The sequence below is a fragment of the Coffea arabica genome, chromosome 7e, assembly GCF_036785885.1.
Source record: "Coffea arabica cultivar ET-39 chromosome 7e, Coffea Arabica ET-39 HiFi, whole genome shotgun sequence".
Taxonomy (NCBI): Eukaryota; Viridiplantae; Streptophyta; class Magnoliopsida; order Gentianales; family Rubiaceae; genus Coffea; species Coffea arabica.
This window is the reverse complement of record NC_092323.1, coordinates 978,967-1,254,080: the sequence shown is the minus strand read 5'-3', so window position 1 is coordinate 1,254,080 and position 275,114 is coordinate 978,967. Positions and strand designations below refer to the sequence as shown.

The window sequence follows — 275,114 nt, the reverse complement described above, 5'->3', positions numbered from 1 at the left end:
TGCAATCATCTGATCATATAACATCCTGGCTTCCCAATCAGCTTTTGCGACTATCAAGCAAAGAGATGGAATTGGTGGGTGTTATTCTTTGAAATTTATGGAATAATGCGAATGGAGCAATCTTTGATGGGCCCTACAGAGATCCTCTTAGCTTGGTCTCCCTGTCCATAGCATTCCTGAATCAATTCCATGAAGCAAATTTCAAAGATAAGTGCAATATGCCTATGTCTCTTCAATCAAGGTTATCAATAGGTCATTGGATACGACCCAATGTAGGTTTTGTTAAGGCAAACTTTGATGGAGCTGTGTTTATAGATGATAAATCATCAGGGGTTGGTGTTATTATCTAAGATGATAAAGGAAGTTTTATTGCTGGCCTCTCCAAGAAAATTCCTGGGATATTAGAACCAGAAGTGATTGAATCATTTGTGACCAAACATGCTACTCAATTACTACAATCTTTGGGTTTCAATAAGATTGTTTTGGAAGGAGATTCACAAAAAGTCATCAAAATGCTGGACCGTTTGGAATTTGACGATTCATCATGTGGCTTGTTGATTGATGATACCATTGTCTTATGTCAAGATTTCATGTGTTAGGAAGTTTCATGGATTTTTAGGTCGTTTAATGTTCCTGCTCATAACCTTGCTAAGTATGATGTTAATCTTTCAGACTCTTGTATATAGAGAAACTCTCCTCCGTCTTTTATTTATTCTGCACTTGTTGCAGATTCGATCTCATGATTAATAAAATTATTCTATTTTATTATAAAAAAAAGTAATTCAAACCCATAATGATATGGGTAATATAACCCAAAATCAATTCTTCCTTGAAGATAGCAAAAAAAATATGTTTTATATTATTCCAATATCGTCTGGCAGAAGAAAAACTAAATCTTGCTAATAAATTTATAGAAAATGATATATCTACTTTTGTACAATTAGCAAGATACATTAACATACAAATTACATTGAAATATGGTGTTTTAGAATCAAATATCTCTTCATCTACTTCTTGTTATCTAAAAGGATTTTTCTCATAATCAAATGACTAGACGACCATTGGAGTAGGTGTTTTATCCATATAAAATTATTTTAATACTTTCTGAGTATAATCAATTTGATGAACAAAAATCTTATTTTTCTAAATGTTCAATTTGTAAATCCAGGCAAATTTTGATTTTTCTAATATTTTTTATTTCAAATTCTATCTTTAAATATTCAACAGTTTTTTGAAATTCTTCAGGAGTTCCAATCAAATTAAAATAATTAAAATATACAATAATAATAACAAAATTTGACTCATTTCTCTTTATAGAAACACATGGATACATTCGATCATTTACATAATCTTTTTTTAGTAAGCACTCACTAAGGCGACCACACATGTCTAGATTCCTTGAATCCATACAAAGATTTTTATAATTTGATGGGATAAATTGTTTTGGGATTTAATTTAAATACTTCAGGCATGTTGAATCCTTTAAGGATTCTCATGTAAATCTTATTATCAAGATTCCTATAAATTGAGATTACCTCCATTAAACACAAATCTAGTTGTTCATGATCATATCCACTATAGGTAAATATATCTCATCATAATCAAATCCAAATTTTTGTGAAAATTCTTAGGTTGAGGTTTCTATGATTTCATTCTCTTCAGAAGTAAACTTTTCAGAAAGTTGAATTTTGTCATGACATTTATTTAATATTCAAAATATTGAAATCAAGACGTTTATTTAGGTAGGTTGACCTTAAATTCGTTTGTAGCACTTATATGTATCCTTCAGAAACATTAGTTTTAATCAAGTATTTTTTGTAAGAATATTTGATTTAATAACTCTTTTGGAGTCAATACATTTGATAATTTATCTGCAATTTTCTACAAATGAATAATATTTTAAACTTTCAATTCATATTATTTTGTATGAGGATCGAGAAAATTCAATGATATTTTTTAAGTGATTTCTTTTTTGTTGATTTCCTTCTCCTAATATCGGGAATTGTAGTTCATCAAAATATCAATAAATTATTCAATAAATAAATCAGCTATCAATATTTCATAATGTTTAATTGTAAAGTATGATTCATACCCGATATAAAATTTAAATCTCTGTTGGAGCTACCTATAACATAAAGGAATATATATATATATATATATATATATATATATATATATATGAGTACTTGATGGCTTTTAAAATTATTTAAATTCTCATGTTTTGTAAAATCATAAATTCATTGGGATTAGTAAATTTTTAATTTTTTGTGAATGATGATTTTGAATTAATTGTAAACCAAATGAGAATGAAAACAACTATACCAATAACTATTCCTTCTCGAATAGTTTTTGGAATATAATCAACCTTTGTCTCACTTGATCTCTAAATATAATTTTTATTATTGTCTCATTTAGTATCTCGATATGATATCCATATTGAGATATCTGGAATAATTTTTTAAGACTTGAAGAGTAGTGCATCATATATAACAAATTTTACTCTTTCAAAAAGAAATATATTAGTCGCTTTTCTAAAACTTTCGATCAATTTTAGCATTACCATTTATGAATTTCAATAAAAAGTACATTTTATTTTCAAATATAGTATGTATAGTAATATTATCAGTGAAACACATATCATCGTTATCATAATTCTTATGAGACAAATATCATTACTATAATCCTTTGATTCCAAATGTTTGGTATCCAATTCTTTTTCAAGAAGAAAATACAATTATTATTATCATAAATCAAATTAATCTTCAGACACCTTTAGGATGTTTAAAGAAATTGATCATATCAAGATGTTGTTATAATCTGGTTTGGTCAAGTGTACTTCCAGACATTTGTTTTCTTTTTTACTAATACATGATAAAAATTAACAAAATATTTAATCAAACTCTAGGTATGAAACTAACTTTTTACTTCACTCGGATGAATCTTCAAAATCTTTCTTTTTAGTGATAATTCATAAATACTGATAAGATATATAGTTATATGACATGCATGGGACTAATGATCTTTCTTGCAATACTAGTAGCAATTATCTTTAGAATCCTTATTTTCTTGTTCTTTTATTATTATCCTACTTCAACTGGCAATTTTTCTTTTTGCCATGATAAGATACATATCTACCAAAATTATAGTTATGGCCACAATCATAACTAACAAACAACTTAAACTTTCATCTCATTTATTTTTGGGAATGAACTAGAATTAGTTGGTAAATTTCATTACTGTATTCATTTACAAGAAGATATCCAATAAACAAAGAATACTTCTAAAAAATTTCTATCAATATTATTGCTACAAGAGCATATTTGAGGAATCAAATGTGGAGAATATTATTTTCAACATATTTCATAAATAGTATTTTCTTTACACAATTTTAACTAAAAAGTAATTCTGAACATTACAAAATTATGTTTTTGCAATCACAAGTAAATTTATCATACTAGACCTTTAAAATAATGATTATCTTCAGACGATCAAATCTTTTTCTTTTAATTAGTTCAAAGGACAAATGGATCCTTAAGAATAATTGATTTTTTACAATAGTGTCCTCAAAATTCATTGCATCAGATTGTATTTTAACATCTAATATCTATAATAAATAATTTTTTCGATAAGATAAGTGGACAGGATTGAAAGAAGAAATATTATTTCAAAAATGTCAAAAAGTATATGTTTGTACTTAATAATTATTTAGTAGTAGTCACTTCTATTTTACGATTATGTTAGCCTTGGTCCCTATCTTTTGATATTTACAAAACAAATGGATGTTACTAATGTTTCTTCAAAAATCTATTCAGTTATGAAGCAAATTAGTTCTAAAGATCAAGTACAATTTAAATATGACAAAGTATGCTGAAACTATCGGACGCTCAAGATGTCAAGATCGGACGTCCGATAATCATTGCACAACTTCGGACGCATGCTTCGGACGTCCGATAGGATCCTTCGAAGTCGACGAAACTATCGGACGCTGAATATGTCTCTACCAGACGTCCGATAGAAACAAGATAATTTCTCAAATCTGTTTGTTTGCTGTCGGACGCACAAAGAGCTTGCACCGGACGTCCGAAGGAATTGAAGAAAATCTCTTAAACTCTCTGCCTGCTGTCGGACGCACAAAACAGGGCTACCGGACGTCCGACAGTATCGGACGCTAGCATCGGACGTCCGACACTCCAACGGCTAGTTGACTCTTCAGCTACTTTCTATCCGTTGGAAGCTTTAATGAGGCTCTTTCTTGGTTCTATATAAATAGTGGTTGATTAGATACTTCAAACAACTTTTGCACACTGAAGATACAAAAGATCTAGAGTGATTTTAGTGAGAAAATACTCTTCAAAGAAGATTTGTAGTCTTAGTGGTGTGAGGTTCATTGTAAGCTTTTCATTTGTGAATGAATCTTTCATGAGTGTAGCTCTGTGAGGGTTGTCCTGAGGGATAGTAAAACGTCCTGGCTTGACCGAGTGGAGTTCGGGGCAAGGAGGAGGTGAACCTTCCTTTGTACACAAGAGTGATTGTAATTCATCAACTTGAAGTAGTTTGTTTCAATTAATCTACAAGCTCAAGAGGAGTTGGGTAGTTAATTGGTTTGCAATTCTTTCCCTGTTTTTATTTACTTATTGTTTCGTTTATGATCTTTGCATTGGTTGTTTTAAGGCGTTACAGATTATTTAGAAGTTAGGCATACGAAAGTAAAACAAATTTGTAAAGAAGAAACTTACCTTAAGGAGAGTTTAAGAATTGAAACATGTGTTCAACAATCATTCGAAATAAAGACTTATGTTTCACCTTTGCTCAATGTAGAAACTCGTGTTTTACTTTTGATCGGAAATAGAGACCCGTGGAACAGAGGGGGAACTGACTGACTTTTAGAAGATGACATGCCCATAGAACTACTTCTTAGGGCCCTCAAAAGATGTAGCCGTAGCTTTCAACTACATTTGAGAAAGTACGACTACTAATTCGTCTAGGACAGAAGCTTTCAACCGACTGAAGAAGGAACTGGGAGAATTTAAGCCTTAGCGCATAACGTATTACTAGGAGGGATTCACTGCGCGATGCGCGGTGGATAAATGCCCAATTATACTCACTTAGTTTACAAATTATTATAAATGTGAATGATAAACAAAATATTCAAAATTGTGTTCTTAAAAAGTATATAATTAGTTTAAAATTATTAAAAATATAAAGTTCAAAAGATGAAAATTATAATACAATACCTTTAAAAGATACAATAGGACATGAGAAAGACATGATAAGGACATATACTATTGGCCATTGACCCAACATACAAATTATATTTTGGTATCCTCAATATTTACAAATGAAATCTCATACTTAAAAGCAACTATATTAACATATTTGCATTACTCAATATAATTCCAAATTCATTCTTAAGATATTCTTGTCTTTTGAATTTTGAGGAATGCAACCTCAAAATTTCTATACACTTTTGCTGCCAGAGCAGTTTTACAACATTAGGATAAGACCAATCAAAAGGGAAAAAAAATCCTGCAAGAAGCACCAAAGATATATATATATATATCATAAAGGAACCTTTTTATTTATTTATTTGGTACATTGGAAGAGGTCATAACCTCTTAAATAGAAACAAAATAATGATATGCAACTCCTAACACATCCACTTCAAACAAATCTCGCATCTCTCGGGAACTTATAACCCGGATGGATCATATGCTGCATTTAGCCAACCAATCTACACATTGATTGCGCTCTCGCCAAATATGGCTTAGCTAACAGTCCCAACTTCTTTGCTTCAACTCTCGAATATGAATATAACCACAATTTACAAAAATCACAAAAACATACAACCCCACAATCTAACAAATTTCACATTTTCTTTTCTGCTTTGCTCCAAACGTTTACTTTGGAACCCCACAAACACAAAATCATTTGTTTTCTATTTTTTTCACTTGAGGAAGGAAAAAAAGTAGTTAAGCAAAGCAAACAAAAGCAAGAATTACAAGAGATGAGGAAAAACCACGAAAGAAAATGAAAGCAAAGTTCAAATCTTTGGACTTGTAATATCACAAAAAATAAACATATTAGATAGTCCAAAAATATCTTTGAAAGGAAAAAATCATAAAAGAACTTCCTCAAATTTGTTAAATGCATTCTGGAAAACAAAATTAAGATTCCAATATGGCAAAAATCCTTAAAAAATTAGGCACAAGATGGAAACAGAATGCTAAATTTGTATTTTTTAAAAAGACAACCAAATAGGATGCACGTTATTAAAGGAAAAAATTTTATAGAACCTGATGCTGGAAGAAATTTCTGATTTTTTGCACCTGCAACATATATAGACAAATTAATACACAAAAATTAGACTACTAAACCCCACAAAAAAATCAAAAGGCTAGAAAAGTACTAAGAAAGAAGAAGAAATTACAATGCAAAAAAATCATGCGTCGTACACAACATCCGTTCACAGCTATTTTACATGACTCGATTAGGTTGAAAATCCATGTTTTTATTTTAATTTGCTTATTTTTCTTCTCATCTTCTACTTTTGATCAGGAGAAAGATTTAAAAAAAAAACATAGCAAACTTTACCATGATAGCAATATTATTAACCTTCCACATCATCATTTTGCTATTTTAACTTCGTTATCTTTTGTTCTAACCCCTATATAACTTTTTATTACTGATTTTTTTCTTCAACAATTGTGGTAGCAAAAGCTGACCAAACTTCTCAATCAAGTGTTAGAACATGCTTGAACACAATCACAGGCATAGAAGTAGAAGTTAAAGACAACTAAATCACTTAGCTTTCCCCTTAATGCTTGCTAATTCTCCCCCTTCAGTTAGAAAATTACACAAAAAACTTGCATGCATAACCAATAATAAAACAAAATGTGTCCATAGTTTACAATCAATGCCAAAGTAATGCAATAGTTTCATTAGAAATGATTTGACCTTTTTTATTTAATAAAAACTTAAAGACTATGATTCTTTGCGAGCCTTAGCCCATTTTATTCTTAAGCACATTTATTTTGTTATTGCTATGTCACCTTAAGTTGAATCACAATTTTCATTCTCAGGTAAATTGTGAAAAATCTTTTGCCAATTAAAAGAAAGTCACCACCAGAAAACTCTAATTCTGTGTGCTCAAAACTCCAATTCTTGTTCCGCTTGTTGTGTTGAAAATTTTGATTGTAACTCTAATTGAGTTCCAAATTTTAGAGGCTAGTTCGTATTATTTGAAATTTGCCGAATTTCCAAACTTCGCCAAAAATTAACCCAAATCTGTCTTGGCATTCCAAAATAGCCATTTTGAGCCACATTTTGAATATCTTCCATTTGGACTCATGGAAAGGTGTCTTCTAGGAACTTTTGATACTTTAGAAGTAGTTTCCAACATTACCAAAATTTTCAATTTTGAACTTGTAGAGAGTGAGATACAATTTTTCAAAATACGTGTAACAAATCTGAAAATTCTAACTTAAAGGAAATGGAATTTTTCAAACACTCTTTTTTCCTTTGATATCACTTGATCATTTTACACTTGATTTCAAAGATGAAAACCAGATTTTCTTGTGTTCTTGAATCCTACTTTAAAGTCTTGATTTACAAGAAATTTTAGACTCATCTTCACGATATTTTCTAAATTATACAAGTGTGCGATCTTTCATGATAATTGGAGTTTATAAGTGATAGTTTATTATCAATTACTCAGGCACCCAAAAGGACCTTTAAGAGGATCCCACGGTAGACGCCTGAACCTTGAAGTGGACACACTTCCTTGTTTTCTTGTATTGGTGAATGTCAAGTGTATGAATTTGTTGCTAAGTGGTTAACTATTTCTTATCTGTTGTGTGAATTTGAAATTTTGAAACAAGTGTGTATTTTACCGCATTCGTTCTCTTTTGAACGAAATTATATTCGTATTTTGCTATGAAAATTCATATTCGACTTGTACATAGTAATGTGGATGTAATTCGTATTTGTGATTCTTATTTGGAATCGTCGGTTTGAGCGTTGTTTATCGGCCTATAACGGTATTTATCGATTGGACTGAATGTCATCAACCCTTATAATTATAATCGTATAATCGGTTCTTTGAGCGATAGCATGTACCATACCGATTCGAGTGGGAGGTACCTCTCATTCGACTCAAAACCATAAACGTATATTCGACCACTGAGCGATGGTATGTACCACACCGATTCGGGTGGGAGGTACCTCTCATTCGTCTCAGAATCATAAATAGAATAAGTAAAGTTTGACGGACTATTGATTGAATTTTGGCAAAACAAGTGGAAATGAGCTCCTAAGAGTTCCCGTATTTTTCTTGAATGTGTTTTGCGAATATTCGAAAATTACTTGAATGTTATAGCTTTATCTCTCGTACTAACTTTATTGCTATTTGAATTACCTGCTTGCATGCTTTTCTTGGACTCACTGAGCGTCAACTCATCCGATTAGTTTGTTTTTTCATAACAGGAACCCGATTGGAAGGAGTTAAGGAAATGCCGAATTGAGGTACTTTTGTATTAGTGTTTTGATTGTAATCGACTAGACACTCTTGGATGTTGTATATTTTGGGAAAAGTGATTGTAAATTTGAGATTGTGATGTAAGACTGGATATTTATATACGGAAATGACTTTGTATTTTATTTCGACTTTCATTATTAGTATTAGACTAGGTTTGAATTGGAATTGTCCCGAGTCTTGGCGAGAGTTGGGTAGGTGTCCCGCGGATACCCTTGGATTCGTTCTTGGGAGAAGTGGGGGCGTCAGAACCTAACCATATAAAGTGCAAATGAGTGAAACTCTTTTATTACCAGAAGTACTAAAAGCATATTTAAGAAAATAATAAAGACAAAACGCTTAAATCCAAACAACGTCTCTGCCTTATAGAAAGGGAAAATTCCACCATTCATTTCACAAGCACAAAATGAGATTTATCATTAATTTTTTGAAATCAAGCATCCCAAGAAATTATCATAAAAGTCAAGCCCCTCTAGGCTGTAAACAATTCCAGTCAACAATTACATATTGGAAGGTAAACCTATCAAGGACAAAAAATCTCACTTCTAGTTTTTAAAAAGGGGTTAAGATTAAAAAAAAATAAAGCAAGATTTGCCCCCTTGGAATAAACCACTGATTATTAGCAAGCATCAAATGCAAAGCATTATTTATTGTCTTCATTCAAATGAATTCATTGAAATTAACAGATATGCAACTTCACAAACTAAAACCGAACACCCAATTATTAGCAAATACATGAATGTCAATGGTTTTAATAATCAGTGCACAAGTTGAGACTTGAAAATTTAGAAGAAGTAGAGTCCTATGTTAAAATATTTAACATAATACCAAAAGCATATAATTAAATACAAATTCCTGATAATACCTAGTTGCAGTGGACAAACAAAACACATACATGTTGTAAAAGGCCCCCAATTGCTTGATAACTATTAAAGAACAAAAAGTATGACAAAAAGTACCTTAACTAATTGCCGAATGTTAGATAACAAATCATAATGTTCCTCAGCTCAATATAGAGAACCTGACAATGCATATTGAATTAGGTAAATTGGAAAAAAGAGATAAAAAGGGTAAAATCATCTATTGAATGTATGTGATAAATAAGGTGGAAAGAAAAAACCACCTTAAAAGGCAATAATACATATTAGTGTATAACACAAATATTTGTTAGAGACATTCAACAAAATAAAGATCAGTTAAAAAAAGAATTAAACTTGGTTGTCCAGACTCCTCAAGCCCATGGCCAAAAGAAAAGGGACTATGACGAACGTTTCCAGACTCCTCGAGCCCATGGCCAAAAGTGAGAAATTCAGGAGAGAACTTTAGCAAAAACATTTCTCCGGAGGATAATCACATAGACCGGGCAACCAAACTATGGAAAATAAAGGCCTAAACAAAAGAACAGGAGAAATACACCCACTTTATCACCTCATGTGCACTGATGTTAGAGGTGGAAAAAAGGAAGCCTTGCATAACCTCTGTGCAGAAGAATTAGTAAGCGTTACTGGCCAAATGATGATACAAAAAATACTATAAAATAGAGGAAATTACCTTGAGAAATTTTAGAGGCTTTATCACAGAACAATCTCCACTTTTCTTTTTTTAAAACTACAATAGAAGAAGAGATAACATAAGCATATATAGCTCTCCTTTTTTGTTAGCAAGTGAAGACCATGAGAAGAGGAAGAGGAAATTCATGGATAGAGGAACAAAGCCTTTCGGTTAAAAGTCAAGAAAGTGGGTTAGAGTGGACAATTTTTTTTTCCAATTTTAGCTACTATATAACAAATTAATGGTTTTAACATTCTATCAAACATTTGATAAATAAAATATGATTGTATCATTACAGTACTTTAGAACAAAAAAGGGGGGAAAACAAGAAGAGAAAAAAAAGCAACCCTACTTACAAAAAAACACAAAAGGGACAGACCCATGAAGTACACAAATAGTCTCAACATCTAGTGAGGATTTATAAATCTTCAATATAAAAGGCTCAAGGAAACATGTCAGAAAACTAAACTTTCCAAGACACAACTAAGAGGATAAACACCTCATGATAACCAAAATTGAAACTTACATCTAATAGGTCATAAAAACAAATAAATAAATGGAAAAAAATCCAAAACAATATCTTTTGCATAGAAAAAAATAAAGAAAAGTAGAGTATAAACTGTAATCACATATAAGCGAATAGAACAAGGCTCACTCAAAATATTCACCAATATTATGCAAAACAGGCTGGGAATAATGTTGATCCATACTACTACATTAGTAGTTTTTTGAGAGAATAAAAGAAATTCCAATTTTTGGACCTGCAACATCACAAAAATATACAAATTATATAATCATACATGGGCAAAAAACTTTTTAAATCCACCAGAAAGAACTTAATCAAATTTGTTAAATCCATTCTAACGTGTCTTTAGTCACGGGAAAAAAAAGATGGAAATAAGGCAAAAGTAAGGGGAGGATACAACAAAAATAAGTCTTTTTTGAGAAAATAACCATATAGAACTTACCGTTAAAAAAGGAGGAAAAATTTAGAAAAAAGCATAAGAATGGTGGAGGTAATCTGCAAATTTCGTAACTGCGACATCAAAACATCACAAAAGGGGAAAAAAGGAAATTAAAAATGAAAGGGAAAAAAACACAAAAGGCTAGAGAAGCTTTGAAAAAAGAAGGAAAAAACAAATTTTGAACTGAAGCAAAAAATCCCAACTAGATCTTTGGTTTTGTTGTTGTCAATCAGATAAAACAAACGATAAGAGAGGAAAAGAGACTTCAAAAGAGGGAAAAAACTTGCAAAATAGCATGACGACGATGGAGAAAATCTCCAAATTTCATACCTACAACATCGCAACATCACAAAAGAAAAAAAAAATTAGACGTGGTTTTTTGAAGATCTAAGAAAATCACATCTGTTGATAACAAATCTCGAGAAAGAAAACGGCCATCGAACACAGAAAGATTGCATCGTTTTTTCCTTTCTTATTTATCCAACAGATACCTTGGCCAGAAAAGTTTTATTAGGGAGATATAAGGGAAAAAATCCGGAGAAAATGTACAAAAAAGCAAAAAAAAAAAGTCACAGAAAAAGTGTTCACCTTTAGAGAACAATCTCCACATTTCTTCATGGTTTAGTTGATAGTTTGACCTCTCAACTTGTGAAAAAAAAATATGAAACTTATCAGAGAATGAGAGAAAATTTAATCAAGTGGGAAAAATGTATACAGAACAAAAATGGAGAAACAGTGGATTTGAGAGGAATATGAAAACTCAAGAGAGAAGAACATGAGGAAACCACGAGAAAGAAGCTTCTAGAACAACGGGTTGACGAATTGAGGTGATTCATGTGAATTGACCAGCTCTGCCACTCTTCAGCCAATAGCTTTGTTGCAAAAGCCAAGAATTGAGGAATTGAGGAAGACTTCTTCTTGCTAGTTTATCCGGTGGTCAAAGACCTGCACAAAAAAAATGCGCACATGGAGTACTACCAAATTTTAGTGGAACACTTCCCAGCAAACAGCAAACAAAGAAACAAAAGGATTGCTAAACGTCTGAGCAAACAAAAGAATTCACGTGTGGCAATGGACGACCATCAATTGGAAATTCGCACGGGCCAGACGACCACCAATCAGCCAATACCAGCGCACCACGTTAGCAATTGGAACTCAATTGGAAACAACGACATTCATGCATAGACTAGATATGTTAATAAAACTATAGGATTTATATTCTTTATATGGTGGGCAATATGCTAAAAAAATCAAGAAAATTGATGAATTTAGAAAAAGAGAAAGGTAAATAAGAAAGAAAAGTATTCTTTTATTTTCTCAAATGATTTTGAGCTCTACATCTAAACTACATAAAGTCCCAAGGCTTGAGTTACAGTTGATTATGCTGGTTTCCATATGATTCCGGGGCTGACTTTGCCCTTTTTTTGTCTTTTACCAAACTCCATGCAACCACTTTGCTTGCTGTTGCTTTTTTCCTCATTTTGTTTTTGTTAGCTTATTCCGATTGTGCCCTTTTGTCCAGGTTTATTTGTAATTTTGTTGTCAATTTTGTCCTTTTGTTTGTTCTATCTTCTGCTGCTGCAATTGCTATCTTTGGCCATTTTATTTGTGTGTGTTTTTATGATTTAAAAAAGGATTCATTTTTATGTTTATAATTTTCCCTGGCCTTTTATATTTATTCGCTTATTTATTAACTTTCTCCAGAATATAATTTCTCTACTCTTTTATATTTATTAACTTTCTCCAAAATGTATTTATTAACAAAAATATTGATTTTCAAAAAAATATGCAAATCGATAAAAATTCTGTGTGCATCTAATATATACAAATCAATACAAATTTTATGTGTATCTAATCAATATAAATCAATTATTCTGCTTTGTATTAACACATATCAATGAAAATCATATGTATATCTAATATATACGAATGAACAAAAATTTTGTGTGTATCTAATATGTATAAATCAATTGTACCACTTTGTATTAACATATAATAAGTGTTATTCATATCAAATAATCATCCTGAACTACATAATGCGCTAAGTCATGAGCTATAGTTGATTGTCCAGGTTTCGATGCAATTCTACGAATGATTTTGGACTTTTGTGTCTTTCAGCATCATGGGGGGCCCGCTGTGGAGTTTATTGTCTGCTATTGCGGCAGTCCTTATATTGCATTTTATCATCTTTATTCCAATCATGCCCTTTTGTGTTGGTTTCTTTTTAATTTTGCTGTCAATTTTGTACTTTATGGTTTTTAGCTTGTCATATCTCTTAATTATTATTTCTTTGCTTTTGTTTGTTGCAGGTGCCGCTACCTTCCATTCCCCAATGCAAACACGAATTTTTTGAGCTATACAAATCTATATATATTCTCACATTCTATTTGTGTGTATTAACTTAAAGCTTTTGTATTTTAAGATTGGGTAGCATAAATGCGGTCAATACAAATTGATGATTAATTGTGTGCCTTTTTATATATATTCATTTTCTGCAAAACATATATGTATCGATAGAAATATTGATTTTCTAAAAAATATATATATAGATGAAAATTTTGTCCATATCTAATAAATATAAATCAATTGTGATGTTTTGTATTAGCTTGCATTAATATGACTAATTGTTTTTAAAAATATAGGATAATTTCCCTCTATTTCAAAAATGTTACTTCGATAATATTTCAAAAATTCAAAAATTGGAAAATATACCACTGAAAACCAAAATAAAAAAAGACAAACTTTTCTCTAAAACTATAACAAAGATAACCAAACTACTAGAAATTTACATACAAATACTTAAAACCACACCCTTATATATATATATAAACAAAAATATAAATGATGCAATTAAAAAAAATCATATTGACACATGAATCACAAGACAAATAGGAACGCCACAAATATAACGAACAAACAAAACTGGAAAAGATAGACATGCTAAAACAATATTAAACAATTATACAAGCTCAAATAAAATATTAAATGGACATATACATATATATGTACACATATATAAATAAATAAAAATATAACAAACAAACAAAACCACAAAAAATCTAAACACTAAAAAAATTAAACCATTATATCACCTAAAATAAAATACTAAACACACACACGCATATATATATACATACACATATATATATTACAAAATATATCATATACCTATATCTATATATTAATACAAAATTCACTACAACTTTAAGTAACATAAAATAAGTCACATAAACATCAAACAATAAATATTTAAAAATTCTATTGCAAATTCTAGTGATTAAACTCTATAATTTTCATGTGCAACCATTTCTATTTCTTATAAAAAAATTTATACACATCACCTTACTTTCAATAATATCCATTTATTAATAAACTATTAATATATAAAATCTCTCAGCTCTCAAAATATTATCCTTTACTTATTCAGATTCTATTAATTCAAAAATATAACTTCCATCTATTTCAATCACATTCATTCAGGCCTTCTCCATGAAGTTGTGGTGGAAGTTTAAGCAGGGGCTCTCCCTCTGGGCTTCGTTCATGGCTTCCAAATACTGTAGGGGCAGGCATCCTTGTTTGGCAAAGGAGAGATTGGGTCCTTCCTCCACATGGAGACGGATGTGTAAGGTCCAGGGGATCATGGAGAGGCACATAGGGTGGATTGTAAGGGCAGGAGCTATGGACTTCTGGCACGATAACTGGTTGGGGTCTGCCCCGCTTTGCAGAAGTGTGGAGGAATTTCAGGATCACCGGGTGGCGGATTTTGTGACGGGAGGGGAGTGGGACGGCTGCTCTCTCTCACAGGTGTTGCAACCGGAGCTTGTGCGGCTGGTTATGTTCTGTAGGCCGCCACCCCTGCTAGGGGAGGACAGGATGGTTTGGAGTTTAACCCCCAATGGGGAGTTCACAGTTTCTTTGGCCGTGGCGGTCGTTCGGGGCCACTCGCATAGATCATTTGGGGCCGCTCCGTTTGGCATGAGTCTTTGCCTATAACGATTTCGTTTTTCATGCTCCGCTTGTTATCGAGTAGGTTGCCTCTAGTGGACCAATTGCGCAAGTTGGATGTCCACGGGCCATCTAGATGCTTTTGCTACACGACTACCCAGGAGGAACGCTTGAATCACCTCTTTTGCTCGGGGGATACCGCCCGGCAGGTATGGAGGACATTTGAGATTCAAGCGGGGGCTTCGGACCGTATCAGCTCAGTCCGTCACATGGTGATGTCATGGTGGAGCCGACTGGCACAGCAGCGGTATGTGACCTTTGTGTATCGTGTGCTCCTTTCGGTCATCTGTTGGGAATTGTGGTGTGCAAGAAATAGGACGTTAATGAATGGGGGAAGGACAACGGGGGGAGGTGTGGCTGGCCGTGTCTTGGTCAGGATACGGGAGTTACTCAAGGTTCAATTCCCAACTATAGCGTGGCCTAGTGGCTCGTGGGAGAGGTTGCACTCGGCCCTAGTGGCTCGTCCGACAATAGTTACCGTTCTGCAGGTTAAGTGGGGTGGCCTCGGGTGGGGGATATAAGCTCAATAAAGATTGGTGTTCTCTGGGGAATCCAGGGGTGAGTGGAGGCGGGGGAGTGCTTCGGGATTCTCAAGGAGACTTTGTTCTGGCATTTTCGTGTTCCTTGGGTGTCATAACAAGCCTACACGCAGAGTTGAAGGCATTAGCTTGTGGGGTGCAATAGTGCATTGCTATGGGGTATTTAGAGTTGCATCTGGAGATGGATTCGTTATCCTTGGTTCGAATCATATCAGGTGATCAGGCATGTCCCTGGTGGCTGCAAAGGGAAGTGGAGGATCTAATGTGGCATAGGAGGCTGTTCCGGTCGATTACGCATTGCTACAGAGAGGCTAACAAGCCTTCAGACAGGCTGGCCAAATTGGGAGCCGTCAGCGAAGTGGACTCTGTGTTTACCTCCTTTGACATGGTACCTCTCTTGGTTCGTGGTGAAATATGTCTGGATAGACTAGGATTCCCTAACTTCCGCAGGAGGCGATGCTAGATCCCTCTTGGATTGTCGCTGTTGTGGCTGCATTTTTCCTTATGTGACTTAATAAAGACCTTTTTGCGAAAAAAAAATCACATTCATTCATAACTAAATCAATATCATCTTTACTCATAGAAAAAAAAAACCTACTTAATTAATAAACACGTATTTTACCAAGCTACAATATCAAATTATTCCAAATTATTAATTTTTCTCATTACACAACACCCAAACTATATCAAATTTTGTCAAAAAAAATCTATTATCCATTTATTTTTCAACAAATTCCCCGTTCATTTATATCCTTTCCATAGACTTTTCCATTGCAACAAAGCACACTCTCTCATCCTAGCTATCCAAATTATGAAAATATCATCATCCTAAAATACATAAACTACCAACGCCCAAAGTATAATAAATTATAACACTCTCAGTGTAATTCTCCACCTAACTTTCCATCCTATCAACTTTAAAAAAATAACATAAATTCCATTAATTTAAATAATATTTACTTATCACTAAATTAAAATAAAAAATTTTGAAACCAATATTATCCATCAAATCTTTAGATCGTATTAATTTTAAAAAACACAATACAAATCGCAACAATTTTACTATATCTATTTATAAATAAATCAATCCAATATATCACTCCTCTATCCACTCTTCCAACTCCATTATCATACAAAATACTTCAAATCTATGTTATTAAATAAATCTTACATTACCCTAAGACAGTTAATAATGGACACCCCGCAGAACTCACGGGGCACCAAGCCTAGTATTTCTAAGAGAGGGGATGACCCTTATTTATAGGAGAGTACAAAAGAGTTTAAAATATATCAATTAACTACAATTGTTGATAAGATCATCAGGAAAGTAGTTCAAAATATACCAATTAACTATAATTATTAATAAGATCTTCTGAAAAGTCGTGACAAGTTTATGATCTTGAAGGTTTTACCACCTTGAAAATCATGATAGTTTTATAATTATATTATCTCATGACAGCGTTTTAACTTTATCACCTTAGAACTAGTGATAAATTTGTTATTAGATAGGAACCAGACATCCATAATTATTTAATTATTTCTTGCATATTGCTAATTTGACAAACTAAGCTGTAGCAGAATACTTATAATACGCACCCAGGTGTTTTTTTTGAATGCCGCCCCCGGGTGTTGGAAGCCAACTTGCATATTGCTAATTTGACAACCCAAGTTGGCAGCTCCGTACCAACAAAAAATACAAACGGGACGGCCAACATCCATACGTATGGCAAAGCCGCCCCTATTAAATTAAAGCCATTGACTAAAGGGGAAAAAAAAAGCCATTGACCGGGGAAGAGTGAAGCTGAGCTGAGGCAGGTGGGAGGGGAGTAGGATAAGTGAGAGGAGGAGGGGGATGATGATGTTGCTGCAAGGTTGGAGCTTTTCGATACATTCGAGAGTTGTGGTGTCCAACAGCGAAAGATATGGTGAGATGAGGAAGCACGTATTCCGTCCTCACTTGAGTGGTTCTGGTTCCTCCGGAGAAATTCAACTTGGCCAATACCGCCACCACTTTCTCAGAAGCAACGCCGGCCCAACATTATCTTCTACAAGGACACTTAGTAGTAGCTGTTTCTCAACGCTGTGTGCTTCCAATGTTGAAATCGTTGACATCGTCCACAACAAGGTTGGGGTTGCTAGTTTTTACACGAATACGTATATATTCTTTTTTAATGCGTTAGTTATGGAGGTGTTTGTTGTTATTTACACTAGGATAGTTATGACTGTAGGTTTTAATAGCAGCAGCTGTATCCGCGGCCCTTGGCCAACTCTCAAAGCCTTTTACTTCAGCGATTCTCCACGGCAACAAATTCGATTTGAAGAGTGCCTTTCAGGCTGGAGGGCTCCCTTCTACGCACTCCTCTGTAATTTCCCTCCCTCTCTCTCTCTCTCTTTCCCTCACCCTCCTTTATTTCCAATTTTTTTTTTAAAAAAAAGACTGCTAGTTCGATAGCCTTGAAATGGATGAATATTTTATTATAACCTAACAGCGTTCGTTTCGCTTGAAAATTTCACTTTCAGGAGGGGCTAGGGAGGGAAGAGCTCAACTTTGTAGCTTTTTGCCACACTGATTTTTTTTTCTTTTAAGTTATAAATATAGTCATTGATTTCTATCTATTCCCACTCCACAGGCAGTTGTTGCGACTGCAACAATCCTTGGCCTAGAAAGGTATGCTTCATTTCCATCGTTTTTTTCACTTTGTCGAAAGCAAGACGTATATGTACTATTACAAGACTTGTTTTGCTCCATTGACTTGATTCTTAGTAAGTCTTAGCTGGAAGAATGCTATTACTGAACTAATCTAAGTAATCTAAGTTCCATTTTTTTTTTTTGTCCCTTTTCCCTATTTCAGGGGTTTCTCTGATGCAATTTTTGGTTTAGCGGTTATTTATGCTGGCATTGTTATGTACGATGCACAGGTTTGTGCTGAAAGTTTGATTTTTCCCCCTTTTACTTCATTCTAAATCCTGAAAGCTGAACTTGTTACCTTGAGATATCAATGACATCTGTGTCCCAAAAAAAAAAAAAAAAAACTTCTGAGAGTGAGATTTCAATAACATCCTAATTCCCAAATCGTGCATTGGGTTTGATTGCCTCGAAATATGAGGCTGCTGGGCACAAATTACAGGGTTAAAGCTTTCATTACACCTCTGAGAGTTAATCCACATTGAATGCGTGGGGATAATAGTGATGGACAATGATTTAGGTCCAGCTCGTTGTTTCTGGGCTGGGGCTTTGCGCCATCTGAGCTTTTCCTATGCATGTTTGGCAGGGTTCCATTAGTTTGGAGTGGTTTTTAGGAGAATGTCCTGACAAAAGCATTTTTAGTCCACTGCAGCCAAATTGCAAAAAAAATTAACGGTGTTACCTGAATGGTGAAATAGAAATGCCTAGGAAAGCCATATCTGAGACTTTACTCCATGCTGCACATGGCGTGCTGGCAAACTAAGAAGCATGGATGCAGATATAAGAACAGAGACAATTCCGGCCTGCAATAGCCACAGTGGTAAGATTGCTCTGGCTAAGGAGACCTGGTGAAATCTACATATTGTGCTATTTGAATTTATATGGGCAAAGTAAAACGAACACTTTATTCAGTTTGATGGAATTAAGGGACCGTTTGGATTAGCTGTTTTTGGGGGTGTTTTTGAAAAATTTTGCTGTAGTAGAGTTTTTATATTATATTTTGGGATATTTTTAGAAAATATTTTGGGATATTTAAGAGTAGAAGAGTTTCTAGTATATATTTTGAGATATTTTTTAAAATTTTAAAAAAATTTAAACTAATTTTTAGATTACCTTTTAGAGTACTTTTTAAAAATTTTTATTGTATTTGAAAAACACTTCCATGATATGCTAAGGCCCCATTTCATCTATATGTTGTACCATGAAAAGCAACAACAGAATCAGAAAAATGATTAAAGTGACTCTCCAACTTGATTGAGAGATGCCTAGAGGCTCCTGAAAGTATTCAAATGCTGCTTGTGTGTGACTGAATCTACTAGAGGTTGGTGCAGTAGCCAAGTACATTCTCTGCGACCTTACAATATTTGTTTAGTTAAAGATGTTATGGTTGACATTTTTAAGTTTGATTTCAAGGTCCCTCATATTATCTCAACCTCTATTTTCACCTTTCTTTCAACTTTCTCATAAATCAAAATTCTTCTTTGACACTCTTGATTTCCACAGTTTGTGTTCTAGAGGCTACTGAGTGATATGACTTATACAACCTTAAATTGTCAAGACCGACTTCTTAAGATTTCCTGTATTTGTTCTTCACCAACTTTAGCCAAGTCTATCATATGCTACAATTATTTTGCTTCCAGTAACAAAATTATGTAGTTGGAAAAATTAAGTTATACTATTAACAAAGCAAAAACAATGTAATGCTATATTCTGCTGCATTCACCATTTGAGTGTTGAATTTGTTAATAAGTAGATGCCATAATATGGTTCAAGGGACATGACCACGATCTTTCTATCCCATATTTAATCTGTTTAACATTCATAAATTTTAATGTTCATGTGCTAATTTGCCCTTCATATGTATATAAGTCGGTTTCATGACAATGAATGTGCCTTGACCTGAAGAGTGTTTTGGAGCATTATTATGTAGCCCTAGAGGCAGCTCCTCCTCATTTCAGAATGATTTAGTTCCAGAGAGTGATAAAACCACATTTTCTATGACACAGTCAAGATGAAAAGGTTCTTCATCAGAACTATTAATCAGCTTTTAGGCACTTGTGCCTTGTATATTTCAATTAATAATAACTACTTATTCTCAACATAACCTGATATTGCATGAAGTGTACCTTTTCCTTTTTCTTTTGTAGAATATGTGATCATGACACGGCTTCCAGTAATACATTTTTGGATGGTATGGTTCAGTTAAGATTGGCATTGGTTCCTGTATATATTGAAATTGATCTTTGGACCTCATGATTGTAAGAATTGCCCATGTTAATTTGATCGATTTGCAATTCGTCACAAATTCAGGGAAATTGTGATCTTATATATCTTAGGAGTCAGTGCAGGGGCATATGATCTCACCTGTCTATTTTGGCGTTTGTAGGGTGTTAGAAGGGAAGTGGGAAGTCAAGCAAAAGTGTTAAACAGGGTTTTGTTCAGAAACAAAGTAGAGTCATTTTCCTCTTGTGATGTTAATGATTCTACTGAATATTTTCCAGAAGAAGTATCTACAAATATAGAAACCTTTGACGCCAGCTCGTTGCGCAAATTTAGATCTTCTCAACCAAGAGTACCGAATGCTCCATTGCTGCTTAAATCTGAAAACAGAACTTGGAGAATGCCAATCGTGAAAGGAGACTCAGAAAGCATTCCTTTTGGTTGCACCCCACTGAAAGAATCTGTTGGCCACACAGAGATTGAAGTCATTGCTGGTGCTCTGTTGGGTTTCTTTGTCAGTATAGCGGTCAATAGGATATGATCTTTTTCTCAGTATCATTTACATTGTGGCAATTAGCTTTTGGAAGAGATGGCTGTATGTATTACAAGAAGTCGTCAAAATTCTTGAATTGCTGCGGCTGGAATTTGCATTTCAATTGTATCAATTCTTTGAAAGCATTACAATCCATGTGCCGAATCTCTCTTATCTCATGGAGCTCCTTGTTGATCAAGTCTTATCATCTGCTGATGTAATTTGGCATGGCAGCAAACTGTTGAAGTCGGCAACAAACCAGTAATATTCTGTTGGTGTCCATTGGAAAAGGTAAGAAATGCCAAGTACCTTTTTTTTTGTGGCTGTTTAAGAGAAATTCAGTGTCTTGGGTTTTAGGGACAGAAAAATGAATATCTCATTGCAACTTAGGGACAGAAATACTCATGTAGCATAAATGATATACTGTGTTGTATTATTGTGGTAAATGGAAAGCCTTTCAGATTATGGGAATTTTTGGAATTGGATTAATATGTGCACTAGAGGGACTAAAAGATTTTTAAGAGATGTCAAGGGGTTCGTTTTCTTTGACAAAGTGTATGCCGTCGCCTGCTGACATGCATATGGGAACAATATAATTTAAATAAATAATTAATTAAAAATAAATCTTATATATATTGATAGTGTATACACTTTCATTATTGGATCTATGATATATATGTAAAAATTGAATTTTGAATTTCAAATTTGTATAGTTATTACTCATTCAACGCTGACAGTGCATTCCCACTACTAAAAATTCGCCCACACATCATAAACAAACGAAATAGCAAAACTGAGAGACTTTATCCCACCTAATATATACTCTAATCATTCCCCACTTTTGCTGTATTCTGAGGCTGCTACGCACACAGCAAAACTAAATAAAAGAAAGAGAAAATGACAAAAAGAGGCAATAAATTATTCAGAATTTTCTAATTTGGTCACTAAAGTTTTTATTTAGCTAGGACTATCTTTTTTTCCTTCGTTAAAGTTTTCTCAATTAAGGGATGGATGAGAATATTTGAAATTTATAGTGGGCTCATCTCCTTTATTTTGTATCTACTCATCGAGTTTGGACTATCATTCAATTAACAAAACAATGTATTTTTTTTTTATCACTCAATTAATAAAATCTTATACTTTGGTCACTCAACTAAAGAAAATATACATTTTTTGTCACACGAAATATGTTTGAGTTAGTTTTTTTTTTTTTTTGGGTCAAACTAAAGAAAATATGTTTTAGTTTGTTGAATAGCCATATTGACCAAATAAAAAGTTGGATGACCAAAACAGGGAACTACAAATAATTTAGTGACAAATCGTGTCATTTCCTGTAAAAGAAAAGACGATACGCATAAAATTCTGATACCTCCACCTCTTTTTGACCAAGTTATTATGGGCATAAGAGTAAAGCTTTGTTGATTGATTATTCAGCCCTAAAAAAAAAAAAGAAAAAAAATAAAGCGACAGACTTGTTTTAGATGGGCATAGAAGATCTGACAATGTAAGAATTTGAATAGCAAAAAAAATAGGAAGAGATTTGGATTAAAGTTGGAAAACTTTATTAGTTTTAAGTACGGTTAAGGGGCATTGTTTGGTACATTCATTTGGAGCCATTGATATTAAACTTACAGGCATGGTAAGTAATCATCTAATTGTGTATTGGAGACAAAGCTCGACTTTGAAGACTGAGAAAGCTGATAGAGATTACGGGAATGATTTAGGAATTTTTCTAGACCTTCACTTCCACCCTCACTTGTTTTGGAATGGAGAGGAACAGTCGTAAAATTTTAGTAGATCTCGCATCCAAAGGATTCTTAATTTATCCAAATTTACTTAAAGGGACTTGCCTTAAGGATTGAAAAATCCATCTGGAAAAATCCACTTTCATCCGTAAATTTTGAGTTAAAGGACACGTTTTGTTTCCAAACTTTTAGACGCACCACATTTAGTATATGAATTAATAATTATTTTTTACCCCAAAAACGATAAATTGTTTAATTTGGGTAGAGAAAGTCACGTGTTTGGCACGTGGCCGTTAAGTAAAAACAATTTATCAATCAAAATTAATGGTCATGTCAGCCTTCTCTATTTAAATTGAATATTTTATTATTTTTGAACTAAATATGATCCAAAATAATTAATTCATGTATTAAATGTGGTGCATCTAAAAATTTGGAGGCGAAATGTGTCCCTAACTCAAAGTTTTAGATCCCTCAATCCAAATGGACCCCTTAATGAATGAATATCGACTTTTCGGTTTTCATTCTTTTCTTTTTCTTATTTTATAGATACAGATGGTTCATGTTTTTCATTTAGCTTTACTTAGCTGGATGTTTGGGCTTCAAATTCATCAATTTTTTTTTCAATGCTTCTAATCCTTAATTTCTCAGTGACATATGTCCAATTTTCTCTTATCTAGAGATACCTATAAAATGCAATTTTTTGTGACTAATACACAATTTCTTGGCCTGGTTAGCAATTATTCTCGAGTTATCAACTGTGCGCTGGCTATACATGAAATTTTGGCAGCTAAATTCAGTCATGCCTATGCACATAACTAAATAGATATTTATCTTTAGAAAAATTTTCTTTTTGTCAGGTCTTTTTTCTTCTTCTTTGTTTCCCAATTTCTACTAGATGCTTGCTGTAGACACATAAAGGGATAAAATTGACTAATTCCGCTATTTATTGAAATTTCCTACGCACAGACAACTCTCTAGAATGAATTAATTGCTTCTCCTATATGTTGGTTTTTCGCCACCAATCGGACGACTTATACAAGCAAAGTAATTAATATACTTTAAGAAACTCGTCAAACCTTCAGATCATTTTAGAGTTGATACTAAAATAGGGTGCTAAAATATATTCTTTTGCCAACCTCTAATCTGGCTATTTGGGTAAGAAACGTTTAACTTTTTCATCCAAAATTACAGCATCTCAAAATCGTCTTTTCTTGTTTTTTGATAACCTCCAGCCTATCTATATCGATCTCTAATTAATTTAAAAATAATTATATAGAGAACCACTACAACATTGAGTCAAATTGTTAAATCAAAAGCTTCAAAATGCATAACCAACTAATGGTTGATAGATGTGTAATGCAACCATCCCTTGTTTTGAATAACAAAATATATCAGGGCAAACAGAAAAGAAGTTTTGAATCATTAGAGCTTTCACCTTGTTGCATGTGGCTGTTGCCTTCGATTACTTCAGTGATTACTCTTCATCTACTCTTGTAGCGTCTAGTCAAAACCTTCTTGTTTCAAATAGATACCATGTCTCTAACAGCACCAAAGAACAAATTCTGAAGCTGACATATACTTCCCTTGAAAACCAGCCAAGTTCCTAGCTTTCCATATTTAATACACACCCAGAAGAAAGTGCCAGTATCTTCAATTTGTGTGAGAACAGATTTGATGTCCAATGATCACATAACCAAGGCAACTCAAGAGAACACGGAAACACTCCTCTAAACACAGCACACAACAACTGTAATTTTTGTCAGATTGCAGCAGTAAAGTCCCACAAAAAGAATAAATGATCAATTGTCTCCTCCTCCTTTTCGCAGAACATGCACACACAAACTGTCAAGCTTGACACCCCATTGTCCCTCATCAAGTAAAATTTTAGAAAAGATAGTCTTTCATTCACACTATTGTGAGTTTATGTACAAGTTTCTCTGCAGATGTTACCAAAAATAAATTCTTATCTACAAATTAAAATACAAGATAAAATCCTATCATATAAATTCCTAGCAATCTATAAATCAAACAACTTGATGTAACAATCTATCAGATAAGATATGGATGTTAGGATTCAAATTTGAAACTCTGACTTTCTAATCTCTAATTCATCTCATCCTTTGTACTCAGCCTACGTTTGCATACCAGCCATAAGATAAAAGAGAATCTTGGCACATATCCTCTCCACCAAACTAGAAACTTGAGTGCCAAAAGTTACTCGATTGGACTGTGAACGGCCCAGAGGCACTAGCCAACCAAGGAGATCTATCCTCATTTTGCACACAAGGCATAAATTCTTCTCGAGTCAATTGCTCTAAACGTTTTACTTCTTCAGTAAATTTCCTTCCATTTGGAATTTCTTCAGTAAAATGCTACGGTATGTAGCATTTGGTACGTGAAAGAGTTTTAATTAAGAAGAGTACGCCTATGCTTTCAATAGGAGAAGGAAACTAAGCGAGTTTACGGGTCGTTAAGGAATCCATCCTCATCATTCAATTTGACTTCGGAGAGACGTAGGGAAGATAATCGTGAGTTGTATTTCTGAAGGGAGCTAGCCATACGAAATTGTACTAGTAAAGCTAAAAAATTAGTTCGTACAAGGGTAGCAGCTATTTGTGGGAGAACTTCACGAACTCAGGTCCAGAGCCTACATGGTGGAATGGGATTATTGGGAGGGGAAGTTTCTGAGCTGATGAAGGAACGACATGATGATGATGATGATGAGCGGCAGTAGCAGGTTGAGACATGAAGGAATAGCATTTGCTTTGTTGATCGAAGCTTTGATGAGATGCAAGAAGCTTGTCCAGAAATGTCCAATCGCTACTGAACTTTTCCTCGTTATATTGGAGTAATCCTCCACCACAACCGCCAGATCCAGATGTCAAGCTTAGTAAGTTTTGAGAGTTACAGTCCAGATCCTCCACCACGGCGTTCAAGCTGGGGACTGGCAAGAAGGAAGGAGGATGGTGATGGGGATGGTGATAATGATGACGAACTACCGTGGACATCGACTCGGCGACGTCAGGGCTTAGTAATTGTGGGAGATGCATGGAACAGTCTACTAATGAGTAGTCGCACAGAGGTTGAGAATTTTGTCTTGTTGTTGGCTCCATCATCGACGACGTGGAAACGCCAGCCAGCTTCATGTGAGGAGTCAAATGCTCATGTTCTTCATGATCACGAAGATCGAGTTCATGATCAGGTTGGAAACCCCGATTAGTGTTACTTTTCTTCTTGAACACCCTGCAGACCACCCATCCATCTTCCTGTTTCGACATAATTGATTAAATATCTCGAGTAGCAGTAGTTTTATAAGTACTAAGTGAATTGAAGATTCACCTGAATCTCGGCATTTTCATCGTCCAGACGATACTCATGCATGATCCAATCTGTCTTTTGGCCGTGAGGAGCACGGCCTATGTAAAACACCAGAGTCTTTCTCATGCCAATTCTCTTGGAGTTGCCAAGGTGAATGGCTTTGTCCCTCCCAGTCGCCTTCCAGAATCCGGCTGAGGTGGCCCGATTTGTCCGAGTTCCTGTTGGGTACTTCTTGTCCTTGTGGCTAAAGAAGTACCACTCATTCTGAGGACCCGATCCAATTCTACATTTTTCTGCAAACAAAAAACTCACCCGTTTATACTTGTTGATAGATTTATGTGATTATGTAATAGCTATCTAGCTAGGTTACGAACTATGTGCATGGCATTATTAATTCTGTACCAACTTGTCGGGGATACTAAACTTGTTGATGATCAGTCCTATTATCAGTCTTATTATACTTTTTTCGTAGTGACTGGTGATCATAGATAATTTTTTTTTTAATAAAAAAAAGGTGTACTCGATCAGAACGGAGGACAACACAAACATATACACAATTATTGTAATTCGTAATACATTGTTCATTCAGCAAATTAACATGTTGCATGAGCGAATGATGAGAATCAGGAGACTCCTCTTCTAATTTACCTTTGAGATCCCAAGGTTCAAGTTTGTTGAGATCCACTTCCCTAACAACATCCAGGTCGATGGCTTCATATGAGACCTTCTTCCTCAAATAATAATGAAGTAGCTCCTCATCGGTGGGATGGAAACGAAATCCAGGAGGAACCGAGAACTGACCGGTTGCTGCTGGCATCATCCTTAGCTTTAGCTAGCCACTAGTGAAGTTGCCACCCACCTGGCTAATCCGTTTATATATGTATCCTTCTTCAGTTAAAAAAGTGTTGAAGAATATAGAGCAAACATACATGCCTAGCTAGGTGTTAAGTAAGTAAGAACATCGCAGCCTCCTAAAAATCTGTCATGAATGCGACTTACGTACCCGCGTTTATGAAAGAAGTGACGTAGATTTTGACCTAAATTAAGTTCTTCCTGAACGACCCGTAGTTGTTTTGCGCTTAAAAGAAAAGAAGAGAAGAGAAGAGAAACCCTAGCCAGCCACGTTCAATTCAGTACCCTACACATGCCCATTCGCTTCAGATTCATTTGGTATCTGACCAGATTCCTGAGACGGGCTCGAAAACGGTAATCAGATATCAGGATGGCTTAAAACATGATTAGAAGGAGTTAAAGACGAGGGAGGAGGGTGGTGAAGAAATTGATGAATACGTGCGAAGGGAGTGGTGCATGACGAGGTCCGGGGAGGATGACGGATATTGGTACTGACCTAATTAGCTTGTAGCGAACAAGTGAGCGGCCCGGGCGGAGAGCAGATCAGGTGACTAATTAATTGGGAAGGGAAAGCACTAAACAGCAGCGAGGAGAGATCAGAGCGGAGGCTGGCCAAATTGATCAGGATCGACTTCGAGGCACTTGGAGTGTGCGTACGTTTTAAGGTTGAGAGAGAGGGCTTGAGAATTAATGAGATATAGAGAGACAGAGACGGGGTACGTACGTGGGAGCTGGCTCAATATGTATATGACTATGTGACAGGTACGTACGTATGAAGTGATGATCAGGAATTAATAATATAGCGATGCATGGGAAAGAGTCAGAACAGAAGGAAAAATACGTCCTGTAGTAATTAAAGTAGAAATTAGGAGAAACAAACACGTCTTCAGTCCCAGAAAGTGAAGATGAAAATCCCCCTTCTAGTTTTCATCACTAAATAAATGTGTGAGCGAATAAACATGTACGTATTTAATACACATAACACAAGTAGTAGAACCAGCTACTACGTGCTGCTGCAAAAAGAGGAGGATATGACTTTGGAATAATGTCGTTGAACGGGAGACCTCTCGTCCCGAAATTCGCCGCATATGAGTGATGATAATCTGCACCACTGTCAATTACTACTATTCGATCGTCGTCTGACAATATATAATTACCAGTAAGTAATACATACATATATATATATATATATGTATATGATATGTTATGATGTGATGTGTGATGTGAATTTTGTATTGCACGCGCGCACACCACACGTATATATTATATGTTAGTAACCTTCAGAAGCTGATCGATCAGACTTCAGAAGAATACTCCATATGTAAGGAATTGTTTTCTCATTCCATTGTACCTCTCCTCGATCTACAGTAACTAATTCGTACCAATATCCATCCTACATCATGCCCTGATCATGCAATTTGTACCAATATCTACAATAACTATTTTTTTTTTTATTTTTGTTATAAAATCAATTTCGCTTGTGACTAAATTTGCTTCGACCCTACCTCAAGAAATTAAAACTTGATGCGGTGGATCGAGTGGTGAAAAAGACTGTCGGTGAAATTGTGAAAATTTGAGTCGACTGGCGAACAGTAAATGTAGAACGCTACGTGAAGGGAGGAAGGAAGATAGCTAGCAATAGCATTCACTCTGATAAATAATACTAAAAGTATATGCATATAGATGGAGACGGGGAGGCCGCCCGCGGCGCGCAGTAATACTAATATGATGGATTGAAAGTATGGAAGTTGAAAGTAGGAAATTACGGGAATTAGAATTGCACGTGAGGTTTGCAAGTAAAAAGAAAGCAATTTCCTGAAAGTCCGTGGAATTTACACGTGCTGATCCAACAGAGTCCAAGGTCTCGATCGGATTAAACAAAACGGACAAGTGTTTAGAGTTGAATGGGGATCCATGGAGTCTATACGGACAGTAATAAAATACGGACGGCTTTTTCTTTTTACCCAAAAAAGTAATAAAATAAAATTTGCCAGTGAGGAGCAGAGCGGACGAGACGATTTGTACGCTATCCAGCAGCTGCATGCTGAATCTGCTGCTGCCGGGTTTTCCAATCCAATCCCCCTTTCCCTGGGCGGGCATACATACCAGCGGCCACATATATATATATATCATCTCTGATCACAAATTACGATATGTGATCCACAGAAGAAAACACACATTATTATTTCACCCATTCTGCTCTGCAACCTTTCTTCTTTTTACCTTTCTTCTTTTTCTCTCAAACTTTACAGAGGAAAGGATAAAGAGAAAACGAATACAGTTGCAATGCATCATTTGTACATAATTAAGAGAGACACACACAAAAATAATAATGTTATATAATTAAGCCCCAAGTGATTGGAATAAGTATTTATTTAACGCACTTTGAACTACTCTGCTAGCCTAGGCCACTTTAATTAAACACACACACAATAATGTTTGATTGCTGGTCAAACACGGAGGCCCCCTTTTCTCGCATCCATTCAACTGTTAATATGGCAGCAAAACAGCTAATCTACAGGAGGCGGAGGAGGAGGAGGAGAACCATTTGTTTCCATTACAAAACAAATGGTGCCGTCACCTTTACGATCACTGCTTTCCTTAAATTATTACTCATTAATCAAGCTTAAATTAATTTAGTTACGAGTATTAATTCATTAATATTGGAGGCCGGAGCATCAAATCATTCATGTCTACTTTGTAAGTTGTACCATCGTCACTGCCAAAGCTCCCCACTCACTGCATAAATTTCAGAGTCTAAATATTCCCTTCTTGACAGATCCGGTGCAATGCATACTACTACTTGTACATTGCCTGTGGATCGGCGCAAACCTCAATAATACTTTGAAAACAACACAAGTAACCCCTTCGCTTTCTTCTCTTTCGGCCCCCCCCCCCCGCCCCGCGGCCCTGCTTCTTCATTGTTAACTAATGGATTTTTTTTTTTTAACCATCCTAATTAGAAAAAAATTGTTCAAAACGTGTCCGGACAGCAGATGATTTGGACTAATAATATTTTTTAAAAAAAAAATTGTAACATTTTTCGTGATGTGATGTATATGAAATAAAAAGATGATTGCAAAGATAGAATGAAAAATGTGACTGCAATGCAATCAAATATATATATTTTTTTTCAAGGAGGTACACTGCTAGTATTTAGTGTAATAGTTAATGAGTTAACATACTCGTACCATACACATGACCTGTATGTATGTACTGATTGTAATAATCGAATTGTAGCGTTTTGAGTTGTACCATCGCGGGTTACAACCAAAAAAAAAAAAAAAACATGGCGCTTCATATCGGTAATCGACCATCTCATGCATCCACATAGGCGGTTTGGACGGCGTAGCTCTACTGCTTTGACAAATTATACACCCTCTCTGGATTAATTGGTTCAATGTTCCAGTTGCGCTGGATGCTCAATGGTTCTGCCGTGGATATATGCAAGACCCTTGTGTGGTAATTGTACAGCGTCCTCCGATGCCCGATGCTTACGTATGTGATACCGGCAGCTCCAATTTTCCGATATAAATTAGCCTGCAAGCAGAAGAATAAATCCAAAACGCAACGCATTAGATGAGTGTGCAGATTGCAACTTGTTTTTCAGATCTTCCTCTAGTCATTTAACCGGAGGCCTCCAAACAAAGACTATGAGCAGTAAAGTACCTCATTTGCTTCATCCAATGCACTCGTAGCCTCGTCCAATAGAGCCAAGTATGGCTTTGAGAGCAGCAGGCGTGCAAATGCAAGGCGTTGCTGCTCACCCAGTGAAAGGACACTAGACCACTCATTTACGGAATCCAGACTGTTGCAACGTGATAATAGATACCCAAGTCCAACATCTTCAACAACTCGTCTTAAATCATCATTTGTAGGAGGTGAGGGCCTCATGCTCTGGCGGTTGATGATCGGGGTACGAATTAGGAATGGCAGCATAGCTATGCAATCAAACAAATTATCTCAGTGGAATTCCAAATGCTCTTTTGTCGAGACCACTGAGCAGCATGCCATGTCGACATTAAGATAGCCCATGAAGAATTTGTTTCATAAACACACACATATTGGGATCTACCAGATACACAATGAGAGAAAGGAAAGCTTAACCAATATGACACGTAACTATAGCTAAGTCACTAATAAAAAGAAGGAAAAGCAAGGGAGGTGGAAGCAGGTTCACCAAAACAGTTACAAAAGGATGAGTAAGCAAGTCTTGATCGACGACAGTCCATCACCATATAAGTATGCTGGGAAACAATGAGTAGCAACGCTTCAGTTCCAGAAAACTAAATGAGGATGCTGTAAATTGCACAAACCCACAATTCCTTGCCCTAGTTTTTATGTTCCATCTATTATAAAATGATATATGTGCCTAGTCCCCGTGCAGACTTGGTCAACAAAGCTCCAATCCACTCAAAGTTGTGCCGTAAAAATGCTACATTGAAACAACTTCTAAAAGTGCATTTCCTACATATACACATGGCTGGATGCGGCCACTTTTCACACTACCCTCTCTGCCTTTTTCAACTACCTAATGTATATAACCTATCATTCCCCAGTTAACAAGCTATTGCCCGAGATTTTGCCATTACCCTGATGCCAACAAAAGCACTTCAAACATGGCCTGTCTTCACGCCAATCTCACCCACTTCTCATCTGAGAGTTAAACCATGCATGCAGCTTTACTATTTACAAATGAAATGTCACTCCTGAAGGTCCGCTTGCAATACAGGAAGCGAGGAACTTCCTAGTTCAATGCTTTAAAGAGCAAGCTTATTCCTTCATTTATTTAACCTCAAACTCTAAAAGCTACAGCAAGGCTTTTTTATGTAAATTTTCAGAAAAATATAACCATCTTCCCTTGATGTAGCTATGTAAAACTTTACTCCAATCGCCCGGATATGGTTGACTTTGAGCCTTCTAACATTAACTTCAGGAATTGCAAAACACAAAGAGTTGTTCCAATTTCTAGAAATGATCAACTGTAAGGGAAAATTCTTATAATAGAAACTAAAGCATGTGGCAAAAATGCTAAAAAAAGCAGCACAAATCAAGCTGTGGATGACACAAAAGTCCCTGCTTCCATACATTATGAAGTAAAATCTGGGTGTGAATAGGGATTTTAGAAACTTATCCAGCCACCATTTTTTGACATCATATGCACAATAAAAACACGACAAGATTGAGGCAAATCGAGAGGCAAAATAAGGTACTCCATAATCCAGTTTCCATACACAATAGTTCTCAAAGATTTGGGGCAAGAAATCAGCAGCACTAATACATGTTACCTGTTGATTTAGGAGCATCCAATGCAGAAGTTGGATCTTCAGTCCAGGTAGGATAAAGTAATTGCTGACGAAGTGTTCCTAGCACCATATATGGTTTTTGGGGAAGGAAGAATAGACTTCTAGTGCTCCCCTGTCTAAGGCTGTGCAGATTTCCATCTGTCTCATGTGTAGAAGCTACTACACAGGAAGCTAGCTCTTGAGAAATGGATGACTGAGGATCTCTAGCATCCTTTACGTAGAATGTGATTTTTCCATGACCACTGTTCCAAAGGCCAGCTAGAGCTCTCAACAACGATGTTTTGCCACTTCCACTTGGTCCTGCTACCTGTTAAGTAAGAGGGATACATTATTGATTATCACATTCCATAGAATCTTACCAAACTAACATATGAGTGAAAGAGAAGATACAGAGGGAATCCAACCAGCAAATGATCATTCTCACATATCTCAACCGACAAGTCCCTTATAAGTGTCGTTCCACTCATTGGCGTTTGAAGGGTCAAGTGCTCAACGTCAAGTAGTTTTACAGACTTGTCAAGGGAAAAAGATCCATTAGTCTCCAAGGTCTCCATTGCACTTATACTGCAGAAATTAATCAGGATTATCTCCATGGATTCAGATCGACCTTTTATATTCTGGCTATCCAGGACATCATCAAATTCACCTGTACCATTCCAAGATCTAAAGTCTTCAAACATAAGAACTGCAGGCAATTCCAGACAAAATCACAGAGATCTAACTACAACATTTTAAGTACCATATTCCATGACAAGATAATTTCTGCTGGAGAGACATATAGCTACATACACACGTCATTTGGTTAGTTTATGTTGCCAGCATTACTATATTGTCATCACTTCACAAACTGTAAAATTTTCAGGTTGCTAATTTGCAGAAAAGTTATGGTTGCCCTTTGAGGTTTTGAGAAAGTTTAGGCTGCCATCTGCAAAGTGGCATACTTAATTTTTTTGGCCTTCCATTCCTCCAAATGCATTTTTCCTTTGGGTTTCATCTGAAAATTTGAAGAAGTCCACCAATTGAATCAGATTATCACAACTAGTACACATCCAGAAATGATGACAAAGTAAAAAAATAACCATGTATGACCATTATCAGTGAATTGCTCATTTCATTAGTACAGTATCTACAAAATTGTATTGAAACAAGTGGGATGATAAATCCATATCAACAATCCTATATAATCTGGAACCTGTTGGTCAGAGTGCACAAAGTCTAACCAATAGAAAAGTACATGATTTGAGGTAAATAGAAAAACCAAAGAAAATCAATTATGTGCAATATATGTGCACTATCATTTTGCTCCTTGGACAATTTTTTTAAAATATCACAACACTAACCAAATACTAAAAAGATCTCAGCCATAGTTCCAAAAAAAGAAACACAGAACATCAGTCCCACAAGCTATCTTTTGTTTCTCAGAGATGAGTATCACATTCCTGCATTCAAGAGAAGCATTTCAAATGTCTTTACCCAATCATTAACTAATAAAGGCATGGTAGATTTTCAGATTTACTTATTTCTTGTAGTCCTCTAATATAAATGTGAACCAAGTTACATTACATTATTGGTGCAGAAAAACAGTAGGAAACCCTGCACAACCACACAAATTTGGTAGCTGATGAAGAGAAATGACAATAATTTGGTTGAAGGACAGCTTTTTAGCAGAAAAACCCAAGAGAGCTGAATGTAGTCTTTCAGAATTAAACTTTGGGAAAACTGCTCCAGTATAAACAGATGATTTAGAGGGCAGCAAAACCTTAAGAGTTGGCCCAGACTGATCAAGAAAACCTTAATAAAGCATATGCCTAGCACATTTACATTCCTAGTAAATCAGTTTTAAACAACTACTGCAGTATTTTAGGAAAACAAAAACAATAGCAAAAGTTGATGATGCTGCTGAATTAGTTGATTCTTCAAAAATCAGACAAATCAAAACACAAATGCAGATCAAGGAACTCTTGAGACAGTTAACATCTCAGAGAGCTCCGGACAGCAGGATGGCACTCTAAGGGAGGATATACAAAGTTTAAAGGTGTTGTTTCAAATGTGCTCTTTTTGTTTAGTTATTGAAGATAGGAATGAAATTAGTGAGCAAATCAGCTCTTATGCCTTAGGCATACGTATGGATGAGAAATGGATGAATCCTCAGAGTCATTGAACACAAGTTGTTTAGCTTTGTTTGAGCCTTTGCTCTCTACTGTAAAGCTCTTACCATCAATAAAATTCTCTTAATGTTTTGGGGGGAAAAAAAAGGAAGACAAATCAACCCTTTAAGCCAGAACCAATCATTTTCAAATTGTCATTGATGTCTTCATACCTATTAATGAATATTCAAGAGAAAACAATTGTAGAGCTTCTATTTCTTGATGGCGCTATATAATTTTAAGAGTTATCAGTCCTGCATGCATGGTTTTGTGAAAAGAAATAAGAGGATGTTGCCCAAACAAGTAAGACCATATGTTGTCCAGCAAGAGGAGACGGGATACCTAATCGATCAATGATGGCTGAAAAGGCACTGATAGCTTGAAACTGGTACACAATGAGGGAGAAATCTCCAAGAATATGATTGAAGGCTGATACAGATTGATTTATAACCCCAAACTCAATTTTACCAGAGAAATACATAGGTGCTACAACTGCAACAGGGAGAACCTGTATGAGAATCCGGTAGCCATTGGTGAAGAACTCCAGATTTCTGGAAGATATCAGTAGTTGCTGTAAAACGAAAATGAACATGAGACAAGGAATCATGAGAACATATTCAATGATATATAAACAGAAAAATATGACCAAGAAAAGAACACAAACATGACTGGTACAGAGAAGATGACATCAAAAATTCATAAAGTTAGGTGGCTTTCGCTCTTTGTTTAGGATGCTATTCCGTCATTCAAAAGTATAAAGAACTCCTCCTAGGTATGTTTGTCAGTTGACAGGTGACCTAGGCATCGTTGGTTCAAAAGGACTATAGCACTAAAAATTGATTACACAAAAGAAAATGTTCTAAGCTTCAGATTTTGTTGCAACAGCATAAACCTCTCTGTTCTAAGGAGGATCAGAAAGCAATCACAAAGAAATCCTGCAACATGATTAGCAATTGTCAGAAAGAATAAGCTCATCAAACTCCATTTGTAGTTTGGAAAGAATAAGCTGCCTGTTGCCTGAGCTTATCAACGGAATTGTCAGAAAGCTATGAGGCACCAAATCGTGTAGATAGAAAAGATTAGCAATTAAGCTCATCAAAAGCAATTATGTGAAAATGGTGGCAGATTTTAAGCCAGAGCCTTTTCAAGGTGATCATAGGCACGTGACAATTATTGGCTTAAGTAATCCAGAAATATGCTTTAGTGGTAATGCATGTTGCAACTTGATTTTCAGTCTGTAGCAATGGCATGTTAATCATGCCAAATATCATTATTTGATTGGATTATCAGATCAATATAAATTCTCATTCATGTGAGCAATATAGGCAATGTTATGTATAGACATATTAACTGCAAATACATGTGGCAATCTGGCTGTCAATCACACATTGTTCTAAAGATCTGTGAGCTATAAAAGAGAAACTCAGATGTTTCCATACAGTTAGATTTTCAAATGCGCTTCTAAAACGTTGTAACAGCAGCTGCATCTCATTCCCCTCTCCACCATAAAATGCAATTGATTCAGCATTTTCTCGTACACGTACAAGTCCGTAGCGAAAATCTGCCTCCTTTTTCTCTTGCAGGAAATTCAAGGTCACCAAGTCCTGAAATTAATGCAAACTTTCATATCATCAGAAACAAAAAGGACATTATCTCCCAGAATAGATACATTAAACAAAGTGCGGAGACAAAAGTTACAAATATATCATGTGTGGGCGTGTGTTCAAACGACTATAAGAAGAAGAAGACAAAGGTGAAATTTCGAAGATTAAAAAAAAATACCTTTCCCAGGAAAATACTTATGGCTGTTCCAGCAACAGAGTAGACAAGAAGAACAGCAAAAAGTGGCGGATATATGCCATATAAGATGTTGCTGAAAGAAATCAAGTCTACTGCAGCATTGAAGAGTGTCAATGAAAAAGAAAGAGCTGTTCCTGTGAAGGAACTTAAGTCATCAACGATCCTTTGGTCTGGGTTGTCGAGTATTGACTGAGATTGTATTTTATAAAATGTCTGATTCTTCAGATATCGTTCCATATAATAGCTAGTCATCCAAGACCTCCATCTTAGTGAAAGTGTATCTCTTGCATAATCTCGCAAAACAAAAAACTGCAAAATAACTTTGTGAGTATGAGAGTATGAATGCTCAACAGGAACAGAAATATTATAGCTGTTACTGCATCTACAGATCTCATTTTTTTTAGTATTTTGTATCCTTCAAACTGTTTTTGAAATAATTATAGTGAAACTGTGATACCATATTGAAGATCTACTTATTCAACATAAAAGACATAATCAATTTAATGAACTAAAATAAAATACCTTATTGTTGGCTGCATAACTAAAAGAAAATAAAATTGCGGTGATCAAAGCTCATTAGGGTTAATACTTGTATCTGTGTTAATCCACGAATTAGTACTGTGGATAACGGGAGCACAACATTCAATCAACATGTGAAACATCACAAGGATTTTAAAAACTAGATCCAAAATAGTAAAAGGTCTTTATTCCTTCCTTTTTCACAGTTCCACCCCTTTTGGCTTCCCCTTGCCCACAATTTCACGCCTACCCTGCCCTTCTGAAAGAAAATAAATAAGAGAAGCTAGTAACCTTCGAAAAGGTAGTCATATTAAGAATTAAATTCATCCTAGGAAGTTATTTACGTACCTCTATTTTATTTATCCATAGCTTTGGTCCAACATCATAGTTAACAAAACTAAGCCACCATCTCACCTTATGATCCTATACCAGTAAGTGTTGAAACGCCACTTTCAAATAAAATCACAACACTCCTACATCAAGCACACATAGAGGTGTTATGATCACTAGTATATTGCCAAGAAAAGTAAGTTTAAGGTCCAATGTAACTTGTTCCCCCAGCTTTGGATATCTGAGAAGTACTGTGTCCATAATTGTGTTATCACTGCAAGTATTTGTACAGGTAGCACGAAAGAATGATAGCTAGCTTGTGAGTGCCTTTTTTTTTTTTCCTTTTTCCCATTGTTGGTTAGTGTGTCAACCTTCCTGAGATATTGCAAAATATTTTCATTAATTATTTTAAAGAAAAAGGAAAAGAAAAGCAAAGATTGTAAAGTAAAGATGGCTCACGGAGGATAGAGCCTAATTTTAGAAAGAAACAACAAATACCTAAAGAAAGTGGAGCCATGCTCACCGGAATTCCACCCGCAAAACCAGCGAGGTAATATAGCAATTGCTTGGTAAACTGCTCCTGATCCTTGTCTTGCAGCACCGATTAAACAATGAAAACAAAAGGAATTCAGACACAAAATGAGATGAGCTACGAGAAAGAAGAAGAAAGCGACAACTGTAAGGATATATAGTACGCAGTAGTAGTGATTGTGAAGAAAGGTTTTTTTTTTTTTTTTTGGGGAGGGAGGGTGGAATGGGTAGTCGTACTGGCAAGAGCGTTATAGAAGTCACGGCCGAGGAAGTTGAAACCAACACTGATACCGGTGGTTCCAAGGGTGAGAGCAAAAACAGCCAGCAGCCTCCATCTGGCCTGCACTTTGTCATCGGAGGAGTACCAATAAGGAGCAGCAACTTTCCAGAACCTCCGGGCAAGGGTTTGCAGTCTTGGCTGGGAGGAAGGAGGAGGAGAGGAATCCGGGGGAGGGGATTGTCGTGCAGCGGCGGTTGCGAAAGATTTGGAGTTTTTCCTGTGACGCAAGGAAACTGGCGACATGGGCAGATGCTTGAGAAAGAGAGGTGGAGGAGGAGGAGGGAAGGGGAAGAGGTAGGGTGGACAAGGACGGCGAAATGTGTGGTTAAGTGTAGTAGAGGCGGCATTCACAATCATGGGTGGCCCATTCTTCTTCTTCTTCTTCTTGGGTTTGCAGCATTTGCTGCTGCTGCTGCTGCTGCAGAAGAATTGAAGGGATTGGGTTTGAAATGGTAGCTGCAGTAGCACGTGACCCTGTTGAACCATTTTTTTTTTCGGCAAGGCGGAAAAAACCCTTGCTTGCTCCTCCTGAGCCGGAGATGACCAGTAGTATATGTTAGTTAGTGTGTTGCTATTTCTCTATTTTTCGGTTTAGGAGTGGAAAGGTAAGGCAAGGTAGGCAGTCCAGCCGGCTACCGGCGTTTTCTCTCATACAACAACCTGTGCTTGGTACTGCTAATAATCAAGCCGCCATGTTAGGCACCATACTCATATCTCAAAGGAAATCAAGAAGCAGCAGCCAGCAGGCAGTAGAGGACGCACCAGCCAATTATGTTCCCAGCACCTATCCAAAACACAGTTAGGCCACCCCAATCATGCCACGACAATACACAACCGTCCTCATGTCTTCTTTTTTTTTTTTCTCTCAAGGATTCATTCTCATGTCTACCTCCCTGCTCAGTTTGATATCCTTTCCTTTATTTGTGGATCCAAACGTAACGTGACCATTAGTTAGTAGCGTGCAAAATCGAAAATTTCAATTTAGCTCGGTAATTCAGGATTCGGAATGGATATTGATTTTTTCAATTTCGAATTATGCAAAATCAGGTCGGTAATTCAGGATTCGGAATGGAAATTGAATTTTTCAATTTCGAATTATGCAAAATCGGTTCGAAATCAATAATGAAGCTTTTGAAATCGGAATTTTCAATTTCGAAATTGATATTTGATTTCAAATTCATTTTATTTTGAAAAATAAACGGACGTGAAAATGCCAAATACTTTAGCAGCAAGTCTTTCTGAGTTACAAAGAGAAATGGCTCTACACACAAACAGAGCTACAGCCCGCAAATCAATAATGTCCAATATTTCCATATACGATCCATCAACTGTTTACACACAATAGCTAGCTCCAAACGTTCCCAAGCAACAAAAAATAGGTAAAACCAACATCAGCCTAGGACTACTGTTTTTCTCCGCCGGTTTCAGGCCCGCTTGAGCCCTCCTCTGCTTCTCCCCCAGTAGGCGACCACGTCCCTTGCGCCGTTGTTCCCATAGCCAATACCTCTCCAGGAGGTGGATGGTCAAACCTGCAAGTCGCACCATACTTGCATGTTCCAGTCTTCATATAATATGGGCAGTGAATGGCACCCTGAACAGATTCAACACACAAATAAAATTTCCTTTAAATTTAAAAAAAAAAAAAAAAATAGAGGTCACCTCTTTCACCAATTCAACAAAGCATTTCCCACCCTTAAATATGACATTGAGTTATAATGCCAAAGAAACTTCCATGAACGACCAACTGGCCCCTTTCAAAGCATTACAAAGGCCAACAATGTTCACACCCAAATTTGGCAAACTTTTGATACTAAAACAGAGAACATTAGCTTTCCTTCACCGGAAAAGGTTGAAATTTCAAGGTTTGAAAACCAAACCCAATGCACTGATAACCATTTCTGACGATCCAACCAATAGGTACGCCTCCAAACCTCTTTCTACCTTATTCTTTCTGTTTACTCAACCCTGTTCCCTCTCTGTTTCCTTTCTTAGCCAGCTGTCCTCATTTTCTTTTACTTTGCCACTTCCTACAACTCTGTCTTCCTGCCACCAGCCACACCGCTCCCAAGACGAGCTACAATCTCCATGGCATTTTACACCCCTTAAACAATGCTTTTTTTAGCTTCAAAACATTGGCAGATGCTCATTTTGATATGCGAATATTAATTTCATATGTTCCTTGTCTTGACAAGTAGCATGTCCTAAATCGTACCCAAGGCCCCCAAAGAGTTCTTGGTTTACATCGGCTCATAGCAAATGAGCATCCTAAATCATAATATTAAAACTAAAAAACATGTAAATGCTGACAAAATGAGATGCAAATTGATATCATCTCATATAAAAGGCAGATTGGCCAAACGGTAACACCAACATAATTTATGAAAGGCAGCCGCCCATCATCTTAAACACTTCTCCAACCCCAGCTAACCAACCACCACCGAGGTACTGTAGTGCAGAAATAGATTACCCTGTATGCTAAGTAGCAAAAAATATATATATATTTGCTTTCACAAACCATTCCATGCCTAGCAATGAGACCTAAAATGTCAGCTAATCAAAATCCTCAGATGAGGATGTACAAGAAGAGGAAAGTGCGAAAATAAACATGCATTGACATATAAAAGATAAGGTACCTCTCTCCTGGGTAAGCCTGCACGAGTGAGCTTAACATTTTCCTGCTGAGTTTCCTTTCCTGATATTATGGGAGCTGAACGATCAATAGGATGATGAAATTTGCATCTTTGACCAAATTTGCACTCCCCAGTTTTCATATAGAACTACAACAGCAAAGGACACATTCAAGAAACACATACACACGTGTGAGAGAGAGAGAGGTTCATTTAGCTAGTAAACAAATTCATTCATTCACATAATGCAACAACTAAATAAAAGTAGCAGTCTAGTGTCAACTAGTTTTATCTACACATGTTTAACAATCTCACTCGGTCAAAATTAGAGAGAGGCCAAGAGGCATCTATCCAGAGAGGTGGATTTAGCTGGTAAACGAATTTATTCATTCACAAAATGCGAGAACTGAAAAAAAAAAAGGAGGTAGAAGTTTAACATCAATTGGTTTCATCTACAAAATTTTAACCACCTCACTTGGTCAACAATTAGAGAAAGGCCAAGGGGCATCTATCCACAATGAAATTTCCTCTAGCTCTCATCGGAGCAACATACAGTTTAGAACAGTCTTATATTTCTGAAAGGAGAAAATGAACATAAGTAAAGATAATTTTGGAGTGGAGAAAGCTATTTTTTAGCAAAATGAAGACCATGCTTCCATCCAAGTCAAGAAAACAAGGTCTGCAGCTCATAAGCAAAGGAAAATCCTAAGTAGCCAATACATGTGGTTTGCCGGAAATCATATTCCTAGGACATTTAAGTTAAATTCTTGAAAATCAAGGTAATACAGACATCACACGCAGCCTCTCCAGGTCGTTGTGGGTAGATAGCAGCGGCCAATCCAACCTGCAATAATAGAAATTTAACTTTTCTTAGTAGAGTGAAGTTTATGGTATTCCAGCTAGACGTACAAGGACTTATATGGGGGAAGACAAAGGCAAGAAAAGCAAGGGTTTAGTCCATCTTACATATACATCACATGAAACACAAGTCTGCCAAAACATGTATTAGATATTGTACAAAGAGCTGTAAGCATAAATAATCTCTATCTCACCGTTGTCTGTGTCAGCCTTGGGTCAAAAGTCTGCAGGATAGATGCAGCTGGATTAACAATTCCGATGCTTAAATTTGGTGCAGGAGAGGCTATATACGCTGCACCTATAGCAGCAGCAGGGGGGTTGATTGCTGAAATTCCTAAAAGATTAATTCTCTAGCATTGTGTTGACGAAAAAACAAAAATGCACTAAACAATATTTAATAACACATCTTATGAGAAACAGTTTACCATTTCTATCTGGGTGATTGTACCGACATGTTTGACCATACTTGCAGCTGACTCATGATGCAAGGAAAAAAAATGAAAACAATCAGAAAAATCATCCCTTCTAACAGAATTTGAAAAGGAAATGAAGAAAGAAGAAAGTGGTTCCAGCTTTTCATAGCCTGCTAAACTCACCTGCCAGTTTTCAGGTAGAATGGACAATCAACTTCTCCCTGCCAGAGAGAAAAATGTCTAAGCAGGATATAAAACTCAGAGCCCAGATTTCAAATATGGCCACCGAATCCCAGAAGCGAAAGTTATAATATACATTAAAATTTTATCTAGCATTTGTTGGAGTTTGACAGGGAAGTTCAACTGTTCATGAACAGCACTATATCAAGCCACAATGTCAGGAGCTTCATGCTACCACAATGACCCTTTTTTTTTTCTTTTTTTGATGTCCAGAGTTTTGAATGAGTAACCAAGAGCCAAAAGTAGAAAAGGAGTTATAAAGCCTCCGTTAAATAGGGCATCTGCTACTTTTATATATTCAACAATCTAACACATAATTTCAATTTTGACCGTTAGATTTCATATGAAAATGGTTGTGTGAAAATGGAGCAAGTATATAATGATAGTCTTGTTTTAAGCATATATCTAGTATTCCAATGCATGTTCTCCAACCCCAAAAGGCATATGAAAATCCAAATGTGTTTAGTCACATAGTCAACAATGTAATTCCATTGTTAGAAATCCAGTTAAACCATATCAAACACGTACCTCATCTGTCTTTCAAAATTTAGCTTGAATATTACAAACTTCCGAATCTAACACAAGTAATAACTAAGAATTTTCAGTACAAGGTTGGAAGGTCATGACTTTGGAAATTAAGGGAAAAGATGATGTTAAAAAAAAAAGAAAAAAAGATTGAGCAAATGACACAGATTCGTGACTGAAGATGATAACATGTTGAGAATACAATTAGACACAATACTAGGGATGCATTAACTTTGAATTGGAGTTCAAAGAAGATTAAACTATCCTCTGGGACCCACATAGGAAAGTTACCATCAATCTATGGGCTAATTCTCCAAACCTCATTGATTTTCTGGGTAGGAATGCTTAGAGAGACAGGTTTGTTTTGTGTTCTAGGACAAAACTGCTAGAGGATGATTTGAATAACCTCTTTTCTGATAAAAGCAGATAAAGAAGCTATAGGTAAATTCACCACAGCAGATTCAGTTTAGGAAGGCAAAATTGACTACAAACCAATGACATTAACAAGCTGATGACAATGACATGAAAAGTAATATATGAACAGTATAAAAATGGTAATCGGATATTGTACACCGTAAACACAACTTAGACTTGTCTATTTGTAGTTAGCCCTTTTATAACAGGGTTTAATCAGACTAATCAGGAGAAACAAACACATAAAAAGAAGGAAGAAAAAAACAGTGATTCCAAATGGCAGGAATCCATTATTGGAGCAACCAATTATTGAGAAATTCTCCTTAGTAAAGCCTTTATTTGAAAACAGGCATTCAGGTGACAAAATTGCATTTCAAATAAAATGCCACCTCATGTTTGCTTGGATTTCATAATATGGGTGAATCCCTATTAAACTTGTTATCCCAGGTGAATGGATAAAATTAATTTGCTTTGGTTGTTTGGAAATATTTGTACTGCGATAAAGGCTGGATGGTATCATTATGCAAAATGCATATGTTGCCTCTTATCTTTATCAAGTCCATTAATATCATTTTTTATTTGCAAGATCTATTACTCAAAAGAAGACTATTGTGGATTGGATTAAATTAAAACTCGTCGGGTAACTAAGCACTCCTGATCCAGTTCAAGAGAGAGAGAGAGAGAGAGAGATAGAGAGAAAGCGGGATGTTATTTGGATAATGAAGGTGAGCTAGCAATTTACCGCTTACAATGTACTCCAACCCAACCACTCCAAACTAATGACGTGTGCCCATTGCTATACCCCTGTTTGACAAGTATTAATTAACTAGGAAGAAATATTTTATGACTTACCAAGTCCTAAAGGCTTACACCCATCAGTCACTAATTCCACCTCATAACCAGGCAAATTATTTGTATCTTTCATGATTAGAAAATAAAAAATTCAGATATCAGACTTCATAAATTCCCAAAAAAGGAATTTACTGCGGTCTAGTGCAATGTATGATTAGCGTAAGGTATTACCACTCTAATATGCAAAAGCAAAATTCCCATAAGAAATGGCTCCCTTCATAGAATTCATATATGAGCTAAAGATAAGAAAGCATATGTTAAAGTATGCTCAGCATAAGGTATTACCACTCTAATATGCAAAAGCAAAATTCCCATAAGAAATGGGTCCCTTCATAGAATCCATATATGAGCTAAACATAAGAAAGCATATATTACCAATCTAATAGGCAGTCCTTTCGTATTATGCATCATTGCTGGAGTAACGGGTGGCTTCACTGCCTTGAAATCTCCACTTGTTTCATTAGTAGATAATTTGCTCTGCTCACCAAAGCTATTTTCTTGTCCAGCTGTTGATATCTGTAGATCTTTTGGGTGATGAAATTTGCAGGTTGCACCAAATTTACATTGTCCAGTCTTCATATAGAACTGCTTGAATTTCAGATCAACTTAGTCATGAGCATATAAACTGATATATAACTAAAAAAGCAAAAAAGAATCCTCAATAAGTAAACCTATATCATACCGCACATGGAGGTTCAGATGGCCTCTCAGGCAATACAGCAGAATTGGTCTCCAATGCAACCTAGGTACCAATAATAATACAAAACAGTGAAACAGCATGTTAACTCAGAGGAACACATAATTGCCAATTTCAGCAGAGCCTACCAAAGGAGTTATTTTCTCTATTGGGTGGTTAAATTTGCACCTCGTTCCAAATTTGCATCTTTGTGTCTTCATAAAAAACTGGTACATGAGGAATAAAAGAAATGATCAGTCAACTATGGACTACAGTCATTTTTAAGCTACTAAACAACACAAAACTTTTGCTTACCGGACAATCTGGCTCTCCTGGTCTCTCTGGTAAGGGTTCACTTGTATCAACAAGTGGGACCTACATAAGTTCATGGTAGATGTTCCTCAATTTTGCAGGCAAACCATTATTAAAAATCAAAGGTGGGAGTACAACCAAACTAAAGTAGGAAGCAGAAAACAGAAATTGTGATACAAATCCAATTCATTATAACTAAAATAGTCGCAAACTTTTGAAGAGAAGAGATTAAATGTCTAAAAGCTTGAAATGCACAACCAATGAAAGGCGTCAGCCAAATTTTAAATGCATGCCAATCTGATAAGGAGAAAAGCACCTGAAATATTAAGAAATACCAGAATCGAACCGTCAATAGTTTCATCCAGAAATTTCAATGGCAAAATTCAACCAACCAGAAACACTAAAGCAAGACACCAGATATAAAAGCAACATCATGTATATAGTAATTTAAAACTCCAATAGTAGACCTAGATTCAAGTTACTGCCAGACTATCACAAAAACTTTCCCTCAACAAAGATGTGAATTTTATGCAATCAACTTGTCATAACATGTAATAAGAACCCAGCAGACTTTGACTGTTAAATACCAGAATAAATTATTTCAATCTTCATATTCTATGCTAGTTACAAATACACTTCCAAACCCACAACTAATTGCATTTTTCAAATATGCTGCCTGAATCGTTCAGCAATTCTAACTTATCATGTATTAACAGGTGGTGCCGCCAAAGCACATAACAAAAAAGTCAGCTGATTTTTAAGAGGTATACAACTAAAATGACACTGTTGAGCTCATAAAATGAAGTGCCTAGGTGTGTGCGCGCGCACTGAATGTTTCTATGAGAGATGACCAAGTTCCAGCATCACATGTTCATATGCAAAGGCAGACAAGAACTGCACGCAATTGAACAATGAAAAAGAAAACGAAAAAAAAAAGTCAAAATTGCTAATGAGAAGTCAAGACACCTAGAAAATACTGATAAGATTTATGACCATATAATGATGGAAGTAGTTATCTAGTAGTCTTAAAAGGTAAAGATGCTAAAAACAAATGAACCAAAAGAAGGGTTGAACAAAAGTTACTAGCATGTGCAGTTACACGGTTTCACTGCATGATGCAACTCAAGGTAAAAATCCATAGATTGGTCTACCTACCACTAAAGCAACTTAAGTTAGGAATATCATAGAGTTCACCAGAACAGAATCTACAGGACACCACTTATATTTACTACGTTAATAAGGTATGTAGGCTCTGCCAGCTGAACATAGAATAATAATCATAATATCTAGTAATATAGTAAATAATGCACGAGCTCACTAGTAGGATAGATAATAGCAGTAAACCATCACCTCTTTCCAATCTGGGATTCCACCCTCTGGAACCCAAATAGGATGGTCAAATTTGCAGCTATCTCCATATTTACAGGTTCTTGTAAGCATATAATAGGCACAGTCCTTCTCTCCAGGTCTCTGGGGATAAATGGGCAAATTGCCTGCACTCTCGAATCTAGGGCGCTTGGCTAAAGGGTTGGTGGAAAACCAAGCTTCGGTTTGCCCAATTGGGTTATGGGCACCAAAAACAGTCTGATGATAGAGTGCTATGATAGATCATAGACATATAGAAAAAGAAAAGGAAAAGACACATCAAGATATACCTTAATGTATTAGCATAGTTTACATGTTTCAAAAGGGCTAGCAAAACAGAAAATCCAGAAAGAGAAAATAAGATGAATATTACAATGTACAATCGTTGCAATTATGAAGACTAGCTAAATATGAAATTACATGTTTTAGTGACCAATATTACATCATACATATAGAACTTATATCTCATCTTTGACGTGCCAAGAACAGGAATCATGGCTGGGTAAGAAAAGAAACAACAGATGAAGCAAAAGTAAGTGATAAATGACTCAGTTCTTATGAAGAAGTGGACAAAAGAAGATAAGCACAACCAGAAAGCCAGGCATTCCTCGTGGCTACTTAGCCAAACGCTCCTTTCCTACCAAACTGGAGGGAATTGGCGGAGATAAAGAGTAAGATTATGAGTCATCACATCTGATATGTGGAGGCAAATTGATTCCTTCTTTCTGCCACTGACAAGTTAAGCACTCTCAGATTGATGGAATCAAAGAAAAGGAAAGGAAAGGAACAGGAAGGATTAGATGGTCTGTAGGATATGTAAAAGAATGGTATGGAAATAAAGGGAGTGACAAGATAAAGCTATAAGACTCAAGTTTCATTTTACCCAAAAGTGGATAGACTCGAAGAGATAGAAAACCATTTTAATGAGTACCCTAAATTATATAGAGTTTTTAATAATTGTTCCCTTTCCTATCTGTCCTCTTACACAAAAATTGTCTTTTCCTATCACATTTACCCCAACATGTTAGATAAATACTTCTTTTATTCACTCCCCTTTCCTTTCTTTTCGTTTCCTTCCATCCAAACAGCATCGAATTATTTTCTCCCTTCCCTTCAACTTCCTCCAAGTAAGAAGAAGATAAACATTTCATTCCATATTCTCTGCTTTCTTGAGCCAAAGATACTGTAAGACCACAGACTCTAATAGGAAATCCCTCACAAGCCCCCTGGTTTTGTTGATTTATGTACAAGGCTAGGCCTATATGGCCCGTAATAATCTATTGAAAAAGGCACAAGTCCTGTCAAAACTTAAAGACAGTTTTTTAACAGAAAAAACTATTTTCCAAACATCATTTCAAGAAATAGATACTTGATCCACCAAGAAAAATTGTATTGATCAAGCTGAGCTTAGCATGATGCAACTACCGTCATAGGATGACTCACTCAAGTTTCTATCAATATAAGGACCTCAAGGAAAAGGCTTCAACCATAAGAGCACTGTGCAAGTAGATGCTACTTCAGCTTCAACGTTAAATTTCATGGCACAACGCCTCAAGACACCGGAAATAATCAGCAAATTTAAAGTTGTACGTAAGATTGAGATTCTCTGACCAACTATTCATCAAATTCACTTCAGCCAGGTGGTTTGATATTCACCAGTTGACTAGGAGTTATTTGGATGGGCAAAAGCATACAATGATCATGAGATCTGGATAGCAGTTAGCAAGTAAGACATCAACGAGATAACTAGTTTCCATCACCCAAAAAAATGATGAAACCAAAATTCAAGTAAACGTCACTTATTAATAGAGTTTCATCTTCACATTAAAGGAGCAATCACAGAATGTGCACGAGTGAAAAGACCTTAAAGGACTTGCTCCTTAGCTAAACCATACTCTCTGAAATTGCATCCACAGACCTCACTTGTGAATAATTCAGAATCCCACAGGGGAAAAAAAAAAGGAAAAGTGTTTAGCAATCATTTGGCAGAACTATGTCAAGACCGTTCTTCTTCATGTTTGGAACAACCATTTAAATAACCGTGGACTAAGCATCATACTGGAGAAATGATCGAAAAGAAAAAAGCAGTGGCTTTGATTGAAAGTCAACCCAAAAGAAATGAAGCTTAATGGGTGAGAAATGGCCGTAGGTGGTAATGCAGCAATGAGTAGTTGAATGATAGGCTAGGGAAAAATGGAGGGAGTAAATAAATCGGGGGAGAAAGCCCTTACCTTGGGAGGAGGAACGTTTTAAAGTAGCCAGAAGAAAAGGGTCAGCAACGTCAACACCGGGAGGGCCAGGCCAGGAAGAAGAAGAAGAAGCGGGCTTCGAGGTTGTGGTGGGAGAAACGGCGTCGAGACCTGGAATTCTAAACGAATAACTGTCGGAGTGGCTGAAGAGGCGGGCCGCTGACGAGGAGAAGAGCGGGTCGGAGGAAGTTAGGTACCTGGAAGAGCCCAGCAATGATGAGGCGTCGGAGGAGGATAGGAATGAGTCTGCAACCATGGATCTTGAGCTGTTAGTATTATACAGATTAGCTGCTGCTGCTGCTGCTTCTCCCCCTCCACCGTAGTTACTGCTAAAGTTAAACCTGTACATCTGATTCGCCATTCAAATAAGCTTGTACAGAAGAAGAACTCAATTATTATTAAAGCCCTAACTACTCAAAAACACTGGTGGGGGACTCTCCTCTCCGCCAGTCTACAGTCCCCTCCACTGCCCAGAAAATACATATAGTATATACATACAATAGACACTCGACGGTACCAGGTTAAAAAACGAGGTCTCCGTGTGACTTGTACTTTCGCCGAGTACGTACATTTACTTATTTTATGCTTATCCAATATTTCTCTATCCTATCTGTCAACTAATCTACCGTATTATAGGGTTCGATTGAGATAAGATGGAATTACTCATTTTTAAATGAGAAAATCGTTAACGAAGTTCTTCACAGTTTGTAAAATAATTTTTTTCATCCCTTACTTTTAAAAATATAATTTTACATTCCTTACAAATTTATATTAATCAAATTTAGTTCCTACTTAAGTTTCTGACTAATTTTTTATCAAAATTCACCATGTACTTTGCACTTGATTATTTTTGAATAGCAAAATTGTTAAATCAAAATTGATATAATCTGATCTATAGTCCCTCATATTTTACAAAAAAAAAATTTTTCATCCTTCACATTTCAGAAATTAAATTTTTTTGCCTTTCACATTTTACAAAATAATTTTTTCATTCCTAATTGATCATGTGTACGAGTAGGTTTTTTCTAAACCCTTATATATATATATATTTTTTTTTTTCACCTGAATAGTATGAATAATATGTAATATATCTCTATTTAATTTTACCTATTCAGACTAAATCAAATAGATATGTATATGATTTTAAAAAAATTGTTAGTTTTTCATTCATATTCATTTTCTTTTACTCAAAAATTAAAAACAAATAAGATATTTAATCCTAAACATTATTGAGTATTTATATCGAATCAAATTTAGATAGAAAAAATAAACAAATGAAAAGTAAGACAAAAGGAAATAAGTATTTAGCACTTTCAAATTTTAAAACAATCACAAAACAAGAACTTCAATTGTTGATCTTAAAGGTGGTGAGTAGAAACTTTAGATTTAAACTGCAATTTGTTAGCATGACTATAGAATTCAAATTAGAATCCATTAATTAGATGGTCTTATTATAAAACTCAATAAATGAATTATTAGCAAAAGAGAAAATGCCACAAATATTGAATAGGTTCACATAGTAAAATTAAATCGATATATACATAGGTTTAAAACAAAATTATTAGCAATTAGCCTATTTAGGTGAAATCAAATAGAGACACATTAAATGCTATTCATAATTTTCAGGTGAAATCAAATAAATATATACATGAATTTTTAAAAAAATTATTCATACATATAATCAATGAATGATCAAATGTGAAATGTAAGGGATTATAAATCTGATTATGTAAAATTTGATTTGACAATTTTGTATCCCAAAAATGATCACATACTAGGCATGTGGTGGATTCCGATCAAAAGTTACTCGAAAACTAAAGTAGGGACCAAATTTGACTAATATGAATTTATAAGGAATATAAAATTACACTTTTAAAAATGAAGGGCGAAAAAAGTCATTTTACAAAATGTGAGAAACATCTTGAATGATTTTTTCTTTTCAAATTATTAATGTTGGGTTGAATTATTCTCGGATTAATAATTCAAGTTATTTTGTGTTTGATTGGTTGTAAATTGGATATGGATAGCCCATATTGGAAAATAATCCTATCCTATGTTTGGTTGGAGATTTGATGAAATAATATTACTATATTAATTACTAAAGTACTCTTTCATTTGTAGGATCATTAAAATAAAATAATTTAATAATTTGAAACTTTAAAATTCTAAAGTAGATCAAGATTTTGATATATAAACAGTTGGATTCACTCAAGCCCAACGTATTAAGGCCCTTAAAAGTAGATTTTAATATAGTTTTTTGAATCTAATTAGAATTAAATTGAATAAAAAATCAAATCAATATAAAAGATTTTTCTTTGAGTTGAGTTTGAACTTATTGAAACCCTCATTTGTAAAATCCAATTGACAAGGTTATGTATTTATATAGAATTTGATTGAGAAATTATGATTTGTAAAGGCAATTTAGTTCAAGGGTAATATAATCCTTTTATTGTGATGTAAGTAGGGGCAAATTAGTCAAAAACTTTTAAATTAATTAATAGGGGTACATTTGTCAAAAAATTTAAAATAATGAACAGGGGCAAATTAGTCAAAAAATTTAATATAATTAGTAAGGGCAAATAAGTCCATTTATTATCATATTATTATGTGAGATTATGGTTATATAATATCCAGTTTGAATTTGTATCATTCACAAGTGCAAACTAGTCCAAGTAGTGGCAAATTAGTCAAAAAAACTTTAAATTAAGGGTAAAATGCATTAAACCCCCTTGTGGTTTGGGTTATTATCATAAAGCCTTCTCATTGTTTAAAAACTCCCATATAAACTCCTTATACTTTGGACTTCTTTGGAAAATGGATGGAAATCATCCAAATTGACGGAAAGTGTACTACACACGCTTGACAAGCGAGTGTGATAACAATACATCAAGGGTAATGTAATAATTTTATATTTTCTTTTCTTTTCTTTTTTTCCTTGTTCTTTCTTCTGAACTATTTGGAGTAGAAAAACTGAAGCAAAATCAACACCAAACTTTGTTAATCTTACTTTTTTTTTCTTCTTTCCTTCCTCTTTTTTCTTAACTTTTTTTCATTTTTTCTCCTTTCCCTTCTGGTGCAACTACAAGTAGAAACCCAAAGCTCCATGACCTCTGATAAACCCTCTCAAATCGGACTTGAATTTCTCTCACCAACTCAAAATCTCCCTTAAACATACAATTCACTTGATTCTTGAAGCCAGAGACACCACCATCTCATAGCTTTCAGGTGATCCCTTTCCCCTTCGTCCTCATCCACTGCCACCACCAATTTCGCTTCGCCGCTGTTGCCATCGGCACTACTGTTTAGATTTCTTGGTATGGGTCACATCGCCAAGTCCGTCAACGACCACAAGACCAGTCTAGATCTCATTTCAATAGACAATCTGCCCCAAGCCATCCACCATTGCAGACGTCTCTCCAACTCCGATGCATGGCTTGAAGCTCCATATTGCCCACCAAGGTGTTCTCGGAGCTTTCAGCGAAACCACTGTCGGCAAAGTTTATATGAACATGCGAAGTGGGTTATCGGGTGTAATTCTTAATGTGTAGACATTTTTGATCCAGTGATTTTCGTGAAAAAAATTTCATGGGTTTTAGTTGAATTTTGATTTCTCATTGCCCAAATCTAATACAAGTTGACTTTAATTTGAGCGGTTTCTGCTTAATTTAGTATTGAGATTCTTGGCGTTGACATTAATTTGATCTGATCCATTTTAGTATGAAGGAAGAAAAGAAAAGGAAAAGGAAGAAAAATGCAAAAAAAAAAAAAAAAAAAGACCTGGTACAAATGATTGATGGTTGAACCTAGAGATGATGACAATGGAAAAGGCATCAGTGTTTGCAGCGTGAAGGTAGGCAGGTTGGAGTAGATGACTGTTTGGAAAAGATGAAATCTTTTTAAAAATTCAATTTAGCCCCTTAGTTTACTTTTTGTTCTCAAATGAATTAAGAAATTTAGTAAAATAACAGCTAATCCTGAATTAACTATTGGTACATTTTGAAAACGGGGTTAGCATTGGAATTTTACATCTTTCCGTCAATTTGGATGATTTCCATCCATTTTCCAAAGAAGTCCAAAGTACAAAGAGTTTATATGGGGGTTTTTAAACAATGAGGAGGTTTTATGACAATAATCCAAACCACAATGGGGTTTAATATATTTTACCCTTAAATTAATTAGTAGGGGCAAATTAGTCCATTCATATTATATTATCATGTGAGGATAAGGTTATACAATTATAAAAGTATAAATTTATATTATTTGTAAGAATAAATTAGTCTAAAATTTCATTATCCTATATTTTAATCATCCCATAATGACTAATACCACCTCCCCATAGGACTATTTTATTCCATGAATTGAGAATTAATTCACTTAGTTGGAATGTGTGGTCCTATGAATCAAATGCAACTAACTAAACATGAAATAACATAAGATTATTAATCTAATCTTATATTATTCCATGAACCATACGGACCTAAAGAAGTTTAATGCATACTAGAGATGTAAATTAATTAAGTTACTTAAATCGGATTTGCGACTAGCTTGGTCAAAGCCTCAAAGGTTCGATTCGAATTCGGTCATAAATTTGATGTATACTAAAGGTGTAAATTAATCAAACTACTTGATTTGAGTTTGCGAATAGTTTGGTCAAAAGGTCGATTCCAATTCGGTCATACCGAATTCAAATTGAGTTCAAATTACTTAATAGAATAATTAGATTAAACTAAAACTTTGAGTACCCATCGAACCGTATTATGTAATGTATTTATAATATAATTTTTAATTATTTATTAAAAAATTATGAAATTTACTAAAAAACTAAGTTTGAAAACTCGCTTAAGCTCAATTAAACTTGATTGAGCTTATTATAAAGTTTGGTGCTTAAATTTAAAATTAGACAATATAACATACATATAAGTCAGTTAATGTATATATTTTGACATATAAATCCATTATACATAACATACATACTTATATGTCAAAATATATCAATATATATCAGAAATATTAAATATAAAAAAACATATCAGAAGATTCAAATAGAAGAATGATGAAAGCCGTAATTCTTCTAGTTTCTCCCTTCATCCACAGTTACAATAGTCTCTACCGTTCTAATCTCCACTCCACCTCTACGATTGGCCTCTCTAATCTCCAACTTCTACCCCTAGTCTTCAATCTACATCTCTACAAAGCATACATTGGTAGTTTCATTGACAAAACATGCATTTTGCATCTTCCACTAGCTTAATCTTTACTTGAACCATCCACCATCACTTCTTGGTCTATTTTCTGTTTTCCTATAAGTTCTCGCTCGATTCATGAGACAAATCAATTTGTTTACTTCTATTTGGATCCAAATGTCATATTCTATTCAAATTTGGTTATTGTGAACAAAGGGAATGGACAACTATTAGTACGAACAAATTGAGATGACTATGGAAAAGTTCCAACCTTCTAAGCTTATCCTTTTACCACTGGTTTTCTCTGTGATTTTCTCAAAGCAGCTACCGATATAGAAGACGAGCCCGTCCTTTTCATAATAGTGCAAATGTATACAGGCTAATATTTTTCCTTGTACCATCTAATATTTGCCCTTTTTATAAAGAACAAATGTATATAAGCCAAGCTCCAGCCTCGGCGATCCCATTATGATAAAAACCAGTAAACCAGAAGCCACCGTTATATAGTACATAATAGTGCTCTACAATGATAGTGAAAAGGGAGGGGGAAAAAAGGGCTGGGTACAAAAATCTGCCAACAGCAGTCTCATTATCTACTCCTGTTCCTTGCTAACTTCAGCTGCGCTTTGCTCCGGGACAGGTTGCATTCTCACATATGGGTTTCTAGTCAACGTTTCCCCTCTCAGAGCAGCAACATACCTGTCATTTGTATCCTCTTTCCTCTGCAACTCCCCAAGGAATTCTCCCAGCCTCTCTTTGTTCACTTTCCCCATCATCTAATTTGACAAGTACAAGCAAACAAAAGTTTGATCAGTAATCCTCACCCTAAGAATGAGTGACTTGAAAACATTCGTGCAAACAGATCCACAATCCAACAAGAAATCCAAGAAAAACTACCCAATAGCAATTCAACAAGTGTAAATACCTTAAGAACCATAAAATCCTAATAAGACAGCATTGTCCTTTCTTCGGTAACTGAAATCAGCCAACTAAATATATCAACAAATACTCTCATAGTTTTATGCTTAGAATAACTAAAGTTGTTAGGATGATCTTCACTTCACACACACCTGAAATGTTGGTACATCTGTTTAAAGATGTATTTCACTTCATAGTTTTATGCTTAGAATATATATATATACATACATATATATATTGTACTGGACAGAGCTAGTACATCTATTTAAAGATGTCATAGGATAAAAGCAGGATGGTTTCTGGTTTTTTCTTATTGTTTTTCAATTGAGCTCCTAACTTGGGAAGACTGTGGAAAGACAAAAAGGAAAACGCTTCTCAAGGATGATGCTCCTTCAATAGTTAGTTAATGTAGCAGGGAGGAGAAAAATTTTATAGAACAGGGGTAAGAAATTACTAAAAGTCTTTGCCATCCCCAGATGTTCTTATACTACATCCATGGATGGTTCCTCGTGTAAATTAATTTAAAAAAATTAGAAGAATAAGGTTCAATATGAACTTCTGGCTTAAACTAAGCAGGCAATACAAGCTTCAACATCAATTAAGACAGGTCCGCATGCTATAAAACTCCTACATCTGCCAGTCACTAGCATGCTATTTTTCTTTCCTCTTCCTTTTGCGCTGCTTCTTGTTCTAATTGATTTATGACATTTTGCTTTTTCCAATTAGATATTTTCAAGTTGTTGATTACAGAGGTCACAGCAATTAATTGAACTCTCCAAACTGAACGTGGTGGATGCTTCTAAAACCTGAAGCCGATGTATATAGATGTACAGCATACATCTCAGGAAATTCTACAGTCGTCATCCTTACGAAGCATACAGCTACAATCACGAATAAACTGCTGACAAACCTCAATACTTTTTTTCGGTGTTACTTTCTCTGTATTTCTCAATGCAGCAAGCTAGAGTGGAGATTAATTTTTCCTTTGGCGGGTTGCGGGCATTGTTGGGGGGGGGGGAACTAACTGACGTAGCCTAGACGGGGAAAAAAAAGAGGCAGGAAATAGGCAAGGGTTTAATCTACAACGAGAGCCAGTAAAGCAATAGATCATGAGGAGACTCACAGCCAAGAAGAAATGGAAAAGTCAGGACAATATTTTACAGTAGTAAAATATAGAAGGAGAGTGGAAAAGAGATCAGAGGTAGCAGCAGTAAGCAAGAAAGGTCGAGGGAATGAAGTGAATAAAATAACTACTCGTCCCAGTAATGAAGCAATCAATTCATTGACACTAGTAGTCCCAGTATTGGAGCAATCAATTCATGGACACAGGTAATAATTGATTAGGTAGACAGAGATATTATAAACATACAAATAGATGCAGCAGAGACATTGCCATACGACTTACAAGGGAATCGGGGCGGGCATTTTGGCGGAGCTTGGCTTCCAACTCAGGAGAGCGGGAGTTGGTGAGCTGCATGACACAGAAGCCGACGACTCCCGGAACGACGCCGCAGACGGTGGCAAAAGCGACGAAGAAGGGCTTTGAGTCCCTAGTCTTGGTCACGATCCACCTCCAAGTCCGGCTCTTCTCCCACAGGAACGACATTCTCCAATTGCCAGCGATTCCTCTCTCTCTCTCCGTGAATCTATATGTAAACCAGCCGGTAAATCCAACCCTAGAACTACCTGCCACGGACACCGAGGAGGTTTTCTGGTTTTCTGCGACGAGACAACGACCACCACGACGCGGTAAATCGACCAAGCGTTAGGCCTCTACATTGAGTATTGACTATTGAGCATCCATCAACGGTTTCAGAACCAACTATCCATGGCCCATCGATCTTCAGTAGTCCATTTCCGTAGCCCAGCCCATACAGCCAGACCATTTCTTTGCCAAATTTTCCTCAATCCTTTGTTGTCAGAAGGCTTGACGAAATTATGGGTAGAAATAAAGGGTAACTTTTGTATATACGGACAGTGTATTGGATGATGCATGCCATGCATATAAAATATAAAATATAAATAAGAGTTAATATTATATATATTAACAGTATATATATTATTACAGTTGAATACATGACACATATATAAAATTTGAATTTCAAATTCAAATTTAAATTATGCATCATATATCTAATGATGAATGTGTATACACTGTCAGTGTATGAAAAATTAATTCAAAAAATAAATTGAAAGAAAGTAAGGGAAAGAGAAAAATATTTTTTCATGTAACTTTGTAACATTTTCGTGGCAATTATTGCAAATATTATATAGCAATCGCAATGGATCTGGTAAAATTTAAACTCGTGATACTCAACTCGACAGTTAATTCGATAAGAATATATCATTTCATATTGGACAAGATCTTTGAAGTAGTGTTATTTTTTATTGCTAAAACATGGATTTAACCTATGTTTTTTTATTCTAATAGAATGTTGTCATCTTGATGTGTTAAAAATTCTTGTTTACCAAAAGTTAGATTTTATAAATTTTAAATTATTTAGATGAGTGTATTTTGGTTTCATAAACTATTTGACGAGTTTAAATAGCATGCGTGCCTTGTAAATTTTTTGTTTCAAAATTTTAAAAGTTAGTTTTCTTTTATGTATTGTAAAATTTTGCTAAATGTTAAGAAAAAAAGGCTAATTTCTCAAAATATTGTGAAAAAAATTTGCACAACTATTGATCTGACAAAATCATGTTTTAATTTTATGCCTTATGCCTTGTAAGCTTTTTGTTGAATGTTAGGGAAAAAAATGGCTAATTTCTTAAAATATTGTTAAAAAAATTGCACAACTATAGGTCTGACAATACCATGTTCTAATTTTATGCTTATTGTGCTGACTCAGCTTAGCACACAAAATTTTTTAAACTTAAAGTTCTATCGCGTTGACTATGCTCGACACCGATTGTTATTTATTTTTTATTTTTTAAAAATTTGAACCTGTCGTGCTTAGAGCTGCAAACGAGCCGAGCCGAGTCGAGTTTTGAACTAATCGAGCCGAGTCTCGACTAAATTTTACCAAGCTCGAGCTCGAGCTCGACGAGCTGGCAATTTTCGAGTTCGAGCTCGAAAAAAATAAAAAAATATTTTATTTTTAAAAAAAATAAATAAAATAATATTTTTTTCTGAATAAATAATAAAATATTAAGGATATATACGTAATTTCACTATGAAAATAAAAAATAAAAAAAATATATATAATATACGTAATTTTATTATTAAATAAAAATAAATAAATATATATATATATATATATATATATATATATACTCAAGCTCGCGAGCCGGCTCGCGAGCTAACGAGCTTAATATTCTGAGCTCGAGTTTGACTCGAGCTTGACTCGAGCGGCTTGCGAGTGGCTCGATTCATTTGCAGCCCTAGTCGTGCTAGTTGCTCACAGCAGCGTGGGATTTTTTTTAAAAACTAAAGCGATGGTCTGGAGCTTGGAGTAATAATAAAAAGGAAATGAGGGAAGTTCGAGAGGGGGTAAAATTAGGCGCATGATGCCATCTCAGGCACCATATGCATTGGTCCAAATGGGTTCTTATTGGAATCATCCAAACTATCCAGAACGTAGACATAGATGGTGATAATTATGATGATCATTTAATTGTACTTTGTACTTCTTTGTTTTTTTTGTTTTTCTCCAACGATAACAGATTCCTTAATCACAAAAGCAAGGAAAGTTACATATTTTGAGCACTTGCTCCTACATCACTTCTAGCTAAACTATTAAGCCATTTTTGGAAAGGATTCCTTCCACACAATTCCATCAATCAGGTTTATGGCAAACTTTGCTAGGTGGTGAGCTGCACAGTTACCTTCCCATTTGATCGAGGAGATGTAATATTCAGTAAATTCTTGACTGATCTTCAAGATATCAAACAAAACAATCCCAGTGCTTGGATCTATCCTTTGCATTGAGTGGGATACTCTTTATCCCTGTACAGTTTTTCTCACTAAGTAATGGGAGTGTTTGGATACAAAACTTATCCTAAATAATATTTCGCTTGCGTCATAAACACATTTTTCAACCCACCTTTTTATATTCCCAACTACCTTTTTATCTCACATATATCACATCACAAAAAGTGTTACAGTAATTATGTTCTCATCAAGTTCTTATTCCATTTTCCATTGCTTGTCTTTTGATATCTGACATCTTTCTGGTTTGGTGGATTTGACCATTCCATTTTCATTATTCAGCATCCATTTATCCTTCCAGATATCAATAATACTCCTATCTCAAACTCTCTTCCTTACTTCTTTTTTCTAACAGATCTCTAGCACTCGAAATACTTTTTCACATTCAAGAATCTCTAACTCTTTCTTTCATCTTCTACATAGAGTCCCCTTTAATGTATTTACCTTTAATCACCCTACTTACCAGAAGATTTGGGTATGTCAGCACTCTCCAAAGTTGTTTGGTAAACATTGCCTTGTTAAAAAATTGAAGGTCTTTAAAACCCAATCCTTTTTTTTCTTTAACTTCATACAATCTTTTCTATTCCACCTAATAAATTTTCCTTTCTCCCTTACTGTCAACTCACTAGAACCTTGTCATTTCTCTACAAATATCCATGCATAAAGCTTTTGGCAGCTTATAGCAATTCATTGCATAAGTATGCAGAGCTAATATTACTGATTTCAGCGTAATTTCTTTTCCTACTTGACTTAGAAATTTCTCACTGATAACTTTCTCTTTAATATAATTAAAAACCTGTCTCTTTGATCTTCCAATAACCTTAGGGAGACCTAAGTATTTTCTTTGTTTCACTAACTTCATGCCTTCTAGCATACTCAGTATCTCCTACTTCCTATTATTCTCTGTATTCATATTGAAGAAGACTGAGGTTTTCTTAGCATTAATAATTTGTCCAGATGTTTCCCATATAGTCTTAGTATTTGCATCATTTTTCTAGCCTCTTCTTTGTTAGCTCTATATAGGTTTGTCAACGGGTCGGGTCCGGGCTAGAATTCATTATTCTAGACCCGGATCCGGTACACTATATCAGATCCGGATCCGACCTGTTTACCCGACAGGTCTTTACTCTATATCCGGATTCGACGGGTCCCGGATCCGGATCCGGGTCTACCCGAAAAAAACTAACAAAATTTATAATTCCTAACAAAAATGAGAAAAAAACATATATTTATAAACTAATTTTTAACTAATACAAAAAAATATCAAATAAGAAAAGAAATCATATTAACCTTACTCAAATACATCACCCTAATCAAATTATATTGATTAGGGTCCGGTTCCAATTATATTGATTACTCAAATACATCATCATAATCAAATTATATTAATAAATATATATTTTTTAAATTATTAATTCATTTATATCCGGATTCGAGTCCAATACGGGTCAGAATACTATATTCCGTATCTGATCCCTTTTTTTGTTTGGCAAAACGGATCCGAATCCAGGTTCGGGTAGCGGAATTAAATCCCTACCCATATCCGGATAAATTTGACGGATCCGGTTCGAATCCGGGTCTAGACCCAAACCGTTAACAACCCTAGCTCTATAGAAAATAAGTGTGTCATCTACAACAAATAGGTGAGAAAGAGTAGGACAAGAATCTGTTATTTTGAGACCAGTCAAACTATGCTCTTACATTGCCTTTCTCAATAGGTTAGAAAGTTCTTCAATAACTAAGAGCAACAGATTAGGAGACAGAGGATCTCTTTATCTAATTCCTCTAGTTGGTCTCACAAAATCTCTCATTTCACCATTTATGTTGAAAGAATAAGTCACAGAAAACACATTTTAAAATTCACCTAATCTATGTTTGACAAAAAAAAAAAATCCATCTTTTTCATCATTTTTATCACAAAAGCCATTCCACTCTATCTGAGACCTTGGATATATCAAGTTTTAAGGCCATAAAAGTATTATATGTATTCCTCCTACTGTTCAAACAATGAATAGACTCATGAGCAACTATGATATTATCAATGATCTCTCAACCTTAGTTATTACTTGGATCTCTCAACCTTAAGGTGGGCCAAATTTTAAAATGAAACATTTTAGTTCCCGAAGTATAAAATATGTCATATTTTAGTTTTCAAAATATAAAAATCTTCATTTTAGTTTTTGAAATATAAAATTTGCTCCACTTTACAATTTAAAATCATTACAGCATAAAATAAGTGGAACAAATTTTAAGATTTAAAGTAGATATTTGAGTAAAGTGAATTAACCAAAAAAAAAAGCAAATGATATTGACATTCTGAAAAAAAAAAAAAAAGTTTCTAGCACTGCACTCTTACTTATTATTGTTAAAAATGACATAAATTCCCATAAATTAGATTCTCTAACAAATTAAATATCAAATTACCCTTAGTGCATAATTTAATATCATTTTGTATTAATTGTATGGAGATTTTCACACACTTAACTACAAAATCTTACATATATATATATAAATGAAATTATCTAAAGTTATAAAAATCAGCATAAAAAATAATTAACAAACTAAAAAAATAATAAACAATTCCAAACCACAAAATCGAGCATTTTAGTCAAGGATTACTAAATTGTACTTACTTGAATAGTATTTTTAAATCATTACTATTAGAAATTTCTTTATTATTAATTGTACAATAATTTAAGATTAATTTGAGAATAAGGAGAACTAAGTGGATTAAATAGACAAAATAGAGAAAGGCATTGAAAAATCCATGAAGATTGAAGAGGCAAGTTCATCTCATAAAATATTTTATAAAGGAAAAAAGAACGGTGCCATGTTATGAGCTGTATTTTTTTAAAAGTGCACATCATTTGCCAAATAAAGATGGTTGTTGATTGTCATTGCCTGCTAGCTGCTACAATATTTTGAAACATGGACGCCTCAAGTTCAATTGCCCTCTCTCGACTCTGATACTAATTGTCATTACGTACTCTAAGATGCCCCATTATAATTACTTCAAGTTCCAAACTAACACATTAGCTTTTAAAAAATAAAAAATTTATGATTGTGTTGTGCACTGTCACATTTGTGCATGGTAGCCCTCCAAGTTTAAAAAAAAAAAAAAAATTTCACAGTAGGTAGAACTTAAAAAATTTCTTTCACAAATTAGTTTTTTAAATACCATACTTTAGTAATACACAGATAAAAATAACTCACAAATATATAAAAAATTAAAAAAATAAATACCCCATTTTTTTCTTCCACGTAACTCCACAATTTATTACCATCACTGCTAGCACCCATTCCCTCTTCCTTTTTCCTCCTTCCTCCCCTCTCCCCCGCCACCTTTTGGTCCTCATTTTCTCCCTCATCCCAAATTTGGCCGTTGCTAGATCACGACCTCGTTGTCCTTGCTAAATGCTGTCAAGAGAAATGCAACGAGCTATTGTTAATGGTGGTGATATCGACATTTGAATTTGACTCTTTTATAGTCAACAAGTAAAATGTGCCTTCCACTTGTAAACTGGAAGAATAAGCACAACAAGATTGCATCCCATCAAAATAATACAAATGTGGATATCTCGGCTACTTCGGTTTAGATAATATCTCAGCCAATCTAATCCAGAAGATACCTAGGCCAATATTGAGCCTTCGCAAGAAATCATCTCAACATAGCTTATTTATCCGAGGTCATCAGAAATCTCGCCCTACCATCATATCCTGGTTGATGGTTGACATGACCGGTAGATCACATCATTCTATCCCTTAACATTTCTAGTATAAATACCAATCCTTTGACCACTTGAGTAGTGTGGAGGCCAATTGTGAATTTGTCAATCTCGGTACCGTCTTGGGGTTAAGGGTGAGCTCTTTAAACCCTGGTAGCGCTTTTTGAAGGGGTCTCCCCAAGATTCGATCCCTGGTCCTCTTTATCTTGGGGATGTTTTTTGGTACCACTTGAGCTAAATTATAAAAAGAGGGGTAGAATCCCCTGATATAACTCCGAAGGTTAAATTAGTTAGAATTGAAGCAATGTGAAAAAATGAATATTAGCTTTTTTACCAGAGATTTTGCATCCCCTTTTTCAGTAGGAGCTCCAGCTATTTATATAGGATAATCAGGAGAGAGAAAGAGAGAGAGAGAGAGAGAGAAAGAGAAAAATTGTGGGTGCAGGTCCCTATAAATTTGATGTAGACAGCATATCACACTGATTTGATCGGACTCTGCAAGAGGCAGTGTGTCAGAGCACTCGCCAGTCATACATCATCGTGTGACAAAGGTCACATCTAATACTTTTCCAGTTGTCCGACCTTTAGGTATTACTTCGACGGTGTGAGCTACAGCTCCGACCGTGGTAGGAACGCAAATCGAGTTCACCCCGATCGCCTAAAGGTACAGGATGTCTGAGGTGGAGCTATCAAGGATTTAGCCTGTGTCCCCACTTTGGGATATCCGAGCCGATTTGACCATCTTCACTAAACCCCAAGTTTCGGGAAGAGCCAGCTCGTCGCTTCCCGAAGTTGATGAATGATTCTGGAACGTGAAACACCAAAATGACACATAAGGAAGGAAGATAAAGAGATGGCTGGCAACTTTATCGACAGGTTCATGAATAGACGTAGAGTTAGCAGTCAGTCGAACAGCCTTTTCATTAATGAGGAGAGAGAACATTTTCTCGAGAACCCCAAATGTGCCGCACTTTCAGTTTCTTACTGCTAGCCTATAAATAGGGTGTTCCTTTCACCATTTCACTATCTTCCGCAAAAATCTTCAATCTCCTTAGAACAAATCTTCGCCATATTCTCATCTCGACAATTTTCGAACTCCCAACTTCCTTTTAAGAGTAAGTTTCCCTTTCTCCTCATTTACTTATCGCTAGAACAGTCCGCACACACAAGGAAACAGTGAGGCTTGACTTCACCGAAGCAGAGAGGCCTGTCCCTACCTAAGGGAGAACCGCTTTCGAGCCCAGGAAAGATGCTGCCGGAGCATCTCATCAAGCTAGTACACATCAGAAAAAGAGCGAAGAGGAAACTGAGATTCTTTACAATGATGACCTCAGTTTGGAGATACCATGGGACGATGGCGTTCAAGAGCCAGCCACTCCTCCGAACCTAGCAGCAATTGACTACGGCCAGGTCCCCATGTTCAGCAACATCATGGGCCAGACTTTGATAGTCGAGGTGATTCGCAAGTACTCCTGGCAGAAGCACTACAGCATCTACCCTTCTCGGCCAGATCAGTCAACCGAACTCCCACCTAGGGGTAGGGTTGCCATTTACGTCGACCAGCTAGAAGTCGGACTCAGGGTGCCAATCACTAGGTTTCTCCGAGATTGTTTGAGGTACTGCGGGGTGAGGATTACTCAACTCACCCCCAATGCAATCCGGATCCTTGCCGGCTTTCAAATGCTGTGTCGACACCAAGAGATAACCCCCACTGTCAATCTCTTCCGCCGGTGTTACTCGATAAAAAACGACGGGAGTGAGAAGGGGTGGTTCTACTTCGAGAACAAGATCCCAAATTTGGTGGTAGATGCCTCCACCTCTATTAAGGAGTGGAAGCGCAATTTCTTCTTCATCCCGACAGACGACTTTCCCAGGGGGTTCTGGTGGAGACCTCCCACCTCAATTAAAGAAACCTCTCCAGGCAATCTGGAAGAAGAGAATTTTCGGAAGCTGGCGGGGTCGGGTCTCAAGATCAACTGCTGAGCCTTCCCCGAGGCAATTCTTGTTGACGGCGGGATTAGCCGAGCTCTCATCAGCCCGGGCCATCCGCCATTCTTTTCTACTAGGTTTCAACAATATTGTATTCTTTCGTTCCTAACTTTGTTTTTCCTTCCTCTCGATTCTGAATAACTGTGCTTTTGTACTTTGCAGTGGTGAGAATTTCTGATCTGATCACTTTCGGCACTACCACGGCACTAGTCTAAGATGGTGCCGAAACGGACAAATACACAATTGGCTTCCACAAAAAGACCGGCCTTTTTGGTACTAGGAAACATCCTCAAGACCCTTTATCCTAAAAGACCAGGGATCGAATCCTGAGAAAGCCCCTCTAAAAAGCGTTATCAGGGTTTAAAGGACTCACCCTTAACTCCAAAACGGTGCTGAAGTGGATAAATTCACAATTGACCTCTACAAGTAGTATGTACTCCAACTCATCCAATATAACTCTCGACAATTACTGATTTAAGCATCGAAGTGCTCCCGTGAGATTTAGCCTAAACCACTTCCTGTTTTGCAGGTGAGTTCATCTTGTGTTTGAGCTCGGCTCTACTTGATAGACCTCGCTTACACCAACAATGACCGATTAAGTGCTTTTTCAACTTTTGAATGCATTAACAGTTTGTGCATGCTAGGTGCTTTAAGGTCCGTTGGTCCAAACATGACTGATTTCAATTAGTTTCATAGGCCGCAACTAAATGCCAATATGGCCACGGCCAAATTTGGATCGAGACGAGAAAGGAAGGGTCAAGGGTGACGGGGAAGAAGAAATGAGGAAAAGTGAAGAAAGAAGAGAGATGAGACACGAGGAGGTAGAGAATGGTATTAGTAGTTGGTGATAGTGATAGGTGATGATGTCAAATTTTAAAAAATATTTCAAAACTTTTGAATTCTAAAAATATCTTAAAATATATCTAAAAAACACTGCACAAACATTCCTACGTTAAAGTTAAAACTAGGAGGGTAAACACCGCACGACGCGCGGTGAGGTTATGTGAGATTGCCATGCCCCATCGAATGAGCTTATTCTAGTACAAAATAAAAGGAGGAAAACACTAAGAGAAAGCTAAATAATATGATATTAAAGCAGGTAGCAGATACATGCCTACTTCAATATCAATAACAATGTTCTATAACTTATTACATTTATCTTGATTGTTTATATATTAGGAAAATTTTTATAAGTGATATAATGTACAGCATTTTGGAATTAGATAACTACGATTAAAGAAGACAAATTCTTAAACTGGAAATACAATTCGAAATCCAAGAAGAATTGGTGCTAGAATGGAAATTCAAGATTGTAATCTATCTTTTTTCCCCCATAATCTGCCCTTTGGTAGATTTAACTAATTGAAATTGCAATAAAAAAATGCCTTCGAAATGAAAGAATGTGATAAATTCCATATTCAAGCATTCTTGTCTCATTATTTCCTATCAAGAGACAGTAGCACTCAGTGAAGGTAAGGCCTCTAATAGCAACTACCTATTAACGACGGAGCCTGATCTTCCTCTTCAATGTTGTATGCAACTATCACGATTGGAGACTTCGTAGTATCGTTTCAAAATATCCTTGAACCATGCGATGTTTTAGGCAACCAAAAGCAATTGCGAATACAGAAGTTTCCCCTCTTAAATACCATACACCAACAGATAGAAATATGAGATCCAAAACTCCAATCATGTTAAGGAGAAAAATATCCGCGATCAAATTCCATCCCCTCTACAATGTGCAGGATATTTTTACCATAGCTCCATGTCTCACTTCTTCTTAATTCTCTTCCTACTTTTGAAAAAAGTCAGAAGTCCTGTTTCCTACTGCATAATCATTTCCTGTACTAACAATAGCAATATTTGCAAAATCATGAGCGGCAAACCTACAATCATCAGAAATTTAAACCTTAAAATGATTTTTCTTCTTGCAATAGTACAAAGATGGCAAATTACCTCCCTGATGCCAATTTGAGTTCTGAAACAAGCATTATGCCTCTACAAGCTGGCTACGTTACCTACACCATCTGGCAAGAAATAGACTGTTGAAGTGAAGCGACATAGAAGAGAGTTCTTTCTTGCATTGCGTGATCCACATATCTCTTTATTCAGTCAAGCTAATACCATTCAACGTTAAGTCAGGCACCTTCCTCTTTTCGCTCCTCTCCTTTCAGTCGAGCTGCTTCGCTCCCCCGTTCCTATTGACTCGCGCGAACCAGAATCTCATCTACGTAGTCTTCCATCTCTACATGCATCATGTTTTGGTAGTTTTATGAAATCCCATATGAAAGCTGAATATGTTTCATCCTGGAAAAAAAACACAATGAAAAGTGAAAATGGAACATTTTAAATTGCTTTGACACAATAATGGCAATTTCAAAAGCAATTGATAGCGGTAGCAAAGTCACCTTTAACTTTGATAACTTTAATTAAAGAGAGCAATGTAGACAACAATAAAAAATAGGTCAAATTAGAGATCGGACAAAAATAAATTGGAGCTAAGATGAGAACAAATTCAGCAACATTTGCACCGTCCTGCCTCACTAATTTAACTCCTACATACTCCAAAGCATCCTCCAATCAATCTGTTCTGCACAAGTAAATTACATGAAGTGCAAATAATAACTAAACTAAGAATAAGATAATATTCCTATAAACATTTTGCTTTTCTTTGAGATGATAGATTGCAAATTAGCAGGCTCTCTTAAGCCCCAAAAAACTACACCACATACGAAAATATGCACTCTAATGTAGAATGACAGAAAGTACAGATACAGATGTTGGACTTTAGGCTCAAATCTTCATTAAAAAGCTCCAAATTATTTATCAAAATTATTTCTAATACCTGGAGCATTTTTTATCCATTATTCCCCCTTCTCTTAATCATTATTTGATGGATTTCCAAATGTAGTATACTTAATGATAGTAAATAAATCTAAAAGATTTAGAAGAAAACAAGAAGCAAATAGCACCTTCTTCCATTAAAAGTATGAGAATAACTGACATAGCCAAATATAAGAAGAAGAAAATTTTTAAGACATCATGTTGTGGAATCTACCATAAGGTCACCTCAAAGTGAAATAAGTAGATTGCTTGAACTGATGCAAACGCTATGATTGTTTCTTAGTAAAAAAACAACAAACTTGTTAACAATTTCAGCACTAATATTGCTTGCACATATCAAATACACTGATATACCATGTAAGACTTGTTACCTGTTTAAAACACTTTCAGTATCTTTAACAATCTTGGGATGCAATTTAATGTGCAACACCAAAATTCTTCCTTTTGGTCCCGAAGTTACTCCAACTACTTTTGCCACGAAGTCTACACATGCCTGCACAATTAACAAGAAAACTTTACTAATCATTCACCACTTAAAAATATTATACAAGAAATAAGTAATAGATGTAAACCAGAAGCTTCTCCAACGCTGAACCATTATGGTTAAAATAGAGTTCTTTAGCCATAGCTATTGCATTTAGCATAGAACTTATAGTTTCAATTAAAGCTACAATATGGTTCATACATGAACATTGATGGTTAGGGATACACAGAACGCCTATGTTTTTCGTTTTGCTTCGTCATCATGAAAGTTTGTTAAAATAAAAAAAAATCATCTAGTTATATATATGATCAATCATCATCAACAACCCTTTTAAAATCAGGGTTCAAGGTTTCAAGAATAAGAACCATTGAGACAGTTTTTAAGATGACCTTAGAGGGGGCACTTTTTAAAAAATTAATAAACAAGACCTATGAGACAGTGAAATAAAATATCTTGCACAAAGCCTTTTTTTTTTCCTTTTCCGTTGGGGTGCTGTATGAATAAGTGTATCTAAGCATTCATAAGATAATTAGTTGAAAGTTAATTATAATTATACCCATAATTGTGTTGTATATAACATAAATATGATAATTACTACCGACTTTTGGAAAACATAAATCAAGTATGAAAAGCCAAAATCAGTTTGAAACATATAACTTGTTTCTGTTCATAGTAGAAAAATGAAAAATAAAATGCACAGCAGACATAGCAACCTCCTTGGGAATAGAAATAGCTCTTCTGTGACATGCAATATTGTTTCTGACTGTAAGGATAGCAAGGAAAGAAGCTTTGCATGGCATATAGTGCAAATTAAATCAGAATTTGATTTCTTTTTTTTTTTTTTTGCCGAGTCAAGTACACAATAGGGGAGAAAAGTGGATTTCATTTGAAAAAATACATCACCATAAAATAATAATAAAAAGAAACATGGTAATTAGAAGAATAAACCTTTCTTATATAGAAAGACATGATTAAACATCTTTCATCCTTTTCTGTCCTCAAAAGGTCAAGAATGACATCAATCTTCCATGAAAATATAAGTGAATGAGATGGAAGTGTTTTCATAGTACAGAGAGAAAAATGTTGCTAAAGACCAGAACATAGCAATAAAATTTCTCTCAAAGGATGACCAATCCTCTCAAATGTCCCAAATAATAGTAACATCATCTTTAAAATAACCTTCTTAACTTTTCCATTTTTTGCAAGGGCTTATGCAATCCAACATCACTATAAAAACATCTTTTTTGAAGAATATTTTAGTTTGTGATCTTGCAACAAAATTATAACGGACAATCTCTTTTTCAGCTAAAGCAAGGCCAACCATTTCTTTGAAGATGAGTAGAGGCATAAAATTTTGACAAGCTGCCTTCCTTGAAATAAATCAATATTCATTCCCAAAACTTTTTGTCTTTTGTGCAAGCAACCTTATAATTTCATATATTTTCACTACCAGAAAGGTTTTACACCAATATGGAATAAAGCCAATTAAAATAAGAAAAAGCGAATAACTCAAAGACCCCAAGACCTGCCATGTTTACATTGACTGATTGGAAAGGTCCAATGTCTCAAGCGATTTGGTGATTGGTAAATGAAAGGTAATAAACAAATTATACCTTAGCATCAACTTCCAAAGAATTGATGTAGAGTTAGTTACTTGGATCCTACAATGAGAACCAAGAAAGCCAAAATAAGTCTTACAAACCAGACAAATGCTAGGAAAATACAGTGTTATATTACCAAATTAAAGGTACCTTTGGTGACATCTAGTTGAAGATACAAAGTTGCTCTATCAATTTGCAATCATCAACATGCCTTATATGCATGTTCTTTTCCATGTTAAGATTCATCTCACTCTATTGGCCAATTAAGTTCCATTCTACGTTTTTTGTCTAACTTGATAACATATTTAGAATTAAACAGTCACAGCAATACAACTCAGCAAGAAAACCCACCAAGCACAAGTTATATGATACATGCTAGAAAACTTACTATTATTAATTGTTTAGTAAGGAAATAAAGGAGTATAAATTCCAAATTTCTAGTACTAACTTTTACATATCAGTTATGAAGGTTAATAACATGTGGATCCCTTGAATACATTTGATCAAACAACTACATGACAATGCGGGGTAGAATTGCTAACATGCACAACTTAGTCATATCCGTTTTCTTTTCTGTGAGAAAAACTGCGTCACTCGTAAGTGCTTTAAAAGCCATCACATGGGAAGAATGATCAAAAAGGTTGAAAAAAAAAATGGATCACGCAATAGCTTAACAAGTGAAAGCTAGATCAAGAATCAAGAGGGTTGATCATTTCAGAACTAACTGAAACATAAAGGGAACAAAATAGGAGCTCAAACAACTGAACAGGAGCTGAAAAAAATTCAGTATTCATTGTCAAGAAATCATCAAACTACACTATATTCACTCATATTGAAAATCAATAAGATACCAATACCACTAATGAGTAAATACGATTTGTCTCGATGACTATAGACTATAAATACAGTACGTAAAAATATTAAATTTTTTTCAAATTCCATAATTTCAGGAAAACAAGTAGCACTCTCCTCACTGAAACTCTTAACTTTAGTCACCACAAATGAACAACTTAAGGAATAACAATTGAAATTATGGTAAAAAGGAAAGCAAAAAACCTGTAATAATGGAAAAGCAACAAGTGATAAAGTCCTATGTAACCTCTTCTGCAAAGAGCAAAGGAAAAGGGGTATAACATTTAGAGTACAAACTGCAATAAAATACACATGAACAGAAGAAGGTACAATCAAACTACTCACTAATTTTACACAAAGTAGGCTGGATACGGTATTGAGTCGTGCTGCTATATTCTGGAGTAGTTCTTGGAAAGGACAGAAGAAAATTTCCAAATTTTGGACCTGCAATATCAAAAAATTATACATTAGACAACAGAATCGAGGGAAAAAATCATTTAAAGGCATCAGATTGACAAAAATCGAAAAGAAACAAGCTGTGAATTTAAACAATTCTTCACATAGAACTTATCCAGAATAATGCTATGATTAGGCTCTCAGCAAATTGGAATTGGAATAAATTGAGAAATCAAAGATAAAAAATTAGTTCGTCAGTTGACCACTCATCGTAGAATAAAAAATATATACAAATAAAAAAGTGCACCAATCAATTTCGGAAGTTTATTTTGTCGCGTTCTACACCAATCAATTTAACAAATTACCTATGATTTTTATTTTACTTCAAAAGTTTATTTACTTTTTAACCCCCTAACACACAAACAAGTCTTTTTACTACTTCTTTTCCCCTAAAAAAAAGTTTCAGAAAGACGTACAAAAACAAATATGTTTCAGACAGAAAAAAACACAAGACAAAATTAAACAGATAAAAAGGAAATTGGGATCATGAGTTAAACAAATAAAAAATGCAAAGGCAGGTGAGAAAAAGAATTAAGAGCCTCAAAGATGGGGAAAATCATGGAAAACACTCACTCTGATCCGGAGTCATCTTTGAGAAGCATTAGAGAAACATACAACCTTCCACCTTCTTTTTCAAACAAACAAATGCAGATGTGATTGATGGGAGAAGGTTACCTGCTCCCAACTTTTCAGTGATGGTAGCGGGTTCCCTTTTCTCCACTCCTTTCATTAACCATCCGACTCTCTCTCTCTAACCCTTTACTTTATCTTTCTTCTCGTCTTCTTCCTCATCCTCACAAAGAAAACTGCACTTTTTCTCTCTTCAATTTCAGAAGCTTTTTCTCTCTTCAATTTCTTTAACATATATATACAAGGACAAATGCCATGGCTCAAAAGGGATGATTGTTTTGCTGATGTGGCCAATCGTTATTGGCTGGAGTGTGTTTGTCCATCTGTCTATTCTGTTCTATACTTAATACCTAAAGTCAGTAAACTTTTCAATAATAACTTCTTCTTCTACATGACAGGCCAAAACTGTCCTAAGACATTGGCACAAGTACAAATTTGAAAAACTACTGATAGAAGAGTTGTATCTAAAAGCATCCCAATTTAATCACCAATAAAACCCAACCAGAGCTTTTCACATGAAAAACAAACAGCTCTGCATTTTTAGAACCACTGTTAATTCTAGAATTGTGAAAACAAAATGACTATAGCCCATGAGACATAAACAAGATGACAAAAATAACAAGTATCCCCATGAAAAAAACTCAAAGCAAGAAGCACTCTCAAATTGAGACCTAAACAAACGCAAGCAATTTGAAAGAATTGACAAAACTGCAACAGTGTATACATTTTCAAAATCACAATCAGTTAGTCCTCGAATGCTAGATTGCTAATCACTTGAGACAAATAAACCAGCCAATTAATGGGCCCCAGAAAGCACGATAGTCAACACCCTTAACTATGTACACTGATAGGCATTAGTTAGCGAAAATTAAAAGCACAAGTCTTCACAAAAACTACAACCAAATACAAAAAGGCGTATAATTAGACATTTAATAAAAACAGAGTTTAACTTAAAAAAGTAGATGGATGTAATAGAAGTTAGACAAGGAAGAATCCATCTTCCTTGAAGCGTATACATCTAACAATAATTCACGAGTACACAGCAAAGCTACTCAGCATTCATCTATTAACTAAAATCAGGATACTAAATCCAACAATGACTCATGCATATAGAAAATTGAAATACTGCTCCGGACATTATTATGTGGCACAATTAAACTAACATGAGAGTATAAGTCAACTTATCCGGAAAACTAAATTCCAATTTATCAAATTACAAATGGAACAGAATTGCGTTTTATATCAACCACAACTACCATCTAGGACTCTGGAACAATATGAATGAATAGCCAAGAACCATCAGACTTAAATAAGGGCTATGAAAAGAAAACAGCCATATAGCAATAGAAAAGGACATGATGCAAGAAAAACGTTGATGCAAAGCAGAGATGCTTCCAATCTATGACCACAACAAGCGAGCAATCTAAAACATTCTTGACAGTGATTGATCAATAATCAACATGGTTAAGAGATCACAATCAAGTAAAAAGACAGTACCCTGCAAAGTTACAAGTCATCCCAGATGATTAAATAGCAGAAGTTTGAAAGATAAAATCACTCTCCAACGATGACCACAAAAGAAAAGCAGCCTCAAATTCTTCACTTGATCTATTGCGCCAATGTAAAAAGCACAAGCATCACAAATTCACAATCTACTAAAGTCATTAAATAGCATAGCTTAATGTCTAGTCACTCTCAAACTATGAGCACAAACAGCAAGCAACTTAAAGTATTCATTTTACTAATAAATCATGCAAAAGTGAGATATCACTACAACAGTAGCTACTAAAAAGTGTCAAAATCTAAAACTAACTCCTCCAATGTAATAGTACATGACCAAAACTGACAAACCATAAAAATAAAAAAATTAAAAACAAAAGATTTTGCACATAACTTCCCCTTCTATATCATCTGTTTTCGAAATTATCAAACAAATCAAGTGATCAGGGGCACATTAAAAATCTCGGATTTGAAGCTACTGAAAATCATAAAAATCCTAAAACCCTGATCCACCAAGTAAAGTTACATATCCTAGGAAACCTAATCAAGATTTATGCTGAAAAACCTAATCTGCCAAGCAAAGTTACAGATCCTGGAACACCATAATCGAGATTTAACCCTGAATCACTTTCTATAATATAGAAATCTTAAACCCAAATTTTCATAAATTCAAATTTACTCTAAAAAAATTCTATGCCAATAAACTAAATTCCCATCTCCCAAAATTCTGAAGTCCATAAATCTGTAACAAAACAAATCAAAAAGTTACCCATTTCAGCTTTGGAAAAAAGCAAGAAAAAAGATCATTTAGTCAGAAAAATTAGCAATACTGAGAAAATAAATTGATAAAATTCAAAGACCATTTAGAAAAGAAAAATAAAAGAATTAAAGATATCAGTAGATATCATTCACCTGAATGTTCAACTAACATTTCCATTAATTTACGCCTTCCTTTTGCTGCACTTTTGAGAGGCCGAAACGCACAGCTGATCCCCCATCTGAATACAGTAAAAACCCCAAAAATCTGTATAAAACATTCAAGAACAACCATGTATCAAGTATTTCTGATGAAATATTTATTAGAAAGAATGAATTGAATTTCAATAAGGAAAACAAAAAATTAGTGAAACGAATAGCTTTAGTTTACCTGAATCTTCAATTGGCATATGTACAAATCCAAAGCCCTGAATTTGCGTCTTTCTTTCTCCGCCATTTTCATACACAGAAACACACACCCAATCCCTATCTCCTCTTCTGGAAACAAATGCTACACAAATAATTTGTGGAAAACAAGAACTTGTTCAAAGAAAACTCTAAAAATCTTGGAAAAAAAATAAAATTGGGCCCAATTTGAACGTTATAATTTGGGAAACATATAAAAAAAAAGCACAAAAATTTTGAAATGGCAGAGAAATAGGGAGAGAGATGGTAATATCAGCTTTGATGAGAGAAATGAAGGAGAAAAGGCCGGAGAGAATAGGAGGGTTTATATAAGTAGATGGGGTTTTGAGAAGTACAATCAAGTAATTTAAAAAAAAAAACTCACCGATGATGATGATGCCGAGAATTTCTGAGAAGGGGTGTACATGGAGTTTAAAAGGAGAAGCAATCTTCATTTTTTTCCTTTTATGATAGTGGGTAACCCAATTTACCCGAGAATGAGATGATGAGACTGGCAGGAAAGGAGAGGTAGAAGGACTCGGGGAGATGGAAGCGTAGAAGTCTGGAAGAAATGTTGCAGAAAGAGGAGAAAATTTTTTGACGTCTGTCACAAGTATCTCGAGCCCATTCCCACTGTGATTGTCACTGAAATAGCCGGAAACACGTAACCTCTCACTGAAAAAGTCGGGAGCAAGTAACCTAATTTGTCCAATCAAATCAATCGAATCTGTGGTTTAAAAGAAGTCACCTGCAGAACACGTGATGATGATGATGATGATAAACAAAACCATGGGATTAAAAAATTTTGGACGAACATCCACCCAATCATATTTTGCCACATCACCAATATAATACACACTCTTGAGGCATGGCATTCCCTCTTTTATACATATGCTAATTAGTAAAATTTAAAAATACTCCAAAAATAGCTAATCAATTGCTATTTCCGAGGTGAATACGGGCCTGACCAATGTTCAGGGAGGGTATATCGGCCATTCTATTGGACAAGCAAAGGCATTTTAAACTTTTTCAATCCAAAACTCCATTTTAAGTGGGCAAAAAAATAAAAATTTTGTACTAGTGCTAAACCCTAAGCCGCTACTGCGTAAAGTGTCCAGTTTTGGCGGATTCAAATCGATTCAGGTGGCCGGTGGCCTTTGTAATTTGCAGGCTACTTCAAGAGTACTACGGCCATGAGAAGAAGCTTTTCAAAGTTCTCCTATCCCTGCACCACCACCAGACCCTCCTTCATTTCCTCTTCCTCTACTTCCCCTTTCTCCACCTCCTCCGGCGCAGCAGGAGGAGGAGGAGGCAGAGGCCGTGGTCGCGGTTCTATTTCCCCCAAATTCCAATTCACAAAAGAGGACCACACTCCCAAACCCTCCGAGAATTCTTCCGTTGCAGGGTTTGGTCATGGGCAAGGCGGTGGACGAGGAGGAGGCTCCGGTAAACCTCTGCCTTCTTCCCTCCCTCCCTTCACTTCCTTCGTTGATAAAACTACTGTCCCCGTCCCCGTCCCCGGCCGGGGCCAAGGCCGAGGCCGAGGGATTGGAGCAGGCTTGGGCGCCGGTCACGTTACTCCACCAACACCTGCGCCAGCTCAACCCTCTGGTCCCAGCAGAAAACCCATTTTCTCAGCCAAAGATGGAGGGGTAGCCCCCCATGATTCCCATTTCCCTCCGCCTACCCAATCCCCGACCGTTCCCCGAAACCCTGATGATACCCATCTTCCTTCCAGCATCTTGACAATTCTGTCAGGTGCCGGCCGAGGGAAGGCCCCGAGATCCCCCTCACCTGTCCCCGATAAGCCTATTGAAGAAAACCGTCACATCCGGGCTCGGCAGCAGCCTCCCGGGGCCACTAGAGAAGACAGTAGCACCAATAGCGCTGCCACCTCGGCCCAGCGGTTGAGTCCGGAGGAGGCTGCCAAGAAGGCTGTTGGAATATTGTCCGGAGGAAGAGGGGATACTGGGCGCGATGAGGGTGCTAGGGGTGGAAGGGGAGGAGGAGGTTTTAGGGGCAGAGGTGGGCGAGGAGGCAGAGGATTGCAGGCTTGGAGAGGCCGAGGAGGAGGAGGACCAAGGGGACAAGGAGACAGGGGGGCTCGTTTTGAGGATGCTGGTTTTGAGGATACTGGTTATGAGGATACTGATGACGACGATTCTGCTGCTGGGCTTTACCTTGGCGACGACGCAGATGGTGACAAATTGACTCAGAGGCTTGGACCTGATATCGAGGATCAGTTATCTGAAGGCTTTGAGGAGATGTCTAGCAGAGTGTTGCCTTCTCCTGAAGACGATGCTTACCTGGATGCTCTCCACACTAACTTACTGGTAAAATATTTTAAGGACACCTACTTGATGTAATTTCTCAATGCCTAGGAGCTGATTGCAGTCACAACTCAATCCTTTCCTCCAATAACTTACAGATAGAGTGTGAACCGGAGTATGTTATGGGAAACTTTGACATCAATCCAGACATTGATGAGAAACCTCCTATCCCTCTTAGGGACGCTCTTGAGAAGATGAAGCCATTCTTGATGGCGTATGAAGGAATTCAAAGTCAGCAAGAGTGGGAGGTACAACAGCAAATTATTCCTTTGTTTTCTGGCTATCAGCCTCATGGAATCTTTTTGGTATTTTAACAATTGTTGAACTCTCTTTAAATGTTGAATCCTGACTGGAATCAACCCGCCCTCTTTAGAAGTGTGTCAACTGAACGATTGGGCTAATATCTTGCACCAAGACTGAGTGTATGTATATAGACACACACACACACACACACTTTTTCTGCACCAAGCTATTTCATGAATACCTATAAAATATAACTGATTCACCAAAATAAAATGGGAACCCTGAACTGAACAATTTATTTTCCTTTCTTATTTTTACTGGAATTGTACATTTTGATTGATCCATGAAGAGAATTTGTTATTGCCTGATAGCTATGTTCTTGTGGCCATTTGGTTCGCTCATCCCTGTAATTGGCTGGAATAAACATTCAGCAGACATGTTCGCCCAAACTGTGTATGAGCTAGGGTTATGACTTGTACTTGGAGAGTTGGAGGTCTATGGTGGTGTTCATCTTGTATGATTCTGAATGCGAAAAGTTATAAAGTTTCATCTTTTGGAGTTGCTTGATTCTGTTTGTCTTACATTAATTTCTTTAACTGGTTTATATACCAATTACTACTTGAGAAAGTCGTGTTAGTTTTTGGGCATGTATTTCGTGTATCATTTTATGCATGTATCGAAGTAGTTCTCTTTCCCAATATTATATTTGCATTTGTTGTACGGGTAAGTATAATCTTAGTTTGAGGTTAGTTGGTCTTTTGCCATCGTTCATTTGTTATATTTTGCTGAAAATTAACCAGTGAGAATATTATGGGTTCACATGTAAAGCTAAAGCGCAGATAAGTTGACCTCTAATGAGGTAGGGTAAAGATAAGGCACATAACAGATGCACTAAGAACTCCCAAATTCACCAAATAGGTCCCAAAAAAAAGGTTGAGATTTTACGTTACAATTGATGACTTTATCCTTTTATCTTACCTTTTTTACAGCCTTTTCTCCTCTCCACTCACAACTTGCTTTTTGTTGAACGGTAGGATCTCAAAGTGATTTTGTTATTTCATTTTGCCTCTTGTTTTCTATGTGAGATCTGCTTTCATTTTTTGGTTTGATTGGTTTGATTTTCCTTTAAACAAGATGAGCTGTTTTCTCTCCTCTCTTATCTGCCCACTCTCATTTCTTTTCACTTTTCTTTTCTTTGACAGGAAGCTGTGGAAGAAACAATGAAGAAGGTCCCACTTCTAAAAGAAATTGTTGACTATTACAGTGGACCCGATAGAGTAACTGCAAAGCAACAACAAGAAGAGATAGAAAGAGTGGCGAAAGCGCTTCCAGAAAGTGTACCTGCTTCAGTAAAGCGATTCACAAATCGTGCCGTTCTCTCTCTGCAGGTTTTTTTTTTTTCGTTGACATTATTTTTTTTTTTTGCCAAAATGAAAAATGATATTTCACTAATTATTTCCTGTTGATAGTTCATCTTACTAAATACGATGAAATTTGTAGTTTCCATAGTAAACTAACATGCATAATTGATTTTAACATTTTGCAACCGTTGTTTTGTGTGGTATACTGGTATGTGTCATGCATTAGAGTTCAAACCTCATTCTTTGTATCTTAAGGACAGAATCTCTTACTTGTACTGTACATGATAAGGTGTAGTATAAAATGTTTTTGTTTTTAAGCTAAGGTAATTCCAATATGTATGTCTGCTTCTCCAGTGTATGTGCATCTTCTTATCTGTCCACCTGCTTTTCCATATTCCCTAGCAGCATGTAATTCCAATAGCCATCCTTGGACATGATGATGAATTAAAAACATTTCATCATTTATTTCCTATTTTATGGAAACATATTCCTCTCCATTAATTAGAAAAATGAACCAAACAGGGGTTTTCAGAGTTTGGACTAAGTTTACTTTTGAAGTACTGATTCCTTGCTTATGTTACGAGGCTTATGGGAACTTTTGAATAGTTAACTGAGTTATTATATCCTTGCATCTTGAAAGATTTAATCTTCTGGTGTTCATGAGCATTAGATTATCATAGGATTATGGCCAACATGCAGTCCCTGGGTGTTTACTTCATAATTTCTGTTCCTGATTCTCTTTGCCATTTGTGCTGAATTTTAAAGTTGGTAACTGGACATTTTGCAGAGTAACCCAGGTTGGGGATTTGATAAGAAATGCCAATTCATGGACAAGCTTGTGTCAGAAATTTCCCAACACTATAAATAATCATGGTATGGCTCACCATGTTAAATATATTACCTCTGAAACTCCTAGGCAGTCGGGGGAGGGATCTCAACTAGCTAGTATTAGATGAGATTCAGGTTTTTCTATTGTTGGTTAAGTGCTTCTACTTTAGCCTGTTTTGATTTGTTCTTGCAATTTTCTTCGTTAGTAAACAATTTGATATTTCAGTTTGGCATTTTTGTTGCTTCGGCGGCTCAATTGGAATATACATGTCAGTTTGTTGCTTTAGACATGGTTATGTGGATGGGCCAAAAGTGATGGGTTTAAACTAGCGAGCCATCAAATGATAATACTAGTACTATCTCGGTTCTCATAGAACTTGTCTTAACTTGTGTTGATTTGGTCATCACACCTCGGTAGTGTATATGAGGATTCTGATGCCTCAGTTGAGAAGTTTGGGGAATTAATTGGCCAGATGAGGGGCTTTGAAGGTTGAATTCATTTTGTGGCGCTAGCCTTCCAAGATGGTCTAAATGATCAGATAAAAAATGCATCGTTCACCCATTGCAGATTTCAGCTTCTTCAGCAGGACTTGGAAGTACCGTAAGTATTATGTTCATCTAATTTGTGCGCTGGATATTTTTTCCACAGCTGCTTACGTGTTCGTTGTCTATAATTCATTTTGTCCATGTGGAAGTATATTACAAGTAATAATAATTCATTGCAGTTGGCTACTTGGCTGACTCTGGTAATTTTTGTCTGCAATTCCTTTTGTGCGGAAGTATACTGGAAATGGCCTGTGTATTTTGGTACCAGCTTATAACATTAGCAAGCTGATTGGATCTCCAGCTTTCCTACATTTGTAGATCAAACAAACGTTGCATTACTTACATAGTATTATGTTGTCTTGTTTTGCCCGCTGCGGAGATAATCGGTACGAGGGGCAGGAGTCTTAGCGTTGGACAAACAGATATCGGCAGCTTGCGTGTTGAGAACCAATGTGTAAATGATGTTTTGAACTTTGAAGCTTCCCTTAGATTTGAATTAGGAGGGAAATAGAAACAGCATAGCAAGACCCAAGCAGTTTGAAGCTATTAGAACTCTGCTATAGTCTAGATCTTGCCATAACGAGTTCACTCCACGTTGATGTACTGCAGAATTTACTTATAATTTTCACATTGGCTGCTACAGTGGAGCTTTAAGAAATAACCATAAGAAGCTTGGCCATTTCCAATTCAACACCTTCAGCAACGTACGTGCGACTTCATTTACGGGCCAATAATGCTCACTTGTTCCACTCAAGTCAGGGCTGATCCAACCACTGATGATGCCGACTCTATGCTGATTCCCCTCTCCCTCTGATTTGCCTTCCGCCGCCGGCTTCCACGCAGCAAGTAATTGAGTTGTGACTTTTTAACCATCTCGCCGTTCACCTTAATATCTACCGAGTACCATGCTTTTATTTACCGACAAAAGAGCGGTTGGACGATCCCGGTTGATAGCGTAATTCCTCTGTCTTTCGAAAGACGTGCCAAAGGAAAACGAGGCTTCACCAAAGAACTCATTACTGTCATTGGGAGGTTAATGTGCCCCCTAACGCACATATAATCAGCTACATGACTTTGACTTCTGTCTTACTTGTACTTTAAGACTGAGTAGATGCAGAAAAGAAGAAGAAATTAGTTGGAAGCCCAACGGGGACGCTGGGTCTGGACAAAGCAAGATAGGCACGGTGAAGGACGGTGGGTTTTTGTTTTTGAAGGATAATTTTGTGAAGTTGAGAACGGGCAATTGACCCATAAGGTGGCTCCTGCTTGCTGTCGTACCTAATTCATATGAGTTAATTACAAAAAGGGGCTTCGTACCTAATTCATATGTAATGCAAGTAGCCCCCTTTCACGGCGTTTGGAGCGGCTCAGAAAAGCAGGTGCGCGTTTGCAAATGAAATAAAGGGAGAGAGAAGAATGCGAATAAAGCAAGGGAACAAAGCGAAGGCAGCCCTTCCAGGAAACGTATATAAAAAGAAATACTACTGTCTATTATTACCAACTACTAGTACTACTTACTGATGAGTGTTTTACTCGTTTGATCCCAAAAAAAAAAAAAGTACTGTAGTGTTTTACTCGCTGGCGTCATCACTCATCATCGACTACAAACCCACATGCTTAGCTGGTGCAGTAATAAGAATTACTGCAGTAAGAATTAGTAAGCCAAAAGACAAATAAATATTAGACATCAGGATCAGGTAGCCCGTCTATTTTGTACCGTCTCTCGCTCGCCGGTCGCTACTATTCCAATTTACACGTAGCATTCATACTTCTTCCTTCGCCTGATCAGTCATTTAAAAGTCCGCATTGGTACTATTATTATCCAATAAAAGTAGTACAGAACGATGGCATCCTGCAGAGCTGCTCGCAGAAATCAGAGGTGGTGCACCACCCAACCTCTGACCCCTCTCATGGAAGGCCCCGATCTCGAAATGCACCACCACCACTGCCAGTCTGGAAATAAGAAAGAGACCACCTCCTCCTGGGAAGTGATTCGGGAATGGTTTAGAGCACAGAGGAGCTTGGCAGCCGACCCTGCAGGAGGAGGAGGAGGAGGGGGCAGCAGGAGCTTCTCCATGTCCTCAGCATACCCTGCCAATATTAATGCGGCCAAGAGGCAAGACTTGAAGCTTTTGCTCGGGGTCTTGGCTTGCCCACTTGGCCCCATTCCTCTGCCCATCAACAATAATGAAAACGGCAACGACAACAACAACAACAACTACCACTCCTACTACGGTCATCAGAACACCAATCCAATTCTTCATCCTTACAATCCTACCATCATCAAAGACATTCCCATTGTACGTACGCAAGGTTTAATTAATGAGAGAATGAGAGGGAGAGGCGTCTACTGTGATGTTACTTCTTCTACTGCGGACTATATCAATTAAACTGTGATGTTGCTTTACTTCTAGTACGGACGCGGTAGATGCAATTCTTATACTCCTACTACGTACTAATACACAGGAGACCTCTACTGCGCATTACATTATTCAACAATACTTGGCCGCGACGGGATGCTCCTCGAAATCCAAGCACCAGCACCAGCAACAACAACAGAAAGTCCCCAGAAACATGTACACGGCCGGCACGGTGAAGATGATGTGCTTCCCGACAGAGATTTCGGGAGGAGGAACAGTGAAGACACTGGGAACGAGGAGTAGCGGGGAGAAGGGATGCTTCGTGCTGTGGCAGATGTCGCCGGGAATGTGGTCGCTGGAGCTGGTGGTTGGGGGTAACAAGGTCCTGGCCGGCAGCGATTCCAAGATCGTGTGGAGGCATACACCCTGGCTGGGCACCCACGCGGCCAAAGGCCCTCAACGTCCCTTACGTCGCATTATCCAGGTCCGTCCGTCCGTCTCTATTATCTACTACTATACTCCCATACATACAGTCTCTACCCGTGCCAAGCACACACACACACACACTACACTTCTACTGTCTCCACCTCTCCACCAATGGTAACCCCGCCAGAAAGCCTAGGCCTGTTTGGCAAACGAGTATTTCATGTATTTGTCTAAACCTTTACTACAGCGTATGTAGGATTTGTGGAAAAAAATTTTAAGATGAAAAACTTTTTTTTCTTTTCTTTTTTTCTTTTCTTTCTTTTTCCTTCTTTTTCCACTCTTCTTCGTCTCCCTTTCCTCTCTCCTGCCATTCTTATATATACATATAAATATAATTTCTCTCTCCCTCTCCCTCCTCATCCCTTGGCGTGATTTGGTCGCGTGACCAGATTGTGCTGGGGAGAGGGGGAGGGTGGCAGGGGAGAGGGAAGAAGGAGGAAGGCGAGAGGAAGAGAAAGAAGGAAAAAGAAAAAAGAGGTGGTTGTTGGCGTTGGTCGGTCTTGGATGGTGGCAAAAGTGGTGGTGGGTTAAAGGTGGGAGAGGAGGAGGAAGAAAGGAAGAATGAGAAATTTTTTTTTTTTTTTTTTTTTGTATGTTTTTGAATATTTTGAAACGTGTATTTTAAAATTTTTGAGAATTTTTTTAAAATTATTATAACTAAAATTATTATAATTAAAGTGGTGGCCATTTCCAAACTGACAGGGCCATAGTTTCCTGCTTGCTCATGGATTTAGAAATTTGCCAAAGGCAAGCTGGCAGCCCCGTATATTTTAACGCTACCTAAAATTGAATTCCTTAGATATTTAACCACCGCAATTTGTTTTTAAATTTCATATGGTTAACTTTTGTTTGTTTGAATAAATAACTCCATAAAAATTTCATATGTACATGACCCTAAGTTGGCCATAACAAAGAGTACTTGCATATATGGAGTTGGGAGTAGGGTGTAGGTAGTTGCGTATAATTTTAGAAATCTTTCTGACAATTTCACTGAACTTTCCTAAGGTTTGAAAAATTACGCCTGCTTCCTTTGATTTGATAGTTTCAGTAATAAAATCTTAAAATACTATTGATTTAATCAAATTTTTAAATGAATGCCCAAAAATATCCTTGTGCAATGAGTTTTAATTTATTTTTCTATATAATTATAAGATTATTTAGTATAGTTATAGGAAAAGGATGCCAAAATTTTCATATCTATGCCTACTATTTGATAAACAACTATAATAATAATTTTATTATTATGATAGGATATTTGTGATGGTATTTTATTATAGATTTAGATTTATAAGATAGAAAAGAAAATGTTGAAATAATTCATTTAGAATTTATAAATTTTTCGAGTAGTGGAATTATCATAATTTAGTAATAATTTTGGGCTATTTTTTTTTATTTATTGTTACTTTTAATACCAAAAAATAGAAAACAAAAATCAGCAAAAACATTGGATTACATATAAGTTACCTCGTCAAAAAAATCATTAGTTCAACATTTGGTTATAATAGAAACTAGAAATAATAGTGATAATTTTACAATTTTATTGGCAAAAATTTTTAAAAAAAAGTGGAATAAGATGGAAAAATGATGAAAAATAATTTTAAAAGTCATTCTAAGTATAATAAGCATATTGCACATGGAAATTTCATTAAAATATTTAAGGGTATTATTATCATTTTAAATGATAGAGGATGTATGTGTAATTTTTAAAAACTCAAGGGAGCTAAATGAAATTGTTAAAAAATCTCAAGGAGGTTTCCGGAACACTACTCTTTTCTTGTATTATATACGCCGGTTCGTTGTAAGTGCAAGTTGTACCAGCAGTATCACCCAAAAAGAAAAAAGAAAAGGAAAAGCAAAATATGTACTAGTGTATGGTGTGGGTGAGCACTGTATCAGTTAATTACCGGAAGAGAAAAGCATGAAAATCAATTCTACAGTGTATATACACACATATATATATATATATATATATATATTGTTTGTGTAAATTATGATGTAAATTGAGTGAGCAGGATGTTTATTAAAACTAGAAGAGAGCTGGGGATGGGTGAGGCAATAGAGAGAGAGAGAGAGAGCAGGAGGAGGAACAAGATGAGATGGGGGATGCCCGGCGCTTTTGCTTGCTTTTGATCCTTTCTTTATAGAAGTAAGTAAAAGTGGTAAAGACTACGGTCACCCTTCACCGCTCCCAAGAACAAGAAGAAGTTCGCGGCAAAAACTTGTGTAGACCAGGTTTACGGGCCCCACACATAAACCAAGTGATCCAAAACATGCCATGTTGTCATAGCAGAATTTTATTAGTTAAAATTCTTTACGAAGCATTACTACTGCAGTCAAATCTGCTGGGGGTTAGCACTACTGCCATCGAACGTAGGATGTATTGCTTCCACATTTTCCCATCCGATTCGAACAAAATTAATCAGCAAACAGTAGAATAGATGATACAAATGGTGTATGCTTAAAAAAAAAAAAAAAAAAGAGGATAAGATGGTACAAATGGTTTATACTAACCTGGCGTCGTGTGTACAAAGGGGATCCGGATCCTTTGCCCGACCCAACTCCCCATTTCCCCAGTCCAATCCATTGCCTTTTTTTTAAAAAAAAATTTGTATGAATTACCATTCTTTCATTCTCCTTCCCACTCTCCCGTATGTCCATTTCCACATTTTGGGCTCCCCCGACTCTCAATTGGTAGTAGTTTGCACTACAGCTAGCTAATACTTGGTTCGCTTGCACCAAACACTCCCTTCGGCCCTTGCACGCCTGTCTACTGCTACCACGGCGGAGCCTACTAAAGCTTTGGTCTTTGTTGGGCTGGCCCTACCCGGCTATCGTTTCTTGACCATCCGCTTCTCCGCACACTTTGTTCTCCCATTTTAGACACGGTATATTTTTGGATGGCGGTCGGGATTCGAATCTCACTTCCAATAATAAAAATTTAGAAGAGATATCAGAGCATTCTTTTGATCTAATCAAATCTGTATATTTGTTAGCTCCTTATACATTCTCTTTAGACTCCCTACTCTATAAAATAGAATAAATTAGATTATGCATATGGTATCGTTGCCAGAAGAAAAAAAAAAAAAAGATATCCTATTGAATTTATGTGAATGAAAACTGTTTTGGAATTTATTAAAAAAAACCTAGATTAGTCAGTTGGATGTAGTATACTATTTTATTGTTGTTACATAATATAATGACTCACATTTATTATATATTACTATATATACGAAATTTTTTTAAAATTGAATTAGGTAGTTGAATTCCGATTTCAATTTGAGAACTCGAAATCATAATTTCTGCTTTTAAAAATCATGGTCCTGAATTCAAACTAATTTTGCCACTCTTGAATACGAAAACTCTAAATTCCTTTGCACACCTAGGTGGACTCATCCGTTAGTATTCCTTAATTTTTGCACCGTTTTTTTTTCCCAACTTTACTGTGCATCTATGCAGTGATACTTCTTTAGTTAGCGAATAAAGTGCCTCTTACATTTTAAGCCACAGGTTCGCATGTCTTTGTCTTAATTATGGTTTTCTGTCTTCTACTTCACTTCAGTACATTTTCTACAAAATTTATACCTTATAATTGCATTAAATATATTACTCTCACACAAGCGTTTAACTTAACTTGTAGTCTTGTACTGCCTTGTCAGAACTAGTACCTAGTGGAGATCCCAAAATATTTCAGTATTCAATGCCCATGTCAAATATGGGGTTGATTCTTTGAAGAAAAAGTTTCACCAGCGCTTCAATGAAGATGTAATAGTAGCTTTCATATTGGATTGCAGGGGTTGGACCCAAAGAGCACGGCGAGTTTGTTTGCCGGCAAAGCACGGTGCTTAGGAGAGAAACGAATTGGAGATGAAGATTGCTTCGTGTTAAAAGTGGCAGCAGATCGGGCGACGGTGATGGAAAGGAACGAGGGTCCTGCTGAAGTGATCAGGCACGTCTTGTACGGCTACTTCAGCCAAAAGAGTGGGCTTCTCATATATCTAGAGGACTCCCACCTGACCAGAGTTTTAGTACAGCAGCAGCAGCAGCGGGAGGAGGAAGAGGATGAGCAGCAGCCGGCAGCTGGGCGCCGCGAAAATGGAAGTGATCATCCTTCGGTTTCGGGCGCTGTTTACTGGGAGACAACCATTGGGAGCAGCATCGGAGACTACAGGGACGTTGACGGCCTCCTCATTGCCCATCAAGGCAGGACCGTTGCCACTGTATTCCGTTTCGGAGAGGTATCCACGCAGCATTGTAGGACGACCATGGAAGAGACCTGGGCCATCCACGACGTCGTTTTTGGCGTCCCGGGGCTTTCACCCGACTCCTTCATCCCTCCTGCCGATGTATGGGATGAAAGTACACATTATTCATCACATTAATAGTAATTTTTTTTTAAAAAATATTTTGCCGTGAAAATGCATTTTCCTTTCCTGAATATAAATGGTCACGATTTGTCCGTAACTTTTTTTAACTAACTCACAGTCACAGCAGCAAGTTCGCTGCAATTATATATCCTTTCCCAATCCCACCTATAGAGTATAATTTAATTTCCAAAAAAAAAAAATCCAAACTGCATTAAAGACGTGACGTAGCACCAACTGAAGCAGTTGGGATCCTCTATGTCACTACTCGGTGTCAAATTCAGTGTCAATCTTATTTATCATAGATGGTAAAAGAAATTTAAATAACTAGTACATGACAAATTAAATAAACAGGACACTTGACACAAATATAGAAGTGGCACTGCACCGAAGTTGCAAATTAATAACAGCAGGCTTCTTCTGTTCTGTTTTATCTTTGCATTTGGTGCAAGGAGTTTTACAATTAACTGCTGCTTATTATGAACTGCTGCTTGGTGTTTTACAATTAAGTGCATTTGTTCCCATACTAATTCTTCGCAAGCTTTATTGAAATTCTTTCTAACTCAAATTTAGTGCCAATTTTCACCTTTCGGGAAAAGATTTGCCAAGTTCTCCGCTCAACCCCAAGTCCTCCCTACACCCAAGTAACTTGCTCATAACAATTCTACTACTTAGTAGTGCTACTTACTGGAGGTCACCGTCGAAATGTTATTTAATTTCTTCTTTGGGATAAATCTGCACTCGAGTTGCTTTAAACCATGAATTGCGTGGATTGATTGCAGTCCAATTAAACTACGCAGATATCAACGCTTCCATTCTTGCCCGCGGGTGACTTTGGACTATTTTTTTTTTTTTTTTTCCCCACAGCAAGAAAGAACCGTTCATCTAAATGTTCTTGATTACTAGTATTATTTTATTCTAAATTAATAAAGTACACCATTTACTAAAGGGCTGCTGTAGCTGAAATGAAAGATACTACGTGCGTACGTAGTAGTACTACTACTACTATGTACTATGTAGCAGTAGAAGAGAAGTTTCATCCATCCATTAAAGAGTGCGTTTTGTTTTGAGAGACCTTTAAACTTTACCGCTACTCTCTCTATATCTCTCTTACTTACAAGTCACTCTTCCCACTAAAAATAAAAAACTTTGATGTATGTTATGTACTCTCCCCCCTTTTTCTGCATGCATGTCCATATTATCCATCGTTGGAGTTTGAAGCCGAAGTCGGCGGGCATGTAATGTATCTGAAATCTGGGGGAGGAACAGAGAGAATAAAGTTGGGAGAATTTAATTTGTTTTGCCTCCAGAAGAATGCGACAGTTGACAGCAATATACTATCTATCTTTGGAGCTAGGCCCCCTGACCTGAGCTATCTGGAAATCATAAAAGAAGCAAGAAAATGAGGCATCAAAGTAAGATCCTCTTTGTCGATGGGCTTCACTAATCTTCCCTTGTATAAAGTTCTAAACCCCCACAAAAAAAAAAAAAGGAGATCCTGAGATTGAGATTGCTCTAACTCTAAACTCTAAACTCTAAAGTAGTACGTAGTTCAATTACTCCAAAGCTTAATCCATTCCCGACAAAAGTTAATCCATTATTATTATTGACTGAAAAGGCCAAGTACGTCATGATGTATATGATCCTTCCGTTTTTCTCAAATTCCAACGAATGGACTAATTGACGTCCTTGCCTTAATTAATAATTACCATCATGATTCCATCATCATCATCATCACCGTGGAGGACGGATATTATTCATATATATCAAACCTGGACGGATTCATTAACGTCCTTCCTTACAAAAAGAAAAAAAAGAAAGAAAGAGCTAGCTAGAGCACTATATGTATATATTTATATGTGTAGATGCAGGGTCGGAAAAAGGTTTCCCCAACAATCATTGCTTCATCATTCAGGAACAAAACAACATAAATAAAATGCAATAATAAATGACTCCTCAAAACCATCATCTCAATTTTCATGCCTAATCCCATGCACCCTCAACTGGAACTGGAATAATAAGAGAATTAGCAGCTAATTAACACCTCTGCTATATATATATATATATATATATATATATATATATATATATATATATATATATATATATGAAATACACCACGCACGTCGGTCGGTCACCATACCATAATTAATTAATGTGACTCACTCACTTCCATTCAAAATGTTTTTTTCAAATTAATTACATAATCATTTTTTGTTTTTGGACACTATCTAGATCCAAGATAAAGACAAATAAAACTCCAATTAATCAACTTAATTACTACTAACAGTGACACTACTGGTGTGTTCATATAGTATACAAATGTTAAAGAAGCCATGCACAGCTAGCTACCTACTGACTCAAGCTTTTGGAAACAAAACCGGAGATACATATATTCAGGATACGTCAAATCATGCTGGAATTAATGCATAAATATATATATATGGTCACCAAAATGAATTCACAGGTAATTTGCGTGATTCCTTAATTAAGACCCGAAACCCTAAATATCCATCTTACCCCTAAATTAAAGACTCGTATGAAGCATCATTAATCATGCATATCGATCTCTATGGTAAATCCGTCCTTACGATAGATCATCCGAACGGAGAGTTTCGTGCCTGGGACATGGCACCGGCAGCAGCTGTACCAATCTGCACTGCATTCATCCTATGATCACTGGATGACGATGGAGGAGGAGTAGTTGCAGTAGTAGAGGCTCTTCGAGGAGAGGGCCTTTCGAGCTTGGAGGATGCATTCTTTTGATCAGTACCCCCCAATACCATACCACCATCTGCTCCACAACTACCGCTTATCAATGGCTTTGTCTCGTACATATTACTACAGGTACTGTCCGACAAAGAATCAATCACGACGTCCACATTGCTTCTCTCAAGTGACAGTACTCCTGCTCCTGAAGGTGCATTATTCATCTGAATTTGGTGGTGGTGATCGCCTTTGAAAGCATCGTGATGATGATGATGGTCTTGGGAATTACCGAGACAGGATGCTGCTGCTGATCCTAGTTCTTGCAGGCGGAGATCGTGATGATGATGATGATGATCAGACCACATCAAGCTGGCTGCCGCTGCGGGGCTCTTGCCACTTCCTCCGCCATAAGGGCTAGGCGGCGTAGGCCTCTTCTTGCCCAGGTGGCACAGTTGGGTGTCGTTGTTGTTTGACATGAATCCGTCCAGCGACGGTGATCTGTCCACCACCATGCCGCCCTGTTGAAGTTCAAGTTGCTCACCTGATCCGTATATGTTGAGGTCTTGGAGAGATGGAAAACTGAGAGGGGGACCAAATTCCTTAATGTCCACCACTCCTCCCCCCGCTTGATTTCCACCCTTGTTATAGCTCCCTGCTGCTGCTGCAGAGGCCATATTTTCCCCGGCCAGTGTTTGACAAGCTTTCTCCAGAATAGTTTGCATGTACTTTCCTTGTGCCTCAATCCTCAACTGAAGGTGTCTTTGTACCTGCCCACATGCATGTTTCAACCTCAGTATTTCTTCAATCCCCGTGTATAGGAATATATTATATGACTAGCCTCCCCATTAATACCGACTTTCTTATTTACGTTTTTTTTTTCCCTCTCCTCTCCCTCTCTCCCTCTCCCTCTCTTTTTCCTATAGGAGGGGTTGGGTGGATTCAGATGTATAATAGGGTGCTGCGAGTCTGTATATACAATATATACATACCTCTAACTGTTCGTGAAGTCTTCTCTGCACTTCCATTTGCATCCTAATTGCATCAGTGATGCGAACATTACTGCCAGTGATCGAATCACAAATACCATGCATACATACAGTTTCATGAAGTAAAACCAACAGCTCATAAGACTAATTAGACCAACAATTACAAAGTTTTAATTCAAAAATTAGAAGCAAGATTTCTAGTTATTCATCAGGCCCCGCAATTAACCAAAATTAAATACGATGTTAGAGACTAGTAGTGAAAGAAATTTTGATACTCTTCCAGACCAAAAAGTAGAATTTTTTTTTTTTTTCCAAAGGAGATAAATTACAATAAAGATAGGATAGAGCCAAACATAGCGAATTAGAAGAAAAAGAAAAGGGGGCAATTACTATAACATACTCGTTCATGCTGCGACCAATCATCCCCGAAGATGAAGCGGAACTACTTCGTTGAAGTTCTAAAGTTGAAGCTGCCATCATTAATAATTAAGATCAACAACAGCAGAAAAGTTAAACACGTTTAATAGTATAGTTGTTGGGTTGGGGGTGAAGCCTAGGTCGTGAACTACGGCTACAAGAACATGAAATATATATATATATATGAATTGGTGAATGATTCTACTATTGTATTGGGGCGATCCAATGAAGAGAATTAGCAATAGTCACCTCTCTCACCATCTTTTATCGGGTGATCACTGAACTCCTTGTGGGGCTGCTTTCCGAGCCTGAATTTCTAATCCAGAAGAGATTGGAAAGAGGAAAAGGAACAGAAGGTTAGAACAGATACAAGTTAGATGTGTTTCTGGAGGAAATCAAGTAAAGAAGTTGGGAAACATCTCATCATGTTTGAAGTAATTAAGAAACCTGAAGATGGCTCTTGAGATGATAAAGAGTGAGACCCTTGACTCCCATAACTCTCATGATTGTCTTTGGGGTGGCCTCTGCATGCGCACAGTATCAATTAAAGACAAGAACGACAAAATTAGGATGATCAGAAATAAAAGTTTAAGGAAAGACACGAATGGAGATCAACTACGTATAACTGGCGACCAAAAACAAAAAGAGAAGATGATCAATATTAATGATTGGAGCTAAGAAAGAAGGAGGAGGAAGTAGAAGTAGTAGTAGAAAAGGTGAGTACTGTCAGGTCCACCAAGCTGGGTTACAGCATCAACAAAACGCTCATGAAGCTCAACAGTCCATCTGAGGCGGGGCTTAGGATCAGTGGTGAGGACAAGGCCGGAATCTCCTTGAACACATGACATGGGCCTCTCATGCGAATTCATAGCTGAGGCCGGCTTCTTTGTATGGAACATTTTCTCTCTCCCACACACACGGCTAGCTGCTGCTGCTGCTGCTGCCAAGAATGAATGAATGAATGGGGAGCGTACCGGGGGGCGGGTGGGTGGGTTTTTTTGGGAGATTCAGGAACAAGAACAAATGCCTGCAGGCATATAGAAGAGAGAAGAGAATATAGGTGCGGTTTTAATTGGACAAAGTGAACACGGCTTTCCTGCTTTCTGAAATATAGGAGTTACTACACCTTTGAAAGAAACCCCTGGACCCCTACTACGCAACGAAATCTTGCCCTATACTATACTATAAGACAAAAAAAAAGCAACTCGATGGAGCTACACCTGTTTAGAAAAAGAAAAAACCAGAAAATTACTAGACGGTTTTTACAAACACAGAAGATTAGCCTGCACTTGTCAATTTTTCTTATTCTTTGCTTTGGTCCACCTATGGTACGTATTATTTTGGCCTATGTAAAATGAAAATTGTTGAGAGTAGGTAGCTAGGTAATTGATGGTATTAGGCTTGAAGCTTTTGCTACTTGATCCTCATCGATCTCTGTGATTATTGATTAAGCTTCCATCTGCTTTAATGACAAAGCACTCAAGGACGTGATGATATAATGATGACACTGCTACTGCTAATTACATACATGTTTCGGGCAAAGCGAGCTCCTTTCAGTAAACGACCCAAAAGTTAGCAGGTCTGTACACAGATGTCTCAGACGTGCCTGTTGGCTAGTGCGAGTAATATAATACTACTCTCAAGTCACTACTTAATGGAGTACATACTAACAAGTTAATTACGTACTAAGCAAATCAGTCAATTGTCTCAATAATTAATGAACAAACAGTTGCTCGGTCATGTGTGCTGTATACGTACAACAAAAAAAAACTAGCACTGCTACCCTTCCTCCTCCTAGTACCATTACTGCTGCAAGTAAGCTGCATGCATGCAGTGATTCCAAATGGAGCTAGCGAGGTCCTCCCAATGTACTCCCAACTCCCATCCCATGCTTTAGGGTATAATACTCCGTACGAGTCAGTAGCAGTAGCAGCATGGCAGTAGTAGTAGTATACTATATAACACAACAACATGCATCAATCAAGAAGAATTGAATGAATGGATGATGGTAAAAGTATTTGAAAAATGGTGGGTAGGGAGTATTTTAACAAAAGGAGGGGACGGGAAAACCAAAGCGCTGAAGTAGTAAAGCAATTAATGTGGAGCTTTTCATGTCTTCTGCTTTTTTGAACCAAATTAAGCAGCTATCTTATTATTATTCTTATCTATAGGCGGGTGGTAATTTGGCAAAAAAAAATATATATATGAATAAATGTTTGTTGGAGACAAGTAGTAGTAAGTAGTAAAGGAGGTTGGGTCATGATCACGGCCATGGGCGGGAATTAGGAGTTAATAATCTCTTTTTCTTCTCTGAAGCAGGCAGTCTGGCTGGCTACCTAGCGCTTTTGTGGACGTGAAGATTGTCCTCCCCATACGCACGCACTTCCATGCATGCATCCATGACATATAGTACTACTACTACTAGTATTATGGTAAAAAACACTACTACTACCACTACTTTGATATCATCGTATCATCAATCAATCCATCCACATCACAGATAACTGACTCCCTCCTACTGTATATATCAATATCAATCCGGAGTTTCTCAACCTCATCACTACAACGTACCTACGTGTACACACACATACCTAAGTCAAACGCCCCACCACTTAATTAGCAGCAGCAGTAGTTGTAGTAGTAATTAATCCACTATTAATTATTATTACTCCTACTACTACTAATGCTTCTGTTTTGTTGATTTAATTCATAAACAAACGGACAAATATCTTAAAAGCAGCAAAGTTTTATCTCATCCCTTCACCATTCACCCCCCGCGGCCACACAGAGCTCCCCAGCGGAATGGAATAAATGCTTTCTTCTTTAACAATCAAAGGAAAGATTCTCTTCTTCACACACACACACACACACACACACACACACACCCCCACCCCAAATTTTAAAAAAAAAAAAAAAAAAAAACCCTCTCGTAATAATTAATTCCCTTAAATCCTTTGCCCCGCCCCTTAGCATAAAAAGCAATCCATTTATCCCCCTTCCTTGTACACTTTATTCCTTTGTACAATGCCTTGAACCTTTTCAAGGATAATACTAGCTCATGCACGCTACTGTATCAGCTACCTTCCTAGTTTACCAAAATTTTTCTCCTAAATTCCAAGTACTCATAAAAAAAAAAAAAAATGGTTCCGAATATAGAAGTGCGATAATATTATTATTAAATCAATAATAAGAGCCCCAACATATATAGGGAGTAGGGACTTGGCTACATGCATTGCCAAATGATTACGAGTACCATATCATTCATTCGTTCCTCCACGGTCGTCGACGACGAAAAAGGCAAATCTGTCTTAAAGTTAGACAATTCTTCATCATTAGAGCAGCTGCATCAATGCCGCGCTGTCCACCTTACTTGCGATAAAGAAACATCCCCCCGGATGAGCAAAGTTTTCGAGTGTCGCAACTTTTGTTTTAATCGACAAGTAGCAGCAGCTGCTCTATCAGCTCTCTTGGTTTTATTTGTTATTATTTTTTAATAGACACTCATCATCATGTGTCTATTAAAAAATAATAATAACCGTAATTCAGAAAAAAAAAAAAAAAAAGCGGCTACCATTCCACCGGATTCAGGATTGTAGGAATAGGCCCTGTTTGCTTAAATTTTAAGCATCTTCTGTGCGCTTTACAGAATTTATTCCTCCGCTTGGTGAATATATTCTTTTAGGCAAAGAGAACTTGCGGGACCCGTCTTCCTTTTGCTGCTGCCGGCTGCTCCTCCTCTTAACTGTGCGTGTCACCGCCGCTGTGTTTAGAAAGAGAGTGGACCAAACAAAACTCCCTTTTTTTTTTTAAAATTTAAAAAAAAAAATTTTCTTTTCTTTCCTTTGTTTTCCCCCCTTTCTCTCTCTCTCTCTCTCATCCGTAAATTGGAAATTCGTTAGTAGCAGCGAGAATATCATCAAGGGTTGGTTTGCCCAAGAAAGGCAAAGAATCACCGACCTCAGCTCGACGCAATACTTACTATTAAGTAAACAGTAAAAAAAAAAATGTTTTCTCGCTCGCGTCGTCGCCAAAGCAAAAATGATGCCTCTACCATACGCTGCTGTTAGCCGCCCGAAACTAAACGCCAGCGAGGATCAGCTTAAAAATGGGAAAACCACCAATTAATTCCCTTGGATAATAATATGTTAAAATTCTCCTGCCCATTTCAACCACCAAAATGATGCACGCTAAGAAAAAGGCCAGCCCCCAGAGAATAATAGCACTCGGATGGGAATCCGATTCCTGCCCCGCCCTTTGCTTGGACCATTTTCTTTCTTCCCTACGAACTTTCCCATTTTCTGAGATAGCCGTAACTCAAAAGCTTTAGGCAAGTAAAATAAACTTATTATCCCGTTCTTTGTTAAAAAAAAAAAAAAAAAAAACCCCTAGGGCGCCTAGGGTGAATAAAACAGCAGGAACAAAAAAAAATTGCCTCCAGGTTGTAGAACATGCTACATAGGCAACAGAGGGTGTATTTCAAACATAGCGTGCACAACAGAGCTCTGAGCGAACTTCAAACATGGGGTGTGCAACAGAGCGTGCCGACTTTACAGGAACTGCTTCAAAACATTTACAAGCCACCTCAGTTTCCACTCAGCTTAAATTTCCCAAACATACATATTTGATCTGCATTAAAATCAAAAAATCAAATGTCACCCGCGAATAAATGGGAACTACTTTAATCCAGACCACAATATCATCGCATGTGAAAACATATCAATTACAGGTTAACCACTGTTCTTTAATCAACTACTAGCTTTGATGCCATGCCACTCAGTGTTTGCAATGCTATAGCATCACCATGTTTAATTCCCTGAAAAGCAATATTTGTTCATAAAAAGCGTACCTCCAAATATTCATCCATTCCATACTTCGAACCTTCTCGGCCAACGCCCGACTGTTTTACACCTCCAAATGGTGCCACCTGCACAGAAAGGAGGTCAATGCCAATGGTAACAACACTTCGGCTACGTCTTCCTCATATCTCACCAGATGCATGAAACACAAACCTCAGTTGAAACAATCCCTTCATTAACTCCGACTATACCGTACTCAAGAGCTTCAGAGACCCGCCAAGACCGTTGAACGTTTGTGGTGAATAAGTAGGCAGCCAAACCTTGGACGTGCAAACACGAAGATTTTATTAGAAAAATAATATGTAGCTAACATGTTTCAATGCCATTTTTATCCTTGATAGGGTGCCTTTGCAGAAATTGTACAATTTGTCCACATCAATGAATCAAAGAAACTTCTTTAAAAAATTGTCATCTAAGACTTTCAAGTTTGTATAAAATTCCATTTACACAAACCTGCATTGGTATCATTTGCCATGTGGATAGCTTCCTCCTCAGTTTTAAACTTCAAAAGTGGGGCAACAGGTCCAAACACTTCCTCCCTGGACAACAACCCAAAGGTTTCAAGTCAAACATGAACCAGCCAAAAAAATAAAGAAGTGATGAACCACAGCGTAGAATTAGTATGTGTATCTTGTAATCATCAACTACCACCTGAATGCTATGAATACAAAGGTTCAATAAGATTACTTAAAAATTAATAGATCCTTTAATCATTTGGTTTACTAGAAAAGCAGCAAAGGTAAATGTTCCATGCGTCACTCCTGCAACAACCGACATTAAGGACAAGAGGAAAGGGAATATAAAGTATAGACAATCTCAGAACACAATGGCTCCAATGCTTATGGCCATTGCTTTTGCATTTCTCCACTAATCTTTCTCAACTAATATCCCCAGATATTTATTTTCTTCACTTTCAAATAATAAGAAGATGATGCCTGCGTACGAAGCTCCAACCACTGCTAGAGCGCGCCATGCATATGCAAAATTTCAGCACAAAGTTTTGTGAGCATCTTTGTGTGTTCCAATGGCATAAAACCACGAATAAATCGAAAAACAACATTATTGAGTACACCAATTCCTGGCCTCATAACTCTTGAAACTATATATAGGAGAAAGAAGCTATAACATCAAAAAGCTCTTCCTGGACAGGGAGAAAGCCGACGGCCTGCTAAATATTTCCTCGCTTTGTTTTTGCAGTGAAATCGCTAGTGTGACTCCCATTCTATTAACGATACTTATTTCAGGAAAGACATGTATGAGCAAACTCTCCATTTAGGCACCAGAGTCACGGATCCCACCAGTTGAATTTCCTCGTTATTTCAATTTACCCAGATCATACTGTAGACCAAAATCAACTAGCAGCAAATTCTGACCAGAAAATCATTCAAGTGTTATGAACAAGTACCAAATCCTAACAGTTTCACATGCGATACAGTAATTTTGATCTCATAAACGACTCATCTGTATGAACACATTATGACAGATAAAGCGATCAATTATCATTTGATATGCTAAATTTGGTGTTCATAGTTGATTATTTTAGAAATGAACCCTCGGAGATGCATTTGGCAAGCGACTGCTGCATTATCACAGATGCAATTTGAAAATGAGCACATGCGACAGTGCTTCATCAGGTAGCCTGATTTACCTTGATATAAGCATCTCATTTTTGACATCACTGATCACTGTAGGTTCATAAAAAGTCATCCCAAGACTGTGTCTTTTGCCTCCTAGAATAACTTTTGCTCCCTTCAAACAGCGACACATGTTAGTTGACGTTATATATGAAAGCAGTACAGTAAAATCGTGCTTTTTAAACAGTGGAGGATATCCAGAGACAGGCACATGTCCAATAAAAACATCATCTTAACTTGTTTTTACATCATCATATGCCTAGTTCCCCCTTGGTTGGTATTTATATTATCATAGGCCTAGTTCCTCCTTGCTTGGAAAACATATTTCCTCTACTTAAAGACAAATGCCAATACAAGCATGGTTCAACATATTTCAGATGAATGGTATAGGGTCTGAAGTGTCAAAATTGCATAGTTCTAGGCATTGCTGAACCTTCAACAATAATACATATGCTTGCAGTGAACGAGAACAATACTCCAAATAGAAAATTGTTGTTGTAAAGTAGCTCAAGACGATTACTATAACAACTTGCAGTGAGTCCAAAAGAAGTGAGTTTTACAGCAGAGGTGATCAACAAACCTTTGAGATAGCGTCTTTAATTAGTGATTCCACCTGCAAGATAATTCCCGGAGGATTTATTTAAAAAATTCATCATCCAATTCCGAATGATTGAATACTAAATCTTAATGCAGGTAATTGACCTTCTGTACCGCCGCTTCGTTGATTAGAGGACCCTGCAAAAATAAAGAAGTCAACTCTCCAGCCAGATAATTTAGTTCATTGTCCTTACTAACCAAGAAGGGAACAAGATGAAGTTAAGAACAATGAAGCACCACTATCAAGAGTTCCCTAACAAGGAGATATAAAAGGTTCAAGAACTTCTGTTACAAGACTGAACAGAATACCATCAGTAATTAGAACATAACTCTAAGATCGTACAGCTTATTACGAAAAAAACAAATAGAAGCAGAAATCCGAAGACATTAGGAATCGGAAGTTCTCGAATTTAGCATGCATGTGCAACCACCTGCACCACATCTTCACCAAAACCATTTCCAACTTTCATGTTTTGGACAGCAGTGGAAAATGCATCAGCAAACTTGTCATAGATTCCTGTGAAAACAAGAAGAGACCAAAGAAACCTTTAAGTTGCAGGAAAAAGCAAAATAGACAAGGATGGTTGATGTAGAACTGAAGCAACTAGAATTTAGAACTGTGATTGGGTTTCTCTTTCCAGCATGGTGAATCGAAGTTTCTATGCAGGATCCTTACAAGAACTCCCCAGAACAAGCCCAAAGTAAAGCTGCATTGGGTTTGATGTCTACCTTTCATTAGTCTTCTGATTCTTCATAAGACACAGAAAACAAGGGACCCGTACTGAATTTTGTAAACAGAACAAGTTCACATTCAAATTTACCATAACATGCATGGACATGTGCTAAAAACATGCTCTTGCTCCTGTCTTACCAATTTAAGCATAAACATCTGTTACATTGTAGCAGGCCTATCAAAAGTTCAAGTACCCTAATTCCCCTCAAACCATGGTGCAATTGACTTGGGTTTCCCCGAACTTCCACATGTTAACAATTTTAAGTAAATTTGTATCATGCAGTTTGATCTTCAAGAAAAGGTTCAATCCCTCATTTCTATGAAGTCAATATCCGCCTCGGTTGTGAATGTCTGTATTATATTGCTTTAGATATATCAATCAAATTTGTATAGAAAATTCCAGTACATCCCAGAACCCTAAAATCTAGCACAACCATCTAATGTTTATTACATCAATACTCGTTATAGTATCATTGATTCTTTTCAACATATCATGGGGCTCCAATCTCACTGTTAACATATTAAATTCCATGCTATCCTCCTTTTTCTATATGAGCGTACTTTAGGCTCCTATCTACAATGAAACTACCGTCACACGCAAAACTCTTTCAAATTGAATCTTACATCATAAAAAGTAAAGGGATGCTCCGAATAAATCAAAGAGGCACTAAATCAACCATACCTTCCTGCACAAGTATTCTATTTGCACAAACACATGTCTGCCCACTATTGCGGAATTTAGTCGCCAACTGCAACAAAAGATTTTATACAAGCTATAGCCTGAAAACATACCTTTAGAAATCAAACCAAAGAACAAGATTTCCTACCACCAAATCACTCAAAAATGAGTTGGAAACAAAACTAGTGGACTTGAACTTACTACATGCACATGTTTGTTAGTGTAGATTACTAACCACACCATACAACAGATCAACCATCAATGAAGACTGCATATTAAGATGATATGCGGAGGTTAAACCATAGTATGTCTTGTGCATTGTGAGATCCCTCCTGCACCATCTTTAACAAGCTTGAGCCCATTGCAATAGGTTGTTCACTTTAGTTGTGTTCGGTAACCCATCAAATAGGCTTCCTGAATCTGGAAGTCCATTTGAAAAAAAAAAAAGAAGGGGGGGGGGGGGCTGGTGCAGACTTAAAATTAAAATTGGCTCCTCAGAAAAGACACTTCTCTGGGAAGTCCATCCCGGAGAAGCTAAGAAATGAAACTCTTTAGAAGTCCATTGCCTTCGTCCACACACTAGTTTAGAGGTTCAGATCAACAACTTAACTCATACAAGTCAACATTTTCTGTCAACTAAGAATACAACAAGAACTCATGAGGGAACTACAATAGTTTACAACTTAGTTGATTAAAGCCATCTTCTCAGCCAGAAAACAAACTTCAAAAGACACATAACAATTTTACAACTCTAAAAGGCATAAATTTAATTAAAAAATGGTAAATCATCTGGTCTCTATCACTAAGTGAGAAGAAACACACTAGTCACCCATGCCAGACAAAACAAGCGAAAAAGGACTTCACTGCAAAGTCATATGCCTTTACAGACTGAGAAAGAAAAGAGAGCAAAAGGTAGCATGCATATAACTTGTAAGACACCAATTGAATATCTACTATCTAGTGATGTTTTAGAAATTAACCCTATGATGGCTCTAAATCCATTGACGCTTAGCAATTACACAAACTTCAGTTGTTAGTTCATGTATCAGTAAAGATGAATGACTTACAGTCCCTTTAAGAGCCACCTCAAGATCTGCATCATCAAAGACTATGCAAGGTGCATTGCCTCCAAGTTCAAGGGATACCTATAAAATGACATCAGAAGTAAGTAGCAAGACTCGCCAGTTACCGATGCAATACCCTTCAAATGACTGTGCATACCTTTTTCACAGTCCCAGCAGAACCTGCCATCAATTTCTTTCCAACAGCAGTTGACCCCGTGAAGGTGATCTTCCTCACCTGAATGAATTTAAGGATAGCAGATGAAACACCTTGCATCATTTGCTGTTCAGCTACATCACAAGTTCAAGCAGAAACAGAGATCTAAGAGATTTAGCCGGTAAACCTTGGGACTGGAAAGTAAAGCTTCTCCAATCTCAGAAGCATTTCCCATAACAACATTCACCACACCCTGCATGATCAAATTATGATCAACTGGTAGAGATTAAAATTTTAAAAATATGAAAAGAGAATTCTAGATTTAACTTTGGTACCGCCAAAAATAGAAAAAGGAGAGAAGGAACTTATGTACCAGAAATATGAGCATACCCAAAAAACTCTAAAGACACACACAGTGATGGAGGAAGCAAGAGAGGATTGCAGGTGCATTTTGGTTTAACATATTTAAGACTACATTTAGTCTTTTCCATATTCTAGCTTCACAATTTCTCAGGCTACACAAAGTAGAAAGCTTTCCAAACAGTAGATGATCAAGCATATAATTACCATTTTAAAACCACATGCCTCCTTGCGCCAAAACTTGTACATTTGAACTTTTCCTCCTCCTTTTTTCTTGCTTCCTCTATTATCTTGTATCATTTGTATAAAAGATGCATAAATTTTTAAATTATATTAGACCTCTATCCTCCCTAAAACCAAGCAGTTGAGAACTTCTTTTTCTATTAGGAAAAAGAAGCTCTCCCTAAAGCTTCTAGTTGAGGTAGCAGTAACATATCCGTAACACAGAGCACTACCCTGGAGACAGCGACAAATTATACTAAAAAGGCTGTATAAGCAGCAAAAGGAAATGCTAGATTGTGTCAAACAAGCGTCATAATGGGAAAAGCCACGTAACAGTACAGTAACAAGATCTAAGAGGCTACAACTCATTGCGATTGGACTCAATCAATAACCTCATCTTGTATCCAACACAAATATCAGCATTACCGGGGGTATTCCAGCTTGAAGGGAGAGTTCAGCTGCCGCTAAAGCAGTCAAAGGTGTGAGTTCAGAAGGCTTGATAACCACTGTGCAGCCACAGGCAAGGGCAGGACCAACCTGGTATAATAATCAATCCTTATCCATAGCACCCACTGAAAAGTTTATGATTCTAATACAGAATGCAAAAGTATAAAGGAGTGGATGATAACCAAACAGTAAGTAGGCTCCAGAGACTCACTTTTCTAGTGATCATGGCCAAGGGGAAATTCCAGGGTGTAATGGCACCGACAACACCTACAGGCTGCAAACAAAATCCATCTTTCATTTTGATAGAGCAAATATATTAAACTAAAATAATCAGGGAACAGTCATCGCAGTAAAAATCTGCACTAACTAATTTCAGATAACTGGAAGCATACATCAGCGAGATAGCAAATAGTAATGCTAGAATGGGAAATTTTTACTCTAGATCACATTCACATAGACACAGAAAGATAACAGGTTAGGCTTCACCTGGTTCCAAAAGATCATCTAGGACATTTTTGAAATGAGTTTTAAATTCCCAAAGTTTGACAGCTTGGTGAAAAAAAATTAAAATGTTAAAGACCATGCTTATACCTGCTTTAAAACAAACAACCGGCGATCCGGTAATGGAGAGGGAATGATATCACCATACACACGTTTAGCTTCTTCTGCAGAGAATTCAATGAAACCCGCCCCATAACCCACCTGAAAATCATTATTTCGTAAATATTCTAAAAGATGCAATCTGCATACTAATACTTGCAGTGCTGGAGCGAAAAATGATAATCAAATACCTCACCAATTGCCTCCTTTAGAGGTTTTCCCTGCTCCAGTGTTATAAGTTGACCGAGCTCCTCCTTGTGGGCCATTAACAAGTCATACCTTGAATGCAAAACGATGCATTTTAAAGATCCTTATATCTTCTTACTGTTTGTGGTAAAGTTTTCTACAGGGTTAATGCAACTTCAAGTTAAAGCCTTTATGCTGGTCCCTTTTCTTCTTACTTGGACAAGCAACTCTTCAACATAATAAAAGCTCAACCCAAAGTAGACATATATCCACACACTAACATCATATTATTAATGAGTTTTTTCCATTTTCTCTGTAAGAAAGAATATTACCACCTCAACAATGAAGCACTCTTGCCACACAATAACCATCAAGCATTAGGAATGGCAGTACAATTAGATGCCATTGGGACTCAGAACCAAAAACAAAAAGAACCTGCCTCTTTTACGTTTAGGGTAAGATTGCTGAAGTTGAAAGAGTCCAATAACGGCCATCTCAAATCAATGGAACTCTTCTGAATCAAAACTTGTGATCAAATCATCAGAATATCTTTGTCTCATTGGCTTTTTGCTAGAACAGTGTCAAATGTTGTGGGGTGGTTGCTTCATGACAAAAATAAAAAAGTACTTGGTACAATTGAGATAGAACAATAAACACATATAAAATAAAGTTCCCCTCATTTTATGTGTATATTGCTTAACTGGGGATGAAGTAACATTTCATCTTGCTATAGATACAAAGTGAATGAGAAACAATAAAAGATATAAATCACCGCCATCTCAAGTGCTACATATGAATAACAAAGAATTGTATGCACACAAAATCATATGGGTGCAATAAATAGAAACTTTGCTGGATATGAATTTTGCCATACCATTTCCTTAATCGCTTGCTCCTATCAGCAGCAGTAAGTTTCTTCCAAGCTTTTACAACAAAATATTGACATGTCAGGTAACTATGTAACACGTCAAGAGTATAATAGATTCATATAAAATTAGCCTACTATGGCTGAAAAATGGTACTTTTTTCATAATTAACATGCAAAGGCAAGACAATCAGACGTGTCATTGAAAACATGAAAGGGAAGAAGGAAACATGAGGAATCTGACATTCCAGAAGAAAACTTATCAGTATAAACAAGCAATATTTTATTTATGACAAAACTTTTTCATGTTCTATGCCGTTGCCTTCAACTATGTGAAAAGATTTCAGAGATCTCCTTCTTCAACTGATACAAATGGAAACTTGCGCAATATTAGTGTTTACTTGCAAGCAAAAGTTGCAATCACCTTTGCAAAGGTAAATTAAAGAACCAAGAAGAACAGTTTACTTCAGCATTGGATCAGATAAGAAAACTAAGCCAGAAATACAGAGAAGACAATACAATACACTCACACACACATGTGGTCCACTTACAGTTGAATGCGTCATATGCTGAAGTGATTGCATCATTCGTCTCGTTCCTACCCATACATGGAACGTTTGCAATAACTTCTCCAGTAGCAGGGTTGCGTACCTGCCAATCCCAGAAACACAAATACACATACACATCAAACGGGGTGCAACGTAAAGTGGAAGATTCTTTTCTAGAAGAAAGGTTTGTGCGTGGTTTTCTAGTTTGCAGCCACCCAGTTAGTAATTCTAATCTTTCTGTATTTTTTTCCCCTGTGTGGTAGGGGTAGTGTAGAGAAAACCTCAATAGTCTTGCCGTCGTAAGCATCTGTCCACTTGCCCCCAACAAGGCCCTGAGCGTGAAGAAACCCGGAGCTGCTAAGACGAGCAGCAACGTTTTGTGCTTGCATATTTATCTGAACAATCATTCCAAGGCAGTCTAAACGTCATCAGTCATTAGCAGTGGGAAAAGCAAAATGCGAAAGAGAACTTTGAAGAATGGGTGAAGTGGAAGTAGGGTGGAACAAAGACGTCACTAGGAAATAGCCTCTTTGTAGCAGTCAATGAAAATAAAATCCCCGAGTCCAAGATGCATCAACACCCAACCAATTGAGAACACCATCCCCGTTATTTAGTAGTATTTGAGAAGCAGAGATTGGACGTTCAAGATTGAGAGGCGTGGGGAATGTGTACAAGTATGATGAAGTGCAGAGAATCTAAGAGGAAGCAACATGAATCAAGTGATGGTGAAGAAATGATTGAACCAGGAGATGTTGAGTGGTTGATTATTGGTTTTTTTTTTGTTTTTGTTTTTCCTTGGTTGTTTTTGTTTGGGGGCGCGCGCAAAAGGAACGAAAAGAAAGTTCGCAAATAGGAAATAGTTAGCTGAGTATGATGTTAGACGAAGAAGGATGGAAAGCGGCGGTGGTGGTGAAATGTGAAGGAAGGCAAAGTGAGAATGAGAGCGAGCAGTAATAATTACTAGTAGGAAATGGTTACCTGGCGTATGAAGAAGGGAGGTTGGGGTGCGGCGGCGGCTGCTGTAGGCGCAGGCGCCCGAGGCAGAGGAGAAGCCAAATGTAGAAATAAACGATGAGATTGAGGAAACCTGGTGCTGAAGACACAGCGGAAGCAGGCCATGCCGCTTGAGATGCGTCCTCTTCCTCCTGCTGCTGCTCTTAGATCAAATTAACCCTCCTTTGCAGCAGTAGTGTAGTAGTATTAACAGCACTTTGTCAGTTTTTTCAGAGTCGACGTCGTGATGCAATAGTAGCGTTTAATGATTGAGCTAAGTCTGGCACTGATGGACGACGATGGATCAGCACACCGCCAGTTTTAGGAGAGCACTAATTGATCGATGGAAATGTTGGGAATTGGGTCAACCTAGAGGCGTGATTAATGAATATAATCCTCAGTGAGACGAGATGAATCGCCGATTTATATTCATTTAATTAATAAACAAATATGGGTATACTCAATTATTCATTCATATAGTTTATTTGCAATGTTATTTTATTTTATTACATATTGTGTGATCAGAAATAATAATATTTTATTATTATTATTATATTCATGACTAATAAGTGGACTTGGACATATAATGAATTTTGAATGGGACTAAATTTGTGCTCAATTAAATTTATTTAATTGGTGGGTAATAGGTTGATTTGATTCACTCATTTATATTAATTTAAAAATAATTATACATTTAAACTCAATTTTTAGTAGATGTTACGCAGATAAATTTGATTTTTTTCATTAATCTAATAACAAAAAAATGTCATTATTTCTTATCACACAATATGCAAAAAAAAAAAACTTTACGCGAAATGTCTCTAAACTATTGAGTTGTCCCATTTTGGTCAGCAAACTAATTTTTTAGCAAAAATTGTCACTTAATTAGTAAATCAGTAGCATTTAGGTTATTCTATCTAATTATGCCATTAGAAGAGACAAAAATTCACTTGTTTAGGGACAGTTTCATCTATACAACTTTTTGTGTGAACTTACTTTCACAAAAAAAAAATTTGCAAAACTTCAAATTTATATTAGGGAAGATCGTTCAAATATCCCTCACATTTTGCAAAATAACTTTTTTCGTCCCTTACTTTTAAAAGTGTAATTTTATATTCATTACAATTTCGCATTGATCAAATTTAGTCCCTACCTAGGTTTCTGACTAGTTTTTTGCCGGAATCCATCACGTGCCTTACACGTGATCATTTTTTAAGGATTAGTGAAATCAAATAGAGATATATTGTATGCTATTCGTGCTGCTCAGGTAAAATTAAATAAATAAATATATGAATTTAAAAGAAATTGATAGTTTTTCACTCATATTTATTTTTTTTACTCGAAAATTGAAACAAAGAAGACATTTAATCCTAAACATTGTCGAATGTTTATATCGAATTAAATTTGGACAGAAAAATAAATAAAGGAAAAGTATGACAAAAAGAAATAAATGATTGGCACTTTCAAATTTTAAGACAGTCACAAGATAAGTAATTCAATTATTGGTCTTAAAAGTGGTGTATAGAAACTGCACATTTAAATTGCAATTTGTTAGCAAAATTATAGAATTCAATTTAGAACCCATTAATTAGATAACCTTATTATACAACTCAATAGATAAATTATTACCAAAAGAGAAAGGTTATAAATATTGAATAGGTACACATAGTGAAATCATATAGATATATACATGGATTTAAAATAAAATTGTTAGTTTTAAACCCTTGTATATATATATATATATATATTGAATAACATGTATACAACTACGAATAGCCTGTTTATATGAAATCAAATAGAGATATATTACATACTATTCATGTGAAATCAAATATATATATATATATATATATATGGGTTTAAAGAAAAAAAAAGTTATTTATAGATATGATCAATAAGGAATGAAAAAATTTATTTTGTGAAATGTGAGAGACGAAACAATTCATTTTTAAAATATTAGGGAAAAAATCATTTTATAAAATGCGAGAGACCATGAATTGAATTATGTAAAATTTGATTTGATAATTTTGCCATTAAAAATAATTACGTGCCATTTTGGTCAAAAACTAGTTCGAAACCTATGTAGGGATCAAATTTGATTAATGTGAATTTGTAAGGGACGTAAAATTACACTTTTAAAAATGAGGGACGAAAAAAAGTCATTTTGCAAAATTTGATGGATGTTTTAAACGATTTTGCCCTTTATATTATATAGACCAAAAGTTGACTCCTGTTCATAAATCAGAAATCAACAAGCTATTAGTCATAAACATCATATATTTGTTTCTCCAAAAGTTACAAATTTGACAGTACTAACTGTCCTTAATACCTAATCATAGATATAAACGCAAATCCAATTGATCATCCAGTCACCTAAAAAATTTTTGCTGCTTTTCAAAATGGAGTCGAGCGCCCCCAAAATGGCAAATGGCAGCAACGAATTGGCATCCAGGGTATTAAAAAGATCGAAGCAACTATATTCTTGAAAAGATTCAAATACAAATCACAAATGTCCCTAATTACTGACAGTGGCTGCCTATCTCAAATTATATATTAGGGAACCAGCTCAACAAGACCCTAACCATCAAAGCCTCAATGTATATATCTAGCCATTTTGCCATCCGGGCAGTGAATGGTGTGCTCAAAGTTCGATGGAAGCATCCCAAATAGCAACCAAAAAAAGTTGGGTTGGCTGAGTTGACTAAAGGCTCCGAGAGGTCATGAAAGCCCTTCAATTGCTGGTCCAGATTGAGAGCCTTAATGGCCAACAATTTGGAAGTCGTTAAAAGTGAGAGCGAACAATGTAGTCTTAGTCCGATTTGAACCGATGAGCAAATATTGAAGGGGGAGAAAAGGCGGGAGGGGGGGGGGGGTTCTAGTAACTACAGGTCTTGTTAAATGGGTTATTAATGAGGATCGACGAGGAAGTGCTAATTATTGTCGGCCATTTAGGATTAGCGATGGAGAAGGAAAGTTGTGAAGGATAGGCAGCGGGTGAGGTTGTTTCGAGAAGGAAAAATCGTTTAAAACAAATCTCACATTTTGCAAAATAAATTTTGTTGTTGCTCATTTTAAAAAATGCAATTTTACGTTCCTTACAAATTCACATTGATTAAATTTGGTTCCTATCTATATTTTTAACTAATTTTTTATCGTAATCTACCACGTGCCTTGCATATGATTATTTTTTAAAGATAAATTTGTCAAATTATATTTTTCACATAATCTGATTCATAATCTTTCACATTTTACAAAATGAATCTTTTTGTCTCTTACATTTTAAAAATGAAAAATTTCAACCCTTATTGCTCGTGTGTATTGTATTTTTTTTTTACAAAATATTTTTTTTCTTGTTTATGAAAATTTATGTATATATCTATTTGATTTTATCTGAATAGTACGAATAGTATTTAATGTATCTCTATTTGACTTTGCACGAATCAAATAAAGATAAATTATGTGTTATTCGTACTGTTTAGGTGAAATCAAGTAGATACATACATAGGTTAAAAAAAATTTATTCATACACATGATCAATGAAGGATGAAAAAATTCATTTTGTAACATGCATATAAGTAGTTTTTCTTGTTTATAAAAATCCATGTATATGTCTATTTAATTTCACTTGATCAGTACAAATAGCATATAATATATATCTATTTGATTTCATATAAACAAGCTGATTAGGTGGCACAGAAGAGAAAGTGTAAATGAGAAGTTTCAAATTCGAATCTTTTCACTTACACTTAAAAAAAGGGAGATATATTATATACAAAAAAATATAAATATATTACATACTATTCGTGCTGTTCGAATGAAATCAAATAGATAAATATATGGTTTAAAAAAAAATTTATTTGTACACATGATCAATAAAATGATGAAAAATTTCATTTTGTGAAAATGCGAGAAATGAAAAAATTCATGTTGTGAAATGTAAGGGACTATGTATTAGATTATGTGAAATTTGATTTGATAATTTTGCCCCCTTAAAAATGATCATGTGCAAGACATATGATGGATTTCGACAAAAAATTAGTCTAAAATTTAGATATGAGTCAAATTTGATTAATATATAAATTTGTAATGGATGTAAAATTACACTTTAAAAAATGAGAGGGGAAAAAAACTATTTTACAAAATGTGAAAGACGTTTCAAACGACTTTTTTCTTTTGAGAAACAAAAGTAGGTTTTTTTAGAATTAAGGTCTGAGAGGCAATCTTGTTTTGTATAGATGAAATTGAAGGTGAGTTTCCATCTCTCTTAATTAATGCTATAACTAGACGGAATGATTTAAAAGTTACAAATTTATTAGTTCGATGAAATCTTGGTTAAAAACTTTTATTAGTTTCGCGAGCAAAAGCGGTACAACTCATTATTATGTTTTGGTGACATATCCCGCAATTTACTCTTATAAATAATAGTATAATAATAACAGCAGCGTGGTTATTTTGAAAGCGCAGCGGACTCCAAACTAGTTATAAGAAGAGGAGACGAAAGGAAGTGGAAGGAACCAAAGAACGCGTATTCTAGTCTCGTTTGACAAATGCAGGAGGGCCGGTTCTCGCGTCATTCCTCTTGACGTGCATTCGCAAATTTATCGCAAGCAAAGGTTCAACTTTACCGCTCTTCTACTCACAGCAGTATTTACCTTCCTGAATTCTTGTACGAGGCACAGATACCTGTTTTTTTTTTTTTTTTTTTTTTTGAAGTAGTAAAAATGGAAATGCAGGTAGCTTTTCACATCAACAAATTTTGAACTGGTGCTAGCTAAGAGGTAGGTTGGTATATTTTGAAGTAGCTTTTTTGTTTTTTTTTTGGGCGGAATTTGAATGGTTGGTTGTTTACTTGATTTGAAGACTAAACATACGCCTAGCATATAGAGATAGATAACTACATATAGTAGTATTTGGGAGGGGAGAAGGTAAGGTAAATGATATCAAAGACTGCTACTAGTATTGACAAGTAAAGAAGACTAGAAGAGGAGACAATTTCAAAGTCAAAGGAAGACAGAGAAGACTAGTTCTCTCTCTCTCTCTCTGTCTGCGTGGATTTGTATGCAGCAGCGTAGACGAGTAATGATTTTTTTTTTTTTTGGTTTGGGGGTTGTGACTCGTGAAAGGAGGAGGAGGAGGACAAGTATAGTTTGGGAGCATATATCAACGTATCATCTGAAAATTTCTTTGGATTTCACAACCAATCTTCTTCCTCTTCTTCTTCTCTTCTTCTATCTACCAGTGCTGCTAGCTAGCTAGCATATTCCAAATATTCTGAAATCCGCCACCCATCCGCCGGCTGCCATCCCTCATCTCTTTCAATTTTCAACGTCTTCTCCGGCTCCATCACCCTTTTTCACCCCATACTATATTATACCCTCTTTCTGCTTCTCAATCCATCCCAGCAAACATCTGTGCTTTTTTTTCTTTTTTCTTTCTTGCCAAAAAAAAAATAATAATAATAGAAAAGCAGCAAAAAAAGAAGGATTCCATCCAGTGATGAACTCCAACAACACTCCGTCATCAAGTGCAGGAGGTCCTGGATCCGCCGCCGCCGATTCCACTGCTCCTCCCACTACCCGAAATTCCAAGCGTCCCAAGTGTAATCTTTCTCTGCTCTTCTTCTTCCTACTCTTTGTCCCTTATTTTCATTTTTACTCCTCAATATACTTCATCTTTAGATTTTGTGGTTTTTGGTTTCAACTTTTTGTTTGCTATCGACTCCTCTGCTACTGATCATGCTTTCTATTCATTGAACTTTCCCCCAACGGGGTTGACCTGTTGGAACTTGTGTCGGATTTCAGGTTCTGACCCCCATACTCGCTCTGTTTTTTTTTTTCTATTAAGTTTTTCCCCTTCACTTTATCGGCCAACTTGTGATGACCAAGTCAATTTACTCTTGGGTTTGGATCGAGAGCTATTTTTGTAACCTCTCTCTGGGGGCTTATCTCAGTTCCAGAGAGAGGATCTTTTTTTTTTTTTTTTTTTTTTTGCAATTTCTGGAAATATAAACAATTCTATTCCGGGGAATAACTTCTCTTTGGGTTTTTTCAATCTCTGCTGCATTTTTATATGTTAATAATGCCTTATGTCCTAAGCATTTATATCCATTTTCTTGTCCTCGACGCATATACAAATTGGTTCTTTCTGTCTTCGCCACAATTCAATTGCTTCTTAATGACGGAGAAGAATTTCCTTTTTCGATTTTATTCTTCAGATTCAAGGTTTACACAACAGGAACTTCCAGCATGCAAGCCTATTCTTACACCAAAATGGGTACTGATTCTATATTTTGTCGTGTTGTTTCTTAATACTAATTTTTTTGGGTAACTCATCGGCGTTACTGGAAATTTTATTAACTCATGCATGCCTCATTTTTGTTGTCTTCTCAATTGCAGGTTATCTCAGCATTCATGCTTGTTACAGTCATCTTTATCCCTATTGGAGTTGCTTCCCTATTTGCATCCCATGACGTAAGCAAGACATCTACTCAGTTGTTGCACATCCTTATATCCTGCTTATGCTTTAAAAAGGAAAAGAAGATAAAAGAAAAATGATTCACTGCAATATATGTTTCTTATTCTTTCAGGTTGTTGAGATAATTGATCGCTACGAAACTGATTGTATACCTGAAGATTCAAGGAAGGATAAAATTGCATATATACAAAGCTCTGGTGATAAAACCTGCAACAGAATTCTGAATGTATGTTGCTGTACCTCCCCCCTCCCCCACCCCCCTTGTAGACATTAATAAGGCTGTTTTAGTCTTTCCTTATTTTAGGATCGACAGTGGATTTATTTGTTAAAGTTATATATCAGGTAACGAAGCATATGAAGCATCCAATTTATGTGTATTATCAGTTGGACAATTATTACCAGAATCACCGCAGGTACTTCATTGTATTATGCTCTAAGCTGTTTTTATCTGGTTTTTTCTCCCATTAATTGAAGGAATTTCCTGTATAGTAGGACCTTCTAGGCAGTTAATAAAAGTAGCTTTTGAGGGGATCGTGTTTTTCCTTTTATGAGAGCTTCACTGGAGGAATATGCAAGTTTAAGTGGAGAGTTTCGCTTCAAGAATATGCAAGTTTAAGTGAATCTTCTCCCAGTTGAAATTGACACTATTTTCTCTGCCTGAAAGTTGTCCCCTTTTTTTCTGTTTTATGTATGATTTATTCATGGAAAATAAGCAAGTCCATAGGATTGAAGAAGACTAGCGTTGGGATCGCAGGAGGAAAGACTGTCAGGAGGTCCTAGGTTTTATTCCCATTGTCGTGGGAGATCTTGTTGTAGCCATATGTTGATTTACATCAAACAGTATATGAGTTTGTTAAGCACTTGGTGCCTCCTAGGCAAAATTTATAATTTACTCCTAGTTTCTCCTTCATTTTGACCCACATGTGGCCTTCATTTTTACAATTTTCAGGTATGTGAAGAGCAGAAGTGACCAGCAGTTGAGAGATCGTGATAGTGAGAATGACACCAGTGCTTGTAAGCCTGAAGATAAAACGGCAAATGGATCGACTATTGTGCCTTGTGGCCTTATAGCATGGAGTTTGTTTAACGACTCTTACAGTTTCTCCCGGAACAACCAGAATTTGAGTGTGAACAAGCATGGCATCTCTTGGAAGAGTGACAGAGACCACAAGTTTGGCAAAGATGTCTTCCCTAAAAACTTCCAGAGTGGGGGACTTATTGGAGGGAAACATCTTAATGAATCCATACCAGTAAGCCTTCAACTACATGCTGTTGATTCATAACCTTATAGTACAAGAAAATGATTAGCTAGTCCTTGAAAAACTGAAGATAAAGTAGTACGATGCAATAATTTAAGTCATTTTTACTGTGCATGTTAAAGGCCTTTAGACTCAACTCACAAAGGTCTGATACTTGCTACCATAGATTCTTGACGTGGTTTATTGTTGTGTGGTCATCTCGAGTGAGAGCTTTTGAAAATGGGAAACTTAAGAAGAGCATAATTGTGCACACGACTTTTTTTTTTTTTTTGGGGTATTTATTTTGGTTGTTCTGTTCTGCTTGCACTTAATAGTAGTATTATGCCATACTCTGCTTGCATTGAACTACCTCAGAAGCAGTTCTGCTTGCACTTAATAGCATGCCAAACACTTGATTGCATTGGACTACCTTAGGAGCAACATGTTTGCATTCCAGCAAGTTTTCTACTTGGCAAAGGATACTAATCTATGAAACTGGTTCCCTCGAAGCAGCTGAGTGAGCAGGAAGATCTTATTGTATGGATGCGTACAGCTGCTCTTCCCACCTTCAGAAAATTGTATGGCAAGATAGAGGTGGATCTTGTTGCTGGTGATGTCATCAATGTGACTTTACAGAACAATTACAACACCTATAGTTTCAATGGCAAGAAGAAGCTTGTGCTTTCTACAACCAGCTGGCTTGGCGGAAAGAACGACTTTCTTGGCATTGCCTATCTCACTGTTGGTGGACTCTGCTTCTTTTTGGCTATGGTTTTCACTATCATATATCTCGTCAAGCCAAGGTATGTTTTGGTTTCTCTGTCAGTAATTTTCCGCCCTGTAACATATATGCTTCCTTAAAGAGTCATATGGTTATAATCCTCGGTCACTTTTTATGTTTCAACAACTAGTGCTGCCCTCAAAAGTCGGTCGATTTCTTCTTTGTTTTAGGCGGCTCGGTGATCCGTCTTATTTGTCATGGAACCGGAACCCCGGAGGACACTAAAGCTGAATTATTAACTCATCACCAGGACTGCTTGAGCAGCATATTCTACTGGATGCAGAGTTTGTGGAATCTACACGGCTCCGTTTGGATTAGCTGTTTTTTGGGTTGTTTTTCAAAAACAGTACTGTAGCATTTTGTTTTTGAAATACAAGTCCGTTTGGATTAGTTATTTTTGGAGTTGTTTTTCAAAAACTATATGAAAAACTTTTATTGTAGATATTTTTTGGATTGTTTTTAGAGGTATTTTTGAAACATATTTTTGGGTATTTTTATAATTTTTATATACATTTATGCATTTATAATACATTTATAAATAATTATATTTATATATTCGCTAAAAAATATATAAATGTATTATATTATATATAATACATAATATAAATATATTTATAAATATGTAAGTGTATATTATTATAAATGTATAAATTATAAATGAATATTATATAAATGCATAAATTACAATTTATAATTTATAATTTTTATATTTTTATATAAATATACATTTATGCATTTATAATACATTTATAAATATTTATAAATAAATATATTTACATATTTATATAAAAATATATAAATGTATTATAAATTTATTATATTATATATAATACATAATATAAATATATTTATAAATGTATAAGTGTATATTATTGTAAATGTATAAATTATAGCTGAATATTATATAAATGTATAAATTATAAATTATAATTTTTATATTTTTATATAAATATACATTTATGCATTTATAATACATTTATAAATATTTATAAATAAATATATTTATGTATTTATATAAAAATATATAAATGTATTATATAATATATAATATATAATATAAATATATTTATAAACATATAAGTCTATATTATTATAAATGTATAAATTACAACTAAATATTATATAAATGTATAAATTATAATTTTAATAATATATATTAGTATTAAGTATAAATGTATTAATATAATTAATATAAATGTACAAATGTATTAATATTATGTATAAATATATAATTAATATTATGTATATTAATATAAATGTATAAATGTATTATATTATATATAATACATAATATAAATGTATATTATAAATATGCATTAATATATATATATATATTATGTATAAATGTACATTTATATAAATGTATAATATATATAATATATAATATATAATATATGTTATATGATATATAATTTATATAATATATAATATTCATATAAATATATAAAAGTATTTATAATATGTATAAATAAATAAATAAATATTTAAAATTTATTATATACATTAATATTAATTATAAATATTATAATATTATAAATATGGTGTTTATATAATATTTCAATTTGTAATATTTATTGTATATTTCATTATATAAATATTCATATAATATATATTATATAAATATATAATATATAATTTTCAATTTGTATAATCTACATAATATTGTATATATAACATAATATACATAATATAATATATTATACATAATATACATTATTACATTATTACATATTATGTATATTATATATTATACATAACATTATTATACACAATAATGTACATAATAATATTATACATTAATAATGTATATATTATAATATAATGTACATAATATATTATGTATAAATATTTACACATGTATGTATACAATATTACATATTATGTATATTATATTATATTATGTATAATATACAATATTATGTATAATATTAATTTATATAAATATTTATATAATATATAATATATATAATTTTCAATTTGTATATTTCAATTTATATTAATATAATATATATATATTTATATATATAATATACATAATTGAAATATACATATGTAGTTGTTTTTGATATAATATTTGGATATGGTGTTTTTGGAGTTGTTTTGAAAATACACATTTACTGTAGCATTTGGAATGTGAAAAACAGTTTTTCAAAAACAACCCCAAAAACAAGGGATCCAAACACACCCCATTTGTAAAAAAACACAACTGTAATGTCGTGTGGTTGTTTAAATCTCTCACTTTGTAATCACGAGGAGGATACTTTATAGTTTGATCTTTGTTGCAACAATCATTAATTATTTCGTTAGAAGACGGCGGCTCCGTCCCGTCCCATCTCATTAAATATTATTATTATTATTATTTGAAGTTACAAATAACTTCCAAATTAGCCTTTTCTTCTTATGTCTCTCACTCACGATCAGCTTTTCAACCGTCAAATTTTGGCACCGTCATTCCTGCAGAGTTTTTGCCGACCGCATTTGGGCTCTTGAGATTATTCTCCTGTAAGTAACTTCAATGGGGAATAATGGAAGCAGCCCCCCCAATTCATATAATGCCAGCCATTCTGGTTGATTCACCTTGAATATACTTGCCTATATTTAATATTTAATATTTAATTAAAAGGGAAAAGGAAAGGTCAAGGGTACTTATCTGCATATTAAAATATATATACATATATGTATGTAAAACAATCCAAGAAGGATTTTGTGTTTGGTTGAGCAGCATCAGATTAACTACTGTGCCCTCTTCATTCTGGCCTCCCAAAGAACTTGCCTTCAATTACCATCCAGCCTTTTGCAAAACGGCATATTCATGATATGAAGCTTCTGACTTTCATCACTCACTCCACTCTCAGCAAGATGTTAGAGAGGTATGCCCCCTCTGGATAGGACGGGTCAATGGGATGGTCAGAAGCTGCTCCTGCCTGCCGTAGAACAGTGATTTTCCTTCCAGCCATGGCTGCGGCACCCTAAACAAAAAAGGAATATGAAAAAAGCTGGCACCAGAAAGAAGCCATTTTACGAGTACCCATATGAAGTGACGCTTCTTTTCATCCTCCACAAAACTTTATTGCTGACTACGAGAAATGTAGTATAAGAAACAAGGAGGACAGCCAAATCTCTCTTGCCAAAGAAAATTCTGAAATAGACTTGCCTGGAGAACACGCAGAAACATCCCACTCTGAGTCATTGCTCCAGAACATGAACAAGTCATAAGAAGACCATTCTTTTTCGTTAATCTCATAGCCAAGGAGTTCAAATTTCTATACATGCCAGATGCACTATGAAGAACCTGTATAAAGTCAGACTTCATCAGTAAGCACTACTGCATTAACAAGTTCCATAACCCAATGCCTCAAACTCCCCCAGCCAACATGCATGAAACCACACATACGTAGAAGGCCTCTGGTTTTCCATAACATAGAAAGCATGGAGTCTGAACCAGTAGCGAGATCAACAACATCAAATAGGAACAATCTGGAGAAGATAGCACAGAAAGCATATTATGGTACCTTTCTACGAGGTGCCAACTTAGGTGGATCCAAGATAACTATATCCCATGAATCATTTCTAGATAAAGCATCCTTCATAAATTCTGTTGCATCTTGCTTCAGAAATGATATTCTTGCAGGATCCATGTCATTTATAATTATGTTTTTCTTTGCAAGTTCCAATGCAGGCAAGGATGTGTCAACACCTGCCACAAAAACACAACAATCAGCACGTTCTCCAATCCTGGATAGTCTTATGAACATGCATAGTGTGGATAGAGCACTTGTGACAGTGCATAGGGACAAATCTTGAATTTCAAAAGGGAAAATGGTTCAAGACATCCCTCACATTTTGCCAAATGAATTTTTTTGTCCTTCACTTTTAAAATATTAACTTTATGTCCCTTACAAAATCAAGTAGGTAAAATTTAGTCCCAACCTAAGTTTTCGACCACTTTTTAGCTTGAAATCACCACGTGACCCACATGCAACCATTTTTTAAGCACGAAAGGACAAATCCCACTTTCTTAGAGAGAAAATGAATATGATTCGGGTCCGATCCTACCCTTTGTAGGGGCAAAAATGAATACAGATCGAGTCATTTTTTTAAACTACAAATGGAATCTATACTTTTTGTCACTTAAAAATGACCATGTGTGGATCACGTGATGGATTCAAGGTAAAGTGGTCAAAAACTTAGGTTGGGACCAAATTTTATCGACTTGATTTTATAAGGGCCGTAAAGTTACTATTTTTAAAGTGAAAGACGAAATAATTCATTTGGCAAAATGTGAAGGATGTTTTGAACCATTTTCCCATTTGCATCTTAAGTCAAATGTTTAGACTTAACACGATTTCACAAATGCACTTATCACACTCTTTTTTCCTTAAGATTTATAAGTTGAAATTCCAATCAACTCTTAATACCAACAAGCAAGACGACGACTTTCTGAATTTTTCCAAATGTCAAACTGAGTTAGTAAAGAATTATCCATTACCCATTCCAGTTTTTCATCTTCACATTAAATAGGTGCACTTGTTGGACAAGAGATGGCGTTAGAATGACTTCAACATTCACAAAACTTCTCATCCTTTGACACTCCAAATAACAGTCTGCAACATCTACCATCCAACTTAAATGACAAAGAAGTGCAACATGGAAGCGGTAAGTAAAACAATCAAAATCGTCTTAAGATGCTTAAATAGAAAGAACATCTCATTTTCCTACAGAAATATAACTTCCCCAGATAAGTGACCATATATTAGTAAAAGAAGGTGGAGAAGACCCTAAGCCGACAAAAATTTATTCTGCCCTCATATTGTAATGAAATTCAAATCATTTAATACTTCAGTGTTTATTAAAAAAAAAAAAAAGTTGTGAAGGAGGGCATGAAAACATATGCAACCTAAGGAATCAATTAGTTGATCCATCAAGTTGCTGAAAACTAATTATGGATGGCATTGATAAGAATTCAAGAAAGATGGCCAATATGGTTATGAATTACCAGTAACATTCAGAGCACCACCAGCTGCTGCATTCAGAGCAAAACCTCCAGTATAGCAACAAATGTCAAGAACTTGTTGGCCCTCTGAGATTGTTGATAAAAATTGACGGTTTTCACGCTGATCAGCATAGAAACCGGTCTTCTGTCCATTCAAGGAGATTAAATAAGATATGCCATTCTCCAAAACCTGCCCAAAGGAAGAATAAGTGAATTAAAAAGACCCAATCTAGAATATGACCCACGCCAACTCTATAGTCACGAAGGTTTCAATCTCTTTCCAGAGAAGGAACCTCACTCACATCATGATAATTTCCCAAATTAACAATGAAGAAACACAGTTCAGGAAATTAAACAGAAGCCAAGAAATTTATGACATCTCATTTCACAGCAAAAAGCTCTGAATATCATGATACTAGCGAAACAAAAGGGCAACATGGAAGATGTAGTAGGCAATAAGTAGTAAACACAACTGTGGAGGAAATTGGAATAAATAATGCAAGAACCATATCCAGAAGGAAAATCTGCAGTTAACTCCATCCTAAAAATGGTGAAACTTTCTAAGTTTAAGCAGAATGTGGAAGCGTCGGAATCCAAATTGAAACCACATGATTCTCCGTTGCCAGAAAAACAGAGACAAGTCCTGGATTGAGTGTTTCTTAATTCTTAACTATATGAAAAAGAAAATAACAGATTGTCTTCTTACTTCCAGGTCATAATGTCATCTAATAAGAATGAGCTACAGCTCACAAATAAGACATGAGCCATGAAACCAAGATTAGAAGATTCTACACTTACCACACTGGTTCAATTGTATATATACATGTCCAATTCCTTTAAGTTCAAAATAATACAGGAAAAAAAAAATAACGAAATAAGTAACTGCAGATATGTACATATTGAGCTATCCACTCAATGTAATCCTTATTTGCAGATCATCAAATCACTTTCCCAGAACAGGATTTACCAAAAGGATGCTGCACATTAATATTAGACTCTTCTGGATTGCGATTTTCTGTATGTTGCAGAATTTCATTAATTGTGTCATATAGTCCAAAGAACTAAACTAAACAGCTCAGCACAGTGCTTTCTAAGAAACAATTTCTCCTAAAGGTTTTTTTTTTAGTGTGTGTGTGTGTGAGAGAGAGAGAGAGAGAGAGGGAGAATAAGCTGCTTTAGGCCAAACAAAACTCCAACAAATAAAAGAGACCAGGTATGGGAATATCTTACCTCAATCCTCTCAGGAGGTGCAGATAAACCACCTTCTGTCAAATCAGATAAACTCAACCCCTCTTCCTTCAAATACTCGAGGGATGGTCTCCAGCTTGTGTGGTTGATCTTAGTTGATCTAATGATGCAAGCTTGTATATAATGCTTGTACTTCTCAACCCAAGCAGCGGATGACGCTATAACAGCTAAATCTCCAAAAACATCAATGATAAGGCCCGACAATCTGTTGCAAATTAGGCGAAAGTGTAAGACTAAAATTACTAGCTTATGTGCATCACTGCATGACATAAAGATTTCAAAGTTATGGAAACGAGTCATAGACCATTTTCTAAGTTTCTTCTTCTTTTTAAAGATTCCCCAATGGGTTAAAACTTGTATTCCAACAAAAACGTACTATATTACACTACCTATTGTATTTTGCCTTTGCATTAAGAGATCTCCATGCACCACACAGCCAAACATATGAACGTCATCCCCAAGCAGCTCAAATCAAAGAAAACAGAATAAAAGTTGGAGACACAGAAGAAATGACACTGGAGAAAAGCAAGTTTACAAATGATTAGAGACTTTTGCATTAAGAAATATATAATTTGTGTTTCCCCAGACAAAACGTTCTTAAATAATGCACAGTACTAGGAAAGAGGTTAGTATCAAATTGAGAAGCATAAAAAGAACCATACCTATCTCCTTCACTGTTGATGAGACGGTATGCATTTGTATGAGCTGATGGAAGCCCTAAGCTCTTTCGCAGTTCAACAGCAGCACAAATTCTCGTGTCAAGTAGTTTCTCCACGTTCAATGCACAACCAGGGTCTCTGTCTCATTGACAAGGAAGGACATTATAAATTTGTCATTAGACACCTCCTGCTGCATCTTGGAAAGAGGAAACTAGAAGGAGGCAATTAAGAGGAAGAGAGACACCTGGAGGCTTCTTCCTCGAGTTGCATGAGGCGAACACAGAACATGGAAGCTGAATTATAGAAGCCCCAACCAATTGGTTTCTGGGTGCCATCCGCGACTAGGACAACGTCCCCAGTCTTGGGCGGTGGCCTGCCAATAATTCGATCAACTGCACCACTGTAAACCATTGGACAACCATCACGAAAGAGTTGAGTCTTGCCCTTCTTAAGCACCACCTTTGCAACGTCTTCCAAAAAAAAAAAAAAAAATCCATCCGTCCAATTGAGTTGACGAGATGACCTTTGGTTATAAGTTACATAATTATGACTAGAAAACTAACTGCACTAACTGAAGTATCCATTTGAATTACGAAGACCATTACATTCAGGCGATCCAATTTGATTAGCGGCTTAAGGAGACTCTCATGAATCATGAAGAGAATCCATTTTGTTTCATTTCTTTGAAGAATCTATAATGAGAAGGGGGGAAAAATGTGGATAATACAAATGAGTGCATTATGTGACCCCCAAAGTCAAACTCGCTTAAGAAAAAAGTAGATAAAGGAATGATTTTGATTGTCTGGAAACTGTATATGCAACAGGAATCCGAAAGGTGGGGTTCAGTGCTACTTCATCCTTCCAAGAAGTCCCAAAGTTCACTAACACTACATTGATATCCAAATGGATGGGGAACGAAGGACATGCGGAGATTAGAAGAGTAGAGTAGGTATAATTAGCACCGTAGACACCAAGGACAGAAGAGTAGGTATAATTAGCAGCGATTATCGGATTATGCATATAGTTGCAACTTTCAGGAATTATACTAGCTGTAGATTAGATAGCACAAGTTCTGAGCAACAAAGAGGGGATAGATTTTATTGCAGAAGCAGTACAGTAGTGTGTGTGTGTGTGTATATATATATTAGCGTTTGCTATGTAGAAGGAGAGAAGAAAAAAAGAAGACCTTTTGGGGAGTTGGAAGCTATCATTTGGTGAAGGAGCGTAGGGGCGGTGGGCGCTGTCTTGAGGGACAGAGACGTCTGCACCATCGCTCGACGCCCTCCAACTGCTGCAACTGTCGTCATTACCATTTACTACTCTATTTTGCTGATAATTTGATAGCAGAGAAAGCAGCCCTGCGGTCTGCAGACCGCCTGCTCCCCGCAATCTACTTACTAAAACGCTTTCTTCTTCAGTTGTTCTTCGGTTTTTCTCCTTCGGTTTCCTTTGCTCGCTGCTTTGCTGGCTTCCTCCAGCAGCATCATTCCTGAGTGTTCCCACCCCCACGCCCACCTTCTTGTCTCTGTTTTTCGGGCTTTCCGCTCTTTCATCTCCTCTGCTCTTCTACTATCACGGCCTTTTATCCAAGATGGGCTCAGTTTAGTCTAACAACAGAGTCGCAGCCCACCATCCAAAAGATCCCCACGTACACTGTCCCTGTTTTTTTTCTTGGGTGGGGGACAAATCCTGACAATTTGTTCTATCGACACAAATCAAAATTCATTTACAGCGAAAGGCTGAGCTTATTTCCCAGGCATCCCATTGAACCAAAACATAATTTTAAAAGACGCCCAACCAAAACACAACTAAACTGCTGCTTTTAAACGGTGTGTGACATTATTATAACTAGTGTCATACCTAATGTGCGTGCAATAAATTAAAATAAGTATATTTATCAAAATTATCTCTTTATAATATTCTCTTATTAGTTAAATTGAAAGATGATGGAAGTTGAGCAGATTACATGACAGTGGTGAGGGAGTTAGTGTGAAGAAAGTGGATAACCTCAACAAATAACTCTCCACTAATTGTGGGAGAAGTTTTTTTTAAATAAATTGGAATAAATTTACTCTTGTTATTAAAGGTAGACGAGAAATTTTTTTTAAAAAAAAATGACACTATGATGCTCATGCATTGGTAGATGTAAAATCTGGTCACGTCATCGGTTGTTGTGGGGGACAGAAATGGGATGCAAATATACCAGTGTGAATACCCGCGTTACATGCCGGTATTTACATTATTGAAAGAAATTAAAAGAGATGCTGAATTTTAAAAAAAGTGTATAGACATAATTAAAATTTAAGATTTGTCTAAAAATAGTTCAAAGAATGATAAAATGTGTAGAACATTTAAGGAATGTGTTTTTGCGGAAGATGGATCTTAATATAATAATATAAATTTTTTATTAGAAAATGAATGATATTTGGATTGAAATGAATGTAATCGCGTGTTTTATTTGATTTCAAAATGAAATACTTACAAATATTATGTATTTGATTTGATAATCTTGTACAAAGGTGCGGATATTTTTACACCAATCAACCTTAAGTAAGAAGGTCAATATTGGTGGTTTAATTAATTCTGTTGAATTTTGTGGAGTTCGTACTACAAAAAAAATGTTCAGTAAAATTTGTACTTTTTGAAAAGGGGTTTTTAGTATGGTTAACTCAGAATGCTTTCATTCTTTTTTTTTAATGTAGAATTTTGACTTTTTAAAATTATTATATATCTTTTCATGTATTTTGAATTTAAAAAGTGAGAAATGACTCTACTTACATAAGAATTTGATATGAAATCTATTAATGTGAGCATAAATAGGGGGGGGAGGGATGAGTTGGATGGTACCGGGGGGGGGGGGGAAGGAGTGTAAGTAAGAGGTATTGGATTCAAATCCCCCTACTTATACTAAAAAAGAAAAGAGTCTAAATAAAAAGGAAACATTACCAAACCTATTAAAAATAAAAAAGTAAATAATAATATATTTTATCCTTCAATTTAGTAATTCTAACTAAAATGGTAAATTATATAGAAAATAAATAAAAAATAATATTCATTGCTCATGAATTTAAAAAGTCAAGGATGATACCATTCATGAAAACTAAAATATGAAATCACTAGCTAAACAACAAAATACTACTGTAATCTGAGCTGAGAATAAAGAGTTTGACGGAGGACGTGTGAGAGAGAGAATGCAAGAGAAGAAAACTGTGACCTGTTGTTATTACTTAATACAACTGTTGTCCTTGAACAATACAACAAAGTATAGTATGTGCTGTCCTGTCCTTGCAAAACTAAACTAACCCCCTGGATGCGGGGAAATCCTAACAAAAAATTCAATTCATGCGTCACATTTTGTACTTTACTCCTTTGCATATGGTACAAAATTTGGTGCGGCTAAAAACAAAGGGGCTACTACGGTCTAGAGCTGGTAAACGGGTTTTCCTTTTGCTTCTGTTTTCCTCTGCCCTTTTTTTTTTGGGGCTTATACGGCAGCATCCTTTATAGCCTCCTAGCTCTTTTTGCCATCTCCGCTCCAGTCAGAAGTAAATAAAATGGCACCCATCATAGCCTGACACAGAGATTGAGGTAAATAAGAAATACGTACTAAACTACTGCTACTAAGAAGTACTACCGCTCTATTCCACAGCCCGTATTACTGCGTACCAACAAGAAGAAATAGTAAAGTAGTGCCGCTGCTACTAAATACTCCCATTAGCAGTACTAATAGCAAAGCAAAGCAGGTTAGCAGAAGGAGGAGAGAGGGTTACTTGGATCCACGGTGACCAGCATTGCAGTCCCCCCGAATTCACAGGTCCCTCCCGCTACCTTAGTTCTCTGCCAATAGCTATTGAAGGCGTAGGATGCATGGGCCACCAACGTGTCGGGCTCAAAGCACGACCCGCTGGGCTGGATCTGATCGCATTCTGCTCCCGACGCGCATGCGTAGTTCATGGCCTCCTGGATGATTGGCCCTGGCACAGATGGCTTTGCCACGCACCAAAGGGCCGACGCGGGTTCTGTAAGCGGAGAAGGTGGCGGCACCAGCGGGGATGGGTAGACGTTGGGTGGCTGGTAAACTCGGGGGCTGCTGGGGGGGACAAATCCTCCTCCTCCTCCTCCTCCGGCGCTACCAGGTGGGTTTGGGACGTAACCGATTGGTGGGCTGGGCGGAGAATAATATGGCGCTGAAGGCGGTGGCGGGCTTGGAACAAATACAGATGGACTGGGAACATACGTCTCCGGGGGGCTTGGAGCTGCGATACTAGGCGTCTCCGGAGTCAAGGGAGGAGTTGGATATATAGATGATTCTGGCGGGCTAGGGACTGCGATACTAGGAGTCGAGGGAGGAGTTGGATATATGGATGATTCTGGCGGGCTAGGGACTGCCGTCCCAACTGGGCTTGGGGGTGGGCTTGGGTTGGGGAATGGGAATGATGGGGAGTAAGAGGAGGAGGGTGGCGTCGGCGGCGGCTGCATGGGGAGGGTCGTTGGAGAGGGCGGGGGCAGCTGGGGAGTGAATGGCGGCGGATTCACGCAAAATGGAGGAGTGTTTTCGAGGAGAGGAATGGGAGCCAGGGAATCATATGGCGGCAATGAGAATGGGGAACTCACCCCTTTCCCGTAAGGCTGCGTATTTGAAGAAGATTCATCCAAAGGCCTGACCATGTCCACCAGAATCTCCATCAATCCGTTCATATTTTTGGCTTTTGGGGGATTTGGAGGTCCAATCTCTCCTGAATTGTGCGTAGAAGCCCTGACTAATACATCATGAGCTGCTGCTCTTCTTGCATCTGCGCATGCAACTCATGGAATCAAATATTGAAGCAAGTTTACTTAAATACACAGAGACTCGCTTACTAGTTATTACTAAAATTACCCAACACAACACAGGTGTCTGTCTATATACAATATTTGGCAGCAGATATACAACTCTTCTAACAGTTGACTGAGACTGAGCAGCTAGCTCAGCTCAGCTTAGCTTAGCTGGTTGACTGACTCACTTCCTGTAGCTAACTCGTCTAATAGTAATATGCCTGCATCTTCTTCTACTACTTTGCAACACACGTACAACTGCAAAATGCAACTACTAATCCTTCTTCCCCAACAATGTCAATCAATTGCAAGGACAACAGGAAACGAAGGAATAAACTAACTGCAAGAACATACGTTCGTGGTACTCACCACAATGTGAGAAGAAACAAGCAGCAAGGCACAGATAAAGATGTACTACTAATTTGCAAATGAGTCTCCACCACACTCTGCATTTTCCCCCCATGATATGTATTGATTGATCTGACCAATTAAGAAAAGAAAGAATGCCCCCCCGGAGGCAATCGAGTCCTCCCTCTCCTGGTTTTAATTTGTACTTTTGTATGGAGGAGGAAGAGAAGCAAAATGCAAATGGAGCGTGTCAAGTGGAGTGGATGAGCATAATTAAGTAGCAGCGACTGCGAGGATATCTAGCCAAGAGAGCAACCGCGAGAGAGACGAGCGGTAGCCAACCGGCATGGGCATGTCGGCCCAAAAGACGATTCTTTCTTTCTTTATTTCCTTCCTTTTGCAGGACACTTCATCAGGAGAAAAAGAAAAAAAAAAAATGAAATACCCTATTCACTGCATGCTGCCTGCCTATGTAGATTGTAGATTGTAGATTGTAGATCAGAGGCGTGTGTGTGAGGTTTATGAAACAAAATTTAGGTGGCACACAGAACACACACCACCATATCCTTTCTCGATTAGTAGTAGTGTATTTCTTTCTGGTTACTGTGCGTAGCAAGCATATATTCTTGCTTCACCTCAGAAAAATGCCAAAGGTGGAGGAGTCTTTCTGGAGTCTTTTCATTTGCTTGCTTTCTACTCAAAGAGCTCTCTCCCCCTCTCTTTTTTTTTTTTTTTTTTTTTTTTTTTGTCTCAGATAGAATACACAACAAAAGAAAAGCCTGAGGAAAGTAGATCAACAACGGGAGCACGAGCGCATATATGGATGGTCTGTTCTGTTAATTACTGGTCAACATTAAAACACTATACGCTACTGTACACCGTCACATCGTCATTGCATCAATTCAGAATCTTCGAGAGTAACCCATCATCAATAATTCATAAATGATTGCCCTGCTGCTTGCCGCAAATTACTGCCTAGGCTCGTAGTACTACTACTAGTTTCCAATAATTTTTAATCCTCTGGTTTGATTTCCTGATGTCTGAAGTCTGCATTATTGATCAAGACCGTGTGACTCTGAGTAGGACGACAGACTCAGAAATTACGTACAGGTTTGTGAATTCTGAGCTAACCGGTTACTAGTAATTTGAGGTGATCACCATGATAACTTCACCGGGAATCAAACCAGATGCCATGCCCACTTTAGCATCACCGTTCTCTCACTCGCAGGTAGCAGTAGTAAAGTGCCGCCTAAAAAATATATGGCTGTTTATTAAGGAGTACTATTGTGAAACCCGATCTACCATGACGTTTGCACTCAAAGGCGCGATTGGGTTGTACGTCTTTACCATCCACCCACCGCCACCATACAGAGCTTGATCATTTTTCTCCAAGTGAGAGCTGAGCTTCTCTGCTTCAGCAGTTATAGTACTAGTTCCTTTTGACCTTTGACCTACCAATCCATCGGCAGAGAATTAGCCGGCTGGAGTGCTAGCCGATAATTCCCCTGTAAGCATTTGATGATGGTCGAGTAATCGGTCCAGCGACACGTGATGTCAGAATGCTGAAAACAGTAGGCTTTCTTTGGGGGTTAGTATTAGCATAATGGAATAGTTTCGGGAGTCAATAATTAATTTAAGATGGGGGGGGGGGGAAATGTGCAATTCTGGAATCTCCCTCCGTCGACACAATTCAAATAAAAACCGAGAGCGCCTTTGATTCGTTCCTTCAACGGTAAACTGCTTAGTGCTCACCCAACATTCAAAGAAGACGAAGAAAAAGGAAACCTTTCTCGCCTAGTCGCCGTCGCCAGCCGTCACTCTACTTGTCTAGTGCCGTCCGTCGGTGTAGTGGTTGAATCCCAAGAAATGATGATGGTTCGGAGGTATCGCTAGTAGCAGTACTCACCATTTGTTGCTTCTCAAAGAAATTCATTTTCGATTTCAAAGTGCGAACACTTTTAGTCTGCTTCACTTCATGGTTATGAGTACTAAAGAAACCCTAATCTTTAGTAGTTATGAGTACTACTAACTATTATATATCTTCCTCATTTGATTGTTTGAAGGAAGGGTAATCCCACTCCCCCCCAATACATTCTTTGAACAAAAACAAGAAACTCTCTACCCTCTCAATCTGAAGCAAGAAAATATTTGTGGGAAAACAGCACCGGACGCACAAATGGTGGCCGTTGCAGTTAAGGTATTCCAATCCACTCTTCCATTTCGCTTCTTCCTCCTAGGAAACTACTTACTTCTGCTTTCATTTTTATTTCTCTTTGTTTTTTTCTGTTAATTCTTCGTTCAATTCTTGATTTCTTTCTTTCTGTTTCTAAGTGAAATTACTGCTTAAAACCACCAGAAGTTCAATGGACGGTATATGTCTTTGATGATATGCTTCTATTGAATGAATGAATCAATTTTATTAGGGTAAATCCAAACCTTCACATCAAGTCATCGAGGAAGACGCCAATAAGTCAACCAAGAAGAGCAACACTGGTGTTAATTCCTTTCTTTTTCTTTTCATTGAACCGTTAATTCGTTGACTTTACTTCAGTTGCTTAATTTTGTTCTTTATTTTATTATTCTTGATGCTCCCTTAACGTAGCCCTTGGAGGCCTCCCATCTTTCAAGATATTTGCAGAACCGCCACCACCATCTAATGGCGGGAGACGTTTGGGCAGTGCAACTGGCTCTCAGGTTTTAGCGTTTAGCTTCCTTTTTGTCATTAATCCATTTTAAATTTTTTGTCCAAATACTGCGCAATTTACATGACATGAATGTATTTGAGCATTTATGGTTTGTGATATACAGACTGATGTGTGCTTTTGTATGTGGTTTTTGCTGTTATTCAATTCACTACAAAGAGTGGTATCAAGAACTTGGAGAAGAACAATGGCAAGAAGGACAGTTCTGGTAAATTCCTGTACTTTTTTATGAGATATTGAATTTTGTGTCCTGGGAACTTAATTTGTGACCTCAACTCCTGATTCAGTGAAAGCAAGTATCGGAAGAAAAGTTTTGGCTGATATCAGTAATGTCAGGGGAAGCTTTTCAGGGCCTAAGGCACACAATAAATCCAAATCATTGTAAGTGAAGTTTGCCATTCAAAAAGTAGGCTTTCTGACAATTCATCTATCTCATGTCTTCCTTTAGCCCATTCATGGATCTAGAATCCGTGAAAGCCAAGGTGAATATTCGGTAAAACATGATTAATAAACCTGAAAATGGTTTATTTTTCCCTAATGCTTATGTCATGAAATTGTACATGCATATTAGCTTACAAAGCAAAGAACTACGATGTATTAGACTATATTGTGAGGGTTCTTATACACCACTAATTTAACATGTGTTCGCCATGAGGTTTAATACTGAAACACCATCTTTCAAAACAACCTATGCTTAGATCAGCAGTTTCAGAGGAACCATCTGTCATTTACCTTTCATCCCCCTTGGCATAATACCATTTTATAGCATTATTGTTAATTTGTCTTCCAGGTGTATTTCTAGGAATTCAGCGGCTGGCACTCAGGCTGGGGGTTGTTCATCAAGAATGCCTTTCACTGTATGCAAATCAAAATTGTTTCACGTGTAGTGACTTGTTTTGAGCTAATTTTGTGATGTTTCTTTTGACCTGGACTGCTTTTGTTATTTTCAAGAGGTATAATTGAAAAACTGAACTTTTCAGTATGCAACAGACACTGAATTTTTGTCATCATGAACAGGGAATTGTGCGGAACAACATGACTCAAGCTTCTGGAAGCCACCACACTGTGAACAAGGGTAAGACATTTACTTTTGAAAAAGATTTGAATAACCTCTTAATGATGTCATTTTCCTGTCTTGGATGGCATTAGCTGACAAGGATATAAAGATCACTTCCTCTAACGACCTTGGGACTTTCACTCGAGGGTGCAAATTCGTTGACACGAGTAGGTAAAGATGCTTCAGCTATTCTCGTCTATTGTTGAATTTGTACATCAAGTATGCTAGTGTATGTTTAGTAGATCCTAGAATATCTTCCTTAATGGAAGTCTAATCATTTTCTTTTCTCTGTATGTCAGGAAATCTCGTGGGGATTATCTGCCTCCAATAAGGTCCGTGGGTTTATGGACAATTCCTTGATTGATCTGTTAATTTTGGATCTCTTTCGTGACGTTGATGTACCTTTTTTTTTTATGTTGCTTGAAGGAAATCTTTCCCAGTAACAGAACAAGTCAAAAAGGTTCCTATGAATGGTACAAAGGAGGTAATGAAAATACTTATTTACTGCCTATTTGTAAAACCATTTATGGTTTGATTTTGAGCTGTAGAATAATTAGGTCCTCCACTTTAGTATTGATGCTCTTTCCTTTGCGGATATCTATGCTTTCCTTGTAGGAATCTACTGAAAGCTCTGAGAGGCGTAGGGGAAAATATGGATTTCAAGGTGAGATCCCATGAATTGCTATGTCCACATTTTCAGTAAGTGCAAAAAAAGCAACGACATTATTAACAGTCTAATGTGCTGTACCCTTTGTTGCTTTCAGTTAATTCCAAAGTTGGCAGAAATGTGGCTTCCCGAGTGCACAACTCTCAGAATCATCTCCAGAAAGTTCGAGTTAGTGATGGATACATGGTTATGTAAGTCATTGCTTCTAATCCGCTTTAAGACAGTTTTTGCTCTTGCAACAGAATTCATGCTTCACAGCTATTTCAAATAATTCTCTTCAGGGTTTTGCAAACTGTGACCAGAAACTTTATTTGCTTTTTCGTCATATTGCGTTTCTTGTCTTCTGATAATTTGGCTGGCAAAAAGCTTAATTTTCATGTCTTGTAAGTTCAACAAGCATAGTTTGAGTTTTGGTGTAAAATCAGTTTTTGTCCATGTGCTTAAAAGATTCTATTGTGAATCATTCAATTTGTATTTCTCTCCTTACAGAGCTGGAATATTACTTATGCAGACATTATGAATAGGTCCATTAGAATTATAAGCCTTAACTCTTTGGCCAAGAATCTTACAGAGAGAGAGTGTGTGATAAGAACAAGGTTCTCTCAAAATTAATACATCATATGAATAACTGCATTTAAAACCTTGAATTCAGGGCTTCAAGAGGTCAACGTAACTCTAGACCTGGAACATTTTCAAGAAGATCTGTCAAAGTAAGTGAATTATTATTTTTTATCTTCGAACTGTGTGACTATGTTGCTGTTTTTATTATTTTTTATCTTCAAATTGTGTGACTATGTTGCTGTTTTTGTTGTTATGTTTATGCAAGCCAAATGCGGAAACACGTTCACCATCCCAAAGGAAAATGATAGAATTTTAAGCACATTAGATTAAGCATGAGAACTTCTCATTTCATTTCAACTTATTACCTTATATATAGCAGAAAATGAGTCTGCTCTATGCCACTCTAGAATTCTTCCCAGCATTATAATTGCTTAAGTTATGTGTTGACTCTGTTTCTTGCGGAAACCTTTGATATGGAAACTCTGAAGGGTGAGAAGGCTTTTGTTAAATATCTTGTAGAATCTTGAAGGAAGTTTCCTTATGCAGGTCAGGTAGGAAAATATTCTGTAAAAATCATGAATTTTTGTGATGTCATTTGATGCAGATATGGATACTCTTTACCGATTATTATGTACATTTTCTTCTGTCTCTCTTTCTTCCCCAGTGTATATTTCTATGTCCACCTCTCTCTGCAGCCCGTAGGCACACTTTCAAGTCTGCCCTCCCTTTGTAGAAGCTACATGCTATTGTTCATATTCCAATCAGGATGTACTCGAGTTTGTACATGGAATATTTTTCTTGGTGATTCAATGCGGGGCATATTAGGATGGTAATTACCATCAGCACCACGTCATATTTGCATCGACTGGTCTATTTTACAGTTCATTAAAAGAATAATTTGGAGCATATAGTTTCCTTTCCTAAACTAGATATTAATTTTAAATGGATGTCTAGGTTGAAAGGACCTTAAACTCACATGGTGTTTGTGGCTTCAATAAGCCACCTGCTGGTTCTGCTGCTTCGTCCAACAGAAAGGAGGAAAAGGCCAAATGTTCTTCAACAAAACATGTTGCATCAGTAATTCCCAGTGGACAAACTGCTCAACACGATGTTTCTTCTTCTAGCAAGAGTGACTCAGATAGAACTACAGCAGATAATGTTTCTAGGAGAAAACCTGATCGAAGAAAATCTTTTACTTCTTTACTGATGTCACAATCAAAGGTCACTGCTGGCCTTTTCTTCCTATGGACTTCTGTTTCATCCTGCTAGAGGCTTAAATGTCTTCATATTTTTCTGCCGCTACTAAAGGAACCTGAATTTCCCTTGTAGGATGATTTGCCAAATATCTATGATAATCATAATCCTCTTGAAGTTACTGAATATGTTGATGACATCTATCAGTATTACTGGGTTTTGGAGGTGATTTTCGACCTCATTTCTTCATTATGTTATTTTAATTCTACCTGTTAATGTGATTTCCTCCTGGAGTTATAGACACATTCAAAGCATGTCTATAAATGCAAGGTTAATTTTTACTTTTTTAATCACATCAATGTTTTTGTCTAACATTATGGAAATTGGCTCTTAACACAGGCACATAATCAGCCGTTGAAACATTATTTGGATATCCAGAGTGAAATTACACCTCAAATGCGTGGCATATTGATCAACTGGCTCATTGAAGTTTGTTTTCTTATGATAAACATTTTCTTAATGCTTTTTGAACTTTTTTCCTGTTTTTTCTTATTACCACCTTTTTTTCAGGTACATCTAAGGTTTGATTTGATGCAAGAAACACTTTTTTTGATGGTTACACTATTAGACCAATTTTTATCCTTGGTAAGCATCGGGAAGAACAAAATGCAGTTAGTTGGCCTTACTGCACTCTTGCTGGCATCAAAATATGAGGATTTTTGGCATCCAAGGGTAAATTTATGCATGAATACAACTTCTGCAAGTTTCTTATACATAATATACTGTTGTGCAATTGAGGTAGTTCATGAAGGGTCAACTTTCTTTGGTTCTTGGCTACAGATCATGGACTTAATTGGCATTTCAGCAGATTCATACACAAGAGATGAAATGCTTGGAATGGTGAGTGAATTGCATGTTTACAATATTTATCAGCAGGTTTTGATCTAGCATCTCCAAGTAGGTATTCAAATAGTACAAGTTTGTGCTTGTTTGCTCTTGGTAGACCAGTCAAGCAAGGCACTTTCTTATATAGTACCTGTCTTCTTTCTAGGAGAATACTTTTCTAAAGGCACTCAAATTCCGTCTGAATTCACCAACTCCGTATGTCTTTATGCTACGGGTCCTTAAGGCTGCTCGATCAGATACAGCGGTATGTCACAGACCTTTTCCAATGTAGGTTGATTAAACAGACTGTTTTCAAGGATCTTTAATAAGTGCTTCAGAAGGGTATCATTTCGTCTGTATTTTTGGTGTTTGTGGATCACATCTGTAACTTTCTTATCTTTTTGCCTTCCTAGTTGTTTTGATGTTGGTCCCTAATCTGTAACGTCTTTTGTCTATTGGGATTTCTGCCAGTTTGAACATCTTGCCTTTTACCTCATCGAGCTGTGCTTAGTTGAGTACGAGGCTTTGAAATATAAGCCCTCATTGCTATGTGCATCAGCCATCTATCTCGCTAGATGTACAATGGAAATGAATCCAACATGGACCCCGCTGCTTGAGAAACATTCCGGCTACAGAGAATCTCAAATCAGGCAGGTTTTTGCCAGTTGAATATTCTTTATCAGGTTGTATATATCTATCGTGATTTAATCATTTTCAAATTGGAATATTGCAGAAGCTGCGCAGAGATGATCTTGAAATTTCACAAAGCTGCTAAAACAGCTATGCTGAAAGTAACATATGAGAAATACATGAGGTTTGAGTTCGGCAGGGTTGCAGCTATAAATCCAGTAGAAGTGCTTCCCCAGTGCAGTCATGAAAATCAATGTTACAAGAATTGAACAGAGCTAAAATTTAGATGATGGGCTGCTTATATAATGAGCTGAAACCAAATCCATTGTAATCTTGCCCAGACATGCGACTCAATTGTCGCTGAAATTGTTGAACATAGATGTTGTATTGAGAAATATGATTCTAAATGGTAGGAGCCAGACACTGGTTTGGACGTATTGTGCACTATAATTAGATTGAAGCCTTATATCGGACCTGAGCGACACCAGTTTTACTCCGCAGGAGGTGTACGCTTGGTAGGAAATAAAGCAAAAGGCCAGCCTGAAAATGACTATCATCCAATTTCAATGTGGCAACAAAATGTGGAGTGCTGTTCAAGCTGAACTCCGTGGTGCTTACAGACAATACGAGGAGTATATATATCACTAACTGCAGATGATAAAGAAGGGACAGCTCTAAGCTAGAAAGACAAGTGAAAATTGCATAGCCCAACTAATAAAAATTTGCACACACTGTGCTCTCTTTGATCAGTCAGAACATTAAGACGGCTCGGTAAAGAACTCAAAGATGGTGATTGTTGATGGATACCACTACATTGCAGACAGAGACATAGAGAAAGTTCTAGAGAAAAGAGGAACTGAACGAAATTGTAACAGCAGAAAAATAATAGACATCGGCAGGCTTTATTAGAATCAACAGTTAACAGAAGCTATACATGCCGCCATTCGAATCTTATTAGCAAAACAATGCCGAAATCCTTCAGCACAACTACAAAGTATATAATCGGTATACGTGCGTGTGTACTCGTGTTCCTTTGCTGAAGTTATCGTGAACTGCCAAGTGACGCTGACACTGGCATAGAATAATGCATAGCATTTGCATTTGCGTGCAATAACTAATAGTAATAATGCCCTGAAATACGTGTTCTCTATGAACAAGGAATTAAGCAATCTTGAGAAATCAACGATGTTTCTCTGTCCAAAGTCTCCTTGACGGCTCGGTAAAATTCAACCCAGGAAGAAGAATGCACGTCGGCAGGTCCCCAGAGAAATGTAGGATTTGGGCTGGTAGGACACGAAGCAACCAGGTCGAGCACAGAAGCCGCAGGTTTTAGGGGCTGTGGGAAGTTGAATGCCAAGTTATCAACTTTGTGCTCGTAGATTTTACCGTTGCGGTCCAGCTTATACCTGGAGGTGGCCTGGAATTCCCCCCTGGCCTCCCAGGGGACCCGAGGAACACCCCTCAAGTTCCATCTGATCAGAATCAAATTCTCAGACGGCTGCCAAATCCTAAGTACTTGAAGTGAAATCTCCCTAAACAAGATTCTGCCGTGGAATCTCAAAGCCCAGAAGATCAGTTTGTACTTTTCAATCCCAGCGAAGGTGTTCAATGGGTCCACGAATGTGATGTCATCCCTGCTCCTCCGAAGTGCCAAAAGGAAGGAATTTTAGTAGAGCACTTGCTACCAATCCATTATTCAGCTGATACAGTATTTATATATTTATCCACAAAAAGTGTGGCCAGATTCTAGTTACAAAGGAAGCATGAGTTGAAAGAATTAAGTGGAAAAGGGGAAAAGATTACCTATAAATGCCATAATTGAGGTCTTTGGTGAAGAGGAGAGGGAGGTCTTCCCTTAGGGTACGCACAGCCAGACCCAGGTTCACAAAGAAATCATCCCTGTGGTCATGTTCATGCTGCTTATTATCCTGAGGAGAAGCAAGAGCAACGGCAGCAGTCGCGGTGGCACAGGTGGTGGGGTGGTGGAGGAGTAGGTGGGGGCGGGGGTGCTGCAGCTGCTGCTTGGTGGGAACAGAAAGAGAGGAGGCCTGCCTAGGAGGCGGTGGGGGTAGAAGCAGAGGAGGAGAGGAGGGGTGGAGTGATTTTTCCTTGGAGTGGATGATTGTCGGGGAGAGGTTGGGCAAGATATATGCCATCCCAGGGCTAAGTAGCGATTTGGCAGAATTTGTGTTCTTCTTCTTCGCCTGTGCTTTGATATACCAAAATTAAATTAAAATAAAGTCCCAACTGACAATTTATGGTGGGACTAATATACTGTAGTTCTGAAACGAACGCAGACCTCTGTATCTATTATCTTTTGATGATGAGGAGGGTCCTATTCGTATCTATCTTCGAGGCCAAACAGACAGACTCTCTCCTATCGCGTCGCAGGGCGCGCAGCAGAGAGAGAGTATCGACGAAGAAGAAATGAGAAAACAGGAAGACAGAGCTGGTCGATTTTTGCATATTTTGTTGTGCTCCGGAGAAGAGTCGTAGGATTTTGAGTGGTTTTGATTGAAGGATGCCACGACACGGCTGCATTTGTCAAAATTCAATCTTTCAGTTCCGAGTTCGACACCCCCATCTTCCATTTGGTCTTCTTCAGGATATGTAATGTAACCAACCCATTTTACACTTTTGGGCCCTGGAAACATATGTCAGTCCAATTAATTAGATTAAAAAACAATAGCCCATTCGCGTGGCCTTAACTCCCTCCCCCTCTTCCACGTCAAAATTATCTCGCCTGGATTGAGAATGACTCGACCCACCGTCTTTGGATAATTGAGTAGAGTTTCCAGTCCCGTTAGGATTGCGCATTCTTTTTAACCGAACAAATTTCTCAATTACTTTTCTTACCTCAAAGTTGGTGATTCTGCAGAGACTCTAATTTGTTGCCTCCCAAGAGACCAGACCAACCTATACCTATAGTAAATTTTCCTTCATCACTAATAATACACTAGCGTATTAGAATTTACAATTGTGGCAACTCCCGTTTCTGTTTGGTGGGGGTCGAACAATGGCACTCTAATCTAATCGACCCCCAGTAGTCCAAAGAGAGCAACAATAATGATAAAAACAAGAAAGAAAAAAAAGGTAAAAATCTACTGCTGCTTAAGAATTGCATCAAAAAAACAAAAGAATTGCATAATAGCAGCGGTAGTATTTCGTAATTTTGCTTAGGATCGATCAGAAGGTGTAGGGATGTGAGGGAGGAGGCTCAGAACATTTGATTGGTAACGTCATCAACAAAGCCCTCTGAAGAAGCTTTTCAGAGTTTGATGGTATTTCCCGCATCACTGCCCCCTCTTCTTCTCCTTTTCAAGTCTCAACAGCTACCCACCACCCAAAAACCCCCCCTTCCTCCCCCCCCCCCCCAAAAAAAAAGAAAAATAGAAAAACTCTCCCAAGAGAGCGCAGGTCTGCGGCAATTTTGGGAGACTCACTGGAGACCTCAGAATATAGGCTTTAAGAATCATCAGAGAAAGGATCTAAGTGAGATCCTCAATCAGATGGTACGGACAATTTTACCAATACATCACAGGTCCCAAATGTGCGTGTGTGCGCGCGGACTAAAATATTAATAAAGAAAACTGAAAACATTTGGATCTCACGTATGGTTTTACTCTTTTGCTAATGTTAGTGCGTGTTTCTCTCTGGAGCCGCTTCCGGCGATGGACCGACGGACGGATGTTGCTCTCATCCAAGTCCTGGAACCGGAGGACGACGACTCTGAGTTTCGGTAATGGCTGTACATACACACACACACACACACACATATATATATATATATAGTACTACTCCACCAACCTATTATATATATATAGTAAAAGGAGGCGCGACTCAGAAAACCCTAATTCATATCTTGTACCGCTCAAATTACCAAAATGCCTCCCCCTCCTCTCACTGGATTTATTTGTACGGCCCACCAAATGGCCAAATCCTGCTGACTAATAAATAAATACCAGGGATAATTTCAGAAACCTCCCTCAAGGGAGGTTTCTGACAATTTCACATAGCTCCTTCCAATTTTAGAAAATTACACTAACTTCCCTCAGTTCAATAAAATGACTACAATACCCTCTACTTAATAGATAATTTATCACATATGTGGAATACAAAAACCAAACCAAAAGTAAAAGAAAAATATAAAAGCTTGCAATAGCTCATCATCATTTCCAAGTTCCAACCCTATTTTAATTAACAGCAGTTTCTTTTCTCTTTTCCTCTATTTTTTTCAACCTCTTATGATTCTCTCCTTCCTACTTATAATTGCACAGTCTCCTCCACCCATCAATTACACCACTATGCAAACTTATCATAAGTGTTTATTTCTTGTCTCTTTCTTTCTTTCCGCAGTACTTAACTATCAGTCCCCTCGTTTATTTCTTCTCGTATTATAATTTGCATATATTAAAGAATTAAAATTTCCAAAATTACAAATTGATGGAGCAAATGAAAATTTCATAGTCAAATTAGATGGAGATGATGAAAATGGTTGTGATATAGAAGGAAAAAAATGAAATTAATGGATTATGATTGGAAGAGAAAAATGAATGATTTTGGGTTATGCTATTATGTCTATACACACTAGAATCTAATATCTTTATTTATTTTTATTTTTGTTTGATTTATAAGTACTGATGGTGGTTTGTCATAAAAGTTAGTTTCTCTATTCATAACGACATTAGAGTATGGGATTGCTCTTGGCAGAAACATCAATAGTGGTTGGCCAGATCTTCTGTTCAAGGAATGTGATATGAGATAGGTGTTGGGTTAATAATTTGCGGAGTGAGATTAGCCAATAGACAAAATATAGTGTTAATTTGAGGCGGGAAGCTTTTGAGAGTATTTTAGTTGATGGTGGTGGTTATGGTCTATTTGTAAAGTGATTCGGGCAGAGTTTGGGATTTTAATGATGCCAAAATTGATAGAATTTGGGAATTAAATTGGAGTTTGCTTGAATGGGGGTGATGAGATTTTGGGTTTACAATTATCGTGGAAGCATAGCAAATTTAGATAAAAGTGTTTGCTACTTTTTTTTTTTTAGTTAAATTGATCACTAAGCCTTTTTTTTCACTTTCTTTTGATGTTATGATATTGCATAAGGGTATTTTAAGATACTTATGTATAATTTTAGCCTAATGGGTCTATAATGTTACTTAAATAGTAAAAGTAAGGGAGATCAATGTAATTTTTTAAAATAAGGGAAAGCTGAGTGAAATTGTTAGAAATCTCTAAGGAAGGTTTCTGAAATTATCCCTAAATACCAATTGAAATCCACCCCTTCGACCTAAGCTTTGTACATAACAAATAATGTTTGTTAGTACTTCTGTCGGGCTCTTATAGTAGTTACCATATGCTCTGAGCATTTGGATGGGAGTTTATTTTAAATATTATTTAGAATAATTATTCAACCATTTTTTATGATAAAAAGGGGATTGAGAATTGTAATTGTGATGCAAGCAAACAAAATAATATTTTAAAAAATAGGTTGCTATTCAAACCCACTCATTGATATTATTACTAAAACAATGGATTGGTTATATATTTTTTACATCATCAATATAACTATTGTTTCGACCACCCCCCACCCCTCCCCAAACGCAAAAAAATTAGATCAGGTTTTCAGTGTGATTGTTGTATATTATACAATAATCGAATGAACACTAACATTACTTTTGTTATACATGAGAATTTTATTCATGTACATCAATTTAATATGTGAAATAATTATGCCTGTAAATGTATATCAACTTTTTTTTCAGAAAAAAAAAACAACAACAATTAATCCGCCAATTATACCTTACCCAAACCTGCTTAAGAATGTGATTATTACAAACCATACGACCATTCATAAAGGAAAAAAAAGAGAGAGATAAAAGTATTCCATCAACTTTTATTTTTTATTATTATTATTATTTTCAAAAAAAAAAGAGAGAGAGAGAGAAAGAAAAGTCTAGCGTGTTTGGATGGTGAGGAGATTTAGACCTTGTTCTTGTGTTCCGGTGTATGAGTGAATTCGAAGTCTACGTGAACAAAGGCTCTCTCCACTTGGGGGAGTTGCTCCAGCTTTACTTGCAAGGTTTCGCCGATGTTATGGGCTTGGCTCAGCAGCATGTCTTCAGGCAACACGATGTCAACCTCCACGAAGTAATGCGATCCCAGAGCGTAGGCTCTCACGGTGTCGATGTGCTGTATCTCTTGGTGGTGGTTCCATATCAGATACGTTATTTTTGCCAGAAAGTCCGGCGGAGCCGTTCTTCCGATCAGTGACCACACGTTCTCCACCACAGTCCTTGACCAAGTGCTGATCGTGTACACAGCTATCTGCATCATTCCTCCCGTTTCATCATTTCATTATTGCAGAAGTACACATATGTATTTTAACCAAATCCAATCACTCACCAATATGGCGCCAGTAGGATCAATCCACCAGTAGAATCGTATTGCTAACACGGCTGTTACTAAACCCACCGAGTTGGTGATCACATCAAAAAAATGATCTTGAGCATAGGCTCCAACTATTTCATTTTCGAATCTTCGACAGTAGACCATCAGCAGAAACTTCACCAGGGTCACAGAGACCATTATTCCAATCATCCACTTCTCCTTCTCGTGATCAACTTCAGGACTTGACTGCACCGTAGAGAGGGGGCAGCGAATTAAAGAACCATCCATATGATTTATTGAAACTTTACAAGCAAGCTAGTATTCACTCTTTCAAAGTTCTAACATGATTTATTGAATGACAGCAGCAGCATGCATATGCATGCATGAAGCTATTATGCAACATGGATACCTTGGAAATCAGCTGCTTAACAGACTCCAGCAATACTTGCAGTCCTAAAGTTGCCATGACAGATGCGAAGACTATAATGCCCTGAAAGCAATGCAGTTTGTTAGTAAAAAGAAATGACATGTAAAGCAGCCCGTTGAAAAAGAAAAATCATTCGAAGGCATCACAATCGATATAAGATGGCACTTGACTTTGACGCAAGAGACGTGCATCAGCTCATTTTGTCTTCTCGTACAAAACACAGAATCTCAGGATTTTTCATCAGCTAACTTTTGCCACAATCAAAGTCTATCCTTGTAATCCTCTTTCAACCAGTTGTAGAACGTCAAAAAGGTTCTATCCTGCTACTACATACGTATATGGATTTCACAGGACAATACAAGAGAGCATAATGACTCAAACAAAGTACGAGGTTGAGGCACAAAGACGTCAGCAAGAAATAGCGTCTTGTACATACAACATACCAGGAAAAAAAAAAAAACTTTTTATACAGATATCACAAGAGCAAATTTTTCCAGAAAAAGAAAAACATTAAACGGAATCCTATCGTTCAAAGCACACTGAACTGTGCGACTTACCACTGGTTGCATCCTTTTCTTTCCAATTGGATAGTGGTAGTGGTTTGGGTTTTTCATGGCATTAGAAGTGAACCAGAGAATGCATCCAGATAAAAGATCCAGGAAGGAATCCAGAGTTGATGCAATTACAGCCAAAGATCTGCTCTCAACAGAAGCATAAACTTTTGCTATAAAAAGGACCATGTTAGCTATATTCGAAACATGAATTGCCATCCTTTCACTCCTAGCAAGCTGCTTTAGTTCATCCTGACAGAAGTTTTGGTGATTCAGTAAAAGAAAGGATATCTTTGTTGTCACAAACAAATCTCATTTCTTGGCCCCTGGCCTCTCTATATAACTGTACATAGTGAAGTCATACAAGTCACTAAGATGACCATAACAATAGCAGTAATTGTAAGACAGAAAAAGGAGCCCAAAAGAAAAACGAAATAAACAAAGACCAGCGATCATCACAAGCAATTTTTTAAGCTAATTGTTCCAGAAGTCAGAGTTAACCAGGCAGTTGGCCTAACAGTCACATTAAAAGGACACATAAAATACTGGAACAAAACCAGATAAACTGGCATTTTGCTGTGTGACAGTATCATCCGCCCCTAGGGGGTGGGCTAAAACACAAGCTCTTTTGGACAGGACGCCATAAAAGCTTGGTCTAAAATGATCCTCATTTTCATCATCAGAAAGTAACCTTTTTTTTTTTTAGGTGTGATTACAAGAGCAACAGTGAGTAGATGCAGCAGCCAAAGACAAACCTCCGTCAGACTTCCGTGCAAGCAGCCTGATTCATTAATGGTCTCCATCTCATTGAACCCTTCGAGGAGCCTTTCCTGCTTCTTGTAATACTCTGCAATTTTGCCTTTTTTCCCTAGAAAATGAATGTAGAAGGAAAAGCAAGATAGTAAGATATCAGTTACAGTTAGAGTAATTTACCAAAAAAAAAAAGAAGTTACAGTTAGAATACAAATTATGCTAGGAGTCGATGACAGATACCACAGTTGTGATCTTGCATGATCATTTTGATGGATGAAAACCTTCCTAAGAAAATCATTGCACTAGTATTTAGTGAAAAAAAAAAAGGCGGCAAACCTCATGAAACCTGATGGGGTTGTATTGTCGGTCGTTAAGTGGGGCCTGTAGTAGCAAAGTTTTAACTTGTCGAGGGGACTAGAGAAGCTACGCTGTCAACTAGTATCAGTCCTCTAGTCCTCTTTCTTGAATTAACGGAGGAGGAGAAGGGCGGATTGCAGATAAAAACCAATAAGACCAGCATAACAACCCATTCCAGAAAATGAAAATACAAAAAATGTGCGTGAAGACAAACAGGATAAAGGAAAGAATCGAAGTGGGGTTTTGGACGTTTCATGTGGTGCTGATCAAACTAGTAGTAGTTTCCATCCTAAATACACAAGATTGCATAAATTTTTTTTTAACAAGAAAAAGGTAGAGCTCTTGATCATGATCACAATTTTGGAGACTAATTGGAGAGAAGCCTTGGGCCTCTTGTGGATGAACAAATAAAGAAAGCAATAGTATCCAGAAAAGCAATACAACACGTACTAGTACTACTAATAAGCGTTAGTGCGGTGTTGGACCGAAAATGGATAGTCCATAATGATTTGAAATGAAAGAGGGAAGGTGCAGCACAGCATAAATAATTAAATACTAGTAGTAGTCTTTCAGAAAGTCAAGGCAAACAGATGTTCTGCTGTCAACAGGCGACGTGCTTTTACTACTAATTCCTTCACAAAAAGTGCACTGTAAATAAACTGCAGTGTTAGCAGATCTAATCGTGGGGGCAGAGGGCATATTCGAAGCATTACATGAAGTATCCGGGACCCTTCCAATCCGAGAGGGGAAGTAAAGTTTAGTGAGGTAATCGATCGGGCTGAGCCAGCGACCCGCCGCCCAACCACGATGATCCCGTATTCTAGTTTCCCAAAACTCCCCACTCAACCCCGCCGATTAAGTAGTAGTGGTAGTGCTAATAAAATTCTACTGTAGTAGCAGCAGCACTGCAGCACTGCAGCAGCAGCAGTAATAATAATAATAACAGCAACAATAATGAAGAAAGGAAGGGATTGAAAAGTTGAAATGGTAAGAGGAGTAGTGAAGGAAATGATAAATGATGGGGTCGGGGTCGCAGCAGGAGGAAGAGGTTGGAGAGATTGAGCTTTGCATGCATGGAAATGCAAAAGGAAGACTCAAAAGGGGGGAAGGGGGTGGGGTGTTACATACATATATATATATATATATATATGTGTGTGTGTGTGTGTGTGTATACAGCCGTAATCGAAATTATTACAACTGACAAACGATAATGAAAAGAAAAAGAGGAGAGTGAAAGGGGACAGTTATATAAATTTGTAAAGTGGCGGGAAGAAGTGGTAGTACTGACTTTGGGGGCAGAGGCGCGGGAAACGGAAGGAGCGATGATGATGAGGTTGTCGAGGCAATCGGAACTCGTCAATATTGAGTTTCCAGGAGGAGGAGGAGTCATGGTGGGTGGAGGTGGTGGATTCAAATGGAGGAGAGGGCAATTCTCGGCTTGAAGATTTCAAGGAATCCGATTCTCCGCTGTGGGCAACTCTGCCAGTCAAGACAGCGGGGTTGGGACCCTTCATATTCTTCTTCTTCTTCTTGAGATTCTAGTGCTGCTACCATCAAATAAATAGTAAAAGATATTTTCCAGCTTATTAATCACCACACTATAATTTGCCCCTTTTTCTTGCGGTCGGAACCAACTCTCTGTCTCTCTTTCTCTGTGGGGGGTCGTTTAACAAAGATAACTACTTTCCCAGCAGGAACCAGGAATAGGAATAGGAGTCTGGGGGGTCGTTTAACAAGATAACTACTTTCCCAGCAGGAACCAGGAATAGGAATAGGAGTCGGAGTTATTTTAACCTCTACAACTTCAACTTTACCCCCTTTCCCTTGAAACTTTACAAGTGTGTGTGTGTATATATACACATTTCCTCCACCGCCGCTGATGCTGATGCTGACGCTGACGGAGACAACTATATATACATTCGCTCTTAATTAATTACCAATGGTAAGTTCAATCATGTTGATCGATGATCATCAGTTAGAAACTCAAACCTACTCCTCGTGTCATAAATGATCATCATCCATTCATGTTTTCTTTTGAATTTCATTTCATTTCCTCGCCAAAACAACTTACTAATATTATGATGTATTGATGCCTGCGTGTTTCATTTTTTTGTGATGCCATTTTAAGAAAACCAAAAACGAATACTAACAAATCCATCACACACCACGCCTACACGGCACATGAATATGATCATGGCGGTGGATTAGGTACTTTCATTAGCATATATATACATATTTTTTTGAAAATAAAAAAGATCATTAAAAGTGTCGTGGGGTCTACTCGGGCCTGTAATTTAAGCCTCTCTTTCTGCGCATCAACGTCATCATCAAAGACATAAAACCCCAACTGCCCCGCTGATTAGGCTTTTTCTATGCATCATCACCATTCTTTTTTTTTTTTTTCTTTTCGAAAACGATAACTATTGTATAATTTACCTGTCTTAAATTGTAAGAAAGGAGAGTCTAAAGAGACTTTGTATTAGAGATTATGAGATACACAGAATTTATTAGATCATGGGAATGTTTTGACACAACTTTTAGATTTTTTTTTATTATAGATAAAATTTGAACTTCCACCTATAACTCAACGAGCAGGGTCTTAAGGTGAGACCCACCTTGATTATTTTCATGTATATATATATATATATATATATATATATATATATATATATATATATATATATATGCATAAGGGATTCCCACTACTAGAAGGGGTTGAGAAAAATGTGTACTACGGATGCAGAAGGGGTTGAGATCATTTGAATGATCATATGATTATTAGCAATCTAAGCGACCACTACTACGCTCTCTATCTCATCTATATAACTGTTAATGTTACACCGCCCAATCTACAACACTTTCACTCTTACTCTTACTCAATGTGCCCTTTAATCTTCGAATTCTGACTCCATGAATTTAGGCTAGCTATTGGATGAATTTTTTTCCTTTTTTTTTTTAAAAAAAAAAGAGAAAAAACAAGAGAGACAGAGAGAAATAGGACAAGTGGGTTACACTTACACTACTACTATTGGTCTTCTTTTTTTTTTTTTTTTTTTGAAAAAGAAAAAAAAAGAAAAAAGAAATGCATGCAAGGAATAATACTACTATATAATACTCCACAAATAATAAGGGAATCTAAAAAAATGTAAAGGAAGAAACGCGAGGGCATAAATGATAAAAGCGTGGGTGCTTCGACGCGCCATCTCTCTCTCTCTCTCGGTTCTTCTGGTGGCTGACTCTTTCTCCCACACACCACAAAGACAGCCACACACACAGCAGAGAGGACACACAGAAATCGAAGAAGAAAGGCAATTTGCAAACGCTGCTGCTGCCGCTGCCGCCTCTGTGTGTGTGTGTGTGTGTATGGTGCGATACACAGACAACTGGACAAGGCAAGAGTAGCAATTTGCAAGAAATACGCAGAGAGAGAGAGTAACAGTCGTCACCAGTTGGGAGCTAACCCTAGACTTTATTCCTCATATCACCCTTCGTATAATTCTCTGCTCTCTCCCTCATCCACTCTACTGAAGCATGGTCAGTTTCCTTTAATCTTTGCTCTCTTCCCCGCCCCCGTTAAGCACATCCCTTTTCTTTAAAGTTACAAACTTTCTGCTTCTTTTCCTAATTTTCTTTCTCCGCTCCTTTTCTTTTTTCCGTTAGTATTGATTTTTGTTGTGGACTGACGTTTTAATCTTTATATATCAAGCTGGATTACTATGATTCTCTGCTAATCATCAAATCCATGAGTTCGTCACTCTCTTTGGCCTCAAATCTCTCTCTCTCTCTCTCTCTCGCAAAGTAGTAGTAGTAATTTTGGCGGGCGAGTGTTGATTATTTATTTATTTATCAGATCAATCGTATTGGTTGATGACATTCATATTTGCATTTTACCAGAACAAGTTGGGCAGAGGCCACAGGGACAAAGTTCACCAGTTTATGACCATTACTGGCACTAGGTGGTTTTCCTTTTTTCTAATACGAATGTTATTTATCTCTTTCTATTGCTGTGCTACTAGCCCACATCATGTTTACCGCTTGAGTTTAAATCCACCTATGATCCTTCCCGCAACCATTCTTTTCATTTATTACTTTCGGCACCCCTTTTACACTGATGCATCTATGTTATGCTAATAGCTACTAGTATGATTTTAGTCCAGCTTTATAGCTTTCCAATGCTTGTAAACTAATGCTTTCTTCAAGACGTATCTAGACTTTTGTCACCGCTGCTAAGCCATCTGCCGATGTGGTTTCATGCTAAGAATTTACAAATCTCCACATTCTTATGATTCCCAAAAAAAAAAAAAAACCCTCCTTTTGCAATATGCCGTTCGTTTTGAGTTTTGTCATCTTCTTCATCTTTATATGAGATTTGTTACTCAACAGTCCGCATGTAGATTGCTTTTGAGCCAATTCACGATCTGAATCTTTTCTATTGAAGTCTTATCAATATTCCCTATTTCCAGTATGTTGACCTTTATTATCTTCTTCGTTTTTTTTTTGCTTTTGGTTTCAATCAAAGTGAAAAGGCTGCATATCAGGCTTTGAAGGCTAGTGATTGGCATCTTGAAGGAGCCTTCGACGCATTCTACAGTCAACCCCAACCAAAATCATATACTGATGCTAGGCGCTTGGAAGATCTTTACAACAGATATAAAGGTAGTGTAAAGATACCATCTTTTTGTTTTAATACTATTCCTTCCATTGCTTTCAAATCCTAAATTTTGCTGTTTTGCTCCTGCTTTGATTCTCTTTTTCTGACACATAACTGGATGAATTGATTTTAGATGAGCGAGGTTTAGTTTGTGTCGGAGAATTAAAGTTTGATAAGGGGACAAAAAAAAAACTATCTTAAGGATGTAATTGTTCAGATTAAATGGTTTGTGCAATGTGTTCAATTGGGCACATGTGTATTTTCAGTGCTTCCTCAACTGGGTGATTTTGGTTTTGTTTGCTCAAACAATAGTAGCATGCTTGCATTTGGATATTTAATATCAATAGTAAGTTAATTAGAATATTCATAGGCTGAGTGTCTGAGTTGTTGCCTCCTTTCTCGGTTAAGCTTCCGGCTGGGGAAGTTTTTGTGCTGAATTTTGAACGTTTCTGCAGACAATTTCTTAGGACTTTTCACGCTTTGCAACTATCTGCTTCGTAGATTACTTCTCAAGCCTGATTCGTTGTTAAGGATGGTAGAGACCTACAAATATCTTTGGCAAACCATTAAAGAAAATGACAGAATCCTCCTTGACTTTTTTTCCTTTTTTTTTTAAATTATCGAAGGCAGTTTGCTTGTGATTGTGTGCTTAGCATAATGTTGGAAAGTAAAGTGCGGACATCTATTCTGTTCTTATGGGATTTATATGCTGAAAGTTTTCCCCCCTTGTTTTGTTAGTTGATTGCTTCGGCCACTACATACTTGCAGCCACAATGACACCTTACTTTTGGATTATCAAATTATGCTAGCGGCTATTCATGCCATATTATTGCCTTTTATCCTGAATCTTGTGAAGATGTCATATTTTGCAGATGCTTATGCGGATATGATTATGGCTGATGGAATCACTCTTTTGTGCAGTGACATTCTGGTAACTATAACCCTGATCGAGGTTTGGATTTTGTGTATATGTAGTACAGCCAATTTCTAACAGGAATTTTCTGCAGGCGTTTTCAATAGTTTTTGCTTCTTAACTTTTGGGACACTTACTTCTATATGTTCTACCATGGTTCAATAAATTACTGGACAAACGTTTTTTCTTGATTTGTAACAACAAAAGTTTCTTATCGCAGGTCGATCATCAGGATATTGTCATGGTATGTACCTGTGGTTATGGAAGTACTTTGATTGTTGGTCCCTGCTCTCATCTGCATATTTGGTGCTCAACAATCTTTTTTGTTTTTTGGTAGCCTTTATAATGGTAAACGGATTGCATATTGACTATTGCTTTTAAAAAAATGGTGATGTAAAAGTTCCAAACTCAGCTTCTTGTGGTTGGGTGATCATTAGTGAAAAGAAATTTGCTTATATGTTTTTGCTGTTAAGCTTATCTAGATTTCCCATTCTTCTGTAAAGTGAGTTAGCTCTTTGTAAAATAGAATAAAAAGATGTAGCTCTGTGTTATTCACAATCAAAATTATATTTATGGCACATTGTTTACTCTTGGTTGACATAGCATTTGTTGTTATGCAGTTGGTACTTTCATGGCATATGAAGGCTGCTACTATGTGTGAATTTTCAAAGCAGGAGTTCATTGGTGGATTGCAGTCTCTAGGGTGTGTTTGAATCAAATCTATCAAGACTCTTGTTTGTGTTTGCTGTTTTTGTCAATAAAAGCTTGAAGTCTTTGACCTGAATCTCAGTCAAATCTGCATTTTCAATGCCAGGGTGGATTCAATAGAGAAATTGAGGGAAAAAATACCATTTATGCGTTCTGAGCTTAAAGATGATCGTAAGTGTGAATGTTGAACTCCCCATTTTTTGACAAGGAAATGTTAACTTTAGACCATGTCTATTAGACTTGTGGGCCTATCTCAACCTAGACCTATTTTGGTTTTGCTTTGGATGTTTTACTAGCTCTCAATTAAATTGCTTAATTTCATTTTTACAGAAAAGTTTCGAGAGATCTATAACTTTGCTTTCGGATGGGCAAAGGAGAAGGTATCAATTCGTTTTGGTTGCTTGAAAATTTTTTTCTTTCATGCTGAGTGATTTTCTAGATATAGCTCCATGGTCTGATTCTTAATTGATTTACTGCGCTGAAGTGTATGCTAACATGAATAGCCAATAAGCCTTCCAAAACCTGGATTATCTCTGTAAAGGTGAAATAAAATGCAGCATGCAAACTGCAAGTAAAAATAATCTGGGTTTTCATGCTGACCTTAATTACCTGAATGCTGTTTCACACACTGTTGGAAAACAGAGAGGTGGCTTTACACCTACTACTACACTGCTGATGAAATTTCTCAATTTCAGGGCCAGAAGTCTTTGGCATTAGATACTGCAATAGGGATGTGGCAGCTGCTTTTTGCTGAGAAGCATTGGCCATTGGTTGATCATTGGTGCCAGTTCTTGCAGGTAGCATAAGCAGATATCTCAACATTCCCTTTTTGCTTCTGTAGTTGCACATATCAGTCTACGTGTTAGGGTTTTGTACTTAGTGCAATAATTGGTTGAGGCTTGCCGCAACTTTCTTGCACTGAAAGCGTTGTTACCCTTTAGATTGGGTATGCTTTTGGAAATCAATATAAAGGCCAGCAGTTTTATGTGTCTGGTTCTTTATCATATAGTTTAATCCATGTGGGAACAAGGCCAATTTCACCCCAATTTGCAGTTGTACTATAGGACCAATGTGTTAGTAATGGATTTGTCTAGACTACTACATGTGATTTTACCTTTTGCTGTCAATGTTCATACTAACTATTGATCTTACTTTGGGACATTAGTTTTCAGTTCTGAAACCCTTTTTTGCCATTTTTAATTGTATTAAACAATATTGTTATGAACTTCTTACATAATGAGTAGCATTACTTAAATGTTTCTGCTTCTATTCTTTACAGAATCCGATGGATAAGATTTCCATCAAATATTTGTAGTGACCATATTGTGAAGTTTGAGATTGTCTTTCAAATATTTGTAGTGACCATATTGTGAAGTTTGAGATTGTCTTTCTGCATCTGTCTGTCCTCTGCGGTATTATTATTATTTTTTAAATATTGATTTTTATGTAAACAACCATGGTGTCTCTGAAATTTGAGATTGTATTCAAAACCAGATCCTACAATTTAGTGGTGCTAAGATGGAACTTGGTTCTTAGTTGTCAGACCACAATTTTGGCTAGCTAAATGGGTGCTGGTTGTGCAAAATTTAGAACGTGGAAACCCTTCAGATGAAGGAAAGCTTATATTCGTTACATCTTTTTCTCTCTCTCAATTCTCGTCTGATGCTGGTAAATTGTCGTCGTAGAATTGCATGTCTCGTCAAACCTATTGATGCATAGTTGTTAGGGTACATTTATTCATCTGCTTTTTGCATCATTTCTCGTACGATTACTAATCCTACTTCCTCCACACACCCCTGTCCGGTGGCCTTGTCTTTTTCAGGCACGACATAATAAAGCTATATCGAGGGACACCTGGTCTCAGCTCCTCGAGTTTGCAAAGGTAATTTATGTCCCACGAGTTGGTTGTCTTGAATTTATACAATCTCTTTAACAATTTGTAGTAGCAGAAGGATAAAAAGTGTCTAATAGGGTATAAGAGCATCACACACCGGGAACTGGGATCAGTTTTTGTTTAATGAAAGAAGGAAAGCAATCCCTGTTTGTTTCGGGTTGCATCTCAAGCAGTAGTTTGGGTAGTGTGCTTGAAAAATTTCTTCCATTGTGTCACTTTCTAATTCTGATGCCTCTGGTACCTTTGCAAGACTGATGTTGTTGTTGTTGGTGGTGGTGAATGCAGACTGTGGACCCCCAACTCTCAAACTATGATGTTGATGGTGCTTGGCCTTATCTGATTGATGAATTTGTGGAATACTTGATTGAAAATGGCATAATCCAAAAGGGTCAGTTGAGTGATTGGACACAGAAGCATTGATGCTAATAGGAATGAGTGGTATGGTGGATTTGAGAACCGCGATTACTGGTATGTTGTTTGGAAAAATCAAAAGGAAGAGAGGTTTTTTTTTTTTTTTTTTTTTTGGTGTATAAAACAAGATACTGGAAAAACTGTGATGTGGTGCTGCAGGTTGAGTGGAAATTGATATGCTACAGTGGTTTTATGATCTTGGAAAGCAATTGTTATTGATGTTGTTGGTTGGGCTCTTGCTTGCGAGCCAGTGAGTGCTGTGTAACACACACTAGCAGCAGCTGAATCCACAGATGTTTTGAGTAGCCGGCCTATTGGCTTTCAGTGTTTTTTTTAAAAAAAAAAAAAAAATTTATTATTATTATTTTTTGAATTTAGAACGATATTGAACTGCAGTGCGGAGATGATGCAGGCCTGATTCCAGTTTAGTCAAGTAATTATGTTTTTTTTTTTTTTTGAAGGGATTAATGAATTGTAATTTTAGCATAGACAGTGGTATATATAGTCAGAAGGAAAATACAAGCAAAGCAATGGCACTAGTTGTAGTAGTGGAATTTATGGGGAGATTCTACCAACGGTAGTAACTATTGGCTGCTTTGTGTTGCGGTTACCGCTTTAGAACCAGTGGCAATAAGCATACGTGCACCCTGACACGCTCCCCATTTTGCAAAGCTCTCCTCTCCCCGCCGCTGCATTAGCATGACCTACATTTTATAGGCCATAATTTCAGAAATCTCCCTTGAGGTTTCTAATAACAATTGCATCCGCCTCGTCTAAAGTTTGAAAATTTATCGAAACCTCCCCTGCCAAAATATCTCTTGGTAGCAATTGATGATGTAAGGAAAAAAATTTCAGTGAATCCCCTCTATGGTGTGTAAAATAAATTTATTAAATTCTAAAAAGTCAAACATCACCATTATTACTTAGGTGAAAATTTTAAGTTGGTTTTTTGTAGGAAAATTTAAACCATGTTTTGAAGGCATTCTTTTTGGTTGGTTGGTTGATTTTTATAAATTAATTAATAAATCTAGTTTAAAAATTTGGGAATGAAGTGTAATATACTAGATTGCATGATGTTAGAGTTTTCTCTTTTAATCTCATTTTCACTTAAAATTTGTAAAGCTTCTGTCAATTTATTTAATCCCAAAAATTCAAAAAGATAATTATTGTAGGTAAAAGTCAAACTTTGTAATTCGCACATTCAAGGAGTCTTACGGTGGACTTTTTTTTTTTTTTTAAAAATAAACTATATACATGGGCAGTTTTGTCAACTCAAATACATTAATGGTCAATTTGATGAGTTGACCTAAAAAAGGGGATTAAAGTGAGAATAAATAGATGTTTAGGGCAGTTTTGACAGAACCTTGAGCGGAGATTCTGAGGTTATCCCGTATATAACCAAATAGTTGATCTCGGATTTGATGCTTAAGCCATCTCTTAAAGTGCAAATCATGCCGGCCTTAGCTGCTTGTTAGTGAAGCACTAATATAATTGGGATGGTAGCACGCCTAGTTGCAAACGCGAGGACACTTGGGAATACTCGCGACTTTACCAAGCAAGCCTTAGTTCAGTTGGCCATCACCAAAAGGAGATCGAACGAACCCTCCAAACAAGTCGAGGAGAAAAATTGTCCTGTACGGTTCCGCACAAACAAGACAATATATATATATATAAAATAAGAGCAAAAAAGAAACGCTCCTCCATATTATTATTATTATTACTACTACTATTTCAGCAAACAAACAGCAGCTAAAAATTGTTCCCAGTAAAATGAAGGTGTTTGTCGGGAAGAATTATTTTCAGATTCATTTTGCAGCATGCCATCTATAGAGCAAAAACCAAATAACTAAAAGCCTTCCCAACACAAGCTACAACTTGACACAATCTTAACACTCCTTTTTAACTGGAAACACTCGTGTGACTAACTCAAAATTTGCAGCTCACCACAGGCCTCAGAATTGCTCAGTTACTGGCTGCCACCAATGCCATGTGCTCAATCAGATCCAGCACTCGGTTGCTGAAATATTGCATTACAAAAAAAAAAAGAAAAAGGTCATTTGCCAATTCTCGCGCACCACACTGGCTGGAGACACAGAGAAATAAGAGGCTAACAATACCTGTAACCCCACTCGTTATCATACCATGCTACGAGTTTCATGAGGGAGGAACTCAGCCCTATCCCAGCCTTTGCGTCAAAGATGCTTGACCTAATAAGGAAGAAGCCAACGCTGAGAACACTAAACTTGGGCAGACAAAAAACACTCAAAACAACTGGAAATTGAAGCTTACACCTTACAACTCCATGTCTAGACAAAAAATTAAATAAACTAAAAGAGCTGGACAAAAAGTTTCAACTGAATAAAGTGATGGTTGTCCTTAACGTTTCGCCAAAAAAAAAAAGAATAAAGCAATGGTTGTTCACTACTCAAGCCAGCATTAGTGGAATTGGGCAATAAAAATGAACTCAAGGCTAATCCTACAAGAGAGGAGGAGAAATTAAATCCTAATTCTTGGTAAATAATGAATTCAGGAATCACCAAATCCTCCAAGGACGACTCTGTGTAAATTCAAATGGTAATTATGTGTTCTCATGAGTAATAACAACACTTAAGAAGCAGGACAATTCTACCTTGAATCGCCAACAAAATCATTGGAAACAACATCTTCGTCAGTGTATCCAAGAATGCCGTTCAGGGGACCCTCTGATGCATACCTGCAGTTAGAAATACAATTAAGAAATCTGCATAATTGCTTATATAACAATAAAGTGCCCATAAAAAAGAAAAAAGAAGAAGAAGAAGAAGAAAGGCCGTCTGGGACCAAGCAAGAGAGACGCTCAGAGCTGAGAGGGCAGGAAATTCAGTTAGCATACTTAATGGCTGCTTTGACGTCTTCATAAGAAGCACTCTTCTCAAGTCGACAGGTCAAGTCCACAACCGAGACATTGGGTGTCGGAACACGGAAGGCCATTCCTGTAAGCTTTCCGTTAAGCTCTGGAAGTACTTTTCCAACAGCCTACAATTTCAGTGGTATAGATCAAATGTAAAATGACCAGAAGTTACAGGAAACAGACAAATTAGGATATACTTCACATCTAAATCCAGATAATACCTTTGCAGCACCAGTAGAACTAGGAATAATATTTTGGCCTGCCCCACGGCCTCCACGCCAATCCTTCATGGAAGGACCATCAACTGTCTTTTGGGTGGCTGAACAGAACAAGAATATAGAAAATCATAAAAGCAATCCAACTCTATAGTAACATCAGCGGAAAGCTGTTCTGTATAGCTTTATGTCTAAGACAGACCTGTGGTTGCATGGACAGTTGTCATCAAACCCTCTAAAATGCCAAACTCCTCATGGACCACCTGCAAGTGAAAAAATCAATAGTAGCAAGTAGTTCAACGTTTTCAGAAACAGGATAGTCCTATTGAATGGCAGTTGGTCACTATGACAAGCTAAGGCACCCAATGCCCCAGGTCACCCGGAAACAGGAAAAAAGACAGCAAAAACAAAACCAGTCCAAGAACCAGAAGTCAAATTCCCTTCAAGTTCTTGCTATGCTTGAAATATGATCAAACCTTGGCAAGTGGGGCAAGGCAGTTAGTGGTACAGCTTGCATTGGAAACAACATCCATGCTTGGTTTGTATGTACTCTCATTTACTCCCACCACAAACATAGGTGCATCAGCAGATGGAGCCGAAATGACAACCTTCTTAGCTCCACCCTGTGAATCATAAAACCCGAGGAGATAAAGAACAATGCAAGTGAGGAGCAACTTTGGATGGTGATTATGATCCACAACATAAATAAACTTACCCTCTTGTGAGCTGATGCCTTCCCAACCGTTGTGAAGACACCAGAAGATTCAACAACATAGTCTGCCCCATGCTCACCCCATGGAATGTCAGCAGGGTCCCTGTGCATAAACAATCATGAATATGCATTTGCAACAACAGTAATTTACTAGTGTCATCATTTCAGCTCAAGTGACTTGGAAAGTATAAAAACAATATACTACGGTTCATGTTACTTGGCAAGTATAAGCACGATACAAGTCCCAGAATGGCGCCATGTGGATACCTTTTGCTGCAAACTTTAATCTGCTTCCCATTTATTTCCAACGTTGTATCATCTAAAACCCTGAGTGATCCCTTGAAGGCTCCATGAGTAGAATCATACTTGAACATATAGGCCTGCAAAAATGTAAAAACCAAGTCATAGCCACCGGTCCATGTCTTCTGTTGGTTCAATTACTAGAATTTCAGGATCCCAATCAACATGCAGGAGTCAGCTGAGAAGAGAAGTTAAGTGCTGGAAAAAAAAATCATAAACTAAGTTCACTTCTGCTGAGAACATTAGGCAGTCTGCAGGCTCAAATTGTATAACTGGTCTGAGTTCTTGAAATTCCTCAGATCAATCTCATTATAAAGGTGACACATTCAATGTGGGTTTTGCTTTGAGTTTAGGTCAGGGGTTAGCAGGCATTAAAGTCAATTAGCTCCACGTTCTGCCAATAATGAAATGAATTTGAATAACCAATATTTTAAGTGCCTATGTAAACTTTGAAGAACTAAGAAAAGCACATATATCAGACTTTTATTCAAACGTCGTTACACTCCAGTATTCCAAGCCAATGACATGAAAAGAGTTGTCACATATGCTGAATATCGGCTTACCATGTATTTGGCATCAATAAATGGATCGTTTACTGCAACCACCTCAATATCATCCCTGGAAGTTGCAATCCGCAAAACTAATCTCCCGATACGCCCAAACCCTGTTGATTTGATATCCATTTGACACATTATCCTTACTGTACATTCAGTAGGGGACAAGGGATAACAAGTAGTACATGATTGAAGTCATGGAGAGACAAGATAGACCAAAGCGTTAAACATACCATTGATCCCAACCTTGGTCTTCCCCCCACTTGAAGATTCTAAGGAAAGCAGAAAAGAATTGAGTAAGTGTGCAGAAAAATCTACTAATCACTGAATTCAATGAAATTTAAAAAGAAAAAAAACGGTTATATGCGCAAACTGAAAACACCATACTGGAAATTGTGGGAGGAATTTCAGTGGCAGTAGCTTTGATGGGTTGAATACTCCGCGCAGTAGTACTACATTTTCTGCATTATGACAGTGATACCAGTTAGCCAAGATTAAAGCCTTTGGCTCATAGTAATTTGAAAAGCGTTTGTAAAATGACAGTATCGTAATGGGAAGGAAAAAAGAGAAACTGGGCTCCAACTCAACTGCAAGGAAGATGATTGAGCTAAGATACGGTTCCCATGTATGCTTGATTGAAACCTGACATTCGCACCGATTCCCCCAAACACCTAAAAGAAAATGTAGGATTAGACAGTGAGAGAATGCAAAGGTCCTCCTCCTACTTGGGTGTGCGTGTGTGTGTTTTTTGTTTATATTTTTTGTATTATCTAGGAATCTCATAGAAACAATGCGGAAAAGGCTCTGTTGGGGAAAAAGTAGATGGCAAATTTGATTTGATCAACTCCAACATTAGCAACACAATTTCTGTAGGTGAAACAAAATAAAAGGAAGAAAAAAATTTGTATATGAAAAAGAACAGAACATTTTATATTACACGAAAATGAATACGAATGAAAATGCACTTAAAAGAAAAAAAAAAAAAAAAAGAGAGAGTATAAAACTCTCGTAACACCGAAAATAAGGAAATACTGACAAGTTAAGCACATGTTTTGCATACAGGGGAAAAAGAAATGAAGAGAAAAAAGAGAAGTAGAAGAATAAGAGACAAGAGTGGAAAGGGCGGGAAAGGAAAAAAAAACCTGGGGTTGATGGTAGGAGGATCCGAAACGGGAAGCCTGGAGAACCGGGGATGGCGTGGATCTAACAAGGGAAGACGACGACAAGGCCATGACCGCAAAATACCGGAACCAAACCAAAAAGATTTTTGAAAAAAAAAAGGAAAAAACTCGTGAGGTCCCCCCAAAGTGGGTGAAAATTATGAGTAGAGGTGAGAAGTTAGAATTTGGAAGTGGAAGGGAAAGGTGGCAGCGTTGGTCCAACGATAACAAACAACTACTACTCCTCCTCAAATACTACTCTTCTTCCGCTTATGTTAACCACCGCCGATACTGCGGTTGGAAGAGCCCAAGCCAGCCAACCCAACCAAAAGTGTAAAACCCTAACACGAGGGAGGGAGAGAAAAATGGAGGTTTTTATTAGGTTACAACGAAGACTACTTTAGTCTGGCTGGCTGGCTGGCTCTCTCTCTCTCTCTCTCTCTCTCTCTCTCCGTTTGTTTGACAAGGCAAAATAATAGTAGCAAAAGCCAACTTTTTTAAATGCGTACAAAAAAAAAAAAACAACCAGCGGAGATTCTTAAGAATCGAACCCCAACTCGTCTTCCAACCACACCGGCCCCCGACCCTCCCTACCACCGCTTTCCTTTCTTGCTACTGTATACAACACACGCACACACACACACACACACACATCCTCTCTCTAGTCTAAATTTGAGTCTTGACGCCAATAATTTACCGTCTTCGAAAATTCTGCGATGTGCTATACCACGTTGCAGTAGATCACTTTGTAGAAATAAAAAAAAAAAAAGCACTTTGTAGGAATAGGAGTCCGAGTGCACATGGAGTATATGCTGGAGGAAGTTGTTTCACGTGTGAGGTGGACCTAGGCGTGTTCTTGATGATGCGTGCGTAACTGCGTGTGCGTGTTTACTAAGAAGCCTGCCTAGGGAGACGGGTGGAATGTTGTCGTTTTGTGATAAGCTCTCTGGTGAGGACGACCTTCTTTGGCGAACCTGCCAACTGGAGGAGCGGGCCCCGCTTGATAACCACGTCAGTCCGTCGGCGCCTTCTTCCACCTCCCCATCTCTCCGTCCAATTCCGCAATCCAACTCTATTCATGCACGCCCGGGTATTTGTATATTTAAAAAAAAATTAATTAAAACACACTAAGCCCCCTGAGTGTGTGTGACTTTTTTTTTTTTTTTTTGGAAGATAATACGAGTAATAAATAATGTTCTGTACTGCTCTGTTCGTTGCACTTTAATTTAATCTCTTTCTCAACTCATATCAACTTTGACGATTAAAAATAATTCAAAACTCCTATTTTGCTTTCATTTTCCATTTTCCTTTTCCTTTTTTTTTTTTCTGGCCCCACGGGGATTTTGGGAGGGATGCTTTTAAGCGTTGAAAGGCAGCAACGGTTTAGGTGGGAGAGAGGGGCGGCAGACCACGTGTCACATCTCCCACCCTCCCTCTTCTCCCCACCAAACTGCAAAAAGCTGCATTGCTCGTGTACAACCACCGCCACCGCCCCCTCAATGTTCAAGATATGCGCTCCCGATTAATAACCGAAATTTAGCCCTCACAAAAATTTATAAAGAAAAATCCCCCAAAATTTAAGGGGCTTCTTATTAAGCTGGTATTGATTTGGGAGGAGGAAAAAAGCAGAAAAAACGTGCGTCCGGGCTGCTTCCCGGTGGGGGAGACGGTGGAAACCTGGACAACTGGAGAAGCCATTCCTCCTTTCTTGCAGCCATCAACAGGAGATTAAGATTAATGAAACTCCTCCCCCCCATTATCTCATGATCCACGCGCTTTTTTCTAGTCTCAACGGTACCTCCTCCTCCCCCTTTTTTATTTTTCCTGAATTTATTCTAATGTACTACCTACGCCATTTATCTATTACGGAAGGAAGAAGATGATTCTTGCATGCTATTTTCAACAGTCTCCGACCGTTTTTTTTTGGTCTCAATAATGGTCATGATAATAATATAATCAAAATCCTCCTGGCAAACTTCCCCACCCACACCCCCCCCCCCCCAGTAACAAAGGGAAGAATATGATTGTTACATGTCGTATCTAATATTTCTAATTTGGTACTGCTTATCGAAATACGAATACCAATCCTTACTCGCTGTTTTGAACGGGCTGGCACTCTGGAATTTGGTGATTTTTTTTTTTTTTTTTGGTTATATCCTAATAATCCGACTTCTTGTATATTTTTACGATACGTTCTCAATGGTGCTTTGCAGAATGTAACTTACAAGCCAGTAGTATAATCTAAAGCTGAGAATCATTAAGGCATCAATATCGTGATGGATGCATGGTCATTTGGCTCCAATTTGGTTGCCACGACGTATTTCAAAATTTTGGCTAATCCTGTTTCCCTAGCTAATGCTACCTCAATATTACTTAGCTGTATTGTTTAATATGTACAGCAGTAATTATTAATGTCCCACTTTGTAGTTAGAGCACCAGTCCAAGTCTCCCATGGCACATCTTTATTTCTGGGCCAACAGCAATGTTTACTCATGTGTTGCGGGCTTGTCTTTGCATTGCTGCAGTTGGTGCTTCATTAATAGTCCGCCTTCCTTCTGCTGTTGGATGCTGGAAAAGCTATCGCAAATTAGAGGATGACTGTCAGCTTTATTTACTGGGATGATTGTGTGGACCCCGAAGACTTGGAGGCCATGTGGATGGATCCTGCTGTGCAAGCCGAATGGCTTAATGCTGGAGAAACTAGAGGTTCAAAAGTCCACCTCTCACGCGATCCCGATGGCCAACCTTATTTGACACAAACTGAGATCAAGGTAATGCGTATGTCAGCATCGAAATCACTCTAATTAGCATACCTTGCTAACTTTGATAGTTTTTAACTTCACTCTGGACATTATTAGACTCCTGAAGTGGTTGTTGGTATCATGGCTTTGATTTTGATTTATCAATAGGTATTGGTTGTAAAGCAGTTTCGACTGAAATACTTATCGAAAACAGAAATGAAAGTTACAGTTTGTTGTTTTACTCTACACTTTTACCTTGTCTTACGTTTGGATCTTGACCAACAAATGATGTTTATATCCACATGCTCTGAAAAAATTGATTCTGACGTCACAAAAATGACCCGCTTTTCAAAGTACTACTATTATTCAGTTTTCTTTTTTTTTTTCCGTTTCTTTCCTGACTTAAATTGGATTTTTCCCTTCGCAGGCCGTCGCAGGGATCATAGTCCGAAGGCATTTTGTTTCACAGATAGATTCGGTATGACATCCTCATCTCATGTGAAATGCAGCACGAACATCTCACATAGTATAAGTCTAGTAACCATTAAGGCATAATGAAAAGCTCATATGTTCCATTTATTGACGGGGTAATCCGTATTTTTTCATCATTCTCTCTTGTTTAATTTATTTAAACATGCTCAACAATGATTTCCTGACATGTAAAATATTGATGTTATTTGTTGTGAAATTATCATTCTCCTCTGGTGCTACAGTCAGTCAGTCAGTCAATGGCCATGGGAGAGGCAGCTCAAGATAACGCATCTATGCTGGTCATTGCATGTGTGATATGAAATCTTAAAAAAGTTTTATTATCAAAAGCATCATGCCATGGACATCTTCATATCATGATTTCCAATGTAGATCTTTATTGAGATCTCCTCTCACAGTTGATCAAATCCCACATAATGTTTTCACCACCAATTTCCTCTAGGCTTGGAACATAATAATGTATCATACTTGAATTGCCATCTTTAGAATTGTGAATTGGGGTGAGGTCCACATCTAGTGATGTTAAGGGTGCAAATGAATTGATCTGGTTTATGAGCTTGGCGAGCCTGCTTGGTCAACGACTCGACCTGGTATCCAAAAAGCTCAAGCAGCTCAATTCACCTGTCGAATGAGTAACCAAGCTCGAGTACTATGATGCTCTACTCGAAGGTTCGTCAAGCTTGATTGAGCCCATTAATATGGTATAATGTCTAGTTTATCCATTAAAAAGAGTTTTATAATTATTATCTATTCTTATTTTAGCCTTTTTAGGCTCGAACTATATCTTTATATTAGGTGCTCTCAAGCGCGAGCTTGCTAAATTTTTGTTGAGTTTGGCTTGTTCAAACCCAAGCTCGATTCAGTTGGCTTCTTTTCATCCTGAATTAAATTGAAAGTTCAGCTGAACATCTGATACCAAAGAAAAAAGTTGTTCAATAATAAAAATTTCAGTTTCAGTAAAAATTTATGATTCTTAGTCGATTGATAAATGATGTTCAAATATATAGTCCTAATTGTCTTCTTCCTGTACTGCAGGATATGATTTGTGCAATCGCTACTCTTGAAAGTGATAGGCAGCCTCTGGCTACTCAGTATAACAAAAAATCAAAGGAGACTACAGTGGGGATAATGCAGATCTTACCAAAAACTGCACAATGGCTAGTCAGGTATGAATTGGAGTAAGATTTTGATCAAGATTGTTTGACCTTTTCAAAATATTTTACTTTCGGTTGCTCTTATTCAGAATGAATATAACGCAAGCACTTTTCCTGCAGAGATTTGGGTTATCAGAGGTATGAAATATCAGGGAATCCAGAAGTTCTGTACAAGCCTTTCGTAAATGTATATCTTGGTGCTGCATATCTCAAGTGGTTGTCAAATTATGACCAAAAGTATGTTGAAATTTTTTTTTGTCTGTGTTGTTGTGGTATCCTTTTTAATTTGGACTCTTTGTCTGAAAATAACTGCTTTGCATCCCATGTTATGCACTGCGAATCATCTCCTTTTTTCTCTAACAAAAATGCAGTGTAATACCTTATTTGTTTCTAGATACCTTATGCAAGAAAAAAGGTGGTACTCCAACACATTCCTATAGTTATCAAATAGTCATGATCAACATGGTTGCCCCTGTGCTTTTATTTCTCTGTTTGATGTATTTTACGGGTGTGAGTTGTCCCGTAAAGTAGGACATCTTTTTTCAAAAGGCATTGAGTAAACTTTTGGGAATATTGTAGTTGATGTGGAAATTTCAAAGTGCTATAAATGCTAGTGTCTGACATATAATTGTTTATTCAGAGAAAGAAGCGAGGAGTTCATGGTAAGGGCTTATAAAGCTGGCACAAAGAAGGCGGCTCACAAGTCAACATTGCAATTCTGGAAGCAGTATCTTGCTGTAAAGGAAAGTCTTCCATCTAGGTATTTACTTTTTGTCATGATTTTTATTTATTAGCTCTTCACCAAGATGCATATGTCATGTTGGATTCATGTGTATGGATCACATGTATTATTTTGGAGTTCATGTTTGATTCATGTTGGAATGGTGCTTGATTTTCCAGACTGGTTTTTGATACATTACATCCTATAACAACAGAAATCTTGAGCAATCATCATGCAAGTGATATTTGGATACAGCACATGGAGTCATTAATGTTTATGTCTATGAAATGACAGGCATCTCTCTACCAACATGTTATTAGAGAATGATTGTTCTAAAATCCAAAGTTACGTAGAACAAAGAGTAGGCTTAGTCAGACAGTTAACTTATGATAGTGGATATGGCAAAAATGTCCTGACTTGTGGGAATAAATTTCTGCCACCAATAAATATTCTATCATTTGGAAACATAATTTAAACAGCAGACTGCACTTGATGAAGAGAATGGAAAGTTTCTGAAATCCAGACCTGATTATCATTCAAGCGAATACTGAAGGCTGTTAAATTTGAATTCTCTCTCTCTCTCTCCCTCATAGGTTTTTTATGGCAATTTAGTGCTTCTACCTAGCGAGCCATCAGAGTGAGATTATGAGTACTGAGAAACAATTTATTCTAATTGCCATGCAATTTGACATAATAGATGTAAATTGATGTCTTATGGAGGTATCTTAAAAATTGTTCAGAAGGATATTTGGCATTAAACTCCAGCATAATATAATAATATACATGGCAATAATTGTTAACAACCACTTTATGTTAATGTTTTTGCAGAAAAGTCTTTGAAGTTAGTCCTCTGCCTACGGCTTCTTCAGCAGCTCCTGCAGTTACAAAAACAAAAGGTACTTTGCTACAAGTTTGATAAGTGTAAACCTAGGTTCTTTGTCATCAATATTGTTTTCTTTAACACTACAGTCTCAAGGCTGACGTTATTGGTTTTTTTATTTAATATCTGTACTACATAATTTGTAGTTTTGACAATAATACAAGGAAGTAAATCCCTATTTAGAAGCTAGTATTCTCATTCTACTGGCTACTTGATGAAGATGCTTTTTTTGGCATGGAGATCATTTTGATTTTGTGCAACAATGAATGTTTACTGCTATGCTCTACTGTAGCTTGAAATAACTCATATAGTCGTCAGTTTAATCAATCTACGGTGGGTAAACGAATTGTGTCAATATATACTCACATAAGACTCTGTTGCTGATTAGTGTGTGGTTCCTCGTTAACTCGAAGGTGATAAGTTGAGCTGAACTTGTAAATTGTTTTATGTGCAAGTATTATGATCATTGCTTTATAAGTTGGTCGATACACATGTTCCACTGTTTTTGACTCTGTTTCAAATTTCGTTATCTTCTGATTAATCTATGAAAAAATGCAGTCTCCCTGTTGGAATATGATTCTGGTTATGTTGTTGGTTTAGTGACAGAATAAGTGGAGGACTCAGATTAAGTTGTTCTGTCCTAGAAATATCTCATCTTAGTTTCTAGAACATTTTGGGTTTAACTATTTTGTCTTTACACCAAAACAGAAAGCTGAAATTCTGTTTGGCTACCTTAGTTAAGGAGACAGAAGAAGTGCACTTTCCTCATTGAAGATGAGGCTGCATCTCCAGAATGAAATATCTTTTCTGGTGTTTTATTAGTATGAATTCCTTGCAAGTAGTGCCTAATCAGTCTAACCTATTTCCAATTTTTCTAGGTCAATCCTTGAAACCTGACTAGTTTGACTTTTACCAAATTAGCAGTTTGACTTTTATGATATGACTACTGTGAATCTCATTCTATCTTTATTAATTCGCTCGAATTTGTGCTGAAAGAGAAATTTTGTGTGTTTATGCATGAGGCAGCAGGTCCATTGAATACAACTTGGGACTCCAGAACTTCGAAAGAAGACATGGAAGATATGTGGATTCATCCCAATGTCAATAAGGAATGGATGAAGTCAGGCGAGAAAAAGGGAAAAGTTCGATTTTCTCATGACACAGAGAAGAGGCCTTATCTTTCCCGTGTAGAACTAAGGGTGAGATATTGTTTATTCAATGCGTATTTAATGACTGACGATTGAATGTTAGCCTTTTTCTTTAATTTGATCTCTCTTGGGAACGCATTTTGCAATTTCCTTTTCCATTGTGCTCTAAGTTCGTTTTCTGTATACCTGTGTAGTTTCACTTCATGTTAATTCATCTTTAATGCCAATTAACTGTTTGTGCTCGCAAGCAGACACGTCATGGGCTTTTCTTAGACAAAACTGCTGCAGGCTTATGGGAGTTTTTAATTTCTTTTAATAGCTGGGTTGACTGACGTAATGAGTTTTGTTTGTACCTATATTCTTTCAATTGCTAAGATTTAATCATAGGATGCCTTAAAGGGGACAAAACAAATACTCAAGCAAATATCTTGATGTTATTAATTAGTTCTATAATTCAGAAATCACTCTCTTATCCTTGTTTATTAGTATTTGATATGTTTACATGCTATATAGTCTAGATGTGCTAATTGTGGCAATCCAGCGGACAAGTAATCATTCAAACTTCTTCATTGAGCGCTTGGATTCGTTCATTTGTGATGGTAATGCTTCATGAAATTTTGTCCAAGATATCTCTGCTGTTTGACCTTTCCAGTGAGATAAGAGGAAGCATTTTCTCATCTTAGAAGCCTCAAGAATTGTTCACGTTTCTGTACAGCACTTACTGTACTGTTCAGACTCAAAACTGTGCCTGATTTATGCTGCTGCTTCTTCTATAGGCTGTTTCGGAAATCATTCTTTCAAAGCACTTCAGCACAAGACGAGTAGAACCTGTAAGTACTTGATTACTGTCCATTCAGTTAGAAAAAAAGAGAGGGTTTCTTAGACAAAACCCATTCTGCGGCCCTTTTAAGATGCATTCTTTTGCCTAACACGACTCTTCTTATTGGACTCTTCTAGTGTGGTTACATCATTCTCCTTGATGGGAATTGACTGTTTTGTGTATTTGAGGGAAGGAGATAATGTATTTTATCATTTATAAGCTCATTCTCGTGCAGACTGTTTTGTGTGCTATTGCGGAGATTGTTAGCATGCGCTTTGTGAATGGAGTTGGACAACGTACTGGTTTGATGGGAATTGACTACCCGACAGCACGATGGCTTAACAAGTATGTGATTTATTCGAAATCTGCCATTTCTTATCTGAGGATGAGTGCTCATTTTATTGCTTCCTAGGCTTTTAGCATTCTTAGATGATTTCACTGGACAACTACTTATGTTGGCCAAGTATACGAGCCTAAGGACTGTTGCTTAATGACATCAGTTTAAATGGTATATGATGTCTAATTTTTCCTTGACCCACGCGGAAGTATCTTGTAAAAGTCGAAAAGGTCAATGCACTTGTAATCCTCAAAATGCTTCAGTTTTGCTTCTTCAACCTTTTTCTTTTGATGTCTGATTTGTAAAGGGCTTCTATTTTTAGGTGGGGCATTTTCTCTTCTTTGTAAAACTAAAGCATCATGTAAATAGCCATTTGTACATCTTATTAATGCTTTTAACTCACTTGAGTTGACGACTAGGGATGTCGGCTACAAGGCTTACATAGTAGATTCAGTTGACGACCTCTGCAAGCCTTTTGTCTCCGTGTATTTTGGTGCTGCCTATTTGGCTTGGCTATCAGAATACGAAGGGAGGTATGTTTTTGGGTCATGTTTAGATGTCAAAATAGACTTCCTAGCCATTTGTGTCTTTCATATGACCTGAGAGGTTACGTGATGGTATCAACAGGGAGAGAACACCCCAGTTTGTTGTTCAGGCTTATCTTGCTGGACCGCAGAATGTAAACCTTCAGGAGACGGGTCCACTTTGGCTGAAATTTGAGGAAGCCTTGAGCCATTATGAAGACGTGAAGAAGTAGGTATTTGTTCTTTTATGCATTAGCGGACAGGACATAATATGTAAATTTGTTGATACATGACCCTGCTCCCCTTTCAGAGGAGGAGGAGACTGCAGAATTCTCTGAGCTGATAGCGCCATCACAGTTTTTTTGTTTTATGCCTTCAACATTATTGCGGAACAAGGACAGACGACCGAGTGCATCCATGCAGATGACAAGGTGAAAGGATTGGACTGATGCAGCACTGTGTGCACTACCGGCAACATGGCATATACATAAATAGTCTTTACATTCTTTTTGAAGTCAGTCATTTACTTGCTTATAGGTCGGGGGTGGAATTTTCACATTTCTTTACACCGTATAGAACCTGGAATATGTTTCTCTTGTACGAGTGCTCGTGTGTGTGTGTGTGTGTGTATATATATATATCAAAAGAACTAATAGACCTTGGTGCTGACTAAAAGTACGTACCCAACTGGGAACTACTAGTATAAGAAATGCATTGCATTTATAAAGCGCAGCAATATACATTAAGAAAATCCGATATCTGTTGAAGTTAGTGAAAGGGGCGTGGCGTGGTGTGGTGCCGGTGGTCTGCCGGCCATCATCAGGTCTCCTGCCGGCCATGGCTTTTAGTTACTTTTAGCTGCAACCAGTTGCGTTTTATTAGCAAGTTGGTGGTAACAGCAGTGCACTGCAATTTGGTGAAAATTGGACCCATTGCGCAAATATTATATTATTATTGAGTGGAAAAAACAGTAGTGGAACGAACATGAAGTTGAATCGAAGCAAGAGCAAGACAATCAAGCATCAGTTTTTATGTACGTAATAATTCTTTTGGGTGGCGGTGATAGTTTTTATGTACGTAATAAATCGAAGTCTTTATAGAAATACAAATAATAATTTAGATGTTTTCATAAGCCTTATTTCAACATCGGAGCAAAATACAAAAAAAAAAAAAGAAAAAAAAAGAAGGAGAGAAGAGAATCCTCTGTCTTTATTTGTTAAATAATAAAGAAATCCTAAAATCGAAAAAAGAATTGGAAAAAGAGGAAAGTAGAAGAGCCAACCGCCAAGCAAGGAGGGGCGAAATGGGGAATGGACAAATGAGTGACCTTCCATTTTGACTACAAAGCTACGCAGAAAGGTCCGAAGGCTAATGGGAAAATTTTCGATTCAACTGTTTCATTTACGAATCTGATTCAACTCGAACTCCAGCTTATTAAACTGGAAACGCGCGTGGAAGAAGAAGAAGAAGGAGAAGGAATTCTTTATTCATATTCATCGTAAGAAGAGAAGACGCACCAGATTGATTACTGATTACGAATAGAAGGGAGGCGGAGTACCAAATCCAATTCTTTTCCAACTGATTTAAGGGCTAAGGAGGAGGAGGAGGTTTATTTATACTACAGTACACTATCATTTGGTACAAGAACTTCGGCCCCGGATTGAGAGGGAGAGACATATTTTTATGTGCTCAACACTACTACGCATCTTTAAGGTAATGTGGTCATATGTTTGACTGTACCAAGACATAACTACAACCTTCCCATGCTGAGCTAATTTCTTATATTTCATTACTCCACCAACTTCTTCTTTTTCCTTTTCCATTGGTTCTTCCACCCAAGACACCTTTTTCTTGTACTTTTTCTATACTCTTTTGCTACATTAGATCTGTTTTCTTTTGGATTCAAGCTTTTCCCTTAATGTTTACTCAACTTTTCTACTTCATCTGTTCTATTTTGATTGATCATTCGATATGTTTGGTGTGATTATCTGTTAATGACTTAATGTACGGTGGATATTATAACGACAACCCGTATCCGCCATTTTTGAACATGTAGAGCAATAGAATGTTCCCTTTGAAGCTTCTTGGTGAAATAATTACTTCTTTTACTTCTATCTCATGGACGATAGATTTATTCCACATGTTACCGTATCTTTTATTGGAAAATTTTACTTTCTTTCTTTTTTTTTTTTTTTTTTTTTAACCATCACTGATGTACCTGGCGATATGGAATATATTTCATTTTAGATGAACCATAGTTCTCATTGGTGGATTTGGTGTGCCATAGGTAGAATATTATGGACAGAGCTAATGGCTTTAAAATGGGTTTTTGAAGTAAATTTGAAAAATTATCTGACAGTGTCTTATAAATAAAACTTGGATATGAAAGGCTCGCTGTGGTTTCTATATGCAATATAAACTTTTGGAATATTTAGTTGTAGGACTGGAGGTGTTTTTAATGAAAGGCCACTAAAAATATCAGCTTCACTTAAAATCTCGATTATTTTTCCCAAGCAAAGTACCTATCCATTATTTTTAGTTCTCCTGATTTTTAGGGTTTTTTTTTTTAAGTTGATGCAAACAGAAGAACTTTTTTACTTAATATGGTGAGTTAATTTAAGGCATCGGTCATGACTTGTTTTTAGTTATCTACTTAGTGTTAAGTCAAATTGCTTGCCTGGACTAATGTATTTTTATGCAGATTATGTGGTGAGTGTGCTCTGATTGCTTGTGGATTCTTAGAGAAGACTGCTTCTGTGCTTTGGGCTGCCAATTTCTTGGTAGCGATAGCAAAAATTTGGTTACCTTTGTCTGCGAACAGTTCAATCTGAAAGCTTCCAAGTTTCTGTAGCAATGTTACAGAGATTTAAGATACATGTTACTCACAAGTGCCAATAGACTTGTCTACCGGCTCAGATACTTTTCTGTTGCATCAAAGGTTCTGGTGCTTCTTTATGTCTTCCTTATAACAACTGTATCATGCTGTTACAATTGGTTGTTCCTGTATAAACGGGTTTCAGAGAGGGGGAAGTTTATTCTCTCTACGATGCAGCAGTCAAAAACTCATATGCAAGCTCAACGCAATTCTGCAGATCATTGTAATGGAGAACTAGATCCCCAACATGTAGCATACTCTCTGGGTTATGTAAATGCAAATGCAAATGTGAGGTCTTCAGAGCAAAACATTTCAGAAGTTAAGCCTGTGCGTAATTACTCTATACAAACAGGCGAGGAATTTGCTTTTGAGTTCATGCATGATCGGGTTAATCCCAGTAAGAAATTTGTTTCATATGTTAATGGGGATCCCCTCTGTACACCTAGTTATTTGGATCTGAAAGGCATTTTAGGCATTAGTCATACTGGATCTGAGAGTGGGCCAGATATTTCTGTGGTTGAAAAGGGGTCAAAAGTGCTTGAGCCAAATAATTCTTCACCGTATGAGAACAAAAGCTACTATGTATCTGCACGATCATTTCCAAGAACTTCATCAGACTACAACAACTATCAAACACTTGCTTATACATTGCCTGGAGCATCTGATGGCTCATCAATAAAGCTGAAGATCCTCTGCAGCTTTGGGGGTAAAATCATACCACGTCCAAGTGATGGAAAGCTCAGGTATGTTGGGGGTGAAACTCGCATGATCCGCATAAACAAGGACATTGCATGGCAGGAATTGCTGCAGAAAACAAGTGCGATTTATGACCAAACTTATTCCATTAAATACCAGCTTCCTGGGGAGGATCTTGATGCCTTAGTTTCTGTGTCTAGTGATGAGGATTTGCAGAATATGATGGAGGAATGCAAAGTACTAGAAGATGGAGAAGGATCAAATAAGCTTAGATTATTTCTCTTCTCCATTAGTGATCTGGATGATGCTCATTTTAGTATAGCGAATTCTCATGGTGGTTCTGAGTTTCAGTATGTAGTAGCCGTCAATGGCATGGACATGGGATTGAGGAAAAGCTCAACTCTGCATGGTATGGCAAGTTGTTCCGCAAACAACTTGGATGAGTTAGATGGGTCAATTGTTGAGGAGACAAATAGAGCTGCAGCTGGCTATGTTGGTGCTGGTACCTTTCCTTTGGCTGACTTTGATGTATCATTATCAACCACTGAACCTTCTCAACTTGTTCTACCAAATACCTCCAATCCTTCTGCAACTGATTCGCACTTTTATCATGGACAAATGCTGCATTACAATGAAAATAGGCAGCAATCCATGCAATATAAGTTGCACCCGGATCATTTATCACCTGTTGATGGTGCTGTTCAATGGCAATTTCACGGGCATGTAGGTCAACAAAAGGGCTTTGTAGAGCAGCTGTTGGAGGGTGCAAATAAAGAGATGCAACTTAAAGAGGCGAAGCTGAAAGTTGGTGGTACTGCCTACCAAGAAGGTGGGAGTGCAAGTGATCAGTTACTAGTAAATGATCACCTTTTCTCCTCAAAACGATCTAATGATAACATAAAGGACTTTGTTCCTGTTGATGAAGCATCAATTGTGTTCCCTAACCTGGACAGAGAATCTCCTTTAATGTCATCAAAGAATGAGGAGAAGGCAAAGGATCATCCACAGGTCATGTCACTGGCAGATGCTGCTAATTCAGATCAGGTAGGTAAACCAAGTGGTGACTATTATGCTGGAAGTGGTATTGCTACTGAATCTGGTCCAATTGATTTGAGCTACTTCGAGCCTTCTGCTTCCTCACATAGTGTCTTTCGTTCTGAACGAATCCCAAGAGAGCAAGCAGAGCTACTTTACAGGTTGTCCAAGTCAGACAATTCATGTAGTTCTCAGTTTCTTATGACACATTCACATGCAGATATTCTGGAGCCGGAGTTAATTGCAGAATCAGTTCAGAGATCCCAAACTGAAAAGTCCAATATGCAGATAGAGCAAGGCATTTCTGCTGATCATCCTGGTTTTGTTGATTCTCAAACCACTGTTGATGGACAGATGACACTTTCAAAGATGAAGCAGACTGTACCTAACTCTGTTGATGCCAAAGATGATGATCACAAGAATCAGGGTCTAATTGCTGACCGTGATATGAGTCGTGTCAAGTATAATGCTCAGAATCTCCTGGTCGACGACATAGCCGAAGCTAAATCTGAAGTTAGTTTTGTGAACAGAGTGGATTCTGGAAAACACCCAGAACATCCAGTATGTAGTGTTCCTGAAGCTCAAAGGGTAGACAAGGTTGTTAGTGAGACCATGACAGATAATGCGCATGGGCATTCTTCTGCTTGGATAGGGAGCTCAACAAAGGATATTAATCATGGGGAGACCTCAGATGCTTCTAGACCTGAGCAGCCAGATATTCTTATTGATATAAATGACAGATTTCCTCGTGATTTCCTTTCAGACATTTTCTCAAAGGCCATTCTTTCTAATAGCCCTGCAGACACTGGACCACTCCAGAAGGATGGAGCTGGTATGAGTCTGAACATTGAAAAGCATGAACCTAAGCACTGGTCATTCTTCCAAAAATTGGCTGGGAATGATTTTGCACGAAAGGACGTGTCTCTAGTTGACCAAGGCCATACTGGATATTTGGCTGGACTGCCAAAAGTTGACGAAGATGCTTCTGTAGCTTATTGTTTTGATCCATTGACACAGGAGGGAATTTGTTTAGGCCATGTAAATACGGGTGGAAATTTTGGAGAAGATGACCGAAAAGAATCACCTTGTACAAATGCAGCTGAAGCTGTAGTTTCTCATTCTGATTACCACCCATCTAATGTGCAAATCAGTGAAGCCATACAGTATGATGATTTGACAGATCATACAAGATTAGAAGGCTCGGAATATGAGGTGCTTTTCCCTCCGGTTTATAAACATTTATAAGGTATGTTATTTTCAGCTTATTATCTAATATCTATTTATGCCGGTAGGACGGACAAATAGACATTGGTTTGCCGAATCTCGATCCGTTTTTGGTGGATATTGATATAGACTCTCTGCAGGTGAGATGCCTTTTCATTCCATTTTCATTTTTTCTGATGATTTATGGGTGAGCTTTATTATTTGCTACTGTTATTTCTCATAATGTGCCAGCATTGCTTGCTGGTTGGAGCTAATCAAATCATTAAGTCAATGATGAACAATCTCATGTTGTTATCTCGTTTTTTTGTTAGAAAAATTAGCAATTATTAGGTAGAGAGTTGCGACAAGGTGACCAAATGAGATAAAATTGTCTCTGTATATTTGCCGAGGATTAAACTTGGCTGCTATAAAAAATGATGCTCACTAGCAACTGAAACTTGTGCATGATCTTTCTATATTTAATCCCCTGATACCTCATAGAGGGTAAGAGTAGGGTAGTCTTTTTTGCTGCATTAGTGTTTCACTCTCTCTTTAACGGGAATGTCAACTCATTTGCTCAATGTGTTCAACTGCTTAAATATGAGTACTGCCAAAATAACCACATCTCCAGGACCTCCTCCCCCTTTAGAACAAGAAAAAAAAAAGAAGAAAAATCACTCAAAAGAAGTCTCATTTTATGATTAATGCGTATTGTACATCTTGCTTGAAGAAATCAATTGTGTAAAGATGTCAAATACAACCGGAACTTAGGACATTCTGAGTTTAGTTGTAAATCATAGATGCCATAGTTTTAGTCGTGAAAAAGTATTTCGAGACCAGTTCACCTTTTTGTGCATGCCTCTACCTTGTCTATAATGTTTTTCTTGTTCTCTCCCATTGTAGTGCAGGCATACACTTAAAATTAGTCAAACAGAGGATAAAAAATGTACAATTTGTTGGGAAGAGGGTTATAAGAATACAGCTACCTGTAAACATAACCTGCTTTAAATTGATTAGCAAAGAAGTCTTCTGTTCTTATAGTAGTTTGTGTTTATCATGTCATTTCTTATTTGACTCTAAGCAGGGGACATTGATTAAAATTTGGTAATTTTGTTCATAGCTCATAAATAACAAAGATCTTGAGGAACTAAGGGAACTTGGTTCTGGCACATTTGGAACAGTCTATCATGGGAAATGGAGAGGAACAGATGTTGCAATCAAAAGGATAAAGAAGAGTTGTTTCATTGGTCGATCTTCAGAGCAGGAAAGATTGGTAATGATAGCTCATTTGTAGTCTCTTACTATTTTGATGATGTCTTCCCGGCAATAAATTTCTGTTCTTATGAACCATAGTTTTTTAGCTGAAGAGACTCATTTGACGGTGGAATATGCTATTTATTATCACTGTTTGATAATTTGATATGTAGGCATACCGCACACAGGCATTCACACTCTTAGTTGTGCTCTCATGTTATGCTTCTTCTCTTGTTGTGTATACTGTTTTATAGTTACTATATATACATATATGTATGTATTTATATTTGCAGACCATAGAGTTTTGGCGAGAAGCTGAAATTCTGTCAAAGCTTCACCACCCAAATGTGGTGGCCTTTTATGGTGTGGTGCAAGATGGGCCTGGAGGGATACTTGCTACGGTAGCAGAATATATGGTTGATGGTTCTTTAAGGCATGTTTTACTGCAAAACGATAGGTAAAGGCTCTGCCTTCTCTATTATCGTAAGGTTTGGTCCTAAAGTTCTTTCTTCGTCTTTTTGAGTATAACGAAGTGGAGCAGTCCCTAAAACTTGAGTCTTTTGCGAATTTCACCGACAGTATTCTGCTGTCAACCAATCTCACTCTTCATGCCCACCGTTTCTCTAGCTGCTCATAGTTTTCTTCTTTGTTGTGTTATATCTAACTTTGCAGGCATCTTGATCGTCGGAAGCGGCTTATTATTGCCATGGATGCAGCCTTTGGAATGGAATATTTGCATTCAAAGAACATTGTGCATTTTGATTTGAAATGCGATAATTTACTGGTCAATTTAAAAGATTCTTCACAACCTATATGCAAGGTACTCATTTTAGGTTTGTTTTACATGTTGCTAATGAATACAATGATTCTTCTGATGGTACCCTGGTAGGCATCCACTAGACTTTTCAATCATAGTTCGATGTCAAGCAAGTGAAATTGTATAGTGCTATGAATCAGGTTGGTGATTTTGGTCTTTCAAAAATAAAGAGGAACACTTTGGTTTCTGGTGGAGTTCGGGGATCACTTCCTTGGATGGCTCCAGAGCTTCTGAATGGTAGCAGCAATAAGGTTTCTGAAAAGGTGAGTTGCCACCATGTAAATTCCTATGAAGAAATTGTGGTAGAAGGGTTTGAGGGAAGCCTCTTTTGATGACATCTAGATCGACGGTCATATCAGCATGCAGACCTCCTGTTTGCACCTTTTTACATGCTGCACAAGTATATAACTCAAAAAGGAAGCATAAAAAGATGAGGAAACAAAGAGCTTGCTGGATGTGATAGACTGATATCGAGTTGAACTTTTGTATTGTTTTAGTTGGTTTCTGTGTGTCTAGTCAACTTGTTTGTAACCTCATATCATGGATGTTTGTTCAACAGGTTGATGTTTTCTCGTTTGGTATTGTTCTGTGGGAGATTCTGACTGGTGAGGAGCCTTACGCCAACATGCATTATGGAGCAATTATAGGTGGGCTTTTTCCCTTTGATATAGCTGACATTTTACGAATTTCTTGATGTGATCATCTTATTGGTGTCACTTTTAGTTCACTATTTGAAAATACGCATCAGCAGAATCTGGAGCATAATGTTTACTTGTAGTGTAACATTAGATGAACATCAAAGACCTGTACCATGCTTTGCTACTATGTGAATCTTTTAGCATTATGCTAATGAAAATTTGGGTTTCCATGAAATGCTTCCGAGTATGATTGCAATGGACATGCCAAGTGACTTGCATGGACATGTGAAGTACTTAAAATATGCTTGTTCTATATCTCTCAATCATTTTCATCAGACAAGAAAACCTGCATTTTGTATGAGAGAAGGGGACTGCTTGATTCCCCAAAAAGAATTGGGGGGGGGGGTACAGGGCCCATTCTTAGCCCACTGCAGAGTCTAGAGGATAGATTCTCTGTGAAAGAAGTATATCCAGACAGAATCTCAGAATGTCACTCTAAATTGGTCGGTCTCTGAATTGCATATATGTTAAATCAATTTGCAGAAAGGATTCGGGCCATTAATGCTCAAACTGATTTTGGAAATCCTTCTTCTCAAAATCAATTTATTTTGGTGCTTCATCAACTGTATTCTGTGATAGACTGCTTTATGTGGAATGCTTTGTTTAGTAGTAATCAATTTCACTGTGTTTTTCTCGTACAAGTAATATATATATATGTTTAGCACTTCTCATGTGGCTGCTGCGTAGAGATGTGAATGTGTAGTAACTGATCGAAGTTTTGATGCTAGCTTCCTTGCATGTTATCTTTTGGTTGAGATTTACTTGTGATCGATTTAGCATTTTTGGGATCCAGCTTTGAATTTTAATTCAACTAAAAAAGTTCTGGTTTTCCCCCCCTTGGTCTATAGGAGGTATTGTAAACAACACATTAAGGCCATCCATTCCAAGCTTCTGTGATCCTGAATGGAGAAATTTAATGGAGCAATGTTGGGCCCCCAATCCTGTTGTGAGGCCGTCTTTCACTGAAATTGCTGGTCGATTACGTGGAATGTCAGCTGCTGCCCAGGCGAGGACACCTGTTAATAGGGCATCTAACTAACGGGCTGAAACCTTTTCTATAATTGTTTCAAAGGACAGAAAATATGCTCACAACCCTGGGTAGTGACTAGCGAGTTGAAAACCCCTCCCCCTACCCCTGTCCAACCCCGTAAAACCAAAAGAATAAGTGAAAGATAAGAGGAAAAGTAGATTAGATATAAAAATTCCTTTAGACTAGGTATAAAAATTCCTTTCACAGATTCATTTGACAATTTGTTCTCTCAATTGTTTCCGGTAAGTAAATGCACCATGAATTCTGAATGGAAGCAAATGTCCAGGAAATAGTATACATGCCTTTTTTTTTAAAGACTGTTTGGGGAGCTGGGAATACAAGACTTGATACTTTCGCAAGTGCTGTGCTATTGTAGGAAGGGGTCTTATATTTTTTGTCTTTATATATGTGTGCATATATGGAGCTAAGCTGCCATAATTGGGTCATGAATATTAGTTACACATATAATTGAGTCATCAATGGTTGAGATCTTTGACAGTGAAGATGAACTCAAATCAGATTTAATGCTCGTTGGCACGGGGCTTTGGTGAACTGGTCTGTTTCTTGCACAAATGAATGGCACACAGCGGTCTTTGATCTTTACTAGCAGTTTATGCTTTGTGCCAGAGTGATCATTTTGAGGCTTGCGATCTCAGGCGCCCAAGATGACTCTTGTAAAGTCAGAGTATCCCTCTCATCAACACGTTTGTGTTCGTTTTAACAAAGGTGCTGTGTTAAAAGTGGGCACAAACTATGTCGGAAGAAGTATCTCGCAGGTGAGTTGCTGCTTGTCTTAAGGTACTTAGAAACTTTCAAAGCTGATTTGCCAGAGAAACATGGCTACAGGTTGACAAAGTGCTTTGATGCGAGCAAGTGGATGGATAGTGACGAGCTTAGGGGGTCGCTCATTGTTCTTGGGTACTAATGAATGGCTAAGGATTACAATCCGGGGTTAAGAGGAGATGCTATTTACTTCACTTTGTGTAGATGCTGAAGTTGAGCCCAGCACTACGTCTGGAGCCTTATGATTTGGGTGTTTTTCAGCATTACCCACTAACCTTCGTGTCAGTTTGTTTCCATTACCCACTAACTTGCATCGCAGTTTCATCATAGACGGATTAGGTGCTCATTTAGTCCTCCACGCGTACTTTGCATGGTCACTCTATTTCTCTACGCAATCTTTAGCCTTTATGAGCAACTGCTTCCTTACTCATCATCTCAATCTATTATTATGATGTTATCAAAATCTGGAAAACTACTTGGGATATCCAAAGAAAAGAATAGCACCACAGTTGTGAGGCCTCCTTGGTTATAAACAACAAAGCCAGTGGAAAAGTAATTCGAACAGTTCGCGCAGATGTCATGCATTACATGGAACCCTTCAGTAAAACAAAGATTTTTCTGATCTCCCAGCTAAAAAAGGGTTCTTCATCATCTTTTCTCTGATTTTCCTTTTTCTGTCGATAAACTTACAACCCAGCAACATGTTTGGATTGCTAATTTTAGAAGCTTTTGTTAAAAACATGTATTGTAGTAATTTGATGTACACGAGATAAAAAAGATGATTAAAAAATGTGTTCACGAAAAACGTAAAAATTTTTCTCTGAAAATCACAATCCAAACAAGGCTGCGCAAAAGATAGCTCTTAATAGACTTAATTATGTCTGAGCACGTATAAAATTAGGGAAGATGGTGAAAGTAAGCTTTCTTAACTTTCACCAATTGATCAGATACCCCCTTTTTCCTTTTTCGCTTTTTACTACTTTTCAATAGTCCTTTCTCTGCTAGTGCCTTCAACTTCTGAGCTTTCCGTGCTTTTGCTTTCTCCTCAAATCCTTCATCCATCATCTTCATGGTTGCCACCCGTTTGGCCTTGTAAACCTGTGCAACGAAGGATGTTGATGATATCAAGAGCATACCTTTCGCAAAACTTCCAGAAAATATTACATGCAGCAAGTGATTAAAATATCTGATGGTATACATTCAATTTGGATAATACAACACTAAACATTATATAAAAGCTTGTACTTCAAGCAAATCAAATAGAAGAGCTTTCTGGGTTTCCTTATCTTCAGATTTTTTATTTCAAGGGAGACTCGAAACTTTCAAAGGGAAGAGCTAAAGGAAGGGCTTAAGACTCGAACAAATGACCTCAAATACTATCTAGTCAATGTCCCTACCACTTGAACCAGCTCTTAGGACCCTGCAACCAGTTTCGTTAAAAGAAAAAGGGCCAAAATTCCTCCTTATTGACCATCTAGAAAACAGAGAAGGAACAAAAAAGGATTTTTTTTGGGGGGGTGGGCTGGAATAAAGGCAGAGGAGATCACTTGTATCGCAGATCAAGAGCTTGAAATTTATGAGTATCAAGAAGCAATTCTGGTGAGTTAAAAATTAAGATTCAAAGGAAACTTGCTGACATAATCAGTAAGGTTTACAGTAAAATGGTTCTACCTTTGTAATTTCAGCAAGAACATCCTTTTCCTTACACTCAAATTCCTCCAACTGTTTTCCAAGTTCAGCTTCAATTTCGTGAATAAGATCAACATCATTCTGCAAAAATAGATCATCAAGCAATCCATGAAAACTGCGGCAAAAAACAAGCTAGGGAGTGGGAGAATACTGAGGCATAGTTATCTAGCTTATATTCACACTTAGAGGTGCTACTTTTTGTGTTTGATTGCACATGCTGTCTCACAGACACACATGAGGTTGAGAAAAATCACATTAAACAATAGACAGAAAAAGATTAGCTCAAGTCATAGTGCTATGTTCCAGTTCAATTCATAATAAACGAGGACTATAAAAGCCATATCTAAGTTCAATTTGAGCGTTTACTGTCTCATAATTCGAAATTGTAATAATCTCCACCCCAGCTTCCCAAACCTACGACGCCATGACACTAGAAATGCCCATGTCATTTAAGAGAAGATGGGATCAACCAATTTTCCAATACATCTGTGCTACAAGATTCAATCTGCAATCTGTTAACATATTCAGAGGTATTAAACTTCTCCAATTTCACAAGACAGCCATCGAGGCCATATCTCTTCCCATTTCCCACTTTGTCTGCTGCAGATATTTACATCAGGAAATGTTGATTTTTCTTAGGAGAAAGTTTCCAGATAACATAAAAACCCCATCTGACTTCTTACCTGGGTAATAAAACTAACAGCAAGCCCCCCTCTCCCTGCTCTTGCAGTGCGCCCTACACGATGAACATAATCGCGTGGAAACCTGAAAAGGTTTAGCACTATATGAATCAAAAGCTTCAGAAAGATAAATGATCAGTAAAGTTTCACCAGGATTGTCACCTTGGGATGTCATAATTTATGACAAGATCAACGGTTGGGATATCTAAACCCCGACTTGCAACATCTGTTGCTAGCAATATAGGAACCTGCCCAGATTTGAATCTATGTACTGCAGAAAGCCTCAAAGACTGGGATTTGAAGGAATGCAATGCAGCAGCTTCAACATCAAGTTCTTCCAACAACAAACTTAGAAGCTGACAACTCCTGCTCAGTTACAGTAGACAAACACACACAGATGCAGAATACAAATCAAGAGAAATTCTAACATCCTTCTGATTAATGTAAGAAAATGACATTAAACGTAAACTAAGAAAACAAACAGAAGCTTTGTCACCCCTATAAACCAATTTTGCAGACTCTAGGAGACCTGGTATAAAGTATGTATTTATCACATAAAGGACGCCATCTACTAGTATAAACAACCACAACCAGCCTGTAGAATATAAGGACAGTTCACCCAGATGCTTCCACTAGCATCATGAAATTTGTAGAAGCACCAATTCCATGCAAATATGCAACAGCTATTATTTGGCAGGCTTAACAAACATTTCACTAATGCAATATATGTGCGCCAATGTATAAGCAGTTCAAACTTGTTAACTGTATCCAAAGGGCAGGTCTGATATAGTTGTTGCTCACAAGGTACAAAACGTAAGACAAACATTAATTTAGCATTATGCATAAGCATCAGTACAATGGAGGATGCAGGTAGACAGAAGACTTGTGCCAACAAATGTACCACACAATTAGCAATAACAGCAGTAATATTTCATTTGACACACACACACTTCCACACACCCACCTGCAGGTGGAAACAAAAATGATGGCTGAGCGAACACCCATATCTTCCAATTTGGATAGAATGTATAGGAGATAAACATCCTTCACATTTTTTGGGATAAAAACGTATTGCTGTTTAAGAGTCTCCACTGTCTTGAATCCTTCATATGCCTCGTAAAAGTATGCCTTATTTGCAGAAAGCTCCATTAGTGTTTGTAGATCACTGGTCATGGTAGCAGAGAAAAGCAGAGTTTGCCGATCCTTTGGCAAGCACTGGAAGACTACTCTGAGTTCCTCCTCGAAGCCCACATCAAGCACTCTGTCCGCTTCATCTAAAACTAAGAACTACAGCAGAATGAAAGCAAGATAAAATATTCCACAGATTAGGGATTAAAGAAAATCATTTTTTTTTTGTTTTAATTTTAGTGTGAGCACTTGCTAATATTACGACAGTCTGGCAAAAAGATGGAGGGCCTCAGACAGTTGGGGATGGTGTAAAGTCCTCCAATTAAAAAGACGTTAAGAAGCAGGTAGAATACCACAAACGAAAATGCACCATAGGTTTGTCCTAACCATTTGAAGCCATGTGCCAATTCAGCTGATTATTGGCAGAAACACTTTACAAAAGAATCCCAGCTGTTGAGTTTATGGACAAAATTTAATCTTTAGAGATATATCTCTGATGCAAAATCAAAACATAAAAATATCTCAATCATGTCAGTTTTCCAGTGTTCGGATGTTTCAACCAAGGTTGCTGCACTTAGCACTCCGTCCGAGTGGTCATGGAAAAGATAGGATTTTGGTTTTACTAACAGTTGAGAATTACACCAACAGTATGGACCTTAAAATTATACAACACCTAGTGTATAATAACTGTATAATAGCTTTATAGGGTTACATTTACACTATGAACTGTAATCAGGTGCTCTACATACAACTACAATAACCTTGGATAGTGTATAACTTTTTGTTTTTGCTCGTCTTCTCCTTTTTCATAGATAGATAATGCTTCCCAAAAATTTGAATATGGAAAAAGAAAACGGGCATTAAAATTAAATTAAGAATGACTGACCAACCTTGGTATTGGAAAAAACAGCAGGGACGTCATCAGGATTCTCCTGAATGAGAACCTTAATCCTTCCGGGAGTTGCTATAACCACGTGGGGCCGCTGCATCAGCGTCTGGGCTTGGTTGATCATATCCATCCCACCTACAACCACGGCGCAGCGCAGGTGCAAGCCCGACCCCAGTGCTCGGAACTGCTCCGCCAGCTGGTAAGCCAGTTCCCGGGTGGGAGTAATCACCAGAGCGAACACCCCGTAAGGGTCCTCAGCCAGGCGGTGGAGTATGGGGAGCGCAAAAGCGGCGGTCTTGCCGCTGCCGGTTTGGGCCAGGCCCAAGACGTCCTGGCCGGCGAGGATTCGAGGGATACAGTGGCGCTGTACCGGAGTGGGTCTCTTGATTCCGAGTTCTTTGCAGGTCTGGACGGCCCATTCAGCCAGGCCCAAGTCGGAGAAGGAGATGTGGTTGGGAGTAGTGGGAATAGGGTCGTCGGAATCGGTTTCCTTCTGCAGGAGGGGTTTGAGGTCTTGCAGGGTGGTGGTGGAGGCGGCGGGGGTAACAGGTGGGGCGGGGTTAATTTGGGAGGGAGTAGCTTTGTTGGTTTTACCACGGCGAGAAAACAAGGGGAAGTTCTGATCCACTTGAATGTCGTCTTCCATGGTGGCCTTGGGTGGCCGAAGCTTAGAAAGGTGCGGGGTTTTGTCCTTCGTAGATTTGAGAGTACTTGGTTTGGTCCAGACGGGGTCGTTTCATGTACAAATAAGTAGCGTACATTCCTATTTGTGTGTATTCGTGGAGAAACATTCGTTTGTACAGCGGCAGCAGCAAGAGTCGCAGTAGTAGTTACATAGTTTTAGTTAAAGGTCCTTTCTTTCCCCCGGGCGGCAGAAGCACTAGGATACATACAACACTAGTATAAAAGGGTGCGGGAGGGAGCTGGGAGTTCGAGACCCCACGAAAGCAAAAGAAAGAAAAGAGCAAAGAAGGAAGTAAAGCAACAGATTCAAGAAATACTAAGCAAAATGGAGTCTCCTTTCAAGGGAGATGTACTCAAAGGCAAGGTAGCCCTCTTGACTGGAGGTGCCTCCGGAATTGGTTTCGAGATCTCCCGTCAGTTCGGCATCCATGGTGCCTCTATTGCCGTCATGGGCCGTCGCAAGTCCGTCCTCGACTCCGCCGTCTCTTCTCTTCAATCCCTCGGTATTCCGGTACTAACTCCCCTTCCCCCCGTCTCTTATACTTTTGATCTTTAAGTTTGTCATTCGTCTTAAATTCTTTGGTTATTTACTTAACCCCTAGTGTGAGATAGAATTTTCAGGAGCATCTCCTCCTGCCTCCTGCTTAATTCTTTGTTTTGTTTCTTAATTTGTTTCATTCCACGTCTAAAATTTGCTGTAGAGCTCCTGTTAGGGCCTGCTTGTTGGTCGCATCAATTTTATTTATTTATGAATTCAGCTTCACTGATTTCTCTGCTCATCTACCTCCTCTGCTCTTTTTAGTTCAAGAATTGGGCATCGATCAGTTTTGTCGTGTCACCTCATCATTTTCCATGCCTACTACTATCAATAATGTGCTATTCCTCCTCATCATCATGCATGAATTTTCAATCCGCTCTTTTGCCCTGCAATCCTTGCGGCCCAAGGATTAATATTGGTGGCGTCAAGGTTCCTGAGTATCTATGAATGTGAAAGAAAGGAGAGGATATGTGTCTCTCTGTTTTCTATCGAGAAGAACAATCATGTGTGTTAGGTTGGGGGACCTTTTGGTTTGCCGCTCAACCTTAAACTCAATGAATCAGTATTCTTAATTGCATATCTCTTTATCTCTTTATTTCATGAGACAAACCAGGAAAAACTGGAGACTTCTATAACCTTGCATCTAGAAATGCAATGGTTCTTTCCTTTGTTTTACATCCACTGCTGAGGGTTTGAAAGTCAGATTGTTTTGTGCCAAGCCTTGCCGTTTTGTTTGCATAAAAGAACAACTCTTGTCCAAATTCTTTGATACTGAGCATATATTTCTGCTAAATACATGTTGTGGCCTTTGTTTTCATGATTAGAAGTGAAGTGATGGTTCGGTTATTGTGTCCTACCAATTGCCTGTAAGAACTTGTATTGATTTTTTTTTTTTTAAAGATTACAGTGTGTCTCTGTTGCGTAGGTTTTGACTTATTTTTTTTTTTAAGAATTAGCTATATGATTTTTTAATTTGTTACTACATGTGTCATCTTATGTATGTTCACACTCCACTGAAATCATTTTCCAAGGCGGTTGGCTTCGACGGGGATGTCCGCAAGCAGGAAGATGCAAAAAGAGTTGTGGAGTCAACTGTCAAGCATTTTGGGAAGCTTGATATTCTTGTCAATGCTGCAGCTGGCAATTTTCTTGTGTCGCCTGAGGATTTATCTCCAAATGGGTTTCGAACAGGTTTTCTTTTATGAAGTTCTGGATACTTTAAGCCTCAACTCACTGGCTACTTCCTGGCATGTATTTTTTTTTTTTTTTACTACTTTGATTTTATTGGTCCTCAAGTAACACTATTCTAAGTATCAGGAAAATGGTTGGACAACCCTTTTTGTTGTGCTATCTTTTCAGATTAGCCAACAATATAGCTTTATAATCTTAGCTGGATGGTCATTTATCTCTCCCCGTTCCCTCTCTCTCTCTCTGAAAGAATTTTTGTGTGTTAAATTGCAGTATTGGATATTGATTCAGTTGGCACATTTACTATGTGCCATGAAGCACTGAAATATCTTTAAAAAGGTGGACCTGGAAGACGCTCATGTAGTGGTGGGTTGATATTGAATATCAGTGCCACTTTACATTACACTGCATCTTGGTATCAAATCCATGTATCTGCAGCTAAGGTTTGTGACTTTTTGTGTTGCTTTGTAGATGTGCTGACTTTCTTCAAAATGTTAGCCGCAATGCTTCTTTCTTCTTCAGGCTGCTGTTGATTCACTCACTAGAAGTTTAGCTCTGGAGTGGGGTACGGATTATGATATCAGAGTTAATGGGATTGCACCAGGTCCAATAAGTGATACAACTGGCATGAGTAAACTTTCACCTGAGGAAATTAGTAGCAAAGCAAGAGAGTACATGCCACTCTACAAACTTGGGGAGAAGTGGGATATTGCCATGTCTGCTCTCTACCTTGCATCAGATGCTGGTTAGTAGCCTTGCTGCAGTTTTTCGTAGTACTAAATTCCCAGTTTTGTGTCAAATAGCAGTAGTCGTTATCATAAAAGTAGACTGCAGACTTTTTCTACTCTTTGATGTCTATACAAGGATAAAAACTAGCTCATGAAGATCTTGAAGATTGGCGGCTCGGTAACAGCTGTCAAATGAAGTTATATGCCTTTAATCTTCTCTCGCACCCATTTGAATGTTTTACATCTTCTGCTCGATGGGTAAATGTGAATATGTTTAACCTATTCATTGCCCTTTCTCAAACCCCCCCCCCCCCCCCCCCCCCCCCCCCCCCCCAAAAATGTGTATGGAAATCATGTTATGAGGCCTTTTTGAAACAAGTTTTTATTGTCCACTTTAAATCATTTTTTATCTCTTTCTTAAAAATTTGCATCATAGACAGTATTTGCTTTATTTGTGGATGATTTTCTTGATGAACTTAATTCTATAGGCTGCCCCACTGGTTGACCCTCTAGTGTGACAAAAATGATATGATATCTCCATCTGTTCAACAATGGTACCTGTACATCTTTCTATGCCAGGTTTCTGGCATAATTTTAGATGATGGACACGATTAAATTTGTAGAGTGTTATATTCTGCATGGAGATGCAAATTTCTTTCGAGTTTCTTCTGCTTTGGTGAACCTAAAAAATTATGCAAACCTTGTGAATGCTAGCAATTATTGTGTTTGCTTTGCAGTGGATGGACATCCTACTGCTAGTCCTGAACCACCACCCCCAATGTCCTTGGATCAACACTCTTCTTTCTATGTTTCTCTGGTTTATATATTCAATACTGGGATTCATTTTCTGCCGTTTACATGGTTCTTTTTGGAATAATTGGTCTCTGTATTTTAACCTTGAATAACTTTTTAGAAGTATATAGAAATCTACTTGCAGAAAAATGAAAAGGGGCAAAGAATAATCTCAGTAGTTAGTCAAAAATTACATTTGCTGCAGCAATGTGTCTCTGCTGCCATTTGATCCCTATTCTGCTTCTAACTTTAACTAATTGAGACTTGCCTCTTTTGTGAAGGCAAGTATGTCAATGGAACAACCATTGCAGTTGATGGAGGATTATGGTTGAGCCGCCCTCGCCATTTACCAAAGGATGCTGTTAAACAGCTTTCGCGTACAGTGGAGAACAGATCAAGAGCCACGCCTGTTGGGCTTCCTACCAGCAAACTGTAGCTCAAAGATAATAATTCAAGACTTAACCCCCACACTCCATGGGGAGGAAATAGAGTCGGTTATATAACAATTTGAGAAAAATCTCCAAATAAGTGAATGATTGTTTGGGTAAAATTCATTGCAGATATGTGAGGATTCTCTGTTTGTCAAGCTGGACGGATTAGATGCTAGCTCCAGAACAGTATTGCAGTGTGTTATTACCGCACAAATGTTTTGATAACTCCTCTCTGGCTTTTCAGACAATACAACAGCACTTAGGGTGCTGTATTTCTGTTTGAATTTGAGATCAGATGCACTTGCAATCAAAGTGCCATTTCTTTTTGTCTAGTCTAAAGTTAGATGTTCATTTTACTCTCTTGGATCATCAGAAGAATTTTCTTGGAGGGACAATTTTTTTTCAAAAAAAAAAAAAAAATTGAATGAAGTAGTCTTGCACGCGTACATTCATACACGAATACATAGATCTATGCATTGACTCCAAGACACCATCTTGGAAGCAATACCAAGAGTGCACGTTGACAACAAAAATCCTTAATGCATGAGGCAGTTAATCAGACTTATACTATAAAGTAAGTGATTCATTCATGCAGCTCCAAACATATTTATTCATCAGAAAAACACAAATGGGAGATACAAAAAGAACGAAAAATTAGCCAAAAAGGATAATCCTTTGTTATATGTCTCAAAGCCACAGACAAGAAGAATGAAACGTAAATAATAACTCACCAATCCGGTTATCCTTGAGTGTTCCTTTGCAATCATGTCCAGTATGTGCAAGAAGTTCTCCATTAATTTCTTCACTGCAAATTCTTCTGTTTCTTCAATGTACTGCAACATGAGAAATTATATAGTTTTCACTGAATTTGCGGATATGCAATATATACAGAAGAAAATGCATTTGGAAATCCTCCTCCTCATATCTGTTTTGCTTGGCAGTACAATCTGATTCCACAAGGTGAATCAAAAAAAAAATTACCATAACATCAAATGAAGTTGGCTAGGATATAAAATTTTCAACTCAATTAAACACACGTATGCCGCGCTTCAAATCTCAAAGCTCACTTAAAATATTGCAGAATTGAATGGAAATTTTCTCAATGCCCAATCATGACTTTTTCAATGGGCCGACCTATATGATGGGCCTCTGGAACTCTGGGTCATAGGATGCGTGATTTTGGGGCAAGGAACAGGCTGTTTTTTTGGATATCTAGACGAACAAATTGCGAGGCCTCCATTACTGTTGTCGGAGATGATTTTTGTCGTTCTGCTAAACTCCCGAGTCGTGAGAAAAAAAAATGCTTTGGTACATCGATTACGTAAGCCTGTCCGTATGTGACGTTTTCTAAGGAGAGGAGTACTCAATGTCTGGAAATTCAAATTTGTCTTCCTATTGACGCTAAACTGTCTCTCCCTCTCTTTGTATGTTTCCTTACGAATTCCAGAATTTTAATTTTTGTCCTTTTTTTCGTAAATCAAATCATGCCCTAGAAATGAGACGTGTTATACTCATTTGATAGTAGTGTTGCCATTATCTCAGGCAGTAATTGCAAGAATTCATTGGCTGGCGGAATTCGTGAGTGAACTATTTTTTTAATCCTTTTTTACTACTTAATTTCTTTTTAGAATTTTGGGTAATTTCTGTTTAAAGACTCTGGAGTAAAGCTACTATTTTCTGGAATTTTATTTGACAATAATTCTAATAAATTTCCAAACACTGAAAATTTTGTCATGCGCTACTTTTATCCTGGATTATTGAGTTGAGTTATGCGATTATTGCGATTTTTCGTTCTGTTTCGGGGTATATATTATTCATGTGTTATATGGATTACTGATATCCAAGAATATGAAGAATAAAGGTCATTATTGAAGTAGATTTTGTCTTTTCTTATTTGCATTAAAAATTTGGAAATCATCATGTGTGTTTGGATGGGAGATTATTTGAAATAATTACTGTAGCACTTTTTGTGATGCGATGTACGTGAGATAAAAAGGTAATTGGAAAGATAAAAAGGTGTATTGGATACATGTCTTTTGGCTAATTCCGGCAAAGAAAGCAGCTTGTACCACTTGGTGTAAAACCTATTAGATTACAGGTGATTGCCCTTGAATGCCTATATGTGCTCTTGGTTGCATTGGTTGTAGGATGGGAGTTATGTTTTCCATACAATGGCTTTGTTCCTATGTGTACTGCTTGGAGTTTTTATTTTCTGCTTATACCTCTTTCCTTACCAGGATTCTTTGCCATTGCTCTTTTGAATGTCACTGAGTTTAGACTAGTGTTCTACCAGTTTCCTTATTTCGTCCATTTATTTGTTTTTGCATTAGGGATTTGAACCCATGAAAGGCCTAGAACTACAGGTAAGTGCTGCAAATTGCTAAAATAGGTCAATATAGGAAGCAAATTGCTGAATTGGGATTAGTCAATATAGGAAGAAAATTGTGATGTAAAAGGAAACTAAGCGTTGTGGCTTTGGAGTAAAATTATTGTCATGTGATATACGAAGACAGACTTTTTTTTTTTTTGTCTAACTCGACTTCAGATTTCCTTTCTGAACGTGTTTTGATTCAGCGCACACACTCTTTCTCTCTTGCATGATCAAAATGAGTTTTGTTTTTACATTTCTTAGTTATTAGTCATAATTTTAGAGTATACATAGGATGCTTAATGCATATTCCCTTTTGTCAGCTAAACTCGCCCGTTAACTCGCAGAGGAAAGGGAGAAACCAGAACTATTGGCAGAATCACCAGCAAGGAGAAAGTGGGTTGCACAAGATTCTGGATATTACAATTTTTCTTTTGGCTTTTCTATCTGGTTACATCTTAGCATGTTTCATATATAACTTGTCTGTCTCTTTGAATTGCATACAAACTGGTTGTGAAGAGCCTCAACGCTTGGTCAAATCAGACTTTATGGTGCATGATTATTCATCTCCAAATGTTACATTAAATTTTTTCTTTGCTACAGTTTTGAGCTAAAGTGTGACATATACGCTTTTTTACTTCATTATCAATATGGTATGTTGGAACTTATTTGTGTGATGTGTCATAACGTTGTGGAGTCATTGGTATCTTGGGATGGGAAGAAACCTATAACTCATCAATCAAGCTAGATTTTGTTCTTGTTGTCTTGGATTAACAGTAGTTGTACTTCTACTTCCATATTTATGCGAGTAGTTGATAAATAGACAAACTTGTCAGATGGTATGTCTTCTTGGAATATAGCTATATGTTGATCTTGTAGAAGGTGAAAATTGTATGTATTTTATGAAACCAGGGACCTAATTTACTCTGTGAATTCTTGTTTTCAAAGACCGGTATTGGTGCATCTGGAAATTCCTCATAAAAAATGTCAACGTTGAAGGAGATCCTAACCCGTCGGCCGGTGGCGGCGACGATCCGCTTAACAGTTCCAGCCGGGGGAGCTCGGCCGGCACCTCCTGTGGGGCCAGCGCTGGGTCAATACAGGCTCAATCTGATGGCCTTTTGCAAGGATTTCAATGTCAGGACCCAAAAGTACAAGCCCGACACCCCCATGGCCGTCATCATCACGGCCTTCAAGGACAACACCTTCGAGTTTACCGTCAGGTCACCGTCGGTCACGTGGTACCTGAAGAAGGCGGCAGGGTTGGAGAAGGGAAGCGGGCGCCCCGGTCACGTGATGGCTTCCTCCTTGACCTTGAAGCACGTGTACGAGATTGCCAAGGTGAAGCAGCAGGACCCCTATTGCCAGTATATGCCTCTGGAGTCCATTTGTAAGTCTATCATCGGAACCGCTAATTCCATGGGGATTAAAGTCCAGAAGGAGCTTGATTAGATTTTTTTTTTCTGGTTCTTTTTTGTTGCTGCTGCTACTTGCTGCTTCATTGTTACCTTTTTTTTTTTTTAACGCTCTCTCTCCCTCTTTCCTTTGTTGTGTTTCTTCGACTGCTAGGACTATTTTTTTTGGGGGGGGGGGGGGGGGTGTTTAAGAATTTTACTGTTGGGCTCAAATTAAGTACAGTACTACCAATAGTACCCGTAGCAATTTAGTAACGGTGGATGGAGTGGGTTGTTAGATTGTACTACTATAAGATTTTTCATGCTCTTTGATGGAATGGTTTTATTTTATTTTTTCACTTTGGGATGTTCGAGTCTTGAAATGTCGAAGTGCAACCCGTTTGGATTGCATTTTTTGCCATTTTTCATGAAAAAATTACTGTAGCGATTTGATGTATGTGAGAAAAAAAGGTAATAGGGAAATGTGATCATGGAAAAATGACGTAATTTTTTGACAGAAAATGACAATCCAAACAGGGCTAAAAGTGTGTGTTGCATTGCGTTGTGGGAAAGATTCAATTTAACGCTGCTTGCGTAAAAACAACCAATATAATGCAGCTTTTGTAGCACTATGTATTATTTGGCACAAATGAACATTTGCTTGCTCATATTATTATTAACAAACACGCATCATAATCCTTTTGTTTCCAATTTGCATCAGCAAAAGACAGGTCCTAGACCCATGTTTCAACAACCAATCTATTTTGGTATTATATGTTCACCGACCGACCTTTTTTCCATTACATATCTGTGATGAAGCGCCAAATTTGGCTCAATCCAAATTCACCAAATTAGGCCCCTTCTATGACACATCCACCTTGAATCTGGAAGGCACCTAGCACTTCCCTCAGGTGACAGTTAAGACTTTCTTCTGATTGGGTTGAAATGGTAACAAACAAGTGCCTAACGCACTCGTCCACGCAGCAACATTACCAGAAACTGATAACTGGAAAGCACAAGAAATAAGTGTACTAAACATCGTAAAATTTTAAAAATAAAAAATTTTTCTGCATCCAGGTCCATTCTTTGCTTTGTTTCTCAAGCCTTGGCAGCCGTAATCTCTATCAAGGAAGTCCATGTTCCGAAGATAGCAAATGCTGAACCCAGTGCTACAATTGCCACGTCCAGAGCCAAACCCTGCCACCCCAATTCTTCTTTGTGCACGATCAAGTGAAACAAAGCCGGCAAAACAAAACCCAGAACGATGCATACACTGCTCCCAACTAGAGACAAGAAATCAGCAAAATTTGGCACCAGGAGAGCCACCAACGTCACTCCCAAAACCGTAACCCATCTCATCCACAAGCAATACCTGCCTTCACAGAATCTCCTCTCCGCCACCTCATAAACAGGGTTCATCATCAGTGGGAAAGTAAAGAATAGGTTAATGCACAAACCCAACTGAACAAGGCAGCTCAATAGTCCCTGCCCAAAATTGGTCGTGATTATATCTTTGGTCTCTTCGCCGAAAGCAAAATACCCCAACACCCCAAATCCTCCAAACATTAACGAGATGAAAGCCATTGCCCAACCCAGGATTCTCCCAAACTGTTGCTTCTCCTTCGTCTCTGACTCCAGCGGTAATACCATTCCGATCCCTTCAAAAGCATAAACTGCCACCCCAAGCCCATAAAAGAACACATTGAACCCGCCAAAGGCTTCCAAGGCAGGCCTGTTTCTAAGAAAAATCATCACATCTTCCACCATCACTACCCCCATGGCGCCCATATCAACCAAGTCAGCAAATATGCTCAAGGGGGCCAGATGGGTCAGCGTGGGAATTGAGTTCAACCCCAGTTGGAACGGAAAACAGCTCCATATGTACACAGACTTGGGGGCAAAAATTCCCAAGATCTTAGGGTTTGGGTTAGTGGGAGCGTAATTGAATATATAAGCTAAAGTATTGGCTATAAATATCAAGTAACTTACGCAGAAACCAGCTTGAGAAAGAACAATCATAGCATCGACGGCAAACCTGCCGACAGGACCACACACAACAAATCCAAGATCACCAAAAGATGAGATCTTTGGAGACTTAAGACTGGATTCAAGTTTTCTGCGCGTGTGGACTAAAAGCATCATACAGTGGTAGGTGAGGAAGGCTACCGCTGAGAGCATAAGGACGCCCATCGCCCACCCTGTTCTCTTGAATGTGTAGGGTAGGCCAAGGACACCTGCTCCCACTATAGCTATGAAGACATTAGCAAAAGTCTTGCTCCGGGAAGAGAGATGATGGCCATTAGTGGCGACTAGGGGAGTATCTTCCCTTGGAACGTTCAGGACATACGAGGATGAGCTTGCTTCATCTTTCTCGAATCCCATAATATTTTTTTTTCTTAATTCAAGAATTTATGCGATGAATGATTTGAGTATGTGCACCAAGAAAGGAGAAAATATGGAAGACGAACCCAAGAAGAAGAAGAAAAGGAGGCGCAATTGCAATCTGCAGATGGGAGGCGGGAGAGAGAATTTGGTACGCTCTTATCTTTGACGGAGCACCGATAAAATATTTCTGCTATTGACTTTTACGGAAAGGTTTGTTCCTGGTTGGGAATCCTACATCGCTATAATGAGTTCTTCGGGTTTTTGGCTTCATTTGGTTAGGGGATACCGACGAGAAACTACACATATATAATTAGCTCCCTTTTTTCAAAATTGTTTATTACGATTTTTGAATTTCAATAGGTGCTTCATATGGAAGTCCATTGCCCTATGGGATTATATGATACAGTGTCCCGGCTAGCGTATTCTGCAAGGCCATAGTTAACCTTATCATGGTGATCAGTGGACTTGCGTTCTTGATCATGTTAAGTACTGTCTTCTCTTCTATAATAAGTAGTCACTTGCGTCATTTTTCAAAGTGGCCAACTGCCTTCTTCTATCCTATATATGCTCTTTTTTGTCTATGACATGCTCATCCTGCTTGCCGCTATTTTGTTAGCGTGTGATGGCTTCTTAGCTTTACACAAATTTGGTTTCGTCTCTTACCCGCGCGTATCTGTGGGATCAAGTTGAAGGATGGATATTTCGAGCAACCCAACTTGGGCGAAAACGACCTCCACCAGCATTCTAGTGCTAAATATAAGACACCCTCCCCTCCGACCCAATATTAGAATCAGTTTTTGGAAATTCAACTTTTTATTATGAAGACATAATAATTATTATATTTAAATAAGGTGACATTGATAAATTTACATATATATTTTTTTTTTGAATTTAAAATATTCTTTAGATAGAATCGTATTAAAATTTTAAAAAGTTATTTTTCCAAATGGTCAGATTGAAAAGCATATGTTAAATTTAAAATGATGGCTCTTATTTTGAAACATCAATAGAGTACACTACTTCTTTTGTAAATCAATCGAGTCTCGGGCGATTGGGAAAAATTTGATTCTCTTGAAAGGGCACTGTCACAGATGACACTCGTGAATTGTCACAAGAGAGACTAGAGCCCAATGACAATGGAAGAGCATTATTGCCACCCACAGAACGCGCACATTTATCATTTGCCTTGAATTTAAATACGTTTACCCGTCAGTTTTGACTAATAAACCTGCAGTACCTATACTGGCCAACGAGAAGAAGGTTGAACGCCAACCAGCCAGAAAAAGAAAAGCAGCACGGGTTGAATGTGATCCGGCAGAGGATGGAAAGGAAATAATAATAAATTAAAAACAAAAACAGATTGCGTCGAAGCCAAGCTTTAGCCAATAACGTCTTATCCAAAAGAAAGGAACAGAAGGAGACAGCAAAAGGATGACCACAAAATTGCGACAAATATGTACCCAACAAACAGCAATTTAACCGAAAATAAATACTACATAGGTCGAGATGCTACATAGAAAACGCAATCACGACTGTCACTGAAAAGGCTACACAGGTAAAGACGCTAAAGAGAGATGCACCACCGTGACCACTGCCTCGGTTAGGCTCCAAGTTCATATTTCCAGGCGCATAAACTAGTCCAGTACCACTCCATTTGAAATGTAACTCTTGGAATTGAACTTCAAGATACACCCATGAACACCTTATATTAGCCATATAATGACGAGTTTACAGCTCATCTAGAGGCCGACGAAGCCCACTATATACTGCTCTCCGGAACAGAGGATGCACGTCCTCTGTCAATACATCAGCATCTAGCTTCTCAATGAAAGACCATATCTGTAAACCACCAAACCGTTACAGCAGAATATAGGACAACAGTGATTTCGAGTACAGCAGCAAAAACACAACCAAAATTAGTATCGCCTTTCTAAAACAACATATCGAGTAATTACCAGAACATGTTAAGATCAACATATTTTCTTCTCAACTTCTTAAATTTTCGTGCTAAAGATAGATTTCAAAATGAAAGTTGCACTAAATTTTAAAATGCCCTCTTTTTTCATATCGTTGAAGCGCAAAATAAAATTGTTAGCATTAGTTTTTTGCGGATGCTTGAACTCTGAAAGAAACAAAAAAGCAACCTGAGGGACAAGAAATCACCTCTGATGCATATTGCCTTGTGATGGCCTTCACGTAACCCAGTGTAGACAAGCACCATTGCTCCCTTTCATCCAGGTTATAGCCGTTACCAGCCCTTCTCCCATTTGAATGACTGAAAATGTCAAAGAAGTCAGAAGAAGATGGAGGCAATCTCCAACCACAAGCTAAATAAGAAAAGAAAAGAACCTTTTCTTTGGCCTCCCATTCTCTTTGTCCAACTCCATAGCAGACGAGCTTTCAAGGTCAATGGCCATTTCATCTGCCTGGTCGCCAGGCATCACATTTCCATCTTTGAATGCCTCACACAAGGGTTCAGCTAGAACATTAGAAAAGCTCTTGTACAATGAAAGGAACAATGCCTGCACAAGTCACTTTAAATTCAACCAAGGAAAAGCTGAAAAAAGCTTTTTGCTTAGGAAAAGAAAGCATTCCAACAGCATTCTCATTTGACAACTTTTAAGCATGAAATATCCTATGCTCTAAAATACATAATGAGAGTTCGTCCTTCTCCAGTACCTCATTTTCCTCAATGGCACGGGCAAGAAGAGCCTCCTTGGCATCTAAAGAATCACGAACACTTATCTCCTCATCTTTTGCTCTTTCAGCATTTGATTTCAATCGCTTCATTCTCACAGGGTTTTCGCCGATGACTGGTTCACCATCCATAAGAGTAAGATTTGACTCAGCTGTCTCCAACTCAGCTCTAGCTTTAGATGCAGCTTCTTCAGCCAATAAAAAACTCCTTTGTATAGATGAAATTTCTTTCCTTAGATCAGTAATCCTATTGTACGTCTTACTGACAGCATTTCTAAGAATCTACAAAAAAATTCAAATGTCAACAAAAATTCTGAAGGCCTCAGTCTAAAAGAAGCATCCAACAAACTCTCTAAAAACATTTCATTGAAGACTACAGACAACTAAAGGCAGAAAGATAGCATCATATTCATACGGCAGCAATTAGGTAAAAAGAATCTTTTTTTCCATAGTGAACAGGGAGCTGACACCTACTTTTCAAGTTCATTAAAGTTGTTGTTGACAAAAGCCGAATGGCATAATTAAAGGATGAAAGGATGAACGGTCGACTTTGATACTGTTAACTGTTTGAGTAGAGATTGCCTCAATGGGGATTGGAGAAATATGCAAAAATCACATTGATATGGAAGGAAAACAGTTTTTAATCAGGGCTTGCACATGATACACATGAATATTAGTTTATCCACTTTATCAGGGGATCACAATGCAATAATGATAACAAAATCTTTACGTACCAAGAGATATTGCAAGTACAAAAGTTGCCAATAGAAGAGTGGCTAACTGAAAAAAACTAGACTTTGGCAACCAAAAAAATATAGCAAGCCTCATGAATATTTTACATAATCACTTGTTACCACTCAAAATTTTCAACTTCACAACCCAGCCAAAGTTTGTTTACACTATTTTTCGTTTTTATTTCTCTTGAGATAATAACATAGCTCTCCTAAAATAGCTAGTATTACATACTCGTTAGTCCTACATGCAAATCTTTTTCATACATTCCAGCAAAACTTCTAGAGAAACTTTCCCATAAAGGTAAAAAAGTAAAAGATAATGAATAGAAGAGAGCAATGGAGAAAACATTCTTAACTTCAATATGAAGAAACTGTAATATCCCCATCAATACATTTTCAACAAAAACAAAATTCATATTGGGACTATTCAGTACTTACTACAGGATAAAATGGTATACCTCCCATGGACGATCAGAAATATGAAACTGATCAACATTTGATGAGGAGAAAACCCATCTCACTATAGCCAAATTTGATAAAAGGCGATATCCCATCATTCTGTCAATGGTTATAGCTGTCATTTGGCTGCTGTTCTTCCAATAAGAACTCACTTCAGCTATCAGCATGATTTGTCTATCCTGATCAGGACATAGCTTTCCAATGACTTGGCCATATCTCTCCAAAACTGTTATCAAATGCGTAAAACTTTTGGATCCTATGTCAAGGAGGGTTTGGATAACCACTCTGAGCGCAACATCTGAACCGTGAACTGGAATTACACTATCTTCAACCCAAGTGATGATTTCACGGAATGTTTGTCTACCTTTCACCAAGTTATTTAGTTCCAAAGAAAGTGCCTTTTCAGTTCGATCTCTAACATCTTCTCCACTGTATTTAAAATTTGGTCCACCTTTTGGTGGAAGCAGCTCCTCCAAAGCAGGGGCATTCTCAATGCTCTACATTTTCATAATTAAACCAAAGTTATACAACTCGTAGATGTCTAAAACTTAAGTGAAGCCAAAACACATTTTCAACAAATTTCGCCTCAATAATATCTCTCTTTCCCAACTTCAAAAAATTCAGTTTTCAGGGTGACAAATTATATATACCCCAGCAGCTTCCCTGGAAATTACAGTCAATATTAAAGGGAAAATGCAGAATGTACAGCACCAGGTTAGCATAAAACAATCAGCAAAGCCTGTCACGTTAAGCAGCACGTACAAGCCCCTCCTTCCTGGGAAGCTTAGGTTTCATCAAGTAAGCCACATATTGAACATACATAATAATTTTGAGCCTCTTTAACACTTGGGAAAATATTTGTCGAACGTAGAAATGCTAATGATTTAACTATTATCTTGTAGGCAAAACATAAGATATCTTCAAATAGAGATGATGCCCTTTCCAAAAAAAAAAAAAAAAAAAAAAAAATAGAAGTGCTGCTCTGAACTTTAAGTCCAGCTACATAGGTCATCTAAACTCATTAAGAACTTCAACAAAAAGAGCTGAAGAATCACACCTACCTTAGACTCCACAACAAAATGCAATATCACCAAAATTGGACATGCAGTTACCCATAACAGAGCTAATACCTGCTTAATCTTTTCCCAATATGACAAACGGATTTCTCTTTCCAGAACCTCCTGAACGAACACTCTTTGTGGTGCCCACTTTGGAAGGTCCAGGACATGAGCCCATTCTTCCCATGGCCAAATGAATTGGAAATTAGATCTGCATCCAGAAAAGCCATAAATGGAGGAAGACAAAGGAGAATTGAAATCTTAACAAGTCATCAAAACACAATAAAACTAGCCAAGTCCTGCAGAAATATCTGCAGTACGAGGGAAAACCCAAATCTAGTACAAGATACTTCCTCATTACTTGAAATCTTTAAGATCTGTATGCAAAGATGGCTATTCCACACATATATCCCATAATCTTCCAGGTTGCAAATAAAAAAACCTAACCACCTTTAAAAGGCACTGGTGATAAAGCAAGTAATAATAGCAACCTGATATCAGTGGCACTTGAACATGCCAAGACCTTACACGTTCATCTAAATCAGAATATTCTAATTCAGGAAGCAACTGACAACTAGTTCTAAAATCCTAAATACTACCAAATTACTTGCAATAACAATTTACTGTGTAGGACTATCATTTCACATGCATTTGGGGACATTCTTTTGTGTATGCATATTGCATCAAAGCCAACACAAATTCCAGTCAATGATTATGTGAAAAAATGTGAATTAACTATATCTCCTACTCTTTACCAACCTTTCCTTTTATTCAAACCTACAAACAATCAGAACATAGCATAACATAATCCTCCAACAATTGTATTAAATCTACTTCTAACATTTTCATCTAACAATTGAAAGGCCTATCTATTGTAGTTAGACCAAGACAGTCCAGTTTGGGTCAAAAAACAAAAGTTCCCAAAAAAAAGAAAAAATGAATTCTACAAAAGGAAAGGATCCAGAAATGCATGAAAAGAAGAAGAATCGACCATTCCATAGTTTCTTGCATATTCACACATCTTCATGGCAAGCTACATGTCAATAAAAGCAACTTACAAATGGTGTGAGAACCAAAGAATCAGACGCGTTCTACATTCCATATCTAAATCAGCTATCCTCTCAAAAAGAGCACGAACTGCCCCGGCTATTACTGCAGGAAACGCCCCTGGAAGAGCCTAAAATTTGAACATCTCAGTTTAGATTATTAAATATTGCCATGACAGGTTGAAATGCAGGATGATGCTATATGACATGAAGAACTGCGCCAAAGATCAAACATAAGGCTGTTTCAAATTGGAATACATACCTTACACAAGTCAATAATAACCAATGTATAGTATATCGGCTTGAAAGGGGGCTCAGGCAACAACAGAAGCTGCAAAAACAATCAAATCGTATGGAAGAAAGGGAAAGATAGAGGTAGACAAGGAAAAACTTTCACCAGTTAAACAGAAAAGAAATAAAGATGCATGCAGAAGCTAGCTTGGTTGGACATATCTTGAGAAATGTGCATTAGCAATGTCCTCTTGGAACTTTTTGGAATATGATTTATCACATTTTCCTACGAAAGCTCAACCAGAGTTGTTTTGTGCACCCCCTCTTTCCAGTTGTCATAAATCAGGCATGGCAAAGTCCCATGATTTCTTAATGCACAAAATTGGCCAAGGTGAGAGTTTCAAGACTTGCCCTAAAACAATTCCATAGCAAAATCATTGTTTAAACCATATACTTTTGTCTCATCCCACTCAGCATCAGTACACCAGCTGTTATATATGAAGTAGGGCAGATGCCATCTCATGAAACTAGTGTCTGTCTTAAAGGAAATTATGCAATACCTTGGTTCCCTTTTACCTTTCTTCTTAAATCTTAATTCAAATTCTCCAAGATCTGCAATAAACTATAATCTTATCCACATGCTCACTCATCTTGATTACGAATGTCTTCATCAAGATTTTAGATAACATTCACCACAGGCTACTGTCCTCTTCTCCAAAATTTGGGCTTATAACATGCTAAATATATCAAAAGGATTAAAATGAATCCAATAACTTCTATAGCAATCACCATATTTATCACCAAAAAGTATTCTTGCAGAAACAAAATGATTGCACGCTCTGACAACTTGAACAAAATCAGAAACCATAAGCATCATATATCTAAGCCTAAACATCCAACATTATCACTATGAACTCTTACAGCAGACACAAAGGAGAGAGAAGGAAACTTTAGTTGTAAGAACAACGAAATCCCCTTCCTTATTTTTTTTTAACTTTTCTTTTTAACTATAGTTTTTGCAGAGAAGTTCAGGGAAGTAATGTTGTTGGCATTACCTGAGAAAATATTGTTTCCGCCATAAGATATTCATATCGAAAAGGCACAGGGAGCCCAGCCATGTAAGCAGCACATTCCTTTCGACTAGCTTTGCATTAACCAAAAACAAAAGAAACAAGAAAAATAAATTTCACTAGACCAGTAAAATGCTCAAACCATGGCATAAAAGAAGATGCAATTGAAATTCATAACAAAAAAACAGGCATATAGATACAAAGGCACCCTAGTTCAGGATTATGCCATCGCATCCCAAGCAAAACAAAACTAAAATATTCTACATTACGAAAGTTCAGATCACAAAAAGGCATGACGTCCATGTCAAAGAAGTCCTAAACAAAATCATGACAACAAGCCAAGAACTGGCAACAACTAGTTAAGATAGCAACTAGACTTTCAAGTAGGGTCAATTTCAGTTCCTATTTCCCTTCTCTCTTGTAAGTAACTCACCATAAACAATGTATTTCCACAAAAACAAGGAAAAGAATTTGAGAATAACGAGATAAAACCATAAATAGTTTAAGCAAAGGCATACGCAGATATTTCTGATTGTAAGGTAGGTCTCAATTTATAAGATATTCTGCCTCAGAGGCAACCTGAAAATCCGTTTGTTAATGCACTATCTCTCCAAGAAAACTGGATCCCACAATTTGGACCTTATCATGCATATATGCAAGTAATTGGACATACTTTTCTTCTCATACTTCAAAAAGAAGATATATCAATTAAATGTTAACAGCCGTGTGGAACACATCCAGAGCTTATAATGCAAGCAACACAAACACGGCACTGTCCAACTTTATTCAAAATAATAGGAGTACACTTTTTCCAGGTTATCCATGAAGAAGATGCAAGAGTAAAACAAAATAGACATAAGCAAGCAAAATTAAAACATAAACTATAGATACGAACCAGCCATTTAAGAACAATAGTACATCCAACAAGTATTCCTCCGCCACAAAGCGGTCTATAGGTCGTAGATCCTGTCCTCCATAAAGAATGAACAGAGAAAATAAGCAACTACTGTGAATCAATAGTTTAAAAAAATTAACAAAAAAAAGTAACCAGACAAAGTGCCATTTCTACAAACCACAACAGGTAGCCTACCAAAGGAGAGAAAATGTGCCAAAAAGCACAAAGAAGCAGTATGCTGGTGATAAAAGAATGCTATTGCATGTAAAAGTACCCAACCTTACTAGCAAGAAATACATTAACCAATTACAACAGAGTATATGGTATAAATATCAACATAAAGTTAGTGGCTCTTATAATGCACTAACACATACACAGCAAAGAGCACAGCAATGGACAGCACTGCAACTAAGTTACCTCAGCTTTACTAGCAGAAAATATATTAAGCCTTTGTATTCTCTGAGGGTATTTCAACTCAGCTTCATTCCTTTGTCTACCATAGGAAATCCCGAAGGTTGCTGCAGAAGGATTTGGTTGTTCAGGACAGGTGATTGGACCAAAATCATGAGACTTTCCAGCAACCAGCTGAGGTTCAAAACAAAGGTGGGGTCTGGGAACTGCAAATGAAAGTAGAATCAGAACCTGGACGATAAAAGAATAATCAAGCACTAAATTTGATCAGATTGCAAGAGTCTAGCTACCAAGCAAAGTACAAGTGCTTCAGGAGAAAAATTCACCCACATAAGGGCCTAATGAAAGGGTTTAAATTTTTTAAAAAAAATTCACACCAATTTTCATCAACTGTGTCTACATTACTGTGAGTTTCCGCATTTTGGTCAATCAACTTTTTCATATAACAAATACAATATAAACAAGCTAAGATAAATGCAATTTACCACCTATGCTTCTTTTACTGAATCCAATTATACTTGCTTAACTTAATTAAAAATGGGATGAAGACCAAATAAGACATATCACACCAGTGAACTATGGTTCTACAGAAAACAACTTTTACCAATGTTATTTGACTGCCACCATATATAAAGGTAGCAAGAAACAGATTTTCAGGTACAATGATTCAGCTTAAACTAACAGAGAAACTCAATAAGATTGAGTTTCACAGACCCAGAATCACAAAGAAGGCCATTCAATCATGTATGATTTCTGACATGAAATTATTACCATTTTGGGCCATGTTTTTTCATTTTCTCCTTTCAGTAGGGGTGGAAATGTTAACAAGTTGCTCACATTGTGACACATAATAAAGCATTTTGCAAGCAACAGAATACACCACAATTGGAATAATAAGGACAAATTAACAATAATACCACTCTCAAGTTTCCACCCAGCACTGGATAAATCTTGAATGCGAACCCATAAATCCTCCAAGAAATCCTATAAGTGAAAAACTAGAAAGTTAATAGTAGAAAAAGTGGTCCCTGTGGCAATAACCAAATTAAAAAAAAAAAAAAACATATTCACCATTTTGCACACCTTACAAGCAATTTAGAAGACAACTAAAGGATAGTTTCTTTCCTGTTCAATAGCAAATTCACAAAATTAAGAAACAAAAGAGTAAACATTTCAATCCATAATTTACTTTTTATCTGCCCAACATTTTGAGTCCAAATATCTTGTGCTTGTTCATCATTTAAACTTGCACAAAAACTCCACTTTAAGGTATGGTACTTAATTTCATATCCAGCCAGCAATTTCAAGCTACAGACGAGTGCTCAACATACAAACAATGAGCCATCTGAAATTCTCATCAATCATCACGGTCACAAAAATGTACAACATGCTATCCATGTGTCTAAACAAAAGACCTGGTAAGCTCTCACACTCCTCCTTTCTGCACTAATAGCTTGAAACATTAAATCACAGAACATAAGGTATTTCAAATACTATAAGTTGCCGGAACTGAACAATAGATAAGTATCAATGAATTGTGAGAGAGGGATCCAATCCAACAATTTGAGCATATAGCTTAAATGTTCTCACTTTAACTCAGCTGAAAAGACTCAGAAAAGCCAAATTCTAATCTAACACATAAAAAGATGGAAATACTGTCCAATTGACAAATCAAGGTATAACTTTAAACCCATGCCAGCTAACAGCTCCCTTTTGTTAAAAAATCTCATTTTACAATGAGATTTTTAAACATTCCTTTTGTTAAAAAGTCTCATTTTAAGAGAAACCACATCTTATATTAGAGTTGTTCACATCTTCACGATAGAATTTATAAAGCACAGGACGTCAATATTTTTCTGCTTATAATTTACTAGATTTTAAGTTGTTATTACCTTGGTAGTCTTTCTCACACTCACATGTTAGTGAAAATTCTGACTTACTGCACAAAAGAAAAGTTTCAACCAGTGGAAAAGAACAGGTAGCAAGGAAATGCACCTTTTCATCAAGAAGCTTATTGTTCTCATTAGTATCCTCAAAAACAGACAAACCAGCATTTGAAACACGTCTTCTAATGCTAAAGTAGGATTCTATGCCAACCATAACTCTATCAATCTCCTCCGGTACTTGCTGCACAAATCAACCAAAAACACATAAACCTTCAATTCAAATCTTACACATGCGAAGCCAAAAGGAAGACAGAGAAACTGAAATTCAGCTAGTTCACCATTCGTACAACTAAACTTGTATAATGCAAGTAAAATCCAACATATCAAAGTTCAAATAATTATAGGACCAATCTCTAAAACAAGTGCAAAGCTCGCACACCACCAGAAACGAGTTTGGTTCTCAAAGTTTAGAACAAAACTAAATATTTAAAAAGCCCACCAGTTATTGACCATTCAAACGGGTTCTGACATTATCAGAAGATATACAAAACAAAGGCAAATCCAGTACATGAAGATCTAACTACTTTTTAGTCTAGAAATAGCTATTTCAAGAGACATGATTGTACTCTCTTGCACATTACCAAATATCTGGATAGAAATGGAACATACTGGATAAGGTCCTTAACAAATAAATTTCACCTTTTCCGTATTTCTCAAAGGAAAATTCCAAAAGTTTTTCCCTCGCCAATGCAAAATAATTTCAATTTCTTTCAAATGCCAAAACTTGCATTTCAGTAGCAATTGTATCAGTAATAAATGAATGATGCTGGAACAAAAGGACGTGGACTTCGGAAAGTGTGCAATTAGAATTTGACCCTTTTCAAAAGAGAATAGCCAACATAGCCTACAATGCATGAGGAACTTCAGTGAAATTTACCTCAACAAGTTCAGTTCCTCCCCATGGAAGACATGATAGAATGCATGTGATATAAAAGTCAGCACGTGCTTGCCAAGATGGATTTCCTTTATCCTCATCAACGGTTAATGCAGCAGATGATAACAAGGTTTCAAATACAATAACTAAAGAACTAGGTTGAAGAACTTTGCTGCACATCTGTAGCACAGAAAAAAAATCATAAGATTTCAACTTATAAAGGTGAATAACCACATGACCTGTCTAAGGAAAAAGAATGAACTATCTAATTATGATTATCACTAGTCAGCAGATAAGATAATGAGAAGGCATAATACACAAAAAGAAATGAAAAACTGGTTCCCAATATGAGCACTCAAAACATCAATTAAGATGTGAAAGGGCCCAAAACTTTAAATAGAAGAGCCAAAAAAAAATGATTCAGTAGTCCCTTGTGCAAGAGAAACAGAACTGAATTGTATTTCCAAAAGCTTTTCATAGCCTATTTTATCCCTCACACTATTCACAACCTCCAAGTTCATTTGGTCCTAGTAAAACAAACTTATTTAAATGCACAATAGGTCTCTCATTCATACCCAAGTAGACTACTTTTCCTTCAAAAGTGAGCACATTACCATGTTCTCATTACAGATAAATGAGACAAGAAAATGAATGAAAGTTCAGGCGCATAATTTCTAACATAAGGTCCCAATATAAGTAGGAGAAATATGTTAGAACTTTGGAACACTTCGAAAGAAGAAGTATCAAGCGTTGCATGACACCTACCAAAACAGTTAAAAAGCGCATTAATATGCGGATCCTATTGCAATTCCCAGAATCCAAAGCATCCTGTAATGGAAGGCAAGAAACAGACATAAGATAAATAGATTCACAAGATTATAATTTCATTCTACAGATAGAGACAGATAGAGATGTAAACCAGAAAACATGACTAGTAATTACAGTTTAAACGATGTTTTATTTCTAAAAGCATGAAATCATGACAACTGAATGGCCCAACAAGCTGAAGCTCCTCCAAGAGCAAGAAACTTAAGGAACACAGAAAGTGAACAAGAAAGGCTGAATGAATGAGAATTATTTTACCTGCAAATTGGTCTGAATTTTTTCTAGTACTTTCTTGACAAATTCCTCATTTTCCAAATTCAATAGGCCAACCTGCAAAGGGAGAAAGGACATCAAATCAGAGTAGCCAAAAGCCTTTTTGTTCACACTGAATACATAGTATAATGCATCAGAGAAAAGCTATCATAAACAACAAAGAAGATAAGAGCATTAATAACATAGGCAATTTTAAATCTAAATGTACAACAAGAGTCAAGAAGTTCAAGGTACAACAATATTTCAAATCTTGCTCCATTGTCTGTGCCTGAGAAGTGATTTCAATAAGCTCAAGAAAAATGCCTTTTAATTTCCAAAATTCTGGGAATGAAGATGGAAAAGGGGACTTGAGAAATGAGCCTTTTTTCTTCCCATCAGAACGGCCAAAAAAAAAATCCTCTATTTCATACATAGATATTTTGCTCCGTTGAGAGGATTAAAGAATGATTTACTTCACTTCAGCTACCTTCCTATTAATTGGCAATTTGGGTCCCTTGCAAATTTCAAGTCCTTCTTCTTCAACAACATCTCCTCCAATCCTTCCCTCACTAGACACACTTATCTTCGATTTTTTTCTCTTTAAATTAGGATCAACCAGTCAAAAGTACAATTCAATATCTTCAACACCTTAAAATTGAAAAAGCCGTTTTCAATTCCGTCCATCTGCTTGTCTATGGTACATTGCCATGCAAATGCTCATAAAAGCATTAGAGGCCTCTCAACCATCAAAATTACACAGAAAACAAACTCTCAAACAAGAAACACTACGCAGGAGTAGAATAAAACATACCAACGTTCCATACAGAGGAATCTTGTGAGGCAATTGTTCAGAACATTCAAGTAGAAACTGCAGGACATGAAGAGCAAAATATTAGATGAAGGAGACTAAAAGCAAACGAGCATTAAGAATGCCACACCATATCATCTTCCAAGCAAATTCCTAGTCCAAAAATGAGTTCATAACAAAAATTCACACCAAAGAGTAATATACTTGATGGACACAGCATACACCTAAGTCGAAGCACATTATACAAGAGAAATCATTGAGCAACTCCTGTGACCCTTTTTTCTTGTTGTCAAGGAGTGTATTAGCGATGAAGGCAGTTAGAGCAGGTCTAATAGGACCTAGGACAACATTTTTTACATTCACCACTATCATTACAACATCTCATCTATACAACCCCCAAGCCATTGTTATTGTTTGAAACTGTGTCAGCTGAACTTCATACTGCTGCAGAATCCACAGAAAAGCATAGTTGTGACTAAAAGAATTGTTATGTATGGGAGAAAAGCATAGTTTTGTGCGGAGAGGAGACGCATTAATTTAAATAGGAAAAAGAAAAAAATTACGGCAATAATTGAATAGAAAAGCTGCAAGTACAAGAAAAGAAGGGGGGGGGGGGCTAACCAGCAAAATATCATCAGCAGACTGATCTAGTTCTCGACGAACAATGCCAAAACATGACTCCTGGATAATTCAAAAAACAATTAAGATGATAATTAGTCAGGTTCCACAACTAGTTCAACCAACACTAACAAAAAAACAAAAGCCAAGGAAATTCAAATATCGTATAGAAGAAAGAAACAAATCAAGCGATTTTAAGTTTGTAGTGGTAAAATCAGAAGAAAAGGGCTAGGGTTAGGTTAGGGTTTTAATTTAGGGAGAAGAATGAGCTAAATGAAAGGAAACTAACAATGTGGTCTTTGAAATCTGCGTTTCCGCCATACTCTGGGCATTTCTCTCCAATACGCAGTAGCAAACTCTTCCAGCTGCTCATCACAACTACTCTTTGTTTATTACTATTTTAGTAACACCTCCTCCTCTACTCCTAAGTACTTCTCTATTTTGCTACTGCTACTCAAATCAGTTTTCTCCCAGACAAAAGGAGGAGAGGTTTTTTTTTTGGGAGGGGGGGGGGGGTGTTGGCGGTGGGGGCGCTGAGGTAAATTCAGATTACGGGAGGGGACAAGGGTTTAGCTATTCTATTGCCTGCTCTGCTGCTGCTGCTGCTGCTATATCCCCATGCCCTATGGTTTAGTACCATTTATTACTACTACTACAATAACATGCGTCATTCGACCCGAACCCATATCCTCCCGCGCTATGCTCCAAGATCCAGGTCCGACTCCAGTAGTTAATTCCCCATTCGACCCGAATTTTGGCCGACAAGTTTTATCTACTACAAGTTTTTTAAAAACTTTAACTACAGTAATTTCAGAAAATTTTTCAAAAATCCGTTTGGATTCTTGTTTTTGGGCCTGTTTTTGAAAAACTGTTTTTCACAATCCAAATGCTACAGTAAATGTGTATTTCAAAAACAACTCCAAAAACACCAATATCCAAACAATATATCAAAAACAACTCCAAATACATATTTAATATGTTTATTTCAATTTATATATTTCAATTATGTATAGGATATATATATTATATTAATTTAAATATATTTATTTATACATATTATAAATATTTTACTTTATATAAAATATATTTTTATATATTTATATAAATATTATATATTATATAAATTATATATATTATAAATATGTTATTATACATTTATATAAATGTTATATATTATATATATTTAATATATACATAATATATATTATATATATTGAACATTTATATAAATGTACATTTAAACATAATATATATATTTATGCATATTTATAATATACATTTAAATTATGTATTATATATAATATAATACATTTATACATTTATATTAATATACATAATATTAATTACACATTTATACATAATATTAAAAAATGTATACATTTATATTTATTACATTAATACATTTATACATAGTATTAATATATATTTATAATATATTAATTTATACATTTATATAATATTCATTTATAATTTATACACATTTATAATAATATACATTTATATATTTATAAATATATTTATATTATGTATTATATATAATATAATACACTTATAATACATTTATATATTTATTTATAAATATAATATATAATAAATAAATATAATACACTTATTTATTTATATATAATATATAAATTTATTTATAAATATAATATACTTATTTATTTATACATAATATATAAATATATTTATTTATAAATATTTATAATTGTATTATAAATGCATAAATGTATATAAATATAAAAACATAAAAATTATAAATTATAAATTATAATATACATTTATATAATATTCATTTATAATTTATACACATTTATAATAATATACATTTATACATTTACAAATATATTTATATTATGTATTATATATAATATAATACACTTATAATACATTTATATATTTATTTATAAATATAATATATAATAAATAAATAAATATAATACACTTATTTATTTATATATAATATATAAATTTATTTATAAATATAATACACTTATTTATTTAGAATAATATATAAATATATTTATTCATCAATATATAAATATATTTATTTATAAATATTTATAATTGTATTATAAATGCATAAATGTATATAAATATAAAAACATAAAAATTATAAATTATAATATACATTTATATAATATTCATTTATAATTTATATATTTATAGTAATATACATTTAAACATTTATAAATATATTTATATTATGTATTATATATAATATAATACATTTATATATAAATATATGAATATATTTATTTATAAAAGTACAAATATATTTATTTATAAATATTTAAATATATTTATTTATAAATATTTAAATATATTTATTTATAAATATTTAAATATATTTATTTATAAATATTAATAAATGTATTATAAATGCATAAATGTATATAAATATAAAAATATAAAATTTATAATTTATAATTTATACATTTATACATTTATATAATATTCATTTATAATTTATGCATTTATAAATATATTTATATTATGTATTATATATAATATAATACATTTATATATTTTTATATAAATTTATTTATTTATAAATGTATAATTATATATTGTTATAAAAATATAAAAATTATAAATTATAAAATACTCGAAAATATGTTTTAAAAATACATCTAAAAATAATCCATAAAACATCTACAGTAAAAGCTTTTTATATAATTTTTGAAAAACAACCCCAAAAACAACTAATCCAAACGAACTTGTATTTGAAAAACGAAATGCTACAGTGCTGTTTTTGAAAAACAACCCCAAAAACAGCTAATCCAAACGAACCCATCACACCGATATCTTTCTATACACTTCAAAATATTAAAAAATACACTTCAAAAAATTTTTAAAAAATTTTTATAGTAAATTACAGTAAAGTTTTAGACAAACACCCATCACACCGATATCTTTCTATCACATTTTTTTTTACCATTTCGTATATATAAAGCATGAGACTTGCCTTTGGTGTTAAAATTATTTTATCGTTGTTTTACTCTCGAATAAGTAAGGGTTTATATATATATATATAGTCAACACAAACAAACCTAGGATGATACGTATTCGATTTCAACCATTTTCTATTCCTAACTTCTTTTAGTTTAACTTCCTTTCAAATTGTTTACTAATTTCTACCTTTGTTGTAAAAGGAGAGAAAGAAATCCTACCATTTTATTGCGAAAGTAAAAAAACCTGCTATGAGATTGAGATGGTCTTTTTTTTTTCTTTATGAAATCATTTCTTTTTTTCGCAAGACTCTTGTTCAGCCAAAGTAAGGCTCTCAGGCCCATAGGGATATTTTCAATTTTTATTTTGAACGGTGGAGAGAGGAAAAAGTTGTAGGAGAGTTTTATGATTCATTATTGTACTACAAATCATTCCTTTGAGATTCCTTTTTTTTTTTTAAAAAAAATTTTAATGTACTCGACATCATCGTTGGACCAAATTGTTCAACTTGGTTTTGGAGTTCAAAACTAAACACAAGCACAGATGTAAATACAGTAGATGATGATGATATCAAAAAAAAAAAAAAAACACTGCTTGGAAGACGTAAACTTCAGTTGCTTGTGACCACGCAAAGAATCCCACTTTGCATTTGTGTTGTAGAAGATCGATCACGCTGGGCAGCTTCATCCAATTCACAGCATTCAACTGCAATCTCACTTAAAAGTGCGTTACCCCCCCCCCCCCCCCCCCCAGGCTAAAACATGTTTAATATCACTCTAGGTTTTAGCATAATCCGGATCCCATCTAGTATGTGTTACTTCGTTACTGCAAAAGTGACCCATACCATATGAATCAATGAATGAATGTGTCTCACATTTTGAACAATAGGTTCTTCAGGCCTCTGGAGGACATCATCCCTAAAACCATACCACCAAGGTTCCTTCTGCGCCCCCACAAAAACAAGGGTCAAACCTCTCAAGTGCTAGGCCGTTTGCAGTCATCAAATAAGCTGTTTGCAATACAGCATCCTCAATGACTTGGCAGGATTTAAATATAGGTCAATGAAACTGTCCCAGCGAAGCCATTTTAGCTACCTAGCCAGAAGTCCGGAGACCGCAAATCCACTACTTTTACAGCAATCTAGGCTCCAACGCAGGAGCCATCATCCTCCCAGGTCACAAGCATATACATATTTGGCCTGTCCAGGTTGGAGCAAAAAGAAACCATCACCAGCTTTACCTCTTGGAGTGTATAATTACTTCACACATTAGTAAGCTTTCAAAGACATCGCTTCTTCAATTATCTTGATAACTGTGCTCAGACTGCATCCCGTTTCCAAAGCCCTGATAGCCGCACGATGGGCATGCTTGTGCCATCTGAGCAGGTTATAAGATTGCAGCACCGACCACCGTGCTTGATTTGACATCTATTCATAGGTAAATGTTGAAATTCTATACCAAGGATTTAAAGAAGAAAAGTAGCTTGATAAGACAACCACCTGTGCAACAGAGAGCGGTGGATCCAGAAGAACACATATACTTCTGAACAAATTTTCATCATTTTCTCCACCCTCAGCTTCTCCATACACAAGAGCCTCAGCTGCAATCCCAGCAAAGAGAACCATGCAGTACCTGCCGATCTCAGCAAATAGCAGACCAACACTTTCAGATAAAACTATTAAAGAGTGATGAAGCACTACCAGTAATTTAAGTAGCAGAAATCAAATAGGTAGGTAACGGCTCAGAATCTAATCCAGGCTCTATGTGCAACGACTTCCTAAATTATACAAGAAACAGGAGAAAAAAGAGCCCGATCATGCTTCATTTCCAGTTCATTCCTGTGAGCAAAAGACATTCTGCCACAAACAACTGATTCATACATACAATACACCCAACATCCTACAAATACGAGCATCTCTCATAAAAAATAATAATAAATAAATAAATAACAAACTTAAAGAGAGGAAAATACAATTTTTCCCTTTGAACAGTTGACTGGATTGGGCATGGTTACGCTACCTGTCAAAGGAAGATCCACTCAGCCGACCTTCAGCAAGCTCATTTTGCAGTCGTTCATCCCAAAACTGTGTTCCTGCCTGCAGGAAAACTAGAAATTTCCTTGCGTGATTCCTTGACGAATCATCAACTTAGATTCAGAAAAGCAATGTAAATAAAGAGTTCAGTAAAGAAGTAAATGCATTCTTAATATGCTCATCATTGGCAAGTACTACATTCCAACAAACTCCTATCCTACTATCAGGTTGGTGATAACCCCACTTAAAAAGAGGCCTTTTTTTGGTGGGGGGGGGGGGGGGCGCATAAAAAACCTAGCACACAGATGATAAGAGCAAATGAGAAAACATTGAGGGGAACTATTGTAACTTTTGAGTCCATAAGGCCAACTTTAACCAAGCTTAGAAAACATGGGGGATTGGGATAACAAAGATTTCATCTTCATATACGGCAGCTGGTGGTAAAGACGTAGTGTAGCAGAGTCATCTAAAATGAATGCACCGAGCGACGGACACACCAAATACAGGAGGACCACTTGCAGAGAAAAACCAGCAAGACAAGAAGTTCACATAGCAATTATCAGTCAGATGGAAAACCTTGTGTACACTATGTTAAAAGTACTTCAAAAACATTAAACTGTTTAAATAGATAAAGTTTAATGGGAGTGAAAGTTGTTAAGCACAACATAAAACATTTCTTTAAATGTTTGTGAAATCAGAATAAGCTTGACATGTTAATCTGGGCAAACATGTTGCATACTTGACAAAGAAAATGGTCTGTAAGACGGACTTTATTTGAATTACCTGGCCTTGAATTCCCGATTGCATTGCAACAATAGGGTCCAGTATTACACCTCGAATCGGACAACCCATTAGATATGCTGCAATTTTCATGCAATAATTTGGATCAAATGTCTGTTCATGGAAGGGTTATATTGCACCAAAATTATGTATCGGATTATCATTAAAAGAAAAAAGCCACAGAAGGAGATTGGAGGAAGCACATCAGCTACTCATATAAAAACATCTTCGACATTCAGTGAAAGGAAAAAGTATACCTTAGAAATAATCCCCAACACAGAAGGCTAAAAATGGCTTTTAACATGCAACTATTACAGAAAAATTTCCATATAAATACACCACCTATCGTCCAACTGTGGGAAAGGATTTTTTTCCCAGAGATTAGTGGACACATATACCTACAAGAAGATGACCAGCTTCATGGACCAAAATCCTACGCTTATACGGAGGCCAATAACTTGAGATTTGAGCCAAGCACGAGCCGCCTAAAAGAATAGCATCTAACATGGCCAGCCCCAATACTGCAGCAAGATTGGGTCTAATATCTATTCCCTGATTTAGCAAAAAGGATACTCCAGCTAGCAAAGCAATCAGAAGAACACTGGAGCTTCCGGACAGGCCCCACTTCTTTGGTGAAAGCTTTGAAACTGTAATGGGAAAGGATCTATATAAGAAAGAACAGAATGGAGCAGTAAAACTAACATGTTCAGAGTATTTGACCTCCAAATGCTGTATAGAGTATTAATTTATTTTTACAGAATGTAGCCTACTCAATGCATTAAGGAAATCACATTATGCAATATATTCCGGTACTTGTCACAAAAGGTACATGCGCATGTAAACCAGTTTTACATGGCACCTTCTAAACCAGTTGCAGACGTCAAGACATTCGGTGTAATCTCTCTGGGTCCTTCCAGAACTGCACTAAATAAGGAATCATCAGGAGAAAATCAGTTAAAATGTTTACTTTGTATCTTAAGTGATTATAACATTTGCAAGCGATAGGAAAGTGGTTCTTCAGAATGGATGGCACAATAAGCATATCAGGAAGGGATCAAGATTTACGAGATAGGAGGCATATGCAAAGGTCAAATTTCAATGTACAATAAAAGAACTAGCTACAGGTAGAAAACTGATAGATGGATCAATGGGACCATATGCTATGAACACAATCCTGGCTATAGGTATATAACTATTATACTCTCAAATAAAAATTTAATGATTTAATGAGAATTCATAGAAAACAGAAGAGATGGGCTTGCCAGAATGGAGGGAAGAGCAAAGAAACTTTTGTGAAGTAACAAAACATTTATGTAACTTAAATATTTAGTTTTTTTTTTTTTTTCCGCATTGGCTCCTTCCCGGAAAACCACCTGTAAATATATCAAGGGGTGCATAGTGTATAGATAGTAGCTCAAGTAGGAGAAAAGAATAACGAAAAATCAAGACGTGATTACCGATATTTCGGTACTTCCCGAAATTGGGTAAGCGACCTTGGTCCCTGAGAAAGGTGTAGGCACTTGCAACGAGCCTCATATCGTCAGCATTCAAGCATGTATCCAGGACTTGCCAGTCCCCCTTCCTCTGCAAAGCTCCACCATCATTCGGCTCGATCGAAGAATTCTCCTTTAACAAGCGGAGAGCTCGAGCGAGGTCCTTGTCCTTGACAGCCTCCTCGTAATCTTGCCATTCTCTCAGAGCCCTGCCCCTGCCCGTACTCTTTCTTCTGCTGCTTCTTCCGATAAAGACAAGCGTGGTTGGCGGAGGAGACTGGAGCTGGAGAGGACGGGGACGGAATTCAGCAAGTGGGGACTGGCAATAGGAATTTGGGACATGTTCGAGGGGAAGATGAAGGGGAAGGGGCGGATGAGGAGAAGAACAAAGGAGCCTGCTCATCATCGTCATCATCAGCATCCTCCTCTTTGCATTTTTTGCCGTCTTCGCTTCTGGATTTGCTGCTAGCAGACTTTTTTTTATTAGTAGTTCAGGATTGTAATCAAACTGCTGTGGAGTGGGCTCGCTACAATTGGGTGCAAAGTCTCAAATCCAAATGGAACTATGGTGGTTGGTTCACGGGCCTCCCGTCCCGTCCCGTCCAGCCAGCTGTTCTGTGAGCCCAGACCTTATCAAGATTTTGCTTTCACTTCAATCCATCCGCAACATAATACAGTAATAGGTTTGCATGCCCAAGACTTCTTGTAAGTGTATTATTTTCATTTTTAATATATAGGAAATAAGATAATTCAATTTCGAGTTGGGCTTTCCTTTCTTTTCTTTCTGAAAGACTAGAAGTTAGATTAGAGTAACTATTGCCGTATGATAAAAATAAATAAATACATAAATCCAATCTCAAGAGCAGTGCCTTATAGACTCTCACCTCATTTGTTCTTTAGACATGTATCCTATCTCATTATTTTGCATGTAAGGTAGAGAAACAAGAAAGTGGATTAAATTGCACGTAATTAATTTGAATTCGATTTGATTTGAAGTACCCAAAAAATTTATTTAAAAAAAAAAAAAAAAAAGGCACCGTCCGTTCGAGTTACCACTTTCGACGCTAGTAGTACTCAGAATGGAATGGAAAATGAATAAATAACAGCAGGGGAAGAAACAGAGAAATGATTAGGCAAAGCAAATGTATGGAGCTCTGTAGTCGCAATGAAAGGAGTCGAGAGGAGGGTGAGAGCGTGAAAATCATCGAACATCTTGGACCTCTCCTCGACGATAAGAAGAAATCCCCTGCTCAGCACCCACCCGTTCCCAATCACTGCTTCAATTTCCACGTCCACAAATACCCCCCCCCCCCCCCCCCCCCCCCCCCCTTTTCTGATTTCTCCCCGCAATTGGCAACGCCGGCCCCATCTTCATCAATCAACAACATTTCTGTGTCACACAACACAACCTTCTTTTCATTTTCCCAGTTCCTAAAATCCTACCAGCATAGACTCGCAGAATTGAACCGCTACTTGTTTTTTGTTTCTTTCCCTTCCCCTCTCAAAAGCAAGTCTGCCTCTCCAGCGCTGCACTGCTAGTAGAGCACTCAGTCCCGTAGTTTCATTTTCCATTCTTAGAAGAGACCTCAAGAAGAAAGTGCGTGTGAATGGCGTCCGCAGCAGCACCGCACACTTTCCGTGGTGTTTCCCCAACCTCATCATCCTCCACCACTCGACCCTCCTCCCTCATTGTCCCCACCACCCGCTTCCTCCCCAACACTTCCCGTCGCCGCCTAGGCTTCGCTGCTGCCGCCGCCGACCCAATTTTTACCCACCATGTTGCCACCAAGCTCCGATCCCTCAAAGCCTCTGCCAAGCCTATCAGAGGCGTTGCCTCAATGGCCAAGAAGAGTGTCGGGGACCTCGCCGCCGCCGACTTGAAGGGCAAGAACGTCTTCGTCAGGGCCGATTTCAATGTCCCTCTCGACGACAACCAGAACATCACTGATGATACTAGGATTAGAGCTGCTATCCCCACTATCAAGCATTTGATTTCTAACGGAGCTAAGGTTGTCCTCTCCAGTCATTTGGTGAGTCACCAGACCACTTTACTCCAAGCTTTTCACTCTCCCACCTGTGCTGTATTTTTCATAATCCATGTTCAAGCGATGTCGTTGGAACTGCCCGTTGTTTGAATTAGACGCCAGACTGACCTCCCATTTTGTTTTTCTGCCCTTAAATCTATCTTGGAATTCTTTGAACTCATTTTTCATTTCGCTTGTAATTAATACACAAACACACACACACACACACACACATCTTATTCCTGATTCTGTCTTGCGGATTTAAATCTAAAGTTTCAAACTTGCACATTTATTTCAATCAATTGAACATTAATGTGCCCTTTGTATTAGATGTATTCAGTCATCAAGAATGGGTATGTAAAGTAGTATGATGATCGTTTTGGACTGTTGAGTGAGGATGAGCCAGCTTCCCACTAACCAAAGAGAGCTTGGCTGCTTATCTTCTCAAGGATTATTTTTAAAAAATAATAATAAATAAAGTAAAGTACGAAGTTGGTATTTTCTTAATATGATCTTGCAAGTTTGATCGTACCATTTCCTTGCACATTTTGGATGATTTGGTTATGGACATGGTTGGTTGTCTAATTCTTGCATGTATATGATCGCCTTCTCCTTTTGTTGATATCTCTTATAGGCTAGCACCCATCTTGCTTTGTTTTAAAATGATAAATGCTCTCCACGCTTCCAGGGCCGACCAAAAGGTGTGACTCCAAAATTCAGCCTGGCCCCTCTTGTCCCCCGCTTATCAGAATTACTCGGTATTCAGGTATATCCTTCTGCAAATTGCTCAAAACAATCTTTATTCTTTTTTTTTTTTTTTGGTTCCTGATGATACTTCCTTATGTTACCAAGGACTGACTGTCGTTTTACATGCGTTCCTTCTCCTTTACAAATGTTGAATAGGTTGTTAAGGCTGATGACTGCATTGGCCCAGAGGTTGAAAAGTTGGTGGCTTCCCTTCCTGACGGTGGTGTTCTTCTTCTTGAGAATGTGAGGTTTTATAAGGAGGAAGAGAAGAATGAACCTGAATTTGCAAAGAAGCTTGCCTCTCTAGCAGATATTTATGTTAATGATGCATTTGGTACGGCACACAGAGCGCATGCCTCCACAGAAGGGGTCACAAAATTCTTGAAACCTTCAGTTGCTGGGTTCCTCTTACAAAAGGTTTGCGTGCTTCATCTAACCTATCATAATGTATGGAGCATTCTGCAAATAATCTTGTGCCTTTTGTATTTCCAGATTGGTTAATCCACGTTACCTGATTAATGGTGCCAGTATTTGTTGCTTCCTTATGAGGTTCTTGTAAACTAGCGGTGATTTGTTCTCCTGCTGTTATAGGAGTTGGACTATCTGGTTGGTGCGGTTTCAAACCCGAAAAGACCATTTGCTGCCATTGTGGGCGGTTCAAAGGTTTCCTCAAAGATTGGAGTGATTGAATCACTTTTGGAGAAGGTTGACATTTTGCTATTGGGTGGAGGAATGATCTTCACATTCTACAAAGCTCAAGGTCTTTCAGTGGGTTCTTCATTGGTAGAGGAGGACAAGTTAGATCTTGCAACATCACTTCTTGAGAAGGCCAAGGCCAAAGGGGTTAGTCTGTTGCTGCCCAGTGATGTTATTATTGCGGACAAGTTTGCCCCTGATGCCAACAGCCAGGTCTGCGTCTTAAAGCTTTGCTTCTCTTGACGCATTTTATGCATTCTGTAAAAGATCAATGTCTTCATTGCTTGATCGAAATTGATGTTGATTATCAAAGATGCTAAGGTCTTCATGCATTGTTGGCAGAAATGGTGAGTTGAAAAACTGAAAGTTTGTGTTTATTATCATAGGTTGTGCCAGCGTCTGCCATTCCAGATGGCTGGATGGGACTGGATATTGGGCCGGACTCAATCAAAACATTCAGTGAGGTCTTGGAGACTGCTAAAACCGTAATTTGGAATGGACCTATGGGAGTCTTTGAATTTGACAAATTTGCTGTCGGAACAGAGGTAAAAATGCTTTGACACAGAATTTGGTTTCATTTGTTTTTCAAAGAAGTGTTAACAGACAGCGGGGTTGCAACTGTATTGTGTTGCGTAGTTGCGGGCTTTACGACTGGGCTTGCACCATTCTTGAGGAATCCCTGACTTGTAGCACTTCCGTTGTGATCCCTGCATTAAGTATTAAAATAGCTTGTGTATGCGTTAAAATGTTTTTTGCAGGCCACTGCGAAGAAGCTAGCTGACCTGAGCAGGAAGGGAGTCACAACCATTATTGGAGGAGGGGATTCAGTTGCAGCTGTGGAGAAGGTGGGAGTTGCTGGTGTGATGAGCCACATATCCACCGGGGGTGGTGCTAGTTTGGAGCTTTTGGAGGGCAAACAACTTCCTGGTGTCATTGCTCTAGATGAAGCTACTCCAGTTCCTGTGTAGGCAGAACCAAAGCTGATATATATATATATATTTCGACCTAATGCCTCTTTATGGTCTTTGGGTTTGTAAACGAGAGATGTAGGAAGCAGTGAGTTATTGTAGATGTTCACCTTTGGCTCAATGTCAGGTCTGATTTTGCCTGTCCTTTCCCAGATCATCTGAATAAAGTCACAAACTAACTACCAATATCGCAAGCAATAACAGTTGCATGTCTAAATTTGAAGTACAATCATCTTTTTCATTCTCAGTCATCTAATCCATTCTCTTATGCGGAGAGAAAACACATGTTGGTAGTTGCTTTTGCAAAATGATATCAGCACTCCTAAAAGAATCTCAAACACTCCTTTCATTTGCATTAGATAAAGTTTGAGGAGTGTGAGATTTTTTGAGGAGTGCTCGGATTATTTTCATTTCTTTCTTCTTCTTTTTTTTTGGGTCAGAGTGGCAAATTTTCATTTCTATTACCAATGAAAGTGTTTCTATTTACATCTAGACCAATATCCATCAAAAATAAGTTAAAGAGCTTAAACTATGTCGCTGTGAGATCCACAGCGGGGAGCTGTGCTTCCGCTGCACATCATGTACTAAGCTCGCAGCAAAATTGGTTATATTTTTCGCTACTCTATTTTCCTCATTTGAGCAATAATATATCCTACATGACTGAACACGTGTGTTTCAATCGTATTGTGTTTCTAACAAAATCTATATCCATAAATATATATAATTGTTTTTATTATTATGTTAGGAATATTAATTTTTTTAAACATTATTATTTTGTCTTAAATGGTACAAAATAAATAATAGAGTTAGCTAATGGTTTTAGGGACAAATAAACAACTTAAGAGGAAAATAATATTCGAGAATAAAGTGTAAAATGGTTATTACCTTAAGGGGATTTATTGTTATTAACTCTTAGGGATATCAATAGCTCTCTGTTTGGATCTATCAATTTTTTCAAAAATCAGTTTTTCAAATACTATAGAAATTTTTAAAAATTACTCTAAAAGGTACTCTAAAAAGTGAGTAGTCTAAATGTTTTTAAATGTTTAAAAAATATCCCAAAATATATTATAAAAACTCTACTACTCTTAAATATTCCAAAATATATTCTAAAAATATCTCAAAATATACCTTAAAAACTCTGCTACAGTAAAATATTCTCTTTTCCTCTACGCTGCTGTCCATCCCTTCCAAGTTCTTTCCCTCTCTATTTTCTTCCCTTGCTTACAGAAATGGAAATAGGTTGGAATCCAAAGAGATTGGCTTGGCCAATTTATCCACATAATTGATAGTGAATCTCTTAGGCAATTGATGATTCACAAATCTCCCCATGAAGATCTTTATCTATTGGCTTCCTAGGAGATGGTTTAGCTAGAAATAATCCCAGGAAAAACAATTAATTACTTTGGATGCTAAGAAATTAGGTTCTTGATTCTTTGGTGAAATATTCGGAATCCAAAAGGATATTAATTGTTAGCGAGGGGATTTGATTTAAATGATTTTGTACTCTGTCAGCGCTTCGATTGAACTTCCTGCAAATCAACGCAGGAAAGAAGGATGGAAAAAGAAACAAATAATTAAAAAAAAAAGAAAAAAGAAAAAAGGAGGCATTCCCATTCATAGCGGCGGGTACCAAACATCCGTAAATGGATATCGGAATCTTGAAAAAACCCATTATTATCATTGTGGGGGGGGGGGGGGGGGGGGGGGGGGGGGGGGGGGGGGGGGGGTTTTTTTTATAGTGATCGTAATTGCTATTACATTACATGGTAGAAGCGGAACAGGCTGCAAATCTTCCCATATTTTTCCTTTTCCTTGCTCCGCAACTTTGAAACATTAAAAAAAAAAAAAGGAAAAATCTTCCCTCGCTTTCTTTTCTTTTCCCGTCAAATCTAAAGCAACCAACCTAAGCGTTACTGTTGACTAAGAAAGACCTTTTTTTGGGGTAAAATAGAACGATTTTTTTTCCCCCTTGTATCCTGCCCGAACTAAGATATAAGTGAGGCCTTGCCAAGTCCGGTAAACTCAAACGCGACGCAAACGCCAATAGATTGCTCTAGACGACGTCGTGCTTGCATCTCAGCTTCCGTAACCCGTAGGCGGCAAGGGGTTTTCCACTTAACCATTTCGGGTAGACTAATTATTACTAAATAAACTCTCACCGCGGGGTCTGATCCCTGGAAGCTCGTAGGCAGCAACCGGCAGGCAAGGGGGTTTTCCTTGACCATCATCCAAACCGCGGACGGCAGAGGAAAGCTCTCCATCGCATCCATCATTGTATGTTGTTTGCTTGGTCGTCTTCGTCTCTTTTAAGTTTCAATTCGATTCAAGCTTTTTACTATCTCATTCCTTTTTTTTTTTGTTGGGTGTATTTTAGAAGTTGAGTCAATCAATTTATCATTTCTTTTCATTATGATTGTGGCGCATTAATCACTGACATCATGCTAGTATTTGATTGTTGGTTCTCCCTTTGAAATTACACATACACGATCGGATTGAATAATACTACCCCCGGTATTACGATTGGAGATATGGCGGCACAAAGGAGCATGGGATCACTCAAGGAACCTGATCTCAAGGGGAAGAGGGTTTTTGTAAGGGTGGATCTCAACGTTCCTTTGGATGACAATTTCAACATCACCGACGACGCCAGAATCCGCGCCGCCGTCCCCACCATTAATTACTTGATCGCCTACGGTGCTAAAGTTATCCTCGCTTCTCACCTCGTTCGTCTCTCTCTCTCTCTCTCTCTAGTATCTGTACACTTGTCTACATTACCTTCTCAACGTTTTGGAGCGTTTTCCATAGATATCCATTGCTGTAATATTTCCTGTATTAGTCCATGTTATTACTACTTATTCAGAACAGTCGGTTTGAGGTCAATGCCAATTTGATTGTAGTTGATTCTTTTTTTTTCTTCTAATGTATGATTCTGCAATTACGTCGTTCAATGTTACGCCAAAATGTGTTTTCAAATTAATGGCAATTCTATTCGCCTCAAAATTTGGCTTTTATTTGTTATTATTATTCCGATTGTTTCATTGGACATCTTATACTAGAGAAACTTTGATACTTGCAAATTATAATGATTACATACTTCACAGAAAAAAAAAAAATGGTTCATTGTATGCCAAAAAAAAAAGAAAAGAAAAAGAAAAATGGATGATCATATTTTAGTACGACAACTGTTGCACAGTTCAAACTTTACTTGTAAACGTATAACCTTTTTTGATAGAAATGAGTGGCCCTCAATGAACTTGGTTTTATTGTCTTGTCTTGGATTTTATTGAGCATTTTTCATGTAAATTACTTGGGTAACAAGTATTACATGGATAGCATAATTATTTTATCCCCTTATTTATTTTCCATTCTGGAGTTTAGAGGTCCTGCTTGCGTTTTGCTTATGAATGGTGGTTATATAGCTTTTGTAATTGTCAGCTTTTTGGCATGGAGCAAATCAAATGATGTATTTGCCTGGATATTGATGTCAGGGATGCCCAAAAGGTGTCACCCCAAAGTACAGCTTGAAGCCCCTTGTTCCTAGACTCTCTGAACTCCTTGGGGTTGAGGTCTGTTGTTTAAGTGTACTTCCATGTTTTGTTTTTTCTTTCCTTTCCCCCCTTAATTTTGACAGGCTAAGGGGCTTTCTTTCGCAAACCTTCTATATCTTCACTCAAATAGGTCAAGATGGCAAATGATTGTATTGGTGAAGAAGTTGAGAAATTAGTGGCTTCCTTGCCAGAAGGAGGTGTTTTGCTCCTGGAGAATGTCCGGTTTTACAAAGAAGAGGATAAGAATGATCCTGAATTTGCAAAGAAGTTGGCTTCTCTTGCAGACTTGTATGTTAATGATGTTTCTGGAACTGCACATAGAGCCCATGCTTCCACCGAAGGAGTAGCCAAATATTTGAAGCCCGTTGTTTCTGGATTTCTGATGCAGAAGGTTGGTTTTTCAGTTGAGCGACTCCTTTCACTTTCTTCATGGCACATGCATTTGCAGAGTAACGTTTGTCCTGTGCTTTCCTGCCTCAGGAGCTTGATTATCTCGTTGGAGCTGTGGCAAATCCCAAGAAACCATTTGCTGCAATTCTTGGTGGTTCAAAGTTCTCAACTAAGATTAGTGTGATCGAGTCGCTGTTAGATAAGGTTGACATCCTTTTACTGGGTGGTGGAATGATCTTTACATTCTATAAGGCCCAAGGGCACTCTGTTGGATCCTCACTTGTGGAGGAGGACATGCTTGATCTTGCCCTATCATTCATCGAGAAGGCTAAGGCCAAGGGAGTTTCCCTGTTGCTTCCCACTGATGTAGTTGTGGCTGACAAGTTTGCTGCTGATGCAAACAGCAAGGTTGGAAATCAAAACTCACCCCCCTCTCTCTCCGCCCACTAGGATCAAACAAATTGACACTTGTTGTCTAACTAGTTGATGCTGTATGTTATATCTCAAGTCATTGATATGGGTTGAAGTAATTAATTTCTAATTCTATACTGTAAGAATTGGTTGCTTTTTATGGTTTTGAAAAGGACCCAAGCTTTTTTGCAGGTTGTTGCAGCTTCTAGAATTCCTGATGGTTGGATGGGGTTGGATATTGGACCTGATGCTATCAAGTCATTTATTGAAGCTTTAGATACTACTAAAACCATTATTTGGAATGGACCAATGGGGGTTTTCGAGTTTGACAAATTTGCCACGGGAACAGAGGTATCATTTGTCTCGGATTTTGCAGTAGCGTACATCTGTTGCCTTTTGCGTATGAAGTAAAATTTTGTGTTTGATGATCTTTTCATGTTCAGGCTATTGCAAAAAAATTGGCAGAGCTTAGTGGCAATGGAGTGACAACGATCATTGGAGGTGGTGACTATGTAGCTGCTATGGAAAAGGCAGGGTTTGCTGATAAGATGAGCCATATCTCAACAGGTGGAGAAGGTGGTTCTGCAAGCTTGGAATTCTTGCCCGTGAAGATGCTTGAATAGTTTTTTTGTCCTATTTTCCCAAATTGCGTACCATACATAACTCGGCATATCTCAGCATTTTCCCTGAGTGGATTAGATTTTAAAAATTAGTTGGCCCTGTAGAGTATAAATGGAAGTTTGAATAAATTTCACTATGGGCTTGACCTCCTGTTATGCATTGCTTAGTGCCAATGTTCTCGGTGTTTTGAAACTACTGCAGTGAATGAGGTTCTTTGTGCAATAAGTGGTTGGTATTTGGCAGGTCTGTGGTCATACATATTCTGTTTCATTTTCTGATCAAAGATTTCATTGAAATGAGGTTTTTTAATTTGGTCATTTTTTGTCTTGGATTTTGTGCTGGTGACGCCTTATTTCTGCATAGCCCAAACGTTATAATCAGACTCTATGAATTTAGACATCTTCACTACATTTTTGTGTAATTATTAATTACTCTGAAATACATTTTTTTTTTGTGTGTGTTTTAATAATCCCCCCTTTTGTCACTCACAAAATTACATCTATTTTGTCTTAGGGAGAAGAAGAAAAGAAATAGAAGAGGATGAGAGACAGACGAGGAAAAAGGGGGAAATGGCGGTGACAACTTGTAGTACTGATGGAGAGCAAAAAGTCTTAGCAGCTGCCCAACACATCCTCAAGAGCCTTAACTCTTCAGCAAACATTAACACAGATGATATGATTCTTCTTTTTTCGTCAATCGACGCCCGTTTTGCTAATCTGTCTAACATCATGCAGACATCGTCAGCTTCTGCCGCAGCTGCAGCTGCGTCGCCCTCTTCAACTTCCTCTCCTTCTGTCGTGGCTGGCGGCAGCGGTGGTGCTGGTGGGTGGGATGACAACATGTCGTCTTTTTCCCCCAACAGTCAAGCCGATTTGCAATTGGAGGCCGCTGAGGAGCTGATCCACCGGTGGGACTCAAATAGCGATGAGTTTGTCATTGATGATTATTTTCAGGCTGTTGATTATGTTATACAGTTGATGGAGGACTTGGCTTTGGAAAGTGTGGAATTGGAGCGGGTGGAGAATGCTCTGCAGTTGGCTATGTCAAGGTTGGAAGAGGAGTTTCGTCACACCTTAATCCAGAACACGGTTCCTCTGGATGTTGAGAGGATCGATGAGTTCTTGGTTCGCCTCACTTCTGACTCCTCCTCCACTCCTGCAGATGGAGTTACACAGATTCCTGATTTGGAGTCTAGCAGCAGTGGGGTTTGCAGTTTTGCTGATCATGGCGATAATGATGGAGATGGCAATGACAATGAGGGTGATGGCGACGGCATTGTCTATTGCAGATATAATCGCCATGTGGCCAAGGGGAGTGTGGGGAGTGATGAATTATTTCATGATTTGGTAAACCCTGATGCTATTTTAGATCTCAAAGGAATTGCTGACCGAATGATACGTGCAGGATATGAGAAGGAGTGTTGTCAGGTGTATTCGAGCGTCCGTCGTGATGTCTTGGATGAGTGTATGTCAATTTTAGGGGTTGAGAAGCTTAGTATCGAGGATGTTCAGAGGATAGAGTGGAAGTCTTTGGATGAGAAAATGAAAAAATGGATTCACGCGCTGAAAATTGTGGTCAGGATATTGTTAACCGCTGAAAAGTGCCTCTGCGAGGAGATTTTTTCTGGTTTGGATGTTATTGAAGATGTTTGCTTTATTGAGGCCACCAAGGGATGTGTGATGCAGCTATTAAATTTCGGGGAAGCAGTGGCTATTGGTAGAAGGTCATCAGAGAAGTTGTTCAGAATTCTTGATATGTATGATGCACTTAAAGATGTTTTGCCTGATTTGAAGAAGCTTTGCAGTGATAAAGAAGCAGGTGACATGGTATACAGTGAGGCTCAGGGAGTTGTGGATGGGTTGGGTGAGGCAGCCATTGGGACTTTTGTTGAATTTCAGAATGCTGTTCAGAATGAGAGCTCAAGGAGGCCAATTCAAAATGGTGAGATTCACCCCTTGACGCGTTATGTAATGAATTATGTGAAGTTGCTCGTTGATTACAGTGATACACTTAATGCATTATTGGAAGCTGAATGTGAGGATGCAAAAGAAGCAGAAGCCAAGGACGCAAAGGTGGTTAATGATGGTGAAGAGCTGGAGGCCAAAAACATGAGTCCAATAGGACTGCGTTTGCTGTCTTTGATCTTGTCCTTGGAATTGAACCTTGACGAGAAGTCAAGCATGTATGAGGAGGAAGGGCTGAAATTTGTGTTTCTGATGAATAATATACTTTACATTGTTCAGAAGGTTAAAGATTCGGATCTTGCAAAATATTTGGGTGATGATTGGATCCGGAAACGTCGTGGTCAGATTAGAAAGCATGCAACAAGTTATCTTAGAGCATCATGGAGCAAGGTGTTGTCTTGTTTGAAGGACGAAGGGATTGGAGGGAGCTCAAGTAATGCGTCGAAGGTGCTTTTGAAGGAGAGGTTTAAGAATTTCAATGCTTGTTTTGAAGATATTTATAGGATACAGACGGCTTGGAAGGTCCCTGACTTGCAACTTAGAGATGAGCTTAAGATATCTATTTCAGAGAAGTTGATTCCAGCTTATCGTTCCTTCATGGGGAGATTTGGGAGTCATCTAGAGAGTGGCAAACATGCTGGAAAGTACATAAAGTACACGTCTGAGGATTTGGAGAATTACTTGTCACATCTATTTGAAGGAGTACCTCTGATTCTACACCACATGAGAAGGAAAAGCACCTAGAGAGCAGAAACGATGACGGGTACGGATCCTACTTTCAGCATGGACTAGTAGTACATTTCATGTTTGGTAATTTGTCCTTGATTTTGTTAGTTTGAATGTAATATATTTAGCTTTGCTTTGTGAAAGGTAGCCACACTTTATAACACATCCTGTAATAATTCTTTGTATGTACAATATATCCTATTTTGTGAAATTAATTATGCTTCATGCTTTCAATGCTGCTGCTTAACTACACTACAAACTAATTTTATATAAAGTTTCAAACTTGGCACAATGATTTAACAGGTTTGAATTTATTGAAAGTTTATGTGTTAGTCTTATGGATGTATTCAGTCTTCAAGGTTGTTTACATGGAGCACTACGATTATTCTTTTGGACTGTTGGGTGAGGATGAGCCAGCTTCCCACTAAGAAAAGAAATCCCGGTTTGTATCTAGATTCAAGGATTATGAATTTAAAAAAGAAAGTATGAAGCTGATATTTTCTTTGTATGATCTTGCAACTTAGAGTTATCATTTCCTTAGATATTTTGGATGATTTGGTTATGAACAAGGTTGGTTGCCTAATTCTTGCATGCACATAATTGTCTTCTCTTTTGGATCATGTCTTTCATTGCATTCATCTTGATTTGATTCACAAATGAACAAAGCTCTCCACGCTTCCAGGGCCACCCAAAATGTGTGACTCCAAATTTCAGTCTGGCCCCTCTTGTCGCGTGCTTATCAAAATTACTTGGTATTCAGGTATGTCCTCTCAAAGTAGGCTACAATTCACTTAAAATAATTTTTTTTCTTTTCTTTAAAGCAAAAAGAAGTTGGTCATATGATACTTCATTTTGTTATGAAAGATTAAATCTTGCTGTACGTGCGTTCTTTCTCCTTTAGAATTGTTGAATAGGTTAACCTGAATATTCAAAGAAGCTTGTCTCATTAAAAGATACACATGTTAATGCTACATTGGTACTGCACACAGACCGCATGCTTCCACAGAAGGTGTCACAAAATTCTTGAAACCTTCAGTTAGGGGGTTCCTCTTACAAAAGGTTTGCTTGCTTCATCTAAGCTATTATTCTACAAACAATCTTGTGCATTTAAAATGCCACATTGTGAATCCATGTTACCTGATTGATGTTGCCAGTATTTGTTGCTTGCTTCTGAGATTCCTGTCAGTTGATGTTAATTTGTTCTGCTGCTGTTATAGGAGTTAGGTTCACTGGTTGGTGCCGTTTCAAACCCAAAAAGTCCATTTGCTGCTGGTGTGGGTGGTTCAAAGGTTTCCTCAAAGATTGGAGGGATTGAATTGCTTTTGGAGCAGGTTGACATTTTGCTTTTGGGTGGGGAAATGATCTTCACATCCTACAAAGCTCAAGGTCTTTCAGTGGGATTGTCATTGGTAGAGGAGGACAAGTCATATGTTGCAACATCACTTCTTGAGGAGGCCAAGGCCAAAGGAGTTAGCCTGTTGCTGCCTAGTGATGATGTTTGTTGTAGGCAAGTTTGCCCTTGATGCCAACTGCCAGGTCTGCTTCTTAAAGCGCTGCTCCTTTGGAACTTTCTATGTGCATTCTGAAAAGATTAAAATTCTTCAATTGCGTGCACCTTATTATGCTGATTATCTCAGATGCTTTGGTCTTCGTGCATTTTTGGCCCAAATAGTGAGTCGAAAAGCTGAAAGTTTGTGTTTATTATCATAAGTCGTGCCGGCATCTGCTATTCCAGATGGCTGGATGAGACGGGATATTGGACTGGACTCTCTCAAAAGATTCAGTGAGGTCTTGGAGACTACAAAAACTGTAATATTGGATGGAGGCCTTTGAATTTGTCATCAGAACCGAGGCTTGTAAGCTTGGATATGGAATTTGGTTTCATATTTTTCATGAATGCGTCGGATAAGATTAGCCCTTGGGTTGGGGGGTTGGGGAAAGAAGGCAAGATGGAAGCACTCTGGTTGGATTGTCTATTACGAGGTCAAATGAGATCAAGATACTTTTGTTATACGAAGAATTGCTAACGGAGAAAGGCGTTGCAACTGTACTATGTTGCAGGGTTGCGTGTTTTGCGATTGGGCCTGCACCTTTCTTGAGGAATACTTGACACGTAATACCGTTATTGTAACCTGCATTAACTATTATAATAACGTGTTTTTTCTCTCTTTTTTTTCCCTTGTTTTGGTGTTGGGGAAGGAGGAGAGGAGGAGGAGGAGGGGGGTTGGTTAACGAAAGGAAGATTATGTTGTCGATAGAAATGCAAATATTTTTTGCAGGCCACTGAAAAGCAAGCAAGCAGACCTGAGCGCAAGGGACTCAAACATCACTGGAGGAGATTCGATTGCAGTTGCGGAGAAGGTTGGAGTTGCTAGTGGGCCAATGTCCACCGGGGATGGTGCCAGTTTGGAGCTCAAGTATGATTGCTCTTGACCAAACTACTCCAGTTCCTGCGCAGGCAAAAACCAAAACTAAAATTCTTGTTAAACCTAATGCCTTTGTTTATGGTATTTGGGGTTTGTAAAGGAGAGATGTAGGAAGAGAGGAGTTGATTTCGATGTGCGCATTTGGGTGAATGTAAGGTCTGATTTTAGCCTGCCCTTGTGAGATCATCCGAACAAACAAAGCGAAATGGTAAGCAAAGTTTTATTTTGTACCAAGAGTAATTTTATTTTATGTTTTGGGGGAAAAAGAAAAGAAGCAAAATTTTTATGTGGAGAGAATCCATAACCGCAATAAACATAAGGGGTTTTGATGGGGTGTCGGACTTGGGAACGTTTTGGAAGCTAGGAGTTATTTGGGAAAGAATTGAAATCGTAGTAGCTGAGCGCGCTGAATGATGAACCGACTCTCGGACATTGAAAATTATAGTTGCAAAACCGGTAACTAAACAACCTCTGCTGGCTCCCCCCCCCCCCCCCCCCCTCCCAACACAAGCAAAAACCCGAAGGATCGATAAAAGCGTATAGAACCAGGAAACCGCAGCAGCAAGCCATCCATTCCAGCTCTTGATATGTCATAAAAAAACTAGATCGGAGTACTTGGAAATGGATGGACGGCCCTGGACTCCCTAATGTGGCGGAAATTGGTGGGGGAGATTGGTTCCAATGGGCCTAAACAAAACCACTGGCTAGGCGAAGACGGAACGGTTCGAAAGTTTCTTGACCCAAAAACAAAAGATGGGAGCAGAAGTTTCTAGATTCTCCTTTCCATTCTGAAATTCTAGCCAAAACTACTGGCTGGACGAAGACGGAATGGTTCGAAAGTTTCTTGACCCAGAAGACAGAAAACAAAACATTGGGTAGCAGATTCTCCTTTCCATTCTCAATACCACTCTAGTCTGCCACTACTACCGTACTAGCAGTAGTATATGAGTAAGTAGTGGGTGTACGTAATTGGCACTCTCTTTTTATTAGTGAAGTTTAAAACCTCCATCACCATCACCTAAGCCGCGGACAGTAGAGTGAAGCTGTTATAAGTCTCCCAGCATCTCATCCATCAGTGTGTATGTTTGCTTGATCGTCATCGTCTCTCCCAACTCTCATTCAATTCGAGCTTCCTAGTATTCTCTTTTTCTTTTTTTTTTTTTTTTCTTTGGTTTTGTTTTGGGTGTAGTTTAGAAGTTAAATAAATCAATCAACCAATCAATTTATCATTTTTTGTCCCGTTAGTTTTGGTTTACTCATGGAGTAGTAGTTACTAACATGTAATCCAATCAATTTTTTTGCTGGTTCTCCCCTCCCATCCAGGTTACAGATTCAATCATCGCCCGGAATAGCAAGTAGTACTAATAGTAACTAGTATTACAGTAGGTATGGCGACGAAGAAGAGCGTGGGGTCACTCAAGGAAGCTGATCTCAAGGGGAAGAAGGTTTTTGTGAGGGTGGATCTCAACGTTCCTTTGGACGACAACTTCAACATCACCGACGACACCAGAATCCGAGCCGCTGTCCCCACCATCAACTACTTGATCGGCTGCTCCGCTAAAATCATCCTCGCTTCTCACCTGGTGCGTATATATCTTCACTCCCTTACTATTTTCTACATATTCTTTGCTGCCGCATTTCCTGTTTTAAGCCCATGTTAGATGTTACTACCATTCTTCCTGATCACTTGAAATTTTAGATCAATGAATATTTCATTTTATTCGGTCCTCTCTTTTTTTTTTTTCCTTTTTCCAATTCTAAATTTTGCTTTTATTTTATGGCTCTGCAAATATGTCTTTCTAATGCCTTTATGTTTGTTAGATCAAGTGTTGTTGCAAAAAAAGACATTAGACCCCCTTTTTTTGAGCTACGAAGCTACGGGTTAACTCCTCAACTGATGTGTCAATTCTCTTTACTCCCTCTAGCCGGCCTGAGTGAAGGGAGGGTGCCCCAACTGGCTATTGCAGTTAGGGGCAGTCAAAAATGTACTCCAGGCTGTCCCCGTGAGCCCAAAACACGTGAGGGGGAGAATAGACAAAAACAGTGAGTGAACCGGCAATTATATGATCATCTGGTCTTCTTTTTTGCATAGAATGAAGCTCTTTTTTTTTTGGGGAGTAAATAATATTTGATTCAATCACTATAAGTATCCAAGTTTCTCAAGTATAAGATGTCAAATAAAACAATCGGAAACAAGAATGAACTTTTTTTATTTGATCATCCGAATGTACTTTTTCTATTGCCTCGTCTCGGGATTATCTTGAACATTCCTTACATAAATTGCTTGGGGGTGAAGTGGTGAACTCCGTGGATGCCATATTATTTGTATTCACTATGAATGGAGGTTATTTGCTCTTGTAATTGTCAGCTTTTTGCTTCGTAGCAAATGAAATGATGTATTTGCCTGGATATTGGTGTCAGGGACGTCCAAAAGGTGTCACGCCAAAATACAGCTTGAAGCCTCTTGTTCCCAGACTCTCTGAACTCCTTGGGGTGGAGGTCTGTTGTTTAGCGTACTTCCGAATTTTGCTGTTTTTCTACATTAATTTTCACAGGTTAAGGGGGCTCTCAGCACTTACCTTCTATATCCACACTCAAGTAGGTCATTATCGCAAACGATTGTATTGGTGAAGAAGTAGAGAAATTGGTGGCTTCCTTGCCAGAAGGTGGAGTTTTGCTCCTGGAGAATGTCAGATTCCACAAAGAAGAGGAGAAGAATGATCCTGAATTTGCAAAGAAGCTGGCTTCTCTTGCAGACTTGTATGTCAATGATGCTTTTGGAACTGCACATAGAGCCCATGCTTCCACCGAAGGGGTAGCCCAGTATTTGAAGCCTGCGGTTGCTGGATTTCTGATGCAGAAGGTTTGTTTTTCACTTTTGAGTGTTACTCTCTTCGCGCACATGCGCTTGCAGTGTAACTTTTACCCTGTGCTTTCGTTCCTCAGGAGCTTGATTATCTCGTGGGAGCTGTGGCAAATCCCAAGAAACCATTTGCTGCGATCGTTGGTGGTGCAAAGGTTTCAACCAAGATTGGTGTAATCGAGTCACTGTTGGCTAAGGTTGACATCCTCTTACTGGGTGGTGGAATGATCTTTACATTCTACAAGGCCCAAGGGCACTCTGTTGGATCCTCGCTTGTGGAGGAGGACAGGCTTGATCTCGCCCTATCCCTCATTGAGAAGGCCAAGGCCACAGGAGTTTCCCTGTTGCTTCCCACTGATGTAGTTGCGGCTGACAAGTTTGCTCCTGATGCAAACAGCAAGGTCAGAAATCAAACCCATCTTTGACTCTCTTCCCCCCTATGCCCAAACTTGTCGAAATAGTTGGCAAGATCATTGATATAGATTGAAGTAGTTAGGTTGTGATCGGATATAGGGTGCTTTTTATATTTTATCCTGCAGGTTGTTCCAGCTTCCGGAATTCCTGATGGTTGGATGGGATTGGATATTGGACCTGATGCTATCAAGTCATTTAGTGAAGCTTTAGATGCCACTAAAACCATTATTTGGAATGGACCAATGGGGGTTTTCGAGTATGACAAATTTGCCACAGGAACAGAGGTTTGACATAGTAGTATTTAATTGTACCTTAAAAGGTACATTGATGGCTATTGCATATATGAAAAATAAATGCTTTATTGATGTTGTTTGTATGTGTCAGGCTATTGCGAAAAAATTGGCTGAGCTTAGCGGGAATGGAGTGACAGCAATCATTGGAGGTGGTGATTCTGTTGCTGCTGTGGAGAAGGTGGGGCTTGCAGACAAGATGAGCCATATTTCAACAGGTGGCGGTGCAAGCTTGGAACTTCTTGAAGGGAAATCTCTCCCTGGAGTACTTGCCCTTGATGATGCTTAGAAGAGCTTTTTTTTTTTTTTTTTTTTTTGGCAATTTGCCTACCTCAGATATTCGCTGCATATCTTGCTTTGCCCCTGAGCGGATTAGATCTTGAAAAATAGCTGGCTGTGTAATACGTAGATGAGACTTGGAAATAAATTTTGCCCGTTGTTATGCATTACTTTGTGCTAATGTTGGTTGGTTCTGAAACTGCTGCGGTTTTTGAGGTTATGTATCCTGTTCGAGTTTGCGACCATAATCGAATCCTGCTCTGCGCTGCTGCTAAGCTATAAACTTCGGTGGGCGGACACAATAATGTCAATCACTTTTAAAAGATCTTTATGAGCACTGATCCAGCTCTTATTCTTATGGAAGGTGGTGGGCGTACATTATACCGGCGATTGCTAGACTGGCCGTAGTGAATGATCCGATCCGTTAGAACTGGATTTGCCTCCGTGGACAATTGACGTTGACTTCCCATCGTTTCAGGAAAAAAAAAAAAAAAGACAATGACGTTGACATGTAGATGCGGCATGGACATGGAGAAGGAAGGATTTTCAGCAGGTGAACTATTACTTATGTAACCAGCCGGTGATAGACAAAATTAATGAATGAATCCGTCAGCAAAAGTGCAAGCAATTTAGCATCCCGGAATGGGAGAGTCGCGCTCATCATGACCCTTTACGTGGAGGCGCGCGTGTTTTTTTTGTTTTTTGGAAACGAGGACGACGCTTGACCCGACCCGACAAATGGTTGTTGTCCCGCATGCGCGACCCGCCTTGTGACTGGTGAACTATATACTAGTATATATTTTTTTTTTCAATTTAAAATTGGTTTCCGTAGGAGGTTTTAGCCTTCGCCGTGGCCGGTGCTGTAATCAGGAATCACGATTGAAGAGGATGATGATGTCTGGCCTGGCCATTCACAATATTATGATGCGTATTTGCTGCCATACTGCGACTGCTACGATTACTAGTAGTCGTCGTCATTTATTCTCCAAAAGTAGTAGTAATATCCAGTCGGCGTCGGGGTGGGGCAATCTCAAACGCTTTCCGTCTCTGCGACCGCCACCGCCAACGCTACTGCCTCACTGCTTTTCTTCTGCTTCGTCCTTATCCTCCATCACAGATGCATCCTCAGCTGCAACCACCTCCACTCCCGCCACTCCTGCTCTTTCAGGTAAAGGTTCTTACGTTCCCTTCTCTTATTGTTCCTTTCCAGGCTTTAGCTCCACCACTGCTTCTTCTTCCTCTTATTATTATTATTATCGTCATTAAAATATTATCTTTTCTTTAATATACGGTTTTGTGGATTAGAGGAGGACGTCATGATGGGATATGTATTTGGGAAGAAGAAGGCCACTCAAGTTGCTCACTCGTCGGTATTCCTCCCTCTTTTCTTTAGTCTTCCACTTTCTTTTTTCGCTTCGTTTTTTTTAACCTTTTTTTTAATAATTATGTTGGTTGCTCTTTCCTTGCTTTGTGCTAACCCTAGTACTCTATAGGAAATGATTGATGAGCACTCCGTTTAGTTTCTTGCTTTCCATTTCTCATGCTTCTGCTGCTGCACTTTGATTGCTCGGAAGCATCATGTTCATCTATTGAATATCTAAATGCTGATCAATGTATCCAGCTTATTCCAACTAATTACCTCTGAAGTATATCCTAAATATATTCTCCTATTGCTGTAGCTTGTGGAAGCGTGTTGTCCAAAAAGGTGACGTGGTTATTGATGCTACTTGTGGCAACGGCCATGATACCTTGGCCCTTGTCAACTTGGTTGCTGATAACACCATACATGGAGGCCGTGTTTATGCTATGGACATTCAGAAAGTTTCTTTGGAGACTACTTCACTTTTACTGGATCAGTCTCTTACTCCAGATCAGGTGACACGCTGATGGATGCTTCTGGACATTAGCTGTTTAAATCTTCAGATTTTTTTTTTTTGCCCCCATCTCTGTATAGTCTGTTCAATGCTTGCCCATCGTTTGGCATTTTTATTCCTCGTCTTTATAGTTCACAAAAGTTGGCTCATGCATTTTGTACATCTGCATCGCTCTTAAATATCTTCAGATTCTACACAATGTATGAAGCCTAGAGATTTTGAAGACTACGATTGACTAAATGCATGCAATTAGTGCAATGTCATTTCCAGAATTTGAGAGATCACTCTTAAGCAAAACAATTTGAAGATTTTCTAGTCCTTGCAGGCACATTAGCTGGCCAAGCACTGCATTTTACGTTTACATTTAATTCTTCAGAAATGCAACTGCGACTCTAGAATACTAGAAGCAGGTCCAGCTGTAACCATCACTTCCTACGCTTGCATTTCTTAATATGCACCCCTTTTGTTCTCTTAACCGCACGTTTTACTAAATACCTCTGAAACCCAAAACTGAGGTACATTTGTTTGGTCTGAATTTAAAGTGACTAAAATCTCTCTCTCTCTCTCTCAACGTAATTGAACCTTGTACAGACTGACTCTCCCATTTCACATTATTTCTAAATTTTTTTTCATGCTGATAAATTCAGAGAAAGCATGTTGAGCTGCTCCTGATGTGTCATAGCAAAATGGAGGAAGTTGTTCCCAGTGATGTTGCTGTAAGGTATTACTTCAGCTAACTTATGGGGATATACAGTGTGAGCTGTTAAAGTGCAATAATAAGCGTTGTCATTCCTAGTTGCACTACCATGATTGAATTGATGCCCTTTGCTGTTGCAATCTTTTATTCGTGTCATATTCTTTTTCTGTGTCTAGTGTAGGTTAGTTGTGTTCAACTTAGGATACCTTCCAGGAGGACAAAAGGCGCTTATAACAAGGTCAGAAACAACTTTACTTGCGTTAGAGGCTGCCAAGAGAGTACTAGCACCTGGGGGCCTCATCAGCATAGTGGTTTATGTCGGCCATCCTGGCGGAAGGTGATCATTTACTTGTGTAATTTTTCTCTTCAAGGATTGTTCTATGTATACATGAGATGGTGTTTTTGACATTCAGTCGCTTGAAATTGAGATAATTGCACATGGATCCCTTTGTGCTTATGATTTTTGGATGAGTAATAAGCTTGAATAAGCATTGTTCCTCCAACTGTTATGCAAAAAGCAGCATCCTAAAGGGTGAGATGATTGTTTTGCTCTGGATGACGTTAAATACTTAAAAGCCCTTTAGGAGTGCGGTGGCTTTTGGTCTAGTGCTTGTCAAATCTAGAGCTTCAAATTTTAGCTTTGCTTGGAAGTGCTTTCTAGCCTGAAAGAAGCAACTAAATCAGTACTTTTGAAATTTCATCATACAATGCACCACACTCCCACACGAGCTCTTAGTTTTTTTTGTAGAAATTGACTCCAATACATGTGTGATGGTAGTGCCTTCTATTTTTATATGCTTGTTGTCAGTTGTTGCGCAACTGTTATTGATGTTTCAGACATTTGTCTCCTGTATTTGCTATAGGGAAGAGTTTGAGATGGTCCAGGCATTTGCTTCTGAATTACCAGTTCAGAATTGGGTCTGCACCAAGCTCCAAATGTTAAATAGGCCGTCGGCTCCCATGATCATTCTTCTATACAGGAGATGGTGAATAACAAAGATTAATGTAAAATCTTTGCTTTCTAATCCTTCCCAACTAACTTTTGTACTGAATATCCTGCTAAACCATTTCTGTTGACACCATATTGAACATCTCTTAAAATCTTGTTTTGCCAGTTTAAGTATATAATGGATTGGTTTCGATGTACATCAGGTAGAAAGGAAAGAAAAGCATGATATGGTAGCAATCCTTCTGTCGTACCAAAGAACAAAACCATGAGATGAAGTAAATGACACCAGAAATGCTAAAGATTTTTCTATTACTCTGGATGCCATGTGAACTGTATAAGAGCCTTGCCTAATTGCACATTTAAGGTGGAGTGCGAGCCAAGTAAGGCTTATCATAAACTACAGGAACAATAACCACAAAAAGAACAGAAGTGAAAACGGTGGTCTAAACCCAAATTTACAAGGGAGATTTTGTGATGATCAACCAATTCTCAACAGGAAGAAGAGCAAAGGCTAGCATCCTTAATTTTGTAACGATATAGGACTCGTTTCCTTCTAAATTGTCCGTTTTCAATGGTGATCACAACCTTCCCAGGTTCATTGCTTTTAAAAGAGTTGCGAACAGATCCTTCCTGCCACCCTATCCTCCTCTCTTTCTTGACAATGATGGTATAAGAGCTTTCATTGCTTGGAACAAATTCCTCTTTGTAATTTACCTCCCAACCTATCACAGTCAGGTCCCACACCAAAGTGCTTCCGGCCTTTGTTTCCAAGAAAAGTAGAAGCATTTTAGGTCACTGCAGCTGTGCAATGTGAAAAGACAGAAACTAAGGATGGACTAAATCCATGAGATGCTCGCTCGTTTACCTTTGGTGTAGGGATCTCGATGGTTTCAGTTGATCCTGCCTTGACGGTGACATCAGAAACACCATCGTCCGTGGAAAAATCAGGATCGTTCTCTCTCTTGAGCCCTCCATAATTGACCGGGATTTCCTCCCCAGCAATGTACCTGCAGTCAGGTCGGCCAAGCAATGCGGATATGATCATTTAATTTTGAAACCACAGACAGAGGATACAGATATAGAAAATTTTATTACTTGAGAAGGGTTTCTGTGACCCTGTTTGCACGCGCAAACACGAATTTGCTCTTAGTCCTTTGTGTCAAGAAAGGAGATAGAAGTGCGTTGAAGGCATAATACCAGAACGGGACGTTGATGAATATCTACAAAAGCAATATGTACTTTTTTAACACAGGAATGAGTTCTCAAAGGATAGCAATGAAGATAAGAAAAATTACAAAAATAGAGAATTGAAGACAAACGCAAGTTGCTTGACTCACATTTGTGGCTACAAATTCAGGATAGTTTTCCTGAAGCAGGGCCACAGCTTGTCTGAGGGCAAGACGGAGATCCTTCCTCGATGGTCCAGGGGCATCCTTAAGATCGTTGATTTGGAGCAATGAGGAAACTCCCTCAGGCCTGAAATCGAGCTTCTGAATCTGCCTCTCCATCAACTGCAGCCTCCACCTTAAAAATTTCTCCCGGCCCTCTTGTGTTCCAAAAGTCTTATTGTACAAATCATCATTCCCAAATACTGCATAGACATTGTAACAAACCGGGTGGCCTCTACGGTCCACTCCACTCATGGAGTACATTGACTCATAATCACACCCAAAATCTTCTTCCAGAATCGAGTCAATGTTATTCTCCTTCCGATATTGAAGGGTGCTTCTCAACATTTCCCAGGCATCATTGACCTTAAACTCTCTGGCTTTCAAGAACTTCAACAGTATAACGTCTGTTCCCTTGTCTCCTCTACTTGGCATTAAAGGCACACCCCAGATGCAGAGGGACGAAACACCTGCATCGTTGCCAACACATTTAACCTCCTCTTCTTCATCTTCTACCTTAGCCTTTCCTCTGTCTGACTTTCCCTCATAAACATCATTGTGGTTCTCGTTTTCTATCGACTCTATTTGTTTTTCTTTTGGCTCGCATTTCTTGGATTCTTCCTCATTTGGATCAGGCTCTTCCTTCTGCTCCCGCTTCTTCTCCTGGAACAGTTTGTTTGCCAAAATGGCCTCTTCAACAATCGATCTAAGTTCTTCCAATGCCTTCCTTTCATTCTCCTTTAAATCAGAAAGTAGATCACTTTCGTCACTTTTCAAATAATCCCCCTTATTGGTTGCAACGGATGACGAGGTCTCTCCTGTTACATCAACTGCATCTCCCTGTTTCTCCTCTGCATTGGGTGATGAAACATCAACCTTCTCTTTTGCATCTAGATTATCTTCTGTTTTAGGGGATGAAGAAGGCTCGCCTTGGTCATTCTCTTCAACCTTCTCCTTTGTTCTGGGTGATGTCGATTCCTCACCTCTATCATTCACATCTACCTCCTCCTCTACTTGGGCTTGCTTCTGTTTCCGTAATTCTCCATCTTCTTTGCCGACCTTGGCAGCTTCTTCTTGAGCAGCCTCATTGGCCTTGACATCTGGAGATGGTCCCGCTGGTTCCCGAGAAACATCAATATCGGGCGCCCTGATACCTTCTGGTTTTGCCGCCTCTGCCATTCTTGAAATTTCTGTTGGACGTCTATTTACATGCAAGGGAAATACCGAGACCTACACACGGGCCCGAAGAACGGAAAAAGAGACGGAGAAAGCCACTGGGAGAAGTGTTTAAAGATAAAGCGCACAAATCTTACACCACTCGTTGTCAGCCCATTTCGCTCCTCATTTTCCTCTCCTCCGTCTGTTTCTTTGTTTGACAACAGCGACGTGGAAAAAGAGGCGGGGGATCCCTGCACCAGGCACCTCCATGGTTAGAACGTCGTACACTTCCTTAACAAACGCGGCTGTGTTCAACAATTAGGGAGTGCACGCCACACAGCATATCATTTAATTGAAGACTTAACCGTGCTCCCGTCCGTTAGCCAGATTTCCTAGTTCCCATAAAAATTGAAGCAAAATAAATTTATAACGACATCGAATTGTGTTCTTGGATCCACCACCCCAGAAAATGAAAAAATTCGAGGTACATAATCAAATTCCGTTGAATACAACTTCTTTCGTCAGAATCACTGATGACTAGTGAACCAGGGCAAAAACTTGAAATTCGTGTTTAGAAGCATTATATTATTTTTTATGCAGAAGTTGAGACAGGCGTATCCGGATTCGCTCCCCACTCTGTCCACGATCCATCATATACAGCAACATCAGTCTTCCCGAGTCGATGAAGGCCCTACGTGAATTTAAGACATTATTAGATAAGGTAAAAGACACTTTGGTCTTTAAAACCAGGACGACAGGCTTCCCAATATGTACTTTCTCTTGCATGGCTGCTTATGGGGTTCTGATCAGGGAGAAGTCAAAGCCAAGAAATTTTACCAGTGCAAGAATACAAGCAGTTACACCAGTGCCACATGAAGTTATGATCGGCTCGTCCAAAGAGATGCCTGAAACAGGAGCACACGCTTAGGAAGTTGATCAAATCCTTAGCAACAGCAACACTAAACGACAGTTAATCATAGTCACAATGCAGCAAACAATTCATCAAAAGAAGCTTATAATATATCATAGGGATAAGGATAAAGTGAAACAACAATTGGTGAGCTAACTTGTAATACCCCAACTTAATTTTGTCTTTCCATTTGGAATTCTTGATGCCAAAATCTTCAACCTACAACCAACCATCTTAGACTTTGGTAAACCTTACAAAACAAATGAAGGCAGGGTTCTGGAGTCAAAATTAACCATGTTTGCTACTTTGATCCCAACAAGTTAAAGGATTATCTCATTTTTCTTGCACTTACAACCCAAAAATACCCTAATGATTATCAACTCCAACTAGGGCATGGCAATTGTTCACCCTAAGTGTTAACCATTTTGGTAACTTTTTAACTTGTATATCAAATTGTCTCAAAGGATTTCAACTTAGTTTGTTGCCAAAACTGCCTTTTTTATCCGTATCACCTTTAAGTTGTTTGATTTGCTTGGGGATTAGATATGCCAAGAGTGCGCGAAAGCTTTCTTACTGTCTACATGAAAGGCGTACTTTACAGCACACAAATACAGAAGTGCTACTACAATAGTAGGCTTTTGCGCACGATCAGACAAAGAATTGCACCACTTTTTACCTCCTCCTTCAAATTTTTTCTTCAGCTCATCAGCAGACAAGAGTGACTGTGAGCCATCCAACATCTGCAAATGACCCGAGAGTGTCGTGAATCATCATAAGAAACCATCAAGTACAGACAATCATCGAAAAAGATGTAGCCACAATAGAGCTGAAATTGACTTCCAAAATTATCATGTCCGAAGTAGAAGACGGAAAAGACATAAAATCAAGAATAGCATCAACTCATTGGTGTGGCATCCAGGACTAAGCTTTTGTCCTTTCTTTTGGACGCTTGATGCCTAATGGACACCGAATGAAGCATCATAAGTTACTATAACGTACGGATAGCCTTCAAGAAAGATATACCCACAAAAGAGCCTATTTCAGCCCAAAATTCATAATGTGTGATGTGGAACACACAAAAGTTAAAATCAAGCGTAGCATGTAAACTTTTAAAATTACCAGGATCATGAGACCTGTCAACTCTGAATACTATTTCCAGCAAGATATGTCAAGAGTGCAAATGATTCCAATTTTGAAAATGTCATAAATATACATGAAACTAAACTTTGTATCTCTTTTTGCCAACTAAAATGCCACAATAAGCTGGAGTTAAGAAACAATTAGCTCAGCTTATCATCTCTGCATAGTATGTACACATCATTTAAAAACTGAAGTGTCACCTGAGGAAATGGAACACACTTGCTTCCAGGTACATGACCACTTCTGATTCCCTTTCGAGGCTCTGGTGCAACACCATCAAACCTGAAAGAGAATGAAAGGAAAAGTCACTAAACAGACAATAGAAAAATTCTGAATAAGATCACTTGATACACATTCAAATAAAAGCATGTTGCCCTTGCTCTACAAGCTAAAAGGAAACATAATCAATTGCCCTGAAAGATCATTATAGAAAAAGCTCATTCCCCCCCCCCCACAAAAAGTAACTGGTAAGGATGGTAACTGACTGTCAGTCCCAGCAAAATCATTCAATTTCAGAGAAAAGTCAAATCTGTTTGTCCTAAAACCTTGACAGCGTTCTATTTTGCAAATGAATTTGATCTTTCAATTTCCAAAGAGAAAAAGATGGCTTTTTTTATAATTAGGAGGAGTTGCTCAATCAAGTATAGCATTTTCCGGACACAGAGACCAATTCAGAAATGCAGCAGCAAAATTTGATCATGTGGTTCTCAATTTAAGAGCTTTAAATATAATGTCATCAAGTACTTTTAAGCCAAAATAATTAACTCTAGAGGTACCTGTGAAATATAACTATCTAGTTCAAATTAGATAAACACTTCTAGGTAGAAATGCCACTATAACCAAGAAGTTTTAATTATAAGTTTCATGTGAAATTCTACTAATGAGGCAAAACAAACCACTTTATGTGTAAGTTCAGTGAATAGTTCACACGTAGGTGCAGAATGAAAAGCTACCACAAAAACACACCCTCCTTATGCATAAAACCACTAATCCTAGCATCTAAAGCAAGAAGTTGAAAACCACAAATAAATGTTATTAATGACACAGTAAACAGTAAGTTACAAAAAATACCTTGGCTTTGCGCGAGCATCTATATGTTGATGTGTCTTCTCTTCAATATTCTCCCTAACCTGAAAGTTTTGTGAAAATGCATCAAAAATCCAGAATGAGAAAATGTCAACTATTCTGCTACCTGTGGTATTATCTTCTGCAATGATGTTCAAAGCCCAACCTAATGCGCAGACTCACTGCATGCCACCTTAACCAAAATTGAAGAACCCACTCTATCCTCAGACACATATACATGCATGAACATGCATGTATATTATCTTTCACTTATTTAGCGGAACTAACCAGCCAACCTCTTGAATTGTTACTGCAACTATTACTATTTCAATTAACTGTTCTTTTGGTGGCAGAGAATCAGTGTAGAAAACATATTACTTCCATTCAACGTCCTGAACACTGATGCAAACAGGTTATACAAATGCAATCTGACTCACAATTCTACCAGAAACTACCTGAGAAAAAACTCAAGGTAACTACAAGTGCTAGAAAATTTTGAAAAGGAAAATTAAACAGGGTACTAACTTGGTCAAGTGTCCAAACAAGATTCGGCTGAAATTTGGTTTGGAATGTGATTGGCCCAACCTGCAGATACACAACAGCTCCTGATGACATACAATGAATATACAGGAACTAGAACTGAGAGAAAAACCTATTGAATCATCATAATTAATGACAGATATATCTATCACCCAGAACTATAGATTACAGAACAATCAAATCAGTCATAGGTACTACAATCGATATCAAATATACTCCATGAAATAAATCAAAACTTACCCTCTGCCCCTGATATACTTTCTCTATTGCCTCACTGGCAGCACTAGCTTTCAAGATTGCATCTCCAGATGCACTTGATTCAACATCAAATCCTGAAGCACGCCATCTTGGTAGTCCCCCATCTAGAACCCATATTCTATCATGCCCAAAAACTCGAAACATCCTGTTTAATGCCAATGGAACGGACAGGTATCTATTGGTAAAAAACTACAAAAAGAAGGAATTACTGCAGACTAGCATATTAACTCAGAAGGAAAAGTTTTAATATACTGGGGCTTACCACCAAACACGAGCTGCACTAAAAATTCCTTTACCATCATAGACGACCAACCCATCTTTATTTTCAATACCAAGCGCAGAAACAGCAGCAGCAAATGCTTCTTCTGATGGCAACATATGTGGCAACTGATACATGCAATTTGGGCAATTAAAGTTCTTTAAATCATCTATTGAAGAATAATTATGATCAAGATCTACACATTGATTATTTGAACAGCTGACAAACATTGAACAAATTTGACAAATCTTTGATAAAAGAAGACAACAAAACTGCCAGTATTGACAAGTCTTCAACAGAAGCAGCCATGAATTTTCCAATTGGTTCATCTCGGAACTACATATGATACATATGCTGAGAACTAAACTATAAACATACTCACACAAGAGATAAGAGATAATGGGCACAGAACATCAACACATATTGTCAGCTTAGAAGCTAGAGCCATCCACAGAAAGCACATATAATTCACAAGCAGATTTGAACATCTTACATTTGTAGCTCGATCTGATATGCCATCTAAGTCGAAAAAAAGTGCACCAGGAATGTGTGCAACCTGTTTGAGCAATGCAATTAAATTGTAAAATTCAACATAAGGACACTTAGTTAAAATGCCACAAGAACCTTGACAAGGGATATAGCAGAGTAGTACAAAGTAACAACGGATACACATTAGAACAACATAAGTATCTGGCAGATATTTCTTGATTACGTAAGAGTAATCCAACAACCGCATGGTGAAGCAAGCCAGCAATAATAAATAGAAGAAACAGGATTAAAACCTGATACTCCTGGAGTGGATTCCTCTGCTCATCCGGCATATACCAAGATGCATCCAGAACCTGAAGCGATTAAATGGTTACAATATGATTCCATTTAATCTGGCTCTACAATATTATGCATAAGATGCAGTCAAGTATAAAACCATGCAATTTTGATTAGCCCAAGATATCCATCTAAGTGACAAGGCTAGCAGGTAAAATACGGATGCATGCACACTAATACACTAAACTATGTAGGTCGTCGTTAGTAATGGAGTAATAATTTTCAACATCTAAGGAGGAGCTGCTCGTTGCTGTTGAACTAATTGACAGAATATAAAAGTATCTAGCCATCCACACAGAAGATCAAAGGAAGATACAAAAGAAGAAGCTCAAGTGCACACCTTCATATCAGGCTCCCGAAGGTTTGCATGGAGCCAATCAACCGAAACAACAGGTTCCGTAGGATGCAGAGACATATTAGAGAATGAAACTTGTGACGCAGCCACTGATGAAACCATTCTACAGAACAGAGTTGTGGACTTGTTATAGGACCAATGGGAAGAAGCAGGATCGGAATTGAATGGTCTCTTCTGTGACAGTAAGATGGCAATTTGAAATAGTTACTAACAAAGAAGAAGCACAAAACAATGTTAACATTGGAAACTGTGAGATCATTTTTGAATAAAAAGCTTTTAACAACGCAGAAATTTGTGTGGATAGAGATGAAAGGGGGATTACCAACCCATTACGTCACAAACCTAAATACAAAGGAACCAACTCCGTACAAACTGCAAAGACAACTTATCGGAAAACCACTAAGAGCAACAGTAAAAGCAAACAGGTTTTGAGGGAAACAAAAAACATAGCAAATCATATTAAGTAGGAAACTAACCCAAATCCAATTAACCAGCAAAGGCTTATTAGGGTCAGTAGCAGCTGACGAACAGAAACTAGAGTGATAAGAATAAACAACAAAAGTAGTGGCGAGGGAAGGGACTTACGCTGAAGAAGGATGTGAAGAGATGGGTCTTCCGAGAAAGAGGAGAAGAAGTAGATTGAACAAGGAAGCGGTGAGAAGAGAGAGCTCTGGCCAAAACGGCTGATGCCATTTTTCAATCAGATTGAGCGAAACAATAAGGGACCATCAAAATCGTGTTGGAGAAAGAGTTTGAATTCGTGTCTGGGATTGGAATGGAAATCTTTGGATCACAACCTCCGCCCCCAACAACTCGCAAACCAGGCTGCCGCTGCCGCCTGCCGCTGCTGCTACTGCTGCAACTGATAAAACTGAGGCTCCGTTTGGATTAGCTGTTTTTGGGGTTGTTTTTCAAAAACAGTACTGTAGCATTTTGTTTTTGAAATACAAGTCCGTTTGGATTAGTTGTTTTTGGAGTTGTTTTTCAAAAACTATATGAAAAACTTTTACTGTAGATATTTTTTGGATTGTTTTTAGAGGTATTTTTAAAACATATTTTTGGTTATTTTTATAATTTATAATTTTTATATACATTTATGCATTTATAATACATTTATAAATATTTATAAATATTTATATTTATATATTCGCTAAAAAATATATAAATGTATTATATTATATATAATACATAATATAAATATATTTATAAATATGTAAGTGTATATTATTATAAATGTATAAATTATAAATGAATATTATATAAATGTATAAATTACAATTTATAATTTATAATTTTTATATTTTTATATAAATATACATTTATGCATTTATAATACATTTATAAATATTTATAAATAAATATATTTACATATTTATATAAAAATATATAAATGTATTATAAATTTATTATATTATATATAATACATAATATAAATATATTTATAAATGTATAAGTGTATATTATTGTAAATGTATAAATTATAGATGAATATTATATAAATGTATAAATGTATAAATTATAATTTTTATATTTTTATATAAATATACATTTATGCATTTATAATACATTATAAATATTTATAAATAAATATATTTATGTATTTATATAAAAATATATAAATGTATTATATTATATATAATATATAATATAAATATATTTATAAACATATAAGTCTATATTATTATAAATGTATAAATTACAACTGAATATTATATAAATGTATAAATTATAATTTTAATAATATATATTAGTATTAAGTATAAATGTATTAATATAATTAATATAAATGTACAAATGTATTAATATTATGTATAAATATAAAATTAATATTATGTATATTAATATAAATGTATAAATGTATTATATTATATATAATACATAATATAAATGTATATTATAAATATACATTAATATATATATATATTATGTATAAATGTACATTTATATAAATGTATAATATATATAATATATAATATATGTTATATGATATATAATTTATATAATATATAATATTCATATAAATATAAATATATAAAAATATTTATAATATGTATAAATAAATATATAAATATTTAAAATATATTATATACATTAATATTAATTATAAATATTATAATATTATAAATATGGTGTTTATATAATATTTCAATTTGTAATATTTATTGTATATTTCATTATATAAATATTCATATAATATATAATATATAATATATAATTTTCAATTTGTATAATCTACATAATATTGTATATATAACATAATATACATAATATAATATATTATACATAATATAATATTAGACATAATATACATAATATACATAATATAATATATTATACATAATATACATTATTACATTATTACATGTTATGTATATTATATATTATACATAACATTATTATACATTATTATACACAATAATGTACATAATAATATTATACATTAATAATGTATATATTATAATATAATGTACATAATATATTATGTATAAATATTTACACATGTATGTATACAATATTACATATTATGTATATTATATTATATTATGTATAATATACAATATTATGTATAATATTAATTTATATAAATATTTATATAATATATAATATATATAATTTTCAATTTGTATATTTCAATTTATATTAATATAATATATATATTTATATATATATAATATACATAATTGAAATATACATATGTATTTGTTTTTGATATAATATTTGGATATGGTGTTTTTGGAGTTGTTTTGGAAATACACATTTACTGTAGCATTTGAAATGTGAAAAACAGTTTTTCAAAAACAACCCCAAAAACAAGGGATCCAAACACACCCTGATATTTACCAACCAACAACTAGAAGCACCCAAGCAGAGTTGTCAAACAAACAAACGGTGGTGTTTTCTTCCCCCAAAATTTATTTCTTTTTCTTTTGTTCGATGGTAATTTTGGATTTCTCCTTTTCCCCCCACCCCTATTTTATGTGTTTCTGCAGAGGAAGGCTAAATAATGGTAGCTGTAATATTGCCAATGGCTCTCGGCCCTGGGGTGTCTAACCAGTTTTGTTAGTAAAGGACTTTAGCAAGGACAATGTGCTAGTCGCGTGGCATTTCGGGGAACGAAAAATCTCTCGCACGTAATATGCGGTTGTTTTCTTAAATAAATTTTTATATATTATGAATAATTGGTATTTGGAACTTTCTCCTTTTTTTTTAACCTTGAATGAAAGGTAAGAGAGCGAGAATTCAACATTGCTAATACCCTTACTATTTGAGTTAGGTTGGGATTGAAACTTCATTAACAAACATTCGGATCCTTACAATTGGAGGTAGAGGTAGGAAGGATCTGGAGAGCGATGAAAGAAATTTAAAAAAAAAAAAAGAAAAGTAGTGCTTATAACTTTTGTTACTTCTCTTTTCCTCTCTCACATAAGATAGGAAAATGGATTGACAAGGTGCTTACATAGATTAGCATCCCATGGAGTCAAATCCTGCATTATTCTCTAAACTAATATTATGCAAGGTAAGTCCCTAATTATGATCCTAATTGTCATCATACCATGGAGTCAAATCCTGCATTATTCTCTAAACTAATATTATACAAGGTAAGTCCCTAATTATGATCCTAATTGTCATCCTAATTGATGCTAATAATATAAGATAACATCCTAATTTGTTATTTTAATTGATACTAATATTATTTACATTAACATCCCCTCTCAAACTCAAAATGGTTGTAAGGAAATCAACTTGAGTTTGCACACAAAATCATGAAAGCGACAGGGAGATAGTGTCTTTGTATAAAGATCAACAATTTGATCCGATAAACGAATTGGAGATAAACTCAAAATACCACAAACAAGGTATTGTCACAAAAAATGACAATCAATTTCGATATGTTTGGTGCGCTCATAAAAATATCATTATGTGTGATCTAAATAACACTTGGGTTATCACAATGACTAGTAATAGAAGAAGAATGGACAACACCCATGTCGTTAAGTAATCAATGAAGCCAAATTAACTCTTGAGAAGTATTAGCTAAATCTCGATATTCAACTTTAGAATTAGAGCAGGTAGTGACTGATTGTTTCTTGCTACGCCAGAAAATTAAGAATCACAAAAAAAAAAAAAAATCAGTAGTGGAACGATGATCAATAAAATTATCAGCCCAATCAGCATCAGAGTAGGTACGAAATTCAAGAAACAAATGAATCAAAAAATAAAGTCCATGTAAAGGAGTGCCTTTGACATAGTGAAAAATTCTAAGAACTATAGTATAATGAGCTGAACGAGAAGTGCTCATGAATTAACTGATGATATGAACAACATAAACAATATCAGGTCAGGTAACACTCAGATAGATAAGACTACCAACTAAGCAACGATATCGCGTAAGATCATCCAATAATATCCCATCCATAGGAGTAAAATGAGTATTTGCTTCAATTGGAGTAGAGGTAAATTTGCTATTTATTATACCGGTAGAGTCTAGAGCTGTTAATCGAACCGGGCAGCTCGCGAGCCGAGCTCGACCCGGCTCGATAAGAGCTCGGCTCGGCTCGTTAACAGAGAGAAACGAGCCGAGCTCGAGCTCTAATGAGTACTCGTTTATTAAACGAGCCGAACGGGCTCGGCTCGTATGAGCTCGGTAGGCTCGAAAGATAGGGGCATTTTCGTCATTTCAGCGTGTATGTAGTACACTAACTCACTAAGTCATCTCCCGTCTGCTGTGCTGTAGCCCTAATTCCTCCTTTCCTCTTTTGGTATTTTGTTTCCCATCCCACAGGCCAGAGCCGTCACCCCGCACCCGCACCCGCACCCCATTCCCCGCAGCCTCCCTTCTCACCGCCAAGCGCCATCCTCCATTCTCACCACACTGACCGTAGCCTCCATTCTCACCCAACCCCGCAGCCTCCATTCTCACCGCCAGCCTCCATTCTCCTAATTTTTTCTTTTCCCCTTTCTGTCAACTTTTTTCCCATTCCACACCTGCAGCCGCAGCCGCACCCTCCTGACAAAAGCAGCCCACTGAATCAAGCGACTGAATTCCTTCCTTGGCCAGTAGCTCGCCTGATTCTTGCCACCGTCACTGACTCACCATACGTAGCAGCCACACGGAGCCACCTCGGTAGAGCCAGGGGCCTCTACCATACCCCGATTCACTGCATTCTGGTAACTGCCCTGTGACTCTTCCTCTTCGACAACTTCCAGATTGCTAACTCTTTTTCTACTAGTCTTCTCATTGCTGGGTTTCTTTTTCTTCTTTGAATTTGGAGCTGGAGGGCGTTTCTTCACCGGCCCACTCTGCGGCTTTGACGCGGCGGTGGCAGCAGCAGAGTAAGCTAACTTAGACAGTGGGAGGAAATTCTTGTTCGAGTCAAGGATGGAAACAAAGTTGAATTGGGGTTGAAAACATGAATTTGAAGAGTGTGTGAAGAGATTTGGAAGAGCTGTTGATGTTATTGAAATGGAGAAAGGCATTGTCTTCTGCAACGTCCACCAACTGTTTGTGAATTTGACTTCAACGTTTTGCCTTGTTTCTCTCAAGGAAGATGAAGATATACTTTGTTCTGTATAGGTAGTTTTGAATCGGCTTAATTGCAAAATGAGGTGCGGAAGTATTATTTATTTGTTATATATCCCCTACAGCTATTAGTTGCTGCATTTTAGTGCCTAATAAAGATCAATTAGTTGCACGCCATTCCAATCAATTAAAAATTCATTAGGAAGGTACTCTCCTTTTTCCGAAGCTCGAGCTCGAGTTTCGAGTTCGAAAAGCTCGGCTCGAGTTTGTCTCGAGTTCGAGCTCGAGCTCGAGCTCTCTACCAATATATCGAGTTGAGCTCGAGTGCCTTGTGAAGCTCGAATTAGTACTCGAGCGAGTTCGAGTTAGCTCGATTAGAAGTTCGAGCCGAGCTCGATTGTCATATGCTCGAGCTCGACTCGGCTCGTTTAACAGCTCTAGTAGAGCCTAAGAGATTAGAAGCATATTTTGCTTGAAATAATCGAAAGCACCTCAAGATCTAGAAAGTAATTAAAAAACTCAAGAACCTTCATTTCAATTTGTCGACTCATATATTGTTTGAGTTGTTGAATCCCTTCCAAATCATCACCAGTGATGACCATATCACCAACATAGAGGAGTAACAAGATAGTACCAGTGGTTGGGCAGCACAAAAAAAAGGTAGAATCATAAGGACTAGCTGCAGAACTCAATTTAATAAGTGCTGAACTAAACTTAACAAATCAGACTCGAGAAACTTGCTTAAATCCATACAAGAACTGACGAAGACGATAAATTTTGTGAGAGGAATATGGAAAATCAGGAGGTGGTTTTATATAAATTTCATCAGCATGATCACCATTAAAAAATGTATTCTTCACATCTATTTGAAAGAGAGACCAACACTGACTAGCAGCAACAATAATAAGAGTACGAACAGTTATGAGACGAGCAATTGGGGCAAAAGTTTCCTTATAATCAATAGCATACTTCTCACTGTAACTTTTAGCAATAAGACAATCTTTGTAACGTTCAATAGATCCATCAAACTGAGTTTTAATTTTGTAAATTCACTTGCAACCAATAATAGTTTTGTCAAAAGGCCAATCAATCAAGTTTCAAGAATGAGTCTTGAACAAAGTATCTAACTCCTCTTACATAACTTTCTGTTATAATGGATTAGAAGAAGTTTCACGAAAGAAAATAGACTCATGTAAAGTTGTTAAAGTAAAAAAATAGTGGTAATCACGAAGATAGACTGGTTGAGTTCTTATCTAAGAGGGATATCGTGAAAGAGAAGCAACTGATGGATCCATTTAAGAAGGCAATAAGAAGAAGTAGAGGACTATTTTGCGACTGACGAAATATAGTCATTAGAGGCACACTCAAGATTTGAAGGACACTCAGAAAATAGGTCTATAGAAGGATTAGTAAAATGTGGTGGTAGGAAAGAGAAAGACAAAGTAGTTTGAGGGATGGCAAAATAAATTTTATGTTTCCAAAAAATTACATAGCAAAAAATATGCAACCTAGGAGAAATAGGATCATAACATTTATAACATTTATGAGTAATGTCATACCCAAGAAAACAACAAAGATGAGCACAATATTGTAATTTGGATTGTTCATGAGGATAAAAGCATAAAATATGTACATCCAAAAATTCTGAAATGGGAGTAAGCAGGAATGGTACCAAACAATATCTCATATAGAGATTTATTGTGAAGGATAAGAGATGAAACCCTATTGATAGTGTAGACAGCAGTAATAGCAGTCTCTCCCTCAAATGGTTCACGTAAAGATGCAAAAATGAGTAAAAATCGAATTGTATCTAAAATGTGGCGATGTTTATGTTCGACTTTATCATTTTTTTTTTAGAAATGCCTAGACAAAATAAATGAGGTAAGGTGCCTTAAGAAATTATAATAGATTCAAAATCACCAGAGATATATCCACGCGTATTATCAAATTTAAAAAGTTTTATAATTTTAAAGAACTGAATTTGTACCATTACATTAAATTCATGAAAAATGGAGACAAATTCATAATAGAATTTTAAGAAATAGATTCATGTATATCAAAAAAATCATCAACAAAAATAATAAAATAACGAAAACTCCCATAGTGAAAACTGGAGCTGGACCCTAAATATCTGAATAGATCAAAGCAAAAGATACTAAAGCATGATAATCACTCTTATTAAAAGTAAAGCAAAGATTTTAATTCAATAAGAAAGGGATGACCTAATTTGTAATACCATATAAACATAGTGGGAGTGGCAAAGGCACGAGAAGAGGAAAGACAAAAAGATGTCAATTCGAACATTCGTCCAATCTTACGTCCGGTCCTAACAATTGTTTTCATCAATGGATTCTAAATAAGACAAGTAACACAAAAAAAGAAAAGTTGAAGATCAAGGTCACATAATTGACCAACAAAAAGAAAATTGAAGGATAATTAAGGAACAAAATAGACGCCCTCAGGGGCTTGGTCTGGTGGTTGAGGTTGCTGAAGATGGAGTCTCAGGTCCCTGGTTCGAACCTTGCTGCCAGCAAGTTGCTGAGGGTGGTGAATAGTCTGCGGGGTCCACTCCCTGCGGGACACACCTAAAAAAAAAATTAAAAAAAAAGGAACAAAATAGACATTAGATAAAGAAATGCCATTAGTTGAGATGGTACCAGTATGTGTAACATGTATAATAGAACCATCAGTTGTAAAAATGAAAGTAGGTTTTGAAAATAAAGATTTTGAGTAAAAAATGTTAGAGTTATAGGTCACATAGTTACAACATTCAAAATCAATGAATCATGAAGAGATACCTGATGTGACAGAAAAAGCACTTGCAGAAAGTTGAGCAGTGTGAGCAAGAGCTTGAGAAATAATGACCTCTAAATCAGCTACAAAAGGAGCGGAAGAAGCAGTAGGAGATACAAATCCAGAAAGTGTGGTAGCAGTAGATTCAATAGGAAAGTAGGTTTTATTAGTAGCAGCCATAGTGTGAGGAGAAGAGTGTCAAGTACGTTGTCCTCGACCTCTCTTTCTAAACTGAAGTTTGTGGCATTCAGAAATAAAATGAACTAAATGTTGATAATACCTACACTTAATAGTTGATTTTGAAGCGAAAGATATAGGTGGTCGAGATGTCGAATAAGTCTGACGAGCAGTGGTAAGAATCATATTAGCAGAGCGAGAAGAGATTATTTGCCTTCGAGTTTCTTAAGATATCATGTCCTTAAGAGCAGCATCAAGGGAAGGTAATAGCTTTCTATTGAGAATAGCAGTCCGAGTGGAGTCAACCTCGTCAAGTAAGACCATGCGAAACAGAATAAGGCGATAAGAATCATGGTAAGCATAGAATTTTTCTACTTCACTGGGGTAGTTCTATCAGGGTTCTGATTCAACAATCTCATCCAAAAAATAAACCATGTCACAGTAGATATCCTAAATAGATTGATCAGACTGTTGTTTCATGGCACTCAATCGAAGAAAAAGTTGATACAGAATGAATTTAGACTAATATTATACAAGGTAAGTCTCTAATTGTGATTTTAATTTATCCTAATTGTCATCCTAATTGATGCTAATAATACAAGATAATATCTTAATTTGTGATCCTAATTAATTCTAATATTATTTGCATTAACAATTCCAATTTCTAATTTTCTATTAGGGAGTGAATTTGTTGGATGATTTAATTACAACAAGAAAGAAATCGCCTACAGCATTGTTCACTCCCCTGTAGTTCTTAGCCAAAAAGGACTTTGTTACATCTTTGTGCATACCTTTGGACACCTTTATGTAGGCAAACCTCTATAGATCATCTAAACATAGAATCTACGGTAAATTAGGTGGTTTGTGTATATTTCTTTTACTGGAAAAATGAGTTAGAATCAATTGTAATTCAATCAATTGAATGTAAGTTGCTACCATGCTATTTGTTTTTCTAATAAAATCTCATCTAAATGAAAGTGTTTCCTCTTACTAAGAGTTCGTAGTAAGCAGTGTTTTAAAAATCGAATCGAATCGACTAGTTCGAACAGTCGAATTATGAACCAACCATGCATCCGTCTGGTTTAATGAGTAACTCAAAAAATCTATTGAACCGATCAAAAATCAGTAAAAATTGGGAGGTTCTACCGATTTTTATTAAATTTTTATTTTCTAAAACAAATAGTTTAGTTTTATTCAAAATTTTTAACCTTAAAATAAATTAAAAAATTTAAACTTTGAATCGAGATTGAATCGATTGAATTGGTGAATAGCAAATCGAAAAGTTTTTCGATTCACTTTCCGATCTGAGTTTTAAAACATTAGTAGTAAGTAGTTGTAGTAGTAGTAGTGGAAGAGAGGTTGGATTGCCAAGACAAATTGACGGGAGTGGCCATTAGACCTTTTGCCTGCATGCCATGTCGCATTCTCACTAATGCATGGACTCTCACCTCTCTTTCTTTCCTGGCTACTGTGGACTTGAATTTCTTTTTTTTACTGTCGACTTGACATGATAACTTTTTTTCTTTTTTTTTTTAAGTCGTTTTGTTTTGCATGTTATTAGGTAGACGAAGTGACCAGATCGATCCCTAAACTACTTATTAGAAGCCCAAATAGTCCCTGAAATTTGATGTCTGCCCAATTTAATCCCTCAAACTATATATTCACATAAGCCAATCTTGATTTCTCTTCTTTTTTTATTATTTTTTGGCTAAACCACAAATGATACAAAAATCTCCACTACAAACCCTGTGAATAGAGGAGGTCAAAAGAAACCTTACACTCCAACCCACATTAAAATCATTAAAAACACTTTATCATTGGTGAAATATGAACAAATCCAAATTTATGGGAATGAAAATAGGTTTCTCAAGCAAAACCTAAACCCAAAATTTCAGATCCCATTGAATTTTACCAAACAACCCCAGAAGGACCAATATAATCGGGTTGGGAGTTCGTTACAACAAGATGATGCCAAACCAATTTATATATTATTATATAGGGTTAAAAGCAAAAAAATCCTCTGTGGTATATCTAATATACAAAAAAGTCCCCCATGATTTCAAAATATATAAAACGACACCTCATGTTTTGAACTAAATTATAAACTAACAAAATTTGTTAAACTTAACGAAATCCGGTAAATTTAACGGAAAATTTAACAGAATCCGTTAAATTTAACGGTAAACTTAATGGAATCCGGTAAGTTAACAGCAGAAACCGTCATTTTCGTTAACTTTAACGAATTCTGTTAGTTTACAATTTAGTTCAAAACATGAAATGTCGTTTTGTATGTTTTGAAACCATGGAAGGCTTTTTTGTGTATTAGGTATACCACAGGGGACTTTTTTGTTTTTAATCCTATTATATATTGTAAGTGTGGCGAGGTAACGAAGATAAGAACTTCATGAAAGAATGCCAATCTAGCACAGAGATTTCATCATTGCGAAAATTACAGAGTAGTTGTTTTGAATATTTCTCTTGTCATTGTGGTTTGCAATATAATTTGTAAAATTTTTTATTGAATACAAACTAGCTATGATTGTGGTTTCTTCAACTCAAGTAGCACAGTTCACCAATACGTAGGAAAGCAACTACTGCTATTCACGGTTTACTGAGAAGCAAGAACATGGAGAAAGTGCACAAAACACAATTTTGGCTAAAAATAATGAAAAGCTAGCTTTTTAAAGAAGTTTAAAAGACTATGGCAAAATCAAGGCTAATGCTGGCTATTATGCTTCTAAGTTGGGGTTTATCACTTGCTACATGGTTGATCAACCATGCCTTATAAAAGCATATGAAATTCTTTTTGCATCTAGGGATTCACAATATAAATGAAAGGTCATAGTTTTGGGGGTAGTATTGGTTTCACAAGAATGGTGATTGTGTGAGAAAGTAGATATACTTGGTTATAACTTGTTCCTTATGTTAAGAATTCAAATTTGATAAGATGGATGTAATATTAATTAGATTGATTATAGAAGTTTCTGATATTGTTGTCATATTTTGAACAATAATTTTCTGAGCTTTGTGCACAAAGTTTTCTTGGAAGGATGAAATTTGGAGCATAAGAACTATACATACTAGAAAATTGTTTCCTAAACATGAATTCTGTTCCTAAATAATTTTTAATGAGGCCTGGATAGTGGGGTTCTATTTTTGCCCCTCTGTTCTTCGAGTCTTTAATGAAGAATCTTGTATCATTTGACTCAGCCAAAAAAAAGAATTAGATTGACTACAAATATATAGTTGAGCGACTAAATTAGCCACAACTAATGACTCAAGGCTTTTTGTTCTTCTTGACATATATTATTTTGGCATAAATTTTTTTGATTCTTAAAAAGAAATAGTTCGAGAAAGTTCAATTGGAAGAAATGAATTTCTAAACTTGCAGTTGCTTATTTATACCTTTTTCTATGAGATGTTGGAAATTTCTTCTACTGCATTGCTAGTCATAGTGTGCAGGTTTAGAAGAATTTATCTATCAATGGCACTCTTAAGGTCAAAGTAAAACCCTTCCTTAAAACTAGTCAGCCGATCTAAGGGTGCAATTTGATCAAAGGTCCAATCCATTGGGATCGGAGCTAGAACACTCATCAATTACCTATGGTAGGGATTAACGTGTTCGGGCCGAGTTGGGGCGCCGGGCCCGAGGCGCAGGGGATTAGTCGGGCCCCGTAAGGATTGACCCAAACACCCCTGTATCGACAAAAAAAAAAAAAAAAGGGATAGTTGAGTTTTTTCTTAACTTCATTTCCAATGGTAAAGATTCGACTCTTTCTCGCTCTCTCAAGCACCATACCCAACCTGCTAAAAGAATCATCACATTCAAACTGTTCAAACATGGGTTTGGTTGGACCTATACTTGATCGTTTGCATGCCTTTTGTTTTAGCTACATTCATTTGTTAACTTGGTAAGTTTTTGGCATGTTTTTAATAGATAAGTTTCTTTTTTCAACTTTATCTACAGTAATCCTTTAAAATACTCCAAAATTTTTAAAATTAATATCAACTGATTACTAAAATTGATTATAGGAGATGTCAACTGATTACTGAAATTGGTAATTGATGAGAACTAATTACTGATGACAAAGGAGTTGAGTTTTCGAATTTTGGCAAATGTCAAAGAACCTTGCTTCGTTGTATGAATGAATTGGGCCAAATTTTTTTTTTTGGATTAGTTTTTTTTTTTATGAATTTTTGCAACCCTTGAGAATTCTATATCGTAAACTCCATAGTTTGTAAATCTAAAAATGTAAATTCATAATAAATGTAATGAAAATAAATAAAAAAATTAAACACTTGAATAGACTCGTCAAGCACTTGAACCTGAAGCTAAGGAGCTCGAATTCTACTTGTTTGTCCATTTGAATAGCTTGAGCTTGACTCGAGTTTGATTAACACCAAACTTAAACTGAACTACTCGTGAATAACTCGTCACTAATAGTACTAAAGATGGGAGTTTTACAGTAATGTTTATAAAATGAAAAGGTAAAATATATTTGACACTATTGAATCACTCTTTAGTTCCCTCAACCAAATTTAAAAAAAAAAAAAAAAAAAAAAAAAACCACTCTTTAGTTTTGTCACAAGTTAGTGCAACAACCTTGGCTCATTGGGCGTGTTAGCTCAAACTTAAAGTACGCATGCAGTTCCACTTTGGCTTTTTGCAGCTTAATCAATCCCGAGTTTTTCAATTTTCAGTCGCCCCATTGAGTTCTGTCCCACCCTATCAAGGCCAACGAATTGTAGTCAAAGGCGGCCTTGTTCTCTGTTCAACTGATTAGAAATAGAACCCGATATTTTTGCGTGATACCGGGACACAATGCAGCACTATGGACTGGCTACCAAAGGGATACCAAGTACGCAAAATGTTATCAATAATTTGCTACCTCCAGATTGATAGGATGATTCAGATTGATAGGATGATTCATTGGACTACAGAACTACTACATCTGAAAGATTGGGTACAACTTTTCAAAGCTTCATTCCCTCCATTTTATAGTACAAGGTCTCCACATACTCTTAACCCCAAACTAACAGAGGGCCTTTGTCTCGGCTAGGATACCGGACATAAAAAGTTTGGGTCAAGTATATACACTGTTTGACTATACTAACCCTCCTCCTTCCCCATTCAGCCAAAACAGTTCTGTACATTATACAACCCATGTCATGTACAATATTGCCCATCCAGCAATTTAAACACATGCTCCACAGCTGAAAAATCAATGTCAAACCCATAACTCTGCCCACCATATTCAAAGTAGAGGTACCCTTTAGACGATGAAGGTGAAGGCAGGATCTGAGATACTTCTGGAAACTCGTTGCCTGGTGGTGAAAGAACATCTTTTTTCTTTAGCGACAAGTATATATCAGCTACTAGAAGCCAAACAAGATCGGGGTCTATGGATGCGAGACCCACAAGAGCATTTATAGCCGCGTCTCGAAGACCCATAACACCGCTACAAGCTATTCCTACTACAAGACCACTAACCTTCTTCAGGACTGCCTCTAAAGCCGAAGCGCTCCTTTTATTCTTAGCTATATCAGCAATCATGTTGAGCACCGCTGCCTGAACTTTTAGGTCAGATAGCTCGGCTACACTGCCCTCAGAAGAGAAGGAAACGCTCCCATAAGGAAGCTGCAAAGGAGTTCTATCCTCTCTTGAAATGGGCTTTTTCTCAAATGGGGATGAGCCTAGAAGTTTCCACAAGTGGATCCCATTGGTGTGAAAACGCCGAGAAAAGAAATCTCCTCCACAGATTTGCACCATGTTGCTAATTGTACATGAACACCTTTGGACAGCCTACGGGAATAACCAAATTGAGAAGTCAAAATCTGAGACACATGCAGAAGTGCAAATGAAGATAAAAACAATTAGTGCAAAACCAATTTGAAGGTGTCAACAAGCAACACCAACTTAACCATATCCTATGAAGACTGATCAGAGATAACCAATCGAAGAATTCTGATCTTCAAATCAACCTTAAGTCAGCCACTAAGTTGGTGTATTGCCAAATCAGGCACCTAACATCACCAGCTATAGCCAAAGGTACATGAGAACACCAAAGAAGAATCATGAGTTTTTGTTCTCATCAAAGCTTACAGCAGAAATGCCTAGTAAATGTTGATTAATGTAGGTTTACATTAATACTTTTAGAAAGAGTCTACTCATTCATACATGGATCAAGCAGATTTCCAAGAACCCAACCTCGCTCACTGAATGCTGTTTAGTGTAACAGCTATGTGGACATCTAAAATCCCTGATCACATATCTAACCTGGACATGAACACACACTTAATTGTTGATATCATGTAAACAATCCACCATACTAGGCTGCTTGGCCACTATTGTTTAAATGCAGTATACACCACAATGTTGGCAACAACGGACTAAGAAGACTTCAAAGATAGAAAGAAGTTATATCACACTTTTGGCAACAAACCTACTGAAAGTTATGGAACACTCACCACTGGATTCTTATTTCGAACACAAGCAATCAAGAAAGGCCAAATTTTGTTCATTGCAGGAAGCAATCTGTTCTCTCCAGCTTCATCCTCAGCTGCATCTAGTGCATCTCGAAGGTTATGAAGTGAATACAAGTCGAAGATTTGATGAAGTGCTGCTTTAGCTTTCTTCTCAAGCTTGTAGGCATCTTCCACCTTGGCAAGTGTCTCAATGGCATCCTAAATAAATTTAAAAACGAAGAAGAAGGAGAAGAAGAGCAATATAAAGCGAGAACTCATAATGTTAACCAAACCTCAAAATAAATCTATTATGCTATCTATACATTTCTTATACATCATAGATACAATTGTTAAAAGTCATCCTTTCATCTGGTATTTTCAATTCAGTGGTGGTTTATTGGGCATCTAAAATGCAGCAGCTATAGATAAGACTTAAAAGGGAGATAATATTGCTCTACAATGACCCTAGCTGGGGCAACTAGATGAGAGATCATTTCAGACCAACTTAAGATGAAAGATTTCTCTAATATTAGACGTTTTAAGAACAGCAATCCAGAATGTTTCCAAATTGGGTGTGTGTAATAAATCTAGTACTACAAGGGTACAATTGGAATAGGTGAATTTAATTCTAATTGAATAACTGTAAATTAGTTACACAATCCATTTGTCAGTTATATAGAGCTAGTTAAAATAGCTAGTGGGGACGAGTGGAAAGAACAAGGTGAATGTACATGCCACTTCTCATTTCTGTCTAATACAACATTCTCTTTCTTCCTCCTGCAATCTGCTTCATCTCCTTCTTCTCTCCCTATCCACTTCTCTCTTCCTTTCTTTTCAATTCTCTCTTAACTCCCACCACCAGCTGAATCTTTACAGTGAGCTATTTCAAGAAAGTGTTGCAGGCAACTGAATAAAAACTAATAATGCTCAAAAACCTATTAGAAAGTCTCTCTTATCTGGCACATGACAGAAAACTCATTTTACAAAACAATAAGTGCTTGGTACCATTAATACGTAGAAGAAAGATGCTAATAGTAGTATTGATCTGGAAACTGCAGAAGCAATACTCTGTCTAGCAAGTCTGCTAAGAAGGCAAAAGCAACCTCCTCAAGGTTCAAACAAAGATTTCTGATCAATGCAGTTAACGAAATACTGAGAAAATTAGATACTATAGAGAAAATTCCATACCTCAATTACATCAAGAGCTATCAAGCAAGCTGCTAGCATAGATGAAGCGAGAAGAGGAGCAGCAGCAATTAGACAAGAACCAGCAATTGATCCAACTATACTCCTACATCTTCTAGAATCATTCAATTTGAACAGAACTGATTCCCAATGCTGTATCTGTCTACTGTCATGATTGTAACAGATACCCACCTCTGTTTCCCAAAAAATATCAAGATGTCAAAATATTTAAGGGCATTCATTCTGTCATAGGTGACCATCTACATTATAAAAAAAAAGTAAGAACAGATGTCACTTACAATTTACACATGTTACAAACAAGAAGGCCATTGTTTTGTTGTAAAAAATGACATTTTGAAGAGCTACCTACTGGCACAACATAGAAATTCATCCCCCAGCAATCCTAAGAGTATCTTCCTTAGGGTTAAAAAAGAGATGAAATTACAAGTAAAGAAAAAAGGGAAAATGCATCTATTGTGTAAGCATGCTAAAATCATAAAGACACCAATTAGCAATAACGCACAGAAACAAACTTCAAAACAAAGACGATATTCATGAACTAATCACACAACTAGTTTGTCACAAGTATTTAAATCTAGAAGAATGTACAATGAGTTAATAACAGCAATTATTTTCAATTTGAAAACTCAAAAGTATATACCGTTACATACTAACCAGATCCTGGAAATGCAACTGTTCTCAGAAGTATGTATGTTTACAAATCAAGCATTTTTCACAAAACTTTCAGAGGTACTAACCAGATTCTGGGAATTCCACAGTTGCATCAACTTCAATGGATGATCTTGAAGAACAAAACTCATTCCCTTTTCTCTTCTCTAAATCTAAAATGTTGGATTTGATATCCTTGTATAATGCTTCTGCTTGATTTGGCAGAGTACAGGCCTCCTGTTTTGAAGCCTTACCTATTTCTGCCACTGCCTGAAAAAGTTTCGCAAAAGGAAAAGAAAAACAAGATCATTAAACCAATCTATTCTCCATGTAGATTAAAAAATGAAGCAATCAAACAGTCATAACAGGCTCCAGCAATTTCCATGAAAAAGCTTTGTCCTATGACCATCTATGATATGTAGAGGGAACAACAATTATGATGCTGTGTGGATGCAGAAAGTCATGGATGAGTACACAGAGATTACCTTTAAGAAGGGAACAGTCAAATCTGGGTGCTGGTGTCTGCCAAGAATTTCAAGTTCCAAAGAAACAGCGCGCATCTGTAAATTGTTCACCACGTCAGACCCTAGGTGGAGCAGTTTGAGTAATGATAACAATTGATATGGAGAGGCAGGCAAGTACTGTCAAACATTAAAAAAAAAAAAAAAAAAAAAAAAAAAAAAAAAAAGCTTTTCTGCTGCAATATGTTGAAACTGGAAAAGTGAACCCATACCGGCTCCTCCAACAACGGTAGTATTTTATGAGCTACTCCGATATAGGAAAGAATTGCAGCAAGTACGTTTGGCATGTGAGGATTAAGATCCAAATGACGCAGTTGCCGGCATATTGAGTCTATTACATAGTCTGAATTTGCCAGAACTAAATGGCCCACCTACAACATATTTAAAAACTTAATGTAACTAACAACAAAATCCACCAATTCTCAAGAAATGCAACCCCTACCGTTGGGTAATCAAGTGTAGCAGCCATAATGTGTAAGACAGCATCAGATGCACTTTTAACTTCAAAATTAGAGCATATAAGATTCTCCAGCAACATAAAGAGAGAGGAGTGAAGAAACCCAGAAGAAGAAAATTCTTTCCCAAGGCACATTGTGAGGACACCAATTCCTTCAATGATAACCTGTTTAAGAAATAATAAATTCAAATCAACATTGATAATAGAGGCCCAACAACTTGTAGTGATATTGTTTAAAAAAAAAATTTAAGAAGAAGAGATATATTTCCTGGTGAAGCACAGCATTATCATTGAAGAAATGCAAAGCTAAAGCTCTGCCGCCACTATAAGACTGTATACTAGAATCTGTATGATCAAGTGGGAGAGTCCACACTTCAGGAGAAAGATATTCATGTAATACACTCCCAATACTGTGAATTAAGTTATTCCTAGCCCTGCTATGGTTACAAACATGCCAAAGGTTGTTATCTGGCACAGGTTGATCACACTTGCACGGCTGAGCATAACCATTTGCATCACATTCCTCAATCTCTTGCCATTTCAAATTGGAGTGCTGAAACATTCTTCCAAAGCTACTAATTGCTTGATCTGAAAGACCATAAATCATTTCATTTAGAATGCATACAGCAGTACTAGCCTGTCGCACCAGCTGTCCTGATCCCGTTCTATTATACCAAGACTCCCAGCTTTCCATACTGCATTCCCTAGTCCGAATCTCAGAAATCAATTTACGCAAGTAACCAAGGGGAATATCAATCGTGACAGAGAGAGATCCTTCGTTTTGGGAGTCTAGTCAAAAGAAAAGAAGATAACCAGGCTTAAGTAGAAATCACAACCAAAACAACAAAGAACAAACAAATAGTTCATGAAACAAAATCAACCTGTAAACAATGATAATCCTACAAGTCTAAGAACTGCTGCAAGCACCTTATACAGCTTCTGACCACTTATATAAGCGAACCAAGGTGGCAAGCCTGGCAGCACATAGGCATTTGACACATTTTTTGGTGGGTAAGGTACTTTGGTGGTTTCAGGGGACTCGAAACCTTCAGAACCAGCATTCCTCATAGATTTCATCTCTGCAATCGAATGCATATACCCTGCTGAAGGTGGTTTTGCTGCAACAAGCTTGTCAAGTGAGCCGGAAAATGTGGTATTCGGACTCAGGCAGAGGGCAAAAATATCCAAGAATCGAGCAGCAGTCACCTGAAAACCCATCAGAAGACAATAATGCTGACTTTTATCCATAAAATAAACAAATAAATGGAAGCCCATTGAACAATTTGCAACAGGACAAGCAAAAGTAATACATGCAATAGAACTGATGTGTTATTCCCTTTATGAACTAAAAATTAAGTTAAAAGAGGTCACAACTACGTCAAGGAATTGATGATCTGCCAATCTAAGAGACATAAAAACTAGGTTTTCTAACTCGTCTAATAGAAATGCCCATGATACAAGGGAGGTCCAAAACTAGGGCTCCATTTGGATCAGCTGTTTTTAAGGGTGTTTTTCAAAAATTTTACTGTAGCAGAGTTTTTAGAGTATATTTTGGGATATTTTTAGAAAATATTTTGGAATATTTAACAGTAGTAGAGTTTTTAAAATATATTTTGGGATATTTTTAAACATTAAAAAAAATTAGACTACTTTTTAGAGTACCTTTTAGAGTACTTTTTAAAAATTTTATTTGAAAAACTAGTTTCTCTAACCCTTATCTGATAGAAAGGCCCTCAAGAAGTGTAAAATGAGAAAAGAAAACTGGATCCCACGTACAGAAGACTGAAGTAGGTGGATGGCCACAAATCGTGGACCTGAGAAATATATCACTACAAGTAACTTCCGGGCATGTGATAGAGCCATTGACTCATTGTTTCCCAACACTGCATGTGGAATCTTGTCAATGAGCCTGAATAGATTTCAAACCAAGTAGCATATCATATTTCCGAAAACAAGGATGCGATTTCAGAATAATTTGTTCCTCAGAAGTACAATGAACCTGCTAAAGATGGCATCAAAATCATGTTCCAGATGTTCCCTATTTGATGAAAACAAATATCCAAAGAACACCTGTGCGGCAGAGGATACTTCCTCAGAGTCGTCACAAACAAGAACACAAATGCATTCCTGCATTATTAATAGTGAAGTGTCAGTCAAAGCCTAATGCCCACTAGTAATATATAACAAAACTCACATAAGAGCCATACCGACTAAGCTTAATTTGCTTCCAACTCACCAAAAGCAACAATCTGCTTCCTCTTAATGTGTAACTGCAACTTAATAAAAGTGTCTGCATGGCTGCTAAAATTCCCAGTCTCACCTTCTTCGATGGATGACAAGAAAGCTGAAGAATATGGAACAACTTAGTTATACAATGTGAGGGGAAAAAATTGCACCAAATCGTGACCTAAAAGATAAAATATATGTAGATTATATATATATATATATCCAAACCTACATGGGGAAAAGTTTTAGACAAGATTTTATTTATGTGAGCTGAAGCATTGATGATCCAATCCTTTGAACGTTCAACACGAAAAGCCCCTCTCGTTCCTTCAGGATTCACACTCACACTCTTTCTGATGTCAGGCATTGATGTACTCTTTTGAACAGCTTCACTCACATTGTGAACCACAACTTCACCCTGATCTTGAGTCTTTGAAGCCAGGTGACGAAGTTCATCCAGAAAGGAAACAAGGGGCTTCTCCTTGCATATGTGATGGACAATACTATCATCCGGAAATTGACTAAGACTAGGAAGATTTTGATCATCCTTCAGAACAATTGAAAGAAATTCTGCCAAACTCCGGATTGCTTGGTCTAAAGCTTCAGTATTTCCTGCAGCCCCACTAACCATTGTTTTGGACATATGCAGAACTTTGCCAATTTGACTAATGACACCTGGTAAAAAGAAAGCCAATGCATCTGCATTACCAACCTGCAAGAGACCACATAAGATTGATCAATACAAGGTTGTTAAATGAGCCAATATCACTGGATGGATGCCTTTACAGAATCTCAGCTCTCAAATCATGTAAACCGAATAACCAATTTCCTAGAAGATCTCCTGAATTTTGATGTATATACCTCATGATCATACGATCTCCAGCTAATCTAATCTCAAGCTACATTTGAAAAATAAACCCATTGAGTAGCTCTGTTCAGTTAACCAGTAAAATTTTCAGGAACATTACTGAAGCCTTCCACTAAAGACAGCTAATAACAAATGCAACAGAAACCATGCAAATGCCAAAAAGTACAACAAAAGACCTTAGCAATAAGCACACGAAGTGTTTTGAAAGCTTCCACGCGAAGTGTTGCGCTGCCTCGATGCCCTCGTGCTGCCTCCACATCAGCAGCCTTGATTCCCAACAACAAAATGATTTAAAAGATACTTACATGCATATATAGTAAAACTAGTTAAAATAAGGTGAAAAAAATAGATAATAACCTTAAGAAGAAGTGATAGCCAATGTCCAACAGCAGCTGAAGCAGACTCAGATTGGAGAAATGCAAGCAAACATTGCTCTGCCTCTGAAGCAGGTTTTGAGACAGAATCCTTTCTAACTAGTTGTACAGGCAAACCAACAACTTGTTTACATTGGCACAACTCATCAATACAAGGATCCAGACAAAGTAGCAAGGCTCTGAAACATTTTATTATGCCAACACGGAATTCTTCTGGTGCTTCTGATGGAGAAAGTAATGCACCATTAGTCAGTTTCTTCAGCAAGACAACCATCTGAAAAAGTAAGTGTAGAAATCCAGATGAGGGAAATAATGTTTTAAATACAATGACTTAACAGTAAATTATTGAAGAGAAATGACTCAAAATTTGAAGGAACATGAAAAATTCTTGAACAGAAAAGAAGCACCAATAAATTGAAGAATGCACACTCACATACAGACTGCACTGCTGCATTTGCAATAATACTACCCCGTAGTAAACCAGAGTAATCTTAGACGGGCTCTTTAGCATCTAATGAGTACGTGAGGTAAATATTGTACAGTCCTTTGGATAGGCTCAAATGGGGCACTACAAATCCCATCACAGAAAAGGGTAGTACAATATTGAGTGAGAGGAGAATCATTCTCTTTGGAACACAACCAGTTGTTAGCTTCATGCTTTAAAGAAGAAGAAGCCTGACCAAAAAAAAAGTACAAGGAACAAAACAGAGCACATAAATGAGGCTGCTTCTGAAATGCTACCACTCCATCAGATTATGTCATATTCAAGGAGCTAGGAAATGGGAAAAATAAGCTGAAGGGAATCATAAAGTCAATTGTTAATATCTCATTCAGAGATATGTGTAATTCAGAAGCATCCTAATTCTATCCCGTCAAAGCAGACAAACTAGCCATCATCATCAAGCCCTGAGCAATCCGCAGATTAGGGTTTACAGTTTTGAAAGACACACGAAACAAATATAGAGAGATGATGAACAGCTAAGTGTAAAGCTTCGGTTTTGCTTAAATGGCATAACAAGTCACCTGATCCACAGATCCCAAAGCACATTTAGTGAGAAGTTCCTCCAGACAATCAAGCACAGCTTCAGCTACATGATCACTGACTTGGGGGGGAGCTTTGGGGGCACCAGACATGAATGAACTTCCATCAGGATCATCACCTTTAGGCAAAGCTCGACAACCCACTGCTGCATCCAACAGAAGCAGCAAAGGAAACAATATGTAGCTGCAAACAAGAAAGATGGGTCATAAGTCAGCATGCCAAAGCAAACAAAAACCTTAAAAAGGATTGTAGTCGTATTGATTTCGGTTTTCGTACTACATTGTTAATGTAGTTTTAAAAAAAAAAAAAAAGATAAAAATATTGACATTAAAATGCAGCCTAGCCCGTAGTAATTACATTAAAGATTTCTTTTTTATTTCACAGCATCTTAGCCTAGAAAGGTGTTTTTCCGTTTAAACTTTAAAGTGTTTTTTTTTTCTTAAAAGAAAAAACAAAATTCTGAGACTAAACTACTATTGTTTATGGAATTACATCCCGCAAAGTCATAATCAACTGATGCCCAGAGAGTGATAAATTTTTCCTGCATTAAATTTGAGTAATCGCAAACAAACAGCAATGGAAGGTGGAAGGGGCAGAGAGAGAGAGGAAAAAGAAAAGAGTACTCGAAGAAAGGCTGGAGAGAAGATGCAGGGGAGCAACGAAGAAGCTGGAGGAGTTGACAAGGAGGCGAGGAAGAAGAAGAATTGTTCTTCCTCTGCTTGTGAGGGTTGTGGAGGAGTTCAAGCAACTGTAAGCAATAATACTTGAGTTCTGGAAATATGGTGGGAGTGCTTCCTGAAAAATCTTGTCCGTTGCCGCCCAACCCGCCATTGAAATTGCTGTCTTCTTCCTCTTCTTCAATCTTTCCCATTTGCCAAATTCACTACTAGTGGTACCACCAGTTTGATAATCTGAGGACCCTCCTCAAACTGCTCTTCTCTTCGTCGTGGAATCCCAGCAGCAGCTTCCAAATTCCAAATTAGTACCACTCTCTTCTCTTCCGATTAAGTATTATTTATTAACCATACGATACCTATGACGGTGAACCTGACAAGACTCTGGTGGCAATCAGGTAGTTTGAGTTTTCATGGGCCGATTGTTCTTGGATGGTGGGATGACTGCGATACAGTTTTTCTGGGCCTCACATCCCAAATTACTGGTGGGCCGCGAGTAAAAATCCAAAAGACGAAATGATTGCATTGCGGGCCATGAATGATGAAAAAAGAAACGAAGCGTCCCGAAAACCCAAAAAAAAAAACGCCTCACTTCTTTTTCTTTTTTCTTTTTTGGGCTCAAAAACCCTCATATCTTGTTTTTGCTTCTTACCAAATACGCCATCATGTTACTCCACGTGTAGAATAAAAGTGGAAATATGACAGTAAACTATTGGCCACCATTTCATCATTGGATTTTCTTGATTAGTCTTTTTTTCTTCTTTAACTGGGAAACTAAGCATGCTACTAATAATTCTGTGGTTCTTTCGAGTTAAAAAGAACTGCTCCTGTGTTGTAGCTATGGTCCACAGCTACCGGTCATAACATTTTAGGGATCATCAAAGAGTAAGTAGCGGTCCAGAAACAATTACTAGTAACACTGTAGCTCCTATGATTTTGCAGCTCCGCGAAAACAGAGAAATGGAAAGGCGTGCTCTTGTTCCCTGACTGACTTCTTCTGATTCGAGTTGAAGGGGTAAAAAAAAAAAAAGATATTTGTCAGCAACAAGAAGAATTGGATGATGCATGCTTTCAGAGCATTTTCAAACTGTAGAGCAGCAAAATCTGACCCCCCCGGCCACTAATTTTTCCTCAAGATATCAACACCAACATCTAAGACTTTAGCAGCCATATTCACTTCGTCTTTGTCCACAACGTTTTTTCCATTTTCATTGCCCATCCTCATAGGGTATGGTTTCTACACGTAGATGTTTTTTCATGAAAACTAAAGATATTACTGCATCCGTCAACTTCAAGACTTGCCCTAACCTACAGTTTCTTGGTACTATCATTTTCTAAAATGTGGGGACTGGGGAAGCTGTATTATATAGACTATAAATTCTCCACATGCCTACGGTTACTGCTCAGTGCTGGTTAGTGAGGAATATCACCAACCCACTACTACTAGCTAGTTTCAGACTCAACACATAATGTCAATGGATACTGCATTACTGTGGTATCTCTTCGTTAGTCTTAGTCTAAGGTACAATCTCTGGAGAATGACAGATACCAGATCATACATGAGAATGCCCTGTGTTTGTACTTTTGTATGTATACCTCTGTTTCATGTGAAAGGATTCCTAGTTATTACTAATTCACTAGCTAGATAACAAAGTTTGTCAATGCCAAGTTCGGTGATCTCCACGAATCACAAGTTCCAAGTTTGACTTCAGATACCAAAGTTTTGAGGCGAAGAAGGCCACATTGAAAAGTAAGCCATAGCAGCTGGATCAAATTCTGGCCTAGACATCATCTCATCGTCTGAAGTATCTGTGACTAATTGCTGCTGCTGCTGTTCTGCGCCTGCACCCTTTTGTGGACATTCCCCATCATTCCCTCCAACGAGTCCAAGTTCATTTTCCAAGTATCTCAACCACCTCTTGTATTCATGAACATCTTCCTGATGGTTTTCTCCAAAGTTCGAGCTCTGGGAGACCCCATGTTCCTGCTGTGGTTGACATTCAGTGGGCTTATCCATAGGATCTAAACCGTCCAAAAAGTTCCAAAAATCAGCATCCGGCTCCAGTGGGATCTCCATGGTATTCCCATCTTGAGCCATTTCTTTAGGTTCCTCGGTCGTGGTCTTTCGAACCTCAGGAGAAGCCTTTGAATTAATGCAGCTGTCGAGCGAGCAGGTTTCTTCAGCAGGTTGGCCGAAGTTTTCCAGATTAGGTGCATTTGGATGAGTTGGCGAAATGCACGGTTCCTGCTGCTCATCAACTTTGGAGTGTAGGCCCTCCTGATCGCCCCCAGGTCCTTTTTCCGTATTCAGCTCCCCGTAAGAGATGCAGGAACTGGAGGAAGGAGAAGGCGAAGCAGAATAACTTGTGAATGAGTTGCTAGTTTCAATTTTTTGATGACAGTTAGCATCATCATTTCCAATAACCAGTCTTTTCTTCAAATGCGTATTCCAAACATTCTTGATCTCATTGTCAGTTCTTCCTGGTAAATGAGATGCAATTTTAGACCACCTGCCACAGGGAATGAGTTTGTCAAATATAAAATTAAAAAAAAAAGAGGATCATACAGCATATAGCATATAGAGATGATGTAAAAATTTGTCAAAAGTCAGCAAAAAGAAACTCAAAAACTGGTACTAGTATCATACTTGTTTCCCAGAGCGTTATGCAAGTTAATGATGGTTTGCTCTTCTTCAGGGGTGAAGTTGCCTCGCTTGACGTCAGGTCTTAGGTAATTAATCCACCTCAATCGACAGCTCTTTCCACATCGCAACAGCCCTGTGGCGGAGAGTAGAGTATGAGAAGAGAAGATTACTACTGTTACTGGTAATGACAGAAGTGAACATCATCATCATCACAATAACAAACAAAACAGTGATGAATATGGACTTTTTGTAGATTCCTGATTCTGTTTCTCCCCACCCCCCAACCACTCTTCCTGGTCCTAGTTAACAAATACCGTAAGAGGTATTTTCACCGATTGACATACATTTCCTTGTGCACCTACCTAATATTAATTAGATGGAGATTTGGTACAGGACTGAATTATTAAGTCAGCTGTAGACCTCAGATGATTAAGTAAAAACTGGAGAATTTGAATTTGTTTCGCCACGTTTTCTTTTTTTTTTTTTTTTTTTGCTTTGGCAACGACTTATTCAGCTTTGAATGGACTGCCTCCTCAGGAGCAGGCATTATAATATGGAGTAGCTTTTTTGTACAAAGGAAAGATTGAAACGGACGACTAAAAATTATTCTCGAACTTAATACTATAATAATAGCAGTACTCACCCCTCACCAGTTACCACTACATATCGACCAACAGTAGTAAACTGATGAGGACGGGGCAGTTAGAAAAAAAAAAAAAAAACCAATCTCACGAGCTGGCTGAACAGTTCCATTGAAGGCAAAATTTATTCTCCAATTTTTGCAGAGGTTAAGTCTATTATTATTAACTAATTAATGAGGCATCAACAAAAACACGAAGCTACTATACACAGAAAACAAGCTGCGTAGGTTACGGATTTGTGATGCATTTCCAAAGCTTAGTTGCACCTCACAAATCATCTGAATAACGTGAAAAAAAAAAAAACATATTGAAAAGTTAGCAATTTGAGTCGGCATAAACTCTCTAGTTTTGTTTGGAAGGAAAAGTCCACAACTAATTGGGCCAGAGACAGATGTATATTACACCGTAAAAGCAAAGCCATTACCTTTTTTGTTGTTGTTGTTTTTGTTTGGGTGCCCGAGCGATAACACTCCATGAATAACCCATTTCTGCAACTACTACTAAGCATTGTGCAAATGTACAAGACAATGGCGGTGATTAAAGGGACGATACGATTCCAAAATGGTTTTGTGGAGATTTTATTTTGCATGGCTGGAAATAATCAGACCGAAATGCAATGCAAGAGAAACAATAACTTAGCTACCCCATGAATTCAATCTGCAGCACAACATCAACATTAATCCGGCGGACGCATGCGCGTAGGAAGGCCGACGACTACGCTCCTAAGCTCCTTTACTAGACAGCGAGTGAAGTGCATAAGCCCAATTCAGATAGGGGGATCATGGGTCTCGAATCGAAGTGGATATACAGGTCTTAATTGAGGACTTCAAATGACGAAGGTTGAATTCCCCGAACCCCATTAATTTCCTCATCTTCTTCTTTCGGGTCGCCCGTTCCATTATGAAAATAGAACTCACAAACGACAGATGATCATCCAAAAAAAATGCGAAGAAAAGAGAGAGAGAGAGAGAGAGAGTTTGTACTTGTGCATCAATGAATGCATGGCTATTTGGTTGATGTTATACATACTTTTTTTCATTAAAAAAAAAAAAATTTTTTTTTTATTACTTTGGCTGATGAGATCATGAGAGACACAAATTAAGGATGAATCAAAAAAAAGGGGGGGGGGGGGGGGGGAAGGGGTGGCTGATTGATGATTACCAGCTTGTTTTGGAAGAGCACGCCAGTTAGCATGGCCTTGCTTCTGAATGAAAGAGATGAGCCTATAATCCTCGGCAGGACTCCAAGGCCCCTTCTTGACTTTGCTCTTATCACAGCAAGGAGCCCTTCCCCTTCCCATCTGGAATCGGCTGGATTCGATGCAGTCAGCAAGAAAAGAACAGCACGTAAGTACTCCTAAAACAAAAGTGGCAGTGGATTGGCTAATTAATTAGCTGAGACAGAGAGAGATAAGAGAGGAACGTCCTCAGTTGTCGTGGATCCTCCTCCTCAGTCTTCCCATGCTTTGTCTTTTTATCGCCGCCTAGCTGCTTCTCTCGTGCCCGCCCTTTATAGGTAGAAGAGAGAATTCACTTATAATGTATAGTAATAATAATAATAATAATTACCAGTATATGGCATGACCGACCAAACAGGGTAAGTTCCCTCAAATTATTTATTTGACATAATTATTGGATACTCAAAAAATTTCCTTTTTTTTACTATTTTCATATGGCAAATTTTTATTACAAATTTTGAAGATTTTGCCTTGCGTCTTATTTTGGTACTAAATTTTAATCATAAATATGTACTCCCACCAATCCATCAAATTTGACAAAAAAAAAAAAAGGCTTTTAAATCACCTTAATTAGTCACCCTAGCTAGGTCCCCATCTCAGAGCGCCGTTGGTTTTATTTTTATTATTACTATTACTATTATTATTAATGACATCATCATTTTGTCATAAATCATTCCCTCTCTTATCCTAATTAATATCTTGCAATTCTTCCATTTCCATAATAAATCATGAAAGCCTTGCTGAATTTTATTTTTATTTTTTTTTTAAGATAATCAAACTTTACCTTAAAAGCTTCAAAATGTAGGACAATCAAGCTTATATACAGGGGCGGAGGGAAGGGGGGCCCAGGGGGGGCAACCGCCCCCCCCCCCCCTCCAATTGCTAAAAAAAAAATTCTAAGTAAAAAAAATTTTATTATATTGTTTTGCCCCCCAAATATTGATAAAAATTTTCACTTTGCCCCCCCCTCCAATTGTTATAAAAAAAAATTTCTAAGTAAATAAAAATTTTCTTATATTGTTTTGCTCCCCAAAATATTGATAAAAATTTTCACTTTGCCCCTTCCTAAGGACCCAAATAATAATGTTTGAAAGTTATTTGGATTTTGTCTAAATAACAGAGACTCGCCCCCCTTAATTGCAATTCCTAACTCCGCCACTGCTTATAAACTATTCCAACCATCATTTTCATCTTGCCCTTGATGCTTCTTCCTCAGATTTAGCCTTTTTTTGGGTGGTATTAACTTAATAATCATGTTGGTATTTCATATGTTTTGTACATAATATTATGTTGCAAGCCTATATATAATCGAGTCAAGATTAATTTTCATACACCTATATATAGATGTGTGTGTGTGTGTATGAGTTGCAAGATGATGAAAAAAAATTGTCTCACAACTATTGCACCCATAAATTTTTCGTCCATCTCTAGATTATTTTGTGAGTCCATTTACAAAACAAGGAGGTGGATCGTCCTTCAGCTTAGTATAGGATTTTTCTTATTCTGTGGGTGGTATTAACTTAATTAATCGTCGTATTGCGATTTTAGATGCTATTTACTTGATACTGGTCCCTCGAGCCAAGCAGTTGGTACAGGAGCTAATGAAGTCACATCACTTCCAACTTACGATCATTTCCACCAACATTAGTCCTTTTAAGGGGCCTACATTTGCACATACGAATTGTAATGCTTTCAAAAACACTTGAACATAACACAACTACCGTTTACGTGGCAACACATGATGACTAGACTAATTAACTATCCTTCAGAGACATTGACTACGTGCGATCACATCCACATTTGGTAGAAGAGACTTTGATATTCCCTGACGAAAGAAAGCATATACACTAATAAACAAGTGCAGCGTATTGCAGTTAAAAAGGAAGTTATGCATCCTGGGAAATTTGTGCAGGCTGGTAGGGACTAAAGGACGCTTACAGCCTTTGATACTAGCTAGTGGATTTCCATTCCAGCTCAGGCCGAAAAGGTTATCAGGTAGGCAAAAAAAGGCAGTTCGTATTTATTTCTGAGTGATCCCTGCTCATTTCACCCTTATTGATATTATATTACGCACAAAGAAGAAGATCACCAGCTGTGAAAGGCATTATTGTTACAGGGGGCGTAAACGCAGAATCGAAGCCAGAGAAGAGGGCTCTTAGTTCGTGGAGAAAAAATCATAGCCATAGGACAAACTACATTAAACTCGCAGCTTAGACAAAATAATTGGCTGAAACTTTAGAAGACGTGAAGTTTGATGCCAAGGAGGTCTTGATCTAGTGATTAAAGTTAAGATTTCGAACATGGATTCAAATTTTTATTTTCCCTCCTCACTTCTTAAATCCTAATCCTACCTGCTAAAGAGATTTTTTTTTGATGCATTTCGGTATCACCAAATAAAGAGAATTCTGAGATATTCGATTTTCCTTTTTTGATAAATTGGTATTTGTTACCACAGAAGATCCCGACCGATTTGAAGTATCAAAAGCTTTTCGGGTTTGTAGAGATTGAAAACACTTGTGTGTGTGTGTGTGTGAATTTGATCTTTCTTTGGCACGTCAAATGTCTTTACTCCTAAAAAAAGGTTACAGTACGGTTATTAGCACGTTGAAGAAAAGCAACCCAAAGATGTGTAATATTGGTGGAAGCAAATATTTGCCAAGAAGAAGCAATAACTAAATAGCAGGATCCACTCGAAATAGATTTCGTTCATGCATGAGAAATATGTTAGCCCACTCGAAATAAATTGATGTTCTCAAGTAAAATTCAGCAGATGAATTTCGTTCAATGTAGAACGAAGTTCATTCATGCGATGCTGTCGCGATTAGGTCAGCAATCGCGGAAGTGGGGATTTCGTTCATTTAGGTCACCGGCTCAAATTAGTGCTTTTTGGACCGACCGTATTTATTTAGAGCTAAAAAGAGGCAGTAGTAGCAGCAGCGCAGCGCGACAGCAGAAAATTGCTAAAAAACAGAAGAATTTGGAAAGAGTCTAACTTATGCAAAAGTCAGAGAAACATTAAAAAAAAAAAAAAAATGAAATATGGTGATTAAATTAGTTACAAGTCATCCGGTTAGGAAGCCAACATTGGAAGGCTTTTACCATTCGATACCTAATTTTGACATCTTTCCTTTTGGGTAAGTAGAATATCACTAACCATGCAAAGACTTTTCATGACTAAAACTAAACAATTAGTAGTATAAAGCTGGCTAAGATGAAAGATTCATTCATCCACTAACAGTGTATTAAGATGATGAGTTGCAGTATGCATGACGTCGGTCTTATGTGAAATAATGCAATTATGCACCCCCCCTTAATTTTTAGGAATATGGAATTCCTTATAGCAGTAGTAGACAATTATTCACAACCAAAACATCAGCTAATCTACTCAGTGAAGTGAAGAATATCTCATCATCTCCTCTCTATACTACTTTTGGTCTTTTTTTTATTTTTTATTTTTTTAAAAAAATTTTTTTTAAAAAAAAAAGGATGTGCGTCGCAACCCGATCAGAGCCAGCCTCTGCGTCGTTCTTATTGGTCCCGCAAGCCAAATACAGAAGGTTTTTTGCCGGAGGTAATTAAACAAGGCAGCTGCCTGATTGATAGCTGCATTGCACTTTCTTTGTTATACTTTGAAAATTTATAGGGGCTGAACTTTTTAATACGGAGTACTACTACTACTAAGAATTGGAATCAGAAAGTGTAAAAATAAATAAATACGCGTCATATGGGACGGGAGGAATGGAGCCGGTGCTTTTTGGGCATCATACCGTTGTTGTTGTTGGATGTATAAAGAGAGGTATCAATCGTTACATGTACCCCTTAGAACTCAAATTATGTCCCTTTACACGCCCAACGGAACTTGGAACATATCCATCAATATCATTTTGAGCGAGGCTTTAGAAATTCACTCTTACACGCAACATGTACCCATTCGATTTCAAATTCTTCCTGGACGGAGGAAAAAAATACATCAAAGGGATAATCCAAGCCAGGTAGGTGTGATACGTTTTACCTAAAAAAAAGATGGGAGGTTGGTAGGTTAATAGCGACGGACAACAAGGGAAATGACCTGCAACCCCATTTCCGGAACTGCAAAGAACTGCTGAATGCCGCTCCATCCCACAGACACCATAATGTAAAAACAAATTCTAATCCACCCAAACGCCGGATATTTTGACAATCAGTAGTACTGGTTCACAACTTTGAAGCCCCAATTAGTCTCTAGTGGTAAGGCCGGAATCCAACATAGCTCAACAATTTCTTCAGCTCGATGTGACTAATTAGATCTGTCACCCAATTGAATTGGTGAACACTGACCATCTCATGCAAGAAAGCCCCATTCTCAACCACCATCATGGTATAGAAAAGCTTTAATAGGATAGACAACCAATTGAGTGACCAATTCCCAAGCATTCCCAATGAACCACAAAACAGACAGGCCTTGCTTTTCCACAACAAATGCAATTACACACGAGGGGGGAAAAAAACTTCTCTCTCCCTCGGCTTTCAAGGTTCTGACAGAACAACAGCAGACTCTCAATCGGTTTCAGACAAGTATACCCCTTTCCAAATTTGAGCTCCAACATCACGAAACACGAATAACCTCAGATGAAGAAAAAAACTGATCATGCCTTAGGAAAAGATACCACAGCATCCAACATACAAAGCGAGAGATATAATTACCAGATGCTATGTAAAGCTACTATTTAGCATCTCAAAAACAAATTTCTTCATTTTTGCTGCAAGTACACCTCAAGCTCATATTACAAGAGCATATTCCCAAAGTATAGAGGTTGGACAAGTAAATTTGCAGAAAACCAGCTAAGACCTAACAACCTCCACCTCTCAGAGCAAGAACAAGATGAAGAACAGAACCACCCTCAATGTTGTAGTCTTTAGCAGTTTTGTCATCCCCAAGCTGCTTGCCAGCATAGATGAGCCTGCAACAGAAAAGTACCTCAAGTAAGGATTTCAACTTTCTAACAAAATGGAATAACGATAGAAAGCTCTCAGAATATTTAAGTGTCAGTGTCCATTACAAATTCAAAAAATATACCCACAGTGACAGGTGCTTAGGAAGACGGAGCTTGTTTTGACTCAATGACATTTAGAGTTGACATTTTCAGACAATTAAACCGAAATGGTTCATTACCCATGGCATCACTAAAAGCCTAATAGAAAAGGAAGAAATCCTCCAAATCCGTGAAAGAACACTAGATTAAGCAGAGACGTATTTAACTACTCAAATCACAAATAGAATCAATCAAATTACGACAAGTTCACAACAAAAATAACTTAGGAAGCAAGTAATATATGAAATTAACAAGAAGATCTCAGAAGCATCTGAACAAAATTTCTGTAAGAAATTAGAAGACTGAGATAGAAAACACTAGAACATCCACTCTATTCAGATTACAGCAATTCCAAACCTTTGCTGCACAGGGGGAATTCCTTCTTTCTCCTCCACCCGTTCCTTGATCCGATCAATTGTATCTGTTGGTTCAATGTCAATTTCAATTTCCTTTCCAGTAAGAGTCTTGACCTTGATCATTGTTCCTCCTCTTAGTCTCAAAACCAAATGAAGTGTTGATTCTTTCTGAATATTGTAATCAGCCAAAGTACGGCCATCTTCCAACTGCTTGCCAGCAAATATCAGTCTCTGCTGGTCAGGTGGAATACCTTCTTTGTCCTGATACCATTAAAATCATCTTGTTAGTCTCATTTACAAAGCATAACTTCAAAGTACCAGAAGAGAAGAATAAACTCTTAGCATTAGAAACACAGCACATCACAAAGGAAAATTAAACATATATTCACACACATAACAGAAAATTAAGTGGTCCAAGTAAAATCGTTGGAAGTACCAAAAAAGAAGAATAAACTCTCAGCATTAGAAGCAAATTAACTCCCGAAAGGAAAAGTAAACATATAATCACTTATACAACAGAAAATTAAGTGGTCCAAGTTAAATCATTAGACTCTATATTAGAATCAAAGTACTCCAGCGTACTTTTTGTGAACAGAACTACATCCCCATACAAAAGTATCCAATAGAAGGAAAGCAGCATAGCAAAGCAGAGAGGCAAGTGAAAATAACACCCTAAAGCATTTCTCTTTGTCCCAATGCACTCCAGTGGACATTCTATGATGAAACGATAGAAATTAAGTGCTCATCACCAAGAAGAAAAGTCTGCAGAAGGATTTGAAAGAGGAAGCAGATATGGATAGTAAGTCGCCATCCTGATAGCATGCAAATTCATATGACAATAACACCAATATGCAACAAGTTACTCAGACTTAACTATCCCATTAATTTTGAATGGGTCTAAATAGATACCCAATTAAACCCATTTAACTAGTAGATAGTGAGTTGACTCAGCTCATCCATTTATATACCCATTTAAAAATAATTATACATTTGCACCCAACTTTTAGTAAGCCTTAAGCAAATAAATTTGAATTTCTTACCAATTTAATAACAATAAAACACCGTTATTTCTTTTCAAACAACATGCCAAAAAATAACAAATAAATAAATAGAATTTAAGTGACTCATAAATGGATAATTGGGTGTATTCATACTCATTTATTAAATAGGCATAAATGGATATCCATTTATATCCATTTATTTAAATTGATATAGATAGGTTGACCCAATTATACCTATTACCCAATTATGACTAGTCCAAACCCGTTCGAGTCGCCCATTTTGACACCTCTGATTCTCAAGGATGCCAATCATGTCGTTAGATTTCCTAAAAAAGAAATCAAATTTTGAACAGCACTGTCGATTTCTGAATTACCCAACTAAACGTTGTCGCACACATTTCATTACACTGAATGCCATCCAATACCAAAGATTTACAGCCTGTTTGTTCTTTGACGCACCAACTAGCACGAAACACTAGAAGGGAAACATCACTAAAACTAGTTACTCGTAGTATTGATATTAAAATGTCCAGTCTACAACCAATGAAATGGTATAATAAATATCCAAAACCCAAAGGTAATCCAATCACAACTCCTGTGTCATCAACATGACAAATATATACCAGTCCAACAACGAAATAGAAACCATAAACAGTCAAATTTCCAAGAGTGAAACCATATAGCATCATATAGACTAAAAGCCAGTGATTTCAAGTGATCCAAGCTCATAACTATATTTATTATAGTGCATAAAAAGGATTG

The 275,114-nt window shown here is 37.0% G+C and overlaps 35 protein-coding genes, 1 long non-coding RNA gene, 1 other non-coding gene and 2 pseudogenes across 87 annotated transcripts in view; 16 read left to right on the top strand and 23 right to left on the bottom strand.

The window, feature by feature from the left end:
* The first annotated feature begins 17,237 nt into the window (after positions 1-17,237).
* Positions 17,238-21,207, top strand: LOC113690982 (uncharacterized). 3 transcript variants are annotated; one of them, XR_003448525.2, is made up of 7 exons: positions 17,238-17,715; positions 17,819-17,953; positions 18,221-18,258; positions 18,443-18,509; positions 18,863-19,096; positions 19,486-19,597; positions 20,663-20,827. XR_003448525.2 is itself a non-coding variant. In XM_027209146.2 (5 exons), the coding sequence occupies exons 1-5, from the start codon at positions 17,443-17,445 to the stop codon at positions 21,035-21,037; spliced, it is 888 nt and encodes a 295-aa protein (XP_027064947.1). In that variant the 5' UTR covers positions 17,255-17,442; the 3' UTR covers positions 21,038-21,207. The 3 variants fall into 3 exon arrangements, 1 of the variants encoding a protein (XP_027064947.1); XR_003448524.2 differs by lacking the exon at positions 19,486-19,597; XM_027209146.2 differs by lacking the exons at positions 18,863-19,096; positions 19,486-19,597 and having other exon boundaries at positions 17,255-17,715; positions 20,663-21,207.
* A 4,100-nt stretch (positions 21,208-25,307) lies between these two features.
* Positions 25,308-27,046, bottom strand: LOC113689669 (protein SOMBRERO-like). Its single transcript, XM_027207404.2, has 3 exons — positions 26,740-27,046; positions 26,113-26,384; positions 25,308-26,039 (listed from the first exon to the last, which is right to left on the bottom strand). The coding sequence occupies exons 1-3, from the start codon at positions 26,909-26,911 to the stop codon at positions 25,383-25,385; spliced, it is 1,101 nt and encodes a 366-aa protein (XP_027063205.1). The 5' UTR covers positions 26,912-27,046; the 3' UTR covers positions 25,308-25,382.
* Positions 27,047-30,033: 2,987 nt separating this feature from the next.
* LOC113690587 (ABC transporter D family member 2, chloroplastic-like) lies at positions 30,034-38,759 on the bottom strand. 2 transcript variants are annotated; one of them, XM_027208565.2, is made up of 9 exons: positions 37,814-38,759; positions 37,569-37,636; positions 36,179-36,505; positions 35,836-36,000; positions 34,739-34,967; positions 32,654-32,895; positions 32,232-32,556; positions 30,613-30,884; positions 30,034-30,483 (listed from the first exon to the last, which is right to left on the bottom strand). In XM_027208565.2, the coding sequence occupies exons 1-9, from the start codon at positions 38,340-38,342 to the stop codon at positions 30,298-30,300; spliced, it is 2,343 nt and encodes a 780-aa protein (XP_027064366.1). In that variant the 5' UTR covers positions 38,343-38,759; the 3' UTR covers positions 30,034-30,297. The 2 variants fall into 2 exon arrangements, with proteins under 2 accessions (XP_027064366.1, XP_027064367.1); XM_027208566.2 differs by having other exon boundaries at positions 37,569-37,631.
* Positions 38,760-39,147: 388 nt separating this feature from the next.
* LOC113690588 (zinc finger CCCH domain-containing protein 8) lies at positions 39,148-48,938 on the bottom strand. 4 transcript variants are annotated; one of them, XM_027208570.2, is made up of 13 exons: positions 48,585-48,938; positions 48,370-48,506; positions 46,124-46,371; positions 44,777-44,836; positions 44,611-44,688; positions 44,468-44,527; positions 44,161-44,370; positions 41,938-41,975; positions 41,767-41,813; positions 41,536-41,675; positions 41,274-41,327; positions 40,490-40,633; positions 39,148-39,447 (listed from the first exon to the last, which is right to left on the bottom strand). In XM_027208570.2, the coding sequence occupies exons 1-13, from the start codon at positions 48,746-48,748 to the stop codon at positions 39,259-39,261; spliced, it is 1,569 nt and encodes a 522-aa protein (XP_027064371.1). In that variant the 5' UTR covers positions 48,749-48,938; the 3' UTR covers positions 39,148-39,258. The 4 variants fall into 4 exon arrangements, with proteins under 4 accessions (XP_027064371.1, XP_027064368.1, XP_027064370.1 ...); XM_027208567.2 differs by having other exon boundaries at positions 48,370-48,938; XM_027208569.2 differs by having other exon boundaries at positions 41,536-41,639; positions 48,370-48,938.
* A 5,065-nt stretch (positions 48,939-54,003) lies between these two features.
* LOC113689913 (uncharacterized) lies at positions 54,004-56,273 on the bottom strand. The gene is made up of 2 exons (XM_027207717.2): positions 55,894-56,273; positions 54,004-54,346 (listed from the first exon to the last, which is right to left on the bottom strand). The coding sequence occupies exons 1-2, from the start codon at positions 56,092-56,094 to the stop codon at positions 54,164-54,166; spliced, it is 384 nt and encodes a 127-aa protein (XP_027063518.1). The 5' UTR covers positions 56,095-56,273; the 3' UTR covers positions 54,004-54,163.
* Positions 56,274-65,523: 9,250 nt separating this feature from the next.
* Positions 65,524-74,403, bottom strand: LOC113690084 (uncharacterized). Of its 5 annotated transcripts, none has more exons than XM_072058402.1 (8): positions 74,044-74,403; positions 73,645-73,751; positions 73,410-73,521; positions 70,941-73,239; positions 70,257-70,355; positions 70,116-70,163; positions 69,072-69,119; positions 67,417-67,467 (listed from the first exon to the last, which is right to left on the bottom strand). In XM_072058402.1, the coding sequence occupies exons 1-4, from the start codon at positions 74,111-74,113 to the stop codon at positions 73,202-73,204; spliced, it is 327 nt and encodes a 108-aa protein (XP_071914503.1). In that variant the 5' UTR covers positions 74,114-74,403; the 3' UTR covers positions 67,417-67,467; positions 69,072-69,119; positions 70,116-70,163; positions 70,257-70,355; positions 70,941-73,201. The 5 variants fall into 5 exon arrangements, 3 of the variants coding, with proteins under 3 accessions (XP_071914503.1, XP_071914505.1, XP_071914504.1); XM_072058404.1 differs by having other exon boundaries at positions 73,645-73,764; positions 74,044-74,402; XR_011818006.1 differs by lacking the exons at positions 70,116-70,163; positions 70,257-70,355; positions 70,941-73,239; ... (1 more) ...; positions 73,645-73,751; positions 74,044-74,403 and adding exons at positions 65,524-65,972; positions 66,087-66,437 and having other exon boundaries at positions 67,346-67,467; positions 69,072-70,083.
* Positions 74,404-74,686: 283 nt separating this feature from the next.
* LOC113690467 (uncharacterized) lies at positions 74,687-78,706 on the top strand. The gene is made up of 4 exons (XM_027208380.2): positions 74,687-75,991; positions 76,087-76,236; positions 77,434-77,619; positions 78,380-78,706. The coding sequence occupies exons 1-4, from the start codon at positions 74,852-74,854 to the stop codon at positions 78,458-78,460; spliced, it is 1,557 nt and encodes a 518-aa protein (XP_027064181.1). The 5' UTR covers positions 74,687-74,851; the 3' UTR covers positions 78,461-78,706.
* A 156-nt stretch (positions 78,707-78,862) lies between these two features.
* On the top strand, positions 78,863-86,273 carry LOC113690468 (uncharacterized). The gene is made up of 3 exons (XM_027208381.2): positions 78,863-81,266; positions 81,433-81,810; positions 85,604-86,273. Exons 1-3 carry the CDS (start codon positions 80,811-80,813, stop codon positions 86,189-86,191), a joined length of 1,422 nt encoding a protein of 473 aa, XP_027064182.1. The 5' UTR covers positions 78,863-80,810; the 3' UTR covers positions 86,192-86,273.
* A 2,314-nt stretch (positions 86,274-88,587) lies between these two features.
* LOC113689889 (myb family transcription factor IPN2) lies at positions 88,588-92,199 on the bottom strand. 2 transcript variants are annotated; one of them, XM_027207690.2, is made up of 6 exons: positions 91,010-92,199; positions 90,733-90,809; positions 90,535-90,601; positions 90,269-90,338; positions 89,872-89,914; positions 88,588-89,649 (listed from the first exon to the last, which is right to left on the bottom strand). In XM_027207690.2, exons 1-6 carry the CDS (start codon positions 91,182-91,184, stop codon positions 88,771-88,773), a joined length of 1,311 nt encoding a protein of 436 aa, XP_027063491.1. In that variant the 5' UTR covers positions 91,185-92,199; the 3' UTR covers positions 88,588-88,770. The 2 variants fall into 2 exon arrangements, with proteins under 2 accessions (XP_027063491.1, XP_027063492.1); XM_027207691.2 differs by having other exon boundaries at positions 90,544-90,601; positions 91,010-91,270.
* Positions 92,200-94,607: 2,408 nt separating this feature from the next.
* LOC113690123 (succinate-semialdehyde dehydrogenase, mitochondrial) lies at positions 94,608-104,489 on the bottom strand. Its single transcript, XM_027207947.2, has 20 exons — positions 104,209-104,489; positions 103,512-103,625; positions 103,234-103,333; positions 102,692-102,740; positions 101,823-101,910; positions 101,623-101,733; positions 101,243-101,305; positions 101,011-101,121; positions 100,190-100,255; positions 100,006-100,083; positions 99,852-99,929; positions 98,788-98,854; positions 97,804-97,889; positions 97,478-97,510; positions 97,356-97,388; positions 96,790-96,890; positions 95,595-95,680; positions 95,295-95,401; positions 95,132-95,209; positions 94,608-94,911 (listed from the first exon to the last, which is right to left on the bottom strand). The coding sequence occupies exons 1-20, from the start codon at positions 104,347-104,349 to the stop codon at positions 94,879-94,881; spliced, it is 1,623 nt and encodes a 540-aa protein (XP_027063748.2). The 5' UTR covers positions 104,350-104,489; the 3' UTR covers positions 94,608-94,878.
* Positions 104,490-106,552: 2,063 nt separating this feature from the next.
* LOC113689668 (ylmG homolog protein 1-2, chloroplastic-like) lies at positions 106,553-108,600 on the bottom strand (annotated as a pseudogene).
* A 611-nt stretch (positions 108,601-109,211) lies between these two features.
* Positions 109,212-115,100, top strand: LOC113690932 (ALA-interacting subunit 3). 2 transcript variants are annotated; one of them, XR_011818138.1, is made up of 9 exons: positions 109,220-109,822; positions 110,438-110,496; positions 110,619-110,693; positions 110,810-110,923; positions 111,040-111,110; positions 111,647-111,947; positions 112,449-112,738; positions 112,887-113,017; positions 114,905-115,100. XR_011818138.1 is itself a non-coding variant. In XM_027209067.2 (8 exons), exons 1-8 carry the CDS (start codon positions 109,720-109,722, stop codon positions 112,939-112,941), a joined length of 1,068 nt encoding a protein of 355 aa, XP_027064868.1. In that variant the 5' UTR covers positions 109,212-109,719; the 3' UTR covers positions 112,942-113,195. The 2 variants fall into 2 exon arrangements, 1 of the variants encoding a protein (XP_027064868.1); XM_027209067.2 differs by lacking the exon at positions 114,905-115,100 and having other exon boundaries at positions 109,212-109,822; positions 112,887-113,195.
* Positions 115,101-115,288: 188 nt separating this feature from the next.
* LOC113691018 (uncharacterized) lies at positions 115,289-121,174 on the bottom strand. Of its 2 annotated transcripts, none has more exons than XM_027209184.2 (8): positions 120,803-121,174; positions 119,861-120,086; positions 119,620-119,754; positions 118,940-119,162; positions 117,713-117,899; positions 116,229-116,413; positions 115,871-116,008; positions 115,289-115,685 (listed from the first exon to the last, which is right to left on the bottom strand). In XM_027209184.2, the coding sequence occupies exons 1-8, from the start codon at positions 120,927-120,929 to the stop codon at positions 115,557-115,559; spliced, it is 1,350 nt and encodes a 449-aa protein (XP_027064985.1). In that variant the 5' UTR covers positions 120,930-121,174; the 3' UTR covers positions 115,289-115,556. The 2 variants fall into 2 exon arrangements, with proteins under 2 accessions (XP_027064985.1, XP_027064986.1); XM_027209185.2 differs by having other exon boundaries at positions 115,289-115,675; positions 120,803-121,173.
* Positions 121,175-122,817: 1,643 nt separating this feature from the next.
* Positions 122,818-125,063, bottom strand: LOC113690208 (uncharacterized). Its single transcript, XM_027208034.2, has 3 exons — positions 124,801-125,063; positions 123,387-124,409; positions 122,818-123,187 (listed from the first exon to the last, which is right to left on the bottom strand). Exons 1-3 carry the CDS (start codon positions 124,892-124,894, stop codon positions 123,156-123,158), a joined length of 1,149 nt encoding a protein of 382 aa, XP_027063835.1. The 5' UTR covers positions 124,895-125,063; the 3' UTR covers positions 122,818-123,155.
* Positions 125,064-126,524: 1,461 nt separating this feature from the next.
* Positions 126,525-132,912, top strand: LOC113690812 (putative cyclin-B3-1). 2 transcript variants are annotated; one of them, XM_027208885.2, is made up of 22 exons: positions 126,525-126,662; positions 126,843-126,976; positions 127,203-127,272; positions 127,382-127,473; positions 127,641-127,689; positions 127,769-127,862; positions 128,272-128,338; positions 128,499-128,556; positions 128,631-128,709; positions 128,838-128,870; positions 128,965-129,022; positions 129,154-129,202; positions 129,303-129,396; positions 129,858-129,915; positions 130,721-130,987; positions 131,096-131,185; positions 131,360-131,449; positions 131,531-131,692; positions 131,801-131,860; positions 132,012-132,110; positions 132,317-132,495; positions 132,579-132,912. In XM_027208885.2, exons 2-22 carry the CDS (start codon positions 126,956-126,958, stop codon positions 132,742-132,744), a joined length of 1,935 nt encoding a protein of 644 aa, XP_027064686.1. In that variant the 5' UTR covers positions 126,525-126,662; positions 126,843-126,955; the 3' UTR covers positions 132,745-132,912. The 2 variants fall into 2 exon arrangements, with proteins under 2 accessions (XP_027064686.1, XP_027064685.1); XM_027208884.2 differs by having other exon boundaries at positions 126,597-126,725.
* Positions 132,913-133,358: 446 nt separating this feature from the next.
* Positions 133,359-135,276, bottom strand: LOC113690813 (uncharacterized). Its single transcript, XM_027208886.2, has 2 exons — positions 134,279-135,276; positions 133,359-134,109 (listed from the first exon to the last, which is right to left on the bottom strand). The coding sequence occupies exons 1-2, from the start codon at positions 134,629-134,631 to the stop codon at positions 133,623-133,625; spliced, it is 840 nt and encodes a 279-aa protein (XP_027064687.1). The 5' UTR covers positions 134,632-135,276; the 3' UTR covers positions 133,359-133,622.
* Positions 135,277-135,921: 645 nt separating this feature from the next.
* Positions 135,922-136,019, bottom strand: LOC113738292 (small nucleolar RNA snoR117). The gene has a single exon (XR_003460078.1). It is a non-coding gene; the product is annotated as a small nucleolar RNA snoR117 (small nucleolar RNA).
* A 2,240-nt stretch (positions 136,020-138,259) lies between these two features.
* LOC113690085 (metal tolerance protein 9-like) lies at positions 138,260-142,666 on the bottom strand. Its single transcript, XM_027207902.2, has 6 exons — positions 142,242-142,666; positions 140,599-140,711; positions 139,850-140,095; positions 139,275-139,355; positions 138,881-139,111; positions 138,260-138,802 (listed from the first exon to the last, which is right to left on the bottom strand). Exons 1-6 carry the CDS (start codon positions 142,465-142,467, stop codon positions 138,458-138,460), a joined length of 1,242 nt encoding a protein of 413 aa, XP_027063703.1. The 5' UTR covers positions 142,468-142,666; the 3' UTR covers positions 138,260-138,457.
* Positions 142,667-144,207: 1,541 nt separating this feature from the next.
* On the top strand, positions 144,208-149,835 carry LOC113688790 (uncharacterized). Of its 4 annotated transcripts, none has more exons than XM_027206588.2 (12): positions 144,208-144,487; positions 144,848-144,909; positions 145,473-145,609; positions 146,477-146,535; positions 146,738-146,761; positions 147,138-147,220; positions 147,332-147,396; positions 147,556-147,605; positions 147,921-148,022; positions 149,048-149,107; positions 149,405-149,587; positions 149,690-149,835. In XM_027206588.2, the coding sequence occupies exons 1-11, from the start codon at positions 144,485-144,487 to the stop codon at positions 149,537-149,539; spliced, it is 780 nt and encodes a 259-aa protein (XP_027062389.1). In that variant the 5' UTR covers positions 144,208-144,484; the 3' UTR covers positions 149,540-149,587; positions 149,690-149,835. The 4 variants fall into 4 exon arrangements, with proteins under 4 accessions (XP_027062389.1, XP_027062388.1, XP_027062390.1 ...); XM_027206589.2 differs by lacking the exon at positions 149,690-149,835 and adding an exon at positions 144,660-144,699 and having other exon boundaries at positions 144,346-144,487; positions 149,405-149,611; XM_027206587.2 differs by having other exon boundaries at positions 149,405-149,835.
* Positions 149,836-151,214: 1,379 nt separating this feature from the next.
* On the bottom strand, positions 151,215-155,822 carry LOC113688789 (glyceraldehyde-3-phosphate dehydrogenase GAPCP2, chloroplastic). Its single transcript, XM_027206586.2, has 14 exons — positions 155,344-155,822; positions 154,790-154,872; positions 154,589-154,662; positions 154,435-154,473; positions 154,211-154,311; positions 153,615-153,727; positions 153,351-153,450; positions 153,112-153,258; positions 152,838-152,898; positions 152,642-152,739; positions 152,403-152,545; positions 152,160-152,243; positions 151,648-151,737; positions 151,215-151,547 (listed from the first exon to the last, which is right to left on the bottom strand). Exons 1-14 carry the CDS (start codon positions 155,431-155,433, stop codon positions 151,493-151,495), a joined length of 1,278 nt encoding a protein of 425 aa, XP_027062387.1. The 5' UTR covers positions 155,434-155,822; the 3' UTR covers positions 151,215-151,492.
* Positions 155,823-155,992: 170 nt separating this feature from the next.
* Positions 155,993-164,926, top strand: LOC113690778 (uncharacterized). 5 transcript variants are annotated; one of them, XM_072058543.1, is made up of 14 exons: positions 155,993-157,155; positions 157,887-158,132; positions 158,530-158,580; positions 159,078-159,260; positions 159,627-159,757; positions 159,866-159,982; positions 160,386-160,505; positions 161,295-161,362; positions 162,373-162,545; positions 163,271-163,324; positions 163,550-163,659; positions 164,071-164,184; positions 164,279-164,404; positions 164,486-164,926. In XM_072058543.1, the coding sequence occupies exons 4-14, from the start codon at positions 159,243-159,245 to the stop codon at positions 164,511-164,513; spliced, it is 1,059 nt and encodes a 352-aa protein (XP_071914644.1). In that variant the 5' UTR covers positions 155,993-157,155; positions 157,887-158,132; positions 158,530-158,580; positions 159,078-159,242; the 3' UTR covers positions 164,514-164,926. The 5 variants fall into 5 exon arrangements, with proteins under 5 accessions (XP_071914644.1, XP_071914643.1, XP_027064638.1 ...); XM_072058542.1 differs by lacking the exon at positions 159,078-159,260 and having other exon boundaries at positions 156,751-157,155; positions 162,376-162,545; XM_027208837.2 differs by lacking the exon at positions 159,078-159,260 and having other exon boundaries at positions 156,751-157,155.
* A 613-nt stretch (positions 164,927-165,539) lies between these two features.
* On the top strand, positions 165,540-174,840 carry LOC113690371 (uncharacterized). 3 transcript variants are annotated; one of them, XM_027208231.2, is made up of 9 exons: positions 165,540-165,888; positions 166,877-169,993; positions 170,074-170,145; positions 171,105-171,257; positions 171,532-171,695; positions 171,911-172,058; positions 172,196-172,318; positions 172,615-172,702; positions 173,602-174,840. In XM_027208231.2, exons 2-9 carry the CDS (start codon positions 167,051-167,053, stop codon positions 173,790-173,792), a joined length of 3,882 nt encoding a protein of 1,293 aa, XP_027064032.1. In that variant the 5' UTR covers positions 165,540-165,888; positions 166,877-167,050; the 3' UTR covers positions 173,793-174,840. The 3 variants fall into 3 exon arrangements, with proteins under 3 accessions (XP_027064032.1, XP_071914641.1, XP_071914642.1); XM_072058540.1 differs by lacking the exon at positions 165,540-165,888 and adding an exon at positions 166,379-166,781 and having other exon boundaries at positions 173,602-174,142; XM_072058541.1 differs by lacking the exons at positions 165,540-165,888; positions 172,615-172,702; positions 173,602-174,840 and having other exon boundaries at positions 166,909-169,993; positions 172,183-172,317.
* Positions 174,841-175,360: 520 nt separating this feature from the next.
* Positions 175,361-179,764, bottom strand: LOC113690372 (DEAD-box ATP-dependent RNA helicase 36-like). The gene is made up of 6 exons (XM_027208232.2): positions 178,954-179,764; positions 177,900-178,222; positions 177,098-177,301; positions 176,939-177,020; positions 176,238-176,336; positions 175,361-175,664 (listed from the first exon to the last, which is right to left on the bottom strand). Exons 1-6 carry the CDS (start codon positions 179,596-179,598, stop codon positions 175,464-175,466), a joined length of 1,554 nt encoding a protein of 517 aa, XP_027064033.1. The 5' UTR covers positions 179,599-179,764; the 3' UTR covers positions 175,361-175,463.
* A 1,378-nt stretch (positions 179,765-181,142) lies between these two features.
* On the top strand, positions 181,143-183,639 carry LOC113690373 (peroxisomal 2,4-dienoyl-CoA reductase [(3E)-enoyl-CoA-producing]-like; annotated as a pseudogene). Its single transcript, XR_011818109.1, has 4 exons — positions 181,143-181,365; positions 181,636-181,805; positions 181,885-182,107; positions 183,164-183,639. The product of XR_011818109.1 is annotated as a peroxisomal 2,4-dienoyl-CoA reductase [(3E)-enoyl-CoA-producing]-like (transcript).
* A 908-nt stretch (positions 183,640-184,547) lies between these two features.
* LOC113689717 (large ribosomal subunit protein uL11m-like) lies at positions 184,548-187,205 on the top strand. Of its 12 annotated transcripts, none has more exons than XM_072058807.1 (4): positions 184,548-184,737; positions 184,856-184,891; positions 186,005-186,077; positions 186,630-187,205. In XM_072058807.1, the coding sequence occupies exon 4, from the start codon at positions 186,666-186,668 to the stop codon at positions 187,131-187,133; it is 468 nt and encodes a 155-aa protein (XP_071914908.1). In that variant the 5' UTR covers positions 184,548-184,737; positions 184,856-184,891; positions 186,005-186,077; positions 186,630-186,665; the 3' UTR covers positions 187,134-187,205. The 12 variants fall into 12 exon arrangements, with proteins under 12 accessions (XP_071914908.1, XP_071914904.1, XP_071914907.1 ...); XM_072058803.1 differs by adding an exon at positions 185,644-185,676 and having other exon boundaries at positions 186,005-187,205; XM_072058806.1 differs by adding an exon at positions 185,644-185,676 and having other exon boundaries at positions 184,548-184,891.
* Positions 187,206-187,820: 615 nt separating this feature from the next.
* LOC113688899 (amino acid transporter AVT3B-like) lies at positions 187,821-189,913 on the bottom strand. The gene has a single exon (XM_027206720.2). The coding sequence runs from the start codon at positions 189,455-189,457 to the stop codon at positions 188,174-188,176; it is 1,284 nt and encodes a 427-aa protein (XP_027062521.2). The 5' UTR covers positions 189,458-189,913; the 3' UTR covers positions 187,821-188,173.
* A 907-nt stretch (positions 189,914-190,820) lies between these two features.
* Positions 190,821-204,009, bottom strand: LOC113690567 (nuclear cap-binding protein subunit 1-like). 2 transcript variants are annotated; one of them, XM_027208535.2, is made up of 19 exons: positions 203,674-204,009; positions 203,388-203,447; positions 202,770-202,826; positions 201,965-202,036; positions 201,647-201,709; positions 200,885-201,061; positions 200,057-200,188; positions 198,979-199,045; positions 198,068-198,267; positions 197,651-197,721; positions 196,741-196,825; positions 195,717-195,785; positions 195,467-195,585; positions 194,481-194,619; positions 193,350-193,847; positions 192,140-192,439; positions 191,810-191,982; positions 191,624-191,735; positions 190,821-191,299 (listed from the first exon to the last, which is right to left on the bottom strand). In XM_027208535.2, exons 1-19 carry the CDS (start codon positions 203,755-203,757, stop codon positions 191,189-191,191), a joined length of 2,589 nt encoding a protein of 862 aa, XP_027064336.2. In that variant the 5' UTR covers positions 203,758-204,009; the 3' UTR covers positions 190,821-191,188. The 2 variants fall into 2 exon arrangements, with proteins under 2 accessions (XP_027064336.2, XP_071914952.1); XM_072058851.1 differs by having other exon boundaries at positions 198,982-199,045.
* Positions 204,010-206,825: 2,816 nt separating this feature from the next.
* Positions 206,826-211,300, bottom strand: LOC113690974 (uncharacterized). Of its 2 annotated transcripts, XM_027209137.2 has the most exons (7): positions 210,606-211,299; positions 210,008-210,067; positions 209,547-209,795; positions 209,152-209,228; positions 208,355-208,431; positions 207,835-207,967; positions 206,826-207,762 (listed from the first exon to the last, which is right to left on the bottom strand). In XM_027209137.2, the coding sequence occupies exons 1-7, from the start codon at positions 211,060-211,062 to the stop codon at positions 207,604-207,606; spliced, it is 1,212 nt and encodes a 403-aa protein (XP_027064938.2). In that variant the 5' UTR covers positions 211,063-211,299; the 3' UTR covers positions 206,826-207,603. The 2 variants fall into 2 exon arrangements, with proteins under 2 accessions (XP_027064938.2, XP_071916037.1); XM_072059936.1 differs by lacking the exon at positions 209,547-209,795 and having other exon boundaries at positions 210,606-211,300.
* Positions 211,301-211,909: 609 nt separating this feature from the next.
* On the top strand, positions 211,910-215,305 carry LOC113690443 (phosphoglycerate kinase, chloroplastic). The gene is made up of 6 exons (XM_027208345.2): positions 211,910-212,671; positions 213,354-213,431; positions 213,569-213,829; positions 214,004-214,321; positions 214,495-214,653; positions 214,867-215,305. Exons 1-6 carry the CDS (start codon positions 212,249-212,251, stop codon positions 215,074-215,076), a joined length of 1,449 nt encoding a protein of 482 aa, XP_027064146.1. The 5' UTR covers positions 211,910-212,248; the 3' UTR covers positions 215,077-215,305.
* A 1,798-nt stretch (positions 215,306-217,103) lies between these two features.
* On the top strand, positions 217,104-225,371 carry LOC113691082 (uncharacterized). 8 transcript variants are annotated; one of them, XR_011818205.1, is made up of 12 exons: positions 217,197-217,353; positions 217,525-217,802; positions 218,568-218,645; positions 218,758-219,018; positions 219,108-219,425; positions 219,621-219,779; positions 219,872-220,004; positions 220,563-222,776; positions 223,422-223,499; positions 223,729-223,798; positions 223,957-224,275; positions 224,377-225,371. XR_011818205.1 is itself a non-coding variant. In XM_072058750.1 (9 exons), exons 2-8 carry the CDS (start codon positions 217,608-217,610, stop codon positions 222,755-222,757), a joined length of 3,339 nt encoding a protein of 1,112 aa, XP_071914851.1. In that variant the 5' UTR covers positions 217,197-217,353; positions 217,525-217,607; the 3' UTR covers positions 222,758-222,776; positions 223,957-224,039. The 8 variants fall into 8 exon arrangements, 2 of the variants coding, with proteins under 2 accessions (XP_071914851.1, XP_071914850.1); XR_011818203.1 differs by lacking the exon at positions 223,729-223,798 and having other exon boundaries at positions 217,104-217,353; XR_011818204.1 differs by having other exon boundaries at positions 217,193-217,353; positions 223,957-224,907.
* LOC113689666 (phosphoglycerate kinase, chloroplastic-like) lies at positions 223,433-225,172 on the top strand. Its single transcript, XM_072059155.1, has 4 exons — positions 223,433-223,499; positions 223,746-223,798; positions 223,957-224,246; positions 225,019-225,172. Exons 1-4 carry the CDS (start codon positions 223,433-223,435, stop codon positions 225,170-225,172), a joined length of 564 nt encoding a protein of 187 aa, XP_071915256.1.
* Positions 225,235-229,178, top strand: LOC113691083 (phosphoglycerate kinase, cytosolic-like). Of its 3 annotated transcripts, none has more exons than XM_072058751.1 (7): positions 225,235-225,373; positions 226,489-226,748; positions 227,587-227,664; positions 227,768-228,028; positions 228,112-228,429; positions 228,568-228,726; positions 228,827-229,178. In XM_072058751.1, the coding sequence occupies exons 2-7, from the start codon at positions 226,554-226,556 to the stop codon at positions 229,019-229,021; spliced, it is 1,206 nt and encodes a 401-aa protein (XP_071914852.1). In that variant the 5' UTR covers positions 225,235-225,373; positions 226,489-226,553; the 3' UTR covers positions 229,022-229,178. The 3 variants fall into 3 exon arrangements, with proteins under 3 accessions (XP_071914852.1, XP_027065083.2, XP_027065082.2); XM_027209282.2 differs by lacking the exon at positions 225,235-225,373 and adding an exon at positions 225,986-226,301; XM_027209281.2 differs by lacking the exon at positions 225,235-225,373 and adding an exon at positions 226,028-226,244.
* Positions 229,179-229,788: 610 nt separating this feature from the next.
* On the top strand, positions 229,789-232,728 carry LOC113690564 (tRNA (mnm(5)s(2)U34)-methyltransferase, chloroplastic-like). Its single transcript, XM_072058754.1, has 6 exons — positions 229,789-230,179; positions 230,317-230,377; positions 230,691-230,886; positions 231,533-231,606; positions 231,764-231,919; positions 232,446-232,728. Exons 1-6 carry the CDS (start codon positions 229,900-229,902, stop codon positions 232,570-232,572), a joined length of 894 nt encoding a protein of 297 aa, XP_071914855.1. The 5' UTR covers positions 229,789-229,899; the 3' UTR covers positions 232,573-232,728.
* A 95-nt stretch (positions 232,729-232,823) lies between these two features.
* On the bottom strand, positions 232,824-235,241 carry LOC113690560 (patellin-4-like). Its single transcript, XM_027208524.2, has 4 exons — positions 233,869-235,241; positions 233,627-233,751; positions 233,397-233,538; positions 232,824-233,290 (listed from the first exon to the last, which is right to left on the bottom strand). The coding sequence occupies exons 1-4, from the start codon at positions 235,096-235,098 to the stop codon at positions 233,021-233,023; spliced, it is 1,767 nt and encodes a 588-aa protein (XP_027064325.2). The 5' UTR covers positions 235,099-235,241; the 3' UTR covers positions 232,824-233,020.
* A 244-nt stretch (positions 235,242-235,485) lies between these two features.
* On the bottom strand, positions 235,486-241,296 carry LOC113690977 (thiosulfate/3-mercaptopyruvate sulfurtransferase 2-like). Of its 4 annotated transcripts, none has more exons than XM_027209141.2 (12): positions 241,015-241,289; positions 240,415-240,603; positions 240,032-240,091; positions 239,743-239,805; positions 239,253-239,377; positions 238,973-239,135; positions 238,718-238,777; positions 238,199-238,257; positions 237,328-237,409; positions 236,664-236,727; positions 235,915-235,982; positions 235,486-235,768 (listed from the first exon to the last, which is right to left on the bottom strand). In XM_027209141.2, exons 1-12 carry the CDS (start codon positions 241,120-241,122, stop codon positions 235,670-235,672), a joined length of 1,140 nt encoding a protein of 379 aa, XP_027064942.1. In that variant the 5' UTR covers positions 241,123-241,289; the 3' UTR covers positions 235,486-235,669. The 4 variants fall into 4 exon arrangements, with proteins under 4 accessions (XP_027064942.1, XP_027064943.1, XP_071914853.1 ...); XM_027209142.2 differs by having other exon boundaries at positions 240,415-240,600; positions 241,015-241,261; XM_072058752.1 differs by lacking the exon at positions 239,743-239,805 and having other exon boundaries at positions 241,015-241,296.
* A 3,663-nt stretch (positions 241,297-244,959) lies between these two features.
* On the top strand, positions 244,960-246,090 carry LOC140011460 (uncharacterized). The gene is made up of 2 exons (XR_011818643.1): positions 244,960-245,598; positions 245,703-246,090. It is a non-coding gene; the product is annotated as an uncharacterized lncRNA (long non-coding RNA).
* A 7,790-nt stretch (positions 246,091-253,880) lies between these two features.
* LOC113690292 (uncharacterized) lies at positions 253,881-263,769 on the bottom strand. Of its 2 annotated transcripts, none has more exons than XM_072060286.1 (17): positions 263,351-263,769; positions 262,709-262,910; positions 261,669-261,959; positions 261,488-261,577; positions 260,676-261,155; positions 260,454-260,561; positions 260,217-260,344; positions 259,994-260,126; positions 259,099-259,423; positions 258,489-259,006; positions 258,203-258,385; positions 257,973-258,131; positions 257,725-257,799; positions 257,329-257,509; positions 256,574-256,764; positions 255,389-255,604; positions 253,881-254,723 (listed from the first exon to the last, which is right to left on the bottom strand). In XM_072060286.1, the coding sequence occupies exons 1-17, from the start codon at positions 263,596-263,598 to the stop codon at positions 254,088-254,090; spliced, it is 4,164 nt and encodes a 1,387-aa protein (XP_071916387.1). In that variant the 5' UTR covers positions 263,599-263,769; the 3' UTR covers positions 253,881-254,087. The 2 variants fall into 2 exon arrangements, with proteins under 2 accessions (XP_071916387.1, XP_071916388.1); XM_072060287.1 differs by lacking the exon at positions 263,351-263,769 and adding an exon at positions 262,119-262,360 and having other exon boundaries at positions 262,709-262,846.
* A 1,099-nt stretch (positions 263,770-264,868) lies between these two features.
* LOC113689661 (transcription factor MYB63-like) lies at positions 264,869-268,189 on the bottom strand. The gene is made up of 3 exons (XM_072060498.1): positions 267,848-268,189; positions 266,049-266,178; positions 264,869-265,911 (listed from the first exon to the last, which is right to left on the bottom strand). The coding sequence occupies exons 1-3, from the start codon at positions 267,984-267,986 to the stop codon at positions 265,110-265,112; spliced, it is 1,071 nt and encodes a 356-aa protein (XP_071916599.1). The 5' UTR covers positions 267,987-268,189; the 3' UTR covers positions 264,869-265,109.
* Positions 268,190-272,532: 4,343 nt separating this feature from the next.
* The window catches only part of LOC113689178 (ubiquitin-NEDD8-like protein RUB2), a 3,747-nt gene continuing 1,165 nt past the window's right edge, over positions 272,533-275,114 (bottom strand). Inside the window, exons 2-3 of the mRNA XM_072059840.1 lie at positions 273,353-273,612; positions 272,533-272,863 (exon numbers count right to left, since the gene is read on the bottom strand). Coding sequence (XP_071915941.1) covers positions 272,752-272,863; positions 273,353-273,612 — 372 coding nt within the window. The 3' untranslated portion in view covers positions 272,533-272,751. The remainder of the gene's footprint in view (positions 272,864-273,352; positions 273,613-275,114) is intronic.

Bases quoted from the DNA above. Each gene is read 5' to 3' on its own strand.
- LOC113690467 (XM_027208380.2), top strand. From the start codon at position 74,852: ATGAGAAGAAGCTTTTCAAAGTTCTCCTATCCCTGCACCACCACCAGA. The intron at 76,237-77,433 runs GTACAACAGCAA...TTTCTTTGACAG, and splicing joins AAAGTCAGCAAGAGTGGGAG to GAAGCTGTGGAAGAAACAAT. The intron at 77,620-78,379 runs GTTTTTTTTTTT...GACATTTTGCAG, and splicing joins GTGCCGTTCTCTCTCTGCAG to AGTAACCCAGGTTGGGGATT.
- LOC113688899 (XM_027206720.2), bottom strand. From the start codon at position 189,457: ATGGGATTCGAGAAAGATGAAGCAAGCTCATCCTCGTATGTCCTGAAC.
- LOC113689913 (XM_027207717.2), bottom strand. From the start codon at position 56,094: ATGTCGTTCCTGTGGGAGAAGAGCCGGACTTGGAGGTGGATCGTGACC. The intron at 54,347-55,893 runs GTAAGTCGTATG...TTGTCAAATTAG, and splicing joins ATGCCCGCCCCGATTCCCTT to ATGATGGGGAAAGTGAACAA.
- LOC113690371 (XM_027208231.2), top strand. From the start codon at position 167,051: ATGTTACTCACAAGTGCCAATAGACTTGTCTACCGGCTCAGATACTTT. The intron at 170,146-171,104 runs GTGAGATGCCTT...TTTTGTTCATAG, and splicing joins TTGATATAGACTCTCTGCAG to CTCATAAATAACAAAGATCT. The intron at 171,696-171,910 runs GTAAAGGCTCTG...CTAACTTTGCAG, and splicing joins GTTTTACTGCAAAACGATAG to GCATCTTGATCGTCGGAAGC.
- LOC113691083 (XM_072058751.1), top strand. From the start codon at position 226,554: ATGGCGACGAAGAAGAGCGTGGGGTCACTCAAGGAAGCTGATCTCAAG. The intron at 227,665-227,767 runs GTCTGTTGTTTA...ACACTCAAGTAG, and splicing joins CTGAACTCCTTGGGGTGGAG to GTCATTATCGCAAACGATTG. The intron at 228,727-228,826 runs GTTTGACATAGT...TGTATGTGTCAG, and splicing joins AATTTGCCACAGGAACAGAG to GCTATTGCGAAAAAATTGGC.
- LOC113688789 (XM_027206586.2), bottom strand. From the start codon at position 155,433: ATGGCCTTGTCGTCGTCTTCCCTTGTTAGATCCACGCCATCCCCGGTT. The intron at 154,312-154,434 runs GTATGTTTAACG...TCAAATCAACAG, and splicing joins GACCAAGGTTGGGATCAATG to GGTTTGGGCGTATCGGGAGA. The intron at 151,548-151,647 runs GTATTGTTAGCC...GCAATATTTCAG, and splicing joins GATAACGAGTGGGGTTACAG to CAACCGAGTGCTGGATCTGA.
- LOC113690812 (XM_027208885.2), top strand. From the start codon at position 126,956: ATGGTGGCCGTTGCAGTTAAG. The intron at 127,690-127,768 runs GTAAATTCCTGT...CTCCTGATTCAG, and splicing joins TGGCAAGAAGGACAGTTCTG to TGAAAGCAAGTATCGGAAGA. The intron at 128,871-128,964 runs GTCCGTGGGTTT...TGTTGCTTGAAG, and splicing joins GATTATCTGCCTCCAATAAG to GAAATCTTTCCCAGTAACAG.
- LOC113690443 (XM_027208345.2), top strand. From the start codon at position 212,249: ATGGCGTCCGCAGCAGCACCGCACACTTTCCGTGGTGTTTCCCCAACC. The intron at 212,672-213,353 runs GTGAGTCACCAG...CCACGCTTCCAG, and splicing joins TTGTCCTCTCCAGTCATTTG to GGCCGACCAAAAGGTGTGAC. The intron at 214,322-214,494 runs GTCTGCGTCTTA...TTATTATCATAG, and splicing joins CCCCTGATGCCAACAGCCAG to GTTGTGCCAGCGTCTGCCAT.
- LOC113690588 (XM_027208567.2), bottom strand. From the start codon at position 48,748: ATGGCGAATCAGATGTACAGGTTTAACTTTAGCAGTAACTACGGTGGA. The intron at 41,676-41,766 runs GTAAACTGTTTC...TTAATCTTTTAG, and splicing joins CAATCACCCAGATAGAAATG to GAATTTCAGCAATCAACCCC. The intron at 39,448-40,489 runs GTACCTTATCTT...GAATCTGTTCAG, and splicing joins CAGGCTTACCCAGGAGAGAG to GGTGCCATTCACTGCCCATA.
- LOC113691082 (XM_072058750.1), top strand. From the start codon at position 217,608: ATGGCGGCACAAAGGAGCATGGGATCACTCAAGGAACCTGATCTCAAG. The intron at 217,803-218,567 runs GTTCGTCTCTCT...TATTGATGTCAG, and splicing joins TTATCCTCGCTTCTCACCTC to GGATGCCCAAAAGGTGTCAC. The intron at 220,005-220,562 runs GTGGTTCTGCAA...ATTTTGTCTTAG, and splicing joins TATCTCAACAGGTGGAGAAG to GGAGAAGAAGAAAAGAAATA.
- LOC113690292 (XM_072060286.1), bottom strand. From the start codon at position 263,598: ATGGGAAAGATTGAAGAAGAGGAAGAAGACAGCAATTTCAATGGCGGG. The intron at 257,510-257,724 runs GTAATCTCTGTG...AAACTTTTTCAG, and splicing joins TGACTGTTCCCTTCTTAAAG to GCAGTGGCAGAAATAGGTAA. The intron at 254,724-255,388 runs GTGAGTGTTCCA...TTATTCCCGTAG, and splicing joins TTCGAAATAAGAATCCAGTG to GCTGTCCAAAGGTGTTCATG.
- LOC113689661 (XM_072060498.1), bottom strand. From the start codon at position 267,986: ATGGGAAGGGGAAGGGCTCCTTGCTGTGATAAGAGCAAAGTCAAGAAG. The intron at 266,179-267,847 runs GTAATCATCAAT...TCTCCGCCACAG, and splicing joins TGCTCTTCCAAAACAAGCTG to GGCTGTTGCGATGTGGAAAG. The intron at 265,912-266,048 runs GTATGATACTAG...TCCCTGTGGCAG, and splicing joins CATAACGCTCTGGGAAACAA to GTGGTCTAAAATTGCATCTC.
- LOC113690932 (XM_027209067.2), top strand. From the start codon at position 109,720: ATGAACTCCAACAACACTCCGTCATCAAGTGCAGGAGGTCCTGGATCC. The intron at 110,694-110,809 runs GTAAGCAAGACA...TTATTCTTTCAG, and splicing joins CCCTATTTGCATCCCATGAC to GTTGTTGAGATAATTGATCG. The intron at 111,111-111,646 runs GTACTTCATTGT...TACAATTTTCAG, and splicing joins TATTACCAGAATCACCGCAG to GTATGTGAAGAGCAGAAGTG.
- LOC113690560 (XM_027208524.2), bottom strand. From the start codon at position 235,098: ATGGCAGAGGCGGCAAAACCAGAAGGTATCAGGGCGCCCGATATTGAT. The intron at 233,752-233,868 runs GTGAGTCAAGCA...TTGCTTTTGTAG, and splicing joins CTGAATTTGTAGCCACAAAT to ATATTCATCAACGTCCCGTT. The intron at 233,539-233,626 runs GTAATAAAATTT...ACCTGACTGCAG, and splicing joins GTCACAGAAACCCTTCTCAA to GTACATTGCTGGGGAGGAAA.
- LOC113690813 (XM_027208886.2), bottom strand. From the start codon at position 134,631: ATGGCATATATCTTGCCCAACCTCTCCCCGACAATCATCCACTCCAAG. The intron at 134,110-134,278 runs GTAATCTTTTCC...TCGGAGGAGCAG, and splicing joins CTCAATTATGGCATTTATAG to GGATGACATCACATTCGTGG.
- LOC113690468 (XM_027208381.2), top strand. From the start codon at position 80,811: ATGGCATCCTGCAGAGCTGCTCGCAGAAATCAGAGGTGGTGCACCACC. The intron at 81,267-81,432 runs GTACGTACGCAA...ACTAATACACAG, and splicing joins TCATCAAAGACATTCCCATT to GAGACCTCTACTGCGCATTA. The intron at 81,811-85,603 runs GTCCGTCCGTCC...ATTGGATTGCAG, and splicing joins CCTTACGTCGCATTATCCAG to GGGTTGGACCCAAAGAGCAC.
- LOC113690982 (XM_027209146.2), top strand. From the start codon at position 17,443: ATGATGATGTTGCTGCAAGGTTGGAGCTTTTCGATACATTCGAGAGTT. The intron at 17,716-17,818 runs GTTGGGGTTGCT...TTATGACTGTAG, and splicing joins TTGACATCGTCCACAACAAG to GTTTTAATAGCAGCAGCTGT. The intron at 18,510-20,662 runs GTTTGTGCTGAA...TGGCGTTTGTAG, and splicing joins TTGTTATGTACGATGCACAG to GGTGTTAGAAGGGAAGTGGG.
- LOC113690564 (XM_072058754.1), top strand. From the start codon at position 229,900: ATGATGATGTCTGGCCTGGCCATTCACAATATTATGATGCGTATTTGC. The intron at 230,180-230,316 runs GTAAAGGTTCTT...TTTGTGGATTAG, and splicing joins CGCCACTCCTGCTCTTTCAG to AGGAGGACGTCATGATGGGA. The intron at 230,378-230,690 runs GTCGGTATTCCT...CTATTGCTGTAG, and splicing joins GCCACTCAAGTTGCTCACTC to CTTGTGGAAGCGTGTTGTCC.
- LOC113690567 (XM_027208535.2), bottom strand. From the start codon at position 203,757: ATGAGCAGCTGGAAGAGTTTGCTACTGCGTATTGGAGAGAAATGCCCA. The intron at 195,786-196,740 runs GTAATGCCAACA...TTGTTTTTGCAG, and splicing joins CGGAAACAATATTTTCTCAG to CTTCTGTTGTTGCCTGAGCC. The intron at 192,440-193,349 runs GTATACCATTTT...ATTTTTTTGTAG, and splicing joins TTTCTGATCGTCCATGGGAG to ATTCTTAGAAATGCTGTCAG.
- LOC113690084 (XM_072058402.1), bottom strand. From the start codon at position 74,113: ATGAAGATTGCTTCTCCTTTTAAACTCCATGTACACCCCTTCTCAGAA. The intron at 73,752-74,043 runs GTGAGTTTTTTT...ATTTGTTTCCAG, and splicing joins TCTCGGCATCATCATCATCG to AAGAGGAGATAGGGATTGGG. The intron at 73,522-73,644 runs GTAAACTAAAGC...TGTTTTATACAG, and splicing joins TATGCCAATTGAAGATTCAG to ATTTTTGGGGTTTTTACTGT.
- LOC113690587 (XM_027208565.2), bottom strand. From the start codon at position 38,342: ATGGTTCAACAGGGTCACGTGCTACTGCAGCTACCATTTCAAACCCAA. The intron at 36,506-37,568 runs GTGAGCATGGCT...GTTATTTTGCAG, and splicing joins GTTTTGCGGGTGGAATTCCG to TTTTTTGTTTTGCGAGATTA. The intron at 30,484-30,612 runs GTACTTTACTGC...TTCTGCTTGCAG, and splicing joins CATTGGATGAAGCAAATGAG to GCTAATTTATATCGGAAAAT.
- LOC113690085 (XM_027207902.2), bottom strand. From the start codon at position 142,467: ATGAAGGGTCCCAACCCCGCTGTCTTGACTGGCAGAGTTGCCCACAGC. The intron at 140,712-142,241 runs GTCAGTACTACC...TTCATTTTCTAG, and splicing joins CCCGCGCCTCTGCCCCCAAA to GGAAAAAAGGCAAAATTGCA. The intron at 140,096-140,598 runs GTTTGTCTTTGG...AACTTCTGTCAG, and splicing joins TGCACGGAAGTCTGACGGAG to GATGAACTAAAGCAGCTTGC.
- LOC113690977 (XM_027209141.2), bottom strand. From the start codon at position 241,122: ATGGCATCAGCCGTTTTGGCCAGAGCTCTCTCTTCTCACCGCTTCCTT. The intron at 238,778-238,972 runs GTAAGTTTTGAT...GTGTATCTGCAG, and splicing joins AAGTATATCAGGGGCAGAGG to GTTGGGCCAATCACATTCCA. The intron at 238,258-238,717 runs GTTAGTACCCTG...CAAAACTTTCAG, and splicing joins TTGTTTGGACACTTGACCAA to GTTAGGGAGAATATTGAAGA.
- LOC113690778 (XM_027208837.2), top strand. From the start codon at position 157,956: ATGACTGTCAGCTTTATTTACTGGGATGATTGTGTGGACCCCGAAGAC. The intron at 163,660-164,070 runs GTATGTGATTTA...GTTGACGACTAG, and splicing joins ACAGCACGATGGCTTAACAA to GGATGTCGGCTACAAGGCTT. The intron at 164,405-164,485 runs GTAGGTATTTGT...CTCCCCTTTCAG, and splicing joins CATTATGAAGACGTGAAGAA to AGGAGGAGGAGACTGCAGAA.
- LOC113690208 (XM_027208034.2), bottom strand. From the start codon at position 124,894: ATGGGGGGAAAATGCAGAGTGTGGTGGAGACTCATTTGCAAATTAGTA. The intron at 124,410-124,800 runs GTGAGTACCACG...TTGCATGCGCAG, and splicing joins TTGTTTCTTCTCACATTGTG to ATGCAAGAAGAGCAGCAGCT. The intron at 123,188-123,386 runs GTAACCCTCTCT...TCTCTGTGTCAG, and splicing joins GCTGGTCACCGTGGATCCAA to GCTATGATGGGTGCCATTTT.
- LOC113689717 (XM_072058811.1), top strand. From the start codon at position 186,666: ATGTCAACGTTGAAGGAGATCCTAACCCGTCGGCCGGTGGCGGCGACG.
- LOC113690974 (XM_027209137.2), bottom strand. From the start codon at position 211,062: ATGCTGATGATGACGATGATGAGCAGGCTCCTTTGTTCTTCTCCTCAT. The intron at 207,968-208,354 runs GTAGCGTAACCA...TGAGATCGGCAG, and splicing joins AGTGGATCTTCCTTTGACAG to GTACTGCATGGTTCTCTTTG. The intron at 207,763-207,834 runs GTGGTTGTCTTA...ACCTATGAATAG, and splicing joins CACCGCTCTCTGTTGCACAG to ATGTCAAATCAAGCACGGTG.
- LOC113688790 (XM_027206588.2), top strand. The intron at 146,536-146,737 runs GTAACTATAACC...TTCTTATCGCAG, and splicing joins TTTTGTGCAGTGACATTCTG to GTCGATCATCAGGATATTGT. The intron at 149,108-149,404 runs GTAATTTATGTC...TGGTGAATGCAG, and splicing joins AGCTCCTCGAGTTTGCAAAG to ACTGTGGACCCCCAACTCTC.
- LOC113690123 (XM_027207947.2), bottom strand. From the start codon at position 104,349: ATGGCCTGCTTCCGCTGTGTCTTCAGCACCAGGTTTCCTCAATCTCAT. The intron at 101,122-101,242 runs GTGAGTCTCTGG...TTATTATACCAG, and splicing joins TGGCCATGATCACTAGAAAA to GTTGGTCCTGCCCTTGCCTG. The intron at 96,891-97,355 runs GTTTGTTGATCA...CGCTGTTTGAAG, and splicing joins TTAAAGACGCTATCTCAAAG to GGAGCAAAAGTTATTCTAGG.
- LOC113689889 (XM_027207690.2), bottom strand. From the start codon at position 91,184: ATGTTCCATACAAAGAAGCCGGCCTCAGCTATGAATTCGCATGAGAGG. The intron at 90,602-90,732 runs GTTTCTTAATTA...CTTCTGGATTAG, and splicing joins ATCTCAAGAGCCATCTTCAG to AAATTCAGGCTCGGAAAGCA. The intron at 89,650-89,871 runs GTATGTATATAT...GCATGTGGGCAG, and splicing joins GACTTCACGAACAGTTAGAG to GTACAAAGACACCTTCAGTT.
- LOC113690372 (XM_027208232.2), bottom strand. From the start codon at position 179,598: ATGGAAGACGACATTCAAGTGGATCAGAACTTCCCCTTGTTTTCTCGC. The intron at 177,021-177,097 runs GTGACAATCCTG...AAACCTTTTCAG, and splicing joins ATAAATTATGACATCCCAAG to GTTTCCACGCGATTATGTTC. The intron at 175,665-176,237 runs GTAGAACCATTT...TTCGTTGCACAG, and splicing joins TTCTTGCTGAAATTACAAAG to GTTTACAAGGCCAAACGGGT.
- LOC113689666 (XM_072059155.1), top strand. From the start codon at position 223,433: ATGTGTGACTCCAAATTTCAGTCTGGCCCCTCTTGTCGCGTGCTTATC. The intron at 223,799-223,956 runs GTTTGCTTGCTT...CTGCTGTTATAG, and splicing joins GGGGGTTCCTCTTACAAAAG to GAGTTAGGTTCACTGGTTGG. The intron at 224,247-225,018 runs GCAAGTTTGCCC...TATTTTTTGCAG, and splicing joins AGTGATGATGTTTGTTGTAG to GCCACTGAAAAGCAAGCAAG.
- LOC113689669 (XM_027207404.2), bottom strand. From the start codon at position 26,911: ATGATGCCAGCAGCAACCGGTCAGTTCTCGGTTCCTCCTGGATTTCGT. The intron at 26,385-26,739 runs GTAAATTAGAAG...TTTTGTTTGCAG, and splicing joins TGAACCTTGGGATCTCAAAG to AAAAATGTAGAATTGGATCG. The intron at 26,040-26,112 runs GTGAATCTTCAA...ATGTCGAAACAG, and splicing joins ATGAAAATGCCGAGATTCAG to GAAGATGGATGGGTGGTCTG.
- LOC113691018 (XM_027209184.2), bottom strand. From the start codon at position 120,929: ATGGTAATGACGACAGTTGCAGCAGTTGGAGGGCGTCGAGCGATGGTG. The intron at 116,414-117,712 runs GTAATTCATAAC...TTTTTGTGGCAG, and splicing joins TGGTGCTCTGAATGTTACTG to GTGTTGACACATCCTTGCCT. The intron at 116,009-116,228 runs GTACCATAATAT...GACTTTATACAG, and splicing joins AGTTGGCACCTCGTAGAAAG to GTTCTTCATAGTGCATCTGG.